Genomic DNA, 288358 nt, shown 5'->3' on the forward strand with positions numbered 1-288358 from the left:
GAGGCTGGGACAGGTGGAAGGTGGGCGACTGGCAACCAGGATGGGTAAATGGTGCACACAAGCTTCGCGAGGCATGGGATCAAAACAGGGGCAAATTAAGTTTAAATGGGGGTCGGCAGCACAAAGGGGACATGCTCACCTGCCACACTGGGGCTAAAATGGCGGGGGGAGCCGGCATACAGGTCAAAGACCTTCGATGTTGGGCCACTACCAAGGCCAATGGGAGCAGGGGGGTGGGACGGGAGGAGGGTGGGTGACTGGCAACTACAAAGCTGGATGGGGAAACGGCACTTTGGCGCAGGATCAAAATGTAGGCAAATTAAGTTAAAATGGGGTTCGGGCAGCACAAAGGGGACACGCTCACCTGCCGCACCGGAGCTAAAATGGCGGGGGCGGCATACAGGTCAAAGACCTTCAATGTTGTATCACTACACCGAGGCCAATGGGAGCAGGGGGGTGGGTGTTTGGGACGGGAGGAGGCCGATTGATGAGCACCCTGTAGGGGGGATGGGGAAATGGAACGCGAGGATCAAAATGGGGGCAAATTAAGGGGGCAGTACAATGGGGCCACGCTCAGCTGCTGCACTGGAGCAGCACCTAATAGTGTGCGGCTGTTTTTCGTATAGTACTATACCTGGCATATGACATGACAGAACTGGCCATATGCCAGTATTGCCATACAAAGGCAGTGCTCTCAGTTTATGTTGGCTCTGCTGGGCTTCCACCATCATATAATGCCCTCCTCGTGACATTTTCAGGGACTGCATACATCATAAAAATGATGTGATGCAGGCTGGCATACACCTCAATGCATGTCAAAGTCTCAGTGCACACACTATTGTGCCCAATACATGCCAACAAGAAGTGTAAATACATACCCAGCTGTGCCCTAAGGTATGTCAACAAGGCGTCATAGGATAGCGTATTGTTCCCCATGTCCGTTAACCATCCATCTCTGTGTACGCAACTGCTCCCCTACAAGATAACATTGAACCAAAACACAAACCCTACATCACCCCAATACATTTGAACAAAGTGTTTTAACCTTCACTCTACTGTGACTCACATTTCAACCAGCACTCAAAAAACACCCTACCGCCTGATATGTTGAGTGGGGGCAGGCGCGAGATGACCTGCTGTAGTGAAAAGCAACACATTGGAAACGATTCTGCAAAAAGACATCAATTTGACCAGGTTTCAAGGACCAACGAAGGGAAAAGTAAGTGAACTCCAGGACAATGGCCCCGATAGAGGCGACAACGGGAGGAGCAGCAACACATCTTGCTCCCTTGCAGGTGGGACTTCATAAACACCACTCCCAAGTCACCTGTTCAATAGGAAGAATGCATCCACCATTATAATTTGGGAAAAACTGAACCATCAACCTGCAGGAAAGCAATACTGTAACATATGGCAGACATATTAAATTGGTTAACAACCGAGGAGCATCAAATCGCCAGAATGGCAGGTGTAGCAGAAGGGACCACACACACTCTTGACTGTGATGCCATCACTGAAAGAGATACAACCTTCGTTTTGGTTACTTCACAGGAAATGAAGTTGCACATGTTTTTAAAATAAACCTGCTGATGTTGGTTGTAGATTAAATAAATAGTTACTAATGCAGAGAAACTATGAACTACTTGTTAGCATGTGCTTTGGGACAGTAGGGTCAATAGGGTTTGTGTTTAGAGAGAGAGAGAGAGAAAGAGAGAGAGAGAGAAAGAGAGAGAAAGAGAGAGAGAAAGAGAGAGTAAGAGAGAGTAAGAGAGAAAGAGAAAGAGAAAGAGAGAGAGAAAGAGAGAGAGAAATAGAGAGACTCTTGACACAGTGGCATGTTTGGTGTTGGTTATAGACATTATCACGAAAGAAAAAAAGGGGTTGGATAAATCCTGCCTATCTCCAAGTCCCCCACCTGTCCCACAAGTCCCTGTCTCAAAGAAACTAAAGACCATCTGTGTCAGCATGACATAAATCAAGGACATGTGTCTTAAATCCTAAACTGACCCTCACACACTAAACGAACGTGAACCATAGGGATGTCTGCTAGCTGTACACCTACAGCTTGTGTTTCAAACAAAGTTCTTAAGTGCAAAAAAGAATGATCAATAAAGTTCCATCAGAAAAGGGGCGGGGTATTTCCTTCCCCTGGATTCCTTCTGGTTGTTCACTTGATACCATTGAATATTCCACAAGCTCAATGGCAGTGACTCTTACAAGTTTTTTCCCCACCATATTTTTCTTTACAATCTTCAGTCTCAGTCTCTTGTTCTCTAGCTTCCAAAAAGGGGAATGCTTCTTCACTTATATTTTCTACAATTCAAGGAGGAGGTTCACCTCCTGAGTCTTCTCAGCCTTTTCTTACCCCAGGTATACTCTCCTGCCAGGGATTTGTATTCATTCACATGGGTGTAAGTCCTAGATTTGCTTCTTGCCTGGTTTATTCTTCTGCCTGGACTTTTCAGTTCACCCTTCACCTTCGTCTGTAGCCAACATTTTTTTTTTTTCATATTATAGGTCACCGACCCTTTCTCAACAGTCTCAGTTTTCGTTTCAAACACTTCAGCTCCCTTATCAGGGCTTTCTCACGCTGTCAACAGTACATGATATTCGTCTTTAAGCGCTGCGGTATCCCATTTGCCTTCTCATGTCTTACCGGTCTTCCCTGGCAGCTTTGGCATCCCTTCCATGTTCATTTTCTCAATGCCTGCTGACCAGGAATGTCTCATTGGTTACTTGGGTCCCGCTTTGCCAACCAACACTGGGAGTAGTCCGGCTCAGGTTCTGCTCACCTATGCCATATTTGAATGTCCTGGCCAGCCTTTTCCAATGACTATAGCACGGCATGGGCTTCCCGCTACCAACCATCATCTTTCCTCAATCCCGCTTCCTCATCTCAGTACTATGGGTGGGGAATGGGGGGGGGGGGATATAAGGCTGATGCTTAGAAAAACATGGAGATTCCTTGTCCACACCACAATAGACCATACAAGAGTGGGAAAAGATGTGACTCAGGAATGCGGGTAAAGGATTGCTCTGATCTAGGGGTTTTAGTTTTCCTCTCTGGAGTTGTTCCTCCCACAGATACCCACCCACAGGGTCAGAGTCAGGTAGCTTCTGCCTTTCCCTGGCCACATAAGGGAAGCTTCCCTCCAGGGAAATCAGTGACGATATTGCTAGATTCACCAGTGTTTAGACATTTATTCTAGCATACCTCACCCCAATGCATGCCAGCTAAGACTCCTGGCTGACATGCACTGGGATGCAGTCTTAGTGCGTGTGTTCATATTCATTGCTGACAAGTGGTGAGGAACAGTAGCCTGGTTTCATACTCCCTGATGACATGCTTTGGGGTACAGTAGGATGTCTGTTCAGACTCCTAGTTGAAAGGCATTTGGGTACAATAGGCTGTGTGTTCAGATTCCTAGTGGACATGCATTGAGGTAGGTTGGGATGCATGTTCAGATTCCTAGTAGACATGCATTGAGGTACAATAGGCTGTGTGTTCCGGATCCTAGTGGACATGCATTGAGGTACGATGGGATGCATGTTCAGGCTCCTAGTTGACAGGCCTTTGGGTACAATAGGTATTTTCAGATTCCTAGTTGACATGCATTGGGGCACAGTAGTGTGTGTCGTCTTCATACTCCCAGTTGACGCGTTTGGCGGTATACTATGGTCGTTCAGACTTGTTGGCATGCATTGGAGCATAGAAGGATGCGTGTGGTGAAACAAAGTGTTGATGCAGGTTATCCTCAGAGAGGGAGACCTTCGAAATCTGATGCACGCAGGAAACCTTCAGGCCCATCTTGCATGCCTCCCCTCCCCCTCGTAGGAACTTGGCGAGACACTCAACTCTGACTTTCTCTCAAAACAAAGCTGGATGAGATCATCATTTCGAAACTGGCTTTCTCACCACATCCGCCCCATGAAAACCTAGAAGACTTTGTACTAAATAACTTCTTCCTCTCGTTCTGACCTCCATCACAGGAAATTCCAGTCACTTGCCACCCATACCTCTTGGGGAGGCTCATGCCCTCTGGCCTTCCTAAAAATCCTCTTGAAAATGCCCTACAATAGCAGTACGGGTTAGGAGTAATTCTCGCACCCGAAGCACCTTCGGGCAAGGATATAGCACTGCAAAGTCATACAAATGGCAGCTATACACTATACACAGAACCTACGACAATGACCTCACAACATGCTACTCTGTGTAATTCAAGTAAGCTCCACTTTTTTTTATCCTTCTTTCACAAACACACCTTCTTCGTTCAAGCAAAGACACTACGGCGGTGATGGGCACAGTATTATTGATTTATGTGGCCGAAACCTGTGGCATGAAAAGGTTTGGGATCCGATATCGTGGCCGGAAGGAGAGGCTGTCCCCAACTCCGCACACACATGATTGCGTAACAGGCCTCAAAATAAATTTCCTTTTCGAATAACATCTTTTCGAGAGCCATTTTCCAAGGTGGTCTGCCAGCAGCAGGATTTCCCCAACAGGATTGGCAGGAGGGCGACAGACTACGAGCACCAGAATCCTCATGCGGGCAGCGTTTCATTGAGGCCACACCTCACCTTTATCTACAGAGTGGGCACAGCACTCCTATGTGGCAGACTCCCCTGAAATACAACATTCTGCATTCCAGGTGGCCAAAGGCTGGGCAAAGGTTTATTAAATGAAAAAAGGACACCATAAAAACACATACAAACAAAGCCAACAAAGGACAGACTCACACAACACTTTGCATACAGTTGGGCTGGTGTAACACACAGGTCCTCATAGTAGGGTTGAGGAAGGCATCATTGGGGGGTGGGCGATTCCCAGGAAGCTCCCTGGCAGTGCACCTTCTAACAGAGAACACTGAAATCCCCCCCCCCCCCTCAGCCCAGCTACTGCTGAATATAGAAGTGGTGCCCCCAACACCAGCCCAGAGAAATCTCGATTTGTGCCCAAGCCCGGTGTATGGAGGATGTGTCTTTGAACAGGAGAGGGCGGAGGAGGCTGCGTGACCTGTGGAAGTCAATGTCTTCTGAAAACGAGGCACCTTCCTTGAATAAAAAAAGGTTCCTGCAGGGTCAGCTTCAACTTTTCACGCAGTAACCGGCTGCACGTGCCAAGGCCTCCTTTTAAGCCTTGATCTTCTAGGCCTGCCTGCTGAAAACGTGCCTTGGCCCGTTTCACACCCCTACTACACAGACAGTTGCCCCGCAAGAGAGCAGATAGGGATCCAAGAACAGGGCAAATTGGTTGTTTGTCAGAATGTCCATAGGTATACATGGACAGCGAGAGGGTACACCAGCACCACTTGTTCTCTGTAACAGATGGAGGGGTGAACAAAATCTCCAGTCTCACAAATTCCACCCGTCGGCGCCGGGAACTCTTGACCAATCACAAAAGGCACTAAACTGAAAAGAGGTAATAGAGAAACATCCACCCTATGGCGTACAGGCAGGTAACAGTCCCGCGCTCGAGGGCACCAATCAGCAAGCGAGGGTGCACAGGGTTTCCTTGTTCTTCTTGGCGCTCTCTGGCGTTTTGTAGGCATGCAGGGGGGTAGGGAGGAGACTTGACGAGAGGGAGCGAGAAGCGTTGAAGTTCTTAACCCAATGCCGTGTTCTTTTGGGTGTCTTTCACCTTCTCGAAATAAATGAAGTCCTGGAAAGAGAAACAAACAACAAGTGAGGAACTGACAAGGTGAGGACTGGCGGGAGAAACTGTGCTACTCTACAGCCCCAATCTCTGCTTAAACCCCATCCCATCTCTGATACACCCCCTCTTTAGATCACCAGAGACTGCATCTCTGACCTACGCTGCGCTGAATCTGCAACCAGTCTCCTCTTAACCCACCGTCCCTCATCTCTGATCTTCCAGTCGGCTCTACTCACTTGGGACTGGAGCCCATCCTCATCCTCCTCTCTGAGCAATATCAAATCATAGACTTCACTACCCATAGGTCTTTGCGGTGGGAGCAGAGGAGGCTACAGCAGAGGAGTCATCCAGGGCCTCCTGGAATTGAATATGGTCGTCTATGGTTTTAATAGCTCAAGGAAGGGGTTGCCAAGCAAAAGTTAGGGTAATTCCAGAGAGAAGGCAATCCCTCTACTCATTTCCTGGAGTGGGTAGGCACCTGGAGCAGATTGTATGTGATGATAATGTGTTCAAAATATCTATTTGTGAAAATACTGTTGAGAAAATAAAGAGTACTAATATAAGGGTCACTATGTACTTCCTAAAGGACAGCCTCTGTCAAACGAGTGTTAAACGTTTGATTTTTACATTCGATTTGAATATCATTTACATTATCAATAAAATATCTATACGTTAATAACGCAAACGATCTCATTTTAGAGACTTTTGATTACTGGTTGCTCCAGCAGCGATTTCACCAGTTACCCCCTAGAGCTTGTAGTCTGCTCCAGAGCGAAAAAAAAACGCAAAAGGGACAGAAGGCTTCCATTCCTCAAGGATACTCAAGGGGCCACGCCAGTTATATGTCCCGTGAATACGGTGTCTTAAACAAGATTCTCTGCCACAGAGGGAGCTAATGAGGCTGCCTAATGACAGGATTCGCAACCAATTCTGAGCAAGCTGGAAGCACCCGACTCTGAGCAACCGACTCTGAGCAAGCTGGAAGCACCCGACTCTAAGCAAGCGCTAAACACCCAATTCTGTGCAACCTGTAAGCACCCAATTCTGAGCAACCTGTAAGCACCCAATTCTGAGCAACCTGTAAGCACCCAATTCTGAGCAACCTGTAAGCACCCAAAGAGAAAGCGGAAGGCATAGATACAGCCCATTTCAATAGTCCAGCCTTGTTGTAATAGGGCCTGTCACAACCATGGGCTGAAGGTCGGTGTACAGAAAAGTTAAAATATTGAACAAAATCTGTAATTGCTAAATTAAACCCCAGTCACTGCATTAACCAGAGGATTGGAAAGGCTGTGGACAATTTTGAAACCCAGGTTCTTCACGCAGAACGAGTGGCAAATTCCCTAGCTTGGGGCCCGAAAGACAGATTCCAGTTGTCATCAGTACTTTCTACAATACGAACCACTGCTTTGTCGGAGGTAAATTTAAGCCACTGCCATAAGCGTCCATTCCTGACTGGCTGCAAGCCTTAACCACTGTCTTGTAACCAAAGAGCCAGGATTACCCTGCATACGAAGTAGAGTCGCAGGAGTAAAGAGGGAGTCCTTATTTCACAGAAGGATCAACATCAATATTAAATGCAAAGGGCAACAATGAGTAACCCAACTGCACACAGAGTAGTAGTGAGAGGCGCGAGGTAGGCGCCTAGGACAACCGACTGTTGAAGGTTTGCTAGAAATGCAGTGATCCAGGCTAACACCGCATCAACAACTCCTGCCTCTTGCACTTGGCATCGAGTAAAGGTATGCTCAATGGTGCCAAAGCTACGTTCGTCCAATACTGATAAAAGAATAGACAGTCTGTGCCCCCGGCATTGCAAAATCCCACCTGCTGCATGCCGATGATTGAAAGACTCCAGAGATAAATTCTGTGGGTGAGGGACTACAGTCGTCTCCATCTGAACGGTACTGGCTGTAGATGGGCCATGTTGGAGAGATCTAGAAGGGTTTGGCCATAATCTTACTCAAGCAACAGAGGGCCCTGGCCAGTTGCTAGTAATGTCAGTGAATATAGATGCCAGAATAGGGAACGGATTGTGAATTTATTTCAAAGCGCACAGGTCCAGAGGCTGCCCTGACAGGATACTAGGGATCAAACTCAACATGTCTTGTTGAGAACCAGAGAATTTAGTAAATGTGGGCTACTCCTGAATGTCAGGCACCACTTGAGAGCACCAGCCCGATTCTAGTGGAAGCCTGAATGCCATCGATCTCGCTAGATATCAGACTACATGAACGCCAATAGAAATGGCAGGAGTGGGGAACACTTGGTTGGTTATCAAGAACATCTCACGCGTTTAATGCGGATTCCGAAAGGAGAAAGTCCAGAATACGGCCTGCCCAACGCGTGGGGCTTTTGATTTTATGTTTAAGTAACAATGTTTCCATGTTATGCAAAAGGTGAATAGTGGCTGGTACGGAACCGTCTTCGTTGCCTATATCAAAATTACCTTGGACCACTGAAGGCCGGAAACCAGCAGCTGTGCCACAATATCATTTAACATATTTACGAAGTGTGGATCAGAGCCAGGGGGCAAGAACTAGCAGAAATGTCACAGTATAGTTAGGAGAGAGGATGAAGCAAACTATGGTACATGCAGCGCTCAGATGGCTCGTACGCAGAAAGGGAAGCTCAGAAAAAAAGCGCCCCCCCCCCATAGTTCCTGAAACTGTGGTCACTCTCTTCGCTTGACAGCCCCCACCCCTCCGATCCATTATTTTTCACCATCTCGGCTCTCCCTTATACCCTTTGCCGTTCCCCCAGGAAACAGAGCACAATTCAGATCTCCACCCCCTCAGAACACACCTGGAACTACAACACTTCCCCATCACTGCCCACTGCCCCACCATTTGCCCCTAAGCTGCCATCTCAGGTCTAGACCTATAGGCTACCCAGAATTTCTAGTTTCCATCTGCCATATTCCCTCTACCCACCAGGCTCCGCTATCCCAATTGATTCGCCCTGTCTGGTGTAACGCCCATCCATTACCTCAGGCAGACTGGACACCCGCACCCTTAGCTCTACCCCAAACTCCATCCAAGGAGCTTCACTGGAAATACAGGTTGCCATGGTTACCCACGCTCTGCCCTCAGGAGCTCTCTGGGACAGAATCTACCATATTTCTACTCCAACCTTCTCCACCCCTTTGTTTCCCGCGAAATGAAGACTTTATCGCCCTTCCGATCTCTTCATCCTTGCTTCCTGGACCCCTAAAATCTTCCAGCAATCAGCAGTGGGACTAGAATAACCACCTCTGATCCCTCTTTGGCAATCCCCTGAACGATGGCCGACCCCATACCAATTTCCCTGCCCCTAGGGGCCCTCTCATGCACTAGATTGCCTGTAGTGGAGGGTTTGCTGCTACTCACTATCAGGAAGCAGGCGCCCAGCAGCACAGCCTTGATCTTGACATCCAGGTCCATGGGAAACTGGATGCCGAAGTTGTCGGCATCTGTGAAGGCTTCCTTCAGCAGTCCTGACCACTGCTTGCTGATCCGTCCAACGCTCCGCGACTCATCCGTTGTCTTGACCTTAGGAGGGGGTGCAGAAACAGCAGGTTAGTACTCATCATGACTGCAAGCGAGAGTGAGGGGTCTGGCCCAGGAGTTCCTCTTCAAGACAGGGTACTCTAGGCTTTGACATGGAATTAGGCACACAGGGAATAGGGTGGGGAATGGGGGCATCTCCCAACAGATCCAATTGGCTCCAGGGATAAGATCTGCATCACCTCGCACATTACACGAGGCTGCAGCGGAGCAGATTCTATAGTGCCTAGAAACGCACAACATATCGCCTACAGCTATAACTCTTATAACAGTAGAAACATTCTGGGAATCTATGGGGAACATATGTAGTATGGAGTGTCTGGGGTCTGTTGGGTGAGAAAGCTCTCTGAAGCCTCCATTTCCCCACTTAATTGGTTATTTATATCACGCTTTATACCCAGACGTTTCTAAGTGCGGACCCATGGATCGAACCTGTGTTGCTTCGTGTCGTCTTGCTTCCAAGGCGAGCGCGTTGCCCTGCAGCTATCCTCCCTGCGCCAGGGATCACGGTTTACTCTATGGGTGGCAGCCCTTTTGGGTATTGGGTGCCATCAGCACGCCCGCACCACTCTGCTTTCCATCTTTCACTTCTACAACATGAGCAGACTCACAAAGGAAGTGACATCAGCACATGGGTGAGAGTGGGGGGGGGGCGGCATGGAGCATGTTTGGTTGAAATTATTGACAAAGACAAACTCCATAACAGCCATTCAGTAAAGTCAATATACTTTAGTAGCAAGGAAGCAGTGCTGGTCTAAACCAATGTCTATCCCTCATCAGATCCGTGATCCTTTAATAGTCGCCTGTCACCCACACAAACCTCAACCCCTGCACCCCAATACAGGTCTTCATTTGATTTGGGTCTGGTGTGGTATGTCCACTCCAGCTGGGGCACTGATGCTTTGGTCACCCTCGGGCTCCAACAGTCCCCGCTTGGCTCCCAGAGACACCCCGGCCCTCTTCCCAGAGCCATGGCTTACCTCGAAGTTGACGTCGCTGCAGCAGTTGCAGGCCAGACAGGGCCCCGTCACCTTCAGGACGGTCTCCTTGGAGGCGTTCTGGATGGAGAACTTGGGCAGGCATGCGTGCCAGTCCTGGATAATGTGCCCGATGGTGGTGCCTGGGGGAGACTGGACTTCCAGCTGCAATTGGTCAACAGAAAAAACGAGGAAGGTTACTATTCATTTGTATGTCTTCCCCGCCCCCCTCCAAGCGGTAGGATTACCAATCACAGTGCCTATATTAGAGCTGTCCCCCACCCAGGACGCAGGGCGGTGGGAGACATAGGAGCACGAGGGTGTCTTGGGGGTTGGACATCAGTCCTCCACCGGGCACATACCGGGTGGATGTTACTGCGCTACATCGCAGAGATTGGCATGATGGTATGAAGTAACAGGGATGAGCGACGTCATATGTGTGGTCCAGGCCATTAATGCCCAGCAACACAACGATACTGCTATTTAATCTGCTGATCTGGCAGGGGGTGCTTTATGGCAGTCATCAGTTGAGGAACCTGTACCACAGAATTTCTTCATTGTTGGGTAAACTCTGCTTTGGCTGCCTGCTATGGATGGACTAGTTGGGAAAACCCCAACACTGAAGTATAGAAGAACACACCATGGGCAGGGGCAGGAGGGCGGTGTGGTACTATTCACGACTGGTAATGTGTGCTTGCCTAGTATTTAGTGAAAAAGCCCCCAAGGCCTTCTTCAGCTTGAGCCATCATCTTGTTGGTAAGTGAGAGCACGTGGGAGCAGGGAGCAGGGGGCGGGGGAATTTCCCCACAAACATGTCATCCAAATGAATATTAACCAGCTGGTTGAAGCCTTTTTAATCCCAAACCACATCATAGTATCTATAGTTTAAATGAGTAGGTATTATGGCTTAAGTTTCTGTCCATGCATATGGAATATTCTGTTTAATATGGAACAGGTTACTTACCTGTAACTGTTGTTCTCCAGCATGGGTCTGGCATGGATTCACATGCTCATGAATATTCCCTGTCGTCAGGCTGGGAATCCTCTGTAAAGAAAAAACCAGTATCAGTTTCGTTTCTGATCTGTCTTTCGTAGTAGTAACCAATCACTAATCTCTGCGTCATACTGACCACAGCCAATGACTGCCCTCTACCTAAGCCCCGCCTCTGGCAGCCATCTTCAGATTTGGAAGCACGTGAAGTGGCAGTATGACCAAGTGAAGAGCCGCAGAGTGGTAGGCGGGAGGGTTCGTATGTGAATCCATGCCAGACCCATGCTGGAGAACAACAGTTACAGGTAAGTAACTTGTTCCTTCTCCAGCATGGGGTCTGGCATGGATTCACATGCTCATGAATAAAGAATACATAGCAGTACACACATGCACAACCACGGGAGGTGGCAAAGGCTCAACATTAAGCATTACATCAACTCAACATTAAGCATCTTAACTCCTCACCAGGCTCACCTCAGGCGAACAGGTTGCGCAGCACTGCTTGGCCGACCCTGGACTCCTCCCTGGAATCCCGATCGACGCAGTAGAATTTCGTGAAGGTGTGCGTCGACCTCCACGTAGCAGCCCTGCATATGTCCAGCAGGGGCACACCAGATAGGAACGCCGTGGTAGCTGCGATCGCTCTGGTGGAATGGGCTCTCGGACGGCCAGGCAGCGGTCTGTTTGCCAACCGGTGACAGTATATGATACAGCCGGAGAGCCATCTGGAAATGGAAGCCTTCGAGAGAGCCTTCCCCTGATTGACAGGTCCAAAGATCACAAAGAGTTGTGACGTCTTCCGAAAACACTTCGTGCGGTCCACGTAGAACTTCAGCGCTCTAGCCACATCCAGCGAGTGCAAAGTCCTGTCAGCCGGCGACGAAGGCGACGGGAAGAACACAGGTAACACCAAGGGTTTGTTGAGGTGGAAGTCCGACGGCACCTTGGGCATGAAGGAGGGGTGCGTCCTGAGCACTACCCTCGTGTCGTGAAAAGTCAAGTACGGGGCCTTGCAGGAAAGGGCCTGGATCTCTCCCACCCGTCGTGCGGAGGTGATGGCCACAAGCAACGCTGTTTTCCACGACAGAAACTTCAACGGGGCCGAGTGCAGAGGCTCGAACGGAGGTCCCATGAGCTTGGTCAGCACCACGTTGAGCTCCCACGCCGGGGCCGGAGCCTTCACCGGCGGGAACAATTTGAACAGTCCCTTCATGAATTCTTTTACCAGACGATGAGACCACAAGGACGTCCGCCCCGTGGTTCTGGTGTATCGGGAGATCGCAGCAAGATGAATCTTGATGGACGCGTGTGCCAGTCCAGCTTTGGCCAGCGTCAACAGGTACGGCAGTACTTGGGGAGCCGTGATCCTTAGAGGGTTAATCTTCTGTGCGTGGCACCAGACAGAGAACCTCTTCCATTTGTGTCCGTAGCATTTCAGAGTCGAGGACGCCCTGGCCTTTGCAAGAACCTCTCTGCAGTCGGCCGGTAGTTCGTATCCTCCAAACTCTAGCGCTGCAGGAGCCAGGCCTGCAAGTTCAGGGACTTCGGGTCGTGGTGGAGGATGGCGCCTCCTTCCCTGGAGAGCAGATCCGCGTCCACTGGCAGCTTGATTGACGGGGACGCTGACAAGTCCAGAAGGTCCGGGAACCATATCTGCCTCGGCCACGCAGGTGCGACGAGGATCATCCTGCACTGTGACCTCTTGAGCTGGTTGATGAGCCGGATCAGCAGTGGTAATGGAGGGAACGCGTATAGGAACAGGCCCTCCCAGGGGAACGAGAAAGCATCGCCCATGCTCCTCGGCTGGGTAAACCTGCTGGCGAACCTCCGGCACTTGGAGTTCGTCATCGTCGCGAACAGGTCGATCTGGGGTGTGCCCCACCGTCGGAAGAGGCGATCCACTAGATCTGCCGTAGTTCCCACTCGTGGCACGAGCGCAGCTCCCTGCTGAGTGAGTCGGCGATGGTGTTTTTTATCCCTGCCAGATGAAACGGCACCAGAAACATCCCTTGGGCGACGGCCCAATGCCACAGGTCCTGCGCCTCCTTGGACAGTGCTGGGGACCTGGTTCCGCCCTGTTTCCTGATGTAAAACATGGTGGTGGTGTTGTCGGTGAAGATCCTCACCACCTTGCCCTTGAGGGACGGAAGGAAGGACCTGAGGGCCCAAAACACTGCGCGGAGCTCCAGGACGTTGATATGGAGGGACTTCTCCGTCGGGAGCCAAAGGCCTCTCGCGTGCAGTTTTTCGGTGTCCGCTCCCCACCCTTCCAGGGAGGCATCCGTGGTCACTGTCTCCTGGTGGCCTGGGGTCTGGAAGTCCATGCCCGCCGTCAGATGCGCGCGGGTGCCCCACCACCGGATCGCTCGTCGGAAACTCTCGTCGAGTGTGATCTTCTCCTCGAAGCTGCCCGTCGTTTGGATCCAGCGCGCGTCCAGGAACTCCTGCAACGGGCGCATCCGGAGCCTGCACAGGGGAATGAGGTAGATGCAAGAAGACATCATTCCGAGGAGGGACTTGATGGACCTCACCATGGCCGCGTCGGCAACCAGCATCCGCTGTACCTTGCCCAGGATGGACCTGGTCCTTTCCTCCGACGGGGAGGCCAGAAGGGACACTGTGTCAAGCTTCGCTCCCAGAAACAGTGCGTCTTGCGCGGGTACCAGGTGGGACTTGGCGTAGTTCACGGAGAATCCCAGGTCCGTGAGAAGTTGGACGGTCCTTGCCGCTCCACGGCGAGCTCCCTCGTCTTGGCTTGGATGAGCCAGTCGTCCAGGTAGGGGTAGACGTGGATCCCCTCTCGGCGCAGCTGCGCCGCCACCGGTGCGAGGCACTTGGTGAATACCCTGGGTGCCGACCGTAGTCCGAAGGGAAGGGCTCTGAACTGATAGTGACGCCCTTGGACCACAAACCTGAGAAATTTTCGGTGCCCCTTTAGGATGGGAATATGGAAGTAGGCATCCTCCAAATCCAACGACGACAGGAAGTTGCCCTCCTCCAGCTGACCCAGGACGTGCTGGAGGGTGATCATCCGGAACTTCTGTGCCTTGATGAACTTGTTGAGTCGTCGTAGGTCTAGGATGGGGCGCCATCCTCCCGTCTTCTTCTTGTTCACGAGGAAGTATGTTGAATAAACTGTGGAGCCCCGGAGCCTCTTTGGGACGAGTTCGATGGCGCCCTTCCTGAGCATCGCCTTTACCTCCAGGAGAAGCTGAGGGACGTGAAGCTCTTTCCTGGCCACAGGGGGGGACGTGCGGGCACCTTCTTTGAAACTCGAGCGCATGGCCCTGGGCTAGGGCGTCCAGCACCCAACGGTCGGTGGAGATGGACTCCCACACGCTGACAAAGCTCGCCAGCCGGCCTCCCACCGGGGTGCTTCGGTGGGGGCCCGACCCCACGTCCGGTTCAATCCTGCTTCGACGAGGCTTTGCCGCCTTGACCTCCTTGGCGACGACGGCGAGGTCCGCCTGACTTGCCTCGTCCCCTGTAAGCCTCCTGAGACGACGAACGGGCCGCTTGACGGAAAGTGGAAAATCCGCCGCCGGAACCTTTGGAGGCGCCATTGCCTCCGCCGCTCCGAAAGGGTGGCCGCCGTTGATGGAGAACCCCGAGAGCCCGGGCCGTCTCCGTGTCCGCTTTAATGGCCTGAAGGGAAATCGTCCACTGTTTTCCCAAACAGGTTGTTCCCATCGAACGGCATGTCCAGGACTCTGGTTTGCACGTCTTGACGGAAATCCGTAGCCTTGAGCCATCCACGCCGCCTAAGGCACACGCCGTTGCCCAACTGGTGAAATCCAGTGTCGGCGATGTCCGTCGCAATAGTGATGGCGTGGTCCGACGCCACCTCACCTTCCTGCAGGATCTCCAGGGCCTCCGCCCTCTTGTCGTCCGGCAGGAAGTCCAGCAGGGGAGCCAGTTTGTACCACAGCTCCCTGTCGTAGCGGGCTACGATAGCCAAGGCGTTGGCCGCCTTAATCGTCGTCGCTGCAAACGAGATGACTCTGCGCCCCATAGTGTCCAATTTCTTTCCCTCGCCGTCCGGCGGGGAAGTCGACGTAGAGGCGGCCCCCCCCCCCCGCTTTCTTCCTGGCCGCAGCGGAGACGACAGAGTCCGGGGTAGGCTGTGCCCGGAGACACAAGGGGGCCGCATCTAGGACCCGGTACTTCTTCTCGTACCGGTCTCTTCTAGCTGGCGTCGTGGATGGGTTCTTGAGGAGGGCGAGGCCCTCATCCCAAATATCGTCCAGTAGAGGTACCGCGAGGACCGTCTTCCTCTTGGCCTCGCGCCGTTGATAAAGGAAACCTTCCTTCTCCTCAGGGCAGAGCTGGAAGAGCTCGGATGCCCTGGCGATCATGGAGTGAAACGATCCAATCTCGTCGGGCAGGGAAGCCCGGGTGGGAGGCGACAACGGTAGATCCTCGTCGTACACCTCGCGGCCGTGTCAGTCCCCGTATCATCCCCTCGAGTCGTGGACGGGGAGGAGGGCTGAACGGGGCGCGACGGCTGAAAAGGAGGTGGAGGGTGAATCCTTCTTTTCTTGGGGGGGGGAGGGCTGCCAGAAGGTCCAGGTTCTGGATCCCCCGACGGGAGTGGTTCCTCCGCTGGTGGTAACGGTAGTCTCGTCCTTATCTCCGAGCATAAGGACTGTATAGCCAACAAAATGGCCGCCGAGTTGTCTTGCGGCACTGGCAGAGGGGAGTCTGACGGGCGGGCAGGGGCCCCGTCGTCACCCTCGACGATATCGTCGTCACCTGCGTCGGGATCCCTCCCGACGGGCTGGTCTTCTTCCACGCCAAGGCCGTGCTTTAAGACCTCGATCAGCTCTTCCTCAGAGGTTGAGGCCGAATCCACGACGACCTCCTGCCCCCCCTTCTTCTCCGCCGGAGGTTTCACGGGGGTCCTGTCAATGGGCACAAAAGGAGGACTCCCTCCGCGGTGGCAGGGAGACTCTGAGCCCCGAGGTCGCCACCACTGGTGTAGCCTCCACAGGCTGAGCCAGGGCCGCCGCAACAGTCTCCATAGAGGCATTGGCCGGATGGATTAAGGCCTTCACCACCTTAGGTGCGCTCACCGCCTTATCCTTGAGGGGGGGGGGGCACTGCCTCGCTCCTCCTCCGATGGGGCCTTAGAGCTCGACCGAGTCCTCTCCAGGAGCTTCGCCGGGTGCTCGGCCTTCCTCTTATCCGACCCAGAGCGTTGGCTCGTGGTTGATGGCGCCGGGGAGGGTGCGCCCTGCCTGGCGCCCGTAGAGCCTGACCGTTCAGCGCTCCCGGTGCCAGCGGACTCGCGGTGCTTGGCCTTGTGTTGGACCCCCGTCGCCGGGGCGTCCTCAAAGGTCTTAGAAGACCGCTTGGATTTCTTCCTCTTCTTCTCGCCGGACGGGCTCTTCCCTTCCAGCCAGTTGGCGAGACGTTGATGGCGGTCCTTCATGGTCCGCTCCGACATGTTGCCGCAAAACGCACAGTCCTTCTCCGCGTGCGTCTTGTCCTCATGCAGGCAGTAAAGACAAAAGGAGTGTTCGTCTTCCTTAAAGACATTCTGTAGCTGGCATCCAGGGCAGACCCTGAACAGCTTTCCGGGCGTCGAGCTTCCCTTCTCCTGGGCCATGTCCGAGATGGGCCTGAGAAACTTCTGGAGTCCTCCAAAAGCGTAGCTCGACGAAATCTTCACCCTTGAGGGGGCGTAGACGAATCCGACACGGGTCCCCGTTGATCGGATGGAGAGTCGGTGGAGCTTGAAGCTCTTTTGACCGAAAAAACGAAGTTTTTGAGAAAAAACGTGAAAAGAATAGCACTAACGCTCGAGAGCAATAGCACGAGGATCCCAACAAATGAACGTGCGGTAAAAATCTGAAGATGGCTGCCAGAGGCGGGGCTTAGGTAGAGGGCAGTCATTGGCTGTGGTCAGTATGACGCAGAGATCAGTGATTGGTTACTACTACGAAAGACAGATCAGAAACGAAACTGATACTGGTTTTTTTCTTTACCGAGGATTCCCAGCCCGACGACGGGGAATATTCATGAGCATGTGAATCCATGCCAGACCCCATGCTGGAGAAATAAGGGTTGAGGAACAACCTAGATGCGGGACCTTCGGGATTACCTCAAGGTTCACTGTTGCTGCTCTGAACTATGCGCAGCACTGAACCTTTGAGTTTCTAGGCCCAAGCACAGCTCCTTCAAGCCAATGTTTAAAAACCCCCCAGGCCCCAGCAGCCACACTTGTTCCCCAACCCTCTCCTCCCCTCACCACCATCCTCCCAGCCGGCCACTGCCCCCGATAGCCTTTCTGCTCCTCTTAACAGACCCTCCCAGGGCAGCCCCTGTAGCTAAGGGGCACATGGCAAAGGGCAGCTCCCATTGCGGCGACTCCAGCCAGTGTCTGCAGGTGTCAGCAGGGGAAGCCAGTGGCCAGCCATCAACCAGCAGCGACTAGTAAGGTAGGAGTGGTCCAGGTGAGGGAAAACCAGGCCACATAGCAGACTTAGGTGAGTTTTTCCTCTGCTATTTGAATTGCACAGTAAAGTATTAAAATAAATTGTATTGTGAAACCTAGCCCTTTTTCCCTACCTTACATTACTCTCGGACTTGGGTGCGTTTTTCCTCCGTTATTTAAATTGCATTGTGAAGTAGCGCCGTTCTGTGGTTTTTGCCTCCTAGCAAAGCCTTCATCTAGCAAACTTTTCTACCATTATCTAAACTCCTGTTGTCTGGTCCATGTGTCTACTATTGTCCAGTCTCTCGGTCTCATCTGTTGTACCCCTCCCTGTGTCCTTCCCTAGTGCTCTACCCCCTTCCCCCATCCCACACCCTTCCTCTTCTCTTCTCTCTACCTATTCTATAGGGCTCTCTGCCTCTCCTATATATTCTAACTGCTTCTCCATCGACTAGTCTGCCCTCCTCACTAAATCTGGTAGGAAGAAGTTTAAAAAAGATATCCTGGTCTCCAACCCAGGCCTCCCTATAGCCGACACCTATACCAATTCTTCCTCCAGGCAAACCCTCATCGACATCCTCCATCGTTCCTTCGCCAGATCTATGGTCTCTGTGCTTTCTCCTTTCTCTTCTTCTCCAATTAATGGTGCCACCTGGTGGGAGGCCCTCCTGGCCTCCTTCCACTCCTCTAAGGTCATTATTATTGTTTATGTGAATGGCACCATCTTGGTCCAAGGCCCTCAAGCCAACCTTCTCTTTGATAGACACTTCCCGCGCCTCATCAATTTCCTTTCTTCTCCTGCTGTCCCTTCTCTCCCCTCCACGGCTTCCTTACCTCCCCTTGCTGTCTCCTCCTTGGCTACCTTGCTCTCCCCACCTTTCTCTTCTTCCCTCCCCCCCGGTCTTCTACATCTCTGCAGGGCGTACCTCTGATTTGTACCCCTCGCCGAAGTATTTCAAGGACATCAACTGTCTCCATATTGCCACTCTAAACTCTTGCTCTGCTGTCAAACACTCCTCTGACATCTGCCACCTCCTGGAGGAACTTGACCTATGTCCTTGGTCTCACCGAGACATGGGTCACGGCCAGCTCTGTCACAAGCTTTTACACCTTCCTCCCTTATGGCTACAAGATCCTCTCTGTGCCCAGATCCAAACCTTCCGGAGGGGGTGTAGCCCTGATCTTCCCTACATGGACTCCTGCCTCTGTCATTCCTACGCAGGCCTACTCCTCTTTCGAATGAATCGTCTGCAAGCTCTCACCTGGCCATTCCCTTACTGTGGCTACCATCTATCGGCCACCTGGTCAGATCTCGGACCTCTCCTCTTCCCTCCTGTCTTGACCACTCAACTCCTCCATCTTGGAGACTAACATCCACCTGGATGAGTCATGTCCTTCCTCTGGACTCTTTCGCGACCTCTGCAACTCTCGCTCACTCTCTAGTCTCCCCTCTGGCCCGACTCACTCTGCAGGGCACTCTGGATGTTCGGATCTCTTCAGACCTTCCCCTTTCGATCCCTCTCACCACTCCTCTATCCTGGAGTGATCACTTTCTCCGTACCTCCCAGCTCACCCTCTCTACCCCTCAGGCCAAGCCTACTCCAGCACTGCCACCTACCTTCTCCATTATCTGACCCCATGTGTGCCAGTTGAGGCTTTTCCTGCCACTTTCCCACACACCCCCCTTTGGCTGGCTCTCACCCCGACAGCCCTTTCCAATGCACCACTCTGCTATATCTGATACTCTCGATGTTCTTGCCCCCGTCATGAGGATCCGCCTGAAGTCCAAAGCCAAGTGCAACTCGTGGTATGACTCAGACGTAAGTGCATGGTGGCCGAGAGGAAATGGCTTGCTTCCGGTACACCCTCTGACAAACTGACCTGCCGCCTGCTCCAAAGGCAATACCGGCTCTCTGTCTGCACTAAGAAGAGAGCCCACATCCAAGCCTGCGTCTCTGCGGAATCTAACAACTCGGCCAAATTCTTTAAAATCTGCAAGGAGCTGGCAATCCTGCTGGAGTCTCTCCCTCATGTTCCCTCCCAGGCAATCTGTACGACATTGGCTTCTCAGGTCATCTTGTCCTCCCTCTCTTCCTCTCCCCCACCTCCCTCTACTCCCTGCTTATCCTCTGGCCCTTCTTCGGCCACCTCTCCTCCCTCCTTCTCTGCCTTTCCCCTGTTCTCCCCAAACGAGATTTCTAGACAAGTCCAATCTATGAAAGTCTCATCAAAACAGGTTCATCCCTGTTCCTCCAAAGCCATCAAGGACCACATTGACACCCTGGCTCCTGCTCGGGCTGACTTCTGCAATCACTCCTTCGCCACTGGAGTCTCCCCCTCAAGCACTCCCTTATGCACCCTCTTCTTAAGAAACCATCTGCCGACACTTCCTGCCCGGCTAACCGCCCAATCTCCATCACTCCTTTCCTGGCAAAACTCCTAAAAAAAGCTGTCCATCTCCTAGCTTAATCTTCACACTGAATCTGCTGGTTGTCTCCATGACCGTCAGTCTGGCTTCAGAGCTGCCAGGAGCATGGAAACTGCTCTCCTGAACATCCGTGAAGACCTGCTCTCCAACCGGGATTCCAACACCCCCTGTGTCCTCATCTTACTTTATCTCTCTTCTGCCTTTGACATGGTCAACCATGCCATCCTGCTCAACAGTCTCCGTGATAACCTGGGTATCACTGATCAGGCCCTGGCTTGGCTGACTTCTCTCTGGTCGACCCTCCCAGGTCCAACTTGGGTCCTTCCTCTTCTCCATCTCTACCTGTGGTGCACTCCAGGGGTCTAACTTATCTCCCGGGCTGTTCAACCAATACCTTGCACTTTTTAGCCACTGCATTGCCGCTCTCTGTCCCAACTTTTAGTACTATGCGGATGACAACTCATTTTCAGTCTCCCTTCCGCCACCACTTCTCCTCTCATCTCAGTCTGTCTGCTATCCAGGAGTGGTGTGCCACCAATGATCTCTTCCTTAATGCCAGTAAGAGCGAGATTCTTCTCATCGGCACACTTGCTCCCTCCTTTCCGGTCACTCTCTGGCAAGCCTCTCTGGGCCATCTCCCTGCTCCCACCTGTGAGGCTAAAAACCTTGGGGTCATCTTTGACACTACACTCTCCTCATCTCCACACATCGGATGTCACTAAGAAGTCACACTATCAGCTGAACCTCCTCAGAGGTATTCTTCCTTTCCTCTCCTTCCCCCAGAAGCTCATGGTCTCCAGAGCTCTGGTCCCCTCTAGGCTGGACTACTGCAACAGCCTCTTTCTAAATTTGCCTGCCTCTACTCTCCGCCCTATGCAACTCATCCAAAACAGGACTGCGGGACTGGTCCTTGGCCTCAAGCCCAGGGATCGTATCTCTCCAGGACTGAAATCTCTGCACTGGCTCCCAGTGGTGGCGAGGATCAAGTTAAAAATCCTCTGCGTTGTCCACAAGGCCTTCTGGGGTCTGCAGCCTCAATACCTTCAACTCTCTTCCTAAATATCTTCCTTCTGGAGCTCTTTGCTCATCCGCCTTCAACTCTCTCAGGGTCAGTCGCTTCTCCAAGCAACGAGTTGGTCTAAGATCTCTTTCTTCTGCTGGGACCTCCCTCTGGAACAGCCTTCCTGTCTCTCTCACAGCTGCACTGCCCCCCTGGCAACTCTTGCACTCAATGACTGTTTCTGTATCCCTACAGTCCCTACCAGCACTTGACACCCGATGTCTGCACTTACCCTTGCACTTGCCACCAGCTGGTTGCAATTTAGTGTCTTATTTTACTATTTATCCTATGCACTTCCCCCCCTGCCCCGCACTTTTCCCCTTCCCCACACTTGCGCTATCTCTATGTCAGCTGGCCTAGTGAGATCGTTGTCTCGGTCTTCCCTCTGTTCTCCTTGTCTTGTCGCACCTTGAAACACTTGTTATAAATGCCATATCATACATTCGGACCCCGCAACACTTACAGCTGTGCATTAACCTTAAGCCAGGCCAGGTCTTCACAACACTCTTGGAACCACTTCTGGCAGGGTGGATGGGCTGCCCGGAAGCCAGGCACCACATACTGCACTGCACTGGGAACCTACAAAGTGAAGCCTTCCCAGTGGGGCGTTCTTAGGCCCACCTGGGCAGGATTTTATCCGGCCCAGGGCCGCCGCAGCACAGTCCTGTAATAAGGAAGCATACACTGCAGGTGAGTGAAGATCTTTATTGGTAACCAGCCTGAGCCAGCAGTACTCAGCCTACACAGCACCTCTTCACTCAGCTTCTAACGGCTCTTAATGGAATCTCTCCTCTGAGCAGAAGTAAACATGACATTGGAGAAAGAGTGGAATTCTACGAGGTAGAATTCCACTCAAGAGCAAAAGACACTTTACAACACTTCTCCCCCCTTTACCCACAACTGACGGCAAAACAACCACACACACACAGCTACACACGCTACTGCAACACACACAACAGGCAAGACACACATTCACCACAACGCATAATGGGAGCCAAAATGCAGCTAAAAGGGGAAAAGATAGATAAGGACCAGAACAAGGACCTTAATGAAGCTCAAAAGAGGGAAAAAATATGAACTAGAAAAGTGCTAACGAACTATGGCACCCACAACAAAATCATTGTACTTGGAAGGAACCTTCCTCACTCTGACAGGATGAACATGACCCTGGACAGGGACAGACGACCCAGTAAGGGAGGATGCCTCCTCATCACGTTCACACACTGGAACAAGAGCAGTTTCACCATTGTGAAAAGGGGCCAGCATAGGAGGCACCTTATCAGCAGCCTCCCCATATGTAGAAGAGCATGGCAAGGGACATTCAACCAACGCCCCAGCATCGCCTGCAGCCCAATCAGGCTCCCCCCACGCACCACCAGCAGAATCCATTTTGACCTTGTCTACCACAACCACACGCCCGAGACTCCATCTGGAGCCATCTTCAAGCTTGACGTCACCACGACCACACTTGACAACTAAACGTGGTTTCATATACTTGCCGAGTCCCTTCGCTGCAAACCTGGGATTCTTGATCTGGACCCAATCACCCAACTTGACCGGCAAGGGCTTCCTGTGGGCCAGTTGTTCCTGCAGAAAACGCTGTTGCCTGCACCATACTCGATCCAAGACTTCTTGCATATCCACTTGTGATTGAACCCCACCACCCAGGGCAGGGATTCTCAATTTAGAGCCAGGTTTCCTCCCTCGCATCAACTCGAAGGGAGAATGACCAGTGTAAACGGAAGGAGTAAGTCTGTATGCTTTCAGTGACTCCGATACCACTCTCCCCCAAAGAAGGCCATTGGCAAGGGCCAACTGAACCGCACCCTTAACAAAACGATTCATGCGTTCTACTAGACCATTAGCCTGTGGGTTGTACAACGCAACCCTATGATGACATATACCAAAATCACGCAAATACTTTTGCATGTAGTCCGACACAAATTGGGCACCATTATCGGTCACCAGCCCCGCAGGCACGCCTTTCCTGTCGAACACCGCAGAGAGGAACTCCACCACTTTCTGGGCAGTAACTGTAGCCAATGCTGTGGCTTGCCCTCCGGCTTGGCCTCCGCAGCTGCGGTGTTCCATAGGACAATGCAGAAACTTTTTGGGGGCATTCGGGGTGTAGAATGTTTCCAGGATGACATTTTAGTATGGGGTAAGTCGCGAGCTGAACATGATGTTAGGGTTTTTGAGGTGATATATGTCTTGAGGGATTGTGGTCTCACACTCAAACTTAGCAAGTGCAAGGTGGGTGTTCCCAGTGACTTATTTGGGACATTCGTTAGATGCCCAAAGTATTCATCCTAGGGCAGAGTTGGTAAAAGCGTTGAAGGATGCCCCAGCCCCAGCAAATAAAGATCAGTTGAGATCCTTCATGGGTCTCGCAGAGTACTACAGCAGATTTGTCCCGTCGTATGCCGACAAGACTGATGGTATGAGGTCGTTGCTGAAGAAGGGTGTGCATTTTGCATGGTCAGACCAGTGCCAAACGGAAGTTCTCAGGTTGAAGGAGGAGATTGAGCAAGCCCCGTTCCTTGGGTTCCTTTTTACCAGCCAGGAAAACACATCTCACAGTAGATGCAAGTGAGTATGGCATAGGTGCTGTCTTGGAGCAGAGGGTGGAGGGCGAGCTTTTCGCCTTTGCATCCAGAGTGCTCAGAGAGGCTGAAGGCAGGTACGCTGTCATAGAAAGAGAGGCGATGGCTGCCGTGTGGGCCTCTAAATATTTTAGAACCTTCCTGTGGGGAATTGAATACACCTTGCGCACTGACCACAAACCTCTGGTGCATGTATTGATGACCAAGGGCTTGTCCCATGCGTCTTCAAGGATTATGAGGTGGATGGCTGATATGGCAGAGTACAATTTCAAGGTTGAATATGTCCCGGGAGCGAGGAACGCAGCAGCGGATTGCCTGTCGCGGTTTTCGAAGTCTGATTATGTTGATGCAGTCCAGGATGTAGTGGGGGATGATTGCACCTTGGTTGCGAGTGTGGTGCTGGCTGTGTCGGAGTTGGAATGGGGTGCAGAATGTTCTGCTGATCCTGAATTGATGGAAATAAAGACTGCGCTCAGTAGTGGGGTTGTTGGTACTGCGTGGTCTAAATTGTATGGTCACGTATGGGAGGAATTGTCTGTGGGTCCATGGGGTGTGGCCAGGGGCCTGAGGTTAGTTCCTCCTTGTTCCCTTAGGGGGAAGCTCATCGATTTGGCCCACGAGGGGCATGTAGGAAGGTCCAGGACCAAGAGGAGTCTCAGAGAAGAATATTGGTGGTCCCTAATGGACTCTGACGTGGAGGATGTCGTGAAGGATTGTGCGGCCTGTTCCATTAGTGACAAGAGCAAAGTTCCAACTCCCCAACCCATTTATCCTGTAGAAGTGCCCCGTGAAGTGTGGTCCAAGGTGGCGCTTGACATAATGGGCCCCATAGATTCATTGGGGGGGGGCCTAAGATTTAATGTGGAATTCTACCTCGTAGAATTCCACTCTTTCTCTGATGTCATGTTTACTTCTGTTCAGAGGGGAGATTCCATTAAGAGCCGTTAGAAGCCGAGTGAAGAGGTGCTGTGTAGGCGGAGTACTGCTGGCTCAGGCTGGTGACCAATAAAGATCTTCACTCACCTGCAGTTTATGCTTCCTTATTACACTGGCGACGAAGGTGGGATCCTTTATTGGGAACCAGCCTGAGCCAGCAGTACTCCGCCTACACAGCACCTCTTCACTCAGCTGCTAACGGCTCTTAAAGGAATCTCCCCTCTGAACAGAAGTAAACATGACATCAGAGAAAGAGTGGAATTCTACGGGGTAGAATTCCACTCAAGAGCAAAAGACACTTTACAACACTTCTCCCTGTGGTGGACAGATGCTCAGTCAATTCAGAAGCTTTTTTTCACCCCAGTCAGAGGCTATTTAGGTTTCACAAAAAGATGGTAATCATTGGAGCCACCTAAAGGCTGGGCTCAGCAGTAAAGCCATTGGCTTCATCACAGGAGGTATATGGATGTCGCCTTGCCAGGCTTTCGTTTTTGCTTCTGTGTGTTTGCTGCTCCCACGTTAATGATTATTTAAATGAAAATGTTTGGCTCTCCCAGGTGAGACATTGGACAGGCTTTTGAGGTAGCAGCTTTTCCCATCTGAGCCCCCACCCCCCCCCCCTACGTCTGCAACCACCTCCAATGGGAGCACCACGTTAGCACTATATAAAATTGGGAGGATAGCTCAGCGGCAAAGTGCTCGCCTTGGAAGCAAGACGACAGGAAGCAACACAGGTTCGATACCCGGGTCCACGCTTAGAAACGTCTGGGTATTTAAGCATGTTATAAATACACACTAAGACAAAACTACGCAACTGAAACAAAATTCCTGCAACAGCGCCTCGATGCCCACGGGCTGTGTGAGGGCTTTAAAAATAAATGCAAATAAATAAAATAAAAACGCTAAAAAAAAATTTTTAAAAACACCTCGACCAGGATTCACTAATTGTATTTCAATAGGATCCTCCCATTGAAAAACACTCTGGAACTCAGGCCCGTACTCTGGATTGCAGCTTTGAAATCTGCCCAGCAGCAAAGCCACTGCTCTGTTGCAATCCTGGACTCCCCCCCCCCCCCCCCCCCGCCTGCAGCGTCTAGTGTCAACCGCGCAGGATTTGCAGCTTCCTGCGCGGCCAGAGCTGTGCTGCTATTTTAAGCAACCCCCCGTCCGCCCCCTCCCCAAACCCCCCCTCCCCCCTGCCCCCACGCTGTCCAGCAACAGGCGCTGCGATTATTACTGTGCCGCCCTTACAGACAACCGAGTTCCAGAGACGAGCACAAGTATCCAACTTTACCTCCTGCAAATACCAAAAAACGAGAGCAAGAGCTTGCAAACGTGCCAAAGGTTTTACTTTTGTAAATTCACGAGGCAAATGCTGATTTTTGCTTCTGCCACCACAGCCCCCTATTAATTAAAAAAATTAACTATTTTTCACCAGGAAGTGACTTTGGACTCGAAATGACTTATAAAACATGTCATCTAACATTTCAAATGATTCCCCGTAGTCTTGCATCACGTTCATCGCCTGGTCTGAAACGACAGCCTTTCTGTTAAAAAGTAAAACTCCTAGAGCTTTTTTTTTTATATACAGTTTACAATGAGGTAATGGTTTGCTTAATACAACAGTATCTTTAAAAAACGTTTAGTGTTTCCTTTTACCCTAGTTGTTGCTTACGCGATTTTTCTCAAACTTCCATTTACATCCAAAATGTTTTACCAATAGCAAAAGAAAGTCACCTGACTTCACACAATTGCAGAGTTTTTCATAGCAATGTTTTCCACCTGCCCTTAAGTATTAACCACACCTGCCTTGAAGTAAAGGAAAGTTGGGGTGTGGCTTGCATTTCAGCATTCGGGGAGATGCTGCCATCCTGTGTGGGAGCTGGGCTACCAATGGCTGCTGCTGCTGACCCCGGAGTGGGGGTATTCTTAACTCTGCAGCTGTCCTCGCGCATCGGGAGGGGGCGGGGGCCACCGTTACTATTCTCAGCTGCAAGCCTGCTTTGCAAGTTGCAGGAGCTGCCTTACTATTCCTGGGTTCAATCCGACTGCCATGGGGCTTCCTCTATGCCGAGGCATTCTGGGGGCGGGGGCCTAGGTGGGCAATAGCCCCGGGTCTTCTGGTTGTAACCCCGGATTGAAGCTCAGGTGCTCCAACCAAAAGGCTAGCTAGCTCCGCGTTCCGACAGTCTCGACATTAGTGGAGCCCCGGATCTTTTCCAGACCTAGCCTTGGACCTAGTTTTCAGCCCCAGGTCAGTGGCTGGGGAAGCGGTTGCCCTTTCCAGTGGTCACTAGGATGCAGATTATAGTCTTCAGTCTGGCTCCACCCTCCACACAGCAGGATCGGCAATGTCATTTCCTGGATTGTTGCTTCCATTGCATGGGTTTGAAGTTGCATTCGGGAAGGTGCAGTCCCACATCGGTTGTTGCAGTGTTGTGTTCCTGTAATAAGTTGTCCTCCGGCCCATTCTCAAGTGAACCTGTAACCCCCCCCCTTCCAGATGAAGGGAGGCTTCTGGTCCAACATATAGTAGTGGCCTCTGGCGAGCAGAGGGACTATATTTCAGTGCTTTTCTGACCTCGAATATGCAACTATACCAGAACTCTGGCCAGCTGAGGCACCATTCTTTATTTGCACCTGGGAAAGACGGTCTGACCAATCAGAATTTCCCTTTCCCAGGTGCGATTGTGCCTTCACCACTTGCTGCAGTAGAAGAAAAAAAATGTAAACAAAAATGCCTTTTTTTTAAAACATGTTTTCTATGGCACCGTCATCCGAAAAAGGGACCTAGTCCCCTTTCTATGTTTATGGCGGCTGCCATTTTTTTTTTCCTCATTCTAATGGGAGATGTGCTCGCGCTGATCACATCTGTCGGATTAAAAAAAAAGAAAATGTTCTGCACCCTGAGAAATCCCAGGGTGCGAATAACTGGACATGGCGTTTAACGGACCGCAGGCCGAGCTGGGGCCCTCGCGTGATTTCTATAATGTATGTCTGACCTGCAGAGAAGATGCAAGAGGCATCCACTGACTTCTGGCAGTGGAAGCGGGAGTGTCTCCTCACATGTAGATTTTGCCTTTACCCAGCATAAATAGAATATCCATTACCCCCACGTGCCCTCGTATTGTGCTTTACTCAATACAATGTTTTGGTCTATGCGCAGTGAAAACATGAGAAAGCACTCTACCAAGGTGGAACAGGTCCTTTTCCTCCTCCTCAGAATATTGCAGCTCCCCTCTCAGGAAGAAGGTGAAGGAGTGGTCATGCCATCCCTGGAACCCCCACATTTAGAGTTCTCATAAAAGAGGCAATCCAAGAGGAAAGGCGGGCTGAAGAAGCTAGGGGCCAGGGTATAACCAAGCGTACAGCTGCCCGGCGTTCCCCCTCTTCTAACTCCACAAGGTCCTCTGAAGACTCTTCCTCCACGATCTCCTTGGACATCGACAGTAAGCAGGAGCCAATGGGTATAAACAAGGGGGCGACGGTTACACTCCTCAGTCGCACTTCAGACTGCGTTCAGTTCTATAAAGCCAGTCAGGTTCCAAGCGCCAAGCCTACAGTGCACCAGTTCAGGGAGCTGGTCAAGAAAGGACAGCCTCTTATAACGAACGTGAAGGATAAGCCATGGAGCGAATGGGAGAAATCGTACAGAATGGATAGTCCTGCTTCAGGTCAAAATGGTACGCACTCAGGGGAGAGGAACGGTCCAGGCCTGTATCTGCAGCAACAGATTCTCTCCTGTCCGGCCTGAAGTTCCGTCCCCGGAAGCAGCAGTGGTACGGAAACAGGGGTGTGGGAGGGCAGACCTTCGTAGAGGCCGACACATCTCTCTGTGCTCCCACCTACGCCTCATACACAGCACAGACTTTTCTAGACGTCTTTAGTGTGTACCAGAATAGATTTGAGGGCACACTGCCCACCTCTTCTGGAGGGACTGCTGCGACAGAGTATATTATTCTAAGACTCCAGGTCTGGAGGGGTCACGGCGGCAGCAACTCTGACGATGGCGATCTCTATACTCTTACTCCAGATCTTTGTACGGTAATGGCAGACAGACCTCACGGAAGGCTGTAGCTCTCCATCTCTAATTCCATGGTGCTTTTCTTTTTTGGAGGCAAGCGCAAGGAACAGGCGCATCACATGGACGCACCCTTTGATTAAAGCAAAATCCTCCCGCAAAGTCCAGGCTTTGTCATGAAGCCCTCAGGGACGCCAAGCAACAGTGTCCTGAAGACGCTCACGACAATACCGCTGGACAAGGCACATTGCAAGTTCCTCACCTTGGGAACCTTGTTTCTAGCTCCCATCACTTCCGCCAGGAGGATCAAGGAGGTGTGAACCCTTCCGGGCACACCTCCTTATCTGGTGGTCTCCCATGATGTAATCACGTTTCAGTGATCCTTCCTTTCCACTATCGCAGGAGGTAATCATCCCGGCTCTCCTGGGGTCTTCATCTCTTGAAGATCGGGTACAGTTCGACACTTTGGATGTCTCTTGCGTACCGACTACCTGGAGAGGATCTCTGCCTTTTGCTCCTTGGATAACTTTTTAATCCCCTTCAGGGAGCGGTGATGCAGGCACACAAGGCTTCTTCTGTCTCCCTGAGTTGATTGATCAAAGAGACGAGATCCCTTGCTTGCATTTCAGTGGATTCCAGTCCAGCTGGGGCCATGTTAGAGAGATGCACTAGATGGTGGGGGGGGGGCACTTCCTGGGCTGAGAGGAAAGGGGCCTCTTGGGCGGTGGTCACCAGGGCAGTTATAGGGGCTTCCACTACAACTTCACACAGCACTCTTGCTTTCATCCCCCGGGTCGGGTGGTGGAGGGTGGGGTGAATTCTGCATCTGCAGTCACCGGGACCAGAGGTGTTAACAGGGTAGGGCCTGAGCAGGCAAGACACACCCAAAATATGCAAATGCTGACTCAGCAGGGCTGTGGGGGCATTTGCAGCGTTAAGGTCACTGTGGCGGGCCCAACTACATTAACTTCAGGCCCCACTTGCAAGACGATCTTGGCTACGCCTCTGCCCGGCACAGCACTTCCATGAGTTGCCATCGCTGCATGGTTTTAAAGTCACTGGATGTGCAGCAATCATGGGTTGGTCTCTTCTTGGGGCTTTTGGTCAATCAAGGGTCTTTGGTATGCTTCACAAAGGGTGGGATGGGGGGGGAAATAGAGAATGTGGGAGGAATGCTTAGATTACTTACTGGTAATTTTCATGACACATTGTCCTACTCTTTGTCACAGTCCAGACCCCCCCTCTCCTCCCTCCGGGGGACTAGGCTTGACCCGAATTCTTGGGTATCAAACAGGAGGTGCCTTCCTAGTCCCTGGATACATGGGGGAAAGAGGAGGGGTGACCTCAGGAGAATGGGAAGAGGAAAGAAACCTTGGCAGATATTGTGCAGGGAAGGCTGATGACCTTCAAAAAGTATGGACTGTTAGGAAGAGTAAGACAGTTAAATGAAGATTACTCAAATGTAACCCAAACATTAGCACCCAAGAGGCGCAGCACCACAGATTGATTCATTGATATTTTATTTTTATCGCGCTCGTACACAAGTGTTTCAGAGCGCGACAAGGCAAGGGAGGGGAACAGGGGAGAACAAAACCGCGATCTTACTAGGCCCAGTGACATTGAGAACGCGCCAGTGCATGGGAGAGGGGGAGGGGAAAAGTGCATGGAAGGGGGGGGGGAGGTGGAAAGTGCGAAGCAGAGGTAAACAGATAAAGAACAATAAATAAATAATAAAGGCAACCAACAGTGGTAATGCAGCCAGCAATTTGCAAGTGCTAGGTTTAAGGCAGCAGACAGGGTAGGTCTGAAAGTGCAGGAAGAAAAAGGGGGTGCTGTATGGGTACAGATACAGACCCCAGTGCAAGGGGTGGCCCGGTGGCAGTGCGGGAGGGTGGCACGATGAGAAGGTACCTGGGCCCAAAAGACAGAGGGTGGCCAGGTGCACGGTGCCAAGAGAACAGATCAGCATGGGAGAGGGGGAGCGAAGGCAGAAGAAAAGAGGAAGGTTCAATGAATGAGTTCAGTTCAATGAATGAGTTCACTCGGACCCTGGAAAATAACCACCTGTGCTGCTCTGGAGTTCTGAGCCCCCGGAAGGGCTTGGTGCATCATCTGTTTTGCTTAGCTGTACTCTGACAGCAAATGGAGTGACTTGTTCCCTCAGCAGCCCCGCTAGTCCCGCCCGTCACTTTGTACATGCGTCAGAGAAAGGGGACTCAGAAAGCACTCACTTTCCTTTTCCACAGCGGCCATCTTTTCCTAGTGTTTCACTGATGGAGTAACATGCACGCTGGAGTGATTAAAGCAAAACAATGCTGTATAGTAATGAACCTGGACCCTCAGGTCTGTGTTTGGGGCATTGTAGGGATCCGCCACATTGAAGGGTAGTTCGTACACACCAGGATGTATGAGGGGTTGCAGGCAATAGTGACAACTTTTCATACTGTGCCATTACTAATTTGCCCGGTAGCCAGCAGAGCATTGCTCGTAGGAAATTCTAGTTTTGAGGCTGGATACTGGTCATCCAGTCACATGATGCACATACTGCTTCTTTTGTAACGATTTGGCTGGGCTTGCTTGACATTTCTTTGACAGATCAACTTTGTGCCACCCACTCGAAGGCCTGCCTGTTTCTGGAAGCGCCAGTACACAATGCTTTGAATTGTCGCCTTTGCTCAGTTTGTTGGTCAATCCGTTGGGTCCCATCAGCTCAATATTCGTGCGTAACTTCGCCTAGCACAGATGTGAGGCGGGTCGAATCTGGAAACCCAGCGTTACTGGGAAGCAACATTTCCTTCATTCTCTTATAGGTTTATAGGAGGCGTATAGGGCTAATGATGCACTCTTTTAGACAGATGGTATACGTGGTGGACGCTGTTCAATGCGCGCTGGTTATCGTTGCGGATCACACATGGAACGCTGATCTACGCCAGACAGGCTTGCTTTGCGAATGTGTGACCTATATAGCTCGCATAGAGTGACAAGTATTATGAATGCTGCAGTTTAAACATTTTTTGGAGAGGGAGCTCTTGGCTTGCCGCTCATTTGTCTCGCAGCCAACTCATAGAATATGTGAACACACGCCACGGTACATCTAGCAAAGCTTGCTTAAGTGATAGTCTCCCCTTACAAGAGCATCCAAAGAGCCGTCTAATGGCAGCCAAAACAAAAGTGATGGCTGGAAGGTTTCAAATTAATCTTAATCTCTGGCGCAGCTCTGGGCAACCCGCCAAACCATCTTTCTTTAGCGTGCTAAGCCATTACAGAAAGAGGAAAGACCATGTGCAAATCAGGCTTGGTCCCAACCCCAAACGGGACTGCCCATGCCGAACGGCTAGGTCACATCCCTTCTGCACGAGACCACAAGCATCGCCAGACATGTTTTGATAATGTTAAAATAAATCATCACTTTCCTATGAAGGATCTTGGTATTAACTTAAATTTATGAACGAAAGTAAACGGTACAATTGCTCAACATCATGAGTGGGTTTTACTCCCTTTCTGATCAACATTCATTCATCTGATCTAAGACTAAGGTTTGCCATGCACCCCTACCAGCACAAAAACCCTCCACTTCAACCCTCTGGCACCTTTACATTTGTTGGTTGATTTCTAGCTGAACCCCCCCTCCCCATTTCCTTTTGTCATGTACCATAATCTGGCTCACTCTAGACGGGAGCACAATACGACACTACTCGGACAGGAATTGGTGCTGTAAGACCGCTATGGAGGTTATGGGTGGATTCTAAAAGGTTTTCTAACATGACACAATTGTATTATAGATTTGGTGGGGCATCAACTTGGATATCCTGCATATGATTCTGTTACTATACACTGGAAAATCTATGAAAGTCAGAATGACCATCTAAGGTGACCGGTCCAAAGACAGAACATTAACGAAAGGAATATGTCAGGGGAGTGTTTTAGCCCCCACCCTCTTTAATCTTTATTTGGCTGACCGATGGGAAGAAAGCAAACCTTAGAAGGGTTGTGCAACAAAATGGTTGGATCTTAGGGTGAGCATCATAGCCTACACTTGCAACCATGTACTGCTGGATTATACCCCGGCAGGACTGCAACGGCTCCTAGATGGAGTTGAAAACTATCCGAGAGACAATCAGCTGATGATTAACTCTTTGAAATCATATGTAATGACATGCTAATAAACCTTATGCTTGGAGAGTGAATAACATCCCCCGTTACAAGGGTAAATTCAATAAGTTACTTGGGCTTTACTATATCAACAAAAGCCCAATTTAAAATCCAAAAAGAGATAATGGAGGGAAAAGTTCGATCTTGCATTTCACTAAAGAAGGTATTAAAACTTAAACTGTGCGCCTATTTTCTGGCTCCATTAATAGAGTGTTATAACCTAAAAGGTAACTGCAATGATCTTGTACAGGTGCGTATTGATTGCATTTAAGAACAGGAAATTATTGGATTGCCTGGAAGGGAAAATCTGGAAATCAGTTCTGGGTCTTCCCAACTCTTTCCCAATCAGCATGATTAGACTGGAATTGGGCCTGCTCTTGGTGGGCACAATACATAAAAGAAGCCTGCCGTACTTTGATGAACTAATACAATCTGAAAAACCAACTTTGGGTTTCTACTTATATGGCATTGTTATAAATACGCCCGATTGGAGTCCCTTTCTTACTAAACTCCATAGGAGATGTGTAACTCTTAAACAAATGATTGTCCTGGACGTATTATATTCCCAATACATAACGTAAATGATTGCCAACGATTTTTTGGGTACTTAACAGGACAATGCAACCTGGGGGGGGGGGGGAACGTGATTGGTGTTTGTTTTGGGATGACTACGTTTATAGTAATGTATATATCCGGGCCGTGCTGGCGAGTGGGTGAGCCCCCCCAGCCCCCTTAAGCCCTTGCCCGCTTCCTCTCAGAGCCCCCCAGGTGTCCCCAGCGCAGGCCGCGTCCTTCCTGCATCCCCCAGTGCCTGCCCTCGCTCCCTCCCACCAGCCCTGATAGGCTGCTCTGTGCCAGTGCATATATCCGGGCCATGCAGGTGAGTGGGTGAGCCCCCAGCCCTTGCCCGCTTCCTCTCAGAGCCTCCCAGCTCCCCCCCCCCCGTGTGTCCCCAGCGCAGGCCGCGTCCTTCCTGCATCCCCCAGTGCCCGTCCTCACTCCCTCCAGCCCTGATAGGCTGCTCTGAGCCCGTGTGCTTCCCCCACCTCTACCTGCACGCCACTGCCATCCGGGCTGTGCAGGTGAGTGGGTGAGCCCCCAGCCTCTCTGGGCGCTGCATTAATCGGAGCGCAGTTAGCCTCGCCCCTGGCTATCGCTAGTGGTTTTGGAATCATTGGGTATACTCCAGGCCAGAAGCCCCTTGCAGACCCTCGCCCACCCCTCGCCCTCTTCCTACCACCACCCGACCCGCCCCCCCCTGCATCCATTGGTCCTCAGCCCTCATCACTGCTCCCCCCAGGGCAGCCCTCTGCCCGCGGCTAGGGACCGAAGACCGGGGCAGCTTCAGCAGAGGCGGCTTTGGGTAGCACCAAAAGGTGTCTGCAAGGGAAGCAGTGGCCAGCCGTCAGCCATTGACTACCAGGACCAGTAAGGTAGGAGTGGCCTGGGTCAGGAGCAGAGCAACCACTCTACCCCAGACTCCGAGTCACTGCTCTGTGTACACCTTTGCAGGTCTCTCGTCTAGCTGGGGTTCTTGTCTCCAAACTGCATTGTAGGATACTCAGATTGCTTTGATAGACCATTATACAGGTCTCTCACGTTTAGCTGGGGCTCTGTTCCCAAATTGCACTGTACGATTCTCAGACTGCATTGATAGGTCTCTCTCCCACCACACGTCTCTCAAGTTTAGCAGGGGGTTCTGTCCCCACTACACAAGTCTCTCAAGTTTAGCTGGGGCTCTGTCCCCAAATCGCACTTCACGATTCTCAGACTGCATTGATAGGCCTCTCTCCCACTATACAGGTGTCTCAGGTTTAACTGAGGTTCTGTCTCCAAATTGCATTGTAGGATAATCAGATTGCATTGATAGCCCTCTCTCCCACTATAAAGGTCTCTCAGGTCTAGTAGGGTTCTGTCTCCAAATCACACTGTATGATACTCGTAGTCTGGGCATCAAAGCCTTGTTAGATTCTATCAAGGGAGGAAATACTAGCAGCTCCCCTCAAAGTCACTCCACAGCCAGTGCCTGTCCCTCCTAAAACACACACGGCTAACTCACCACAGTGAACCACATTCAGGGAGACACAGACTAAAGAGGGCCACTGTTAACACCCAACTATACAACCCTTAACCACCTCCCTTACCCACACCAAGACAGCGACTGAACGAATAGGCAACATCAGCTAGAAATACCAACTACAGACAGACTAAAACCAGTAGAGGACAGCATCCCCACCAAGTACTGCACCACAAGACAACCAGACCAAAACATAACCGACTGGAATTTTTAATCAACACTTTTAAAAACTAAACAACTCGGAATCGTAGAATGCCGTGCAAACGACCCATCCTGAGGGAAAGAAGAGAAGAAGGAACAAACATGGAACTGCAACTAAGAACCGCAACAACAGAACACACCCCCACAGACAGGATCAAAAATCGAACCAACCTTCAGAGAAGAGACAAATCCCTCTACCTAACTCCATACCTCGCTGAGAACAGCTCACCAGACCGAACCAACGCAACGCCAGAAGCACCAACATTAAACAACCTAACTAAATCACGAAGGAGGATGAACACCACCAGAAACAACAAAACACACGACCGAAGCGATAACACCTTACATCACCAAAGCTAGAAGAACCTCCAATCGACAACCGCAACCCCTGGGAGACAAACCCGATGAAAACTAAAACCCAAGACAAAACCTAGAAGAACTATTCGAGGACGCCGATAACCCGAAGCCTACACCTCAAGATCGGAAGACGCCCCTAACAAGAAAAGCCAAACTAAACTACACCTCCAAACTCCACTGCAATCTAATAAACGCAAGATCCATGTCAAAACACTCTACAGAGATCTTCGACCTACTCTATGACAATGGTATTGACATCCTATTCATCACAGAAACTACAGGACGACAACTACAAAATCACACTCCAAAGCTGCCTTCCAGTAAACTTCAAATGCCTTCAAATAAACAGGAAAAACAAAAAAGGAGGAGGCATCGCAAGAGCATTCAAAGAACATCTAAAAATAAGAACAGACAAACCACTCAACATCCTCAACTGCGAATCCATGGTCATACACCTAACAGCGAGCCCAAAAACCAACATCACATTCATCCTGGTGTACAGACCTCCAATTTATGATGCATCCTTCGTTGACAACTTCATAGAAGCCATCACCAACATAGCCATCAACCACGAACACCTAATCATCCTGGGGGACTTCAACATCTGGTTCGAAGACAATCACGCCAACTCCCAAAACTCACTGACTGAACAACTCACCACCATGAAACTACGACAACTAGTAAAAGGGGCAACACACTTGGCAGGACACAATCTGGACACAATTTTCACCGAGGAAAAACTCCACCACGGCACCACCAATACAAATACTGTGGAGCGACCATCTCATCATCCCATTCATAATGACTCTGCCTACGCAAGTTTGCATCCAACCCCCTAAACTCTCAACCACCACAAAAAGAAACTGGAAAGACGTCAAAGAAAGCAACTATTCGAACTGGAGTTAATCAAACCCTCGACAACAGATCTAGAGCTAGCTGATCTAGACGGGAAAGCAGAGCTATTAGAAAAATGGATCGCAGATACAATTGGCAAGATGCCCCGGAAAAACCCATTTACAGCATCAAAAAAGAGCAATGGCTAAATGGTTTACCCCACTATTAAGCACCATGAAAAAGAAAAACAAAAAAGGTGGAACTTGAATGGAGAAAAGATTACAACCAATACAAAAAAAACACTGTTCCGTAAGCAAATCCGTGCATACAAGAAGGAAATTCTAAAAGGCAAAGAGAAGGCACTATGATGACAGAATCACAAAGGCCACCAACATACAAAAAGAAATGTTTCACATCTTTAAAGAAATGAAAAACCCACCAGGCTGTGACAACACCCCAACCCCCTCGGAGAAACTCTGCAAGGACCTTGCAGACCAGTTAAAAAATGTTTTAAAAAATATAAAAAAAATAAATCAATGACATCCGACAAACCATCCAACAGAGGCAAACCAACAGCAACATACAACCAATCGAACCTATCTCAGAACCGCAGCACAAACTCAATAACTTTACTGAAATATCAGCAGAGGCATTCGCAATGCTGGTAAAACACAGCAAGAAAGTGGGTTCACCGATGGATCCATGTCCCCTGGACATCTACAAATCAATCCTCACACAAGGAACGCCAGCGGAATACTACAGAAACCTTCTAAATCTATCACTAGCAACAGGAACCATACCAAGTTTCTTCAAATCAGCTTACATCAAACCACTTCTGAAAAACACAAGCATCGACGTAGATGACCTCTCCAACTACAGACCAATCTCCAACATCCCCTACTCAGCAAAACTCCTCGAAACCAACATATACAAACTAACCCAAGAATATGTCGAAAAACACCACCTGCTAGACCAAGTTCAAGTCGGCTTCAGACCCACAAGAGGTACAGAAACAGCACTTCCATCCATCTGGGACGACATAAAAACAAAGGCAGACTCCAACACATCATCAGCCCTTATTCTGCTCGACCTCTCCGCAGCCTTTGACACAGTTAGCCATGACACCCTAACCAAAAGATTAGAAGACATAGGCATAACAGACACAGCGCTAAGCTGGACTAAATCATTCCTAGCAGAAAGAACAGAAACCGTTTGGATTAAACCCTTCTAATCCACCCCACGGGTTAACGACTAGAGTGCCACAAGGATCCTCACTATCACCACTGTACTTCAACATCTACCAAACCCCAGTTATCAGAATCTTCAAGCAACACAACATCACATGCTACAACTACACAGACGATACTCAAATCATCTACAAAATCAAAGACACCCAAGCCGATCATTCAAACCTAACCGACTGTCTAAAAGAAGTCTTCAACTGGAAAAATGCCAACAACCTGAAAATCAACCTAGGAAAAACAGAAATCATGATCATATCCAAAGACCAAGAGAAGGAAGCCGCCATCCCGTGGCCAACGGAAATGGGAACCGCACCATCACCGGCTAAGGTAGTAAAAAACCTCGGAGTCCTGATGGACAACACCCTGACCTTAGAACCGCAAATAAATGCAACAGTCAAGAAATACTTCTTCCTCCTCCACATGGCAAGAGAAATACTACCTTTCCTTTCCTTTCCTTCACACACAAAACACTCACTATCGTCGCCCTCATCATGTCAAATGTCGACTATGCAAACAGCCTCTACCTCGGAATACCTACTGAAGAAGCTACAACAGATCCAAACCACAGCAGCCAGACTACTCCTCTAACTATCTAGAAGAGACCACATCACCCCTTCCCTAAAAACACTACACTGGCTCCCAGTAAAACACTATCACCTTCAAACCAATGTGCATAACGCACAGGGCAATCTGCGGACAAGGAGCAGAATTCCTACAAAAGAAAATAACAATCTACAAGCCAACGAGACCCTCCAGGTCAACCAACGAAATCTGCCTGGAACTAAAACCTTACATCAAGAAAACACTTGGCGGAACCGCCTTCTACCACTTAGCCGCAAAAACCTGGAACAACATCCCAAAAAAAATAAGGAACACCAAAGATCACCTTAAATTCAGAAAATTACTAAAAACCTGGCTCTTCAATACCAGAGATTAAAACCAAAACAGTAAGACAAGATGACTAAACAGGAAAAGGACATTGACAAGCTCCCAGAACCGACTGAGAAGCACTCAGGGCACCAGGAGGGAAGACGCCGGACAGAGTGGTTCACATGCGAGACCCATGGAGACGGAGGCAACAACCATAGCCAATCCTTACCATCCCCAACTGCCCGTTTAGCTACAACTAGGTACCCCTGGATTGTGGAACTCACTGGCAGGCGCACTAGCCATGTGGGTGGGGGTGAGGAACATGCAAGGTTGTGGACGGAGCGGGAGGAGGCAGCGAGATGTTCAAGGGGCCCCAAATGCAAAACGGGTGAAATTACGCAAGCCCAACTGGATAGAGATGCCAACTAACCAATACCACCAACAATTTCCTCCTCTGCATACACCTCACAAACTCCAAACCAAACAACCACAAACCTCCAGCACAACAAACCGCACAAACTTCACTACACTGCAACAACAAAACAATAAGACTCGCACATCAGTACACGATGACTACCGGCCGCATACACCCTAGGCCCAGCCGACGGACCCACCGGGCTGAGGCTGCCAATAGCACATCACTGCACTCTGGCACTTTTTCAGCCTCCACCCACTAACTCACCTTCCCTCCCTCTTTCAGAGCCGCCAGAGCGCCAGGGGACCACTCCGGTGGTGATAGTGTGTGGTACTAATGTCCTTTAACATTAACATATATGGCAGCCCCCTGATGTATCCAATTTGATTACTTCAGATGAATCTGTGTAGGTAACCAGCCTTCCTAGTCTTACGAATGGCAGAAGCAGAGGGATAAATCCCTGATAAGGAACACTACGATTGTTTTACTGTAGCGCAACTACTTTTTTCCTTTGTATACATCATATTAATGTTTATGTATTTGTTATATTAGTGTGAAAAGTTTCAATGTACACTGAAAAATACTTCCTTTTAATAAAAAAAAAAGGTATCTTAAATCCATTTTATTTTATATCACTAAGCAGCTTGGAGGATATTGTAAACACTTATGATAAGTGCCAAGAATGAACTTCCATAATGTCATACAATATTCTCACCGTGCACATCAGTTTGCCTCTACAGAAAAAAGGAATGATCCAAAATATACAAAATGTAAATTTGATTTAATAATTTTTATTCAAAATACAATTCAAGTGTGCATCTTATAATTCAAAATATCTAATAATTATCCAAGTCTAGTCTATGCCTGTACGATAGATTATCGAAAGTTTTAAAATAGGATATCATTCAATAAATTCTATATACATTAAATAAAAACTCCAATCAGCCAACCCGGGTTTCACATAGTGGAGTAATACAAGTGTGCACCCACATTACGGACCAAAATTACCACTGAACCCGGAATGAGCCCCAATGCGTTGCTGGTAAAGAGCACAGACAACCTATTACTGTCTGAAACCTGGCAACCGTGTCCATGTGTACCTTCTTAGTGCGATGCCCAGGTCTGTATTTCGGGTGGCCAATCTACTGCCATACTTGGATGAAGATGTTGGAGGGTAGGTTGCCCACATTCATGAGAGCTGTAGCCGTTTGTTTGACCGCAGGTCGGACGGCTACAGTAGCAACTCTCATCTCGCAGCCTCTTGACCAAATCACAGTGGGCTCTCAGACGCAGCCCTCCAGTTTCCCTGTTCCATGCATGAGGGAGCCAACCAGTCCAGTTTTGTTGCTTGGAATTCCGATAGTTATGTCTGTTCCATTTAAAATGTAGGACTACAAATCCCAGGATTCCAAGAAGAAAAAGAACAAGACTGGTGGATATCTCGCTCATAGAACACCCCCACACCCCAGGCTTTCATCCGATGGAATGCCAGTGGGAGGTGCAATTCATAAACAAGGTTCACAAGAGCACAATCGGTTAAACAGCCTCCTTGGCACATCTCCAGTCATTTGTGGTGGACTTCGAACACCAGGTCTGTACAAAATAGAAGTTCATAAATAGCTTTGTGAAGTAGACTGGTGTAGGCCCCACAGCCCCGAAATCCCCCGCATCAGAGCTACAGTCCTCATATGTTTTGATCCGAAGACCCCCCACATAAAATAATTAATAATAATTTGGCATTTATATAGCGCTACGAACCCTCAGGTATCTGAGCGCTGCTTCTTATTACCCACAGTGTGTGGTGCTCATTTATCGACCTCGGAAGGATGAAAGGCTGAGTTTGGCCCTGCCGGGATTCGAACCTGCGTTAGCAGGCGCTGCACAGATGTCAAAGCGAGCGCTCTACTCGCTGTGCCACTTGACCAGCTACCATGGTGCCAGCCAGGCCCAGACCACCGGCCATAAAGCTGTTAGATCCCCGATCGATCAAGAAGATCAGAAGGCAGGCCAATCTTGCCTTCACATTTGGGTCATGTGATTTGTGCTGCAAGGTGCAGGGAGGGATGACATAGCTCAAAACAGAGAGTGGAGGACCTTGGGAGGCTGTGGCACATCTGGGAATGAGTGATGTATGCGAGTTGGTATGACCTCGGCTTGTCCCCTGGGCCCATATCTGGTGTTTGCCAGGTGCACTGTTACAATGATAAGAGTAGCCTTGTCTTCAAAAGTAACTAATTGCTTATTAGGCTCTGTTTAATTATGGATGACAAGCTCAGCAGCACTCACAGAAATGGACCAGAAGACTGGGGCCAATGGCCTAGCATCCCCTATGGAGTGGGCCGCCCATTTATAGGGTCACACCAACCAGCCTCGCAGGATTTTATTGTATGCAATGACATAGATGACGGCAGGTGCCCTTTTAGCCTGCTTCGCACCCCTATTTTGTCAGAACGTCCGGCGGGAGCAGAGTTCTTTGCTGATGCACCATTTTGTAGAAATAAATACTTGTTATCCTTGCAAGCAGCGTCTCCGGCATTTTTCCCTAGTGGGTTGCATTTTTTCTGGTGTGAACGTGCAGGGGCTTGCCTTCAGTGTTCACGACTAATCTTCTGAGAGCCAAATGTGTATTTGTCCTGTGCACCGTCTTCGATTGGGAGAGACCAATTGAATGAAATCTGCATATTTCACTTTTACATCTGTGCACCTCCTGCGATGCAACTTTCCATTTGATATCTGAATGCCCCCCCCCCTCCCTCCACTAGGGCTGGTACCCTGAAGCCATCATAATTAAGTTTCAGAGGCCTCTTTAAATAATCCACTGTGCCATCTGGTCGGGAGGAGCGCAGCACAGCCGAGTCTTCCTCATAGGGTAGGTCACCCCAAGATATTCACAAACAATACATGGACGATCCTTAGTTGGAACACTGTGCAGTCTCTGCGTCATAGGGAAGCTCGCCTTGAGATATTCAGAAGTACTACGGGGAGAATGCTTAGTAGGATCAGTTGGAACACTGCAGTCTCTGCGTCATAGGGAAGCTCGCCCCAAGATAATCCCTAGTACTATGGGGAGGATGCTTCGTAGGATCAGCTGGAACACTGCAGTCTCTGCGTCATAGGGAAGCTCGCCCCAAGATAATCCCTAGTACTACGGGGAGGAGGCTTCGTAGGATCAGCTGGAACACTGCAGTCTCTGCGTCATAGGGAAGCTCGCCCCAAGTTAATCCCTACTACTACGTGGAGGAGGCTAAGTAGGATCAGCTGGAACACTGCAGTCTCTGCGTCATAGGGAAGCGCGCCCCAAGATGATCCCTAGTACTATGGGGAGGAGGCTTCGTAGGATCAGCTGGAACACTGCAGTCTCTGCGTCATAGGGAAGCTCGCCCCAAAATAATCCCTAGTACTATGGGGAGGAGGCTTCGTAGGATCAGCTGGAACACTGCAGTTTCTGCGTCATAGGGAAGCTCGCCCCAAGATAATCCCTAGTACTACGGGGAGGAGGCTTCATAGGATCAGCTGGAACACTGCAGTCTCTGCGTCATAGGGAAGCTCGCCCCAAGTTAATCCCTAGTACTACGTGGAGGAGGCTAAGTAGGATCAGCTGGAACACTGCAGTCTCTGCGTCATAGGGAAGCGCGCCCCAAGATGATCCCTAGTACTATGGGGAGGAGGCTTCGTAGGATCAGCTGGAACACTGCAGTCTCTGCGTCATAGGGAAGCTCGCCCCAAAATAATCCCTAGTACTAGGGGGAGGAGGTTTAGTAGGATCATCTGGAACACTGCAGTCTCTGCGTCATAGAGAAGCGCGCTCCAAGATAATCCCTAGTACTATGGGGAGGAGGCTTCGTAGGATCAGCTGGAACACTGCAGTCTCTGCGTCATAGGGAAGCTCGCCCCAAGATAATCCCTAGTACTATGGGGAACACCGACATCTCAACATGAAAGGAAGGTTCTCCAAGAAATTCATACATTCCATGGGGTGATACCTTGTAAGATCCGCCGGAACACACAGTGACACCTCTTTGTCATATGGAAACTCACACCAAGATAGTCAGAGCACTATGGAGGTCGATCCTTCGGTAGATCGGCCGAATTCTGCTCATTACCAACCGCAACGTGGCTGATCTTCCCACCGCAGCAAGGCCCAGTTGTGCGTTCCCAGTGAGGTGATCTGCAGGCACACATGCTCATCGTACTCCGAGCAGACAATTCCCGGGATGTCTAAAGATTGAATAGGTTCCCGAGCCTCAGGCATTCATGCTCATTCCTCCCCATTGACTCGTCTTGTAATAGCATCTGTTCCGTTTCTGCAACTTGTGGCTCGCCATATGTTCTGGACTACGGCCCCCATAATCCCTCTCCACTTACTATGCAGGCCAGGGGTGTTGGGAGTTGTAGTCAGTTTTGTTGTCGGACAGGGAGAGAATGCATTTTTTAGACCTTTGCTGTTGGCGTGAGAAGCAGATTCTTTCCCAAGTGTTTGTGCACATTTTAACCATTCTTAACTTTAGGTTTATGCTCAATATATGCACTGCACACTTTTTTATAAAAGAACGCGTGCATGTCTAAAAGCTTGACATTCTCAAAACCGAACTGCGTGCATCCTGGGCAATTCACTGTGGCCGTGGACACACATCTGTGCTAGCACGTCAAATCAAGCGACACAATGACCTCCCACTCACCCTCTAAAAGTCATCCCAATGCACACATGCCACCATGGGCTCGCACACGGGAAGGAGGTAGTTGTAAACAAAAATATACGTTTCTTGTAATATTGGGCAAAGCAGCAGTACGGTGACAGGCTTGTGACGCAAATAAGCATGCATGCCAACATTATCCATTCCATTTGTGAGACACCAATCCAGTCCTGGTTTTAATTTTGCACCCTGGAACTTGCAGTGGTGGAGTTATAAAGGGGAAATGCGGGACCAAGAGTCCCAGAGAGTGCAGCATTAAAACCAGGGCTGGGCTCTCTTCCATTCGGGAGATGCTAATGTTGGCATGTATGAAATAGTGCCGTATTATTCTGATTTGCACCCAGCGAAGCAGAGGCCATCTTCACGCAGGCAATATGATCTATGTCAGCAGAGCTCCTCTGACGTCAACTCCAGCAGCTGAGTAAAAGGCGTGCCGCTTGGGGCCTACACACGCTAAATCTGGGCATGCGCAGTGTCCAGACCTCACCTGCAGTTTCCGAGCCAAGAATAAGTAGCTGCGCGGGGTGTGCTGGGGAGCTACGTCATGGGAATAAATAGAGGCACGCTCTGCGATGTCGTCACCGCGGCTGGGACGTGAGCCAGCGCCGCTGGAGGGAACCACGCAGCCTGAGTCACCCACAGGTCCTTCCAAGGCCGTGCCAGCTGGTGACGGCGCAGCGGCTTCCTGGCACCGGACAATTGGAGTCAGAGGGGCCCTGGCAGGTGCAGGTGCAGCCGCTGCCTCCCTCATAACACGTTCCAAAGAGGCTGCGCAATAGGCGTCGAAGCGCATTACTGTGGCAGAGTGCTGCAAATCGGGGGTCAGGCGGTTTGGTAGAATTGTGTGTCACTCCCAGACAGTAATGAAATGGCGGCGGTGTTTCAGGTCAGGATTGGAGCGCAGTGAAAGAGCTGCTGGCTCTTAGCAGTGGGACCAAGCAAGTAGCTTAAAGACGGAATGGAGGTGCACTGGCTGAGCTGTGAGTGATTGCGGACTAAAATAACAGAAGATACGGCTGAGGTGTAGATAGGGTGACCAGATTTTCAAAACAAAAAAACCAGGACGGCCAACATAAAAGAGGGACTACGCCATCGCAGCCCACCAATTACCGCCCCTCCCCCAACAGGCCCCCACAACCACCCCCTCAACCATATATCCAGCACTTCTCCTTTTTATAAACTGTATATAATCTCATTTGTGCAGTTTTGTCTGTGAATCGTGGCATGTGATCTCAAAACGAGCGTGAGCTCTAATTGTTATTACATGGCTTGCAGTACAGCAATTTCCAAGCCAGTAAGTGTTCTGACTTGTACCTGAGAGGTTGGGGGTTCGAGACAAACCAACTTCAAAATTCTGAAAGTTGTGAAAAATAATTATGGTTTTAATTACCGTAGCCCCCCCAAACATGCAAACCCCGGACGGGGTGGGGGGAATGGAGGGTGATTTCCCCAGACTGTCCCGGGAAAACCCGGACGTCTGGTCATCCTAGGTGTAGACAGAATACATGCCAACCCTCCCGATTTAGGCGGGAGACTCCTGATTTTTCTGTGAAAAATCAGGCTATTTTTCACTGTCTCCCGCTTGAAATAGCTGTACCCCAATGCATTCCTATGGGGAAATGTTGGTCTCCCGATTTCCCTTTGGAAATCTCCCTCCCAGCTGTGTCTGAATGTTGGCATGTATGAGACAGGGTAGGGCCCCAGTGGGCAAGGCCCACCCAAAATCTGTAAATACCCACTTAACAGCACTGTGTGGGCATTTACACATGTTATTGTCAATGGGGTGGTCCCAACAACATTAGCTTCAGGCCCCACTTGTTAGACAATCCTGGCTACGCCTGCTCACTAGGATTTAGAGTGTCACAGTCCTGGAACAGCATGTGGTGTTGAAAGGCAGAGTTGAGATGAATTGGTAGAGCATTGTGTGGGTCGCATTTATCTATTTTAGTTGTACTTTTATTCTGCGCCGTACCCAGAGGGTCCGATAGGGCCTTATAAGGTTGAAAAGGATGGGAGGCGAATCAGAAATTGTTGACATATTTGAAGACTTTTCAGAATGTAGTGTTGGAGGGTGCAGGGAGGATGTGCATTGGTAGGGAGTTCCATGCTCTGGGGCCCACTGAGTAAATAATTGCTTTTGTGTGCATGTGAGTTTGCAGAGTGGAATGTGTAGGAGATGATGGCTTGCTCGTCTGGCGTTTGTGTGGGTGATGGGTTTCAGTTTGTTGTGAAGGCGAGATGGGGGTTTCCAGGTGGATAGCTTTGAATACAATGCAGAGTGCTTTGAAGGCAATTCTCTGGGCCACGGCAGCCAGTGGAGCTGGGCAAGAGCGGGGTAAGGAGTGAATGTTTGGGTAGGTGGCAGAGGAGTCTGGCTGCTGCCTTTTCTATCACTTGCAGGGGGGTTGCAATGGAGCTGCTGGGGAGTCCAGTGAGGAGAGGGCATTACTGTAGCCCAGTCTGGACAGAACCAGTTTTGGACTGCGGTGCGGATGTCGTCAGGAGGAAGTGTGCGTCTTACCTTGTGTAGGAAGTGTAGTTGTAGATTGCATGTCTGGTGATAGCAGCTTCGGGTCTACAGGGTTTTGACAGAGGTGGTGAGGGATATGTGTGGGTTTTCTGTGGCAAGTTCTTTGATCCAGGGTAGGGGTGTGGGGGGGTCAGGTTGGTTCCTGAGGGTGGGCAGATGAGGAGGTATTACATATTTAAAGGTTTCAGCTTGAGGAAACGTGAGGCAATCCAGGTGGTGAAGGTGGAGAGATAGCTTTTGAGGGCATGGAGTTGTGACAGGGATGAGATTTGGGAGTAGATTTGTGGGTCATCTTCGTATTGGTGGAAATGGACGTTGTGTTTGCTAAGGGCCTGTCAAGGGATTCTACATATAGGTTGAAAAGGAGTGGAGACATGGAGGAACCTTACTGGACCCCGTATTTGACTACAGTGGTGTCAGCACAGTGGTGTCAGCACAGGCTGTCAACGGGGAAAAAAAAGGTGACCAGTTGAAGACAGTACCCGAGAGTTTTATTCTGTGGAATAGGATGTTGAGTAGAATAAAGCACAAAGGTGTTGAAGGCTACAGAGATGTCGAGGAGTAGGGGTGCATGTCCTTTGTCAGTGATGTTGTGGAGGCCCTCAGCACCAAGACCACTACATTTCATATTTGTTTTGAGTCCAAGTCAAAAGCCAGATTGGAAGGGGTTGAGGAGGGGTTGTTTCTGGTGATGTGTTTTTGGATTCGAGTTGTGATGAAGTGTTTCATGATAGTGGGGCAGATGTTTTGGGGAAATGTGGAGTTACTACAGAGAGGCGGTGTTCCTGCAGGGCAGGTATAAGCTGCATTAGGGTATGTGTACTTAGGTTTACACATTTGGTGCCAGTGCTGGGGAGGCCAAGAATAAACGGCAGTGGTCGAAGTGTGGGAAAAGAAGTAGTGGAACTATGCTCCCTACCGCTCCAAACAAACCCCATCACCACACACCGTCCCCTGCACAATACAAACGCCCAAACACATGCACCTGCTCTTTAATGTAACGTTCAGTGTATTGCACTGAAAGTGCAAGTTTCAACTTCTTCCTACACTTATTTTTAAACAAAACCATTCCAGAACAGTTTCTGTTTAAAATAAAAGTATAGGAACAGTAAAACTTAATTTAAAAAGTAGCGGAGCACTGCTCCCGCCCATTTCGACCACTAATAAAGGGCTGTGATTTGCATTTGTTAAAAAGTGATTTGAAAGAGTACAGAAAAGAATTGCAGAGTGAGGGCTAGGCCTTTAACTCCTTCCTAAAGCTTGCTTGGTTGTGTACCTCTCAGCTTTGCCCCTGGTTGCCAAAGACCAGTGCATTAGCTCTAGATAATCTCCCAACAGGTCAGTGTGTGTCCCACTCACCTCTTGCAAGCAGCAGGGACAGCAGCAGCTGGCGCACTTGAACGGCCGGATGAGGTGGATGATCTCGCAGCCGGAGTTGTCAGTGATTTTCATGTTGAAGCGCCGCAGGGAGCCGCAGCAGTTGCGGGTGCAACAGTCATTCTCCTCCTTGGCGTAGAAGATCTTCTGGCCCAGGCTGTTCCGGATCTCGTATTTGTTGTTGGTCTCGAAGCCGAGGAACGCTGTGGGTGAGAGCGGGGTGTTAAAGATGGGCCCTCGCTTCATGATGTACAGTGTAAGAGGAGTGGTCCTGGCCAGTGAATGAACGCTTGCCACCTGAGCATATCATTCCACCCGCTCACTGAATGCCCTTTCCCATCTTCATCAAAGGGGGGCTTTAACCTTGTAACCATCTAACGAGCCACTGAGAGATTACCAAAGCACTCGGCCGGATTGGCATGTCTAACATGGAAAACCTGTGGATTACTCTGGAGAGACCACGCATAACTGGGCTGCCAATGACTATACACAAAGGAGGAGAACAACATTGAACTAACTTTTCCTGATTAACTACTGGTATCTTTTTTCATCACCTCTCTCACATGATTACAAATGCAAACGTTTCTCTTTATTTCGGTGTCAATGCGTGTAACCGCTCAGCCCACATGCCTACATTTTGCAGCGTTTTGTAATCAGTCAATCCTAGTCTTATATTACACAAGCTCCAGCTGAATTTCTTTAAATATATTTGAACCAACTGTATCTGCCTTTGGCTCTGCAGACAAGTTATAAAGCCCATGAGATCCTAAAACCGATTGGGAGAGAGCGCACACCGCCGTCAACCCAGAGTGAGTGCACTTCTGTCAGTCTGTGGGATCAGTATCAAGATTTTAACGGTCATAGTTTCTGGGGAAATTCGCAAAAAATGTCATTTGCGCATGCAACCCCCTGCCGACACCAGACGCGGTTCATTACGACTGGCATGATCAAACCAATTTAGACATATGTGGGTTATGACCCTCAGTTGTGGATTAGAGAATAGTTCCATGTTGAAGATTTTTGAATGAATATCAGAGTTGTTCAGAAATGTAGTTTCAGATGGATGGAGCAAGAACTCCCAGAAATGGGGCCTGGAGACCTGGGAACCACTGAGGGAAGGGTCGGGGCCTTCTATAGTGGGAAGAGCAATCAACGTTTAATTATAATCATTAGGCAATGAGCCAAACCATCCTAATTTACAAATATTGGGGTGTGGTTAAGAGATTCAAAAACTGGACACACATTGATTTTAGGGGAGCTTGGAGAGCAGATGAGACAAGGAGACAGCCAGACAAGCCGAGACAGGGGCCAAGGGAGAAAAAAACGAACATTTCCAGGTAGAAAGGTGGACTAAAATCTGGAGGGAACTAGGAGATGGGCAGAGTCTGGGGAAAGCCATAACCAGAGACAGAAGGGCTTTTGGAGTACCATCCATAACCAGGTCCCATTGCTTATAATGAGATGACCTCCCAGGATGCTTGATCACTCCTGTATGCAAACCCAGAGAGATTCCAAGTACATAATCCCAACAGAACAAACCATTGGTGGGGTTCTATTTGAACAAATGTCTTCCCATATAAATTACCTAAAGGGGAAGGGTGCATTAAAAAATGACATTCCAAATTGTACAACACTACCCGGACCTTGCATAAAAGCAGCAGGGAGTTTCAAATGGTAAACTGAATCTCTGGGCCTGTGCTGTGCAGAAAAGTGTCTTGAGGGTTGAGTAAAGTGAAACTAACTGATTTTAAAGCACATTTTAGATAAAGAGGGAACTGGGAACTTCACATTGAAGGGGGCCATTCTCACCATCTAGCAGCAAATGAAAGATGTGCATTCTATGCTGAAAAGAGGATTTTATTAAATGTCTGTTATGCTAAAATGTTCTTAGAGATGGAAAATATGCAGGAATGTCAGAAATAGACAGTGCTGTGCATGTCGATTCATTTGTCATTATAAAAGCGCTACCTATTATTCAAGTTAGACCACATACCAATTACCTGGTAAAGTACAATTATGTTGTCATGTTCTAGGGTGCTGCATTGATGATCTGTACCTTAGGGGTATTTTTGCGAGTTACCCAATTATCTGAAGTAGTCTCTAGACCCCGGAGTAATAAAAACAAGAAATGACAATTGAACATTCCATTTTGCGATTTTTCATGTTGAAAAACACACTGGTGTTTTTCAACTTATTGGTAATTCTAGCATTTGCAGGAACAAAAGGTTTTATGCCACAGAGCGAGGAAAATAAATCCTGTTCTTTCTGCACACCGGCCTGGTTCTTGGCTTGCCTATTGCAAAAGTGGTGAGGAACGATAGTGGTGTTCCATGAATCATGGCAGAGTTACTCAAGAACCTAAGTCATTGCTCCATTGGGGTGGCAAACTCTCTGTATTAGTTGTTGTCCCATAAGTCTATCCTACAGTGTGCCGGTGGCAAGACATCCTAACTTTACTTTCATGTACCGGAGAGTGCTTAAGGCCCGAGAGCGAGTGAGCGGGTGGGTGGGTGTCGGAGCATCCCACCTTTACTTTCATGTACGGGAGAGTGCTCAAGGCCTGCGAGTGAGCGGGTGGCAGGACATCCTACCTTTACTTCCATGTATGGGAGAGTGCTTCAGGGTCGAGTGCGAGTGGGTGGCAGGACATCCTACCTTTACTTCAATGTACGGGAGAGTGCTTAAGGCCTGAGAGTGAGTGAGTGGATGGGTGGGTGGGTGGGTGGCAGGACATCCTACCTTTACTTCCATGTACGGGAGAGTGCTTAAGGCCTGAGAGTGAGCGGGTGGCAGGGCATCCTACCTTTACTTCCATGTACGGGAGAGTGCTTCAGGGTCGAGTGGGTGGCAGGATATCCTACCTTTACTTCCATGTACGGGAGAGTGCTTAAGGCCTGAGAGTGAGTGGGTGGCAGGATATCCTACCCTTACTTCCATGTACGGGAGAGTGCTTAAGGCCAGAGAGTGAGTGGATGCGTGGGTGGCAGGACATCCTACCTTTACTTCCATGTACAGGAGAGTGCTTAAGGCGTGAGTGGGTGGCAGGATATCCTACACTTACTTCCATGTATGGGGGAGTGCTTATGGCCCGAGTGTGAGCGAGTGGCGGAACATCCTACCTTTACTTCCATGTATGGGAGAGTGCTTAAGGCCTGAGAGTGAGTGATTGAGCATTTATCTACCTTATCTCTGCTTTTTGAAGGAGATGAGGCCAGAAGAGTGAATGGTGAGCGGGCAACCTACTTTTGGCGCGGTTGCCTTTAGGCTCTAAGATTGAATGGCTGAGAGGACACCCTACCTTAGGGTCTGAGAGCGAGTGGGCAAGAGGGATCCCCATGACCTCAGATTTGAGATTGAGTGCACAGGGAGATGGTAGCTTATTTTTGGCTCTAGTTCCGACAGAGCGAGCCCCCGAGGTCAGAGTGAGTTCGCTTGATGGGTATCCTACATTAACAAGATCATCCTACCTTTGGCTCCACATCAGAAAAAGATTGGGGGTCTATAAGGAGGGCGCTAGCAGGCAGCTAACCGTTGGATGTGTGTCCATGAGAGCGCACTGGAGAACCCGAGATACATAACACCCTACCTCTCAACCTGTAGGAGTGTCCTACCTGCTTAGGAGCCAGAGCGGTCACTTACCTTTACCCATGTCCTCCCTGTGCGACAGACGTGAAAACCTATGCCCTGCATGAATGCCAGTGCACCAGTTACTCTGGGTACATTATGCCAGTGATGGTGGCAGCGGGAATCTGGGAGTGTGGCTGGAAGGCATGTCAAGCAAGTGCCTGAATCGGTGTCTATGTACGAGGGAATGCAAACACCTGCTGGAAGAAGATAACGAGAGCCCGTCCTCACCTTCCACGAGCTCCACCTTCTGGTGAATCAGGATCTGATCAATCTGAAGAAAAGGAGAGAAGAAGAAGTCAGAGAGAGATGGCACAGGCACAAACAACAACTTGCTTTGGCACTCCATCCACCCAACAGACCACCACTTCTGGCTCCAGGCCTACCTTTAATTAGCAGCCAATCGCTCCTCACACCCAACCCAAAGCACCTTCATCTGTCATCATCAGACATGTTAAGTGGTGTGAGCTTTAAAATGGCCGCCTGAGCTACATTTCCCATCCAGCGCCTCTTCCTTGCCTGAGGCTTTTCACCACTTCCCCTTTGTACTCTGTGCGCCCTGTTAGAGGTTGTCCCCTCTACTGTGGCTGCCACCTACAGTTGTCTTATCCGAGTGATGTCCACTTGACTGAGGCGAATTGATGTGGCTGGCAAGGGTGGGATGAACGACAGCTCTGCGGCCTGGATAATTACCCATTTATACGTCTGGGTTTTCATGTGACTTCCATCAAGCATCTAATGAGAAGCAGCCAACTGGGTGATCTCCACCCAGGCCTCCTGTGCAGCACTGTATTCTCAAGGCAAACGCTTTCCACATGGTTCTGCCAACGAGCAACTGCTGATGCAGAAAACCACGAACAGAGAGAATTGCACCGCCAGGCAAACAAATTCCTTGTTTCGGAAATACATTATTGGTGAAGTGGTGACAGAATATTACATACAATTCCTCTATAATCTGCCCAATCCAGACCACGGCAGAGACGTTCCAGCTGAATGCGAGTAGTTACTCATTGTGTATGGTTACACACATAACTCCCAGTTGTTTTTCAATCATGTAGAACTTTTAATATATACACAATCAATACCATATAGAACAAACAATATATACACAATCAATACCATATAGAACAAACAATATATACACAATCAATAAGTATTAAACACAGGACTGGCTTCAAAGAAAAAAGGAGGATAGTAGAAGCAAATGCTAGACAGGTTCTTCTTCTAATTGACCTCTCAATCCTGTCACTAAAGCCCTTGCTGGTTTAACTAAACCTCTCAAATGACCATCATTGGGTCAGAAGACCTAGTCATGGCACAGGGATGCAGAAACCCAAGCTCTCAGACCAGAGCTGCCTTTGACAATAACCTAGCCTGACACCTACAGCAACCCAAGCTGCTATACCCGATAGTGGGAGGCCTCCCCATCCGAGTTTAACAAATACTCGCCAGCTGTACAATTAAAAAAAAAAAAAAAGTTACACTAAGGGAAATATCCAGGTCCAGCCACTAGATGGCGACATGCACACAGTATATGCATCTAAAATCGATTCACATTGCAAAGCAACTTCCTAACCTGCACTTCCCTGAATGTGCACACTTCCGCGCCCAACATTTGTCCTTGAACTTGCCCTCAAAGCTTCTAACACCCGTTTGTTCCCTGGCCTGAAGTCCAATCTCCCGCTCTCCTCGCCTTACACTCCTTCCCTTTCCCCATAGAGAGAAGTATTGTATACAGCACCTGTGTCAGGTACTCCAGACCTGGGGGGACGCCGCTGGTGACTGGTACATAGGGCGTGATGGTGCCATGAGGGTCTTGTCCGGGAGGCCTCTGTGGTGTGACACTGGGTTCAGGAATTGGGTGAACCTGTGGCTGCGGCTGCGGCGGCGCACTGCCCCCGGGTCCTGGGCCATACATGTGGAAACCCGGAGAGGGTGCCGGCTGGGAAGGGTCCGGTAAGGGGTATGGCTGTTGCTTCACAGGGTAGGGTGGCAATTGGTAACCCTCTGTTGGTGGAACAGGATACCCTGGTTGTGGAACGGGGTAACCTGGCTGGGGAACTGGGTAACCTGGCTGGGGAACTGGGTAGCCAGGCTGTGGTGGAGGGTATCCAGACTGCGGCGTGCCATAGCCAGGCTGTGGTCCTGGGTAAACTACAATGAAAACAGAAAAAGAAAGTTTGATTAAAGTGAAATAGTTTCCCCCATCCCACACAATCTTTGACGAGGCCTTGGAGCTGTAAGGGCACTTTTTGTTCACAATGTATTATGAAACGCTGCAGATTTAATTTTGTGCCAGTTGGTGGCAGTACACATCTCTAAGTTGAAGGTTTTACCTGTCATGACCTCCCATGAGAGGTAGAGGGCAGGAGAGGGCTTGCAGTGTTTTACAATAGCCGTGGGAATGAGTGAACTTATTAACTATGCGATGCACGATTAGTTTAGGGGGGAATGGCATGAGTGTGGACTCCTCTCCAACCAAACTTCAGTGGTAGAAGTGTGCAAGAAGAAGTAGTGGATCCAAGTTCCCCCGCTATGTAAACAAAGGTATGGAGTATTGCTGTGCCCGGGGTTTGGAGCTAGTGTGTTAAATAATGTGGTAACCTCTTTATGCCAAACCTCTATCTAATCAAAAAGAATTGGTACTAATCGCATTCAACCGTTAGACAACAAAAAGAAACACCAAGTGAACAAACATTTTTGAATTAATTCTGTATTAAACAGACAGGCAAATGGCTGTTGAATAGTTACGAGGTAGCAAAAAGGGCACACAATGTAAAACAACAAACATTCAAATAATGTGTGCCAGTACAAAAACAACAATTTGGTTTGAGAAAACCCCCAAAAAAGACACAAACTTAAATGCAGGTGTTCAAAAAACATGAAGTAATGACCCACAGCAAAAATGGAAAGGGAGAAAGTAGGGGAACAGACAGTTGGAAGAAAAGAAATTGGCAAACGTACACAAAACCTAAAAAGTAATTAGGTAGCAATGGAAAAGGACAGAATCCTTCCGTCCTTTCCATGTTGTGTAAAGAAAACCGATAAACTAGGCATTGAATCTGTAGCTTGCAGTCAAGATTATCACTTCTCAATCCTGATTGTGAATCTTGATGTAGGTTCAAAACATAAATAAATAACAATAGTACATTTCGGGAACTAAGTTCCCTGCTAGCCAGCCCCCACTCCCCACAAACCCCATCGTCATTTCCTCCCCGCCCCCCTGAGCGTAATACAAACCCCCAAACAAACACGCCTGCTGTTTAAGGGAACGTTCAGTGCAGTGCAAGTTTCTAAGTTTCAACTTCTTCCTACACCATTTTATTACAAAACCATTCCGTTGGGGTTTCTTTTTAAAATAAAAGAATAGGAACGCCCCCAACCTCTCCTGCTTACTTCGACCACTGCTGGACTTGATTTTTTTATCAAGGTTTCACAGAATAATGTACCCGTGTTACGCCAGGTGATAATATGATTTTATACTGCATGAAGCACCATTGTAGTAGGGTCAGATCGCCTAGGCTTGTCCGTGGAGTGGCGTATTGTGCCCACGCCTGGGCTTTCCAAGCCACAGTCTGCTGGAGGCAGGGTTGGAACTTGAAATTTACTGTGGGATTCCACCAGCGATACCCAAGGGAGTGGCGGGTTCTTCCAACCATCCCCATAAGCATTGCCTCTCAGACGAAGAACCACGAATATGTGGAAAATAACCCAAGAGAGGTGTTTTCGATCATTTTGGTGGCAAAGTATAAAAGGTGCACACCTTTTAAAGCTGAGAAGCTGCATTTAAATATGTCCTGCTGAGTACAAACCTAATGAGCAATTTCACGGTCATCCTGATCAGAATGTTCACATGGTCTTGTAGGTGAGTGTTGTTTCAAGCAGTCTGAGCAGACAGAAAATTGATTTTTATGGATAAGAGACCGGGGAGAATTTTTCTCCAGATCCAGGAAAATCTAGCCCAATTCCAGCACTGGCTGGGGGTAAGAAAATAAGAAAGGGTAAAATAAGAGGACATAGAAGTGGGAAATAGAGGCTACCGACCGACAAAGGGATGCAGGGGTTTAGCAGGGGAAGCATTGTTTTGGATAGCCTGGGTGCATATCAGTCCTGTCAGGTGGACCGTAGGTCTGCAAAAGAGATGGGGAGGATGGGTCCTTCAATCATGTGATAATTGGGTACACACAACAGCCCCAGGCACATTTGCATAATTGAGCTCTTAACCTTACAGCCGATGATTACAAAAAAATAAATAAATAAATAAATAAACACTGTTTTTCTTGAGCAATTGTTCCCTCAATGCATTTCGCAAGAACCTGGATGCAGGTGATCAAACTGGTGTACACGCTTGGATAGTAGCGGTAATTTCAACCAAAGGCCACTTGCTCAAGAGAAACTTGGAGTCTTTATCAGCTGCAATAATAATCCTTGATAAAGCACTGCAGACACGAAACACGTGTCGCTTCATTGAATTAAATACGAAAATAAGAAATAAAAATAGAAACACAAGACATCATTTGGAAGTCGCGTTCTGATTTGGCCGCCTTATAATGAGTGTGCACGCCCCACTCACCGTTGAAGACTACGCAGTGTCTTGACATCTGGCGCACTGTCAGCATATCTAGGGATGCCCACATCTCTTTTCTCTCAGTTTGGACATACTTTTCAATAGGAGACTCTTGGGAACCCATTGGTATGTGAACCTGTCCTTTTCTAACACCTACCTCATTCTTATCGTACACAATAGAATATAGCTGGTGTGTTGATTTTGGAATCGCCCAAAAAGACAGATTAAAAGACTGAATGGGAGATTTGTCCGAATTCCAGCAGTTCAAAAACACTGAATAGCTGAACATTTTGACCAAATCCCCCCTTCAGTGGTGGGGGCGTCCCCCACACCCTTTCTCACTATATTGTGAGTGGGGGCGGCGGGAGTGTACCCCGAAGCCGGAAAGATACAAAAGGACCCTGCTGCGCCAGTTCCCCATCACAGAAGTGAAAGAGAACAGGCATCGCAAGGACACGAGTTGACAGCAAGGTAAGTAGGGGGATAGGGGTGCGGATGGGGCGGGAGCCTAGTCAGAAATATTTAGGGGAGAAAAGACCAAAGGTTATTGCAGAAAAATAGTCTGTCTTTTCTCCCTGGAACATTTCCACCTCAGGCTTTCAACCCCGATTCTTGATTTTCACGTGGAATGCTGTGAATCTAGTGTAGCCCAAGTCTTTTTCACTGGGTGGCCCTTGCCACCAGGCCAAAGAGGGTAACTCTGTGCTTAATTCGTGGGGGTGTTTGCCAGGGCTGAGCCCCGGGATTTATTTCTGAACACCAGCACTTAATAAAGCGAATGCGTGTTTGTAAGCGCTCGTATTGTTTCAGACTCCCTTAAACTACGATTTCTAACTTCCATTATTTTTGCAGTCAGTCAATCTTAGTCACACAACAAGCAACAGTGTGAGCTACGCTGGTACTGCTGTGCTAGTTATCCAGTTTCACGAATAACGAGCATTGACGATGCAAACAGTTTTGGCTTTGTGTAGGCATGGGAAAGGCATTTGCCAGGCACTGCCGTAGTGGTATTAACCGACCATCGGTGGTAGCAGCTGAAAAACGGTGCGAGTACCTGGGCATATAATAGCAGTGCCTAATACCTATACACAAGACAAACATGTTGGCTTTGCTGATGCTTGTTTTTAACAGGACTTCAGTTAAGGACCTGCATACTGCTTATAAAAAAATCGAGGCGCTGAAGGCTGGTAGACATTTGTGTTACACCAGTAGCATGTTTACAGCTCCAATTAAGTCATTATCTCTAGTAGACTGCTTTGAAAAAAAGCACTTGCGAGCACTTTGAACAAAGTATGATGGTAAGGCTTGGAAAAGATAGCTCAAAGAGATCGCAGGAGGAGGTGTTTTGGGCGGGCAGAGAGTGGGTGGGAATGGCCATAGGGATTAGCTTGACCATGGGCAGTCAATAGGTGGGTAAATACACAAACACCACCGAAAAGATGCGTGTCCCTCATATGGCATTTCTCCCTAGCGGTCATCTAATGCAATAATTTTGGCTTGCACCACCCAATAGCTAAAACTAAAAATGAGCTGGAAGTTGACAGCTGAGGGTGTATGCTGCTTATGTCAGAACACTGCTTTAGTAAGCTTCCATGACATTGGTGTCCCTATACTACTGTAACACCTGGCAGCAGGTAGGGGGGGCTCTGGCATGTTGTCCCGTGGCAGCAGCGAGGCAGCCACGGGACAAGGTACCGCTCAGTGGTCAGGCTGTCACAAAACTGCATGTGCCATTGTCAGTATGATACTGGCTTTGCTGCACCTCTGTAAGTGGGGGCACCCGAATGGCTTTTTTAATGTGGGCACTTCCCTTTTTATTCTGTTATGCAGCCAACATTTGCTGCACCAATACAGAGACAAGCGCCAGGCCACCAACTCACTAAGTCTTAAACACTGGCACCAGTGCTTAAAGTGGGCTGGGGCCAGGCCCCGGCAGTCTCCAAAAAGTAAACGTAGAAATATGTTACATATTTCTATGTTTAGAAAAGATGGCTTGCATAGTACACAAACCATAGTAAGGTACTCACACAAATATATAACATTTATATATATTTGTGTGTAAACCCTACGATTTGCGTACTTTTTAGGCCACGTCCCTCCCACAAGCCACGCCCCCAAATGAGGGCCCCCCCCCTCGATTTCTTACCCCACTTAAAGCCCTGACTGGCACATAACTATCGATGCCTCACAATTACCAGATCAATTAGTGGGGCAGAGGTGCACCCAGCATAGAGGACAAAAAACGAAAAATCACTAGCCAACAGCACCACAGGGGCAAAGCCAGGGACAAGGCAGCTGCCAAGGAGGACTGCTTGGGCAGAGCGCCGACCTGCAGAAGAACTTGGTGTTTGACAGGCAGTCCATTCATGATAGTTTGTATTTGTGCAAAGGGAGATCTGCTAATCGGCTCCCTTTCATGCTGCTCAACACAAAAATTATAGTGCACACATGTGCCTTTGCGGAGAAAGTCTACAGACGCTCTCAGCTGCAGCCCTGCAGTGACACAGGGCAGGTTGAAAAGTCACTTGGGTACAGGCGCATTCTAAATGCCATTTCATATCATTCCTGACAGCTGCTGTAACACCAAATTCCTGCAGGCAGAGGGGGCATGTTACTCTTCGGCACCTCGGTTTGGAAATGTAATAATTGTATGCAGTCAGTTAGTTGGCACGTAAAACTTAAAAATATAAGCCATGCCCGTTTGTGGCATGGTGATTGCTACGAGCACACAATTATACAGCCACCACAATCTGATATCACGCTAGCTTCAGCTCTCTTAGCAGGGCACAGCTATGACTGACGTCCGATCGGACTGTCTCCAAATACCCTGTGTGGAACAATAGGCTATTGCTCGTTCTTCCATCTGCTGCCGCCACCATTAATGTTGCGAGCTCCGTGACTACATGGGGCCTTTGAAGACTTGCCGAGCACTTCATATTCCTCTCTTCTGCTGTCAATGATGATTGAGCAGCAAATACAACATGTTAAGTTGTACATTTATTTATTACATTTATATAGCGCATAAGCAGCCCACGGGCATCGAGGCGCTGTTACTTGCAAGGACCTTAGTTACAGAGATGGTAACATTTGTGGGATGCATTTGCGGATCAGCACTTAGAAACATTTAGTAAATTTGCAATGGGTCACGGGTTAGTCATTCTTAGCTGATAAGTGGTACATATTGTAAAGAGTAGAGATTTCTCTGCACCCAGAGCTTCAGATAAGCAGCCAACCTTCTCATTCTACTCTCTCCAATCAGGTCAACAGGCATGATCAAAGCACAGTGTTGGCATTTGCCAGGCACTGCTTTAATGGCACTACCAGGGGCATAAGATGGCAACAGCAGGAACATGGTGAGAGTACTTGGGCATATGATAGAAGTGCCTTATAAATGCTCATCTAATCCTAAAAACAAGCCAAACAGTTTTCGTTGTCAATTCTTGTTTTGACAGGACGTCAGTGCAAGGAACAGATGTGAGGATACACATGCTGTTCACAAATCAAGTAGTTGAAGGCACACTTCAGATATTTTTATTACACCTGCAGCGCATTCACAGCTATAATCCAGTCATTCACTCTTAGAAGACTGCTCAAAAATAACACTGGCAGGCCCTATACAGCACACAGTTTGATGTTACTGTGTGATGGAACTAGTTTAAGGAGATCCCAGGAGAGTGGTTTGGACAGATTATGGGTGAGGGGTCCATTGGGATTGGCATTGGTGGGCAAATAACCACACATTCTCATACTATGTGCACCCCCTCATATCCCATCTGCATTCCAAAGCAATAGTTCCATCTGTAGGTGGTGATAAGGAGCCACATAATAGCCAATCCTAAAACTCGGGAGTAACGGGCACGAATGGGTCAGACCCTTTATGCCAGCTTCAGGGATCAGGTGATGTGTTCAGACCAGTGGCGCGAGCCGCATCTTCGAGAAAGGAGACCTCGGCTATAGGGCCAAGTCATGTGAAGGCTGCCTATATGATGAGGCAGTAGCTTCATCCATGGCAATGCCCAACTGCAAAGAACATGAGAACTATGCCACATTCTTACATGGAGCCCCGAATGTATGCGTACCCCCCTTCCTCCTGCCAGTCTTCTCCTTGCCTCCGTGGTGCCCCGGAGTGGCTGTTAGCAGAGAGGGGAGCGTTATAATTCACCAATAGAGAAATGTAACCTGTGCGTCGCTTTCCTGGGGCTGGGTGTGGGTTGCGTTTCGTGGCGATGCTTCAGAACTAGTGGAGGAACTTGTGGCTATTAATTCCATGGAGAGCAAGGGGGTCAATGATCGATAAAAGCACATGAGACAAGGGTGGGGTCCGTTTGGTGCTCTGGATGAGACTACGCCGGTCAGGATGAAGCCGGAGAATGCCCGAGGTGTCCTAGGATTGTGGAATACATGAGTTACATGTTAACCCCCCCCCCCCCCCCACCACCACCACATTGCGGAACATGTGGCAATGCGCAGTATCACAGCGTTACCTGGCATGCAACAGACTCATCAAGACCCCTTCCAATCTGCATTCTGCTAAAATGGCACTCTGACACATCTCCAACTTCTTAACAACTGGTCACCATTCTAACCTCTCGCCCATCCCGAGCCGTTCCTTCTTAAACTGTCTGCCATGCTGGGAGTCGCCTCTCTCCTCTGTACCCTTTCACACCTTGGCTTCCAAGACGCTGCTCTCGACTGCCTCCCCTACCTGGCTGACCACACTGTCTCCATCTCTAACCACTCCTCATCCTGGAAGGGTTTTCCAAGGGTCTGTCCAGGGTCAGCTGCTCCCATTCTCTTGGAAAGCTCATCTCCTCCCACCTATTTATCGATGGCACTCGCATTTACTCTTTCACCCCGGAAGGATCCGCTCACATCTCCAGCCATCTACACACCACCCAGTATCCCAGTATCCGCTCTCATCTCCAGCCATCTACCTGCCACTCCGTATCCGCTCGCATCTCCAGCCATCTACCTGCCACTCCGTATTCCGCTCGCATCTCCATCCATCTACCTGCCACTCCGTATTCCGCTCGCATCTCCATCCATCTACCTGCCACTCAGTATCCGCTCTCATCTCCAGCCATCTGCCTGCCACTCAGTATCCGCTCGCATCTCCAGCCATCTGCCTGCCACTCCGTATCCGCTCGCATCTCCAGCCATCTGCCTGCCACTCCGTATCCGCTGGCATCTCCAGCCATCTGCCCGCCACTCTGTATCCGCTCGCATCTCCAGCCATCTACCCGCCACTCAGTATCCGCTCGCATCTCCAGCCATCTACCCGCCACTCAGTATCCGCTCGCATCTCCAGCCATCTACCCGCCACTCCGTATCCGCTCGCATCTCCAGCCATCTACCCGCCACTCCGTATTCCGCTCGCATCTCCATCCATCTACCTGCCACTCCGTATTCCGCTCGCATCTCCATCCATCTACCTGCCACTCCGTATTCCGCTCGCATCTCCATCCATCTACCTGCCACTCAGTATCCGCTCTCATCTCCAGCCATCTGCCTGCCACTCAGTATCCGCTCGCATCTCCAGCCATCTGCCTGCCACTCCGTATCCGCTCGCATCTCCAGCCATCTGCCTGCCACTCCGTATCCGCTCGCATCTCCAGCCATCTGCCCGCCACTCTGTATCCGCTCGCATCTCCAGCCATCTACCCGGCACTCAGTATCCGCTCGCATCTCCAGCCATCTACCCGCCACTCAGTATCCGCTCGCATCTCCAGCCATCTACCCGCCACTCCGTATCCGCTCGCATCTCCAGCCATCTACCCGCCACTCAGTATCCGCTCGCATCTCCAGCCATCTACCCGCCACTCAGTATCCGCTCGCATCTCCAGCCATCTACCTGCCACTCAGTATCCGCTCGCATCTCCAGCCATCTACCCGCCACTCAGTATCCGCTCGCATCTCCAGCCATCTACCTGCCACTCAGTATCCACTCGCATCTCCAGCCATCTACCTGCCACTCAGTATCCACTCACATCTCCAGCCATCACATCCCTCTGCCTCGCATCCTTTCCAGCTGACCGTCTCATTCCTCTACCTCGCTCGCATCCTTTCCACGTGACCTTCGCATGCCTCTGCCTCACATCCTTTCCAGCTGACCTTCTCATCCCTCCCTTATTGCCCGACATCCTCCACCGCCTCCCACCCCCAGACTTGTCATCCCTCTTCCTAGGAATCGCAGCTTGATTGGTCAAATTCGGTAATTTCATTTGCCACGAAGAAACACTGATATGGGCAGTTCCACAGGGCTCAGTTTTATCTCCTTTACTTTTTATCCCATATATTAAGCCCCTGGAAAATTTAATCTGCAAAAGTGGTTGTACATTTTCAAAACTATGCCAACGACAACCACATTTTGGTAAACATGCCTGGCAATCAAGACCATACTACCAAATGAACGAGGGCTGGGTTATCCTCCACTAAACAATGGATGGACCTGAACTCTATTAAAATCAATCCATCTATAACAGAAATTCATATAGTGTATGCACAAGCAAACCACCCCCCCCCCCAGGCAACGATATGTTGGCATGATTGCTTTAGCTCTTGTCTCAAACCAGTTCCCTTGCTCAAAACTGTATCACCTTAGACTCCTACCTTGCTCTGGCCCGAGAATTGTTTTCTAGTTTATTTATTTGGAGAGCGCGCCAAGCCCGGAGGCATCTTTTCCATCTCCAGTCACGGAAATGGCGAATTCCTTTTCTCCCCTTCCCACAAAGATGGGCAGCGGGAAACGCTTGGATAATTGGATTTTGGCAACAGGATTTATTTGGGCACCCGTGCCAAACTCTGTTAAGGCTGCAAAGAGTTCAGAAGGTGTCTGCGAGGCTCTTGCTGAGATTGTGAAGTTTGGACCCTGTCTCACCTGGTTCGATAGCCTTGCAATGGCTCCCAGTGAAGCAACAAGTCGCCTTTCCATATCTGTGCCTGCTTCATAAATCCCTCAACCTTCCCCTGCCCAAGGGGATCCACCGGCACCACGCCTCGCGAGACCTTAGACCTTACCCAGCTACCCGATTGATAATTCCTCACCATAAAAAGGAGCAATCTGAAGGTCCATCTTTCCTGGTGCAGGCCATCAAAACGTGCAACGGTCCAACTCCTCCCTCTTTTCTTACCCGAGTCAAATGTATTCGACAGCTAGGACACATCTCTTAGAGACAGCTTCCGGAATTTTGACAATGGACCATCTACATTTTCCCACTCTCTTTGCTCAAACAGCGCCAAGAAACCTTCGTGGTGAACGTCTGTGCTTTAGAAACCCACATTGCACAACCCAAATCACATGTCCTCCCAGCTGGTTGGTCTACGCCAGCGTGCAATGCTTTGCGATGCCCTTTTGTGTGTACTTTCCAGCAGCTGTGTGTGCGGATTCTGCGGGTGTACTGCAGTTTAAAGGGAACTGGCTGTGCTGTGATGGTTGATAAGGCGCCCCCGCCTCCGGTGACTGCTGCATTCTATCTCCGGCTATTAAAGAAGGCAAAACAGACCCATTTCCTGAAAAGCTGAAACAACTTTACCAAGTGGTGGCAACAAACTGGATAAGCAAAACAATTGGGCCTCAGAGATCCCACTGGTTTAAAGGGTTCCCGCCACTGTTGGTCATGTAACATGGCGGATTGTTTTTTTTGTATTCACAATTTTATTGAAAAACAGAAATCCATAAACCAATAAATACAGATCGCTCTCCAAACACAACACAGAATGTACAGGCCGGTTCGGTGAGATCTGATCGAAAACATTTTGTCCAATAAATCACCACATTTGTTATTTTTAAGGGTACATTTTGCAGCATATTTATGCACACAGACCCCCGGGGCCCCCTGTTAGCCCATCTACATTATTTCCCTAAATATCCCCACAACCCCCAAAATATATATGCTGAAGAAAAAAAAAAATCAGTGGTAAAAGACTAATTCTTCTTCGACGAAATGTACTGTGGCAAAAACTCACATTCCTGTACAGGCCAGGAGTGTCCAGAAGAAACAATCCCAGCAGATCCAAAAACCTCCCCCAAATTTCTTCATACAGGTTCCAGTTCTTTAGTTTACAAACTAGGACTCTCTACAACAAGGAATGTTTTACGGAGATCTTCAATCCATACCGAGCATGAGGGACATTTATCACTCTTCCAGTCTCTCAGCATAATTTATTTTGCAGATAAGGAAGCTCTGAAAAACCAACATTTCCACGGATTGGACAGTCCATCCAGGAGTTCTTCACCCCAAATAACAGCTGTAAAATCAAAAGCCATGCCCAACAACAGGACCTTGCTCATTGTCTCAGTCACTTCAATCCCAAAAATTCTCGTCTTGCTACATTCCAAGAGCCCACCCTGTGCCCACAACCCCAACAGGCTTCAGAGTCACTCAACCCCCTCTAAAGAGTTTAACTTGAGTCCAAAAGACATCAATGAGGATTTGCATCCGTCCAGGGGAGTTGCTAGGTCTGGAAAAGACCCGGGGCTACGCTGATGTCGGAACTGTTGGGACTGGGGGCTAGCTAGTCTTTTGGCTGTAGCTCCTGAGATTCTATCCGGGGCTACAACCAAAAGATCAGGGGCTATAGCCCCCTTAGCCCCCCCCTAGCAACGCCCCTGCATCCGTCTCACTCTCCCCAAGATTTAAAGGGGCCAAAGGCACATTCCTACACAGGCTTTTGCCCTCTTTTCTCCGTCATCTCAGATCCAAGAGATTCCGACAACGACTTGGAAAATTCCATGGACCCTCTTGTAGTCAGAGGTTTAAGGCGACTTTCCTGCTTAAAATCCCAGCCGGTCTGTAAAGTCATTGTTCTCTTTTCCCATTATCTCTCCAATTGCCGTATTCACTGTGGGTACACACCTGCAGGCATTTCATCGAATATGGTTTATTGAAAGGTTTCCACCTATTGTTCTCAAACAAATCACAAAGCCACTGGACCCCTCTCAGAAACCAATTTGGCCAGAAGAGGGGTCACCCCCCGCCCCCCTCATCAATCCGCACCTTGGGATTCTGTCAAATGGATGCCTTAGCCAAATGGAAAACAACATCATTGGTCATATCCTTAAGTATACGCCAACACTTCCTCATAAACTCAGCCGGTGGAGAAGATCCACTGCTATTGTCTGGTATTCGCCGTTGTCAGAAGCGCTTTAGGTCTAAAATGCCTAGTCATACTAGATTCTGCACGTGACCAGACATCTGGAGACTCCTCTAAAGGGTCTTTAAGGCCAGAAATGAAGATTCCACATTCACTCCACATCCACTAGCCACATAGAATCAGCGCAGAGCCATGACATTTGCAACGCTTCTCATTATTGCACTCCTTGCATCGCGTCATCCTTTCTGATCCTCTCAGCCAACGGTTCCATTGCTAGCACAAACAGTGCCAGTGGGAGGGGATATCCTTGCCGCGTGCCCCTCTCCAGTTCGAAACCATCAGAAGACAGGCCCATTCATTGTAACAATGGTGGGCTGTTTGGAGTAGAGCAACGATGCCCAGTTTAGCAACGTTCCCCCCCCCCCCCCCCCCCCCCGAATCCAAATCCGTTCAACGGTGCAAAGAGAAAGATTCTATCCGATAGAAGGCCTTCTCTACATCCGAGGTGAGGCCTGCTACCTCAGTGGCCTGCCTCCGGCACACAATGCCAGAATCAGTCTGCACATATAATGCACATATTAACAGAGTCATTTCCCTTTACCCCCCATAAGCACACCAGCTCACAAGCTGAGGCAAGGTGTTCTCTACTCGTAGAGCCAATAGCTTTGTAAATATCTTGTTGTCTGTATTAATCAGGGTCATAGGAATGTAGCTCGCCAAGTATGTGTGGGAGAGGGGGGTCTATCCTTCAGTGACAGAAATTGATGCAGGACTTGTAATGGGTAGAGTGATCTTTTGGCTCTTGAAATCGGAGCATCTCAAGCATCAGTTTAAACACAATAGTTGGCATAATCGTATAAAACTCAGCGGGTAGGCCATCAGGTCCAGGACATTTCCCTCCATGCAAGGCCGCTCTTTTAAGCGCATCTATGCTAAACTCAAATTCCAAGTTATCTTGTGGAATTAGGAATTTTCAACAAGTTACAACCATCAATGTAACGCTCCATATCAACAGCACTTACCCTCTCTTCCAATGAGCAGAGCTTAGTGGTGTAATACTCTCGAAACTCCTCATTGATCTCTTTGGGTTCGTTTGTCAGAATTCCGGAGGCACTTGTGATGGCACCAATCGACCTCTTGCTTTCTTGAATCCTCATCACATTTCTCCCCTCCTTCACGATAATTGCACCTTGTTCAGAAGAGGAGTCTTTCTGCCTTCTCAGAGAGGGATATCTTCTGCGAGTACTTTTTACGTCCTAGATCATTTTTGAACTCTACAGGCAGATCTGCCATATAGGACCTTTCCATCCTTTGAAGCTCCTCCCCCCATATCCTCACCTCCTCCTACCTTGATTTATGGCATTTGCTAGAGATACCCATCAACAATCCTTGCATATAATACCACCTCCCAGGTGGATTCTGGACTCAAAGTGGTCACACTTAGATTTAGTCTGGGGCAGGAAATGTGTCATACATAGATGGACTTGTGGGTGCAAGGTATTGGATAGGTTAACGCATGTCTGGTGCTTAGAAGAAATTGTGTAGATTAGCAGATGCATTGCATGTGAAGAACTTTCAAGGCTAGCACGTGTATTGCTCGTAGAAGAAACTGCGTAGGTAGCACATATGTGGAATATAGTAGACAGCGTGAATTGTAGCACACGTATTGCACATAGAAGAAATTGGGTATGTTCGCATATGTATTACAAGTGAAGAACTGTAAAGGCTAGCAAGTGAAGAACTGTAAAGGCTAGCACATGTACGGTTCTAGAAGCAAATGGGTAGGTAGCCCATTCTGCATTCAAAAGATCTTTGTGAAGGTTAGACCGATGATATGATATGGCATTTATAACGCGCCTATACACAAGTGTTTCAAGGCGCGGATATGAGGGTGGGCAGTGTGCTGTACCTTGATGTACTTGGGAGTGGGCACATGTGTTGCTCTTTATAATGTTAGTCTGTCCATTTTCCTCAAAGAGATGCAATAACCCGCCATTGCACTTAGAAGATCCGTAAATTAGCCACTGTAACACAAAGATACAAGTATCCTTGATAAGGCACAGAAGATGCCTGAAGGTAGTCCATTAAAGAAGATATATAGATAATCTATAAAAGGTAGCCTGTCTATTGCATTTAGCGAACCTTACGATCCCAAGATCATATGGTACCCTGTCCGTTCATGCCGAGAAGATGTACTAAAATAGACGGTCTAATGCACTTCGAAGACTTTGAGGGTAGCCTGTCCATAGTGCCTAGGAGGGTACCTTCTCTTTTCACACAGATAATCTGATCACCTAACGAGATCAAAGATAAGCTCCATATTAGCTTAAGGTACGTATAACGCATCACTTCAGTGGCCATGATGCCGCAGGCACGGCCATCTATCCACACACATTAGAATGCAGCTCCGACTACGACAAATCTGGTGTATCCGGTCACATGCCTGACCTCTTGCACTACCCTCCCGCGGCTCCCATACACATGCCTGACCTCTTGGGTTGCTTACTGGAGCCTAGCCAGCCCACCCAATTCCAGTTCTTGGCCAAAATATAGAAAAGGCGCTATATAAATGACTACTACTCTCCCCAGTCCAGTTTAATTAAAAAAATGTCAAGTCTTCAAGGTCAGCTGATGGGCAGGACAGTGTGCACATGGTGTATGAAGGAGGGATAAAGGAAGGAGGGGGCAACGCAAAAATGTTTTGGAAAAAAAGCAATTAAAAAAAATAAATAAAAAAAGGAGGCCACTAACCCTGCCAGCCCCCCACCCCTTCTCCCATATACCCAGCAACCCTTGATGAATAAGCTTTATTTTGCGAGGTTTGTAAGCTGCGAGTCACCCCGACACATCACCTTCCGTGCTTGTTGGATTAGTTACACCACTTTTGGATTGTATTATGGCAACTTGGTCATCAGTCCACTGTGAACAAAGAGGGTGGTTGGTGAAAGGGTCTTTAACCAAGGGTCTGATCCATCACTAACCGGCATTGGCAATACCCACAGTTTTGGCTTTTGTGTAGGCATGGGATAGATGTTTGCTAGGTACTTGCGTGATGGTATTAATTGGCCATTAATGGCAGCAGCTGCACAATGGTGATAGTGCCTGGGCATATAATAGAAGCACCTGGCAATGTCTTATACCCATACACAAATTAAACCAAGCATTGGCAGAGCCAACAGTTTTGAACAGTGAAGGATACACACACAAACTGCTTAAAATCAAGTTGCTGAACACAGTTGGTTAAGACTTTTTATAACACCAGTAGAGCCTTTACAACTGAAATTAAGGCATTACCTGTCTGAAGACCACTTTGAAATCCCGCCAGCAGTCATGTCCAGCACACAGTTTGATGTTACTGCTTCATAAAGATGGCTCCAAGGGATCCCACGAGGATGTGTTTTGGGTGGGGATGGAGAGGAACTGGGTGTGAATGGCTATAGGGATGTGCTATTCATTCGTTTGTGGTCGAACTGATTCAGTAATACTAAACAGGCGCCTGGTTTGGGCTTCCTCGTTGCATCACATGACTGGCGCACAACGTAGACATTACTCCCTGGCGCATGCGTACTTACAAACATCTCAACTTATACCGAGGCTTGTCCACTACGCTCGCGCACAGACTCCGACTGACAGCTCACTTGGGCCAACTAAAGGTAAGCTCACGGCCGCATCCTTGCGTTCTGGCTTGTAATATCCGTCCGATGCTGTCACTGTGCGTTCGTCCTCCAGGACCTAGCATTTTTCACTATCCTACCGGCACTCGACCTCCGGCCCATATTTACAATATACCACTTTCACGGCACGCAATTTTGATAACTCTGCCGACTAAGTCACAGGGCCCTAAATACTGCCCGCACTCTATCCTCTTTAAATGCACAGCACACAAGAAACAACGTCGTACTGCAAGATGCATATATGTTAATTAGCATCCACCTCAACCACATCATTTACTGCTTACCTAGCAGACGCATCTACACGGGCTTGTGTTTTTTCAGTTAATAGAACTCCCCCACTAAGTTGGAGCATAATTTATATGCCCAATCCTAATAGTCATTCCTTTCAATTATAGACTTGAGCGCCTGATTTATGCAGATCCGCCCCAGCCGCACCATAAGCAGCTGCACCACCTATGGACTACAGCTAGAGCGTTAACTAATTTACTGCCTTGGTAGGTCATAGTTCCTTGCATTCCCTCTTTCCACTAATGTTAGACAAATTCACCATTTTAAACGTTAGTTTTCCGTCTCACTGCAGGATGACGCCATCTTCTTACTATCCAGTTTGACTACTGACGCACACGTCCTGAAGACAGTTCGGCATCCATCTTGCAGTGCTGTCTCATGTTTACCAGCCCTGCGCCCCGCCAACCAACTACCGAACCAGAAACACACATCTAAGTGTCGACACTGTTTGATATATTGTGACCTTGAACAATATGTATAAGAGATGGTCATCAACTTAGCAATGTTCACTGCACAATGGCGATACACTGAATGTTTTGTAACCACTTTTTACTAACCCACCACCGTGCAGAGTATACATGCACTTTTATATGTACTTGTGTTGTGCCACGGCACAAAAGAATTCCGTCAGACAAAACTTCCTCTTTTGTTGAAAATAAATGTTGATCATTGTTTCATGCACACCATGGTGATTTTTGTTTGTGGCGAACTATCAATACAGTAGTTCTTTTGCAAGGTCCTACCGACCACCCATCACGCTACTGGCCAGGGAAGCCTGTTGACTCTACCCCTCTATAATTGTGCCTATTTCACTTCTGCCTTTTCTGAGGAAGGCCCTGGGAGGCACTGGTATCCCCCCTTTTATCTACGTTCCTGGAACCTTCTCAGTTTCTCGATCCATTCCAATCCGGCTTTCGGCCTGGCAGAGGCACTGAATCTGTATTGAATTCTGTGATGGACGACCTGTTATGCCTTGCTGACCACGGCGGGGGTCGGAGCAGTCCTGCTATTAGACTGGTCAGCTGCTTTCGACACCTTCAACCACTCTTATCCCCCGGCTATCTGAGGCCGGCATCTCTGGCCAAGTCCTCAACTGGTTTACAGCTTTTCTGACAGATCGCAATCAGTCTTCCTTCCTCCTTTCTGTTCGGCTCCTGCCCCCCTCTTCTGCGGAGTTCCTCAGTGTTCAGCATGGTCTCCCATCTTATTTAACATTTATATAAGATATCTCCAGTTCTTTATTGAGTCTCATTGGTTTCGCTTTTACTCGTAAACTGACGATACCCAGATTTTGGTCCGTCTGGACCTGACAAAATCCAAAATGGCCAGTCGGTTAAGAAAATGTCTGGAGGAACTTGGAACCTGGATGACAATGAACTGGCTCAAGTTGAAAGCCAGTAAAACTGAGGTCCTGGCTGTAGGCACCTCTACTCCTCAATAGTTTTGGACGGCAGATTTCTGTCCCACTTCCCACTCTTGTCCTGTCAGTCAGGAACCTTGGAGTGTGGATTTCTGGCACCTTACCATGGTTAAACAGGTTAATGTGGTTTGTAAATCTGGGCATTTCAAACTTTGGGTTCTCTGGAAGGTCCTCCCCTTTATTCCTACAGCCAATCAAGCTCCAGTGGTGGCTGCCCTAGCCCTTCGTGTACTGGAATACTGCAACTCGCTATATCTGGCGCAACCCGGTTATCTGAACGGACGCTAGCAGCTGCTTCAAAATGCTGCTGCCAGAGCTATCAGTTGTATACGAATTGTTTGTTTTATAATTGCAATTGTTCAAATTACAATTGACCTTTTCACAATTGACCGAATTGTGAAGGTCAATTGTAACATATACCCCCCACCCAATGCAAAACCCCCTAAAACACACACACACACACATATATATATATATATATATATATATTTTCAGTGAAAAAAAATTGTTAAAGGGACATTATGGTTAAGTTGCGCTACTAAAAACCTATGAAATTCAGTAAAAAAAACTTTGTAAAAGGGACGTTATGGTTCCAAGTAAAACCGAAAAACCCTTGAAATTCGACAGTTATGGTAAGCTAAGCAACCATAACTCGTGCCACCACCGTGCATTGCTAAGACTAACACCCAGGACATCACGTGTATGTACTTTCCATGAAATATGTGTACAAGGGATTCTTATTATAATGTTGCGAAACCAGTGTCAAGGATCATTGCAATAAATATCATACCCTAATTAGTGCATTGAACGATGCATTGATTAAAATAGCATTCTATTATGGGGTTCTATCTAGTATACTAAGCTACTCATACAGAAACATAACATTGTGTGCAGCGTACATTATGAAGGTATAATATTCATAATGTTAATATGTTAAATTATGAAATGATTGTTTTCTTAATAGATTTTTGTGTACTGTGAAATATGTAATAAGTAGCTAATAAAACATGTATTACATAATTGCATTAATATAGACAAAACACAAAGACACAAGAACACATACCAATATGGGTATATACAGGGAAAGTGAAGTTAGCAAAAAAGCACAAGTAGTAGCAGAAACAATTCATAACCTAACTGATTATTTTCATGAAAATAAATGATTGCTCTGTTTCAAAGCTGCTATTTACCCTAAGTATATGTATCACTTGATGTGATTGGACCCTAAGGAAAGTAGTGTGAGTACAATGTATACAAATATTACCATATACAGGGAAAGTACAGCCATAAAAAACAGAACTATCAGAAAGTGCTCATAAGTCTATTGATTATCTTTATGCACAAAAAGCATTGCTGTCTTTCAAGCTTGTGTCTTCCCCTATGTATTTGTTTCATATGATGTGACTGGACTCTAAGGGAATTACTGTAAGAACCTACTTGAAGGATAAGTCTACAAATAAAATAAAATGTTTAGTTTCTGACTGTTACTGAAGAAAACCATGTGGCCTAGATAAGTCAGAAAAAGAAAAAAAGAGTGAGCCAGACATGTGAGGTCATCAGTGATGTCATCAATGACATTTGTGATGTCATCTTTGATGTCCTGGGTGTTAGTCTTAGCAGTGCATGGTGGTGGTGCGAGTTATGGTTGCTTAGCTTACCCTAAATGGCGAATTTCAAGGGTTTTTCGGTTTTACTTGGAACCATAACGTCCCTTTGACAAAGTTTTTTCACTGAATTTCATAGGTTTTTAGTAGCGCAACTTAACCATAACGTCCCTGTAACATTTTTTTTTTAACTAAATTTTAAAGGGTTTTATTAGTGCAACGTCACCATAACATCCTTTTCAATAGATGAAGACCACTATCATCTTATGTCATCAAAGTGGGAACGCCGGGTGGTAAAAAAAACAAAAAGATGGCCACCATGGAAAGGGAAGGCGGGGTGTATAAAGAACACAACAGGGCATGAGCGGGGGGTGGGGGGGGGGAACAGGGGAGACACATGTGCATGTGCGGGGGGTGAGAGGGAACAGGGTACAAACGGGGCATGAGCGGTGGTGGGGGGAACACGAGAGAGACACAGGGCATGAGCAGCGGGTGGGGAGGAACACGAGGGAGACACGGGGCATGAGCGGGGGTGGGGGGGAAGGAGAGAGACAAGGGGCATGAGCGGGGGTGGGGGGAACACGAGGGAGACACGGGACATGAGCGGGGGGTAGGGGGCTACAGGAGACAGACACGGGGCATGAGCGGGGGGTAGGGGGCTACAGGAGACAGACACGGGGCATGAGCGGGGGTGGGCGGGAGGGAGAGAGACACGGGGCATGAGCGGGGGGTGGGGGAAGGGGAGAGAGACACTGGGCATGAGCGGTGGGTGGGGGAAAGGGAGAGAGACACACGGGGCATGGGGGTGGGCGGCAGGGGGAAAGAGACACGGGGCACGAGCGTGGGTGGGAGGGGGAAAGACACGGGGCACAAGCAGGGGTGGGCGGCAGGGAGAGAGACACACGGGGCATGAGCGGGGGTCGGCGGCAGGGAGAGAGCCACGGGGCATGAGCGGGGGTGGGTGGCAGGGAGAGAGCCACGTGGCATGAGCGGGGGTGGGTGGCAGGGAGAGAGCCACGTGGCATGAGCGGGGGTGGGTGGCAGGGAGAGAGCCACGGGGCATGAGCGGGGGTGGGTGGCAGGGAGAGAGCCACGGGGCATGAGCGGGGGTGGGTGGCAGGGAGAGAGCCACGGGGCATGAGCGGGGGTGGGCGGGAGGGAGAGAGACACGGGGCATGAGCGGGGGGTGGGGGAAGGGGAGAGAGACACGCGGGGCATGAGCGGTGGGTGGGGGGGAAGGGAGAGAGACACACGGGCATGAGCGTGGGGGTGGGGGGAGGGGGAAAGACACGGGGCACGAGCGTGGGTGGGAGGGGGAAAGACACGGGGCACAAGCAGGGGTGGGCGGGAGGGAGAGAGACACACGAGGCAAGAGCTGGGGTGGGGGGTAGGGAGAGACGAGGCATGAGCGGGGGAGGGGAGAGACACGGACATGGGGGTGGGTGGGAGGGGGGAGACACAGACATGAGCGGGGGATGGGAGAGACACACGGGGCATGAGCGGGGGATGGGAGAGACACGGGGCATGAGCGGGGGATGGGAGAGACACGGGGCATGAGCGGGGGGTGGGAGAGACACACGGGGCATGAGCGGGGGGTGGGAGAGACACACGGGGCATGAGCGGGGGGTGGGAGAGACACACGGGGCATGAGCGGGGGGTGGGAGAGACACACGGGGCATGAGCGGGGGGTGGGCGGGAGGGAGAAAGACACGGACATGAGCGGGGGGTGGGCGGGAGGGAGAAAGACACACGGACATGAGGGCGGGTGGGAGAAAGACACACGGACATGAGCGGGGGGTGGGCTGGAGGGAGAAAGACTGTGCAGGCGGCAGATCCCGCTCCTCGGCTGGCCACTGTGTGCCGATGGCGTGAGCGGGGGGCTGTAGGAAAAGGGAAGACATGGAGCATGAGTGGGGGTGAAAAGAAGGACACACGGGGCATGAGCGGGGGGTGGGAGGAACAGGAGACAGACACGGGCATGAGCGGGGGTGCAGGCGGGATACAAAGCCTCTCATGCGAGGAACAAAGATGGCGGGCGTCTCTGAAGCCAGACGCACTGCACGCTTTCACCGCATCCAATGAGAGAGCACGTCAGATGTCCGCAGACATCACGCAAGCTGCTTGCCCAATTACCGTCCTGTCCGCGGAGCAGGGAAGTGTGTCCGCGAAGCGAACACAGATATCACTAATTTTTTTCACTTACATTTTTGTCATTTTATTTTTTAAAACTACTGGACGGATTTACACCAAAGCAAAGCAAAGCACGCTTTCGGGACCAAGCCGCCGCTCCTGCTGCAAATTTGGTGTAAATCCATCCAGCGGTTTGGGCTGTAGGCATGAGCTAAGTTTTTTCCCATTATGTCTATGGGGAAAAAAAAGTTTTGGGAACCCCCCTATAACTTTGCCCCCCCGGACGAATCCTCACCAAACTTTGCACAACAATTCAGAGTGACCCAAATACTGTTTTTGCAAAGTTTGGTGAGGATTCGTCCAGGGAGAGCGCAGTTATAAGCCACCCAAAAAGTGCTCTTCCTATGGAAACAGCAACTTAATCATAACTACATGGCCACTACCGTGGCATTAAGTTGGTGTTTCCATAGGAAGAGCATTTTCTGGGTGGCTTATAACTTCGCTCCCTCTGGACGAATCCTCACCAAACTTTGCAAAAAAAGTATATGGCCCACTCTGAATTTTTTTTTGCAAAGTTTGGAGAGGTTTGGTTTAGGGGGGGGCAAAGTTATAGGGGGGTCCCAAAACTTGTTTTTTCCCATAGACATAAAAAAAAAAACTTTACGCATGCCTACCACCCAAACCGCTTGACGGATTTACACCAAATTTGCGGCAGGAGTGGCAGGAGCAGGGGCTTGGTCCCGAAAGTGTGCTTTTGCAAATTTGGTGTAAATCCGTCCAGTAGAATAACCAAAATGTAAGGCAAAAAAATTAGTGATATCTCCATTCGCTCCGCGGACGGACTTCCCGGTTCGCTCCGCGGACAGTGCCCTGATTGGCCGAGCGGCTTGCGTGATGTTCGCGGACATGCAACGTGTTCGCTGATTGGACGGCGTGGTGCGTTAAGCGCGTCAGATTTCTGTGGCGCCCGGCATCTTGCATTCGCAGACGACCGCAGACAGCTCGGTGAAACTTGGATTAAAAATTGTATTTAGTGGAGTGTGTTGGTGTGTAAGAGTGTTTGGGGAGGGTGGGGGGAGTATGAGATAGGTTCAATGTTCTGTTTTTTTTATGTGCTGGACACTTTCGTTGTGTTCGATTTGTCTGCGGACAACACGGCTGTTCTGAAATGTTCTATATAAACTAAATGGTGGGGTGTTCTAAGGACGGAGTATGTGTCCGTTTTGTTCGCAAGCAAGCTAAAATTGAGCTAAGAACACTCGCGGTGTCCTTAAATGTTCATACATAAACAAAAGGGGGGGGGGTGTCCTGAGGACGCTGTCCGTATTGTACTCTGGCAAGTTGAATGTGTTCTAAGAACACTCGCGGTGTCCTGAAATGCTCCGATTACTTACCGGTAATCATTACTCCTAGTCCTACTCTTCCTCGTCACAGTACCGACAACCCTCCTCACCCTCCCTGCGGGGAAGGTCCCATGCTCCGGCTTGGTAATATGAAACTGAGTGATGTGGATGTGGGGGAGGAGTTATAGGAATTTGAAGAAATAGAAGAAGGTCCTGTGTCGGGGCAGGGGCCTCATGAAGTAAGTACTGGGACGAGGAAGAGTGTAAGTGGAGGTAATGTTTGCAATTAAACAAAACGCTGTTCGTATTGTTCATTGTCAGGTTGAAAGTGTTCTAAGAACCCTCCTTATGTCCGTTGACATTACAATTTCCTATGGGCCTTACCCGACTTTTTGTCCACTAAACAAACGATAAATCAGGCTGCTGTGCGCCGACATTATGTGATAATCCTATCACTTGCCCCATCGACCTGCTTTTGCGACACTAAATCATATCTCCCGCCCTTAAGCCTGACATTATCAAAGCATTCATATTCCCCGTCTCTCTCCGTGACGTTACAGGGTGCATAGCCAAACGCGCCCAGTCGTCTCCAGTCCTACGCGACTTTACACAGAACCCGGAAAACAACACAGATCATCACACAACACAGCGCGCCACAATTCGGAATATGAAACTGTGATTTAAAAGCAAACAGCAAGATTGTACATTTCGTAAAGTACTTTTGACATCAAATGTTTAGAGAATATTCAGCGATTTGCATTTGTCTTTGCTGTCGATCTGCAAAAGTTCATCTTGAGTCACGCGCTGTTCCTTTGCGGTACACAGGGTGTTGGTTTATGATAAAAGAAGCACTATGGTCGCACTGATAATCGGAAGGCTGTTCCAACAACGAGGCATTAGACCACCATAATGGTTGGTATGCTGCTTCTAGCCGCTAATACCGCGTAAGGGCATATTGGTCCTTGGCGATTGTCCCATAAGATGGTGAGGGTCATGAAGTTGTTTATAAGTAGCTGCACCTGGCAGTTAAAAAAAATCTGTCGGCCGGGGTCTGAAAATCGTGGCATTGACAGTAGGGAAGGATGTACCCGTTTTAAAAACATAAATTAGTCTCACGAACGGATCTTCATTAAAAAATATTCATTTTATTTATTAGGGCGTGAAACTATTTGCTAGCGAGGATAGTGCAACGGAGTATGTTAACTTATTCCCACTAACCCACCCTCTCTCCTCTGCCTTTTTCAGAGCCGTCTGAGCGCCAGGGGACCACTTCGGCGGTGATGCGCGGTACAAAACAATATGCCACATTGAACGAACAAGTACAACTTAACCGGGCTTTAACGCCACGCTATTGTTATTATGTTACATTTGTGATGTCATCTTTGATGTCCTGGGTGTTAGGCTTAGCAGTGCACGGTGGTGGCGCGAGTTATGGTTGCTTAGCTTACCATAACTGGCGAATTTCAGAGGTTTTTCGGTTTTACTTGGAACCATAACGTCCCTTTAAAGTTTTTTCACTGAATTTCATAGGTTTTTAGTTGCGCAACTTAACCGTAACGTCCCGTTAACAATGTTTTTTTACTGAATATATATATGTCAATTGTGAAAAGGTCAATTGTGACCCTTTAAAATTGGTCAATCATTCATTTGAACAATTGTAAACGAACAATTTGGGGAATACCAGATCCATCATCCATCCTCCTTTTGGAGCCCACAGGACTCCTCTGCTGAGGCAACGTCACCGGCTCCCCATCTTGAAGTCCATGTGCATAGTACACCGAGCCTTTTACGGCATGGGAGCAGAATATCTGCAACCTACCTGCCTACTCGCACTCTTCGATCGCAAGCCACCTTGCGGGTTACAGTACCTCGCTTCAAGCTAGCCCCCAAGGGAAACCACACCTTTTCAGTCGCTGCCGCAAAGGCATGGAACAACACCCTACCCCTTCCTTTGCGAGAAACTATCAACTATTTTGCTTTCCGTAAGAAACTAAAGACCCTGCTTTTTTAGGAACTGTAACTCGGAATTTTTTCCTTACCTCCCCAGCTCCATAATGCCCCTGGGCGAACGTGCGCTCAACAAATTTAGTTAACATAACATAATGAAGTAAGTAGATTTCTTTTATGTATGTAAAAGGTTTTGTATAAACCAAGATAAAACATACATTTTTTTAAAAAGCCAAAAGTAAAAAACAAAAAAAGGGCAGTGCCACTTTTTCTTTGGAAACTCGGACCGCCTTCAATGATGCCCTTTTGGGCTTTCCTTGAAGGTGGCGAGTCTGGGGGCAGCATTTTCAGGAGTGGGTTAAATTTCCAAACCCTAAAGTGCTCGACATGGCTGGTTGAACATTATTGCGAGTGGGCGAACACCCGACGGGCCAGCAGCTTCCAGGCCTCGGGCGTTGGGTCCCTGCTGGAGGTCGCCTGGTGACACGTGGCCCCCTCAACCCTCTCGTCCCCCTTTCCATCAAGCCATGGGCTACCTCAACAGACAATGCATTCACTTATTTACCCGCTGTCACTTCCCTTCCAGTCATCCTAGTTAACAAGCAAGGCACATCGACAGAGCTCATGTTACTTGCCAGATAGCTCACAGAGTTGGGTGCTTGCTGCTGAGATCTGTGCCCACACTTACGATCACGTGTTGGTTGATAAAATGAGCTTTGTTCAAAGGGCTTATATCACTGGTGCTGTGAAGCAGGGTAGCGAGCGCTATACAAAAGCAAACAGCAGTTCGTGCTTTCTACATGGAGTCCGTTTCAGCTATGGGCGTAGATCATTTACTTTTCTGCAGCCGTGTTTCTGAACACAGAGGCGTCCACACGGGAGAATATTTAAGTTTGGAAGCTGGGCAGCGATCTTGTACTGCCCGGGCTCCTGGCGACAACCCAGGCCGCCCACTGGCCCTGTGCTTTGCTAAATTAAACTGCAAGAAAGTTGACACGTGTAGTGGGCATTTGCCACGTCTCTGTTATTTGGACAGCAAGGAGAGCTCAGAGCCTGCTTGGGAAGTCACTTCCTGGGGTCCCACTATCAAAGGCCGTTTCTAGGGGCGGGTGAAGTGGTCGGCTGCCCAAGGCTCAAAATGGGGCGAAGGCGCAGCAGGAGCAGGTGCAAATCAGTCTCTCGCAGCATTTTCTGCGAAACTACAGTTGGTCAAGTTGCCCCACGCACCCCGCTTCTTAGAGGTTACCCCTCACACAGACCACCAGAGAGATCTGTGTGGCTGGAGACTAGACACCTTGACGCTCTTTACAATTTCAGCATATAACCCGCCGAATTTGGGATTCAAACCCGAATCTCCCAGCTGCAAAGCGGTCACTGAACCTTTGGCTGACCGCTCTTTTCAGGTAGAGAATGACCGATGCGTCATCTGCTAGCAGGCAAAAGACTTTGGGCTGCTGTGTCCCCTTACAGCTCCTCCTACATTCAATTAGCACTTTTTGACACGTTAAATGTCTTATATTTCGCAGGGCACAGCAAGTCACTCGACAAGTTGTGAGGGCGTAGAATAGGAGGGAGCTGTGCCTGCCTAGGGGCGCGCATTTTAGGGTATTAACCAAATTGACCTTTTACAATTGACCTTTTGTCCTAATTGACCTTTTGCACAATTGACCTTTATGTTATTTTATGTATGTATTGGGTTGTTTTTGGATTATAAATATAAGGGGATTGGGTGGGGGGTTGCAGGGGGTTTCCCCCCCGCATGTATGTCCTAATTGACCTTTTAAATTAGGTCAATTCTCTGAAAGTCAATTCTCCCGAGGTCAATTAGTATACATCCTATTTTAGCCCTGCGCCAGGGCACCTTAGTGCTTAGAAACGACCATGGCCCACTATGATAGCAGGGGTGGACTGGCCTATAGGGAAATCTTCAGTCCCCAGTAGGCCTCTGCACCCTTGGCCTTTTTGTGTAGGTATTTCCAAATTTCCAGGGCCTCTTTTGGTTCCTGGTTCGCCCCTGTATGATCGGTGTCGGGTAGCTTTGGCACTCACGCTTTGTGTACAGTGCATTGCACACATTTGTGCAGCAAGCAGGAAATGCACCAGCATTCATGCCGCCACATGCAAGTTCCTATTGTGGCACCCCTCTCACTGCCATCAGTGATGCCCTGTTTTGACGATGTTGGGCCCAAATGGCGCCCCCCAGTGGCAGACTGGTGGTAGCGCATAGCTGCTTGAATTGCAGTCAGAACGAGAGCTACAACATGGCTCAACCCAATGGGATATTCCTCAAGGCGATGCCACAAAGAAAGCCTCACCCGCCATTCTGCTTGAGCTTCAGGGCAGTGGTGAATCGGTGGCATTCACCAAATCGGCTGCTCTGCACGTGTTAGTGTTTTCCAGGTACCCGGCAGGCTGGGCCGGGTGCTGCCCAGGTATGCAGTCTGACCTGCTGTGGCCCAGCCCACAGCTGCAATGGAAGAAGCCATGAGTCACCTCTGGCTCCAGGCCAGCACTTGCCATCCATCGTCCCAGGACCCGCACATACCAGGCACAAGCCTGTTTTACATCCCCCACCTGCCAGAGGTTATCTTCAGCTGGGTTTGAAGGGCTCACAATGGACTCAGGTAGTCACTCCAGCAGCTCCCACCTAAAACAAATCCTGGCAGTGGGGCAGGTATTGCACTCAGATGGGCTGGGGGGGCAATGCACCAGGGAAAATGACACTGATCAGCCCGTGGGAGGCCAGCCAGGAACCTCGGACCCTTCGCTCCTGGTCGGCCCTGCAGGCATCTAAAGCTCAGGAGGGTGGGCTAAACTGCCACATGTAAATCATGAAAAGGGGACCTTGTTTTCACATTAGAAGGAACTAGGGGTGGCAATCTCTCACTCACTCTCAGAGGGCGAGTATTATGCATTCATCGAGAACTTAGATCGCCTGTGAAACGCAGCACTGCTCCTTATACATAGATGGAACGCAGGAAATAGACTTTGCTGTTTGTACAGCTAACCCACTTCTCCTCTCGGACACCACACTTTCGCAATGTAGTGGAAGGCACGGCTTCACGCCACACACCCTGCACTCACATATAACACAAACACCATTGCACATCACCTCTGCCTTAAGAATGAAGCTACTTTTAACAAAATCAAGCTCTAGCTTCCCACATAACTCTCTCTCTTTAAACACAAAACCCTGTTTTAGTCCACAGTACACCTCAGCTTCGCCCATACACACTCCATTAAGACATGCATGACTACAGGCCGATCTCAAACATACCCTACCCAGCGAAACTACTGGAAACCTACGTATATAAACTTACCCAAGAATACGTAGAAAAACACCACCTGCTAGACCAAGCTCAAGTCGGTTTCAGACCAGCAAGAGGAACGGAAACCGCACTACTATCCATCTGGGACGACCTAAAAACCAACGCAGACTCAAACACAACCTCAGCCCTTATTCTGCTGGAGCTCTCCGCAGCCTTTGACACAGTTAGCCATGACACCCTGGCCAAAAGACTAGAAGACATGGGCATAACAGACACGGCACTACTCTAGACTAAATCATTCCTAGCAGACAGAACAGAAACCGTATGGATTAAACCCTTCAAATCCACTCCACGAGTTAACGACTGTGCGGTGCCACAAGGATCTTCACTGTCACCACTATATTTCAACATCTACCAGACTCCGGTCATCAAAATCTTAAAAAAATACAACATTCCTTGCTACAACTACGCAGATGTCGCTCAAATCATCTACCAAATCAAAGATTCCTAAGCAGATCACTCAGCTCTAATCGACTGTCTGAAAGAAATCTTCAACTGGATGAATGCCAACAACCTAAAAATCAACCAAAGGAAAGACAGAAATCATGATCATATCCAAAGACCAAGAGGACAAAACCGCCATCCCATGGCGAACGGATTTGGGAACCGCACCAACACCATCTAAGGTAGTAAAAAATCTGGGAGTCCTGATGGACATTATCCTAACCTTAGAAACAAAAATAAATGCAACAGTGAAGAAAGGCTTTTTCCTCCTTCACACGGCAAGAAGAATCCTACCTTTCCTCTCCTTCACGCACAAAACACTCACTATCATCACCCTCATCATGTCAAGAATCGACTATGCAAACAGCCTCTACCTCGGAATACCAGAATATCTCCTGAAGAAACTACAACGGATCCAAAAGCTATCCAGAAGAGACCAAATCACTCCTGCCCTGAAAACACTACACTGGCTCCCAGTAAAACATTGCATCACCTTAAAAACCATGTCCATAACGCACAGGGCAATCAGTGGACAAGGAGCAGAATTCCCACAAAAGAAAATCTACAAGCCAACGAGACTCCTCGGGTCAAGCAACGACATCAGCCTGAACAAAAACCACACCTTAAGAAAAAACTTGGAGGCACCTCCTTCTACCACTTAGCCGCATAAAACCTGGAACAACATCCCAAAAGAGATCAGAAACACTGAAGATCACCAAAAATGTGCCCTGTGTACCTCATAGACAACTACGGTCGGAAGGTAAGAGCCTACTATCCGTCCCAAAAGAGATCAGAAACACTGAAGATCACCAGAAATGTGCCCTGTGTACCTCATAGACAACTACGGTCGGAAGGTAAGAGCCTACTATCCGTCCCAAAAGAGATCAGAAACACTGAAGATCACCAGAAATGTGCCCTGTGTACCTCATAGACAACTACGGTCGGAAGGTAAGAGCCTACTATCCGTCCCAAAAGAGATCAGAAACACTGAAGATCACCAGAAATGTGCCCTATGTACCTCATAGACAACTACGGTCGGAAGGTAAGAGCCTACTATCCGTTCCTAAATTTAAACTGAAATCTGGATTGGGAAGATCCTTTGTGGTGCTGGCAGCACAACTGTGGAACAACCTACCAGAAGCACTGAGAACAGAAAACAGCCATTTGGCATTTAGAAAAAGCCTCAAGACCTCTCTTTTTAAATAATGAATGTAGTGTTTAGCCACTTGGTGATACCCAATCTGTTCCTATTCACAATGCTATACACTAGGCATTATGTGTCTGTCTTGTCTAAGCGACCTGATGCCTGCGGGCTACCGACGCTATACTAGTCCAAATACATACATACATACACAAATTCAGGAAATTACTAAAAACCTGCCTCTCCAAGACCACAGACTCAACCAGAAAATCGAAACAGGGAAAAGGGATGAAGGAACTGGAAAGGACACTAACATCCCTAGAAACGACAGGAAAGCTCCTGCAATGCCGGACAGGTGACACAGGATAGACAAACACAGGTGACAACCATTGAGACAGTCAATTATCCCAGCTAATTCCCTCTTCACTCCACCTCAGTTGCTACCATGTACCAAAATATCAATTGGATTGCAGAGACACTGGCAATCTCCACACTAGCTGATTGGTGGACATTGGCAGGTGCACTGGCCACAAGTGCAGGTAAAAAGGACAGGAGAGGTTATGATGGAGGCTGATTGAGGTGGGGGCCAGATGTGAAAGGGAGCTTAGTGCAAGATGGGCCCAGATCAGGACAAAGGAGCATCAGGAGAGACTTCTAAAGATGCCAATTAACCAATTCTACTAACAATTTCCACCCCTGCACACACCTCTCAAACTCCAAACCAAACAACCACAAACCTACAGCACAACAAACCGCACAAACTTCACTACACTGCAACAACAAAACAAAAACACACAGACCTCCACAACAGTACACAACGACTACCGGCTACAAACAACCCAGGCCCAGCCAACTGACCCACAGGGCTGTGGCAGTCAACAGCATATCACTGCACTCTTGCACTTTTCCAACTTCCTCCCACTAACTCACCCTCCCTCCCTCTTCCAGAGCTGCCAGTGCACCAGGGGACCTCTCCGGTGGTGATAATGCACGGTACAAAATGTCCTTCAACATTAACATTAACTACCAGGGGGGATGGCCACCCTCGCATAACTTTAATGGCTGAAATGCAACATGCATAATAGCACCTCCAAAATCCTCCCACGTGTTTGGACTTCTCCAAAAACACTCAATCGTGGACCTCATCATGTCAAGAATCGACTATACAAACAGCCTCTACCTCGGAATATCAGAATATCTCCTGAAGAAACTACAACGGATCCAAAATACAGCAGCCAGACTACTCCTCAAACTATCCAGAGGAGACCACATCACTCCTGCCCTAAAAACCCTACACTGGCTCCCAGTAAAACATCACATCACCTTCAAAACAATGTGCATAACACACAGGGCAATCAGTGAACAAGGAGCAGAATTCCTACAAAAGAAAATCTACAAGCCAACGAGACTCCTCGGGTCAAGCAGCGAAATCCGCCTGGAACTAAAACCATACCTTAAGAAAAAACTGGAGGCACCTCCTTCTACCACTTACCTACAAAAACCTGGAACAACATCCCAAAAGCAAAAAGAAACACCAAAGTTCACCTACAATTCAGAAAATTACTAAAAACCTGGCTCTTAAACACCACAGAGTCAAACTTAAAAACAGAAGAAAGGAAAAAGGATGACTAAACTTAAGAGGACACTGACAACACCCAGAACCGACCAAAGAAACTCCCACCACAACTAGACAGGTAACGCCAAGCCATATAGGACACAAGCGACACCCATTAGGACAGAATCAACATCCCCAGCCAACATCCTCACTCGCCCCATAATTGCTACCAGGTTCCACACTGTTATAGGGTTGTCTGAATATTAGCGATCACCACACTTGAACTAAGTTGTGGACATTAGCATGTACACTGGCAGTATGAGTGGCGAAGGAAGGCAGGTAAGGTTATGAAGGAAGTTGATGGAAGTAGAGGCCAGGTGTGAAAGATTGGGAGTACCGGACAAGCCCAGATCAGGACAGTGGCGCAGAAAAGCTCCCACACCCCATCTGGGGAGATTACACAAACCCAGCGCCTCTCTTCGAGACAGAAATGCCAAGTAACCAATCCACTAAGAATTTCCCCGTCTGCATACACCTCTCAAACTCCAGACCACCACAAACCTACAGCACAACAAACCACACAAACTTCACCAGACTGCAACGACAAAAAAACACAGACTCCCACAACATTACACAGCGACTACCGGGCGCAAACAGCCCAGGCCCACCGGGCTGAGGCGGCCACCAGCACATCATCACTGCTGTCTTGCACTTTTCCAGCTTCCTCCACTAACTCGCCCTCCCTTTTTCCCCTCCTTCAGAGCCTCCAGAGCGCCAGGGGACCACTCCGGTGGTGATAGTGAACGGTACTAATGTCCTTTAACATGATCATTAATATTCAGTCCCTCAGAGGGCGTCCAATCAAAAGCGTGCTGGGACCATAATTAAGGCCAAAGGCGCTATAGCAAATGACTAAATGAATGAACGAGACAGCAGAGCTATCCCCTGCAGGTAACAGATCTTACAGGCCAACTTTTCAGATGCAGGCTTTTCCCTCACGTTACAGGGAGCTTACAGGCTCAGGCCCAAGAGCAGAGTTGTCCCTCAGATCCTAGAGGCTCCATCCTCGAACTACAGACCATGCCATTGTGTTACCCAAATCCTAAGGACATTGTAACAGCAGTATTCGTTGGGTTACTCGGTCATTGCCTGAAACAGAAGAACTATCCCTCAGATAAAACGGGCTCCAATCTCAGATTACAGAGTCTCCCCTCAGATTATAGAACTGTTGCAGGCATTGGCCTCCGACAGCAGAGATGTTCCTCAGATCTCACAGGCTCCATCCTCAAAATATAGACCTTTCCATTGGGTAACAGACTCTACCAACGTCGACCTCTGAGCAGAGCCATCCCTCAGGCCGCACCAGTGCTTCAAGTAGAATGCGATATCATGGGGGGAGGGTGGGAGGGCGCCAACAAGGGGTCACCACCTAAAGGATGCTATGCATGGCCTAAAGCATGCTGGGTGTGCTCTAAAGGACGGGGGCGCATGAGACCCTGCACACTTGTATTTCAGACCCCTCAGCATGGCCTTAGGTGGTTGGTTTGCATCCAGTCTGCAAATTGTTAATACATCTCCCTATTTCGGTTTGTAAATAAATCTTTGTGCGACTAAAACTCAGTATATAAACAAAATGATCCAGAGTAAATCACAGAGAATCTGTTAAAGAAAAATATGGAGGGGCGTGGGGTAACAATGTGGGTTCCTGGCTGCTTTGCATAAAATCAAAGAGCATTTTGGGAATAGGACGACGAGCACAGATTTTTATATCTGACAAATATATCTGTGGTAGTGAATGAAACCCTTTTGCGCACATAATAGAATGGGGTTCACGCTCCTTTCATTTGTCACAACACTCACCCTAATAAAAAAAATGGTCTGCAAACCACAAAAATCTATACTCAGTTGCACGGCATCATCTCTTGGGCGCGCGATTTGGGCTGTCCTGCTCGAGCAGATTGCTCATGTCCTAAAAGGGCCCTTCTACAATTAGTAAAATTCTGCAACTCTCCCGAGGTGTCCTTTCAGACTCGATGGGCGCTCAGGAGAATTTGAGCCGGGTCCTTGTAAGCAGCGGACAGAGAGCCCAGGCGTGTAGGCCGGTCATGCAGACTCTCGGGGTGCATCCCTAGCGAGTCCCTGGTTCACTTCAAGCCCTGGGGTAGGCAGATCGACAGATTCAGGCAAAAGCACGGTTGAGTGGGTTCCACAGATCTGACAGGCCCAGTAGCGAGGCAGCAGAACTACCCCTCAGAGCCGACAGGCTCCCATCTCCGGATGTCGAGTTTCCCATCGGATTATCGAGATTTCATGGGGCACTGGCCTCCCACAGCAGAGCTACCACAACAAAGCCATGCCTGAAGCCCGCAGAGAGAATTCCCAGGTGTTAGGCCACTGCGGTGCTTACACAGCGGCTATGCCTCGCCAAGGCCAGGGAGCAGGTCATGTGGCGCAGGGACACTACACGCCGAAGCGCCTCTAGGCGCTGCTCGCCATAGGACACCCTGGCAGTGGAGCAGGGGGTGGTTGAAGGTTCTGGGGTCATCGTGATCGCAAGTCAGGATTCGATAGAAGGCACACAAGGGGAGAAGAGGACAGGTCTTGGGTACAAAATAGAGGGAATCACCCCCCTCCCCCCCCCCCCCCCCCAAGAGGAGCGGCCCATTATGCCATGCGCCATAGGGATGCCAGAGTAGCCCTGCTTTCTTTCCCCCCTCCCCCACGGGCTTAAGTGCACAATAAATAATTCAATAAAACCTCCACCTGCACCCCCACCCTACATCAGCTGCCCACTGTGTCCCCAATCCGCACCTTGCTCACTCCATACACAGCAAAGATGTGGGCATGACCTTTGTGAGCTGCTGGGGAGGGCTCCACTAGGACCACCCCTCATTTGCAGCAGGGCAAAGGATTCTGGGAGCCTTGAGACTTTGGCGTTGAGAAATGTATTTGTTTGCTTGTTAGGCGCTTCTACAGGAAATACATTCTGTGTAATCCAACCTCTGCCTTCTCCCAACTGGGGTGCAGGGTGTAGGCTGGTAGCAATCTCAGGCCCCGCCCCTCCTTTCTCAGGTGTTGTCCGCAACTGGAACGCACAGGGCCTCCGCCCAGAAGGGCAAGAACAAAGGGTGTCCTCGAAGTGACCGGTGACAGACTCTGCATCCCCCGTGCCAACACAATAACCACAGCCATTTCCAGGGGTGACAGGCCCGTAACCCTGTGCCAATCCAAAAAGCGCATCCATCGCCTTGAGGTGACAGGCTCTGCATTCCTGTGCCAATCCAATAAGTACACCATTCCCAGGGGTGACAGGCTCTGCATCCCCCGTGCCAATCCAATGACTACAGCCATTCCCAGGGGTGACAGGCCCGTAACCCTGTGACAAAAAAGCACACCCATCGCCTTGAGGTGACAGGCTCTGCATTCCTGTGCCAATCCAATAAGCAGATCAAGACCCCCCCCTCCCCCCAGGTGACTGGCCCGTAACCCGTGCCAATCCAATAAACACCACCATTCCCAGGGGCGACAGGCTCGCATCCCTGTGCCAATCCAATAAGACCCCCCCCCCCCCTATACCCCCACCGTAGGTGACAAGGCTTCGTAAATCCGTGCCTATGTAATAAACACATATTGCCAGAGGTAATAGGCTATGTTTCTCTGTGACCATCCCGTACTCTGTTCAGCAATAGAAGTGACAGACTCCTGTGAATATTTAAGTCCACAGAGCCCATTCAGACACAGGGGTGACCGTGACAGGCTGTTTAGAACGGTGTGCCCACTGCCCCCCTCCTCCAAGCCTTACACGTGAAAGGTTATGCGACCCAATATTTCAGGGTATCAAAAAGAGGTCCCACGGAGACATGCCTCTGCCCTGAGGTGTCAGGTTTGGCTCGGGTCGTGTAACAGCTGCTGGCGACCCCCCTGCCCCCCCCATGTTGCTTCCGGAATTTGCGCCGCCCCTTCGTCACCCACCTGTCTCTGTTGTGGATGCTGCGGGCAGTGTGGGGCGGAGATGCCCTCCCAGGAGAGGAAATTAAACACTCCTTTGATTGACTCGCTCCAACAAAGACTGTAATCGCATCCTTGCTGGAGCCAGGCTGCCGCCATGCTCCACCGGGGCCCTGAGGAAGGGCTCTCGCCTTCCAGAACAGGTGTACGGCGTGAGCAGGGGCGACCCCTGGGCCAGGTGATAGCCAGCGCTGTGCATGGGGGAACCCAGAAGCTCCAAAGCGGGGGCCAGTAACCTGCGCCCCGTGGTAGGCAGGATAGGGAGAGGGGGCTGGCATTGGACACTCGCTAGCCAGGTTACGGGCACCATTTCAGATAACGGGGCTGAGAGCTGGGCATTCTTCCAGATAGGAACACCGAGAGTGGGCAACGCTATGGGCACCCGTTCAGGCAGTAGGGAGGCAGACATTTGGCTTGGCCACCAGGGTCATGAGGAAGGACTTCCCTTTCAGAAACAAGTGTAAGGCGCGGAGCAGAAGCTTCCCCCAACAAGAGAGGCTGAGAGCTGGCATAGACCCCTTGCTCGCCAGGTTATGGGCACCCCCAGAGGCGTTGATAGGGTGGGGGGGCTAATAGGGCTATAGCCCTGGTCTTTTGGTTGTAGCCCCGGATAGAATTTCAGGAGCTACAACCAAAAGGCTAGCTAGCCCCCCAGTTCCGACATTAGCGTAGCCCGGGGTCTTCTCCAGACCTAGCAACACCCCTGGAGTGGCTGAGAGCTGGCATAGAACTCTTGCTCGCCAGGTTATTGGCGCCCCTAGAGTGGCTGAGAGCTGGCATAGACCCCTTGCTCGCCAGGTTATGGGCACCCCTAGAGCGGCTGAGAGCTGGCATAGACCCCTTGCTCGCCAGGTTATGCCTCCCCCGGCCTGCCGCCCTGCAGGGAGGCTGAGAGCTGGCATTGGTCCCTTGCTCGCCAGGTTATGGGCACCCCTAGAGCGGCTGAGAGCTGGCATTGACCCCTTTCTCACCAGGTTATTGGGACCCCTAGAGCGACTGAGAGCTGGCATAGACCCCTTGCTCGCCAGGTTATGCCCCCGCCGGCCTGCAGGGAGGCTAAGAGCTGGCATTGGTCCCTTGCTGGCCAGGTTATGGGCAAGCTTTTAGGTAGTAGGCTGAGAGTCGGGGAGAGGGGATAGCAGACACCTTGCTTCCTAAGGTTTGAGAACGGGGATGGACACGGCACCCGAGAGTGTGGAAGAACAGCGGGTGGGTGTGGGGGGCATTGCACTCTACCATACGATCTTTCAATTAAAATATGAACTCACATATTCCGGGTTTAGAGCAGTACCCCCCCCTAGTCATACGCAGCAAGCTCTTCATTATGGGGAGTCGCTCAGCAGAGTCAGAGTAGCCCCGATCGATAGCCCACGACCACTGATCAATAACTGAGACAAGGACTCTAATGGAGAGAAAGGGGGAGTGGTGGGGGCGGGGCGGTAAAGAGGGATAGATGGAGAAGGAAAGGTGGGGAGAGAAAAGCCAAGGGGAGTTAAGCAAGAAGAAAGGGAGCAGGGAGGTATGCACAGAGGGCGAAGAAAAGGAAGGAGCAGGGAGGGATTCACAGAAGGGGCGAAGAAAAGGAAGAGCAGGGAGGGATGCACAGAAGGGGCGAAGAAAAGGAAGGAGCAGGGAGGGATGCACAGAAGGGGCGAAGAAAAGGAAGGAGCAGGAACGGCTGCACAGACGGGCGAAGAAAAGGAAGGAGCAGGGAGGGCTGCACAGAGGGGGCGAAGAAAAGTAAGGAGCAGGGAGGGCTGCACAGAGGGGGCGAAGAAAAGGAAGGAGCAGGGAGGGCTGCACAGAGGGGGCGAAGAAAAGGAAGGAGCAGGGAGGGCTGCACAGAGGGGGCAAAGAAAAGGAAGGAGCAGGGAGGGCTGCACAGAGGGGCAAAGAAAAGGAAGGAGCAGGGAGGGGTGCACAGAGAGGGCGAAGAAAAGTAAGGAGCAGGGAGGGATGCACAGAGGGGGCGAAGAAAAGGAAGGTGCAGGGGGTATACACAGAGGGGGCAAAGTAAAGGAAGGAGCTGGGAGTGGTGCACAGAGCGGGCGAAGAAAAGGAAGGAGCAGGGGGGTGCACAGAGAGGGCGAAGAAAAGCAAGGAGGGATTCAGAGAGGAGTGGGTGAAAATGAAGGAGCAGGGAGGGATGCACAGAGGGGGCGAAGAAAAGGAAGGAGCAGGGAGGGATGCACAGAGGGGGCGAAGAAAAGGAAGGAGCAGGGAGGGATGCACAGAGGGGGCGAAGAAAAGGAAGGTGCAGGGAGTGGTGCACAGAGCAGGCGAAGAAAAGGAAGGAGCAGGGAGGGCTGCACAGAGGGGGCGAAGAAAAGGAAGGAGCAGGGAGGGCTGCACAGAGGGGCCGAAGAAAAGGAAGGAGCAGGGAGGGCAGCACAGAGGGGGCGAAGAAAAGGAAGGAGCAGGGAGGGCTGCACAGAGGAGTGGGTGAAAAGGAAGGAGCAGGAAGGTATGCAGTGAGAGGTGAAAGAAGGAAAGGATAAGGGAGGGTTTGGGGGGAGGACTGAAAAAAGGGAGTAAGCGCGGAAGGATGCAGAGATGGGTGGGTGAAGAAAGGGGGGGGTCGAGTGGGAGGCAGAGAGAGGTGGATGAAGAAAACTTGCGACACAGCTCCTTGTATAATTGAACAACTTCACATGATAAATGACCATCAGTCAGGGTTCCTCCCCAAGTGTAGCATTGAGACAGCCACCATCCAGGTAGTGGATGATGCCCTCCTCGGCTGCATTCCACAAAGTCGACCTTTGCATTCGTCTCTCACTCCTTGCTGACCGGATGCGATATTCTGCCAGTGTCCGGAACTGGTTACCTCCTACCTCTCTGGCAAACACCATGCTGCATTTGTTGCATTCTAGCCAACTTCAGGTCACCTGCGGCGCCTCAGAGCTACACCCACTTACCAATCCGTTTAACCTTTGCACGGAGCCTTTTGGCATTTGTCTCAAATATCCCCATATATCTATCCATCACTACGCAGACAATACTACGTGGTACAGTAGAGCAAATAGCTAGAATACCTAGCCATAATCTAGTCCTGGATGTCGACTGCCTACCTCAAACTTAACCCATCCAAGACTGGACTCATCCTCATCAGTTTGTCTGCTAAAAGACAACTTGCCCAACAATGGCTCAAAGATCTGTGCCTAGAATGATTTGATTCACAACTCTCAGACTCAGCAGAGTCTGGGGTTCACAATTGACAGCAACATGTCCTTCCAGAAACACATAGCCAAGAAATCCCCAACAGCTTGGCTCCGATCTCCACTCTTTGCAAAAGCAATCCCTCATCCCACGACAGGAATTAGTGCAGGGCCTTGTGGTCTCGCATATCGATTATAGGAAGATGTCTTCCTGATGGGACTCCCAGCTGTTCACTAGGCTCCCCTAAAAGCAGTCCACTACGCTGCAGTACGTCTTATTATGGGTGCATGCAAATTTGACTAAATCCTCCCCCTCAACCCGTCCTACGTGAACTACATTGGCGTTCGCTCCACTCCAGATACTGTTCAAGACTGCATGCATCATCTACAAAGCAGTCAAAAGCAGCACACCAGCGTACCCGATAGCTAAGCTTCACGTATCTGGTGACGCATGCTCCAGTTCCATGTGATAACATCCTGGCAAAAATATCGCCACAGAAAAATAGCCATATTTATGCAGCGATATTAAGCCATGGAACCTGTGGGTTGGGGGGGTGAACACACCCCTGCAACCCCTGGTCCCAGTAACCCCATAAATTATCCCCACTAATAATATCGCCTATGGCCTTACCCCACTGCCATATATATATGGTGATCTTATTGATGGGGATAATATTACCCCATACCCATGCTCCTTGCGCAGAAAATAGACCAACCGGCTTGAGTCAATACTTGTCTGCAAAGAAGACCTGCAAACAAACTCAAGTTTGTCATGCAAAAACCCGGTGTTGGCTCGGACTGCCCCCCCTCACTCCCCCCCTCCCCCCCCCCCCCGAATTCTCCAATTTCGCAAAGGTCTTAAAATAGGACTTTTTCAACAACACCCGACAAAGAACTAATTCCATTGTACAGACACACAGACTTCAACGCACAGTACTGCACTAAGATGGCAGCCAAATTCTGGCTACCCAGACTCTATACAGTGTTCCGCCGATCTCGAGCTTAGTCCGCACTTAAATCAATAAAATAAAGAAAAAGAACAAGAAAAACAAGGGCGGGGGAAGGGATCCAGAGAGGGGTGGATGTAGAACAGGAAGGAGGCAGGTGGGGATGCAGAGAGATATGTGTAGAAAAGGAAGGGAGCAGGGAGGGGTGGATAAAGAAAAGGAAGGAAGCGGGCAGGGATGCAGAGAGTGGTGGATGAAGAAAAGGGAGGAAGCGGGCAGGGATGCAGAGAGTGGTGGATGATGTAGGATGGAAGGAAAGGATGTAGAAGGGATGGATGTAGAGAGGAGTGGATGAAAAAAGTGTGGGAGAAGAATAGGAGCAGCACGGCAGGAAAAGCAGAGGCAGTAGGATGGAGAAGGTGTAATGGAGCAGGAAAAGGGATGGGTCGGCCCTATAGATAAGGGGCGTATTGCCCACTTTTAATGATAATTATGCGTTATTTATATAGTGCCTTAATCCAAAGCGCTTTGCAGAGCACATATTTACATACAATATCACCCAACCGAAATTGGTACTCATTTATCGACGTCGGAAGGATGAAAGGCTGAGTTGGCCTTGTCGGGATTCGAACCTGCGACTTGCAGATAACGCTCAGATCGCAGCAGCAAGTGCTGAACCCGCTAAGCTATTTTACCAGCTTAGATAGATTTTTACTCCCTAAAAATAAACAATTACTCCAAAGAAATAAAATAGGGAGTAAAAATACACCCAGCAAAAACAGCAAATGGACACACAGGACCTTGTGCTCCTGCCTTCACTCGCACCGTTCCATGGATATGCTTGGACCACTAGTGCACACATAGCCAGTCAGATAGCACAGCAAGTTGAGAGCTCGTTCTGTCATCTGTGCTCAGCCTGCTAATGCAGGTTCGAATCCCTGCAGGGCCGACTCAACCTTTCATCCTTCTGAGGGTGATAAATTGAGCACCATGCAGTGGGATAATAATAGATACCTGCAGGTTTGTAGCGCTATAGTACCACAGAAAGAAACTATTATTACCTCCTGATTGGAAGAAGTAAACATGTATCTTTTTAATGTGTATGAATAACTCAGTGTAAAGTAGTAATTACTACAAATATTTCAATTTTCCAGGTAAAACATTTGTACACGCTTACAAAATACTCCCGTCGGAAATTGGACTTACATTTTCACGCCCTAAAAAATTATTTTACTCTAAAAAATAGGGAGCCAAAAAAATAAGTCTACTGCAAAATCTTATCTGAAGCACTGGGTGGGAGGATGGTGGGTAATTGGAAGAAGGAGAGCAGAGGAGAGAAAGCAGGAAGGTAAGTGCAAGCAGGGGAGGGGAGAGGTTAGAATCCATGGCACTCTGGAAAGAAGGGGAGAGAAAGCAGGAAGGTAAGTGCAAGCAGGGGAGGGGCAAGGTTAGAATCCATGGCACTCTGGAAAGAAGGGGAGAGAAAGCAGGAAGGTAAGTGCAAGCAGGGGAGGGGCAAGGTTAGAATCCATGGCACTCTGGAAAGAAGGGGAGAGAAAGCAGGAAGGTAAGTGCAAGCACGGGAGGGGCAAGGTTAGAATCCATGGCACTCTGGAAAGAAGGGGAGAGAAAGCAGGAAGGTAAGTGCAAGCAGGGGAGGGGCAAGGTTAGAATCCATGGCACTCTGGAAAGAAGGGGAGAGAAAGCAGGAAGGTAAGTGCAAGCAGGGGAGGGGCAAGGTTAGAATCCATGGCACTCTGGAAAGAAGGGGAGAGAAAGCAGGAAGGTAAGTGCAAGCAGGGGAGTGGAAAGGTTAGAATCCATGGCACTCTGGAAAGAAGGGGAGAGAAAGCAGGAAGGTAAGTGCAAGCAGGGGAGGGGAAAGGTTAGAATCCATAGCACTCTGGAAAGAAGGGGAGAGAAAGCAGGACGGTAAGTGAAGGGAGGGCAGGGGAGGGGCAAGGTTAGAATCCATGGCACTCTGGAAAGAAGGGGAGAGAAAGCAGGAAGGTAAGTGAAGGGAGGGCAGGGGAGGGGCAAGGTTAGAATCCATGGCACTCTGGAAAGAAGGGGAGAGAAAGCAGGAAGGTAAGTGAAGGGAGGGCAGGGGAGGGGAAAGGTTAGAATCCATGGCACTCTGGAAAGAAGGGGAGAGAAAGCAGGAAGGTAAGTGAAGGGAGGGCAGGGGAGGGGAAAGGTTAGAATCCATGGCACTCTGGAAAGAAGGGGAGAGAAAGCAGGAAGGTAAGTGCAAGCAGGGGAGGGGAAAGGTTAGAATCCATGGCACTATGGAAAGAAGGGGAGAGAAAGCAGGAAGGTAAGTGCAAGCAGGGGAGGGGAAAGGTTAGAATCCATGGCACTCTGGAAAGAAGGGGAGAGAAAGCAGGAAGGTAAGTGCAAGCAGGGGAGGGGAAAGGTTAGAAGCCATGGCACTCTGGAAAGAAGGGGAGAGAAAGCAGGAAGGTAAGTGAAGGGAGGGCAGGGGAGGGGCAAGGTTAGAATCCATGGCACTCTGGAAAGAAGGGGAGAGAAAGCAGGAAGGTAAGTGCAAGCAGGGGAGGGGAAAGGTTAGAATCCATGGCACTCTGGAAAGAAGGGGAGAGAAAGCAGGAAGGTAAGTGAAGGGAGGGAAGGGGAGGGGCAAGGTTATAATCCATGGCACTCTGGAAAGAAGGGGAGAGAAAGCAGGAAGGTAAGTGCAAGCAGGGGAGGGGAAAGGTTAGAATCCATGGCACTCTGGAAAGAAGGGGAGAGAAAGCAGGAAGGTAAGTGCAAGCAGGGGAGGGGAAAGGTTAGAATCCATGGCACTCTGGAAAGAAGGGGAGAGAAAGCAGGAAGGTAAGTGCAAGCAGGGGAGGGGCAAGGTTAGAATCCATGGCACTCTGGAAAGAAGCGGAGAGAAAGCAGGAAGGTAAGTGCAAGCAGGGGAGGGGAAAGGTTAGAATCCATGGCACTCTGGAAAGAAGGGGAGAGAAAGCAGGAAGGTAAGTGCAAGCAGGGCAGGGGAGGGGAAAGGTTAGAATCCATGGCACTCTGGAAAGAAGGGGAGAGAAAGCAGGAAGGTAAGTGCAAGGAGGGCAGGGGAGGAGAAAGGTTAGAATCCATGGCACTCTGGAAAGAAGGGGAGAGAAAGCATAAGTGCAAGCAGGGGAGGGGAAAGGTTAGAATCCATGGCACTCTGGAAAGAAGGGGAGAGAAAGCAGGAAGGTAAGTGAAGGGAGGGCAGGGGAGGGGCAAGGTTAGAATCCATGGCACTCTGGAAAGAAGGGGAGAGAAAGCAGGAAGGTAAGTGCAAGCAGGGGAGTGGAAAGGTTAGAATCCATGGCACTCTGGAAAGAAGGGGAGAGAAAGCAGGAAGGTAAGTGCAAGCAGGGGAGGGGAAAGGTTAGAATCCATAGCACTCTGGAAAGAAGGGGAGAGAAAGCAGGACGGTAAGTGAAGGGAGGGCAGGGGAGGAGAAAGGTTAGAATCCATGGCACTCTGGAAAGAAGGGGAGAGAAAGCATAAGTGCAAGCAGGGGAGGGGAAAGGTTAGAATCCATGGCACTCTGGAAAGAAGGGGAGAGAAAGCAGGAAGGTAAGTGCAAGGAGGGCAGGGGAGGAGAAAGGTTAGAATCCATGGCACTCTGGAAAGAAGGGGAGAGAAAGCATAAGTGCAAGCAGGGGAGGGGAAAGGTTAGAATCCATGGCACTCTGGAAAGAAGGGGAGAGAAAGCAGGAAGGTAAGTGCAAGCAGGGGAGGGGCAAGGTTAGAATCCATGGCACTCTGGAAAGAAGGGGAGAGAAAGCAGGAAGGTAAGTGCAAGCAGGGGAGGGGCAAGGTTAGAATCCATGGCACTCTGGAAAGAAGGGGAGAGAAAGCAGGAAGGTAAGTGCAAGCAGGGGAGGGGCAAGGTTAGAATCCATGGCACTCTGGAAAGAAGGGGAGAGAAAGCAGGAAGGTAAGTGCAAGCAGGGGAGGGGCAAGGTTAGAATCCATGGCACTCTGGAAAGAAGGGGAGAGAAAGCAGGAAGGTAAGTGCAAGCAGTCCATGGCACTCTGGAAAGAAGGGGAGAGAAAGCAGGAAGGTAAGTGCAAGCAGGGGAGGGGAAAGGTTAGAATCCATAGCACTCTGGAAAGAAGGGGAGAGAAAGCAGGACGGTAAGTGAAGGGAGGGCAGGGGAGGGGCAAGGTTAGAATCCATGGCACTCTGGAAAGAAGGGGAGAGAAAGCAGGAAGGTAAGTGAAGGGAGGGCAGGGGAGGGGCAAGGTTAGAATCCATGGCACTCTGGAAAGAAGGGGAGAGAAAGCAGGAAGGTAAGTGAAGGGAGGGCAGGGGAGGGGAAAGGTTAGAATCCATGGCACTCTGGAAAGAAGGGGAGAGAAAGCAGGAAGGTAAGTGAAGGGAGGGCAGGGGAGGGGAAAGGTTAGAATCCATGGCACTCTGGAAAGAAGGGGAGAGAAAGCAGGAAGGTAAGTGCAAGCAGGGGAGGGGAAAGGTTAGAATCCATGGCACTATGGAAAGAAGGGGAGAGAAAGCAGGAAGGTAAGTGCAAGCAGGGGAGGGGAAAGGTTAGAATCCATGGCACTCTGGAAAGAAGGGGAGAGAAAGCAGGAAGGTAAGTGCAAGCAGGGGAGGGGAAAGGTTAGAAGCCATGGCACTCTGGAAAGAAGGGGAGAGAAAGCAGGAAGGTAAGTGAAGGGAGGGCAGGGGAGGGGCAAGGTTAGAATCCATGGCACTCTGGAAAGAAGGGGAGAGAAAGCAGGAAGGTAAGTGCAAGCAGGGGAGGGGAAAGGTTAGAATCCATGGCACTCTGGAAAGAAGGGGAGAGAAAGCAGGAAGGTAAGTGAAGGGAGGGAAGGGGAGGGGCAAGGTTATAATCCATGGCACTCTGGAAAGAAGGGGAGAGAAAGCAGGAAGGTAAGTGCAAGCAGGGGAGGGGAAAGGTTAGAATCCATGGCACTCTGGAAAGAAGGGGAGAGAAAGCAGGAAGGTAAGTGCAAGCAGGGGAGGGGAAAGGTTAGAATCCATGGCACTCTGGAAAGAAGGGGAGAGAAAGCAGGAAGGTAAGTGCAAGCAGGGGAGGCGCAAGGTTAGAATCCATGGCACTCTGGAAAGAAGCGGAGAGAAAGCAGGAAGGTAAGTGCAAGCAGGGGAGGGGAAAGGTTAGAATCCATGGCACTCTGGAAAGAAGGGGAGAGAAAGCAGGAAGGTAAGTGCAAGCAGGGCAGGGGAGGGGAAAGGTTAGAATCCATGGCACTCTGGAAAGAAGGGGAGAGAAAGCAGGAAGGTAAGTGCAAGGAGGGCAGGGGAGGAGAAAGGTTAGAATCCATGGCACTCTGGAAAGAAGGGGAGAGAAAGCATAAGTGCAAGCAGGGGAGGGGAAAGGTTAGAATCCATGGCACTCTGGAAAGAAGGGGAGAGAAAGCAGGAAGGTAAGTGAAGGGAGGGCAGGGGAGGGGCAAGGTTAGAATCCATGGCACTCTGGAAAGAAGGGGAGAGAAAGCAGGAAGGTAAGTGCAAGCAGGGGAGGGGCAAGGTTAGAATCCATGGCACTCTGGAAAGAAGGGGAGAGAAAGCAGGAAGGTAAGTGCAAGCAGGGGAGGGGAAAGGTTAGAATCCATGGCACTCTGGAAAGAAGGGGAGAGAAAGCAGGAAGGTAAGTGCAAGCAGGGGAGGGGAAAGGTTAGAATCCATGGCACTCTGGAAAGAAGGGGAGAGAAAGCAGGAAGGTAAGTGAGGGCAGGGGAGGGGAGAGGTTAGAATCCATGGCACTCTGGAAAGAAGGGGAGAGAAAGCAGGAAGGTAAGTGCAAGCAGGGGAGGGGAAAGGTTAGAATCCATGGCACTCTGGAAAGAAAGGGAGAGAAAGCGAGGTAAGCAATGGGTGAGCGGACAGAAGGGGAATGGGATGGTATTCATTTTTTATTCTATTGTACATTTACAACGCGCTTAATACAAGCGAGTAGTTTCTAAGCGCGACATCGGGATTCGAACTCCCGTTGCACTGCGTCTTGCTTCCAAGACAAACGTTGACCTCCGAGCCATCCTTCCTCCCCTGGTAGAGCGAGATTAAAAATGTAACGATAATGGAAGGAGAGGGGCTAGAGCAAGGTTAATAGAGTGGGAGGCAAGAGAGGGTGCACGAGGCAAAGGGTGTAAAGTGGATATACATGGAGCTGGGGGCGGGGAGGGACATGGAAGGGGTGGGGAATATATACAGCTGTGCAGGGAAAGGAGAGAGCTATTGAAGGGGACAAAAGCGAAGGCAGGGGAAAAGAGAAGTGAGGGGCACTGAAAGACAGACGAGGGAGAGGACAGGAAAGCAGTTGCGCCAAGGGGAGAAGTGGTCTTTAGTAGTCTGGTCTCCTTTTATTTTCAAAAACGGTGCCGACAAAGAATTAGGATTGTTTTGTTGGTCCAGTAGGACACTGGCTCTTCGATGGCCTCTACCCTACAGACCAGCCCTAAAAATAGACAAACACTCCCAGCAACATAAAAAAACACAATCTCAGTAAACAAAGAACGCCCCTGCTGACAGACACACACCTCTATGGAGATGTTCAGCAGGTCCAACCCTTTTCCTATGAGAAAATGTGGAAATATCACACAAAAGAGACCCAGAGTGCAGAGGCCTAGCGGGAAATCTCCAGAGTTCTCTATAGGCCAGTCCACCCCTGCACGGGGCGGAGCTCTAATATTACTGCCTGTTCTGATGAGGAACTTAAAAAAAAAAAAAAAAAAATTGTAAAAATGTAACCTTGACATGCTAAGAAGTACGGATCGCAAAAAAGTGATATCTGGTGTGGAGAGAACAAATTAGTTTTTCTCGCCTCAAGTTCCTCCAATGTGAATGAAAATTACTTTTCTACTCCCTAAAAAACATTTTATTCCTAACGTTTAAAAAATATGTAGTAAATGCGCCCACTTAGAATCTTGCCTGGATCCCTGGAAGGGGTCCCTACTTTGCAGAAGTACTCATTCCAGGAGAGACCCCAAGGTAGGGTGTCCCCTCCCATGTTCCCTCCCTCTGCACTTGCACGCTCTGAATACTCACAAGGCCTAGTAGGTTCGACTTTATCCTCCAGTGCACATGCTGTTTCAAGCCCATGTTCCCTCCCTGTTGCTACGCGTGTGCCTTGAAACACAATTGACTTGTTGTATAAGCACCTAACAAATGCACAATAAAATAAAAATAGGATGACCAGATGACCCGGGACAGTCCGAAATGTTTCACTCCGTCCTGAGAGTTTTTTAAATTTAAAAACCCTGTGTCCCGGATTTGGGGCGGGGGAGGGTAAAGTAAATAAACCATACACTACAGCAGAATGTTGCCATGGTAGGAGGAGTTCGAACCCCAACCTTACAGGTACCAGCCTCATGCATTAACCGATTATGATACCAGACTAATGGACAGCAAGGCCTGCAACATGTAACCGAGCAAAAGCTCTGTTTTTTAATATATAGCCACGGTCAAATCCGGCAAGTTATCCGCTGCTGGGGAGATGGCGTAACCACATAAGGAAGACTGAGGCAGGAAGCAGGTAAGTAGGCCTTATTGGTAACCGATCCGCTCCGGACACGGGTGTCGCACCATCGGCCTCCTGGGTCTGAGCAACTGCTGACTGCTGTCCTCCGCACAGCACAGGACCTGCGCGACCTGCTGCGTGAGGGGACAGCAGCCCAGAGTCCCGTGAGCCAGCCACCATAAATTATTTATTGGTCATTTGTTAGGCGCTTGTACAATTAGCAAAACTGTTTCAAATCACCCACAGGGCAACAGCGTGGGGACAGGGGATGGTAGAGAATGAATTACAACAGAGATAAAAAAAATTGAATTAATAGTACAAACAAATAATGAGAACAGGGAGGATGAGACAAACCTACTATTCCTTGTGAGAGTTCAGAACGTGCAAGTGCAGAGGGGAGGGGGTAAGGGATAGGTGCTGTGGTGCTCATGGAGAATTGCTCGGGCTGAAGTGCCAAGAAAAGAAGAACGCAAGTGCAACCTCCTTTGGGGAAGGTGAGCCTAAGGAAGTGCAGTAAATAGACAGCGGCTGGGATGAGAGATGGGGGGGGCAGGGCCCCCGAGAATGCATAAGGACCATGCACATCAGTCATGCTGCATAATGCGCAGGTACAGCCGCAGACGCAACAGTGGCCCGCTGCACAGTGCTGGAAATATTGTGGGTTGGGCGCTGGATGTGTGGTGGTGGTTTTGGGGATAGAAGTGGTACGCAGGGTTGGGGGACAGGCTGTGAGGGGGGTAGTCCTTTTATGAGGTTGGTCATCCCGTTTTCCATATTGAAAATCTGGTCACCCTACTCTACCATCACCGTCTTGTGGCCAATGCTGGATTTTACTTTTATGGACTTCATTGATTCGCGGTGCGTCACCCTTTCTCAACTCTCATGCTGGACTTCCTTTACATCTTGTACTCATGGTGGCCCTGAATCATGCTGTTCCCATCTTCATCTTGTATCGTGGCTTGCAACATTATGTGTTACTACTGACTTCTGCAATTGTATTCACTCTCCTCTCTTGCTTCTCCACTCTTTTTGACTGCTTACTCTCTGTTCTCTCCTCCTCTCTCCCTTTTCCCCCCCATTTCCTCCCCTCCTCCCCTTACTTTCTTCTATACACTTACTCTATCACTTACTCTATCAGAATTGTCCCTGGACCAACTATGATAGCAACCTCGTCTGTCGCTCCACTATCCCCTTACTGTTGCCCCCCCTCCTTCCAGCACCATCTAGGCCTAGTACGATAGTGACTTGTTTTGTTCCTCCCCTCCCTTTTTGCACCCCTCTCCCTCACCATTTGTTTTCCTCCGGCTCTACCAGAAATGTTGTCAGGCCTAGTATGATAGTCGCCTGTCTGTTTCCATTTCCTTCCCACTCTCCCCCTCCCTTCCTTATCTATGTCTTAGCTCTTGCACTATCTGAAATGTCGTCAGGCCAAGTACGATAGTTAATTTCACATCCTTACTGTTTATGGCCTGTAAGAATGTTGTTGTATGTTCCCTTCCTTGCCTTGAAGTGCTTTGAAACACATTGTGTATAGGCGCTATATAAATAAACTATCATATCATATGCAAGAGGGGGACAAATCAAAGCCAGGCAGGAAGCATTCCTCTGGGTCCCAACTCTCACTCCCTTTACCACCCTAACCACACTGCCCCATTCCACTGATCAGAGATTTGCGCCAGCCCCGCTTCTGCTCACACCGCCTCATTTCCACTGGCTACCTGTTACCGTCTGCAGTACCAGAGGCCGCAATATCACCAGCCTAGGGCCTGAGAAAGGGAAGAGCCATGTTTTACAATGGGAAAGTCAGGTCCCGTCACCAGCACAAGCCGTGGCCCACATTTGAAGTTTCAGAACAGCAGCAGTCTTGACTGTGAGAAGACCAATTTAGACTCACCAAACATGGGGACCGACTAGCCGGGTAGCTCAGTGAATCAAGCACGCACTTCAGAGGTCTACCTGCAGTCACAGGTTCCAATCACGGCAAGGCTAGTCATTCTTCCATGGTTGATAAATGGAATATCATTACACTGGATCCGAATTCCTACGATTATAGTGCTTAGAAGAGCGAGGATTCTTACAAGAGCACTACCTAAAAACTTCATAATAATTATAATGAATATTAAAGACCCAGTTATTGGGGCTTGGATGAAGATTTCAGATGTGTAACATTTTGGTTGAAGGCGGCACACCAATCGAAGTCCGTGGTCTGGAAACACACGATCTTACCACCCGCAGAACTGCATGCAGGGGGGTGGGGGGGCCTCCAGTGTATGGCGCCAGTCTGGATCAAGCAGAGACTGCTACTTCGCTCCCGCTTGGAGCCTAGAAGGGCCTGGTTAGCTCGACACCAACTGCTACTGCGAGAGACCGCGGGAGGCCAACTGAGGTCATACACACATACCCATCTCCAGTGGCTTCAGTGGGCATGCTCCGAAAACTGTCCGAGACAGGGCCCTGCCGGGGCTCCCTAAAGTCCCCTGCCAACCCCAGTCCACTAGAAGCCAAGGCTTTATTTCTAAAGCCTGAAGCTCGCGTACAAGCAAACGCTTCAGGCTTTAGAAAAAAGGCCTTGTCTGCCTTTTCATTGTGTCGCCGACCCCCCCCCCCCCCCAGGTACCTATGACTTTAAACGGCAGGGATCCTCAAACTTGCACCCCAGGTGCAAGAGTGATGATCGAGGCAAAGTGGTGCCTGGCAGGGGTCGGGGCCTCAAATAAAATGCAACACTTACCTGATCTGCAAGCTGCCTGTAGGCCACAGCCCTTTTGCAAAATAGAGCTGGGGCTCTTACGGGGGCGTGGCCCAACAGGCGGCTTTCAGGTGAGGCAAGTGTTGCCCCTTAATTGAAGCGACGACCTCCTGCCGGGCCACGCCACTTTCTGGCCACACCCACGCTCAATTTTACAGACCACTTAAAGCACCGTCCATCCGTGTGTGCTTGGAACTGTGTACAAAGAAGCATTAGGGCACATCTAGAAGACATTTGGAGGGGCCATATCGCATCGAGAATAGGTAATTGTATTCATCTCATGCGGAAATTAGATTTACGGCATGCTGTTTACATGCTCTTGCTCATGAAACACACATGGAAGGGCCATTAGCCAATCAGGTGACTAAAACAGCGGGCGAGAATATACATTCTCCGCCCGCTGTGCCAGCCACCCGGGCCCTTCACTGGGTGGCGCCTTTTTCTTTTTATGTGTGGAGGCAAAATGGAACCTCTCCCTGTTGCTTCCCCACCTCCCCCCAACCCCAAAACCAACCAAACCAAACCTCTACTCCCACCCCCGCCCACCCTCCCTCCGTCCCGATTTACCTACTACGGTCCCTGTGCTCCTTCCAATCCCGGCTGCCGGCATAGAAATGGAAAATGGACTTAATGTCTTTTCCCTATAGCGGTGGCCATCTTTTTTTTTAGATCCCATCTTTAGTTCCCATCTGCTGGCTGCGCTGCAATCTCCCGATGGGAAAAGAAAATTCACTCCCCGAATAAACCCCGGGGTGCGAATGGCTTTCACTCGTGCCTACCCTGACCTGGGCTGGCAGGCTGTTACCGTCCATTTCTGCCCGTCGCCCCCTCCCCCCTGCCGGGGCATGAACCCCATATTCTGTCCACCCTCCTACCCCCTGCTCTGGTTCTTTTCAGTTTGTGAAGCCTTGAGAGTCCATAATCCCCACATCTCATGATATGATACAATATATGATATGGCATTTATAACGCGCCTATACACAAGTGTTTCAATCCTCTTGGTTCGAATAGGCCCATTGTAACACCCACCACTACCACCGCTGCCAGCTCTCTCACAAGTGTGAATTACACTGTGGGAAAAGCTTAGAACACCAGGTGGGCCTCCAAAGAATGCAAGATTACCCCACCCTGTCTAAGGACTGTCATCCTACTGCATACCATGCATCTCCTAGAAGACCAGCAAAAGGCCAGTGTACAGAAGAGCTACTGGACATTGGACCTTTCTTTCGGTTTCTTTGCAGGGCCATTCCCTGAGATGTCCAGTTCCCCTTGGACTGGGCAAAGTGTATGCATTTGCTTTATGGACTTGTCCCACGTATTCAGCCCCTAGTAACATACATTTGAAGGACAGAAGAGTGTTCGTAGTGAGCGGCGTCGAAAAGGGGGTATCCAGAGCGGTGCACCATTTTACTTTCTGCCCTGGCGATTGCAGGAAGCGCAAATGAGAGGGTTGAGGAACATGGCCTGAAACGCCATAAAGCTTCCTGGGGGGTGAGGTGGGGTGGCAGCGGGCCCCCCGCCTCCCAACCAAAGAGCAGAGCAGGGAAGAGTAGGTGGTCATCTGGTCTACTGCCGCCACAGGGCCCTTTAACCACTGGCGCCACATTGGCACCAGCCATCACCATGGTTTCCCAATGCCACCATCATCAAAACTAAGACCTTGTGAAGAAGCAGGTCAGGATAACACCAGTGGTCTGGGGGTAGCATGCTGGGCACGGGCACTACTGGTTCACCCTCCTCGAGCACCCCCATCACAGTGATTGGGGAGAAGTGGCGAGAGTGGGTGTCTGCCTTTCTCATAGTGATTTGCTGTGTGTAGCTCCTGCTGAGAGTAGGGGTGACTTGAGGGGTAGTGTTTTGCTACTCTACTGGCCACCAAAACTTCTACATGCAACACTATTGACCCCCCCCCCCGTTCTGGGTTTGATGGCGTCAGAGGTCCCAGTGTGGGGCGCCATGGCCACCACATACATCCTGAAAAATCCTAGCAAAGCCTAACCCATGCCTCCCATCTCAGAATCTTCTCCAGGATGTTAGTGGGACTGTCCTGGGCAATAGCCACAAGCCAGTAAGAGTCCTGCGTTCTCTGCTATTCATCGGGGAAACATGTAGAAGGCTGGGGGAGACAAGCGTACTGTAGTGCCAAGAAGGGCTCGAAGCGAGAATGTTGGGAGGGTTGGTGCCCTCTCTGTAGGACTTCTTTGCCTGCGGGTGCTCCCACTTCAAATCATTGTTAATGCTCCAGGTCAGGCTGCCCCCCAAATGTGTGCAGTAATCATCAACCACCAAATGGGAGAGCCTTCTACAGACCCCCCACAGTCCTAAGCCCAAGGACCCCCCCCCCCCCACGCCTTTTTCTGGAGCTGCTGCTCAGCCTGAAGCTTTTTCCCCATCCCACGACTGGGGTGCTTTCTGAGTCCGGACTACCCTACAATCACCCCAAAATCCTTTATCTCGGAAGCAACACTCATAGTTGAAAACACGTGGCTATTTTGGAATGGTCACCCATGACGTAAATGCCACCTTCACTGGGAGGGACGTTCACCAAGAACCCCCACCCCCCGCCCCCCCACCGCCTGTCGTGCAATGATGGACTGCTTGGGATTGGCCTACTCCTATGGCCCACACACCTCGAGATAGTGTCCATTCCAAATAGGTCCCAACCCATGACCGCAAGGAGCCATCAGTCAACAAAGGCGAACACACACACACACACATTCACCACCCCACCCCCCCACGCCCCATTTAAAAAGTGCAAACCCAGCTAGGAAGCAGATAGGGAGAAGGGGTAGCAGAGGAACTGGCCAGGGGGTGGGGGGGTTACAGGTAGGGTGAAGGAGTAGTAGAGGAGCTGGGATCGGGTTACAGGTAGGGTGCAGGGGTAGCAGAGGAACTGGGATGGGGTTACGAGTAGGGTAGCGAGTAACAGATGAGCTGGGATGGGGTTACAGGTAGGGTGCAGGGTAGCAGAGGAGCTGGGATGGGGTTACAGGTAGGGTACCGAGTAGCAGATGAGCTGGGATGGGGTTACAGGTAGGGTGCAGGGTAGCAGAGGAGCTGGGATGGGGTTACAGGTAGGGTGCGGGGTAGCAGAGGAGCTGGGATGGGGTTACAGGTAGGGTGGGTGCAGGGGCAGCAGAGGAGCTGTGATGGGGTTACAGTTAGGGTGGAGGGGTAGCAGAGGAACTGGGATGGGGTTACAGGTAGGGTGCAGAGGAGCTGGGATGTGGTTACAGGTAGGGGGCGGGGTAGCAGAGGAGCTGGGATGGGGTTACAGGTAGGGTGCAGAGGATCTGGGATGGGGTTACAGGTAGGGTGGGTGCAGGGGTAGCAGAGGAGCTGTGATGGGGTTACAGTTAGGATGGAGGGGTAGCAGAGGAACTGGGATGGGGTTACAGGTAGGGTGCAGAGGAGCTGGGATGTGGTTACAGGCAGGGGGCGTGGTAGCAGAGGAGCTGGGATGGGGTTACAGGTAGGGTGCATGGGTTGCAAAGGAGCTTGGTTTGGGTTCAAGGTAGAGTGCGGAGGTAGCATAGGAGCTGGGATGGGGTTACAGGTAGGGTGTGGAGTAGCAAAGGGATTGGGATGAGGTTACAGGTATGGTGCCGGTGTAGCAGAAACACTGGGATGGGTTACAGGTAGGGTGCGGGGTAGCAGAGGAGCTGGGATGGGGTTACAGGTAGGTTGCAGGCAGAGGTGTTGCTAGGGGGGCTATAGCCCCGGGTCTTTTGGTTGTAAGCCCCGGATAGAAGCTCAGGTGCTACAAAATAAACTTTAGCTAGCCCCGAGTCCCGACATTAGCACAGCCCCTGATCTTTTCCAGACCTAGCAACACCCCTAGGTGCGGGGGTAGCAGAGGCGCTGGGATGGTATTCCAGGTAGGGTGCATGGGTAGCAGAGTAGCTGGGATGGGGTTACAGTTAGGGTGCAGGGTAGCAGAGGAACTGGGATGAGGGTTACAGGTAGAGTGCAGGGGTAGCAGCTGAGCTGGGTTCCAGGTATGGTGCTGGGGTAGCAGAGTAGCTGGGATGAGGTTACAGTTAGCGTGCAGGGTAGCAGAGTAGCTGGGATGGGGTTACAGTTAGGGTGCAGGGTAGCAGAGTAGCTGGGATGGGGTTACAGGTAGGGTGCAGGAGAAGGAGAGGAACTGGGATGAGGGTTACAGGTACGGTGCAGAGCCAGCAGAGGAGCTGGGATGGGGTTCCAGGTAGGGTGCAGGGGTAGCAAAGGAACTGGGATGGGGTTACAAGTAGGGTGAATGGGTAGCAGAGGAACTGGGATGGGTTTGCAGGGGTAGCAGAGGAGCTGGTATGGGGTTACAGGTAGAGTGCAGGGGTAGCAGCTGAGCTGGGTTCCAGGTCGGGTGCAGGAGTAGCAGAGGAGCTGGGATGGGCTTACAGGTAGAGTGCAGGGGTAGCAGCTAAGCTGGGTTCCAGGTAGGGTGCAGGAGTAGCAGAGGAGCTGGGATGGGGTTACAGGTAGAGTGCAGGGGTAGCAGCTGAGCTGGGTTCCAGGTAGGGTGCAGGGGTAGCAGAGGAACTGGGATGGGGTTACAGGTAGAGTGCAGGGGTAGCAGCTGAGCTGGGTTCCAGGTAGGGTGCAGGGGTAACAGAGGAACTGGGATGGGGTTACAGGTAGAGTGCAGGGGTAGCAGCTGAGCTGGGTTCCAGGTAGGGTGCAGGAGTAGCAGAGGAGCTGGGATGGGGTTACAGGTAGAGTGCAGGGGTAGCAGCTGAGCTGGGTTCCAGGTAGGGTGCAGGGGTAGCAGAGGAACTGGGATGGGGTTACAGGTAGGGTGCAGGGGTAGCAGAGGAACTGGGATGGGGTTACAGGTAGAGTGCAGGGGTAGCAGCTGAGCTGGGTCTAGGGGTAGCAGAGGAGCTGGGATGGGGTTACAGGTAGAGTGCAGGGGTAGCAGCTGAGCTGGGTTCCAGGTAGGGTGCAGGAGTAGCAGAGGAACTGGGATGGGGTTACAGGCAGAGTGCAGGGGTAGCAGCTGAGCTGGGTTCCAGGTAGGGTGCAGGGGTAGCAGAGGAGCTGGGATGGGGTTCCAGGTAGGGTGCAGGGGTAGCAGAGGAACTGGGATGGGGTTACAGGTAGAGTGCAGGGGTAGCAGCTGAGCTGGGTCCAGGGGTAGCAGAGGAGCTGGGGTGGGGTTACAGGTAGAGTGCAGGGGTAGCAGCTGAGCTGGGTCTAGGGGTAGCAGAGGAGCTGGGATGGGGTTACAGGTAGAGTGCAGGGGTAGCAGCTGAGCTGGGTTCCAGGTAGGGTGCAGGAGTAGCAGAGGAACTGGGATGGGGTTACAGGTAGAGTGCAGGGGTAGCAGCTGAGCTGGGTTCCAGGTAGGGTGCAGGGGTAGCAGAGGAGCTGGGATGGGGTTCCAGGTAGGGTGCAGGGGTAGCAGCTGAGCTGGGTTCCAGGTAGGGTGCAGGGGTAGCAGAGGAACTGGGATGGGGTTACAGGTAGAGTGCAGGGGTAGCAGCTGAGCTGGGTCCAGGGGTAGCAGAGGAGCTGGGGTGGGGTTACAGGTAGAGTGCAGGGGTAGCAGCTGAGCTGGGTCTAGGGGTAGCAGAGGAGCTGGGATGGGTAGTGTATGTTTTACCCCTGCTTTAAGTTATATAATATGCATTCCTTTCGCCATGATGCAAGTATTAATATGCAGCAAATCGTCTCCTGTGAGGGTGGTCCTGAAGCGTGGCCAGCATCGTTCCGTCGGTCTCAGGACGTCTACAGTAGCAGTGCTCTAGAGGCGTTATATATATATATATATATACACATTCATGACCACACACAGAATACTCACTTATGAGACATGGGGGTGGGGGCGCAGCCGCGAAGGGGTGGGTAAGGAAGGAATGGGAGTGAGTGAAGAGCCGTTAAGGGATGAGAGACAATGCATGCACAAGAGAAGTGATGGTCGAAAGAAAAGAGGAAACCAACCAACAGAGGGGGGTCAGAGGTCAGGGGGAAGTGAGCGATAGGGAAAGAGGCTGCTGCTGTCTCTTCCTTACCGGGGGCGGACATCTTTGGTGCGGCTGTCTCCTGGCCTCTGCGCTCTCGGGTCTCTCGCCTCCGGTGCCTCTCCTCTCGGGCCTCCCTCGCTCTCGGGTTCCCGCCTTTCGGCCTCTCCTCGGCTTCTCCTCCTCAGCGCGCACCGCCCGGGCTCTGACTCACCTCGGAGGCCCTGTGGGAGCACAGAGGGGAGAGGTAAAGCTCAGGGCAGGGCACTCTGACAACAAAAGACCAGCCAGGGGCAGGCGGACGAGCAGGCTCGGGGTGGGGTGGGGACGGGTTGAGGGGTCGCAGGTGACAACACCAACGCCTCTTCACACTGTCGCAAACCTTAGCAAGAATCAGTGCCATGTGTGCAAACTCTGTGTATCGAAGAACCTCTAGAAAGCTACCCCCCCCCCACATGGCTCAGAGCCCGAGAGCCCCCCCCCCCCACAGGCTTGGACTAGTTTATCGGGCAATAGGCCCATGGCCGAACCAAAAAGGCAAAATCCTTGTGTGGGCCAGTTTTCTGGCCAATGTTACTAATAGTTTTGACCAGTGTTGCTGAATAAATATTATTTAAAATCTACAATTTGCATCACATTTGATCAAAAACCTCCCCCGTGGGTACTATTCAAACAGCGTCACAAAAGGAATGAATTCCTATTTGCAAGTGTGGGCCACTTTTTCATTGGTGCCCGAGACAATTTTGTATTTGTTTAACATTTATATCGCGCACCAAACCCAGAGGTAGCTGGGCGCTTGAAAGCTTGAATACATACATGCAATGCAAACAGGCATGAGGGCAATAAATAAATTGGACCCTGGTTACATATGGATCGGAGGGAAACGTGACATATAGTGAGTCGACCGAATACAATACAATGAGTAACAACTAGGAATCAGTATCTTCATGGGGAATGGAAAGCCTGTTTTTTATGCTGGCTATGAATTGTATGCCCCAGTACGACTCCGCAACCCCACCCCACGTCCGCCGATTTCTAAGACCGCAGAAAAGGAGCGTTGCCGCGCATTGGGGCCAGAGCAAACTATGAGGCAGCTACGCTGAATGCAGTGCAGGCTATGAGGCGGGCCCGGGGCGTTCCCATGGCGGAACGCAGCGCAGACCTCGAGTGTTCCCAGGTACTGAGGCAGCACAGACTATAGGGCGGAGCCTGAGCTTTCCCACGGGCGAAAGCAGAGCAAACTATGAGGCAGCTACGCTGAATGCAGTGCAGGCTATGAGGCGGGCCCGGGGCGTTCCCATGGCGGAACGCAGCGCAGACCTTGAGTGTTCCCAGGTACTGAGGCAGCACAGACTATAGGGCGGAGCCTGAGCTTTCCCACGGGCGAAAGCAGAGCAGACTATGGGGGCAAACTCAGAGCTCCTAGGTACGAAGGCAGTGCAGAGCCAGACCTCAAGTGTTAACAGGTATTGAGGGAGCGCAGGCTATGAGGCAAACCTTGAGAGCTCCCAAGTGTGAAGGAAGTGCAGTCCATGGGGCAGACACCGAGAGCTCTCATGTATGGTGGCAGTGCAGACCGTGGGAAAGACCCCGAGAGAGTACCCTGACACCGAAGCAGGGCAGGCTAGGGGGCACAGCTCAAGAGCTCCCTGGTATAGACTCCATGCAGCAAGCTTTGAGACTAGGGCAAGCCCCCACGATCAGGGGCCGTTGGACGATTGGTGGTTTATGAAATGTTTAGGTAGCAATCCCAGCAAGGCTTAAGTTTTGACCAGTTGATTTTGAGAAGCACATTCATTTACAAAGAGGCAAGCAGTAGTAGGGGGTCAAGTCCTAAAAAGTAAAGTGGGGGAGGGGGAACTCATCAACAAACGCAATGGGATGGGACCATAAGCACCCAAATTGCACAGGAGGAATGGCACCTGCCTTTCATAAAATCAACACACACAAAACCAAGACAGGATATTTTCGTCTTCTAGTGTTTTTGAAAACGTTAAAAGGTGTGCATGTTTTAAACTCCAAGAACCAATATAAAGGTTTTCCCCTGGGTCTGCCAGTACCGAAATGGGATGTTTCACCTTTAGTTGCTGTTTTTCTTCAGGTTATATACTGCGATGTGAACCCTGAGGTCGGCTTTAATTCATAAATTCAAAGAGGACAGCCAATGTTTCTCTTTTAGCTGGGGGGGGGGGGGGCGAGTCCACCCTCCGAATAAAATGGGTGGACATGGCCCCCCCCCCCCACCCCGACCCACACGTGTACCCGCGACTGGGCTGCAGCAGACACACGTGGAAAGAAGAGTGGGACACAGCTCACGGGGGAGGGGGCATAACTATTCCAAAGCCCCCGATTGGCTTCTCAGCCTCTGCCTACAGTAAAATAAATTCCTTCATAGAGCCCACCCCCTTTTTTTAAAAAAAACTTAAGAACCGGACTAGTTTGGTGACTGCTTGCAGACAGGAAGAAAAATAAAAACCAAACACATTCACCTTTCGGTGGGATCGCAAATTCCGTCTACATCATGCAGTAGAAGGTGTGTACCCACGTATAAAGAATTGCTACACGATGCAGGGCAATACACATATGTCCGGGTGTCTCATGCGAGTTGTGAAACAGGCAACCAACCCAGGCTTTCAGGCTCGCATCGTACTGAATTCTGGTACATGGAAACATAATATACATGAATGAAACCTGGCAACAGTAAAAATAAAAAAATAAAAATGATACGACCTAACAGAATAGGTCTTAAAATCTCTAGTTCTGCATCTGAATGAAGTAGTTGCTTTAGAATGTTCATACTCTGCAGCTAGGACAAGGTTGTGCTCCGCACCCATTCCGGCTGGCATCGTGCCCCGTAGCACTCCTGCCTCGCATCCAGCACCACCATCAGGAAGGTAAGACCCCAACATATGGGCAAAAAAAATCGCCGCGCTACTTTCCCGGATCCCCAAAATTGCTTTCAAAGAATGTATGCGACATTTCGTGGCGTGCGTGTCGCGCACCAATGAAGAGAGCACTTTGGAGGTAAAGGGGTTATATTAATCTCCCCTACCTCGAGCTGCATCATGGCTGCAGCAGCAATTAAATTTAAAAAAAACTTTTGCTTTTGAAACTGCTGTTGCTTCGAACATGTGGCCTTGGCCTCTCCAAGATGGCCGCCCGCAATTAGGGCCCAGAGTCACCATCTTAGCCTGAACCTTTGTCCCCCCCCACATTGGCTGCCAGCTCAATTTTAAGCAATTGCCTGAACCGGGAGGCGGCCCAGCCAATCAAAGGCCCACATCTGTGGCCCCGTCTGTTGCCTGGCCGGCCTAGTGGTCCCCTTACCCCTCCTAACCAACATGATCAAATGGAGGCGGTGCAACCATGCCATCCGGGTCCACTGGATACCAGGGGACAATCTTTCTACTTCCCTGAAGGTCAGCCCCCACAACCATCCTCCACTGCACTGCTATCCTCCACTCCGTCTCACCTGTACTCTGGTCACAATACCATGCTGCATTGTGTTTATTCTCCTCTATTGAACCTTAATGTTCTTTCCTTCACTGAGACATGGTTTAAGGACAGTTCTGTCACAAGTTTTGACAATTCTTCCTGAAGGCTACAAGATCCTCTCTCAGCCCAGGACTAAAAAAGACCAGGAGGCGGAGTAGCCCTGATCTATCCCGAGTGGGTCCCTGTCTCCATCATTCCCAATAAATCCTACTTCTCCTTTGAATGCCTGGTCTGCAGGCTTGCTCTCTCTCCAGTCTCCTCTCTTACTTTGGCCACCTTCTATAGGCCTCCAGGCCAGTCCACCTTCTTCCTCCAGGAATGGGCTGACCCGGCCTCTTATCTCCTCTCCAACTCCTCACAACTCCTCCTGCTGGTGGATCTAAACATCCATCTGGACATTGCGGACTCTTCAAGAACTTTCCGCAAACTCTGCGACTCTCTCGCTCTATCCATTCTACCTTCTGGGCCGACACACTGCAGGCCACACCTTGGATGCTGTGATCTCCACTGACATCCCCCTCTCTACCCCTCTTACTACGGCACCAATCACCCTCTTCGCTCTACCTACCTTATTGCTCTCGTCCCCGCTACCATTGACACCCTTACACTGCCTCCCGTCTTCAAGGACACCTGTCCCAAGAAAAGTGTGTGGCTCTCGGTCCCTTTCTCTCAGCCATCACCCTCTCTACTTGCGGGGTCCCTCATGGATCTAACCTATGTCCCTGGTTCTTCAATATCATGGCCCACATGATCTCTTCCTTCACTTCCAACTTTGTGTTATGTGGATGACACTCCACTCTCCTTCAAGCTACCATCAGCTTCTTCCTCCTCCTCGTTCATTCAAGACTGTGTCTGCAATTCAGTCCTGGTGTGCAGCCAACAACCTCTGCCTTAATGCCAGTAAGACAGATTGTACTCATTTGGCCCCCTGCTCCAGTTTTCTCACTTTCATTCTGGTCGGCCCACCTTGGCCCTGCACCCACAGCCACCAAACGCAAATAATCTGGGGGGTCATCTTTGATTCCAACCTGTCCATCTCGGATATTTCCCAAAAACCTCACTACCAGATGCTCATCCTCTGATGTGACCTACCTTTTCTCACTTTCCCACAGAGACTTGCCGTTTCTAGAGCTCTGGTTCTCTCCAGACTGGACTACTGTAACCGTCTCTATCTCAATCTCCCTGTTCTACACTCAGACCTTTACAACTCATCCAGAACAGAACCGCAAGACTGATCCTTAGCCTCAAGCCCAGGGGCTGCATCTCTACGGCACTGAAATCCCGCCACTGGCTCTCTGTGGCTACAAGGATGAAGTACAAGACCCTCTACATAGTTCACAAGGGCCAGGGCCTGCACTACTTCCAACTCACTTGTCCAAAATACACTCCCTCTAGAGCACTCCATTCATCCTCCTCCAACTCTGAGAGTGAGCCGTTTTTCCAAACAGAGTCTTGGGGGGTAGATCCTTGTCCTCTGCAGGGGCCACCCTCTGCAACAGTCTCTCTGCCCCTCTCCGTCTCGAGCCAGATCTCCTGAAATTCCAGAAACTCAAGACCTTCCTCTTCTACCTCTCTACCTCTCTACCTCTCTACCTCTCCCACCTGCTACCACCTCCTGCTGCTCAGCTGACTGTCGCACCCACACCAGTCCCTGCACTTGCCTTCGGGCCCCTGCACTACTTGCAGCACTATGCACTTCTCCAAGAGATAACCCCCTGCAATTAACCCGGCCCCCTGGACCAGGCACATTTCCATTCGCCCATCCCTCGCACTTCCTGTATGGCACTTACATGATCTGTATACACCTTACCCAGTAAGTCGCTGTCCGTCTGTTCCTTGGTCTCCCTTGCCACCTCCCGAGCACCGTGTACCCGTATCACTTGGGGTAGTGGCACATTATAAATGCAAAATAACCTAACCTGCTCAGATCCACTCCTATCCTCACTTCTTGTCACACACTTGCATTATTGTCAGTTTGTCATGCCCATACCCCCTCCCCGCCCCCCCCCCCAACTACATTTTATGCGCTTGAATCATCAAAATGCCGTCAGGCCTAGTATGCTTATTATTGTATATCACTCTGAAATGTCCAAGACCCTATGAATGATTGTATCCCATGTTCCCCTCGCGTCTTGAAGCGCTTTGAAGTACTAGTGTATAAGCGCTTTATAAATGAACAATACAAGACGACACGTGCAGACTACTGATCTATGGCAGAAGAGATCGCATTTACTTCTGCTAATAAAGCGGGTTAATCCTTTCTAGCCAGGAAGACATACATTGATTTTAAGAGACCAGTCAAGACTGATCTGTTGCAGCCTGCGTGTTTCTGTTATCATTTCAACAGGGCGGTCTCTGCCGGTCATCCTACAGCATACACTCACATAGGTACTATTGAGTAGGGTTGGTTACAATGCTGTGAAGTGTTAGGTTAGGTTAAAGGATAATTATAACGCACACCATCACCTCCTTAGTGGTAACTTGGCGTTCTGGCAGACCGGAAAAGCAAGTTAGTAGGAGTGAGCAGGAAAAAGCACAAGAGAGCTGTGATGTGCTGTTGGCAGCTGCAGTTCGGTTTAGTTTGCGGAGCGTTGGTGTGATTTTTCGGTCGGTGTTTGTCATGTGTTGTTGTGCAAGGCTATGTGCAGTTGGTTTTGTTGTTGGTGTCGTGAAGTGCGTGCGGTTTGTTATGCTGTATAGGTAGGGTTGTGTCTAGTTTAGATTTTGAGGGGTGTAAGCAGAGGGATACGTTTTTTTAGTGGGTTGGTTAGCAGTGTTGTTCCATCGTACTCCCTCTGCTTTGCCCACCTGTCGCGCGTGTTCCTTCCAGTGCTTGTGGTGTGCTAGGACGATTCCCCACCTATATTCTGTGCAGAGTTATGCTTGTCAGTGAGGCTGTTTAATGGTGACCCCTCCCCCCCGCACCCACAGTGTTCAGACTAATGGATGCCTACACCGCTTTGTTTCCTGACATTTCCAGTGTGCAGACACCATTGTCTACCTGGGCTGGTGAGGGTGTGGGGGGCGTGGGTGACCTCCTCTTCCCTGTGCCCTTGTGCTCCCAGGGGCTTGTGGTTTAACTGTTCGGTCTCCACTCTATCCCCTTAAGTTCCAATGGTCTCAGTTTGTGGTTTAGCCTAGGACACTCCCATCTCTCTCCCTAGCCTCTGGCATGCCCTCCATGGGAATGGGGGCACCTGGGTTCCCTCCCACTCGGACGTCTCTCAACCTCCCTACACTTCGTCGTGGTCCGGTAAGGTCCTCCGTCTCGCCATTAGTGTGTCCATTCTGAGGGGTGTGGGTGTTGCTCATTAATTTTCATCCGTTCTGAGTTGCAGAGCCAGGGTTCTAGGAGTTTCCTGAATTTTAGATGGGAAAACCTCTGTAGCAAATGGTGAAGTTTTGCATTTACAAAAGGTACTATAGAAGAGAACTGAAAACGGGAGCAAGGTTGTGCCAGGAAACCAGAGATGGCAGAGAGCTTACGTAGCAGGGTGTGTGGGGTTCGCGTTTATTGTTCCGATGTGGGAGGGAGCCTTGTGCTGCCGCAATCTCAACTTTTTTTTCATAGCATTCCCTTCCTAGCTGGATTGCTTCTTGGTGCTACTCCCCGTTTGTTTGAGGGAAGCTTATCCTGCTGCTGCTGGTTGCCTGTGCAGAACCAGTTTGGTGCAGAGGAAGGTTGCGCTGCAGCGGCTTGACGCACCGGTTTTGTGGGCGGGAAGCACAACCTGCTACAGCTTCTGGTAAAATCAGCTCCTGGGTGTCGAGCATCACCCAGTGGGCAGGAGCTACCATTGAGGAATCGGGAGGGAACAGCACACCGCAAATCTGACTTTTCACAGGAGAGGAAGACTTTACTTTGTGTCCATTATGTAGGATACATTATTTTATTTATTTTGCATTTGTAAAGCGCACTGCAGCCCACGGGCATAGAGGCGCTGTCAAGGATACCTAAGAAGGCTTGCTCGAGGGTTACAATACGCGGCCCAAGAAGTATATAACGTATGCTTTGGTTGGTACAGTTGCAGAGAAACATTATTATACATTGCTAGGTGTTAAACATTCAGTGATGGAGCATATGTCAGGAATCGTACAGGAGCAGGCCCTCTAGACAAAGAGCCTAGTTTTTAAGACCTTGCGGAAGGCAGCATGGGATTCGATTGATCTGATCTCGCCCGGGAGGTTGCTCCAGAGAGAGGCTGCCATTGTTGTGAAGCTCGAGCCCCCAGCACGCACTCTACGCGTGTGAGGAGTCAGGATGCGGTTGGCATAGGCGGTCCTGGAGGGTCTAGTCGCTGTTTGTTTGGAGATCCTTTGTTCGAGATACGGGGGTGCGAGTCCGTGAAGACATTTATGTGTTAAGGCAAGTGTTTTGAAGACCACCCTTTCTTTGATGGGTAGCCAGTGTGCCTCTCTCCTAACCAATGAGATGTGTTCCCTGCGTGAGATGCCTGTTGCGGCCCTTAAGGCATTGTTCTGGGCAATCTGGAGTTTAGCAAGGTTTCTGTGAGAGGTACCGAAGAAGAGGGCATTGCAATAGTCAAGTCTGGAGCCAATGATAGCTCTGGCTATGGTGATGCAGTTCTGTTGGCTGAGGAAAGGCCTGATCGCATTGATCAATTTGGAGTGGTATCCTGTTGAGGAAGCTATAGCATTGACCTGCCTATCCATGGTCATGCTAGGTTCTAGGTATACGCCCAAGGTCTTAATGGTTGGTGATACTGCGATGGAGGTGTCTATATTGAAGGCCTGATACTCCTTGTGGAGTTTGCTCTGTGTGAGGGGGGACCCTATCAGCAGGAGTTCATTTTTTTCACCGTTTAAACAGAGCCAATTGTCTGCCATCCAGGATTGGACGGTGGAGTAGATGAGGTTGAGGGTATCCGTATCAGTGCGATAGTCCCCTGATAGGGGTACGAGCACCTGGGTGTCATCTGTATAGTTGGTATATGAGATGCCCAGTGAGTCCAGAATACGGACAGCGGTCTGGTGTAGAGGTTGTATAGAGTAGGGGCAATGCAGGAGCCCTGGGGGACTCCACATTTGATCAGACTCGATGTGGCATTAGAGGATTCTGAGAAAACCTTCATCACTCTCTCCTGCAGGAATGAGTTGATCCAAGCACAGGCCATTGGGGAGAAGTTTGCAGTGGTTGCGAGGTGATGGCATAGGGTTTTGTGCTCTACCAAGTCAAAGACCGCAGAGAGGTCTAATAGCAGAAGGAGCGCAGTTTCAGTGCCATGACGAGGAACAAATCCGGATTGGCGCAGGCCAAGAAGGTGGTTGTCCTCAATGAATTTCTGAACTTGCAGATAAGCTGCTTTGTCCAGGATCTTTAAGAGGAAAGGGACCCAGTGATGGGTCTGTAGTTGCCAGGTATCATCGGGTCGAGAGATGTTTTTTTTAGTAAAGGTCGGACCCAAGCTTCTTTAAAGGGAGCTGGGTACAGTGGATGATTGGAAGGAGGAGTTAATAAAAGCAGTCACAAAGGGGGCGATGGCTGGTGCACAATCTTTGATGTGAGCTGGGCAGGCGTCTCCCTTACAGTTAGAACGGACTTAATGAGGGCAATGACTTCCGATTCGCTCATGGGAGAGAAATCAAATTTGGGTAGCTGGTCGAGTGCGTCCAGTGTAGGGTGTGACGTTTGGGCTGCTAGTAAGGAGGAGGCAGCCTTTTGATGGGCTAGGATTTTGGTGTGGAGGGAGTCGAGTTTGTCGAGCATGGTTCTGAATTTGGTTACACCAGGCCTCGTCTTTGACAATGCTGGGTGGTGGGGCTGAGGGGGGATTCAAGTTCCCTGAAAATAGCGAAGATTTCTTTAGTCCCGGAATCTGCATTATTAATTCTTGTGTTGTAGGACTCGGCTTTGGCCTGTGTGTTGGCAGTTTTGTATTCTCTCGCAGTGGCCTTGAAGGCGGTTTTGTTGTGTTCAGTAGGGTTTCTTTTCCATGTGGCAAGTGATGCCCTTTTTTTAAATCTAAGATCCACGAGTGCTTGGGAGAACAAAGCATTGGAGTGCTTAGTTTTTTTTAGCTTTTTTGGCTGTCGGGGGCGCAATAGTATCTACTGCAGTGGTTATGATATGGTTGAAGGTGTTGGCTAATATTACTGGATCTTTGGGTAATGGTGGTTGCAGGGCTAGAACCTGTAGATGAGGAAGGAGGGTATCTTTCGTTAGTTTCTTGGAGCTCTTAGATAGTGCCGCGGGGAGCAGGATGGAGGGTTTCGAAGGCTCTGTAGAGATGCCGATGTGAAAGTTAATACAGAAATGGTCTGACCAAGGGATGGGGGATATGGTGGAACGGAGAATAGGGCAGTTATGTTGCGCAACCCAGTCAAGCGTTCGACCTTTAGTGTGAGTAGGCTTGGTGATGGCTTGGACAAACCCTAGGGGGGGTTAGTCCTTTTTGTAGGGCGATGGCATTGGTGTCTTGGGGGTTGTTGAGCCCTAGGTTGAGGTCACCCAGTACTACTACTTTAGTGGGTTTTTTTAGGTTGTGGGACAGAGAATGGATGAGGGTTTCTTGGAAGTCGGTGGGAGGGCCTGGTGGGCGATACACAAGGTGAAAGGCAATGGTGGAGTTTGGAGACGTTTTGAGTTTGATGAGGAGGTATTCGGCGTTGTGCCCTAGTTCACCATGAGTTCTTCTGATGTCAAGGGTGTCCTTGGCTATGATGGCCACTCCCCCCCCCCCCCCCTTTGGCCTATCCGATCCTGCCTAAATATGGTGTAACCAGATGGGATGGCATTATGGCTAGATATGCCCCATTTCTTCTGCATTAATATTCTCAAATACCCCAAGTTAATGCCACTAGTTGGCCATGCCTGGGGAGCCGAAAGTAGCTCCTAGCTTTTTGTTTGAGGGCGTTTGCTCAGCCATCGTCTGTATAGTAGGGGTCTGGAGGGGGGAGGAATACACTTAATTTGCGGTTACCTAAGCTATTCCTTTTCTAAGAGTGAGAGCCGGGTACTGCTGTTATCATTGTTGGACCAAAAATGCACACGAGGCGTCCCTGCCATTATGTACGCTCTATGTAGTGCACGAAGGAAGCTTGCTCTACTTCTTCCTGTGCTGTGTCTATTCTGTGGAGCGGAAGCTTGCACTGCTGTTGCTTGAGCTGAACCACCTGTGTGGGCAGAGCCTGCACTGGTGCGGTCTCTGCTGGACCTGTTCGGAGAGTGAGGCGGATGCAGGATTGAATCGCTTTCGGCCTGTGGTCTACCTCTTTGCTCACCATCGCCGTTGGCTGTGGTTTACATGTTTAGTAAAAAGTGAAGGAAGTCTGCACTGCTGCAGGATCTAGAAGAGTCAATGAGGAGAGTGGCATACCACATTCTCTGGGGGTGGGGATGCAGAAACTGGAATATTAGTGTCTAACTGGAAAATGCAGTACCTGGGCATGTTAAGCTGACCCTGGGCACAGGTTATGTTATGAAGCACGTACACTCCGCCCCTCACCATCGTAGTGGTCTTACGGTACCTAACCTTGTATATTGTGACTCCATCTGGGTGTCCCCCAGACCGTAGAGAGAGTAGGACATGAGGAAGGCATCCGATAGGAAAGGAGGATTGGTAAGTAGGAAGGCAGTTCGGTGGGAGATCGCAAGTTGGAAATAGAGGTAGGGACTATGGTTGTGGCCACTGGCATGCACGTTTCCCAACTGAAGATCCGCAATCAGGTGAGTGCCTGAGGAAGTGTCAGTAGTTTTACTGCGACTGCAGTTTCTAGGCCACACGATGCAGTCCTGAAGGTACTGGACCGGGAGGATAGCTCAGGGGAGACGGGTTGCTTTTGGAAGCGCAACACAGGTTTGAATCCTGGTACCGTGTTTAGAGACCGGTCTCTGTTAATATATAGCGCATGATAAAAGATGAATGAATGAATGAATGCGTGCGTGCGTGGTTCAGGGATGGACTTCGGAGTATGGAGGCTTTCACCAGATGAGTTGACTAGGAGACACTCCCTGGATCAGGGAGGGATCTGGGTTTGGCAAGCAGGCAGCCAGGTGCAACAACACCTGGGCGTTAACAGATGGATGAGTGGGTGGGAGACAGGAGAGAGGGGGTGGGCACAAAGATTAAAACCAGAGAATGTTAAAGTCTTTATACTGGGAGCGAGACCTTGTACATATATAGATAGGATTCATCATGTCCTGCTACAGGGGAAACCAAAAAGGGAAAATAGTTTAGTTGATTTCTGTGCGATTTAAACTATTTCTGGGATATGGACCTGTATTTATTGTTTGCTTTTTAGGTGCTTATACAGCAAATACATTCTGTTTCAAAGCACCCGCAGGGCAACAGGGAGGGAACATGGTATTGAACTATATTAAAAATACAGAGAACAAAATGGGGGAAGTAAAGTACGATCCTACTATGCCTTGTGAGTATTCAGCAAGGAAGAGGGAAGTAGGGTAGGTGCTGGGGTGTTCGTGCTCATGGGTGAACCACAGATTAAGTGCAAGGTAAGGTAAGTGCTACACGGCCTGGAGCCGCGTTGAGTGGAAAGTTCAAGTCTCCAGGGCGGAGGGTGTGCCAAAGGTAGGCAGAAGCTGGGGAGATTTGGGTGTGGGTGGTCAACGGCCCAGAGGATGCATAAGGGTCCAAGACACCAATCACAGCAAGTACGTGAGAGATTAGCAGAGTAGAGTAGAGAAGGAGGAGGATGAGAAGAGGAAAGTATTGAGGTGCTTTCGGAATTTGAGATGGTCCTGCTCAAGACACAGAGGGAGGGGGAGGCTGTTCCATAGGAGGGATCCAGCTGAGGCAAGCAAACAACCTCCTGCTCTCCGTTTAGCGAAAGGCTTTACTCACAAGGAGTTGGCGAGGAGCGAAGAGGTCTAGAAGGAGAGTATTTTGTAAGAAAGTGTTGCAGATAGTGGGGTCCCCAAACAGCCTTGTGGATGATGCAGATGGATTTGAATTTAATCTGTGCAACAACCGGGAGCCAGTGAAGACCTTTGGGCAGGAGAAATGCGGTCCCTGGGTTTAAGGCCCAGGATAAGTCTGGCTGCTCTATTTTGGGTTAGCTGAAGGGGTCGCAGAGTGGAAGAAAGCAGATTAAGGAGGAGGCTATTGCAACAGTCAAGCCTAGACAGAACCAGGGCTCGGGAGACATTGAGCTTCTGGGGGAAAGTGAGAACAGGGAAAATTCCTTTGAGAAGGAAGAGTTAAAAGTGGGACTTCTTAACAATGTCCTGAGTGTGAGGGTGGAAGGAGAGAGGGGACTCGAGGAGGACTCCAAGGTTTCTGGCTTCAGAAGAAGGAGCAGGGGGAGAGCCCATGGTAGAAGGCCAGAGAGAAGGGAAGGAGGGAACAGGGGTCCCAATGGGGAGGAACTCCGTTTTTCTGGCATTGCGGCAGAGATCGTTGGCAGTGCACCAGGCCTGGATGGCAGATAGGAAGTCAGGGATGAAGGAAGGTGCGAAAGTGTCAGCATGGAGTCTGAAAAAGAGTTGCGGGTCGTCTGCATAATACTGGAAGCTGGAGGAGATGAGGAGTGCCAGCTGATGAAGGTAGAGGTTAAAGAGCCAAGGTCAGAAGATAGAACCCTGGTCAGCCACTTTAATGCCCGTTCCGGGATACCAAGGGTATAGTGAAGCCTTTGCCTTTGACATGGACAACCATGACATTCTCATACAGAGTAGAGATCAAGTAGGACGAGGACAGCTGGGGAGTGGAGTCCAGGGATGCGAGGAGTTCATCACGGGTGTTCAGAAGAGCAGTTTCCGTGTCTCTGGATGCTCAGAATCCAGAATGTTACTTGTGGAGACTACCCACAAGTTGTGTGTGCGAGTTGAGTTGGGGCAAGTCCAACCTTCCATCTGTTTTCCCAGGAAGTGGGTGATTGAGATAGGGCGATAGTTGGCTCAATATGTAGCATCTGCTGAAAGTTTATTCAGGAGGGGGCGTACAAGGGAGAGCTTGAGGGAGGAGGGGAAAGATCCAGTGGTGAAAGAGCGGTTGCAGAAATCAGCGGGGGCAAGAGAGCCAATGTTGCCCTTGATGGTTCCGGATGAGCAGGGGTGAACCTGTTTGCAAGAAACCTTCATTGGGTGACAACTCTGGTAACTTCTTTGGGTGTGACGAGTGCGAAGGAGGAAAAGGCGGTAGGTGGGGGTGAGTGGCCAAGGGAGGCAAGGGGGTGTGAGATGGATTTGGCGGGTGAGCAACAAGGATGTTCAGGCTGTCCTGCGGTTTGGTGGCAAAGTGTGTGGCCAGTGCGTTGCAGGGGGCCTGGGAAGGAAGTGGGTGGAGGAGACTGCAGAAGGGTTGGCTAGATCCCTGCAGCTTTTGAAAAGTTCAGCCGTTGATTGGATGCACCAGATACTCGTGCCTGAATGTGGGCCCTTTTCTTGGCACGGATGGAGAGTCTGTATTGCCTCTGGAGTAGGTGGCAAGACAGTTTGTCAGAGGGTGAGCCTGAGGTTTGCCACTTCTGTTCCACCGCTCTGCATTTTCCAGAGCCGTACCAAGTGTTAAGCTTAGAGGCAGGTTTCAGGAAGATCCTCATGACTGGGGCAAAGATGTTAAGAGTATTGGTGATGGCCAAGTGGAAGTTGCTGAGAGCAGAGTCAGTTGAAGAGTCTGCAGTAGAGGGGAATGGGGGGATGAAGGAAGATGCAAAGGCAGCAGGTGACCCTTGTTTGATCAGGTGGATGTTCATGAATGAGGTTGTCAGGGCTTTTGAGGGAACGGATGGAGGGCCGAAGGGATCAAGGTGGGAGGATAGCAGAGAATGCTCTAACCAAGAGAGAGAGGGGTGACCAGATAGGAGGAGACAGAGAGGCCAGAGCGGATGATGGCGTCCAGAGTGTGACAGCCGAGTAGGTTGGACCAGAGGGAACAATGGAGAGGGAGAGAGAGGTACAGAGGTCAATGAAGAGTGGAGGAGAGAGAGAGATCCAACCTGCATAACAGGCTCTCAAAGGAAGAGTAGAGCTGGGTATGTAAGATGGAAGAAGGAACCCACTCAGGGTAGATTAAGGCAAATCCACCACCAGCACAGTGAGGACGGGGCTTGGAACTGATCTTGAAGCAGCTGGGGAGGAGGGAGTCAAAAGAGGACTGGGCTGGCACTGAACCAGGTCTCACGAGGGGGAGAATGTCTAGGTCAAAGTTTTCAAGAGGGAGGCAGATGTCAGCAGAGTGTTTGTTGGCTGAGCGGGCATTAAGAGTTGCCAGGTGAAGGAGGTCTCTGACTTTGAATCTTTTCTGAGGGGGGGGGGGGGGGGGGGAGTACCAGGGGTGTAGTACTCCAGTCAGAGATTGGGAGGGGTGACAGTGGGTGTGGTAGGGAGAGAGGCAGGAGAAGGAAGTTAATGATGGAAGTCAGGATCCAGTCAAGGAGGAGGAGGTTGGGTTGAGGACCCAGATTCAGGATAGTGCCTGTGTGGTAGACATTAATGAAGCAGCGCAAGCTTCCCACTTCGTGCCACCGTTTATGGGAGAGGAAGTGAAAGGGGGGAGAGTAGAGATGAGATGAGCAGTCCATAGATCTGGAAAGGGGACAGAGAAAAGGATATCAGTGAAGACCTCTCTGGAAGGTGCGCTGAAGTAGGTGTCTGCAATGGGAAGGCCAGGGTTTGCCCTCAGGAAGTTTTTTTTACTTTTTCAATCCAGATTCCGTGAGGGGTGGGGCAGGTGTTAGAGTAGCAATTGGAGAAGATAGGAGCGATGGTGAGTGCAATCACAGTGGCAGAGGATAGATGAAAGAGTGGAATCAAAGAAAAGTAAAATTCGGGGACTGCACAGTCCTGGTCCGTACTCAAGGGTGGTCTAGTAGATTAAGTAGAAAAGTCAATGAGGGCCATACGTGTGCATGTACAGGTGTAGCTTGCATCAGGAAAGTTAATCCTGGGCATTTGAAACGGTTCCTCGTGTCTGAAGCTGTAGGGAGCACGCAGGCATGCAAGGCTGAACCTGGGCATATGAAATGTGTATGAGATTGTAGGGAGCATGCAGGCTGAACCTGGGCATATGAAATGTGTATGAGATTGTAGGGAGCATGCAGGCTGAACCTGGGCAAATGAAATGTGTATGAGATTGTAGGGAGCATGCAGGCTGAACCTGGGCATATGAAATGTGTATGAGATTGTAGGGAGCATGCAGGCTGAACCTGGGCATATGAAATGTGTATGAGATTGTAGGGAGCATGCAGGCTGAACCTGGGCAAATGAAATGTGTATGAGATTGTAGGGAGCATGCAGGCTGAACCTGGGCATATGTTTATTTGTATAGGACCTACTGCCGTGGTATGCCTCAAAGTGCTGTAGTGGATGAACGCCTTTGGAAGATCATAGAATGTGCTAACATGTAAATAGAAGGAGCTATACAAAGCGAGTAAACAATAATTGCATTCTGTGATAATCCGAGAGGACTAGGTTGGAACATTTTAAAATCATGCAGCGCTTATGACCAAGACAAAACGAAGAGTCTATTAAATGGTTCCTCATCTAGGAGGCTGTAGACAGTGTACAGGCATTCAAGGATGAACCTGGGCATATGAAACGGTTCCTCAATTATGAGGATGCAGGCATGCAAAGGTGAACCTGGCCGTATGAAACTACTAGGGTGAGGAAATAGCAGGGTCCTTGAGGGTTAAACCTGCATTTACGGTGCAGAGCGGGCTATGCCAGGATGAACCCAGGCCCATTTTCTGGCAGCGAAGGGCATGTGAAGGGCATCCAGGGAAGCCCCGTGGCATATAAAGTTGTTAAAAGTAAATGACTAGGTAATTAACCAGAAAAGATGCTTCTGTTAACGGTGTATTGGGTTATCAGTCACATCAACTTTTAAGTTTTGTGCCCCCAAAAAAGAAAATGAGATAAGTGCCACACCATGCCAACCATTCACAAGCAGAGGTGATCTAGAAAAAACAGACCATGAGAGGTCACAGGTATGTAGGTCACATGGCAAGTCTTCAGAACCTGAGTTTTCAGGTATGTAAAGAACACAATACACCCAAAAGCTGGGGGCTCTAAGTTTCCGCAGTTGCACATAAGCAATACCAATCTAGTGTGTAGGAGACCCATCAGCAGCGACTGAGTTTCCAGATCTGTTGCTAGATTCTATTTTCTGTAGCCATGGCTGAGGGGTTCAAGCGACTGCATCTGGGGTGCCCACTCCTTCCATCTCCAGAGCCCGATGGCAACAGATGGGCATGTAGCGGGCCTCTTCTGGAGCGCCTGGGCCCTCTACAGCGGAGGCATGGATACAGAATATCCCCCATGCCGAGGTATTGCACAATAATGTGAGCAGACTTTACTCTGCTGGTACATCATCTCCCATAAAGTGTGTTACAGTATCCATTTCTGACTAAGCAACTTGCCGGCTGTGGTGCTTCTCAATCTTGCGGCCAAACGAAATGGTAGCCATCTTTAAACAGTCATTAAACATGCATCTTCCTAAAGGATGTGTATTTAAAGTTAAGCCAAGCATTAAAAACCCTTTATTCCAGCCCCTGTATGGAATGTACATTGGGCGGTCTGGAAAAAGTCTCTTGCTAGCAGCAGCCCTTGTAGAGCTCAAAGCCCAGTCCCCTCTTATGCTGTTAAGAGAATGAAACGTGGACACAGTGGATTCATGTTTTTGGCTATAGGCTTTTATAAATCAAAATGGGTTTGGAAATCCATGTCTCTGTCCATGTTCTAAGAAGGATTTTCCCTAGCAAAACAAATGGGTCAGTCTGGTCAGAATGTCCAAAACCACAAGTCCTGTGTCCAAAGTACTATTCTGACCCTCACTTCTCCTAAAATCACCTCCAATGTAAAAGGGAAAGTGTACAAATGTTCAAAAGAAGAAATGTTTAACTCCAACACAAAAGGTCCAGAATAAATATAGCTCACAACTTGAGAGGGTAATTCCCTTCCCCTGGATTTCTAGTCACTTAAAAGGGAGCTAAAGAATTGCTATTATCAATAAAGTACTGCCTGGCGTATCTTCCTGCCAGGCATTCTCATACTCAGAGATAGGTTTTATTCACACTCCTTGAAGATCTCTTGTTATATTTCTGGCAGAATTCGATCGTGCAACATGGTGCAGTTTGACCTTGCCTGGAAAAGTCCTCTTGCCAGGGCTTGCCTTTTACATAAACACCTCCTGCTTGTGAATGCCTGGTATATTCTCATGCCAGGGCTTTTGTTTGTATGCAAACTACTTTGTCTCATACACTTGTTCTCATATTCTCAAACACTTGTGATTAGTAATGCCTGGTATACTCTCCTGCCAGGACTTCCTATACTCGCACTCAACACACTTGCAAACTTTACCGTTTCCTGTTACGACACTGTTCGGTTTCTTGAAATTATATGGCACCTTTCGTTCCATCTCATTTGTTTCAGTTTCCTTTCGGCACTACCATTTCAATAAATGCGCACATTTACAACTTTGACAGTCGCTCATTATATGGATCGGTTTTTAAAGAAAAGTATTATATGGCACCCTTCTTTCCGTTTTATTGATACATTTACTTCAGTTTCCTTTCTGCACCATTGTTTGTATGCCAGAGTGTCCCCTCTTCCCTGAGGCAGACTCACCGGGCTACTGCAACGGGAATAGCTTTTCCCGCGTTGAAACGTCAATGGCCTGCGGGCATCCCGATTTCTTCTCCGCCACCTCTGCCATAGGGTTCCAGTCCTGCTTGCATGTATCGCTCACCTCCAGCATGTCTTCCTGGACTCCAGTAGCACAGAGACTGCTCCCCGGTACAGCCGAACGCTAGGATGCGGTCTTCTTTACTCTGACGTTCCAGCAGCTTGCTGGGCAGTCTTTCCAATCTGGTTCCTTTGCCGAACCGGCTGGCTCCAGGTACCTTGCCGATAGTCCCTCTCGGCATAGAGTGGATTCTCATCTTGACTGCAGCTCCCAATACTTGTTCTGTCGAGAGAGGGGCGCCTGCTACCTTTGCAAACTAAATTTCAAGGAACCTTGTTCTGTCGAGAGAGGGGCGCCTGCTAGCTTTGCAAACTAAATTTCAAGGAACCTTGTTCTGTCGAGAGAGGGGCGCCTGCTACCTTTGCAAACTAAATTTCAAGGAACCTGGGATTGGTAACCCTAGGTCTCCTGGGGGCAACCAGACGTGGTCTCCCTCTCACTGTGCTTAGAGAGGCATCAGCTTCACTTCACTGATGATTCCCAACAAGGGTGAAACACGTGTATGGGGTTGCTGGTGGTACTCTCGTTCAGGTTGGAATTGCCATTGCATTTCGGTGCTGGACTGCCCCTGGGCAGGACTAAGACTGATATGCAAATGGATATTTCCCATCTGTGAAAGGCACAGTGAGTAAAAGCAGTGGCTGCGAACTCTCAAGTGATTAATAACCACTGAACAGGTTATCAGGCCTTGTTCTGTCGAGAGAGGGGCACCTGCTACCTTTGCAAGCTGATCTCTCTGTTTAAATGTCCCACATGCAGTCAGGTGCTCGCAACAACTAGGTCACCATGTGCATTCTTGGACTTTCACAATCTTCATTACTCAGTTCATCTTTCGCGAGGCAGTGGTTCCAACATTAGAAAAAGTAAAGTAACTGGTGTTATTTTACATGCAGAGTTTAAGGAAATGCCTTCAGTACGTTTTAAGGACGAGTTTGAACATTTGTGTTTAGGGATTAATTTTAGAAAGGAAGTTTGTCAACTTATTTACAGAGTCAGAAAAAGCACTTCCAATAGTTTCAGATGGCAAACCACGTTTTAGATAACTTGAGGACGATGCACATCTAGTTACCTGGGGAGTAATCCTCATCACCCCGTGCCTCTTCCTCATTGCAGTGGCCCGCATATTCTCCCTACTAGAAACTTGATGGTCAGACACACCATCCTTACACAGAGATGAGTAATGAGGGGAACAACATGCCATTAAGGCATGGGGGACTGGCGGGCGCATCCTTTAAGGAAAAAGCAGGATATGCTATTTCCTCCATCAATGTCATCGGGTTTCTCTGCGGGCTAGCTCCCCTCAGGAGAACCTCGCTCATATAGCCGCCCCCAGGGTCAGGAACAGGTAGCGGCTGCTGTCCCCTGGCCACATAGTGGGGGTGGAGGGGAACTTCCCAGTTAAAGAAGTGATGACTTCCTTGAATTCATCACATTGTGCACCTGAAAACGGGCCATTATCTCCCAAGCAGGTGGGAAGTGGTCTACAGTGCAAGCTTCCAACAATGCTGCCGGCCTGGCATTCAGGTGCCATGAGGGCTGTATCCTGTTGACAGGAAGAAGAGATACTGGGATAAAGGCTTTCACCAGCAACCGATAACCATTTTTTTTATTTTGGTTGAAATAAGCAAACCTTTCACATATTTATATGCAAAACAAATGAACATATAAACATTCCTCATTACACCATTAAAATAATTAAACCAATCACCAATGTTTAATAAACTCAAAAAAGGAAACACCTCAGCATCAGTCCATGTTGTAGAATTTCATTCACAAATCTAATAGCAGCAATAAAAGATACTTGCTTGCCTGATAAAATATGTGACCAGAAATTAGACAAGGAAATAAAATTTGTGTCATGCATATGAAGCATTTAAAGTGCTTCTCTCTAGCCAACTGACACACGAAAAGATGCTCCAGCGTCTCAATAAGGTCTCCATAAAACAAATGTAGAGGAGCAGGTGGACAGGTCATCCCTAGATCCCGCCCCCTCACCTCCATCATATTGGAATAGCAGGAGAAGAGCTCTATGTGGGACACGAGTTATTGTGCCAATACCACTTCGAGCGTATGAGAGCCGATGTGCACACAGACAACTCTTTCCAATGTGCCTCAGCACTGAAAGTGTGGCAGGATGTCTGCACACCCCATTGGACATCGAAGAGCTATAAGTGAAATCTGATGAGGGCAGAGTGACCTCACGAGTGATAGATACAGACACTCAATGAAATGATATGCAAATACTTGAAGGATAAAGATGCAACTGACGTGTTAAGAGAAACATGTAATCGAATATGAAGAAATCAAATGCATCACTGTGCCATTTAGGATGCATGGTTGTATTACTTTGTACATTTCCATTTAGACTTACCCCAGTTATTCCTAAGATTTCACCATAAATACTCAGATTTCAAAACAGATCAGACATTCTTAAAATCATTCTGTTCGATTTAGATAATTTCCTTTGCTTACAACATTCCCAGTTGAGAGCCCCTCTTTTAATCACATGTTCCGGATCACGATTGCTACACCTTGTGGATAATAGTACCACAACTAAAATATCGCGATGATAGAACGTCCTCTTTTGCCACCAGAATGAAATAAACATTGATAATAAGCAGATCACTCACTAAAAAAAACAAGCGACTATCCTTAAACATTTCAACCACCAAAACCGGGATGCTTAACGCCCTTCCTAACTGCAGTGACTAATCCACCATAGGTCTCTTCTGTGCTGGCTGCAAAAAATGTGAACTACACATCCAGATAGGGACCAAATCGCTTCTAGATAATGAATTTGAAAATCAGATACGGCTATACTTCTTGAATAGTTATTAAAGAGGAGGTCGATACCCAGGGTATTCTGTATTAATATCCCAGACCTACAGACCATGACCGATCGGTTCGTGGTTATCATTTTACTATTTTTACTGTGAGAAACTGGATAGAAAGCCATGCCCATTCAGCATCATTCATTTGTGAAGAGAAACCATGTTTAGTAAATTGCAGTCCCTTGTACACAGGTCCCAGAGTAACGAATAATCTTTAATCCCAATCTGGGTTTACCACTTGGATAATTCTAGTCTTAATCCTTGTTAAAGGATGCTCTGTTGTATATATTGAATCATATCATCCATAACCCATGGGTAACAAAGGTCCGATTTCAGCCAATAGCATTTTATAAATGATGCTGGAACATACATGAATAAGAAAATCGCATTTGACAGGGTCCACAAACTCCATATGAACGAGACCTTTAGAAATCATCAATCTCAGTAGATATCGGGCAGGAGGACAAGCATATTTGTACGATTTACAACAACAAGTAGCCCCCTGGCAGGATGCATTCCAAACCCAAGCACCCACGTGCAATGAAATAATGCCTTTGACTTGTGATGTAGATTTACTTTGCAAGAGACTTTACACTGACCAGTCGCCGATCCATCTTGATCCGAGCCCGTGATGGACACCACACAACTGTCAAAGTCCCATCCAACTCGTCTTCGGATGATAGGTGATCATCATGTAAGGTGAAGTCCATTAATGACAAGAGTTCCTTCCCAACAGGGGATGGTAGTTTCTTTTAAATAGGGGAGTATGGATCCCTTTTGCCGGAGCAGATGTATTCCACAATTGACCACTCGTCGTCTTACCCTTCTTTTTAGGTATTTTCTTCTGAGGTCCAGTGACACAGGAAGCATCCAGTCCGTTAGTGGTTATATCAGTATCAATTTGATTACCTCACCTCAGATTTCTCAATAATTTGTGGGAACTCCTATTATTGAAGCTACCACCTTTTTTAGTGCTTGGGTGGCAATTTGCTGGAATGTTGTCTATTGCACTGCACTGCACTCGTGCTCTGGAACACACATTTTATCCCGGAAAAGTAACCAATTCATTATCTTCAACAGTGAGGATCGATAGAAGCGATCGCTTAATTACAATATCTCTAACTTTGTTCACTGCACCGTGTTCTTTAAGTAGCACCATCATTCCTTTCTGAGCTAGTATACAATCCTCTCGGAAACAAGTGTCATTCATAGGGGAATTTGTTGGTTTTCTTGGATCTTAAAACAGAACTAATGTCATATGAACGAACCAACGAATTTAAAATATAGTAATTGTACTGGGTCCCAAATGGAACGATTGGCGTAAAGGGTCTGGTCTCTGGGGACTCTGCAAATGATCTGGAGCAGATTGTTTAGGATCCATATGGTCCCGACTAGTCATGGTCACCTAATGAATGGTTACAAGGTGCTGGAGTGAACAAGAGGGAGCACGAGTTGACCAAGTAGAGGAAAGACCAAAGCATAGGAGAGTCGGAAGCGGGACGTCATCAAAATTGGACACAAGCCAGGTCTGCAGGTGTTTCCTAAGCAAATAGAGGGGGGCCTTGGTGGATGTAGATGTGAAAAGTATTCCATAGCACCGGAGCTAGCACAGAGACTCTTCAGTCACAGCTGCCAGAGTACCCACTTCAAGATACCCTCAGGCGAAATTAGTAAGATGATCGCAAGTCAGGCGGTAATGAGCAATATTGAATACAGGGTGAGCAGGAGTGGAGAAGTGAGGCATTTTTAGTTGAGGTGATTTGATAGGGCATGACATTATTTTACAAGGTCACCTATAGCGTTAACATCATTCTCTTGTGGGATTTTCTAGAGAGGTTGAGTCAGAAAACAGGATCATTGCTCCAGTTCACCAATTTGTGAGCTCCTGCTTAGATTGGCTTCCCATATGATGCAAAGGTTTTTGGCTTTCGTCCAAATGGAGGCAGGTGAACCGAAAAAGGTAACAAGTGCTTTAGCCTATATTTTAATACATGCTTCGGCCCAAGAAGAATTTCTTTTTTGCGGCTATTGAGCATAAGAATGTCGCGCATCTAGTTGGAGAGCAGACAGGTCTTCAGACAGGACGAGAAACATATGATCATTCGTGAGTTCGGTGCCATGTTCATAGCAATGGGAATTGATGTTTTGATCATGTAGACATTCACACCATGAGCCAAGAAAAGCTTCATGTCTGTATTGAACAGAAGTAGTGAAAGACGGGTCTCGGAGACACTCCGTAGGCAATTGGAGAGCAGGGAGAAAGGAACATTTCCTAGTAGGACTCATTGCTACAGGATTGAATGAAACATCAGCTACTAGTTCTACTTATTCCAGGAGAAAGCTGTGGACAATTCCTCAGAGGCAGGAGGCCTGTCAAAGAGGAAATGCAAGGAAGAGCCATCTGCTGTGGCCATGGTAGCATCCAGAACCATAACAAGGCCAGACCTGGTGCCATCTTTGGGCTTGAAGCTTATTTATTCATACCATGCCGGTAGCCCATGGGCATTGGGGCGCACAATAACACACAGGGAAAGACCATCCACTGTCAAAAGCCTAAACGCAGGGCACAAGTCGGGTGATCACATAGGTGGACTGCGTCCACCCACTTTTCTCAAAGGGCCGAAGCCGGCCCTCCTATGTGAAATATCAGTTTGTTGCGCACACTTTACGTGTTGCATTGCCGCCGCTAGGATTCGAGCCAAGGTCATGCGGTTGTAAGGAGAGACGCTAAACCACACGACTACACGAATCGGAAATCATTAAAAAGTAAAGAGCCTCATGTTGACACTTTGCTATACAGGGCATGTTTTGTTAGAATTCTTAGATCTAAAAAGTGCAAACGTTTTATACTTATGTTTCAATCGACAAACGTTTTTTCTGTGCACTTTATTCAACTGTGAAATACAAGATGAATGAAATGTGCATATTTAACGTGAGGAAATGTTCACTTCCCGTGACGTCACTTCCTTTTGTGATTTTAGGACTCAAGCCCTGCCTACATGCTTGTTGCTTTCTATGCAGGATTGAGGCCACTTGTTCTTGTGTCTATCCATGGAACAGGGTAACAGCTAGAAAGAACGAGAGGCTCAAGTGTGGGCTGGCTGAAAGGGGCGGCCAATAGAGTAGCCCCGAGCACTCCTTCCAATGATCATTGAAAGTTGAGGGAATAAGAACGCCTGCTGCAGGGTTCACCAAGATGGCCGTGCAGTCAGCAGCCATGTCATTGAGTTAAGGGTAAAAGCACTTCGGAGAAAGTAAAACGAGGTGTGGTGTTTTTTAAATTTATTTTTAGTTTTTTTTTTTATAACAAGCTTAATACCAGAGTTTGGTTTCCAAGCGCAGATCCGGGATTCGAACCCATGTTGCTCTGCATGGTTTTACTTCTGCACGTTGCCCCAGTGCTATCCTCCATTCACGTTTTGAAGGCAGTCATTTGTGGAGAGGTGGCGACAGTTAATGATGAAGGCTCCGCTCTCCATTTTTACAGATTTTGACATAAATACAGATGGAAATTACTCTGGTTCCAGACAGTATTTATTTAGAATAACGAACAGTAGGCCTCTTGTTTGCCTTCTTTTGGCGTCAGTGGCGAGTCCAATGTCTGTGCAACTGAGAGCACGCAGAGAGTGCAGAAACGTGATGATTTGCTCTTCAAGATAATGGCTGCGGAAATGCGCCTCAGCTCTGCAGTAATCACGATTCTCCGCTTTAAACAGATTTTTTTAAAGTGAAAATGGGCTTTGGTTATGATGCACAAGCTCAATTTGCGTGCGTTTGCTTTTAGCAAATACTTGAGTGGGCGCGTGTGCCACTGTGTGTGTTGACGTTTCGCAAAATACTTGAGCGTCGACACAACAAAGACGTCTAGAGATTTGTGATGCACTTGATATTCGAATGCTGAAATATGTCCGCGTTCACATTAAGGGTGAAAGTCTGAACATGGTCTGCGGTTGTAGCACGCAGATTTCCAATCTCACGCCCCTCCCACCCACCCCATGCAGAATGATCACTTTCCCCAAACATGGAAATTCAATGACGTTGACCACCAAGGATCCGCTTCACTCCAACATTCAGATCTGCTCGCAACTGAACTCCTCGCCCTCCTCGAGGAGGCTTCTGCAACCGCATTCCTTTTCCCAGCCCAAACCGCCACCCGCAGCCATCATTGGGCCCTCAGCTCCTTTCAAAACTGCCAAGGCAAGAGAAAGCAAATTGAACCGCCTCTAAAACACACTATTCCCTATCCCAGTGGTCCAATATTTTTTGTATTACATTTTTATGTTATCCTTTCCTCGATGAATGGCTGATGCAGTGGTTTACTTTGACTACCGTGGTGTGCTTTTATACCGAAGGCTTTGTTCGCAGCTGCATTAAAGCACTGAAGGGTGCCATTTTTGTCAAAATGGCCCCGTTCTTTTTTTATAGCTCTTTCTTTGTGGAAAGTCATTCTCGAGATTTACTCTGCGCACCAAACCAGATTTGGTCCCTTTGTTCATTTTGCCTTTGCTCGAGTGAAGTCTACCTCTGGCTCCAGGGTGTCTGGCAGGGGGTTCCCGGAACTCCCTGTGCTTACTCACCTAGGAGACAGAAATGCACTCTTAGGTGATTGGCTGGCTGGCTGGCTGTCCGGCAAGGACAGCCACCCTGCTGGGTGACTGACAGCTAGGCTGGAATGAATTGGAGAAATGTGGATGTGTGGATAGAACGGGTGTGTGGGTAGAACGGGGTGTGTGGGTAGAACGGGGTGTGTGGGTAGAACGGGGTGTGTGGGTAAAGCGGTTGAGTGGGTGAGTGGGTAGAGCGGGTGTGTGCATAGACATTTTAAAGAGCATATAACCCATCATATCTCACCACCATGTTTACTCTCTCCTTTACATCACCACTCAACTAGAACACAGGGATACTATGACGCCATTCGGTATAACTGTTCTCATACCAACATCCGCCGCTCACTCCACATCATTCTAAGTAAACACTGCTGGTTACGCACCCCCCTGCCAGGCGTTCTCCTCAGGCCTAACGCAGCCACATCCGGTCTGGATAAATCCTGCCAGAACGAACACATACTCCTGATCTCTCAACCACCACACCTACCACTAAGAAGCAGCTATTACATGGATCCCGAACGAGCTGCACACATACCCGGTGCTTACACGCACCTTTTGACTCTCTCTACCCTCTCTACTGATCTGAACTTCGGTTCCCTCGGGCGTTCAACCTATCAGCGCCTTCAGACCATACCAATGGTATATAAGGCGCGATATAAATGCAAAATAGCCATAACAAAAATAACAATATCCCAAAACAAGCATTGTCAAAGCCAACAGTCTGGCCCTTTGTGTGGGCATGGGCAAGGCACCGCCATGGCGGTATTAACTAGCTCCTTTTCTTTGCTCCTTCTCATATTCCTTCAGGAAGTTCCTCCCACAGGTTATCATCACTTCGGGGATACACTTGATAAGGTCCTCTCAGTGGATACCTTCTTCCAAACACTCACAGCAGTATTGACACAACGGCTGGTGTCAAACACGGCACGGTCTCCAATATAAGGGAGGAAGGGGGGCCGGGTCTCCTGCAGAGGTATACAACTGCTCCTCTACACCTGACTCCACTTGACCATTTTGGACTTAACAGGCATGTCCTTTTAATTGGAATATTGAAAGTCAGGCAAGCCCAACCCTGACCCACACCTGTAGCCCATTAATACACCCCAGGTGTGTAAAAGGAGGCTGCTGGGAGAGCAGGAGGGAGGCTGCATGGCCGAGTCCAGCAGGGGATCCCTTTCTCAGTCCCAAGCCAGATCTTAAAGCCAAAGCAGAGCGAGCTGGAGAAGCATTTTGGACCGGAGAAGCCACGGAGCTGTGAACTGCAGGAAGGAGGATCTAGCAGAGAGCAGCGTGCTGCAACGCTGGCCTGGTGTGTGAGGAGGCCTGCAGCGTAGCTGGGGAAGACTTGTCTCCCGAAAACCGGTGCGAGGCAGCTTGACCCTGCTGGCAGCGTCTGTGCAAGTGCTCGTTCCCTTTAGCAGTGTGCTGGGCCCAAGGATGTCTGAGGGGCAGGTGGTTAGACCCTGACCTTGACCCAAAGCATACCAAAGAGACCGTTCGCCAGCAATACGCCACCCTGTGACTTCACAGGGTGGAGAGAAACTTGGGAGCGTGCAGGTGGCTTAAGTGGGAAAGGAAGGAAAAGCAAGATTGATAAGACGGCACGAAGCAGAAACCAACAAGTGGTAAGTTGAAAGAAAGTATACGGTGAGCGCAAGTGGCGCAGAAATAATAAAGTACAGAAAGTAAACCAATTTAAAAGAGGGAAAGTAGCCCAGATCTAAATTGAAAAGCAGACAGAAGCAAAGTAAAAGGAAAGTGTGAGGGTGCACAAGAAAGCCAAAAGAGGGCAAGCGGCCAGAAAAAAAAAAGTAAGGAAATGGTGTGAGCGAGCACATAGAAGGAAAGTGACAGTATTAAAGGTGCAGGGATGCACAGCAAGGAAAAGAAGTGCACGTAGACCCAGCAAAATACAGAAGTGAGTGAAACAGAAGGGTAAAAGAAGCACGGGGAAAAAAGCAGGAAGGTGCAAGAGGCAGAGAAGAATTATAGAGTGGAGAAGAACAGTGCAGTGTGCACCACAAAGAAAAGAATGAAAGACAATGCAAGTGTGCACAATAAACACCTGAAGATAAAAGGTTACAAGGAAAGAGCAAGTGAGAAAAAAAAGAGGCAAAGGATCAGAGTGGTCGTGCTGAGGAAAAGCAAAGAGCCTGGGGTTTTTGAAAGCCCCCGATTCTACCTCATGAGAAGAGAATGAAGAAAAAGGTGTACATAAGAAAAAGGCATATCCTGACCAGCTGCCTATGTGTTTGACATTAGAGGGTCAAACACTTGGGGAAGGGCACCCTGAGAAAGCAAAAAGGAACCGATATATTTGGTTGTGTGTTGAAAGCTGGAAGAGGCCTCTGCTTGGGGAAAGGGAACCTTGAGAGGCAGATTTACTGGTTTGCTTTATAGTGTTGAAAAGACTAAGTGTGGGGGGAAGGGAACCCCAAGAAGCTATACATTTTCTTTTATGGTGCTTGAACCTTGAATAAATTGTAGCTTGGGGAAGGGAACCCCAAGGAACCCAAAAGACACTGAAGATATTGGGGTCACTGCAAAGACCCTGTGACAAAGGCAGTGGAGTATCTTTGCTGCAAATGTGGGGGGAGAGGGGGACATGACATCTGAAGAAAAAGGTGCCCCAGCCAAATGATTGGGGACAAAATGGTGTGACATCAAAGTTGTGAGGGACAAACACCCCAGCCCCCCCTAAAATTACACCCATGGACAAAGGTCTTGCAAGCAACCCTGTTTGATTGAACTATTGAGAAGCTTAAAACCACACCTAGCAAACCAACCTTGGGTTCATTATTTTTCAGCTGAACCACTACTTTTCCATTTTTTTGACAAAAGATCCAATATGTTTTTGTATAGAGTGAGAACAAGCATAGATTTAGACACAGACAGACTATTTGGCCTGTCAGACACGAAGGACCTTAGAAGCATAATTTCAGGGAAACATCCCTGAAGAGCTAGGGCTAGTTAGATATTACACAAACACAAACTTTAAATCAAGTTTTTGAAATCTTGCTCCGAGTCTGTGTCCCTTGTCACAATGCCGGTCTCGCAATGTACATCTATAGCATCTATAACAGCTAATACTTACACACAAGCCAAAACTGTTGACTTTCCCAATGCTTTTTATTTTTTTTTTTAATTGGGACTTCAGCGAAGGGCACACAGAATGCTTATAAATCAAGTGGTTGAAGGCAGACTTGGGTAACACATTTTTATTACACCAGTGGCGCGTTTACAACTCTAATTAATTAATCAACTCTGAGACGACTGGTTTGAGAAAAAAAAAAACGGTACTTCAAGTGCAAAGTTTGAAGGCAACGCTGGATTAAAGCGAGCTCAAGAGTTCCCACAAGGTGTCGTTTTGGGCTGGGAGGGGCAGGAACGGGTTGGGAATGGCCATAGTCAATGGTTGGGTCAATATAAAAGCCTACAAGCTTTGTGTTCCTTCTCATCAGCCGTTTCTCCCCATCTGTCCTCTAATGCAATAGTTTTGGCATATAGGTGACGCAAGCACCACCTAACAGTCCAAACTAAAAAGGCAAATAACTAAATAGGGAGCAGCGACAGGAAAACCACCAATCACATAACAAGTATACCCTGCGTAGTGCCAAGCGGAGGAGCCACAATGGGTGAAACATTGTGGGTTGGTGCCCTCGGGGTGTGGGGGGTCAGGGGGAGGCACTTGCTCCTGCTGGGCTATGGATCCATTTTAAGGGCTTTCGAAAGGAAGTCTGACCATCCTCCAGGATCAGAGTGGCCACCCTATAAGAACCGGTGTGGAAATCCGACTCTGCCCGAGTGTCGAGTCTGAGCTACCCAGAAGCCCTATATTGCACAGCCTGGCAGTGCATGCCCAGTCGCCTTGGTAGAGGTTAGAAAATGTCAGGTCATTGTAGAAAGCAGAGCCAACCCAGAGAGGCAGATCATGGGGTTTCCGAAGGTATCTGCATTGTGCTGTGTTTAGCGATCCAATGCCATCGATTAGGCAGTGCTAATCAGCTCAGGCTAAAGCACAGTCCTGTTCTTGTGGGACTTCTAGCATTGCACTCAAGATCACAAGATCTGGGTTCAGTGCAGGCTGGAGGCATGAGCAGGCGTGCATAGTCTAGACGCTGTGGCTGTGTAAAGTCAAGCCTTGGTGTAGCCTAGGATGCATGCAATGGAGTGCAGGCTGAACGCAGAAGAGGCTGGTGTAGCCAAGGGCCGGTGCAGTGCAGGTCAGTGCAGTGGGAGATATGCAGGTGGGTGTGGTGTCGCGAGAGTACAGTGGTGGTCAGATGCACTGGAGGATCTGTGAACTGATAGCAGAGCAGAGCTTCAACGTAGTGTAGGCCAGGGGAGCAGTGGCAGGCAGGCGAGGCTGCATGCGGTGGAAGCCATGCACAGTGGAAATCAGCTCTGTGTAGTGTAGCCTGGATTTGGTGGAAGCCTGTTGAAGCTGGTTCCGGATCTTCCAGCATCTTAAACCAGTTGCCCTGGTCCACCGCAGATGTTGTTAACAAACATACCTGTGATAGTTCTGGGCGTCGTTCAGTTATTTGAGCAGCTTGCTAGCCCAAAGTCAATCCAGTTCATCAGGTTGAACCTCTCATTTCCTATTTGCCAGGTGCCACTAAACGTTGGCTAGGCGCGTGCTTCCAAACCACCGATATCCAAACCACCGATATCCACTACCACCAGCACGTCACGGCAAACTACAGTGGAACCACAATCTATAAATGTGGGACCAGCTGTACGAGGGGGGTGGAGGAAGACTCCAGCAAGGTTTGATGCGACGATTACAAAGTAATAAGAATAGGCCCACAGTCTCCAAGCATGGGCTGACTGAATCTGACCTTTCCATGGTCATTATGCAGTTGGTGGCCCCCTCGGTGCCATTGTCTTGTTCGGTTGGGACCGCAATACAGCTACGGTAGACATGCCATTTATAGCTGCAGCAGGCGTGGTACATTTGTTACCACTCAAACACCCATCTTACTCCAGCAACATTTTGTACCCAACAGCCAAAGAGCATTCTTCTAAAATGCCATCTTTGGCCATGACGGCCATAGACCATCCTGCTCCAACGGCGTAGTTGGCCGCAAGTGCTGTATACAATCATGTTCCAAAGGCTTTGTTGGTCGCAAAGCTGTGGCCAACTAAGAATACGTCAATATATGCATGTATAGAAGGCTCACTGTTTAAAGAAGACAGTCCTGAGGAAGGGGGTACTACTAATAAACACGACATACACGTAGGGATGGTCAGGACATAGTTACTGTACTGGTCACTGCTCTGGTTTCATAGTAATTAGTGTTTAGCTAGTTCTTTTATTCAGGCATAGACATCTAGAGTATAGGCTAATAGTTCTCCTTTGCCACAAATATTTACTGGGCGTTCTATCCCTATCTATTCTGTTTTAACTAAACAAGGCTTAATGAGTTGGCCACTTACATTGTAAAAGAGTGACACAGTGAAAATGGTAAAAGAATGGCTCTTTGACCTATCCACTAATAGACAGGCGCCGCACCAGTACATACTAAGGACATCCTGGAAGAGATACAGGGACAGTTAGAATGTTCCCCGTCCTTTTGTCTGTGTTCTGATACGCCATTGGCAAATTATACACCAGCTTGAAGAGCAACTGATTGGCTCCGAATGTCTTCTTATTCATGGAATCTGTCTCCCTTCTTCGAGACATTTTACAACACATCACGTTTGTTGATCATAACCATTGCTCACAACCCAATGTTCGGGTTTGTCGGCCCAGTTCCTTTTGTGTTAAAGAATACTGCTCAGGGATAACCCAGTAAGCCATCGGAGAGCACTTGCCCCCCTCCTCCCCTGACCGCCCTTTGTTTCGGTCAGTCACAACAATAGGGCATACTACTCCAATGTCATTCATGGCTAGGACAGCCACAGGCCACAGTACTCTAGTGACATTGTTGGGGGTGATGAGACAGCTCTGCTGCGGTGTTGGCCGTAGAAACGCTGTTCCTACTCCACCTCCCGCTCCCCTTTGGGCAACCCACTACTGCACTTCTCCCTCTACCCCCTCCCCCTGTACTTACCACATGGTCTTGCACTTGAAGGGAAAAGGCCCTCCTGTCCCGCTTTCCAAAAATAAGATATTGGCACAAGTAATTAGTTAAAAAAAATAAACGATTTTTAATTTAGAATTATAAGCATAAACACATACGTCAAAAGGCTGGTTAGTTGAAAACATGAAAATTAAAGCACATATGGAAAAAAAGTCTTTGTCAAAGTTGGATCTAATCGATGCAAAAATATAATGTCCTTAGTTATCGTCACCAAGTCTGTGGTAGAATCCAATCAATGCGAAATTATAATGTTCTTAGTTGTTTTCACTAAGTCTTGATATTAGGATCAGAGAATCAAAGGTTGCAGATTGGCTGTGGCCCGACTTGTTGCTAGATCCTGATTTTGGATTGGCTGTGGCCCGAGTTGTTGTTACTAGATCCTTTGTGAGAACAGGGTTTCCAATAGTATTGGGAAGTTGTGACCTCAGTTGTCACTGGGTCAAGGAATTCTTTGGTTGGAGTGGATCCTTATTGGGGCAATAACCTTAGTTAGATTCACTAGGTCTTTGCGAATACAGTTAACTCTTGGGTTAGAGTGATTCCTTAAGACAGCAGTCGTGTGGTGGACTCAACTAAAAGGATAAATGAAAAAAAATCCTCAACACGTGTTTTCCCGCCGCAGGGTCGCGGCAGTTCTTCAGGAGGAGTATAAGGTATGTTGAGACAAAGGTTAGCTGAGAGGAAGAAGAGAAAGAAGGTAAGATTTGAAAGAGCATTGAGTCTTGTGCTTACTAATCTTGTGGAAAGAAGTGCATCAGATTTGGTACTTCCATAGTTGTGAGGTCGATGTTGTAAATTATGTTTATTCAGCTCAGTCAGTGAAGCATGTGATGGTTGCAACAAATGGTCTAATCTGAAAATAGTAAAAATGCACGTATTTGTGGGTGCTCGCATTGTAAGGTTTTCCAAATATTAATATACCATATAGTATGGTCTTTAAATGAATGGCTAAAGGTATATATATATAAAGTGCCATGGCGAAATTCTGTGCAAGTGACTTAAATAGATATTTCTATGGGAGGTGGAGAACATGTGATAATAGAGGAGGCTGGGTAGAGCTGCAGTAAACTTGTGCAGAAATGGGGGTGAGAGGCCTGAAACAGCGTTATAGAATAAAGATGGAGTATAATTATGACTATAATTATGTTATTGTGATCATTGAAGGAGATGGATCGGGTTTTCAAAAAATACTCTGTGGTTGCGAGTCCTTTATCATGCAGAATGCTGGTTATAATAGTGATGTAACATCCATGGCTGTCAGCCACTAGTCTTTGTTCCAGGGTATGTTATCGGTGAGTTGAATGATTTGGGTGGTGTCTCTTTCACCAATGGTTGAAGTTGATGGTCTATATACTCTGAGATATGTTCGATGATGGATCCAATGCCATTGATGATTGGCCTGCTTGGTGGTAGGTTAGTGAATTTTTTGTGGATTTTGGGTAGAAAGTAAATGGTCGGTGTAATGGGATGTGTTGAAATCATACATTGGTATTCTTCTTCTGTTAGTAGTTCTAGGTCTTTCCAGTGGCTGCTCATGATTTTCCATCTTTCCCCTATCTTAGCGAATGGGTTGCAGTTGAGATCTCTTAGATGGGCTGAAGCCATTTGTATATAGTCATCGGTTTTGAGTAGCACTATATTCCCACCTTTGTCTGATGATTTGATGGTGATCTCGGGTTATTTTTGAGATCTTTGAGTGCTCGGGTTTGAGAAATTGTAAGATTATTCCGATGTCTGGGCTTGCCACGACTGTTGTCATTGTTGTTGATATAGATGTCTCAGTTCTTTTTGAACTACTTTGCAGAAGGTGTCAATAGCGTTTTCCGGTGGTAAAATGGGTGTGAACTTGGATTTGTCTTTGAGTTTGGTCTGAATGGATAGGACTGAAGCAATATTGTGTTCCTCTATAAACTTGTCCATTGTATATTGGTCATGGTCTTCTGTGATGTTGATGAGATCCACTGTATGTTCAACATGTTTGACAGACAGGTCCGATGGTTCCAGAGTAGTTTTTGAGGTGCGTTTGACTTCCATGTTGGCAAAGAATTTTTTTCAATTTTAGTTTTCTACAGAAAGTGTGAAGTTCGACTACTGTGGTAAAATAGTCGTAGTTGCGGTCTGGACAAAAGTTGAGTCCCTTATTTAGTGCCCGAGTTAGTGATGTCGATAATTCTGCTCCTGTAAGATTAATGACTAGGTTTTATGTTGGGGTAGTGGGTTTTGTGATCTGGTCTGTACTGTTTTTTTCTTGACCGAGTCCCTCCTCTCTTGCCGCGTTTGGTCTTGGTTGTGGAGTCAAGATAAGGTTTCTGTTTACAGGAATTTTTAGATCATTTCTCATGTGTTTCTGCTGTTGAAATGCTTCTAAAAGAGGAACCATGTACATTGTACTGTGTGTCTTTGCTAGTCGTTGGGGTTTCTGTTGTAGATGAAGTGGTCTTGCACGGTAGGATTGTCACCAGGGCAATATAACAGTTTGTCTACTCCCCCCCCCCCCCTGCCCAACCACCCTCTCTTCCCCATCTTGTGGCGCCTGGAAACACTTGTGTATAGGCGCCATACAAATTTCCAATAAATACATACAAAGGAGTAGTCTTTCCTGGTTTTGATCGGTTTTGGTCACTTTTGATCTTTTTTGGAAATGCATAGCAACTGACGAGAAGGGCTGAAAGGCCCATCCGTTGTCCATTCCCTTGCTTGCTGCAAGAATGTGTACCCAATGTGCGTCTCCGCACTGCTTTTGTCATCATACAAATAACAGGATCCTGTGTTGGTCACAGGCATTTCCAATCTATTTCAGAGGTCCCCAAGGTGGCCACAATTCCTGACCTTCCTCATGAACCCACTCCCGTCTATGACAATCGCCCCTCCCCCATGAGCTACCCCATCGCGCTTGTTCTAGATAAATATGCCGACCCAGCCCAAACCACTAACCGAACAAAGCTGCGTAAATGTCTCACGCAAACATACGTTATTTTTCCATCAGTGTCGCTCTTCCTCAGCCCTGGGAGCCGCCAGAGCAGTCTCCCCGGTGTGCATTTCCAAAGCTAGCGGCCAGGCTTCTGCCTACGGGGCAGAGACAACCATGGGCCATGATGATAGTAAAATATTGTTTATATAGCACCTCCCACCTGTGGCGCGCCTCCCCTTGGCACCCGGGCAGATACCACCAAATACCGGGATCACCCGGTGGGACACCAACGCTGCAATACAGCATGCGGACCGCAGAGGACACCCTGCGGCACCCCCGGACGTAGAGGCAGGGGCTGGGGGCATCCATCTGACTGCAGCCTCGGCTATGGGGGCACCCAGGCCTGGGCTTCGACGACAGCCATGGTCACATGGCGGGACAATACCAGTGGGACGGTGTTGCCCAGCAGTGGCACCGTCCAGATGCAGGGTCATGCAGGTAGGCCCTCTGCATGCTGCGACCCACATGGTACATGTACACAGAGCAGTGCAGCAGTGACACACACTACAACACTGTAGTTTCCCTCCTACACCATTCACGATTGTCCCGCGCATGTAACAGTACTATAAAACACGTCCTTCTGGAGGTACAGTCGAGTAAATGATACACAGCCAAGTCAGGCTGCACAGAATGACTGACCCACTGCAAAATGTTCAGAGAGGGCCCGAGAAGAGATTGAGAGACCACACCCCCTCAATCCATCTTCAACCTACCTTCAACTATCCCTCCGTAAATACCTCCCCCCTCTAGAGTCCTTCGCTCCTCTACCTCCCACTCCCTCAGGGGCAGTCGTTTTTCTAAGAAATGAGCTGGTGGTAGATCTCCGTCTTCGGCGGGGTTCTCCCTCTGGAACGGACTACGCGCCACCTTGAAACTTGAGGCGAACCATCTACGGTTCCGGAAGCTCCTCAAGACCTTCCTATTTGCCTCTGTCTTTGCCCCTCTTCTCCCCTGCTGATCTGCTTTCTCTCTCGGCAATGCTGCACCTGGCCACCCTCTGCCCTTCAGGCGCAGGTACCAGCACACCCTGCCACCCTCCAGCACTGCCTCCGGGACACCCCTTACACTGGGGCCTGTATCTGTACCCATACACCCCCCCCCTCTACTGTGCACGTATCAGATACTCCTTATCTGTCTAACCCTGCACGTGGCCACTCACAGGCTGCACTACCACTGCTTTTGATCACCTGATTCATTTTACTTATTATTTATCTTGTCCTCTCTTATGCTCTGCACTTATTTCTCCCCCCCCCCCTCCCATGCACTTTCCCTTTTCCCTCCCCCATTGCACTTGCACGTTCTCAATATCACTGGGCATAGTAAGATCGTTGTTTTTGTTCTCTCCCCTGTTCCCCTCCCTTTGCCTGGTCCCACTCTCGCGATATAAATAATATATCATGCATCATACCCCATGCATCCTGGTCTTAACTCGCAGCTCGATATGGTGCCCTGGCAGCATTCATACTATGCCTGGGACCTCCCATGCAGCCCACAGACTCTCCATCGGCTCTGGAATCAGAATAATAAACAAGTGGCTTTTCAGGGGGTACATTGGCTGTCTATCAGGAAGGATGGGGGGCTTTAGCGCTTCTATGCGATTTTAACGAATCCTTTATCAGAGAATGCATTTTTTTACTAATTAGGAAAAAATATCGAAATGTGATTTTTTTAGGCGGGGGTGTCCTCCACTAACCCACCACACCCCCGCCATTTCACTATGCTTTTTAACCCACCCCCAACATCCCCTACCCATTTTCTCCCCTTACCCCATCCCTCGTATATAAAAAAACACCCAAAATTCAGAATTTTTTCTGTTATAATTTTTTTTTTCATAACATTTTATTGATCTTTCAAGATAGTATATTTCATACAACAAAAACATTAACTAGTGCCTTTGTAGTCTTTTGCGAGTTGGGGGTAAGAGAGATGGTGGGTTGATGTTATAATTTGTTGAAAATGCATTCTCTGTTTTTGATTCGTTTCAATGACTGGACCGGCTTGATCATAGACACAGAAGAAAGCTCACTGGCCGCATGAGGCACCTACACATGGCCGGGCATGGACACAGAACTCAGATTAACAGCCTCGACTTTCAGATCCCCCCCCCCCCCCACAGCGCCTAGAAACCGTGCCAATGCATCACTGCGTGCTATGAAACCCCAATAACGTAACATAAAATAACGGAAGCAACGAGGAAGGCCCCGGAACATTGATGGAGGTTACCAGGAAGGTACGTGTATCCACACACAGCCTGCGATCAGAAGCGGGCCAGGGTCTTCATACGTTCGAGTCCCACGCGAGTCCAGAAACCAATGGCCTTTTTGGTGGGCAAGTATGACAAGTAACTGTCATTGTAACTGACGCAGCAGTGCTGCCATTGCACTCAGAAGGAAGCGAAGCTTTTTTGAAGGCCATGCACTGAGAACTAAATAGCGCATGGGCACGGAATTTGGAGATTTATGGGGACTAGAAGTGTTCACGTGTTGGGCATCATGGGGTTTAATGAGTTGCCCGCAGTGGTCCAAGTGTACAAAAAGAAGCCGTGGAATTACTGGCCTGCCCCCGGCTCCCCATAAACCCCATCGCCACAAATCCGCCCGCTGTTTAAGGGAGCGTTCAGTGCAGTGCACGGAAGTGCAAGTTTCAACTGCTTCCTGCACTTAAACAAGTTCTGCCCCGGTTTCTTTTTAAGTATAGGAACAGTAAAACTTAATTACAAAGAGCAGCACCACTCCCAACCTCTTCCGCCCACTGGTTGTCCAGGATATGATATGGCATTTATAACGCGCCTACACACAAGTGTTTCAAGGATCACACTTTCTGAAAGTGGTGAAGCTGGGATTTCAGCCAATATGCAGTTTTACCACTTGACCACATGGCTTCCCAGTAATTGCGGCGCAGCCAGGTGCAATTAGTGGTAAACGTTTCCTTTAGGAGCGCGCTTGGAAAGTAGAAGGATCCCAAACTCAGCCAATGTGATCCCCAAAGGAAGGGTAACTACAGTGCACACAAAATATGCTACAGCATTAAGAGAGAAGATTATAGGGTAGATGCCAGGCAGCAGGCTCAGAGCCTCAGCAGTCACCTGCTCTTTGCACCGGGCAGCCAGCTGGGCAACCTTCTCAGGGTTGGTGTCCAGGGCACATAACTAGCATTAAGACGCCTCTGTGAGATGGGGACAGCTTGCGACTGTACATCCAGGATGAGACTACATGTAGAGCAGATGAGGCTGGAGAGGAGACATGAATGCTTTGAAGGAACTTGCAGAACAGCACTGTTGGTAAGGCCATGCTAATAACGTAGATCACACTGTGGTACATAGAACATACTTACAAAACAATTAATCACCCAACATAAATTGGTGCTGATTTATCAAACTCTGAAGGATGAAAGGTTGAGTTGGCCTTGCCGGGATTGGGACCTGCGACCCGCAGATCACACTCGGATCCCAGCAGCCATTGCCCAACCTGCTGCGCTATCATTTAATAATGAGCCTATACACAATGTGTTTCAAGGCGCAAAAAGACAAGGGGAGGGCAGGGTGGACAAAACCGAACGGTCCTACTAGGCCTTGTGACACGTGGATCGTTCAAGTGTAGATTGAAAGGGCAGGGTAGGAGGGTGAAAGTGGGGGATGAGGGGGCGGGGAAGACGGGTGCTGGAGGGATAAGCGAGTGCCTAGGCGGCCAGGTGGAAGAGAGTGCACAGGGCAGAAAGTTGCAAGTGCCAGGTGCGAGGAAAGGGCTGGAAGGGCTAAGAGGGGTGCAAGCCCAGCCAGGCTAGTGCAGGCGGGAGCTCAAAGAGCAAGTTCAAGTTGGGGAGGGGGTCAAAGGAGACCAAGTGCCGGGGTAGACTGATAGGGGAGGGCCTGGTGCCCTGTAAGAATCTGAAGGACATAGGCAGCCAGTCTAGAGGCTGGGGGGGGGGGGATTAGCAGGGGCGAGAGGAAGAGAAAAGGAGGGTGAGAAGAGTGAGATCACCCCCCCACTCTATACTTGGAGAAGCATCTGAACTGCAGAGAGTTGGAGCTCTAAGACGGAAGGACTCCAGCAGGGAGGTATTTAGGGCGAGAGAGTTGGATGTAGCGGGGGTCCTAGGCTCCACAAAGCCTTGTGGATGATGCCAAGGGTTTGGAATTGGATCCTCGCAGCCACCGGGTGCCAGTGGAGAAATTTTAGGGCTGGAGAGATGCAGTCCCTGGGCTTGAGGCCAAGGATAAATCTTGCAGCCCTATTCTGGATTAGCTGATGGGGTTATAATGTGGAAGAAGGCAGATTCCTGAGAAGGCTATTGCAGTAGCCAAGCCTAGAGAGAACCAGGGCTCTGGAGACATTGAGCTTCAGGGGGCGGGGGGGTGAGGCGAGGAAAGGAAGAATGCCTCTGAGGAGGTGAAGCTGAAAGTGAACCTCCTTGGCAAGGTTCCTGATGTGAGGAGAGAAGATGACACCTAGGTTTTGTGCCTCAAAGGAGGGTGAGGAGAGGAGGCCCATGGAGGGCAGCCAGAGTAAGAGGAACTGGAATCCCAATGGTTTTACTGGCATGAAGGCAGAGATTGTTAACAGTGCACCATGCCTAGCAGACAGACGGGTATGAGGGAGGGAGAGGGAGGGATGTTTGAAGAAGTGTTGCGTGTCATCTGCGTGTTAATGTACTGGCTTTTGCCCCGTGTTAACATCTAATATGGAATACTTTTAGTTAGAAAGGAGTCATGTGACAACGCTGTAAAAGGTAGCTCAGCAGGTTCAGTCACTGTTGCTGATGTTTTAATGTGTTCAGAATAGTCTGTAAATTGAATTTCTTCCAGAAAATATGCTCCAAAATGTACTCTTTTTACCTATTCATTTGCAAAACATTCTTGGGAATGCCCTAAAACCTACGGGGACCAATACTCAGTAGATGTGTGTTGGGGAGGGTGGGGTTGCCTTGAGGGTGGAAACGCACAGTTGGCTCCCATAACAGTCATAGCCCTTTATACGCACTCCCTGTTGCTGGGCCCAGTATGTGCTGCTTGGCTTCTTGGAACTTACTTCTGAGTTTGGATCAAATTCCACGGCTGCCGCCCGCCCTCAGGCATTCTTTTGCCCAGCGACTCTTCCCAAGGCTCCCCCTGCCCCGCCCCCACACCCACCTTCGCTTTTCCCAAAACACACACAATCCTCGAAAACCAAAAAGGCCTGGTGTGTGGAAAATGTGAGTGCGCCTGAGAGGAGCAGCCAAAGTCCACCAGGCAGGCAAGCAGGGGCCCTGGTTCCTTGGTTCTCTGCCCCCCTCCCCCTTCTCCCACCGCCCCCCCCCCCCCTTCCTGCTACCTCCGCCCCCAGGTTTCATTTCTCGCTCTCATTTATCCTCTCCGTTTCATACTGGGGTCTGCCCAGTTCTTTAAGCGTGATTAGAAATCGAGAGGGAGGCTCTCCTTAGGCGGTATGGCCTAGGTACAGCTGCACCTAAGCCACGCCCCCCAAAGGAGCACCCCCCTCGCCTAAGTGGGGGGGAGGGGCTGGCAAAAGGAGTAGAGCTGGGGCACACTGGCATTATTACTTTTGATGCGCCCAGACCCTCCTTTTAAACCAAAGGTGTGACACCAGTGTGCCGCAGCTCGCAGGCAGCCCTTTCATTCAAGGAGCCCTGTGGTGCAACACTAACCACAGGCTCCTTCAATGAAAAGTCTGCCTGCAGCTGATGGCTCTGTACCCAGAAACTGGAGGAGGGCTGGACTTTTGCTTTTCGAATAAAGTCATCACGCAGCATGAATCCATGATGCTTCATGCTGCCCATTTACTTGGAGACGAAAAGAGAGCTGGGCAGTCCAACCCTCCTCCTGTTTCTGAGTACAGAGACATCAAGCAGCTCGTGTAGCTGAAGTGCTGCATGGTTACATAGGCTACTTCCAGGTGCCAACACTTGGGTTTAGAAAAAGAAATGTGAGCAATGCCTTTTGTTTTTTCTAATCCGAAGTGCTGACACCTGCAGGCAGCCTGTGTAACCGCAGAGCTTCAGCTACACAGGCTGCCTCAGGTGTCAGCGTGGCTGGGGTTGTGGGAGGTGGACCCCCGGCAGGGCCATGGCTTGGGAGCCCTTTTTGGAGACCGCTAGGTCTCGGCCCAGGCTAGCCCCGGCCCACTTAAAGCCCTGGTTCTGCCTCTCCCCGTACAACACCACCTTCCCCTTTTTACGCCGCAGCACTTTCGCGTTACCCCTTCCCCCCACACCACATGCCTACTCTATACGGTCTGTCCTGCCCACATCCACTTGCGAGGCTCGCTCGCTCGCTCGCTCGCTCGCAGGTCAAGGCCCACTATCCCCCGTCCCATCCCCCAACCGGGCGGATGAAAACACAGCTTGTCTGCGCTGCTCAGGAAAATCTCATTGTCAAACCATGCTTGAGTCATACTATTATAAAAAGAGATGCATTGTGCAGACCATGACTCAGTCACAGGGGCTTTAGACCTTTCAAACCTATCAAAGTTAGACGCAAGAGTCACAAAAGCAAAACAAGCAGAATGCTTCTTTCTGCGCCTTCACAATTCCAGACAAACAAGAACCTGCTTCCTCATCCTAGAGTGCATTGGAAGGGGGAGGGGCACCATCCTTTGGGCCTGGGCAGGTAAACCAACATGCAGCTTGAAGCGCCCACCGGAGGAAAGCCATCTCATGGACTCGCTGGAGTGGCCTAGGGTGCCTGGTACCTTGGCCTCAGGATCTGGGGACGGACAGGATCTTGTAGCCCTCAGGACGAAGAGTGGCAAAAGCAGGGACAGAGATGGCCTTGCACCATGTCTCAGTGAACGCAGAGTGTTTGATAGCAGAGCGAGAGGACAGATAGCAAGACTCCTCGGGTGGGCCACCCGGCCACCCTATGCTAATCGTGGGTCAGAGTTAGATTTCTGGTGCTATGGCACTGCCTCCGGGCCTACCACGCGCCAAGGATTGTACCTGCAACCCTACAGTCCCCTGCCTCCTTGCCCAGACTTGGAACCGGCAGCACCTACTTGAGCTTTGCTTATTGTACTCTCTCCTTAACTCCCCCTCGCACTTCTCCCCTAGCACTCCCCTTAGCACTCCCCCTAGCACTTCCCCCTCCTTCACTCCCCCTAGCACCCCCCCCCCTCTTTCACTCCCCCTAGCACCCCCCCCTTCACTCCCCCTAGCACCCCCCCCTTCACTCCCCCTAGCACCCCCCCCCCTTCCCCTTTCGCTTGCACAAGCTGAATGACACAAGCCCTAGCAAGATCGCTTTTGTACCCCTTTGTTTCCCTCTTCCTTGTCTTGTCAAGAGACTAGAAACACTTGTGTACAGCCAGCCGCGTTATAAATGACATATCATGGTTACCGCTGATCAGGCACTCAGAGTCTCCACTCAGGAGATTGCTTCGTTAGATACAATGTATATCTTCAGACAGCCCACTAGTAACACATTTCATCAGAGTTAGATTACTGAAGTGAGTGGCCCGCATTTTAACTCGCATTGTAATTGGGCCCCCACTTTAGGACAAGAGGGTGCTAAACTCAGATACCGTTACCACAGTTTGCCTGGCAATACATCGGCCAGATTAGGAGTGTGGAAATGCCAGATTTAGTCCCTATGTTCGGTCGGAGTCGGTGACCAGCGAACAAGCGATATTTATAAGCGCTTAATACCCAGAGGTTTCTAAGCGCGGACCTGGGGAATCGAGCCTGTGTTGCTCCGTGTCGTTGCCCCTGACCCATCAATCCTCTTAAGTGACCCCCGAGCCCCTTGTGTGGAGCACAACACAGGAGCGGATCAGAGACCCTTCCTTGTAATATCACCGGAGTCAGCAAGCAACCCTTTAAGCTTCGGGCACCTTTAATGCGATCACCCTGAACATCTTGCAGGTTAGATAGCTCAACGAGTTAAGTGCTCACCTCTGACATCTGCATTTATAAATGGGGGAAATCCTGGACTACAAGGTTCCGGAATGAAGTGGGATATGTTGGTATGTATGGGAAGTCTTCCTTTGCCCCACAGGAGGTGGATACGTGTCCTGGATAGATTTGCTTGTTTTTGAGAAGTGTGGGAGAAACTCTCTCGCTCCCGGCTTCGGCCCACGCTCTTGGCAGATCCCGGCCTCTCTGGGCTACTGGTTTGATCTGTGTCAGCAGGTCTACATTTCCAGCTTAAGGTCACAGTGTCGGTATTTGGGGAGTGTTTGCCAGTGGCTTGTGTTGTCAGGCCGGCCAGTCCAAGGCATGGACAGTCTTTGCAGCTGACCAGGGTCTTGCAGTCATAGGAGCCCCACAGGAGCCAGCTGCCTGCCTCCAGCACATGAAGGGATATTGCTTTCAAAAAGGGGCTGCGCTTCCTCCATGTACCAGGCTCCCTTTGTGTTGTCCTAGTGAGGCAAAGTGTCACCTCCCACCGTCCTGCTGCGACCCTCTGGAAACAAATACCCCCCACCGCCCAAGTACTGCTTATCACTTCCTTTCTTCAAGCACAGCATTTAAAGTGGGAGCAATTTACAAGTGATAGCCCATTTAAGAGACCATTCTGTTCCATGTTAAGAACTGCAAAGGGATGTTTTTATTTTGAAAGCATACACAGACGTGCATGCGGGACTCGATATATGCACAATGCCATCATGCATAGCAAACGCATTGGGGAAGCTTATCTGGAGACCGGCTTGATACTGGGGTATTTGCCGAAGCATGTTCTGCACTCTTTCCATGGATGGAAATGCTATGCCTGTTCTTGTATCGAATGTAGCTCATAGGAACTGTTTTGTTGTGTTTGGAACAAGACTTACTTTTTCTTGTTTATTGAGAAGCCCAATTGAAAGAGTGGGTTTATGGTTCTTTGCGTGTTTTCTTTGCAAAGATGGGATGTTTCACCTGTGATCAGCCAGTCATCCATGTAGCGGTACACTGCGATTGCCTCCCTGCGCAGGTGCGCCGCCACCACCGCCAGTACCTTGGTAAAAACCCTTAGAGCTGAAGCTATACTGAAGGGTAGCACCTTGAATTGGTAGTGCTGGTTTGCTACTTTGAACCGCAAGAGTGTTCTGTGCACTGGGAGCAATTCATACCTAAAGTTGCCATGCAATCCCCTTTTTAGCAGAGAGGGGGGGTGGGGGGAAAATCACCTCTTGTAGCGTTGCCATGCAGAACTTTTGTGGCTTTACAGAAGTGTTTGCAGGGCATAAGTCTAATACTGGCCGCATGGTTAGATCTTTTTTTGGCACAAGGAAGTAAGTTGAATAAATACCCTTGTTTACCTCATTGGACGGCACAATCTCAATGGCATCCTTGAGGAGGAGCGCATGGACGTCTTCTAATAGGATGAGTTGTTCTTCCTTTGCTGTCCTTTGGCGCGGGGGTGGTTCAATGGTTTTTCTAGGAGCTCCACGTAATAACCTCCCGCGACTGTAGATAACGCCCACTTGTCTGTGGTTATTCCCTCCCATGCGTGGATGAAGTGTGCAATCCGTCCCCCCTACTGGAGAGGCATGCGAGGGGACCTGTAGCGGGCGGTCATTGTTTGGGAGGCGTTCCTCCACCTCTAGATGAGGAAGTCCCCCGGCCTCGTGATCTGGGCTGGCCTCTTTGATAACCCTGGGACGCTTGACCCTGGTTGTTGTTCCATGGTGTATTTTGATTTTGTCCATATCCGGAGCATATTTGGGAACTTTGGCCACGAAAACGGCAAAAATTGATCCCGCCAGTTTGTTTGTTAGTCAGTTGCCCAAGGAATTTGAGGGTTTATTCCTCTTTGGCCGATTTAAGAGCGTCCTCTACCACTTTGCCGAATAGTACGGTTGGTTCAACTGGCATGTTGAGCAACGTTGCCTGGGTCTCAAGCTTGAACCCTGATTTGGTGAAGCCAAGCGTGGCGCTCGAGAATGGTCCCTTCCGCAATAATACTTTCTGCATTATCGGCAGCGTCGAGGTTGTTCTTCAGCAAGCTGCTGGCAGTGGTTTTACCTTCCGCTGCTACTAGTTTAGACTTCAAAGGCTTTGGAGCAGAGTTGGTGAGTGCAATAATCTCGTCCCATTTATGGCAGTTGTAGCTCGCCAACAGCGTGGAATTGTTGGCAATCCTAGTTTGAAACGACGCAGAAGTGGCTACTTTCCTCCCCATGGTGTGGAGCTTCTTGCTCGCCTTGTCTTGGGGAGCCCCTGAAGAGGCTAGTGGTGTACCTGCCCTCTTCCGAGTAGTTGTGACAACTAGCAAATCCGGCTTAAAAACTGTCCCCCGATATATAAAGGATCAGATGGTGCTGGGCAGAAAAGGTTTTCTATTTGCGGGTTTACTGCCCTTGTTTGATTAGGAGTCTCCAGAGAAGGTTGGATTCTTCTCTGGACCGACTTCAAGATGGGGATGAACTGGGTGGAAGCTTTTTTTTGTCCCCTAGGATATCTTCGACAAAATCTTTGTCTTGCGGAGTCTCCTGTGTTTGAATACTGAAGTGCTCAGCTGCTAAGTGATTGAATAAGGGCCGATTATCTACTGCAGAATCTTGTTGAATTTGAGAAGACATAGCATCAACTTCTACCTCATCATCACGACCATCATAGTAGTGATCGGAGTGTTGATAGTCCTCATTCTCCTCCTCGGTGTCTGTAGGAGGGCCCTAAAGGTCGCTGCTAAACAAGACCTTTTTGCCGGTGGCTGAGATGCATCCAGGGGTTGACGGCTGGAAGCCGGAGTAGTAGGTGTAGTAGGTAATTTCAGAATTCTGTATAGCCTGAGGTTTTTATTCTAAGAAATTTGCAAAAAAGGTCCTTCTTGACATCACCCCATCTACGTCTGCTGCAGTCCACTGGGCTGAACTCAGTGGTCGAAACGGGCGGGAGTGGTGCTCCTCTATTTCTTTTAATTAAGTTTTACCGTTCCTATTCTTTTATTTTAAAAAGAAACCGTTCTGGAACGATTTCGTTTTAAAATAAAAGTGTAGTGAGAAGTTGAAACTTGCACTTTCAGTGCACTGCACTGGACCTTCCCTTAAACGCAGGGACATGTATTTTGAGGTTTGTATTGTGCATGGGAGGAGGTGTGGCGATGGGGTTTGTGGGGAGTGGTGCAGACCAGTAGGGAACATAGTTCCACTACTTCTTTTCGTACACTTCGACCACTGGCTGAACTGGGTATGATCTCCGAGTAAGAAGGGGTAGGGGTCTATACTACTGGTGTAGGAGTGGACAGGCCTATCTTGTAAGGCTTCAGCCAAAGAACCTTCATCTTGGGGACAGGTAATGCTGGGGCAGGTAATGTTTTAAAAGTGGCAGACTTTGTCTTTACGAGACGTCCCTATGGGACTTATCCTGAGACTTGTCTTTGTGATTGGCACTCTTGGAGGAGGACTTCTTGGTATTAGAATCCTTTAACAGGCTCTTAGGAACAGGTTTTTCAACTAGGTGTGACAACCAGGGATTCTCTGGAGATTTCCCCATGCACCTCTGCACCCTGGGCAGTGGTGGACTGGCCTACAGGGATCTCTGGAGATTTCCTGGTGGGCCTCTGCACCATGAGCCTCTTGAGTGGGATTAAGTGAAGACTCTTACAAAGCTTCCAGTATATGTTATATGGGGAATCTATGAAAAACATTTCCAGGGCCATTTTTGGGTCCCAGTCCAGCCCTATGCAGTGGGTTTTTCTTTCCCAACCAACAATGCTTAAAGTTCCCTTGCCATCTCCTCTGAGTCATCTTCGACTTCACACTCCCCTTCTCTCCTCACATCTCTGACGTCTCTAAGAAGTCACACTACCAGCTGCACCTCCTCAGAGGTATACTTCCTTTCCTCTCCTTCCTCCAGAAGATCACTGTCTCCAGAACTCTGGTTCTTTCTAAGCTGGACTATCGAACAGCCTATCTAAATCTGCCTGCCTCTACTCTCCGGCTCTCTGCAACTGATCCAGAACAGAACTGCAAAACTTGTCCTTGGCCTCAAGCCCAGGGATCGTATCTCTTCAGGACTGAAGTCTCTTCACTGGCTCCCAGTGGCTATGAGGATTAAGTTCAAAACCCTCTGTATTTTCCACAAGGACTTCTGGGGCTTGGGGCCGCAATACCTTCAACTATCTCTTCCTAAATATCTTCCTTCTCGAGCTCTCCGCATCCAACTCCCTCAGGGTCAGTTGCTTCTCCAAGCAACGAGTTGGTGGTAGATCTCTCTCATCAGCTGGTGCCTCCCTCTGGAATAGCCTTCCTGCCTCCCCGATACTTGAGGAGAACCATCTCCAGTTCCGGAAGCACCTCAAAACCTCCCTCTTTGCCTCTGCTTTCTCCCCCCCCCCCCTCCCCTGCTAAATTCCTGGATGAAACGGCACTGGTTACCTGGCCACCCCTCTGACTCTCGGGCCCAGGCCCCACCAGTTGCCCACCTGCCCTGCCTCCCCGACAACCCCTGCACTGGGGACTGTTTTCAGTACCCCTACTGTCCCCCTACTAGCACTTATGTCTGCACTTCATTGCACTTGCCACCATCTGGCCGTTTTTATTACCTTATTTATTCTACTATCCCATGTACTGCACTTTCCCCTCTCCCTTCCCCATGCCCTTTTCCCTTTCCCCCCTCCCCATGCACTTACGCGATCTGAATGGCACCTGGCCTAGTAAGATCGCTGTCCGTCTTCCCTCTGTTCCCCCTCCCTTACCTCGTCACGCCTCGAAACACTTGTGTATAGGCGCGTTATAAATATCATATCATATTTCAGGGGCCTCTCTCTGGGGGCTCACGTGGCAAGTAAATGCTGCTCAAACAATAGCCACTACTTGCTTGAAATGTGGCACCAAACTGCGATTCCCACAATGCAATTTACTCAACCAAAACGGTCCCGGTGGGTTACCCATCCGGTTCTTTGCCCTCTCCAGGATGACCTGGCTTCTTCGGTAGTGATGGGGTAGGCAGCATGCTTCCATCGCAGACCTCCGCCCTGTGGTTGCTCCCACACTCTGTACCCCCTGGTTCCTTCTGAAAGATTCCTCTGGCATAGCCCTCCCCTAAAAAAATAATTCTGCAAGGACACGATTTCAGTCTTTCTCGTTTTCCTCTAGGGCCCATCTCTCGTCGTGTTCTTCCAGGAAGTTTAGGTAGTTGGAGCCTGTCCTTGGAGGGTGCTAGCATGACTAAGTAATTGGGCGCAATCCCACCCCCCCAAAATCCTTCTTGCTCCCCCCGGATCCTTCCTGGCTTTGCTACGGCTGGGCATCACAAAAATCCAGACTCAAGAGTTTGTGGCATCAACTGTTCCTGATCAACCAGCGTTGGCAGTGCCCATACTTAGTGTTTTCATGAACATTCTTTCAATCCCCCACCCCCTTACCAAATGTTCTGACTCCCAGTCGAAGCAGCCTACACGGGGGGGGAGTGCATACACCCAAGTGGAGGGTCTAGATCGTTAACTCCATTACCCAGCAGCCTCTGGTCTGCTTCCACCAACCAGCACCACTGCTACCCACGCGCGGTCCCGCAGCACCAGGACTTGCGCAGATCCGTGTGCATGCCCTCAGGCAGCGGTGCCAGGGCTCGCTGCCATCTATTAATGAGATTAAATGTATTACCTGGCAGACTTGTTTACATTGGCAAGAGTGGCCCTCGTACCCAGTTCACTGCCTTGAATCGGCCTCTCGGGCCCAGTCCAACCACAGTCAATACGGCTCAAGGAGCGCTCCAGCTCGGCTGTCCTAAACGGTCCACTTGACACCCCAAGAACTACCCTAGCCCCAGGTCTACTCCCCAGAAACTCAGACTTACTCCCCCCGCCCCCCACGCCCTCTGCCCTGGCCAGCTTGTCCAACTGTTCCTGGAACCTGGTAAATGGCACCAAATTCTCACAGATGCCCTGAAAGGGACATTGTAGTGCTGTAGGTGAAGGAGGCCACGCAAATGGGCACTGGTCACACCCTTTAAATTAGTGACTAAACATAGTCCACCCACTAATGCACAGGAGACAGTGACAGAGGACCGGGACACATTCCTGAAGCACTAAACCCCAGGCACCTCCTGAAAGCCCTCAGAAGAGGGGTACACAATGTTGCAAGGTCACAAGCCACCGCCACTCTATCCATGCACACAGCGACCCATTTCTTACGCGCCAAGAGTCCGTTATCACTCGCCACTAGCGAGTACACATTTTGAGGCCAACCTCAGAATAATATGCAAGTGGCTGAGCCGGGACTTGGCACCGTCATAAGAAAACTACAAGTCTCTCACCAGGACACCCCATAAAACCAACTTACTCCCAAACTAGTAGGAGGAGATTGTGATCCTGAGAGTTTGCACTGGATCAAGTGGCTGTCCAACAAGGATTCTACAAAGGGGAGATCCTGGCATCCAAAGGAAGCCCACACTAGAACTTGCCCCCCACACCATGCCCCCTGGCCAGCCACTCAATCGCCAGCGAACTTCAACTCTTAACTGAGCGCCACCTACCACAAACTCCCTCAAGCACAACCACTCCATCGAAACCCCTTACTAGAGAAGGTAAAACCCAGGCTTGTCCTACATTCCAGTCCATCAGTGGAATTTAATGCAATCATAAAACGTCCCTTCGCACTTCATTCCCCCCCCAAACCCTCCATTCTCTCCTGAATTTGGAAAGGTCTGTAGAGGAGCAGCTGCAGGCCTCTGCAGGAACCCCCCCACCCCATCTCCCGTATGTTGGAAGCCTGAGATTGTGCAGTGTTTGACCAGCAGTTGTGCCAATACCACAACGTATGTTCGAAAGAAGATACCCCGTCAGACAACCCTATCGAATGTATCCCGAAGGGGTGACAATTTGAGGGAGGAACTCCCTAAAGGAATATGAGAAGGAGCAGAGAAAAGAAGCCTGTAACGTCATAAAAAGTATGAACGTCGTCTCCGGATACTGGCTGAAAAGGATGTATAGATCCTGAAGAGACTAAATGACGAAGCAAAGAATCAAGTGAACTTTTTTTTTTCCAATAAGTTTTTATTGACATTTTATCACTGAACATCAACAACACGTGAAAAGTAAATGAAAAGCAAGTAAAAGAAAGAAACGAATAAGAATCAAGTACACTTTTATACAAAAAATAAGATTAGACGTGCACAAAGTGCTGCAGAGAATCGCGCTTTGAAACACTTGTGTATAAGCGCAATAGAAAGAAAATATCAAACCGTTCAATAATTATACAGACGCTGAAACGCAAGTCGACCAAGTCATCATAGAAGCTGGCTATACGTGGAATAGAATGCAGGCCATTGTATAGAATAGCCAGGGAGGATAGCTCAGGGGCAATATGATCGCCATGGAAGCAAGAAGACACAAGCAACACAGGTTCAATGACCGGGTCCGCACTTAGAAAGCTCTGGATTTGAAGCGCGTTATAAATAACCAATCATATCATAGAAGCTGGACATCGGTATCATGAATTTGGTAAGCCAGGACCCACGAAGAGGCAAGGGCAAACTTAATAGTCTGAATCGTGGAGCTGCATGGCGAGGTTGTCTGGCCTTGAATCAAGACTGAACAGCCAAGGTCAGCCATCTACTCGGGAAAGGAGCAAACTTACAAAAGGTGAATCATCTCTTGTTAAGGTGCAAACAAAGACCACCAAGTGTGTGAAGTTTAATTTATTTAAGACATTTAAAAACTGCAAAATTGACCAAATTGTGGTCTCCTGTCACGTGAGCCAAGGATGAAAATAGAGTTTGAACTTGAGTCCTAGAACATGATAGCGAGTGCCTTCCCTCCCGTGTATTCTATAGAGACAAGGATACTTTACAAGGCCAAGTTCAAAGACAATTTTCATGGCAGAAGGCATGGGCGATGAGAGATGTTGGGCTAATTGCGTGGGGAGGTAGAGTTATGCCCCATCTCTTTGCACCTGGGTCTGGGCTTACATGTTGCTAAGTGAACCGAATGTTCCAGACGTGGCACAAGCGTGCCAACCAATTATAGTGGTCCATATAACGGAGGACCTTATAGTTTGAGAACCAATGAGAAATTATCTAATGTTTCTGAAGATGACATTTTAGAGAAAGGCATATGTAGTCTACCCGACAGTAGGCAGCCAATTACAATCCTAGTTCCTATAGATAATATACTCAGATGTTCACTTAAGCCTATCCCGATCCCCTGTAGGTTTTTCATTTTGGCCACATAGTATGACGTCACCTCTGACGTATTTTAGATATACAACCTTTATTTTGTGAAAAGATTGCAGAGAGATATCGAGCATACGTCCGTTGATGTTAGTTTTAACTCCCCGTTTTAGATAATTGATAATAAAGCAGTACTTTGCCAGCTTCCTGAGTTGGTTCCGTTATTTGGACTCAGTTTGTCTGTGTGAACCCATCCATTACATGCCCATTCCTAAAAGGTTCCTAAGCTCAGGTCTCTGGAGAAATTAAATGCACCAAAAGACATAGCTCTGCCAAAATAAATACGGTCTAGAACTCCCATCCCCAATAAGACCCTGGGGCAATTTAACTGTGCAGGAAACCGGATTACATAAATAGTCCAAACCTAAACTGTCTTGAGAGACACTCCTTGTCTGCCCAACTCAAGTGAGCTTCCCCCCAGGGCTGGGCGATCTATCTATAGATTTTCAAAATTGATATAGGATGAGACTTATTATGTATAGTATATCCTTTATCGCAAGGATTCCATGTATTTACATTTTGATACTAACACAGCTGTGTGTATCCTAAAACAGAAAGAGGAGCTTTGTATTTGCATTTTATTTTGGTCAGTGTCTTAAAGGAGTTTGATACACCTCAGCAGTTTACAACTGAGCATTTAACCCACGCCAACAATATAGATATTATATAAACCGTACATCGCCATTCAGCCCAGAAATATCGGGATATGACTTTTGGTCCATATTGACCAGCCCTACTTTGGCCTATTACGGAGAACAGAGTGCGTTCTCATCTTGGTAAGGGGCAAGCTAAAGTGCGAAGCGGTGAAACATCTATAAGCATCCCCATTCTCACCCGCTTGTGCCAGACAGTCTAACCCCACGCGGTAACAAGACCAGGCACCTAGGGGAATGCTTGTCTGTCTCACATCATCCCTTATGGACCATACCAGAATGATCCATCTATCGTGCTTTTCATCTCAGCCCAGACATCTCAAGTGACACCAAGGATTCGCCCCATTCGGGTAACTTGATTCGGACATCACTAGATTAATAGATCATGAAACTAAGCTGCTCCTCTGCCTCCGATACACCCAACCCAAGAGCACGGCCCCCTAAAATCCAGGCCTGGGTCCCAAGAATTGGTCAACCGTTTGCTCGGCAGTTCACACTTACGAGGTCAATATAAAGGACACATTAAGTACACTTTGCCAGTAACTTTGGAATTGAGTTAGGAGTTTACTTCCAATAGTGTAGGAGTGGTTTTATGTTTTGTAACCGTCTCCTAATGAAAATGACAGAATTGTACATTACACTATGTTTTACACTTATGTTGTTCTGTAAAAATTGTTTTGTTCATGTCAACCACATTGAACATGTTTGTTTGTTTTGAAAACTCGCTTTTTTGTTCGTTTGATATTAAAAATTGAAAGATAAAAAGGAATGAAAAACTAATATCAGCAAATTAATAAATGCTGATAAAATGTTATTGGATCTGTGAAATATCTCTGTTGTGGATGAGAAAAGGGCAGATTGGTACTTGCTCTATAACCAAAATAAATCCAATAAACTACTAGAAGGCGTACATGAATAAGGGTTAGGCAGCAAAATATGAGCGGCAGGACGCCCCATGTTTCACTGTGTAGCCAGAGACCACCTTATGGTTAACCGAAATTAAACTAAAATTGCAATCTGCAATAACCATGTTAATCGCTACGCATTCGGGCCTGCCGTAACCATGGCTCCTTCTCCCAGCAAGAGGGGGAGTTTCAATGGCGCACTGATGGATAGCGACATCACATCAGCAAGGCATTAAAGTGCTTTGCCATTTTCACGCATTGTGTTATGGTGCCTTGTCTCCTTCCACAACTGATCTCCATGGTGGTCCTCACCTACTGGAGTCTAGGCAAAAGGGGCAAGATTCGCAGCCCGTAACTTCTAAAGTTTCCAAATAATGCCTAAAAGCCTCTCCTTCTCCTGTGCCCGAGGGATTACAGCTAACCGGCCCAAAAGATTATATACGGTCCTCCATTTGGAAAAATTCAAGACCACTCCATCACTCAGCGAGACTTCAGTGGCAACGAACCAGCGTTCCTCAAAGAGAAAACCACCAGTAATGTCATGATCTTCCCTCCTGATGAAGGTTCGGCCATTCCAAAGGGGGGCATCAGGGCAAACACATTTCAGTCCAGTTGGCAACAGCCTAGAACACAGTAGCCATCAACATGGGCTACCAAGCCACATAGCATCTCATCGTCTCCATGGAGGCGCCAACAGGGCCTTTAATACTGAACTGTTCCCGACCTAACAGCAATTGGTCCAGAGACACAGAGTGACCCTTCTACCAAACCAGAGCTCAGACCCAAATGCAGACTGGTACTTTCCCCAAGTCACACATGGGTAACCCAACTATCAGACCCCCCCTCCCTCCATGTACACAAAGGATGCAGTACATCTCCCTGCCCCCGATTCCCCCTTATTGCCCACATACCAGCACCGCTCTCCTGCCAGGCTACAGGCATCACTGCACCTGCCAGCTGGCCTACAGGGACTGGGCTCTCCAGCAACACAGACTCCACAGACTGAGGAGGCTCCACCACACTGGAGCAGAGGCAGGTAGCTTAACAGGCGAGGATACAGAATTCGAACAAACCCCTCACACTTCCAATCCATCAGCATTCTGGATTCACAAGATCACTGCCCTTCAGAAATCACTCAACGATGTAGCTCTTCCTCAAGTAGATTCTTCAGGACCTGCAACCTGTGGTGCTCCAGATGTTTTGAACTACAGCTCCCGTCAGCCCTCGCCAGTATAGGTGGGGTGAGGGAGTGTGGGGCGGGCGGGAAATCATTTGAGTTGTACTTTCATACATCCAGAGAGCTGCAGGTTGCAGATCCCCAATAAACATTTACTGAAATACCCAGACAAACAGACAGCCGCCACCCATCTCTCCTCCACTACTTACACGCTCACAGACCATCTATGATACACGGTATCTCCCTTAGGATTCTCTCGACGCTCTCCCTACCCACCTATGCAACCAATCTACTATAGCATTGCTTTTTCTTGCCAGCTTGCAGAACTAGTCAGACTTGAAAGGCAAGGGCAGTTGCAACTGTCGAGCTTTATTACACAGTCACACTCAACTCAGGGAGTCACCCTCCCCACCCCCAATTAATGTGGCGCACAATACAGCACTATTAGTTTGTTAAGGTTCACTTTGGTAAGGCCTCCAACCCGTCTCGCACCCAACCCCAACAAATACCTGGTGCCACAATGGACTAGGAACCGGGCCGGTGTGTGGTAAGAATATAGATTTATTAATTTAAACCAAATTTGACAAACAGACGAACATCAGCCACCAATGGCGTGGCAATACAAGAACAAAACCGTCTTCCGTAATGGCACCAGTCACAATTTCCCACATCTTTCTTTTCAAATCACCCACCAATACAGGAAAAGAACAATTCAAGACACACTGCGATTGCCGATTTGGATAGAATACCTTTTTCTCCCAGCGAAGCCCACCCTCCAAACATTAATTAGACTTGACCCCTCTGAACTGAAGGCGGGTGGCAGAGAGTGGGAACACAATGGGAAAATCGTTTTGGGATTCTGATAAATTCACTTTTTGGAAAAAGGGAGTAAAAAGGGGATTTTTTTTTTAAACTTATTAACATAGATGCAATATGAGAGAAAGAAAAGCAATGAGAACATTTGTTTTGCCACACCTAAAAAGAACAGGCAGGGATTTGTGGTTTTGGTCAGAGCACAATGGGAACAAAAGGGCCATTTCATTTTGCACCCTGCACACTCACGTGGAAATAGGGTTTTGGGATTAATTCTTTTGGCAAATCTTTATGTCTATACTGGCGCAAAACAAATTTCGAAGAGCTTGTTAGTTTTGAATTCCAATAAAAACACATCCCACGATTTCTATAGGGGAATTAACTGATTTACTTAAATTAAATATGCTAAGGATCTACACAGACAAACAGGATATTTTGCTATGTGGAAAATAACTAAAAATGCTTAAAAATGCAGGGCCTACACAATCTATGGCTTTGGGGATAGTTTTACTTACAGTAGAGACCTTGTAATGAGCATCAGGGAACAGCAAGGCACCTCTGGGACAGCAAGGGTGTCAGTCCAGGATAGTCCCCTCTGGTTCCTCCAAGGGGTTCCAGTCAGCTTCTATGTCTCCTGGTCCCTGTCTCCAATGCAAGATTTGGGGCCTCTCTGCTTGGGTGTTTCACGCCACAGTTCAGCAGCAGGTTACCTCCTGGAATAAGTGGAAAAATCCCAGTTCTAATGCAAATTGGTTTACTTATAGGGCAAATGACATCACAAACTTGTTATGATTCCAGCAAGGGATTGGTTGATTGTCGCTACCCACCTCCCACCTGTGTGCTAACAGGACGAGGAGATGAGGGGTGGGAGTTAGAAAAGCTGTGGGAGGATAAAGCTTCATCATCCCAAACTGACATGTGGGCTTGGCATGTTCAAAAACTCTGAAAGTCTATCAACATGGCAAGTACCCTAATTTTTCAAATCTATGTATGGATCTATTTTTATGAACTACATTTTAAGGCAAATCAGATGATGCTAATCTGAAGTCGGCACGCCCTTCCTATGCAGAGATACACTTTTTCTTAATTTACTCAGGAGCTGTGTCAGTGAAGTCAGTGAAAAATATGCCAGTTCATAGTTCCCATGTTAATTTTACCCTTCACCCTCACACCAACTGTCAACCCTCTCGGAATCAAGCGAAGGCCCAAATTATCACACAAACATCGTTTTAGCATGGTTCAAAGGGGGTTACTGTCACCTTTAATAAAGGTCTGGAATGACCGTTGTGTCATATACGCTGCCCTTTTTATGCAATATGTATTTTCCTATTAAATAAACTCTCGTTTCTTTATTCACTTTCAGTTTCATTTACCCTTTTAAAAGCATGTGATCAGCCAGAGGCTGGCTCATGTTTATCTTTGCATCTCCCTTCATGGCCTGTAATGCCCTGGCCGCAACTGTAATGTCCATTTTATGGGAATTGTGACCTCAAGGTCACTTCTGCTGAAAGAAGAGGCATATCATTATCTATTTCCACCATGATTTAAATCTAGGCAATGTATTTCTTTCTATTTTTTAAGCTATTTTTTGGCTCCAATTGATGGTGGACAACCAGACCTCCCTCTCCAAGAACAGCAGAGGGACGTCTTGGAGGTCAAAATTAATCTTTAGGAGAAATGACCAGCTGCATGTACATTTCTGCAAGAAATGGCTTTTAAAAGTCACACACAATGCATGACATTTAATAAAAAGCACCTTGGTCTTATATCCAGGTGTAATGTACTGCTTTAATCTCACAGTTGCAAAATACATGAATATCACTTCTGGATTGTCCATATGTATAGGGCAGTTATATGAGAAAACTAAGTTCAAACTCTGAAAGTCTAGTAGGCACTTCTCTCTGCATACTGCCATTTGGATAAGGAAAAATAAGTTCTTTTATTTCTTATATTTGTAATAAGCTTGGTTTGACTTGAGACGACTGGAGCACAAACTGGTATTACATTGAAGATAATGTACACGCTGCTACCCGTCTCTTTAAGTACAAGTGCTGCTCTCCTTGGATTTAATAAAACAGCCTTGTCAGCCACATGTCTCTTTTCCTTGCTGAAATCCATTGCGCAAATCTTCGCACTGAGATTTAAGCCCACTTTTTCCTTTGAGATTTGGGCCTGTGTTCGGTTCAATAGGCCTCATGTCTGACATCACCATTTCTGTGCAGGCCTTATACTTCAATGGGACTTCCCAAATAACTCTGGCCTCCATTTCTTGCATTGCATTCAGGGGCTATATTTCACCCCACAGAACTTGGCAGCTTCACTCTACCGATATCAGCCCATAGCCCTGCAGGCTCATACTACTAATTTAATATTCTTTACGCAATAGCACAAGTCCTTGGTGGATAACAGGCCACACCCAAACTCCAAGAACACGCACACAGTGTTGGCCTACATGTGGAGCCACAACAACAAACTAAAGATTGACGAACCTGTACAAAACAAGGTAGCCACTCCCCATTCCTCACACAAGCAAAAGCCTTCATGACAGCCCCAACTACACAAAAGACACGCCAACTGTACAGACATGGTTTGCAAAGCATTGCCCCTCATGAGACTAGGGGTGTCACGGTATTAGTTTTATGACGGTATGATAACCTTCTTGCCAAATGATGGTATATCATGGTTATCGCGGTATTGCAGGTGGAGTTAACTAATCTTAACAAATATTTTCTAAAAAGGTCACAAATTGTCAGATTTATCATCACAAACAAAATCAGGAACCCAGGGCCAGAATTGGGCTTTTCAACATACTTTCCACTGAAATGCCACCCCTTGCTTCCACCAAACACACGTGTGGAGAGGAGCGGGGGGGGGTGCTGCGACTGGCAAAACAAACTGAATAGTGGTCATTTAGGCCTTTAGCTCCCCCACTGGCTACTGGTGAAGATGAACATATTGCCATCTTGATAACCTGCATGCCACAGATCAATGGAGGCTGATGGTAGTATACGCTTGTGCGCATACACGCACGCACACACACGCACACACACACTCTCTTTACGTTACAGCCTTTAGTTTACTTAGGGGCCAAAAGGTGTTCAATAATCACGGACATGTTACCCTTTGTTATGGCAGCAGGGAATACCCACAGAGCTGAGTGAATTTAGCAGCGTGACTTATTATATGTAAATTCAATGATGGAACCAGGGAAATCCCCCATTGTCATATGTTTAGCAAACATTATCCATCATAAATATATAAACCCCAATGCCGCCATCCCAAAGTAAACCCTTTACCTTCTTGGCACTGTATTTATTCTTCCTATTGCTAACATATTGATTTTATGTCAGGCACGTGTGGTTTATGGAATGGCATTAAAAACTGCTCCAACTGAAACTACTTGGCAGACGGCACATCCAACAGTGCTTACTGCAGCCTTTCCAAATCAGATTGAAAAGCACACTTAACGGTATAAACGGTATAAACAATGTGACGGTTATTATTGTTCAATTAAGTGGTTCACGGTATCTTTAACGGTATACCGTTACATCCCTACATGAGACAACAGTGCAGTGCAACTTTACAGGTCTATACTACCAAGCACAGAGACAGACCACCCTGTGACAGACAATGGAGAAAGTTGAAAGATACATTTTATTTATTGTGCATTTGTAACACACTTATGCATCAAGTAAACTGTGTTTCAAAGCATTTCATCCCCTACAGGATGGAATCAATAGGGAAACTAAAACCTGATAAGTCCAAACCGACTATACACAGATCATACACTCCCTGACATAAACCAAACAGTCTAAACATACATGGAGTTTAAGAAATGTTCAAGTTCCTCTCGATGAAAAATTGGAAACAAACATCGATAGCGATTGTGGAAAGTCAGAAGACTGAAATAGGACTCACTCCGAAGATGCCAGATTCCAGCAGATCTCAACCTGCCAACCCCCAGCATACCAGCTTGCACCGAGGGCACAACACATGAGTTACAAGACTCCACCCACTCCCCGCCAAAGTGGCCTCTGGGAAACCAAATGCTACCAAAACTAACAGCATGCATTGATATTGGAGTAAGTCGAATTGTTTCCCCAACCCCCACATTAAAAAAGTCCTTTCCTAGAGAAAACCACTCCAGCAGACAGTTACACGCCTGACCCTCATCATACACAAGGCCATCACCCCGACGCTCCTCAGCGCTAGGCTGTTTGGCGGATGTGGGGGGCGGGGGGGAGGGTGGTTTGTGGTACACACATGGAAAATCTGGAGAGCCTACCAGGTAAAAAACATATATATTCAGCAAACTCCTACCAGTCATGCCTCAACCCAAGACCTCCTAATTCTTAGGGACCGTGCAATGCATACCGACGAGACACCCGCTATGCGGGTAATGTTGCACTATACAAATGTCAAATGACTATACACACACACACACACTTAAGCCTCAGCAAAGCTCCCCTAGTCTGAATTACTCTCATATCAGTAGATTGGGATTGGAATATTATAAAAAAATATTATTTTGTTTTCACTTAGTACAAAGAGCTCACGTCCCTGGCTTCAGAGATCCCAGCATGCCATATTAACGCCTAACCAACTATATGATGAAATGACATGGATGCCCAAGAAAGACACCTTTAGTCTTCCAACCGGTGAACACAATGTCTTAATGACACAATTTAGGGACACTTTGGAATGATCCCCCAGGTGTGGCATCATGATTGACTAATGTAGCATAGCCACGAAAATGTAATCACTTCAAGGCCTGCTGCCTGACGGGTAGAATGGATGACGGGTGGTTCAGAAGGGCGTACACATTTCCAGAAGAACTTACACCTGCCAATGGAAACTCCAGTTAAGCCTGAATGCAAGGACATCTTCACCACAGTGGGAAATTCCCCTGTATGATACAAGGCTTCCCGTCAGAGTAGACATGAAATGATTGGATGTCTCCCTGTAGGCGGGATCCGCTTCGCAATAGAAGTAAGGACCAATCCTGACTGAAATCCTAGACTACTGTAGTGGCAGGCACAGTTCACTTCTGCTTTCTTAACAGTGATCCCTTTCTTAGCGATTTCTTCCCCACCCCCTTTCACCCATGTTCGGCAGTTTATTTCGAAGCGCTGTTGGCACTCTGTCTCTATTCAGAAAGTCAGTTCTCTCATTATGAAAGACTACCCTAATGCCCACCCACTGCCCATTGGCTGCAGTCTCGTGGACATTTAAGTTAGTGGCAGATACTCTTGCTTCCGACAAACGCCGTCTTGTTAAGTCCCACCGCTCTGAGCCTTGGTTCACAGCGGGGCTTTATGCGCTTAGTTGCACCGTAGACAGGCGGAAAGAAAGTGGAGAACGGCCTACTTGCCTTCCGATAGAGTACTTCTTGCTACGGTTTAATATCCAAAAGCCATCTTGGTGGCTAAACACATCTTTTTTAGTGGCAAAACAGGCCATTAATCAGCCTAGAGCATTATTTGCAGCCGTAAAATTTTTGACGCTGCAAGCTAAATATCAGCCCACCACTCCCTCCTCGCAGGAACTCTGCAACTCGCTCTCTTCCTTTTTTGATAAGATAACTACTATCCGTAAGGCCATTGACCCGACTAATCCTCACGTGGTGCAGTCTGGCCCTTCCCAGGGTCTACCCATTATCCTGACACAATGATTGGTCTCTGGTCTGCCTTTCCTGCGTTTTCTGACTATGAGGTTTTGGCAGATATAAGAGCTTAAAGTCAGTATCTCCCAGCGACCCAATACCGCTTGCAATTCTAACAAATGTCAGATGACTTTGTTCTGTGGCTAACCAGAGCTGTTAATGACTTTTTCGTCAGGCATAATTCCCGATAATCGTAAGCATACTCTTGTTATCCCGCTGCTGAAGAAGCCAGGCTTGGACCCACTGGTCCTGTCCAATTTTTGCCCCATTTCTCTGCTTCCTTTTTTGATGCAATTGCTAGAGTCTCTGGTTGCTCCACTTCTTAGTGCCTTTCTGGAATCCTATGTTTTTTTTTATCCATTTCAATCACGTTTTCGCCCCGGGCGAGGTACTGAATCTGTGCTGGTTTCAGTTGTGGATGATCTGGCGTGATTGGTGGACCAGGGTGAGATGGGTGCCCTGATCCTGTGGGATCTGTCGGATACATTTGACACAGTTGACCACCGCACCCTAGTCACCTGTTTTTCTTCCGCCGGCCTTTCTGGTCAAGTGCTGACCTGGTTCTCCTCCTTTTTGGTGGGACGCTCACTATCAGTTTCTTTGCCTCCTTTCTATTCCCCTCCTGTCCCTTTGTTGCGTGGAGTCCCAGAGGGCTCCTCGCTGTCCCCTACTTTGTTTAATATGTACATTCAGCCTTTGGTTGCCATTATCCACGCACATGAGTTTTTGTGCTATTCTTACGCCGACGACACGCAAATTATTATGCATCTCGATCTAACTCAGCCTGAGACAGCTGGTCTTCTGAGGAGTTGTTTACAGGCGATTGGTTGGCTCTGATCTAGCTCAAACTGAACAGTAAGACAACCTAGGTCTTCGTGGTGGGTACAGCTACCCCCTCTTTGTTCTGGACCGAGTTTTGGCCTGTGAGCCTTGGTCCCTTTCCCTCTCCAGTTTCATCAGTGAAGGACGTAGGGATAAACATTTCGGCCTCACTATCTATAGCTGAACAGTCTCCTCCTCCTCCTGTCAGAAGGTCCATTTTAAATTGCGGCCCCTACGGAAAGTTCTCTCTTGTATTCCATCCAAGTTCCATTCTCCGGTTGCATCACCTCTGGCAATCAGTAACATGGATTACTGTAATACTTTGTATTTAGCTCTCCCACGTCATCTGCTCCATCGTCTGCAGTTACTGCAGAATATGGCAGCTAGAGCAGTTCTCCATCCCCCCCCCGTTCGGCGCCCATATGACACAGCTTCTACACCAGCTTCATTGGTTGTCTGTCGAACAGCACATTCAGTTTAAGTTGCTGTGTCTGGTCCACAAAGCCTTTTACAAATCGGTTAAGTGGAATACCTCCAATTGAAGTTCAGTCCTTATAAGCCCGTTGGGTCTCTTCAGCCCCAGAGGGTTAGACTGTATCGGGTTGGTGGGCGGTCTTTTTCAGTGGCGGTGGCGGCATAGGAGTGGAATTCTCTCCCTTTTTGCCTTCGTGACATTGAGACCTACCTTCCATTTCGGCTGGCTCTGAAAACGTTCCTTTTTTAGTATTTAATTCTCCTTATTTGGCCTCCAGCTCTACAGTGTAGCACCATGGTGCCTCCGGCCGAATGATGCGCTTTACAAGTATAATTAAGATAAGAAGATAAGTGAGGGAACAGCACTTCAATGAACGGCCTGGTCACTCATGACCACACAGTTACTCAGGACCACCCATCTCTCATGACCACCCATCTCTCATGACCACCCATCTGTGGCAGAGTCTGCTGCTTGCACACTTGGTAGGGTGCAGATCAGACATCCCTACGGTAGAGCACGCTTTGCACTGATAAGTGATCCTAACCCAGAGACATCTTTGTACTTGCTATGGAAATAAAATGGTTTGTGGCAAACCTTGAAGTATTAGAATAAAGAAAGGCCTGTAAACAGATTTTCTCAATCCGACACCTTACCGAAAGCTCTCCTTTTGGTAAGCAAAGCACTGCTGGATGTACCATAGTTGCCTGGTCCTTTCAAGGGTATACTCTTTAACCACTATTGCTTGAGTGGAAAGCAAGAGCGTGATATTCCTCTACTTTGTATTCCCCTATTTTTCATACCATTACAGCTTTCCCCCAATCAGATGATTTTTATCATCTGCAGATTTGCCAAAGTATAATATCATGCGTGATATCATGTACTGGTATTGCATCTATATTCTATGCCGTAAATCAGACCACACCTATCCACAAACGAGTTTTTGGCCCTTTTGAGTGCCACTTTGCAAAGGGCCCAGTGGGGGGGACTGGCTATTGGTAGGGTGAGATACAGGCTGCAAGATTGCGGCTGAATGGGCAAGGTTGATGGTTAGTGGAAGCCCCCCACATAGCTCTCTGAGGGACAAACGCTAGACGGGCAATTCGTTTTGGTGTTGTATTGCAATAAGCAAGGTTGGTTGACCGCCTCCCCTTTACATGGTGTCCCTGAAAGAACTTCAAGACAACAGCAAGCATCTTCTGTACCCGGGTGGCCTCCCCGTCCCCTGAGCGCCACCAGGTCTGTGCGGCCCGACAAGCACCGGTAGCTCAGAACAGGGCGTGGAAACAGCACGGACACCCAGTGCATCTCTCACTGCCTTCCCTGTACCCAGAGGCCTAGCCAGGATTGTCTAACAAGCGGGGCCTGAAGCTAATGTAGTTGGACCATCGCAGTGACATTAACGTCTTTAAATGCCCACACAGCGCACTGCAGTGCCATTACCATCTGTAAATGCCCACACAGCGCTACCGAGTGGGCATTTACAGATCTTAGTTGGGCCTTACTCGCTTAGGCCCTACCCTGTCTACGCATCTATCTGTACCCCCGCACTCATCCTCCCGAACCCCCTCCATCACGTCTTCTTCCCCGAAACCACAGTATGGTGGTGTGGGGGACAGGGGAGTACCAGGAAGACTGTCACCAGGCTTCTTTAAAATGCTTGTTTTGCAAAAGAATTTACCTAAAAACTCACTTTTGAGTTCAACAGTGTCATAAATGAAATGCCATTTGCAACCAGGGGCCACTTTTTCATTGGTGCCAGAGTCATTTTTATGTCCCAACCCTGGTTGCCACGCCACTGAACGCTTCCCTGTTGCCCGCTGCTGTAGAATGCCCGCGCAGGCTGCCTTCCCCATCTTCACTCTGGCATTTTAGAGCAGCTGGGCGTAACTTTTCAGTGGGGCAGGCTAACCCTTCAAATGTTGGGAGAGGGGCTAACTACATAGACTCTGGGGGAGGGGTAAACGTACTTTTGTGGGGGTGATCCAACTCCACACATTCCAATGAGAATATTCTGGTGTAGCTTCAATGCGACAAGCAGTTAACTCTCTCCTTTAAGTCTGAAAGCACCCACTTAAGGACTGCTGTGACAATGAGCTGCCTCCTATACCCCCTTCCAGTCACTGCCCTGGCATGCAAGTACTTAGGGCTGGCGCTATGCCTGTGCAGCGGCACTTGGCCCCGCGCCTGCTAGGGCCCCGCGCCGAGGGAGCCTTTGACTCCCTCTTGCAGGCTGCAGCATGGGGCGTGTGCTCAGAGTCCCTAAGTTTGGTGCAGTCCACTCTTGAGCGCACGGGCAGCACACGGCTGTTCTCCCTCGAGGTTTCTTTTGTTTCTTCTGGTGAGGTAACTGGTCACCTGTCAACCACTGCTGCGATGCTGGAGAGACAAACGCCACTCCCCCTCCCAGCAACCCAATAGGCGCTGGGAGCCTCATGCTGATGATCACGTGCTCTCTCTCAAAGCAGAGCTTTTAAAAGGAGGTGCAATTTACTATTGATGGCCTATTTAAGAGACCATTCTTGTGTTAGGAACTGCAAAGGGGCATTTTTATTTTGAAAGCACGTGCAAAGCAGCAGTTAGCGGCCTGCAATCTGCCTTCCTCCAGCACAGTACCGTTAGTCATTTCCCTTATTTCTACCAAGCCAAAAAGCGTTTAAGTAGATGTGAACATTTTCCTCACATTATGCATGAAACATGCTCATTTGCCAAGGGTGTGACAAGAGAGGTTTCATCTTGGAGACTGGAGGGGATATTTTCTCTGGTTCTGGCCCTGTTCTGATTTTCGGGGCACAAGTCGATACATGTGGGTGGACAGGTTCCAGACACTTTCTTTAACGGGTAGGCGCAACTCCGGTTCTGTGTTTTGAGGCCAGCATTAAAAAAAAAATAAAAAAGTGCTTGCTCAAGTGTACAGCTACTAGATTTGCACACCAGGTTGTCATGTTTCTAATGCAGACTCTTATCCACAAGAACACATAAATGTGGCATTAAAGCCGACGTCTCATGTTTGGATCGTTTTCTTTGGAATATGTCTTTATACATTGTTGGTGGCATCTTTTATACTTTGCTAGTGTAGTTATTGGAAAGTCGCCTCTCGGATTACCATGTTTTCGCTGCTGCCTACATACGTAGTGGTTATTATCTTGTTATGTCACATCTTGTGATGTCACTTCCTGTGATGTTATCAAATGCAAATTAAGGGGCTCTGCACTTAGTTTGCTGCACTTTGCCCAGGGACGTCATTTCACCAAAATGCCTGGGGCAGTGGAAGTGAAATCACATGACCCTTGACCTCTGATGACGTCACCGGAAGGGATGTCATTTGAACCCACCCCGAAGTGACATCACAGAAAGTAGCATCACATAGCGTTGTTCCTAAGTACACTCTGAAAAATATGGTTACAATATCACTGTAACGGATAAACATTACATACAAAAATAGATCACCATATGTATTGGCAGAAAAAAAAAAAACATGCTAGAACTGCAACTTGCGAAAAGCAAAATACATAGTCCGAAATGGATGCCGATTCTACTCTAAATGCTTTTTGGAATATTTTATATGCATTGTGAATTTGAGGTGTTTAAGAACAGACTAATCAGTGACTCGCCCACTCACGTGTACCTGAAATAAACCTTTCATGAGTAACAATTATTGTATAGAAACATTATTTGTTATGCCTATTGTTTCTTATTTAGGGTCACTGCTCAAAGTGTTACACTTATGGAACCCCCTGTTTTTATTTTTATTTTTTTGAGAAGCCTGGAGAAGAAAGCCAGTCACTCTAGAAACAAAGCGCCACATGGCTTTGATCACAGACAAGGAGCTTCAATTCGTAAAACAAAAAATAAACGTAGCAAGGAAGACCAGAGTTGTAGCAAAGGAGAACTCGGGGGTAGCAAGAGCGACCCCTGGTGACCCCTAAATGACATCCCTGACTTTGCCACGCAAATCCTATGTCCTGCCTGCAAGTACTAACATCCCATCACGACTTCAATTGCCTAAAAATGTATGCAAACGAATGCAGGTGCTAACATGGAAACGCTTTACACTAGTAATTGTCAGGCCGAGGGCTCCATTTATTGTCTGCGTTTGGTCCTGTCCTGCCAAGGCTCTCTAGGTCTCTAGGTCAGCCAAGTAAAAAATAACCCAAAATATCTAGGGGGGGGTGGGGGCTGAGTCTAAAATCCAAACTACCCAATGGACCAATGTGCCACTGCGTATATGGGCATTGGATGGCAACCATTGGCGTTTGGGAAATGGGACAAGCAGTGAAACAGTTAATGGCAGTTGTTGAGAGTGGGGCAAGTACTACGCACTTGAAGGCAATCCTTGGCAAAGGGTGTCAGGCTTCGGCTTCTTTGACCACCCCTCGCCGTTCCCTCTTCCAGGGACCGGGGAGGTGGTCTACATAGTGAAAAGGGTTGGCTATAGAAAGGCTAAAAACATGGATTTCACCCATCCTGGTTTTTCCATTTCTTCTCGGATGAGACCGGTCACGCTGATGGAATCTAGCTCTAAACACTCATGTTTACTTTGAAATCGCTCCCTTCCTGTGCGTTTTCTATCGTCCCTTCTCATTTTCCGAGCAGGAAGTGGGTTTAGCCTCTGGCAGGCACAATGGGTACTCAGTGACGTCATTGTGGCTGGCTTTCTCTGGGCTGTGTGGGAGCCGGTCTAGATGCTAGCAGTTATAGTGTGCAGAGATAGCCCAAGGCAGGGGGGTCTTCGAGTAGGCAGGGCCATTTTAAACACTTTGGGGCCCTGGGCACAGACATGGATGGGGCCCCTCTCCACCAAACCAAAGAACGAAGGGATTCAAAATAAGCATGTTTACTCCCTTTAAGTCCCCTTACCATCTCCATTCTTGCTCTAATTAGAAAGATAAACAAGTAGCATTTGAAGGCCAATATTAGCAGTCTCTGAAGAGGTTATTCCTGTTCTAGTATAGATACGGGAGGCTTTTTATCAATAGCATCCAGGAAGTAATACAGCCCGTAGCATTAATGCAGGACCATATGTAAAAAGGTACATGTAATCCAGAACAGAAAACTCGCATTATCTGCCTTACAGAATGCGAAGGTGCTCAAAAATTGATAGAAGGAAGGAGAAAAGCTACACATACCCTAGCATGGATAGTGGATGCAGATTAGAAGCTGCCAGGATGGTGTCTATATCCAGACAGAGATTAGAAGTGGGACATCGTTTTCAAATAGTGTTGTCATTAGAGATCAAAAGGAACATGTGCCTGTAGTGTACAATTTATCAATGCTCACTATTATAGTGCAAGCAACACTGCAGCCAGTGAAACCAGGAGTGGGGCTTTTCTGAAGATCATACCCAGAGAAGGAAATCACTCTGCAGGTCTCACAATTTTGAAAGCTTTAGGGAATGGCAATTTTGAGAGGTTAGGCAATGCAAGATTAAATGAGATGCCCAGGATCACATATTGGTTAAGGGGGGGGGAGGGGTTGAAGCTGTGATGTGCGCCAACTCTGCAATTTCTGCATTTGAACACATTATTTTAGCTCATGGTAAGAACTGGAAAAGAATCTAATTTTATAAAACAGACTTGGAAAGTACACACATCACATTACCAAACATGACAAGGGAAAATGGGAATGATTCTAGCTTCAGTCTCTCGATCATCAAGGGTTTATAAGTAGCAGCATACCAATTGATGTGATTTAACAGATTGAATATGGGGTTGGCTTGTATTTTAAAGCATGATATACTTCCAAAATAATGATTTGTGAAATTGTAATTTATAAATGTGCACACAAATCTGACTTTTACAAAAAAGCAAACTGTTTTTTATGTCAAACGAGCAAATCTTAAAATAGGTTTGCCCGAGGGCTGCAACATCTGGTCCGATCTCTTCAGTCTACCACCCCCTTCCACCCAAATGCCCTACATAAGAACAAAGATCAACTAATGGACAGTGGTCGAAGGGAGCAGGAGTGGTTGGGAGCGCTGCCGTTCCTCTACTTTAAATTTTTTTAAAGATTTACTGTTCCTATACTTTTATTTTTAAAAGAAACCATTCCGGAATGGAAGTGTAGGAAGAAGTTGAAGCTTGCACTGCAGTGCACTGAACGTTCCCTTAAACAGCAGGCACATTTGTTTGGGGGGTTATATTGCGTGTGGGACAGAGTTTGGCGATGGGGTTTGTGTGGTGTGTGGGCAGGCCAGCAGGGAACATAGTTCCACTATTTCTTTACAAACACTTCGAGCACTGGTAGTAGGCTAAACGATGCCATCAGCATACGAGAAGGCAAACCTCACAGAAGACAGCACAGTAATGTAAGAGATATTACATGATTTGACCAGGATCTCTATATCGTCTGCTGGCAAAGCCAGGATACAAGCATGAACACTTTGCTTCCACATTCTTGAATTTGGATACTTTTTCACCACTTGGTCTAAATGTTTATGCTCATCATTGGAGGCGATTGCCTATGTTTTACAACACCCCATCTGAACAAACCAATGTCTAGACCTTCTTCATACAGATGACAGGTTACTTTTTAGCAACTCCCATCTGGTGCAGGTACATTGCGGATAATAGGACCTGTGGTGTTGCAAAACCCGGCACATATGCAGGCAGGTTTATAAACCTCAATCATAGGAAAGGCTCAGCCAGCCTTGATGGAATCTGCTAGTCTAATCTTGCATATGAACACATATCTCTGCAATGAGTGATTAACAAACTGAGCTAACTTCTGAAACGTTGTGGCACTCGATATATCAATATGCATTTCAACTTTGGCTATTGTACATGATCAGCATAATTCCCGCAGGAAGGAAAGAATGCTGCAGGAGTTGTGCCATAAGGAACACACAAACTATGTATACCACAGTGAACACAGACCACAGACAGCATTACATAATGAATTGATCCAGGCAGAATGTACTTGTCAAAACAGAAACACTACTTGACCATGGGCATGATTTTTCACCCCCAACGTCACCATCTGTAAAAATATACACCCTTATTTTTTTGTAAATAACTTTTTTCTTTAACCGCGCTTACATTGTAATGCACTACCGATACCCCTGGTTATCTGTAGTCATACCTGCGGTTATCGTGGAAATACATTATTGTTTCCCCCTTCCCGGCACTCTCGAAGTGCCTCTCACCTGTGCCTGCTCCCCCCACTTCCCTCATGGCCTCCTCACCTCCCCTGCCATCTCCCATTCCCCCCACCACCCCACCACCCCTTGTTGTTTCTGTGGAGTCGGGTAGACGTGCTTCTTCTTCCTTCATTACCCAACATTATGGGAAGGGTTTGCGTTGCAAACTCTGTCCCGAGCCTCCCTCCAACTCCCAATTTCACTTAGTACCCTCTTTCCTTCCCCCCCCCGACCTCCTGCCTAATGGCATTTGCCCGTTTGTTGCCCTGCAAATGTTTTTTTTTTTTTCTTCAAACCATATATTTTATTGGGAGACGGACAACTCATTCTTAATCAAAATATATATTTTTTTTTTTAACTACTGGCAGAATAACCCCAAACCACAAAAGGATTGCCCGTCAATGCTTCGTGCCCAAGTTGTTTTGGACCCGATACAAATCCATCCAGCGATTTGGGCTGTGCAGTGGAGCAAAAACAATCTCCCCCCCCCCCCCCAACAAAAAAATAAATAAATAATGTTTTGGGTCTGTGGACAAATGAATAGCGTGTAAGCGGAAACTGCTTTTTTGTTTTCGTAATAACTTTTTACTATTTATTAGCAAATCTTTCACCAACGTTCCCGTCCGCGGGGAGGGTGGGGAGTCATGGGGGAGTACATGGTCTGCAAAATCTGGCGCACGAGTCGAAAGTTATTTGCAATCCATTGTATTTCCTATGGAACTCCTCGCACAGATGGCTTGTTGCACGCTGCGCAAATAGCGCCTGCAAATTGAAACCACTTGCCCACCATGCACGACACAACACAGGCGAGTAACAGGACAAGGGGCCTTCAATTTACATTTTAAAAACATGGGTTGTTTGTGCTAACACTAAAATTCAACATTTGTTCACAGCGTGCATTCCACAGCAGGAAGTAGCACGCTTGATCTGTGAATAAAGTACAAACCACCGTGATACGAAAGGATTACAGGTGGTAGGGAGCCCCTAATGCCTTTTATAGGGGATACGAAAGGGTGATGTGGTAGGGTGCCCCTCAGGGGAGTTGCTAGGTCTGGAAAAGACCCGGGGCTAAGCTGATGTCGGAACTGTTGGGACTGGGGGCTAGCTAGTCTTTTGGCTGTAGCTCCTGAGATTCTATCCGGGCTACAACCAAAAGATCAGGGGCTACAGCCCCCTTAGCCCCCCCCTAGCAACGCCCCTGGTGCCCCTAATCCCTTTTATAGGGGATACGAAAGGGTGATATGTGGTAGGGTGCCCCTAATCTCTTCTATAGGGGAAAGGGATACTTTAGAAGGGGCAAACTCACATCTTAACAAAACTGCATTTCGTGGGGCGCGGCTTGGCTAACAGTGGCATGGTTGAGCGCCCTGCATCTATGCATCCTAGGATGATCCTTAAGGCCTATTGCACACTCTATGCTTAGTAACCTTGTGGGGTTTCTGCAACATTGTATATCTTAGCCGTGTAGAGGCCTAGATGTCTTCTGGGTGCCCGCTATTGGGATGGACACAGACTGGCCTTCAAGGCGGCTCTCAAAATGAACACCCTAGAGCGGTCATGGGCATCCTGCATTGACGCCTCCTACCTGTGTGCGTCTCCAAGAGACAATGCTCCTATGCTTCACAGCTCGGTACACACTTCATAAATCCAATCCACACGTACAACGTATGTCCACATTTCCGAGCTCCACCCAACCCCACAAGCTTACAATGTTGTGCTCAGCTGATGGCCAACACCACCACTAGGGTGAAGTGTAATAGCACAAGAGCTCCCTTCAAAAGAGACCACGAGGTGGCAAGCGGCAGTCGCACACCAAGGGTGCACCAAAGATAAGCCCGTCTGCCCCGACTGTGCATCATCGTGGTCTTGTTTTCTGAGAGTGGTCTTGTGATAAGCAAGCCTCAGGACTATGGGAGTAATTTCTTTTGGGGGGGGGGGGGGCAGGGGTGTTTGACTCCCCCCAACTTTCATGGCACACCATTTTGTCCCCATTCATTTGGCTGGGGCACCTTTTCTTCAGATGTCATGTCCCCCCCAACATTTTCAGCAAATTTACTCCACTGCTCAGGACACCCTCCGGGCACGCCCCTGCCAAGGACACAACCAGTCTGGAGCCAAGCTTTAGAGTGGGGGACCATCGTGGGTTTTAATTTTTGTAGCTTGAGGGGGGCCCAGTCTCCACAAATAAATGATCCTGCTGTGGAGCAGGTAGCCACACTTCAGTCCAATGACCCCATCCTTTCTTCACACAGGGCCTCCGTAGACACCTCCCTCGCCTCCACACATACACACATACACCCACTCAAGCGCCACCCTACTGGCAGCCTCTTCCCGCCACCCCGGCTCCGAGCACCAGGACCCACCAGATAGAGTCCAGGAGAAAGCAGCAAGGCACAGGAAACCCACCTAACCAAAGTACGAGAAAAACTATCCCCCCCTCAGTCTCAGTATGAAGAATTATTCTGTGAAAAGAAAAAATGCAGAGAGCAGGTACACTCCACTCCTACCTATTTGGCCGCGTTTTGTGAGTCAGAAGCCACCCAACGACTACAACCTGGCAATAGTTCAAGACAACAACTGAAATCCCTTCCATGGAAGTCAACACTATCCACCGTGGTAGAGTCGATGTTCCAAGACCTCGGCTCTTACTGGCTTAACTCTCGAGTACCCCCTAAGATGCATGCCCGGGATGTACATACCAGTCCTAATAGGTGCCCTTCTGCCAATAGGAAATATACATCTCCGATTTGGGAGGCCGCCTGCCCAAACCCTCAGCCCTAAACTCTGAGAAACTGGACCAGGGCTGGATTTTTTCACTCAAAAGGTTCAGATCACAAAATCATCAGTGAAAGCGGTGTTTTTCCTGCAAAGCCTCCACATGAGATAGGTCACCCTCTATAGTGCCAGGCTGTTATGCAAGTCTATGCAAAAAGGACGAGCATACTCGTCCTTGGCACTTAAGGGGTTAAGAAACCATCAGTAACAGCTTCCAACAACTACCAACTTCTCAAGCTCGGGGAAGACAAGGCAGGGCAGCATAGCCAATGTGCTCAAATAATGCATGACAAAGGCAAACTTGATTGGCAACACCGATCAAGCTTCAGACCAGGGTGTAGCCCTTAATCCTCCATCCAAGATGACCCATTATGCATCCTGGACAGAGAAGAAGCTTCAAATGTATCATCCTCCTTCACCACTCAGTGGCTTTCCACACCGCGGCTCACAAACCTCTACTGAGCACCACAAAACCGCGAACGAGATGGGAAAAAAAAAAGTTTGCAAGCGGGTTGGCTCCTTCCTTCAGAAATCGGGTGCAAGTTGTAGTTGAGGAGGATCCCAACTCCACACAATTAGCAATACTGTATGGTTGCCCCCACCCCACAGCCCATTAACAGCTTAGCCTCCACGTACCCAAACAAACCCCCTTCCCAGGAAACAGTTCAACGCCTAGCCAGCACCTTCTAGAGCAGAAGTCTGCAACCCGTGGCTCTCCAGAGGTTTTCAGTAGGACTCCAATGATCAATCACAATTGACCATTCTGACCTGGGTTGATGGGAGTTGTAGTTCAAAACATATGGCGAACCAAATTAGTAGACATCTGTTCAAGAGGATCACCCTCAGTATAAACAACAAAGAACCAAAATCGATTTGTGTTACACCGCGCCTGCTTGCAGTCTAGACAAGCCCGATTCGCTTGGCAGCAATAGCTACCAGAAGCTACGTTTGGACGGAGACACACACACACCCACACCTTTTATGGTATATTGTGGTTTTGTTTAAAAAAAAATTGAAAGTGGTTAGTGTGTGTGGTGGTAAAATTATATTAATCTCTCCCCTCCCCCTATAAGGGAAATGTGTGGATTTGTGCATGTGTGTGTTCAGCATACTTCCCAACATGCTACAAACCTCACATTTGGCATGTGGGTAAGGTTCCATGGTGTAGATAAAGTATCAAATATAAATATACCTTTGTCTAATTTTTGTTGAAAACATTTTTTAAGTAGGAGTTACTGTGAGAAGCACAGGTACAACTGCTAGTATTCTATATAAAGGAGACTGCAGTATGCAGGGGAGAGGGAGTCTCTACATTAATAAAAAGACGAAAAAAAAGAAAAATGCCACAATTAAATTTACCACTCTCACACTTGAGTTGATGAAATAACACAGAATCATCCGACGTGTCACAAAAGTTCTATTTAGCATCTGATGTGAAAGTCATCTTGGCAGTACTAGGGCCCGAGGTAGCTTCTGCTTTCTGGGCGATACCCAGGGGTTCCTTTTAACTCTTGCTCATTAAATCTGCACTGCGTTTCAGGCCCACAAGCTCAGTCCAAGGAACCACAATGCACAGCGCCTAAAACCTGACATGATAAGTTTATTTATATCGCGCTCATACACAAGTGTTTCAGAGCGTGACCAAGCAAAGTGAGGGGAACAATGGAGAATAAAAACAAACGGTTTTACCAGGCCGAGTGACATTAAGAATGCGCAAGTGCATGGAAAAGGGAAGTGCGAGGAAGCGGGAGAAGTGGAAAAGTGCGGCACAAAGGACAGAAGAGAATAAATACATGCAATAAATAAAGGCAGAGGCAAGTGCGTGATTTGCCAGATAGGATAGATCTGATAAGTGCAGAAGACTAATGGATCTGTATCTGTACCCATTCAGTCCCCCGAGTGCCAGGGGTGGCCCGGAGCCAGTGCAGGAGGGAGAGCAGGTACTTGGGCCCGATGGTGGCCAGGAGAATGGCACCACGAGAGTAAACAGATCAGCAGGGGAGAAGAGGGGCAAAGGCAGAAGCGAAGAGGAAGGTCTGAAAGCACCTCAAGTTTCAAAGTGGCAGGGAGGCTGTTCCAAAGGGAGGCCCCAGCCAAAGACAGACCTACCCCCAACTTGTTTCTTTGAAAAACTACCGACCCTGAGGGAGTTGGAAGTAGATGAGCGAAGGGCGGGGTATTTACGGAGGGATAGTTGAAGGCATTTTGGACCCAGGCCCCAGAAAGCATTGTGGACAATACAGAGGGCTTTAAATTTAATCCTTGCGTCCACTGGGAGCCAATGAACGGATTTCTGAGCTGGAGAGATACGATCCCAGGACTTGAGGCCAAGTCTCGCAGTCCTGTTCTGGATTAGTCGTAAAGGATGGAGAATGGCGGCAGGTAGATTTAGAAAGAGGCTGTTACAGTAGTCCAACATAGGGAGAACCTACATATTCCATCCTTTCTCAATCTCAGACCTAGCTCCACCTAACAACCGACCCCGCCCCCCCCACCCACCACCACACCCAAGAGCATTCAGTCTTTGCTGAATGGCCCTCAGTGCTGAGGCAGGACCGCCTTTGCACATATTCTTATAGCCATCGTCACAAAGCACACACGCACTGCCACCACACCGAAGTGTAACTCGCAGAGTTCTCCCCGTTCAGGGACACCAGCACACAGCACACCTGTCAATGTTACTCCCCAACTCAGGCCAATACGGTCAAGGAAATGCAACCGGGTGGAACAGTACATGCGTGTCTATCACTTGTCCTGATCTTAAAAGGGACGTATAGTTACAATTATTTATTTAAACAGGGAATTATTCAATTCAAAATAAAGTATGTGTTACATTTAAAATAGGTTTTAGTAACGCACTATAAATTTCACATTTTTTAAAGTAGCCACATTAGTAAAGAGAACGACTTTTACTCCCTAAAATGTCCTTTTACCCCCCATTTACAAGAGCAGAACGTAAAATACCCCTTATCCCCCTCCCCCACCCTCAAAGTTACCATCACAGGTGCCAACATGGAGTGCAGTGCCATGGTAGACGCCTAAGGTGACCAGACGTCCCGGATTTGCCAGAACTGTCGCGGGAATGGGTCCTCAGACGCCCACCCCCCCCCTCTTCCCCCTGTCTCAAGAGGTTTTTTTTGCCCAAAAATAAAAACCATCCCTGTTCTGAGGAAAGGGAGGATGTCGCCAAGAATTATAAACTAGATACACATCATAATATTTTCACAAGGTTCCCGTCTGCGGATGGGCTTAAACCGCCAAAGTTCCAGATACCATCCATGTGCATTTACTGCCTGCGCCACAGAGGCTGGCTGAAAACGAGTGGATATAGAAACTCATGTAATGTCAAACGGAGCCACAGGCCCTTTTCTTAGTAATGCGCTTACAGCCATAGACAACATCTCGCTACTTAAAAGGAGAATTCCTTGGAACAGGGGGAGAGGGGACGGGTGAGGTGGCTCGGGTTAAAGGTGGGGGTGAGGAGGGAGTGAGGTAGTCCCTCTATTTAGTTGGCAGACCTTTTTTTTGTCTTGAAAATCCAGTCACCCTATAGACGAGGGAAACATACATATTAGACCAGGGTTGTCCATCTCCAGGCCCGAGGGCCAGAATCCCAACAGGTTTTCAGGATATTCCTCATTAATATTCCTTATAAAAATGTGCATACATTTAGAATCATTGTATGCAAATTTATCTCATGAATATTAATGAAGGGTATCCTTAAAACCTGATATGTTTCCGGCTCTTTAGGCCTGAAGGTGGACAAACCTGGATTAGACCATTTTTTCTCCGATGCAAAGAAGCCACCCTCAAATCCTCACAAAGGACCCACGTAGCCCAGATCAGGCAGAATGCAACCTGCTCACAGCTATGGTAGACTCGCTTTTCCTCATCTGCAAATTCCATAGCATATTACTAAGCGGAGGAAAAGAAACTAACCGGGATTCTCTCAGTAACAGCGAGGGAAGAGCCCAGCGCCGAATCCCCGTCCAGCAACAGGCACGGGAAATGTGGCGTACAGAAGACGGACTCCCCGGCATCGCTCAGGGGGCCCAAGTCCTTGTGATCGAGGCTCACCCTGCGGACGGTGTTAGGCCGGTAGCGGCTCCTGGTGCCGGGATCAGGTCTTCTCAGAGTCGGGTTGCTTGGGAATCCAGCCCAAAGCGGGTGATAAACTCCATCCGAGGCTAAATACAGGTGCGAGACCGATAGCCAACAAGTACCATAAGGTAAAGTTGAAAAGAACTTTGAAGAGAGTCCAAGAGGGCGTGAAACCGTTGAGGTAAAAAGGTGGGGTCTGTGCAGTCTGCCTAGAGGAGTCAACACGACGGTCAGGTCTGTTGCCCGGAATGGTGGATCCCCTTGCGGGACCGCTGCCCGGGTTCAACCGGCCCACGCAGTGCGCATTTCCTCATGGCGGTGCACCGTAACCAGCTCTGGGTCGGCTGGGAAGGCCCCGAGTGCAGGCGGCTCTCTGCTCCGGTGGAGAGGGTTACAGCCCCCTGGCAGCAGTTTGCTGTGTCCGCTGGGCCGAGGGAGTTTGACCGCTGCCGCGCCCTTCTCCGGCAACTGACACAAGTCACCGCAGTAGTTAAGAAATGCTTCTTCCACTTACACTCAATCAAGAGCATACTCCCCTTATTCACCTTCCCACACAACACTCACCATCATTTCTCTTGTTAAGTATAGACTACGCCAACAGCATCCATCTTTGAATGCCAGAATACCTTATGAGAAAACTACAAGAACGGAACGTTCGGCTAATCTCCCTCAGACTCACTAAGAGAGAACATATCACACCAGCCTGAGCACACTACATTGGTTACCAGTCAAAAAACGAATCTTCAAAACGCTCTGCATAACATGCAGAAATCCATGGCCAAGGAGCAGAATTCAACAGGGAAAAATCTCCGTCTACAAACCAACATGAACATTAAGGTTCAGCAACAACATCTGCCTCAAGGTGAAACGATACGCAAAACAGAAATTCGGGGTAATCAGCATTGTCCTGCATAGCAGTGAAAATTGGGCACTCACTAGCAAAGGAAACGCCAACAGAAGCTCACCTAAAATTCTGGAGACATTTGTAAATATCTCTTTAACCGACCACGCTAAAGAGGGAACAGCAGTGAAAGAAAAACGGCCAACGCAACAAGAAACTCTGAAACCGAATCATCCAAAGGAACAAAACACTCGGCCCCAAAATCGTCTCATAATTCCCAGTCTCCCCCCCCCTCTTCTGATTTTACCATGATGATTGTACTGCTTTTGATAATTTTTTTGAGCGCCTTTGGCGAACGGCGCTCTATAAATTCAATAAAGAAAAAAATAAACCCGCTGCACAGAAATATAACTAAAGACCCCCCCCACTAACCATACTAAAAATGAATACTCTGCATACAAGAAAAAAACATACAGTTGCCACAAAAACACTGAAAACTGCAAGGATTCTACCGACTTCCCCACGACCCACAAGAAGCGACCCACATACAACACCCGCCAATGTCGACCTACTAAAGCATACATCCACAAAGTGACCGGATTTCCCGTACTGAAGCCACCAACAGCACAAAGCTCTCTTGCGCTTTTCCTTCTCATTCCCACTAACTAACCCATCCTTCTTCCTTTTCAGATCCGCCTGGAGACCATGAAAATGTCTGCGGTGGCGGTATAAATCAATATAACATACCCCAATCTAAAGAGTGTTCAGAGCGAGCAAGAATAGCTGGAAAGGTCTCCGAGCACCGGCTAAGCCGGCCTACCTGGACCCTCGGGTCTGCGCTATGAGCTACCGGGAGGTGGTCAAATTTGGTATTCTCATACTCCTCCTCCACCCCCTTACTCCTCAATCTGAAAATGGGGGGCAGTGATGGAAGAGGGGGGAGGGGAGCTCTGCGTGGTCTGCAAATCCCCGTTCTCTGGGGACAAGAATAGAGTACCTTTCAACTACCCCACTCCCTAAACATGTCATTACTCGTTTATGGAAATCGGTAGGTTGGCCCGAGACAGGTCTGGAGCAGAGGAGATCCATGCGGGACACAAGCGGGAACCGTGAGCGAATAAGCAGAGCAAAGCACCCAGCTCCACTAACTTCCCAGCCAGCCAAGAAACAGTCATAACCACAGTAGCAGGGAGATCCAAAACCAAATCCACAGGCAAGAGGTACAGAGATCCAAGTGCTTACAACTGCATTGCCTCTTGCCCAAAAACAGAGCCGGGAGGATAGTTCCGGGACAAGGCGTTCGATTGGAAGCAAGACAATACAGAGCGGCACAGGTTCGAATCCCGGTCCTGTACGCAGAGGAGCGTTATACAAAATGAAACCGCAGACAGATGGATGAAAATGGGCTTCCCCTTTAGCTAAAATACGCAGAGCACATGAAGAAAATCCAAAATCGCTCTAGCACAGAGATCCAGAGCGAGACCAGTATCCCTAGAAGGTGGGAGAGAAGGTGGGAGACCCCTGTTGCACTAGGTTTATCCTTATCCACGAGGATTGCTTTAGGTGTAAAGAAATCCATAGCACATATACCCGGGAGGATAGCTCAGCGGCAGTGCGCGTCTTGGAAGCAAGACGACACGAGGCAACACAGGTTCGATCCACGGGTCCGCGCTTAGAAAGCTCTGGGTGTTTAAGCGCGTTATAAATACGTAACTAAGACAAAAAAATTAATAAATAAAACACAATTACGCAACTAAGAAAAACAAACAATTCTTGTAACAGCGCCTCGATGCCTGTGGGCTGTGTGAGCGCTTTATAAATGTAAATTAAAAAAAATAAAATAAAAAATAAATAAATATACGCGTTTACCCCACTACCCATCCCACTGCGGCTGTGCCTGGCAAGTGCCTTTCCCACGCATACACAAAAGCCCAACTGGTTGCATTACCAATGCTGGTTTTTAAACGACATGGGTATAGGCGCTATATATATATATATTTTTTTTTATTTTTCTTTTTATATATATATATATATATATATAAAAAGAAAAATAAAAAAAATACAAATAAAAGATGTCTTCCACCAAAACTAAAAAAAAAAGTGATGAATCTTTAAAATGAATACAAGCTAAGCTTAGCATGGCTCAAGGTTACCTTAAATACCACCCAGGGGTGCCAGGAACAAGATGTGTTTACAACTGGCAGCTCACCTTCGTTGTAAGGCTGCCCAGTGCAATGACAGTGGTCATGATTAATTCAAAGCCTTTCATCAATCGCCTCTGTAATGTAGAGGGGCCGTCAGAGAAGGAAGATGCCAACGACAAAACCCAGTTACATGACATGACTTTATGATGTAACTTTACTCTCCCCTCCATTACGTGTCTCATATCATCTACTCTCACAAAAGGCAAAGCCACAGAAGGGAAACCTTACATATAATGTCCAACATGGCTCAGTTGGTTGGTGCGCCTGCTGCAGCAACCAGTGTGCAGACCGCGGTCACACGTTTGTATCATAGATGAGCTGGCAAATCCTTTAATCCGTCCAAGGCTGGTAAAATGAGTATCATGGAGCTGGGTTATATCTTCACGTCTGGCAAGGGAGGGGCCCGCAGCAAACAAGAGTTGCTAGGCAGCTTAAGCTGTAGGGATGAGTTCCACAGTAGTCCCTCCCTACCCGCCACAGAAAAAAGTGGGGGCAGCAGGTGGCGCCCACATGTCCTAGATGGGGGAAGAGAGGGGAGAAACAGTAAAGCAGTGCGCGGAAGGTAGCAAGCCTCAGCATCACTCGGGCAAGCAGCCAGTGGAGTAACTTTGCTGAAAATGGTGTGGGGGGGGGGGTACATGACAAATGAAAGGGGGCCACTGCCAAACGAGTGGGACAAAATGGCGTGCCACAAAAGATGCAGAAGGACAAACAGCCCCCCCCCCTAAAATGACACCAATGCAAGCTCCCCCATTCCTGAAAGGAGTTACTGCCAGTGGTTTAACTTTGCTGACAATGCTGGGGGTTGGGGGTATGACATCTAAAGGAAAGGGGCCCCTGCCAAAGGAGGACCACCACATGGTGTGCCATGAAGAATGGGGGGGGGACAAACACCCTTGTCCCCCCCAATAAATTACACCCATGGTTACCATCACCCCACTCACAAACTGGGTAGCTCTTGGGAGACCCATGACACTGTCCACAGGGCAGAGGCGTTGCTGGTGGTGGTGGTGGGGGAGGGGGGGGGGTTCTTAAGGGGCTGTAGCCCCGGATAAAAGCTCAGGGGCTACAACCAATAGGCTACCTAGCCCCCAGTCCGGACAGCCCGGACATTAGCATAGCCCCTGATCTTTTCCAGACCTAGCAACACCCCTGCCACAGGTTGATGGTGTTGCCAAGTGTTACATTGTGTTGCCAGGCTCTACACAAAGTGAAACCCCAGGGAAGCCTTCTCCCTAACTAAGCTTTGCGGCGCTCCACTCATTTCACGTTTCCATTAGAAGAGCGCGGCACCGTGGCTCCAAACGTTGGTGCCATCAGCAATCATCACGTCGAGTGGCAATTCAAGATGGGCTGGACACTGCATGAGGTATATACATGGGGCAATCACTGTGATCTCTTAAAGCGTATAGGAGTCAGGCTCGTTATGTAGTTTGGGCTCCACAGATTCACTTCTGGGTGATCCCAGTTTTGGCAGCCAAAGAAAATAAGACCCTTCCAAGGAGAAGGATTTGCCCAGGCTCACGTAGGTTGGGCAAACGGGGGGCGCCCAGCTGAGAGCCCATGTTTTGTGGTTGCACCGTTTGCAAACGTTCGTCAATACTGCACATTTTCCCGCTGAATCTTTAGTTATAAAGAATGTCAATTTCTATGTATTTATAGAGCGCCAAAGCCCTCAGGCATCCCTCAGGAATGGCTGTATAGGAAGTGCAGGTATTTTAGCTCACACCACCCTGTTGATATCGTACACAATTTAGGAGTGGAGGTGCCAGGATGCCAATCCCATGGGAGCCTCAGAGCAGCTCACCTGGGCCAACCTGGTATATCTTTAACATGGGTATGTGGCATCATCTGCTCCCGGTATTAACAAACCAAGGAGGTGATGCTTGGAAGGTTTAGAATTAATCACAACCACTGGCATTGCTCTAGCCAACCCTCCAGGCCATTGGCCTGCCAAGCCATTACATAAAGGGGAAGACCATATGCAAATCATGCTTGGTCCCGCCCCAAAAGGGGGCCATCCAACCCGAACTGCTAGGTCACATCTCTTCTGCACGAGACCACAAGCACCACCAGACATCAGTATTTTGAACAGCCAAACAACTTAAGGAAAATAAACATACATCAAGTTACAGGGGGGGGTTGCAGAACATTGTCATACTGTGTTATTTAGGTCACTTCTTTAAAAACAGGAACAAAAGTGCTTTTAGTGGTACACAGTCAATTGGGTGCCAGCTGGGGGGGGGGGGCGTCACACTGACTTGTTGATGGCCCTCCATCACACAGCTGAACAGAATGTGTCTGCTCTCAGCTGAACAGAATGCCCGTGGGCAGAGCCAGGTAAGAAGTATTCCCGGCTGCTTCTCAGCGCCTGTAATCCATAGCTGCCACCCGCCTACTCACTGGCCCCCTCAAAGCGCCCCACACTACCCCAACGACTAAATGGCTAGGCGCACACTACAGGCAAGAGTGCCCCTAACGGGAGGATAGCTCAGGGAGGTAAGCGCTCGCCGCTGGGGGGAGGGGGGCAGCTTGCACAGGACCAGTTGGCCTTCCTCTTCTCTTCTGGGTACTGTTACAATATACGAATACCCATTTTTACAGTGCTTGGAGTCAGACAATTCTGGCATAAAGCACTATATAAAAATAAGAAAGTGTTTCCCCATCAGGGATCCTCGTGAGATTATGAAACGGGAATATTTTATTTCATTTTAGGAGTAAAACATTTTACGGGCAATTATTTTATTTTTTTAAATATCACTTTTCCAAAGGGGTGCATCTTTTTGAGCTAATAAAAGAGATGTTTACTCCAAGATAGATATATTTTTGTAGTCCAGGCTTCTTTGCATCTGGATTACCATTGGTGGAGTGGATCGATCCCCGGTTTCCAGGTGGCTGAGGGGGTTCACCGGGCCCGATTGCCTTAAAGTTCCTCTCCAGACAGACAGTAGCATTAGAACACCTTCCTGCTGCACTGCTCAGGCTCAGCTAGTACGAGTAACGGAAAGTGCCGTTAGTACAGCGCCTTTCCCCATTGGCATGGTCGCAAAGCGCTGTAGGTGAACGCCATTGGAGGACTGAAAGTCCAAGGTGTGGGAAAGTGGAGTTTAGAATGGGTCTGGGCCAATGCGAGTTTGGAGAGGGGTGGCAAGTCCCGACTAGCTGCCCATGTCGAGCTGGCAAGTGGATGGGTGCTTTGAGGTCGTCTTGAGGGTATGGCCCCACCGCCCATTACGCCGTCGCCTTTTCCACCCGGTCTAGGCGCCATTTTATCTGCTGCTTGGAGAGGGTGGGCTGCCACCTGCACCACACATTTAGCCAGTGTGCCCACACAGCTTCTTCTGTTGCCAAAGCTGCCATTTCAGGAATACGGATTGCCTCCTTTCGCTGCCCCACCCACGTGCATTCTTGAGCCCCCCCAGCCCCCGCCCCCTGTCTAATAGCAGAGACTGGCAAATGCCCAATACTTATACACAACTAACACCTCCGGCCTTCCCAAAGGCGCCCCTAACCCCATTCACTACTGTTAGGAAAGATTTCGTTATTGTAGGGAATTTTCCTTCCATGTGGCAACCCCTAAACTTTTTGCTATTGTTTTTAAACCTTGTTCTTGACTTTGCCAGAGAAGTACAGCCTTCTGCCGCACTTCTCTGGGCTTTCGCTCCTTTCTTACGGGGAAACTGACATGCCCTTAAGACAGTCAGTACCGGGGAACGTGGTTTCCCGTAGTTTCTTCTATCGTGTCGCAGCTTTAGTGCAACACGACACAAGAGGGCACTGTAAGCTAAGTTACAGCTCTCTTGGGTCTCTAGCCTTCTACAGGCCCTAGATACTCTTTTAGGAATGTATTTGATCGGTGCAAGTCATTCAGGGACTCGAATGGTGGCAGCGATCGTATTGTTTATTTTGAGCTCCTTTTGGCGTTCTGAGCACGTTTTTGCACTGAACCCAAAATGGTGGCCTGGCTCCCAAAATGGCCAGGCCGCGAGGCTCCTTTGTCTTGTCCACTGACCGTCTTGCTCCCTTCACCTTCCCCAGGTCCGGCGACCCGGGGCCTTCCTTATTTGGGCATGTACTTTCCCGCGAAACGTGGTTGCTTTCGCGGGCTTCTACATGTCGTTTGTGTGCCTCCAGGGTGTGGGCTGGGATGTCTGGTCCCAATACACATCCTGGGTGCCAGAGAGTCTAGGGTGGTGTGAATGCCTGGGACCACCGTGGTCCGTGATTGGTCCACGTATGGTATGTGTTTTGATGAGCGGATCTCCCATTGGCTCCCCTCCGTTTTGGCGCGAAGGGAACCGTGGATAAGAGGGGGCTGGAAACACCACTACCATGTCGATCTCCTGAGTTCTCACGAACGAAGGAATACAGGAGCCAAGTATCCTGCAACTACGAGGCTGGACCGAGGAATCGCTGGTGACCCGCTGAAGGAATCCTCCTTTGCACTGCTGTCGTCCGGAGAGCCCCTGTCCTCCTTTGATCGAACCAGAAGGCCTGTACTGGTGCTTCGACCTTTGGAATAGCAGGAACAGCTATTCCCGGCATCTTCAACCATCTCCTGCCAAGTAAGCCTTCGGAAGCGTCTCTGGGCCATCCAGTTGACTGACCAGCTTACAAAGGAGTTTGGCTCTGCAACCGCCGCCAGGTTGTGTTGTATTGCGAGTCCTTGTCCCTCTCCCACGCTTCGTACGCTTGGCGTCCCCAGGTCTGAAGGGAGGAGGGTTCATTTGGCTCGAATACACACGGCCGCTCCGTTGTCCTGTGCGGCAACAAAACTGTGCTGGTTTCGTCGATTGGGACGTCTTTTTGCTCTACACGACTACAAAGCGTCTCCTGCTCTTCTGAACCTGCCAGCTGCTGAAACTATCGTGGAGAAGCCTGGGTCTGCTTGCTTCGGGGACCGGTGAGTAGTATATCTAGGATCTGGTCGCCCTCCTGCAGTATCCCATTGCTTTTCCCTGCTGTGTAAAAACAGCACCCTTTTGCCGCGCTCGCGCTCTGCTTCTGCCCGCTGTGGAGGCTGCGCTTGAGTTGCGGAACCTGTTCTTCTTCTGCTGTGCACTAACGTGAACCGCCTGACTTCCTCCGAAGAGCTTCCCCTTGTGCCCGTCGGCACCGGCGTGGCAGGTACTTTGAGCACAAGGCTCCACTCTTCGCAGGGCTCGGACTTCCATCTAGTTAGGTGCCTATGAAGGCGAACTAAGTCGAAAGCATTATCGCACTGCCTGTTTTCCTTCCCTGGCAGGTGGACTACATATTTCGTGCTTTAAACGCTTGCGACTGTGTATTTGTATATATATTGTGTTGATATGGTATGTGTTGGTTTAATATTGTGATATTGTGATTTTCTCGCTACGGTCATTATTTTAAAGGCCTTAAAATAAATGTGTATCTATTTTTGATATAACAACTGTTTGGAGTAGTTTGTCAGCGCTCTTGCTTTGTGTGCTCATTGCGGGCTTTCAGTCACCCTCACCCCTCTTGAGACCTAGTCTTGACCGCCGCGATCGCTACCTTGATTGGTCTGGCTTGTCCAGAGGTTACCCTGTTCCAAGTAATTAGGTTGGCCTTCTGAACTTCTGCGCCACCAGGACAGAGTTCAGAAATCCGTCTTAACAAATTGGTGTACAGCGGTGGGATACGACTGAAGGTATCCAGTGTTGCGCTCGAACTAAGGCATTTCAGGTTATTCCAAACAGTACACGTAGTGAATTGTTATAGTATAACTTTAAAAAGGCCATAGTCCTATCAAACAGTATGGAAACAAGTACGTTGTTAACTTTAAATGCTTCCAAGTCAGAAACATTGAAAAAGATGTGTGCGGAGAGAGGTGTTTCCTCTCAAGGCACGAAATTGGAAATGATCCAAAGAATCGTGGCGTGGCAAGAAGCACAGCTTGACGCTATTACTTCTGAGGACAGTGCGGAAGGTGGTGGGGCTGCTCTCACTGGTAGAACCGACGGTTCTGCCGCCGCACTGTTCCACCGCGACCACGAGGACAGGGAGGACGAGCTGTCTAATGTTTCCTCTGCCAGTGCTGATGGGGAGGCTATGCTTGAATTCAAGAAGCAAGAGCTGCGGTTTAGGCAGCAGGAGCTTGAATTCAGCATAGCCAAACTAAAAATCGAACAGGCAGAAAAACAAAAAGACAGGGATCACCAGTTGGAACTGGCCAAGCTTCAGGTTGCAAATGGATCCAAGGGTCCTGGACATGGGTCTGGGGCCTCCTCTCATCCACGGTTTCCAAAAGATCTGCTCAGTGTGTATGAAGAGAGGAATGACATTATGGACTGGCTGAATGCGTTTGAGTATGCATGCGAGGTCCAGGAAGTTGACAATGCTGATAAGATTGCGTGGTTGCTCAGTAGACTGCCCCATTCTGGCTGTAGTGCCATTATGGAAATGTCGAAGGCTGAGCGGGCTGATTTCGCAATGTTAAAGCAGACTCTCATTTTAAAGTTTGGGAAGACTCCGGCCCAATATTTAAAGCGTTTGAGAGTATAAGAAAAAGGAAGGTGGTACTTGGGTATCTTATGTCGCTGAATCTTTGAAAAACTTAACTGGCTGGGTCGAAGGCTATAAGGTTTCTACCTTCGACGGCATGATAAATCTTGTCATGCTGGAACACATTTTTGCTTCTTCTTCCCCGGAGCTTAAGCCGCATTTGGCCGATTCGAAGGAGATAGATCCTAAGAAGCTGGCCATTGCAGCAGACTTATGGGTGTCACATCGAGTGTCCCATAAGGACAAAACTCATCCTGGTAAGCAGGAGGAGGGGAAAAAGTCCAAAGATATGGAGGGTGGGGAATCTGCTAAATCTTCTTCCCAAAAGGGCCACAAAAAGAAAAACAAGGGTATGACACAAGAGAACTCACAGGGTAGTGGAGGTGCGCCTCCGAAACAGAACTCTGGTTACAATAAGCCTCCCTACGTAAACAGACCCACTGGGGCTTGTTTTTCTTGTGGAGCAACTGACCATGTGAAGGGGGATCCCCGTTGTAAGGTTAGACCTTTGGGGGTCCACTCCGCTAATCTGGCCTTCTCCTCCTACGAGGAAGAAGAGATTACAGGAGCATCCTTCTCCTCGGACTCATTTCCCAGCGGAATAGAGGCCGAGGTAGTTTTAGTGTCCCTGGGTTCCTGGGAGCCTAAAGTCGCAGAGGCGTATGCTAGGATTCCGGATAATACCAAGCACTACTTTAAAGACAGTGTGCTGATCAATGGAGTGGATACTCCAGCTCTTAGGGATAGTGGGTGCAGTCGAACTGTAGTGGATTCTACCTTGGTAGACTCAGAGGAAGTTGCCAGAGCTACTCTGATGCCCACTAAGTTGGTTGACGGCCCCCTCCGTATGTTTCCCGTGATCCCTGTTAATCTAACTTTAAATGGTACAGCAGTCAGGATTCCAGTGAGCATTCAGAGAAACGTCCCGGGAAAGGTCTTATTAGGTAATGATCTCAGAGCTTTAGGGCTCGTAGGAGACACTGCCGAACGACCCTACACACGGTCTCAAGCACGGGCAGCATTGGCCAAGTCCAATACGCCGCCCCAGCCAAAGGGGAAACCCAAGGCGAAAGGAGTCTACAAGTCAAGACGGGGGAAAGAGAATATTCCCCCGAGCTCGCCTACCACTGCGGTGGAGGAAGTTGGTCAATCGCCCGAGCCTGACGAGGAGGTGGCGATGCCTGAAGTATTCGACCCCAACGATCATCCTGAACTAAAAGACTTGTTAGTTGAAGGAGGTCCTGATAGGGACGAATTCAGTAAAGGCCAACGTGAGTGCCCATCTCTGGAAGGCCTAAGGAGACAGGCCTGCTCCCAGCTTGAGGGTGAACCTCCTGGGAAGCATAGGATTTATTGGGAAGGTGGACTCCTGTATAGTGAGCCCACAGAGTCTACAGAAGGAGACCATAGGAGGTTGGTGGTTCCCCTTGCTGTTAGGCCCTTCCTCCTGCAGTTGGCGCATGTCGTTCCCCTTGCTGGTCACCTTGGTATGAGGAGGACCAAGCAAAGGTTATCCATGCACTTCTACTGGCCCAAGATGGGGGAGCAAGTAGAAAGTCACTGCAGGAGTTGTGCCGCCTGCCAGTTGTCTGGTAAGGTTGGCGCGACAATCCAAGCTCCGTTGGTACCGCTCCCAGTTGTGGGGGTACCATTTGAAAGGGTAGGGATCGACATGGTTGGTCCCCTTGACCCGCAAACATCCTCAGGCAATAGGTTTATCCTGGTGCTGGTCGACCATGCAACCAGGTATCCTGAGGCCGTCCCATTTACAACTGTAACTGCCAAGCCAGTTGCAGAAGCTTTACTCGGCATGTTTACTAGGGTTGGCTTCCCTAAAGAAGTTGTGCCGGATGATGGCAGCAACTTTATGTCGAAGTATAGGCAGGCTATGTGGAAAGAATGTGGGGTCACCTACAGGTTCTCTTCTGCATACCGCCCCCAGACCGATGGTCTGGGGGGGCGTTTCAACAGGACGTTAACGAGCATGATTGGGGCTCTGGAGGAGCCTCAGAGAAGAAAATGGGATCTTCTTGTTTCATGCTTACTGTTTGCCTACCGAGAGGTACCACAGGAGGGTGTTGGCTTCAGCCCCTTCGAACTTCTGTTCGGTCATCCCGTACGGGGACCCTTAGCCATCGTCAAAGAGGGATGGGAGATGCCCACTCCCCCTGTTACTACCAATGTAGTTGATTATGTGCTAGGGCTCAGAAAACGGATGGTACTTCTGATGGGCTTGGCCAGTGATAAATTGAAGGCAGGGCAAGCGCTAGTGAAACATTGGTACGACCAGAAAGCTTCCCTCATCAACTTTACACTTGGTCAGCAAGTCCTGATCATGAATCTCATAAGGCCTCGAGCTTTACAGGATAAATGGTCAGGTCCTTGCCCAGTGGTGGAGCCCCTGGGTGAGGTTAACTATTCAGTGGACCTTGGAAGGCCTGGACAGGCTCCAAAAGTGTTTCACGTGAATAGGCTGAAGGCTTTCGTCCCAAGCGGCGAAATCGCAGCACTGCTATTGGCTTCAGACGTTGCGGGAGAGGAGTCTGAACCTCTCCCCGACCTGTTCCCGAGCAGTCCTTCAGATAGCTCTTTTGAGGGTGTCCGAGTGGCCCCTCACCAAAATGGACAAGGCTCAGTGGTTTACCTTGGACATGAAGTAGGTGGAGGGAGGAGACAGCCTCTACTCAGTCAGGTACAAGCAGTACAAGACTGGCCTACCCCCACTACGCAAACCCAAGTGAGAGCCTTCTTAGGACTCACGGGGTATTATCGCAATTTTGTGGCAGACTATGGCACCATAGCTGCTCCTCTGACTGCCCTCACAACTCCGAAGAAACCCAAGAAGGTAACTTGGACCGACGAGTGTGAGAAGGCCTTCAATGGCTTAAAAGACTCCTTGTGCCAGGCCCCTGTGCTCAGGGCCCCTGATTATCAAAGACCTTTTATCGTGCAGACGGATGCCTCTGACACTGGGATAGGAGCTGTACTATCACAAGTAGATGAGAAGGGTAAGGAACACCCTATCGGTTTTATTAGTCGCCAGCTTAAGGACAGAGAGCTCAGGTGGTCCACGGTAGAGAAAGAATGTTTCTCTGTTGTGTGGGCCCTAAGGAAGCTGAGGCCCTACCTCTATGGGACCCACTTCACTGTGCAGACTGACCATAAGCCGTTAAAGTGGCTAATGAACATGAAGGGGGAGAATCCAAAGTTGCTTAGGTGGTCCATAAGTCTTCAAGGCTTCGACTTCACTATTGAGCATAGACCAGGTGTCCAACATAGCAATGCTGATGGGTTGTCCAGAATGTTTAACCGACCTGAACAAGAAACTCATCCAGGGGTGGATTAGTTCCCCCTGTCCATAGTCTGGGAGGGGCGAGTGTTAGGAAAGATTTCGTTATTGTAGGGAATTTTCCTTCCATGTGGCAACCCCTAAACTTTTTGCTATTGTTTTTAAACCTTGTTCTTGACTTTGCCAGAGAAGTACAGCCTTCTGCCGCACTTCTCTGGGCTTTCGCTCCTTTCTTACGGGGAAACTGACATGCCCTTAAGACAGTCAGTACCGGGGAACGTGGTTTCCCGTAGTTTCTTCTATCGTGTCGCAGCTTTAGTGCAACACGACACAAGAGGGCACTGTAAGCTAAGTTACAGCTCTCTTGGGTCTCTAGCCTTCTACAGGCCCTAGATACTCTTTTAGGAATGTATTTGATCGGTGCAAGTCATTCAGGGACTCGAATGGTGGCAGCGATCGTATTGTTTATTTTGATCTCCTTTTGGCGTTCTGAGCACGTTTTTGCACTGAACCCAAAATGGTGGCCTGGCTCCCAAAATGGCCAGGCCGCGAGGCTCCTTTGTCTTGTCCACTGACCGTCTTGCTCCCTTCACCTTCCCCAGGTCCGGCGACCCGGGGCCTTCCTTATTTGGGCATGTACTTTCCCGCGAAACGTGGTTGCTTTCGCGGGCTTCTACATGTCGTTTGTGTGCCTCCAGGGTGTGGGCTGGGATGTCTGGTCCCAATACACATCCTGGGTGCCAGAGAGTCTAGGGTGGTGTGAATGCCTGGGACCACCGTGGTCCGTGATTGGTCCACGTATGGTATGTGTTTTGATGAGCGGATCTCCCATTGGCTCCCCTCCGTTTTGGCGCGAAGGGAACCGTGGATAAGAGGGGGCTGGAAACACCACTACCATGTCGATCTCCTGAGTTCTCACGAACGAAGGAATACAGGAGCCAAGTATCCTGCAACTACGAGGCTGGACCGAGGAATCGCTGGTGACCCGCTGAAGGAATCCTCCTTTGCACTGCTGTCGTCCGGAGAGCCCCTGTCCTCCTTTGATCGAACCAGAAGGCCTGTACTGGTGCTTCGACCTTTGGAATAGCAGGAACAGCTATTCCCGGCATCTTCAACCATCTCCTGCCAAGTAAGCCTTCGGAAGCGTCTCTGGGCCATCCAGTTGACTGACCAGCTTACAAAGGAGTTTGGCTCTGCAACCGCCGCCAGGTTGTGTTGTATTGCGAGTCCTTGTCCCTCTCCCACGCTTCGTACGCTTGGCGTCCCCAGGTCTGAAGGGAGGAGGGTTCATTTGGCTCGAATACACACGGCCGCTCCGTTGTCCTGTGCGGCAACAAAACTGTGCTGGTTTCGTCGATTGGGACGTCTTTTTGCTCTACACGACTACAAAGCGTCTCCTGCTCTTCTGAACCTGCCAGCTGCTGAAACTATCGTGGAGAAGCCTGGGTCTGCTTGCTTCGGGGACCGGTGAGTAGTATATCTAGGATCTGGTCGCCCTCCTGCAGTATCCCATTGCTTTTCCCTGCTGTGTAAAAACAGCACCCTTTTGCCGCGCTCGCGCTCTGCTTCTGCCCGCTGTGGAGGCTGCGCTTGAGTTGCGGAACCTGTTCTTCTTCTGCTGTGCACTAACGTGAACCGCCTGACTTCCTCCGAAGAGCTTCCCCTTGTGCCCGTCGGCACCGGCGTGGCAGGTACTTTGAGCACAAGGCTCCACTCTTCGCAGGGCTCGGACTTCCATCTAGTTAGGTGCCTATGAAGGCGAACTAAGTCGAAAGCATTATCGCACTGCCCGTTTTCCTTCCCTGGCAGGTGGACTACATATTTCGTGCTTTAAACGCTTGCGACTGTGTATTTGTATATATATTGTGTTGATATGGTATGTGTTGGTTTAATATTGTGATATTGTGATTTTCTCGCTACGGTCATTATTTTAAAGGCCTTAAAATAAATGTGTATCTATTTTTGATATAACAACTGTTTGGAGTAGTTTGTCAGCGCTCTTGCTTTGTGTGCTCATTGCGGGCTTTCAGTCACCCTCACCCCTCTTGAGACCTAGTCTTGACCGCCGCGATCGCTACCTTGATTGGTCTGGCTTGTCCAGAGGTTACCCTGTTCCAAGTAATTAGGTTGGCCTTCTGAACTTCTGCGCCACCAGGACAGAGTTCAGAAATCCGTCTTAACAACTACTCTTTCCCCTTCCCAATTCATACAGCTGGAAGCGCAACAGCCAGACCCGCCAGCAACCCCCTCCCCATTCAAAGATCCTTCAACTCAACCCAGCCTTTTCCTCTCTCTTCGCCACATCACTCAAGACTTACATCACACCCCCACCCCCATACCAAGAAAGTCGCTTCTGACCGCCACCAACCAGCCCTTCCCATCTAAACTATTAGCACAGTCTGTAACCAAGTGTAGGTCCGAGTCGCTGCCACACCACCCACAGGCCAACCACCTATCCGCCACAATTCTTCCCTTCAAGGGGTGGAGAAAGACATGGAGGCCGCGGGGGCTTTGGTCCCCCTGGACTCTACATGCCTCTACAGCGGCTTCGCCTCCCAAGGATCAGGGCAGTGGTAGAAGTGTGTCAAAAAAAGTAGTGGAACGTGTGGTCTCTGCAGGGAGAGTGTAGGCAGGAGCCTAGTGTGACATGTGACAAGGTGTTGCGGCCGGGGCATTGTAAAAGTCTAGGTGACTAGTAACTAAGGCTCCCATTACAACTTTACAATTGCACTGGGGCATGAATGGGCCACTCCTCTGTATAGAATGGTGAATATGGCCATAAAAAGTAGAGGGATGGAAAACAGCAAAAAAATAAAGTAGTGGAACACCGTTCCCACTCACTTCGATCACTGGATCCAGGCCTCCGCCCTCGTTGGACTGGCATATGTTATCAGAGCCCCTTCCTTGGTTGACCGGCCTTTATCCCCTCTGAGCCACCCAAGGGTGCACCCACCGGCCGCTCCTAGAGGCATATCTGGCCCACTCATGTAGAAGAGTAAGGGAAAGCCGTATTCAAGATTAATCACCTGCCCGGTGGCCGTGTCCAGTGGTTTCACCAACGGAAATACCTCAAGTTGTGAGTTTAAGGGGTAATAAATAAATAAATAAATAAGTGGTCGTAGTGGGCGGGAGTGCTCCTTTACCTAAGTTTTACTGTTCCTATTAAAAAGAACCTGTTCTGGAATGGTTTCAATTTTTTTTTTTTTTTTACATAAAAGTGTAGGAAGGAGGTGAAACTTGCACTTCAGTGCACTGCACTGAACATTCCCTTAAACCGCAGGCGCAGTTGTTTAGGGGTTGTTGTGGCGATGGGGTTTGTGGGGAGCAGGAGCAGGACAGCAGTGAACATAATTCAACTACTCCTTTTCGTACACTACGACCACTGGAGGGGTTGGGGGGGGGGCTTGGGTAAGGGTAGCAGTGAAGGGAAAGCCCGTCCCCCCTCCCCCAAAATCTACCACAAAGAAGTGAAGTAATTAGCATATCAAAGTGCCCTCTGAAAATCGAGTGTGGGGGGGGGGTACTCTGTCCACTCCCCCCCCCCCCTCCCCCCCCCAAGACTACAGAAGGCCAGGTCTTCTCACGTGATCGTAGTGGGTAGGCCAGGTACTGGGTGATGATTCGGGGCCTCAATCAACACCAGCTTACTAGAACTTTCCTCCAGCCCCTGCCAAATGAGCAGGCTACCCACCCCTCCCCCCCGTGCAATATGCCTCGTGCGGAGACCCCGCTCTGCTGGGAACATGTCACTACCTGGTCTAGGGTCTTGGTTCTGAAAGGGGCACGCCTTTTGTACTTTGCCAGCAACGTCGCAGGAAATGCCTCGTCATTTTTCACGTTTTGATGATTTTCTGAAAGGAAAATGCTCCTTGATCAGGAGAGGCCGCCTGAATGAAATGTGCATGTTTTAGTAGACACGTGCAGTCCCTGTGACGTCCCTTCCCATTGTGCGTGTGTCGAGTCTCGCTATTTTTTAAATATTTATGACCTGCTAGCCCACCACCCATCCAGCATGGCCTCATCTCCCGTAAACTGGCGTCCGTCCCCGCCTACCCAAGAAGCCCAAAAACGTGCCGTTGGCTCAACGACCCCCCCACCCCCCGCACACACGCCTTGAATTATAGCGTTCTGTACCACGCGAGCCCAAAAACTGCTACCATGACGTAACTGAGGCGCAGTGAAGTTAAAATCAATTGCCGAGGATCACACAGTGGCGCGGGGCGCTGGGATTAGGCTCATGTCTTCCGGTTCCACCGCCTGCACCACGCCTATTTTTCCGGCCGGAAAGGATGCGACCACAGACGCCAATCTCCTACTGGGGGAAATGGCTTCTGGCAGCTGGACACGGGAGGATGAGTTACCGCTGCAGAACATGCATCCTATGAGCGCTAGAGAGGGGAGGGCGGGGCTGGGGGAGCCGCACGCAAGCCCACGCTCCCTTCCTGGCAGTCATGAGGTCATGCACAGGCGGCCTCCTCACAAGAAGCCACCCAAGGCTCAGCCATAAACAAGGACGAAGAGACAAAGAAAACCAGCTCATCTGGCGACTGTCGGGGGGTGAGGCGGGGGGCAGAAGCGCCATCCCTCGCCTGCCGACAACTGAGCTATCCCTCGCCTAACGACTGAAGAGAGGGCGTCCGACCATTCCAGACAGCAGAGCTATCCCTCGCCTGCCGACAACAGAGCTATCCTTTGCCTAACGACTGAAGAGAGGGCGTCCGACCATTCCAGACAGCAGAGCTATCCCTCGCCAAACGACTGAAGAGAGCGTCCGACCATTCCAGACAGCAGAGCTATCCCTCGCCAAACGACTGAAGAGAGGGCGTCCGACCATTCCAGACAGCAGAGCTATCCCTCGCCTGCCGACAACAGAGCTATCCCTCGCCAAACGTCTGAAGAGAGGGCGTCCGACCATTCCAGACAGCAGAGCTATCCCTCGCCTGCCGACAACGGAGCTATCCCTCGCCTAACGACTGGGCCGTCCGACCATTCCTGACAGCAGAGCTATCCCCCGCCTGCCGACAACAGAGCTATCCCTCGCCTAACGACTGGGCCGTCCGACCATTCCCGACAGCAGAGCTATCCCTCGCCTACCAACAGAGCTATCCCTCGCCAAATGACTGAAGAGAGGGCGTCCGACCGACATTCCAGACAGCAGAGCTATCCCTCGCCAAATGACTGGCGAGGGGGCATCCGACCATTCCAGACAGCAGAGCCATCCCTCGTCTGCCGACAACAGAGCTATCCCTTGCCTAACGACTGGGCCGTCGGACCATTCCCGACAGCAGAGCTATCCCTCGCCTGCCAACAGAGCTATCCCTCGCCAAATGACTGAAGAGAGGGCGTCCGACCGACCATTCCAGACAGCAGAGCTATCCCTCGCCAAATGACTGGCGAGGGGGCATCCGACCATTCCAGACAGCAGAGCCATCCCTCGTCTGCCGACAACAGAGCTATCCCTTGCCTAACGACTGGGCCGTCGGACCATTCCCGACAGCAGAGCTATCCTTCGCCTGCCAACAGAGCTATCCCTTGCCAAATGACTGGCGAGGGGGCATCCAACCATTCCAGACAGCAGAGCCATCCCTCGTCTGCCGACAACAGAGCTATCCCTCGCCAAACGAATGAAGAGAGGGCGCCTGACCATTCCAGACAGCAGAGCCATCCCTCGCCCGCCAACAAATGAGCTATCCCTCGCCTAACGACTGGGCCTTCCGACCATTCCCGCCAGCAGAGCTATCCCCTGCCTGCCGACAACTGAGCTATCCCTCGCCTAACGACTGGGCCGTCCGACCATTCCTGACGGCAGAGCTATCCCCTGCCTGCCGACAACTGAGCTATCCCTCGCCAAACGACTGAAGAGAGGGCGTCCGACCATTCCAAACAGCAGAGGCATCCCTCACCGGCTGACAAATGAGCTTCCCTCGCCAAACGACTGGAGAGAGGGCGCCTGACCATTCCAGACATCATAGCTACCCCCCCCCACCTGCCGACAACTGCCCCTACAGAACGGAAAACATTCCAGACTGCACATCATTGTATGCCTGCCAGACTGAGGGCTAACCATCGCCTACCGACAGCAGCCAGCTCAGACAGCAAAGCTATCCCCTCCCCCCTCACCGAAGGCAGAACTATTCCTCACCTACCGACAGAATAGAAGATATTCCAGGGAGCAGCTCACTGCACCCACGGCAGACAGGGGGCCCATCCTTCGCCTACCGGCAGCAGGGCCATCCCACCCCTCGCCTACCGGCAGCAGGGCCATCCCATCCCTGTCCTACCGGCAGCAGGGCCATCCAATCCATCCCATCCCTGTCCTACCGGCAGCAGGGCCATCCCATCCCTGGCCTACCGGCAGCAGGGCCATCCCAGCCATTCCATCCCTGTCCTACCGGCAGCAGGGCCATCCCACCCCTCGCCTACCGGCAGCAGGGCCATCCCATCCCTCGCCTACCAGCAGCAGGGCCAATCCCACCCCTCGACAAACGGCAGCAGGTCCATCCCATCTCTGGCCTACCGGCAGCAGTGCCATCCCAGCCATTCCATCCCTGGCCTACCGGCAGCAGGGCCATCCATCCTCGCCTACCCGCTGAATGGAAGACATTCCAGAGAGTGCAGACAAACTTACAGGAGTCACCGGCTGAAAGCCTGCACCCTCGCCTTTCCTAGCCTGCACCCTCGCCTTTCCTAGCCTGCACCCTCGCCTTTCCTAGCCTGCACCCTCGCCTTTCCTAGCCTGCACCCTCGCCTTTCCTAGCCCGAGAACCAAGACGTACGCGGAGTAGCGCCAGGATTTGTGAAATTCCCCCTCAGGCCACTCGAAAGGCCTTCATAATACACACACAGGGTTTAAGCGAAGCAGGACTGCTGGGGTGTCTGGATACGCTACAGGCCCTCGCCTGGGATGCACAGCTATTCACCAGGCTGCTCATCCTCATAGGCCCGGACTTTGGATGGCAGAGCTATCCCTCTGGTTAAAGACCTATGGTTGGGACCTCGGATGGCAGAGCCATCCCTCTGGTTGCACAGATCTTAAAGGCTGGGACCTCGGGTTGGCAGAGCTATCCCTCGGGTTACATAGATCTAAGGCTCGGGCCTCGGATGGCAGAGCTATCCCTCAGGTTACATAGATCTAAGGCTCGGGCCTCGGATGGCAGGGCTACCCCTCAGGTTACATAGATCTAAGGCTTGGACCTCAGATGGCAGAGCTATCCCTCAGGTTACATTAAGGCTCGGACCTCGGGTGGCAGAGCTATCCCTCAGGTTATACAGATCTAAGGCTCGGACCTCGGGTGGCAGAGCTATCCCTCAGGTTACTTTAAGGCTCGGACCTCGGGTGGCAGAGCTATCCCTCAGGTTACATTAAGGCTCAGACCTCGGGTGGCAGAGCTATCCCTCAGTTTACATTAAGGCTCGGACCTCGGGTGGCAGAGCTATCCCTCAGGTTACATAGATCTAAGGCTCAGACCTCGGATGGCAGAGCTATCCCCCTGGTTACACAGATCCTAAAGGCTCGGACCTCGGCTAGCAGGGCAAGGCTATCCCTCTGGTTACATAGATCTATGGCTCGGACCTCGGATGGCAGAGCTATCCCTCAGGTTACATTAAGGCTCGGACCTCGGGTGGCAGAGCTATCCCTCAGGTTACACAGATCTTAAAGGCTGGGACCTCGGGTTGGCAGAGCTATCCCCCTCTGGTTACGTAGATCCTTAAAGGCTTGGACCTCGGATGGCAGAGCTATCCCTCAGGTTACACAGATCTTAAATACTGGGACCTCGGATGGCAGAGCTATCCCTCAGGTTACACAGATCTTAAATACTGGGACCTCGGATGGCAGAGCTATCCATCCCTCAGGTTACACAGATCTAAGGCTCAGACCTCGGGTGGCAGCGCTATCCCTCAGGTTACACTGATCTAAGGCTCGGACCTCGGGTGGCAGAGCTATCCCTCCCTCTGGCTAACAGATCTTAAAGGCTGGGACCTCGGGATGGCAGAGCTCTCCCTCAGGTTACACAGATCCAAGACTCGGACCCCGGATGGCAGCGCGCTCTATTCCACTGGTATAATACACGTGCTCGGGCACTGGATGGCAGAGCTATCCCTCGTGCTACTTCGCTCACACAGCTACAGCCACCCCCCAGTCTTGGACTGAGGAGCCCGAGCTGTTTTTATATAAAACAATAGGCTCTTTGCCTGCCAGAGGGACCCGCAGGCTTTCCTGGGCGGGGCGGCCTGGAATTCCGTGGAACGCTTAGATTTAATCGGAAAATAAGACCTGGGTGTGCAAGAGAACTGGGCCGGGAGCAGGAATCCTGCCCAGGCGCTGGAAGGGCAGCTCAGGAGGCATGATGAGTGGGGGATGGAGGCCAGGGACGTCATTTTGGGGTCACAACTAGTACCAACACAGGTTGGGTGATATTGGGGGCACATTTTTTCAATATAAAGCGCTTAAGCGCAAGTGCTATATAAGAACACATCATTATCATTTGGTCATGGACGTCTGCTTGCATTCACAGTAATTTGGTGATATGGGCCTCTACACACTGATTTAATGATACATATGGTAGATCCATTCTTGTGTAAAATGTACATATATAGTGATATGTTATGTTATGGGTACTTATATAGCGCACCGTCACCAACGGAATTGGTCCCCAGGCGCTCTGGTGGATCTGTAAACACGAAGGTGGGATGGGTTAGTAGGTAAAGCGGGAGAAGGATAGTGAGAGAAGTGGTGTACTGTTGGCATCTTCAACTCGGAAGACACCGGGTGCTGAGCTTTGGTGCGAGTATTGGATCGGTGTCCGTCCGCGTATGCTGTTGGTATGGCTTATGTGTTATTGCAGTGTGGTGAAGTGCGTGCGGCTTTTTGTGCGAGAGATGGTTGTGTGAGTTTAAGTATGCAGAGAGTTTGAGTTTATATCGGTTAGTGGGTTATGTGACATAAACATGCAAGCATTCACAGTTCTGTCTAAGTGTGGCACTTGCTGACCTACATAATTCAGTCAGAGTGTGGCACTCACCGGTCCTCACAATACCATCCAGATACGGCACAGGCCAGTGCCCACAACTCCATCCAAGTGCGGGACATGCCGACATTCTCAATTCCCTTTAAGTGTAGTGCTTGGTAATCTTCATAATTCCGTCTATAATATTTCATCGTGTACAATACTATGTGATGCCACTTCCTATTTTGTCAACGGGTGAAAGATTGTGTTCCATCGCTTCCCGTGATATTACTTTAGGGTGGGGTCAAATGACCACTTCCTGTGATGTCATCAGGGGCGGTCAATGGTTGTGTGATGTCACTTCCGCTACCCCTGGCATTTTGGTGAAATAACATCCCTGATGGAGGCCCGGGGAAATCCATCAAGCCGGGGGCTGGCCCCGTCCAGGTGAGCAGTGAAGGCCGGATTCCGCACCGTGCGGGCATGCCCGGGCCCAGAACACCCCCTGCCTCCGCCCAGGGGAACATGCCTTGATCAGGGAACAGCAGGATTGTTTTTGTTAGTGGGCCACAATCTGACCCACCTCCCTCACACTGAAAATTCACTGCGCCTGAAAAGACACATTTTATTTTTGCTGCAAGTCCCCTCATTCCCTCTTTGATAGGGTCGGTGCCGAGTGTGTCGGGCTAGGAGGGTGGGGCTAGGTTCTCAGTGTGTATGTCTGGGCGTCTGGGCAGTGGCGTCGCCAGGAATCAAGTTTAGGAGGGGCTCAGAGGGGGCCAAAGACACAAGTAGGGGGGGGCACAGACAAAAGTGGGGGGGGGCTATGAAAGGTAATCTGTGATGTCACAAGCAGAGGCTTTTGTGCACACCAACTACCCACCCCCACTGCACCCCCATCAACACAGGCATGAAACCATTCAGTGACTAATGGCCCATCATTCGCAGTTTCGCGCACCTCATTCTGATGGGAGGGGCTGCAAGCTGCTCTGCACACTATGGGGGTCGCTGTGCAGAAGCCAGGCAGGGAACACCTGAGAAGTGACCCCCACCTCCCCACCACCCCCCCAGGGACGCCACTGTGTCTGGGGGTAACCAAGTGCTGTGTGGGGCAATAGATGATATGGATTGGGGGGCTGTGTGTGGTAGGTCTGGATCAGTTCAGTACTTTAAGTGGGGGGTAAGAAACTGGGGGCGTGGCTTGCAGTGGGCGTGGCCTGAGAATTCATGGGCGTGGCCCATTTCATAACTGGTCAGCTGCCCGGGGCATTTCATTGGTGGTCTCCATGACACACACCAGTGAACAGCGAAACGAAAATATACGCTAGCTCCCTTTTGCGGGGGAATTCTAACTTCCCTCCACTCTATGGTAGTTGTTTATACACGTACAACCAGCTGCCAGTTTGCCCCCTTCCTCTTGCTGCCTGGCATACCCCAGGCTCTTGCTGCCTGGCATACCCCAGGCTCTGTTTGTTCAGGGCTCTGTATTAAGCACCCATGTGCACACTGCTCAAACAACGTCCCCGAAGCCGAGAACTAAGTGGTATGGGGCAAGCTCCCTGGGAACCCCTGTGCGTAGTAGGTCGGAAGGACCTGTTTTTTTTTTTTTTTTTCAAAATATGAAGCCTGATGCCAGACTGTTCACGCTACTAAATCCGGTGCCTAAGGCCAGTCATTCTAAAATGGCGCAAGCCGCGCACCCTTTTATTAGGGCTGGCCAGGCTCGGACTGTCTAACTTCCTCTTGTGACCCTTGCAAGGGGTCGCCAGAGGAAGTTACTGTTTACAAAAGCTATGCACTTCCTGCAGCAGGCAGCTATGACTGGCAGAAGTGTCAGTCAGACACAGCATCGCTCAAACAGTTTGCGGGATGCTGCGACTGGCTGGCAGTTATGCCACTCACAGCTGTTGCCCGACTCCTACATAGTGACGCCCGGCACGCCATCTACCATCGCAGCTGTGGCAGGATGACAACCCGGCCTGGTTTGGTGAGACTGGGGTGGCTCCGGTAGGGCCCCGGCTCAGGTTTCACTTTTTGGAGACTGCTGGGGACCAGCCCCGGCCCACTTAAAGCACTGGTGTGGATACTGTTTGTATGTGTGCAGAGTATGTGAGGAGGCAGTCTGTGTGGATGGGTTGCCGAGTGTGTGGGTCCCTGTGAATGTGTGTGGGCGGTGGGCTGAGAGTGTATGTGTGGCTTTGTGGAGGTGGTGTCAGACTGCGTGCAGGGGGGGGTCTGAGTGCATGTGTGTTGGTGAGGTCATGTCAAGAGTGCTGCATAGGTTAGTTCAAGGGCCCTGGATGCTTAAAGTGTACTCCTTCTGTGGGATATTGAGGCAGTGTTTTGGGGGAGTTCTTGCCTTAATGTTAGGGAGGTCTTAGCCAAAGTCCACTCAGACAAAAAGGATCTCCAGCCAGCCAGTAACCACCTCCAGGCCTTAGAATACGGAGGCGGTCCTTATAAGGAGGAAGAACACAGATTAGTGGGAGGCTGCAGGGGAAGAGATGGTCAGAAAAGTAGGGGTAGAGGTGGGCGTAGAAGAGGGTTGGGAGGAGGAGAGTTGGTGGGAGAAACCCGAGGGTGTCCTCACATCTATTCCCCTTGGATCCTCTTCTCAGGTGGCCAGGGAAAGAACATCGCTTTTGGACCCAGCCACTGGAAGTGCAGAAGCGAGGGAGGATCACCTGGGTGGAGGGTCCTTGGGAATGAGAGGTCCTCAGGTGAGAGGCAGTATTCTGTCTTTTCCTTTCAGGAAGCACCCACTATCCCAGTGGCAATTATGGGGTATTGCAATCCCTTTCCGACTGACCAAGATCACACCAGGCGATAATACCCATTTAGAAGCACCAGAAAGAGGGTCTTTTTCTATGGATGGCCAACCTAACCCTTCCCCAGCCTTAAAAGGCAATTGTACAACATCTGCCCTCATATCCCCACACTTTACCTATGACAGTACTGGTGCAAGTGGCAACGAGGAGTAATGAACAGTAGTAACTCCTTTCACCACTCTAGTATTTGGATGAGGAAGATGCCTGCAAAGTACTTGGAATGTCAGGCATGTCCCTTTCAACTATGGTCAGGCAAGTTCAATTGGGAGCTCACACCTGCAACCTGTCAAGTGGTTGCAGGTATATAAAAGGAGATCAAAGTAGCAATAAAGAGAGCAGCAGGGAGGCCTGTGTGGGAGACACAAGCAGGGGACCTTTTCTGTGAGGAGGCAGCCGTGGTGAGACCTGAGAGGAAGCCGGCAGGAGTCCCAGAAGACCAGTGGAGCCGAGAGCGAGTTGGGCTTTAGACTGCCACAGGTACGCAAGCCTCTGGTCAGGAGAAACCAGCTGGAGCTGCGGAAAGAAAGAAAGGACAGGTCTGCTCCCGTGGAAGAGGAGCAGAACTGCCACCGTGTGCAGGGATGCATCTGGAGTGCGAGCGGGGCTCGTGGAGACCAGCCTGCCAACCTGCGAAGCAGAGGAGAAGCAGCGGAGTTGCCAGAGAGAACCAGCGAGTGCAGGGGAATGGCACTCGAAAGCCAGGGCGCTCCTACGGGCTACGGGTGAGCAACCAAGTGCAGTATGAAGCAAATTGAATACCAAACTGAATGAAAATATGAAGCAAAGTTAAAATAAGCACATGAATACCGAACTGCATGAACCTTTGTGGGCAAAGGCGTTAGCTGATGAAAGTCAAAAGGGAAAGCGCCCATTTGAAAACAACAAACGGAATTTAGCGCAAGTGTGAAAGAGTGCAACAGAAAGGTTGGAAATAAGCAAGACCTCCACAAAGTGAACTTTAGGAATGGATACAGTGTGGCAAGGCCAAAGACTGGCGTAAGACGTGCAACAGATTATGGCAACGCCAAGACACTGACAAGGAGAAGCCAGGAGAGCATTGAGGTGCACATAGAGCCAAGAGGCTGACCAGGAAAAGCCAGTAGAGCATTAAGCTGCACATAAAGCCAAGAGGCTGACCAGGAGAAGCCAGGAGAGCATTAAGCTGCACATAAAGCCAAGAGGCTGACCAGGAGAGCATTAAGCTGCATATAAAGCCAAGAGGCTGACGAGAAGCCAGGAGAGCATTAAGCTGCACATAAAGCCAAGAGGCTGACCAGGAGAAGCCAGGAGAGCATTAAGCTGCACATAAAGCCAAGAGGCTGGCCAGGAGAGCATTAAGCTGCACATAAAGCCAAGAGGCTGGCCAGGAGAAGCCAGGAGAGCATTAAGCTGCACATAAAGCCAAGAGGCTGACTAGGAGAAGCTTAGTGAAATGTGAATTTGGGCACAGGGCAAATGCAGAATAACTTGTGTGGGCTGAAGAGCCATCCCTCGTCTGCCGACAACAGAGCTATCCCTTGCCTAACGACTGGGCCGTCGGACCATTTCCGACAGCAGAGCTATCCTTCGCCTGCCAACAGAGCTATCCCTTGCCAAATGACTGGCGAGGGGGCATCCAACCATTCCAGACAGCAGAGCCATCCCTCGTCTGCCGACAACAGAGCTATCCCTCGCCAAACGAATGAAGAGAGGGCGCCTGACCATTCCAGACAGCAGAGCCATCCCTCGCCCGCCAACAAATGAGCTATCCCTCGCCTAACGACTGGGCCTTCCGACCATTCCCGCCAGCAGAGCTATCCCCTGCCTGCCGACAACTGAGCTATCCCTCGCCTAACGACTGGGCCGTCCGACCATTCCTGACGGCAGAGCTATCCCCTGCCTGCCGACAACTGAGCTATCCCTCGCCAAACGACTGAAGAGAGGGCGTCCGACCATTCCAAACAGCAGAGGCATCCCTCACCGGCTGACAAATGAGCTTCCCTCGCCAAACGACTGGAGAGAGGGCGCCTGACCATTCCAGACATCATAGCTACCCCCCCCCACCTGCCGACAACTGCCCCTACAGAACGGAAAACATTCCAGACTGCACATCATTGTATGCCTGCCAGACTGAGGGCTAACCATCGCCTACCGACAGCAGCCAGCTCAGACAGCAAAGCTATCCCCTCCCCCCTCACCGAAGGCAGAACTATTCCTCACCTACCGACAGAATAGAAGATATTCCAGGGAGCAGCTCACTGCACCCACGGCAGACAGGGGGCCCATCCTTCGCCTACCGGCAGCAGGGCCATCCCACCCCTCGCCTACCGGCAGCAGGGCCATCCCATCCCTGTCCTACCGGCAGCAGGGCCATCCAATCCATCCCATCCCTGTCCTACCGGCAGCAGGGCCATCCCATCCCTGGCCTACCGGCAGCAGGGCCATCCCAGCCATTCCATCCCTGTCCTACCGGCAGCAGGGCCATCCCACCCCTCGCCTACCGGCAGCAGGGCCATCCCATCCCTCGCCTACCAGCAGCAGGGCCAATCCCACCCCTCGACAAACGGCAGCAGGTCCATCCCATCTCTGGCCTACCGGCAGCAGTGCCATCCCAGCCATTCCATCCCTGGCCTACCGGCAGCAGGGCCATCCATCCTCGCCTACCCGCTGAATGGAAGACATTCCAGAGAGTGCAGACAAACTTACAGGAGTCACCGGCTGAAAGCCTGCACCCTCGCCTTTCCTAGCCTGCACCCTCGCCTTTCCTAGCCTGCACCCTCGCCTTTCCTAGCCTGCACCCTCGCCTTTCCTAGCCTGCACCCTCGCCTTTCCTAGCCTGCACCCTCGCCTTTCCTAGCCCGAGAACCAAGACGTACGCGGAGTAGCGCCAGGATTTGTGAAATTCCCCCTCAGGCCACTCGAAAGGCCTTCATAATACACACACAGGGTTTAAGCGAAGCAGGACTGCTGGGGTGTCTGGATACGCTACAGGCCCTCGCCTGGGATGCACAGCTATTCACCAGGCTGCTCATCCTCATAGGCCCGGACTTTGGATGGCAGAGCTATCCCTCTGGTTAAAGACCTATGGTTGGGACCTCGGATGGCAGAGCCATCCCTCTGGTTGCACAGATCTTAAAGGCTGGGACCTCGGGTTGGCAGAGCTATCCCTCGGGTTACATAGATCTAAGGCTCGGGCCTCGGATGGCAGAGCTATCCCTCAGGTTACATAGATCTAAGGCTCGGGCCTCGGATGGCAGGGCTACCCCTCAGGTTACATAGATCTAAGGCTTGGACCTCAGATGGCAGAGCTATCCCTCAGGTTACATTAAGGCTCGGACCTCGGGTGGCAGAGCTATCCCTCAGGTTATACAGATCTAAGGCTCGGACCTCGGGTGGCAGAGCTATCCCTCAGGTTACTTTAAGGCTCGGACCTCGGGTGGCAGAGCTATCCCTCAGGTTACATTAAGGCTCAGACCTCGGGTGGCAGAGCTATCCCTCAGTTTACATTAAGGCTCGGACCTCGGGTGGCAGAGCTATCCCTCAGGTTACATAGATCTAAGGCTCAGACCTCGGATGGCAGAGCTATCCCCCTGGTTACACAGATCCTAAAGGCTCGGACCTCGGCTAGCAGGGCAAGGCTATCCCTCTGGTTACATAGATCTATGGCTCGGACCTCGGATGGCAGAGCTATCCCTCAGGTTACATTAAGGCTCGGACCTCGGGTGGCAGAGCTATCCCTCAGGTTACACAGATCTTAAAGGCTGGGACCTCGGGTTGGCAGAGCTATCCCCCTCTGGTTACGTAGATCCTTAAAGGCTTGGACCTCGGATGGCAGAGCTATCCCTCAGGTTACACAGATCTTAAATACTGGGACCTCGGATGGCAGAGCTATCCCTCAGGTTACACAGATCTTAAATACTGGGACCTCGGATGGCAGAGCTATCCATCCCTCAGGTTACACAGATCTAAGGCTCAGACCTCGGGTGGCAGCGCTATCCCTCAGGTTACACTGATCTAAGGCTCGGACCTCGGGTGGCAGAGCTATCCCTCCCTCTGGCTAACAGATCTTAAAGGCTGGGACCTCGGGATGGCAGAGCTCTCCCTCAGGTTACACAGATCCAAGACTCGGACCCCGGATGGCAGCGCGCTCTATTCCACTGGTATAATACACGTGCTCGGGCACTGGATGGCAGAGCTATCCCTCGTGCTACTTCGCTCACACAGCTACAGCCACCCCCCAGTCTTGGACTGAGGAGCCCGAGCTGTTTTTATATAAAACAATAGGCTCTTTGCCTGCCAGAGGGACCCGCAGGCTTTCCTGGGCGGGGCGGCCTGGAATTCCGTGGAACGCTTAGATTTAATCGGAAAATAAGACCTGGGTGTGCAAGAGAACTGGGCCGGGAGCAGGAATCCTGCCCAGGCGCTGGAAGGGCAGCTCAGGAGGCATGATGAGTGGGGGATGGAGGCCAGGGACGTCATTTTGGGGTCACAACTAGTACCAACACAGGTTGGGTGATATTGGGGGCACATTTTTTCAATATAAAGCGCTTAAGCGCAAGTGCTATATAAGAACACATCATTATCATTTGGTCATGGACGTCTGCTTGCATTCACAGTAATTTGGTGATATGGGCCTCTACACACTGATTTAATGATACATATGGTAGATCCATTCTTGTGTAAAATGTACATATATAGTGATATGTTATGTTATGGGTACTTATATAGCGCACCGTCACCAACGGAATTGGTCCCCAGGCGCTCTGGTGGATCTGTAAACACGAAGGTGGGATGGGTTAGTAGGTAAAGCGGGAGAAGGATAGTGAGAGAAGTGGTGTACTGTTGGCATCTTCAACTCGGAAGACACCGGGTGCTGAGCTTTGGTGCGAGTATTGGATCGGTGTCCGTCCGCGTATGCTGTTGGTATGGCTTATGTGTTATTGCAGTGTGGTGAAGTGCGTGCGGCTTTTTGTGCGAGAGATGGTTGTGTGAGTTTAAGTATGCAGAGAGTTTGAGTTTATATCGGTTAGTGGGTTATGTGACATAAACATGCAAGCATTCACAGTTCTGTCTAAGTGTGGCACTTGCTGACCTACATAATTCAGTCAGAGTGTGGCACTCACCGGTCCTCACAATACCATCCAGATACGGCACAGGCCAGTGCCCACAACTCCATCCAAGTGCGGGACATGCCGACATTCTCAATTCCCTTTAAGTGTAGTGCTTGGTAATCTTCATAATTCCGTCTATAATATTTCATCGTGTACAATACTATGTGATGCCACTTCCTATTTTGTCAACGGGTGAAAGATTGTGTTCCATCGCTTCCCGTGATATTACTTTAGGGTGGGGTCAAATGACCACTTCCTGTGATGTCATCAGGGGCGGTCAATGGTTGTGTGATGTCACTTCCGCTACCCCTGGCATTTTGGTGAAATAACATCCCTGATGGAGGCCCGGGGAAATCCATCAAGCCGGGGGCTGGCCCCGTCCAGGTGAGCAGTGAAGGCCGGATTCCGCACCGTGCGGGCATGCCCGGGCCCAGAACACCCCCTGCCTCCGCCCAGGGGAACATGCCTTGATCAGGGAACAGCAGGATTGTTTTTGTTAGTGGGCCACAATCTGACCCACCTCCCTCACACTGAAAATTCACTGCGCCTGAAAAGACACATTTTATTTTTGCTGCAAGTCCCCTCATTCCCTCTTTGATAGGGTCGGTGCCGAGTGTGTCGGGCTAGGAGGGTGGGGCTAGGTTCTCAGTGTGTATGTCTGGGCGTCTGGGCAGTGGCGTCGCCAGGAATCAAGTTTAGGAGGGGCTCAGAGGGGGCCAAAGACACAAGTAGGGGGGGGCACAGACAAAAGTGGGGGGGGGCTATGAAAGGTAATCTGTGATGTCACAAGCAGAGGCTTTTGTGCACACCAACTACCCACCCCCACTGCACCCCCATCAACACAGGCATGAAACCATTCAGTGACTAATGGCCCATCATTCGCAGTTTCGCGCACCTCATTCTGATGGGAGGGGCTGCAAGCTGCTCTGCACACTATGGGGGTCGCTGTGCAGAAGCCAGGCAGGGAACACCTGAGAAGTGACCCCCACCTCCCCACCACCCCCCCAGGGACGCCACTGTGTCTGGGGGTAACCAAGTGCTGTGTGGGGCAATAGATGATATGGATTGGGGGGCTGTGTGTGGTAGGTCTGGATCAGTTCAGTACTTTAAGTGGGGGGTAAGAAACTGGGGGCGTGGCTTGCAGTGGGCGTGGCCTGAGAATTCATGGGCGTGGCCCATTTCATAACTGGTCAGCTGCCCGGGGCATTTCATTGGTGGTCTCCATGACACACACCAGTGAACAGCGAAACGAAAATATACGCTAGCTCCCTTTTGCGGGGGAATTCTAACTTCCCTCCACTCTATGGTAGTTGTTTATACACGTACAACCAGCTGCCAGTTTGCCCCCTTCCTCTTGCTGCCTGGCATACCCCAGGCTCTTGCTGCCTGGCATACCCCAGGCTCTGTTTGTTCAGGGCTCTGTATTAAGCACCCATGTGCACACTGCTCAAACAACGTCCCCGAAGCCGAGAACTAAGTGGTATGGGGCAAGCTCCCTGGGAACCCCTGTGCGTAGTAGGTCGGAAGGACCTGTTTTTTTTTTTTTTTTTCAAAATATGAAGCCTGATGCCAGACTGTTCACGCTACTAAATCCGGTGCCTAAGGCCAGTCATTCTAAAATGGCGCAAGCCGCGCACCCTTTTATTAGGGCTGGCCAGGCTCGGACTGTCTAACTTCCTCTTGTGACCCTTGCAAGGGGTCGCCAGAGGAAGTTACTGTTTACAAAAGCTATGCACTTCCTGCAGCAGGCAGCTATGACTGGCAGAAGTGTCAGTCAGACACAGCATCGCTCAAACAGTTTGCGGGATGCTGCGACTGGCTGGCAGTTATGCCACTCACAGCTGTTGCCCGACTCCTACATAGTGACGCCCGGCACGCCATCTACCATCGCAGCTGTGGCAGGATGACAACCCGGCCTGGTTTGGTGAGACTGGGGTGGCTCCGGTAGGGCCCCGGCTCAGGTTTCACTTTTTGGAGACTGCTGGGGACCAGCCCCGGCCCACTTAAAGCACTGGTGTGGATACTGTTTGTATGTGTGCAGAGTATGTGAGGAGGCAGTCTGTGTGGATGGGTTGCCGAGTGTGTGGGTCCCTGTGAATGTGTGTGGGCGGTGGGCTGAGAGTGTATGTGTGGCTTTGTGGAGGTGGTGTCAGACTGCGTGCAGGGGGGGGTCTGAGTGCATGTGTGTTGGTGAGGTCATGTCAAGAGTGCTGCATAGGTTAGTTCAAGGGCCCTGGATGCTTAAAGTGTACTCCTTCTGTGGGATATTGAGGCAGTGTTTTGGGGGAGTTCTTGCCTTAATGTTAGGGAGGTCTTAGCCAAAGTCCACTCAGACAAAAAGGATCTCCAGCCAGCCAGTAACCACCTCCAGGCCTTAGAATACGGAGGCGGTCCTTATAAGGAGGAAGAACACAGATTAGTGGGAGGCTGCAGGGGAAGAGATGGTCAGAAAAGTAGGGGTAGAGGTGGGCGTAGAAGAGGGTTGGGAGGAGGAGAGTTGGTGGGAGAAACCCGAGGGTGTCCTCACATCTATTCCCCTTGGATCCTCTTCTCAGGTGGCCAGGGAAAGAACATCGCTTTTGGACCCAGCCACTGGAAGTGCAGAAGCGAGGGAGGATCACCTGGGTGGAGGGTCCTTGGGAATGAGAGGTCCTCAGGTGAGAGGCAGTATTCTGTCTTTTCCTTTCAGGAAGCACCCACTATCCCAGTGGCAATTATGGGGTATTGCAATCCCTTTCCGACTGACCAAGATCACACCAGGCGATAATACCCATTTAGAAGCACCAGAAAGAGGGTCTTTTTCTATGGATGGCCAACCTAACCCTTCCCCAGCCTTAAAAGGCAATTGTACAACATCTGCCCTCATATCCCCACACTTTACCTATGACAGTACTGGTGCAAGTGGCAACGAGGAGTAATGAACAGTAGTAACTCCTTTCACCACTCTAGTATTTGGATGAGGAAGATGCCTGCAAAGTACTTGGAATGTCAGGCATGTCCCTTTCAACTATGGTCAGGCAAGTTCAATTGGGAGCTCACACCTGCAACCTGTCAAGTGGTTGCAGGTATATAAAAGGAGATCAAAGTAGCAATAAAGAGAGCAGCAGGGAGGCCTGTGTGGGAGACACAAGCAGGGGACCTTTTCTGTGAGGAGGCAGCCGTGGTGAGACCTGAGAGGAAGCCGGCAGGAGTCCCAGAAGACCAGTGGAGCCGAGAGCGAGTTGGGCTTTAGACTGCCACAGGTACGCAAGCCTCTGGTCAGGAGAAACCAGCTGGAGCTGCGGAAAGAAAGAAAGGACAGGTCTGCTCCCGTGGAAGAGGAGCAGAACTGCCACCGTGTGCAGGGATGCATCTGGAGTGCGAGCGGGGCTCGTGGAGACCAGCCTGCCAACCTGCGAAGCAGAGGAGAAGCAGCGGAGTTGCCAGAGAGAACCAGCGAGTGCAGGGGAATGGCACTCGAAAGCCAGGGCGCTCCTACGGGCTACGGGTGAGCAACCAAGTGCAGTATGAAGCAAATTGAATACCAAACTGAATGAAAATATGAAGCAAAGTTAAAATAAGCACATGAATACCGAACTGCATGAACCTTTGTGGGCAAAGGCGTTAGCTGATGAAAGTCAAAAGGGAAAGCGCCCATTTGAAAACAACAAACGGAATTTAGCGCAAGTGTGAAAGAGTGCAACAGAAAGGTTGGAAATAAGCAAGACCTCCACAAAGTGAACTTTAGGAATGGATACAGTGTGGCAAGGCCAAAGACTGGCGTAAGACGTGCAACAGATTATGGCAACGCCAAGACACTGACAAGGAGAAGCCAGGAGAGCATTGAGGTGCACATAGAGCCAAGAGGCTGACCAGGAAAAGCCAGTAGAGCATTAAGCTGCACATAAAGCCAAGAGGCTGACCAGGAGAAGCCAGGAGAGCATTAAGCTGCACATAAAGCCAAGAGGCTGACCAGGAGAGCATTAAGCTGCATATAAAGCCAAGAGGCTGACGAGAAGCCAGGAGAGCATTAAGCTGCACATAAAGCCAAGAGGCTGACCAGGAGAAGCCAGGAGAGCATTAAGCTGCACATAAAGCCAAGAGGCTGGCCAGGAGAGCATTAAGCTGCACATAAAGCCAAGAGGCTGGCCAGGAGAAGCCAGGAGAGCATTAAGCTGCACATAAAGCCAAGAGGCTGACTAGGAGAAGCTTAGTGAAATGTGAATTTGGGCACAGGGCAAATGCAGAATAACTTGTGTGGGCTGAAGAGCCTAGGGATCCTGGTTGAGTGACCTGTGATGGGTGGACCATGTGGTCTGATAACTGCGCCCAGACCAGGGAACCCTAAATTGTGAAAGGCAAAGACATTGTGAAACAAACCAAGAAGGAGCACCGTAAGTATAAGTTGCAACGTTGAAGTCTTGAGGAAGGGAACCCGGAGACTTGATGAACTGCTGATACTGTCTTGAGGACGGTTTCTTTTCAACTGTGTTGCCTTGAACTTGGGGATGGGAACCCAGGAGTGTGCAGAACTGTATTGCTTTGAACTTGGGAGAGGGAATTTTGAGACTTTCATGGAACTTCTTGCGCTTGGGGAAGGGGAGCTGAAGAGGAAGCCAAGAGCTGGAAGAAGCTCAGAACTTTGTGATAATCACCATTGCATTTATCATTGACATCCCTACACAATGTTTAGCTTTAGTTGTTCGGGGAAAGGATAGGCTGTGGATACAGATAGACTAAGTTGAACTCTTGGACTCAGACTTTCCTTAGTTTCGTTCAGGTAGGGAAATCCCACCTTAACGTAGGGCAAGTTAGGCCTTCCACCATCCTGACAAGTCAATAAATCATTTCTGTTTGAACTTTGCTGTCTGTGTCCAGCTTCATGATGCCCTCACAGGGGTCACGAAATAGCCTTTTACTGTTTATTTGAAATAAATGAATATTTGAAAGGTCATTTGGTTTTTAACTGTATATAAAGCGCTTTTTTAAACAAAATGTGTGTACACTTTAGTGTCAATTATTACACAGGGGGCTGCAGAGTACATTCATGGTGTATTTTTGATTAACCCAAGAATGTACCATTTGTCTTAGAATCATCCTGGAGTGATTGCATCCCATCATAAAAGTTGTGTTGGAGACATCTCTTAGTAATGCACATCAACCCTGAAGTTGCCATGGAATTAGATTTAAGTACTCGCCATCCATTTTAAAGTTGCCATTGTCATCCTCGAGTAATCCCAATTCATCCTGAAGTTATTATCATGGATCCATCTTGGAGTAGTCCAAGATCATCACAAATTCCATTGAAGCAATCTGAATTCATCCTGGAGTAGTTATTGAGACTACTCTGGAGCCATCATTTAAATAAATCAGCCTATACACATACTTCAGGATGGCTGTTGATGATCTCCAAGAATTAGGTGTGGATGACTCCAGGATGGAGTCACCGGATGACTCCATCAAGATCTTCCTTTTTGACTTTGGAGGAGTGGGGGTTAATTCTCCATGACAAGACATACCATTGACTCAATACAGCCAAGCCGACATATTCACAGGAAAACAGTAGAAGCCCATCAAGATGGCCACTAGCCGTTTTAGCAGAAACTGCAAGGAAACCTAGGGTCCCGCACGCCGCCTTTCAAGTCGTGAGGCTACAAAAAGATAAAGACCGGTAATTTAGTCACCAAGTTCACAGGATGACCTCCTGGACTGCATTCTACAGTCAACGTGTGGATGACTCCAGCGGCGGCCATATTGTCTTGGGCCAACCCCGGCTTATTGGAACAGCTGCTCCTCATCTACTGCCACAGAGTGAGGTTGAAGCTGAGCTGGACTCAAGAAAAGGTTCATCATGGCCTACACGATCATTTTTAATTTGGATCCAGTTGATCCATCTGGAAACACAGATGGAAGGAGACATCGCTTGTAAAATGGGGACAACTGGTCAGCTTGGAGCGCACCTAGATCACAGCGTCCTAGAGACTACCACCACTTTCTTCTCCACCAGCACCCCAAACCAAGAGGAAGCAGCTCAACCGTGGCCTCTTAATATATCATGGTATTGTTGTCTTGGGCAACGGCAAGTGAAAAAACCTCCCGAAAAGGTTACTATATATGCAGATGCCCTGCAGGGGGCGCCCAAGGGTGTACTCCAAGGATGAATTACCAGACGGAAAGAGACCAGCGGGGGCCACTGACACCTCCACTAGTGAGGGGGGGGGTCTCTATTAACTATCTAGGAGGCTCTTTGTGCACAGGAGTTACTCGCCCGTGGAGAGTGGCCTATGAGAGCCCCAGACAAGATTTGAAAGGGACACGTATTGTTCACGGATCGGGTGAAGCTGTAGCATGAGTGCTGTGTGTAAGGATGGGGATAAGGGGTGGGGGGGTTGAGTTGGGTCTAGTGACTGGATAATGGGGCAGTATAATTATCTTTTATAAACACACTTTATACCAGAGATTGGTTTCTAAGCACGGGATCAGGATTTGAACCTGTGTTGCGCTGCGTTGTCTTGCTTCCAAGACAAACGCATAGCCCCCGAGCAATCCCTCCCATGTGAATTGTAAAGTGTCAAACGGGTTTGCGTGATTGTAAGCGTTGAAGAGGTGTTCCACCCCAATCTGCCTGAATTGCGGGCCATCATGAGTGAGTTAGAATGCTGGGGGCGTGGGAGCGCAGAGAATGTTGGGCGGTGCAATTTGAACAGATGATTATGATTAGTAATTTATGTAGCTCTTTTGCCAAAACCCTGTACATAGAACATATTTAGATACAATTATATCCCCACCAAAGTTGCTACTCATCTACCAACCTCGGAAGGATGAAAGGCTGAGTTGGCCTTGTCGGGATCGAACCTGCGACCTGGAGATCACAGCAGCATCGAGCGCTCAACCCCGATTAGCTATCTTACCGACCTCAACTATCTCACTGACACACATGGAACAAATGTTCCATGTGTGTCAGCCGGGTGCTGAGCAAGCATGATCGAGGTGGCCGATGTGTGTCCGAGTGTCCTAATAGAACTTATAATGAAACAACTTATTAAGTAACTAGAAGAATTAAACCACTTTTCTTTTGTACACCTGCTTCCTGTATTATGTTACAAACTATTCATCCTATGCTGAATCAGCAATTTAGTAGTCTCAGAGCCCAGGCTTGCCCAGAAAGCGGGGTGTTGTGCCACCGTGCGGAGGTTCATGACTGTAGTCTGCAAGGAAAGGGATAAAGAGTGTGGGGGGAGCAGGGGTACGGGGAAAAGGAAAAACAAAAAAGGATGGACAGGGAAAGACATGATCTAGAAGGCCAATTGGAGATGGGTACCGATTGTGAAAGCTTGGGTTTGCGATGGCCCAGTCTGGAATGTGAAAGAAGCGTGCAGAAAGTTAAAAGTAAGTTACGAAGGTGTTGAGGGCAGATTGAATATAGAATACGATAAATGGTAGTCTATGGCTACGTGGCAGATTTGACATGTGCTCGAATGGACCCTGGAAGCGTGGAGGTTTTTGACTGAAGAGGGTTCCCTGTAAACTAGAGACCCACGCTACACCCGACTGACTTTGCGCAATGAGGCCAAAACATGTCTGGGGGCTGCTTGCGGTCTCGTGACCTAGCAGTTCTGATGGACTGCCCCTTTTGGGCTAGTGCCAACTCTCATATATGGCCACTCCCCTTCTGTAAATGGCATGGTAGGCAGAAAAACCATAGTCCGGTGGGTTGCCCAAAGCAACTCCAGAGGTTACAATCATTCGAACTTTCCAGCCATCGATGTTTTGCTCAAGTCATCCCAAGCAGGATGGGTACATCCAGATGTGTGTCCTGAGCTTGCCATGCCAAGACAGAGAAGCTACACCCCACTCATGGTGCCCAATGAGCCTGAAACTTGTCTGGGGTTGCTTGAGGTCTTGTGCAGAAGGACCATGACTGGAGTTGGGGCGGGACTGACTCTTTTGGGGGTGCAACCAAGTCTAATTTGCATGAGGTCTTTCCCCTTCTATAACGGCCCTCGGAGGCTGAAGAACAATGGCCTGGAGCGTTGCCCATAGGTGTGCCCGTGGTGGTCAACAGGAATTCTAAACCAGTTGACTCGGTTCAGCAGACACTGGTCTGTGTTGCTCTCCACTGCAGCGGGTCGGCAGGTGTTGGAGCCGGTGGCAGGTCAAGATGCGGTGAGTGGTAGAGGCACCGGGTGCATAATTTCGAGACATCAAAGGTCTGCTCAATGCACGCGTCTTTCTCCTATTCCGTTATGAAGCAAGCTCACGGCTCTATAGATGGACACTGGTTTAGGAAATGATGTGGGCTTCATTCTTCTGGTGCCTTAATGCATTCATTAGAAGGCCTCGAGTTGAAATACAATGGGGACACCCACCGGCCACCTTACCCAAGCGAGGTAAGGTGACTTACATCTGCATGGATCATTCACTCACGCAGCTGTCTCTGAGCTTTTATGCATTCAGAAGACCTCCTTCTCCGATCATGGCCACCAGGGCAGACCCAACAGTATGCAACACCGGACCCTCACTAGAACAACTCCCAAAGATTTAACTACGGGTTAAAACTGAACAGATGAAGGGAAGTCTCCCACCTCAAACATTTAACAAAAAAATTAAAAATATAAATAAAAAAATAAAATTTTAAAACTACACCTGGCCGCCCCACCACCAAAAAATAAATACTGAATCGACGCGTAGGAGTACACAGAATACAAGTTAGAAACCTGCTAAGTGTATCCTAAATTCTCCAGATACAAATTACATACGTGCCCTAGACATAATGAGCTCTCGTGACCAAAGTTACAAACTTGCTGTATACATTATGCGCTCTCACAATGCAAGTTACAATCCTACTGACTGTGTCCTCAGCTATCCTGATACAAGTTACACGACTGGTGCATCTCTGCGAGATCTCGGGATACAAAGTTACACGACTGGCGCATCTCTCGCGAGATCTCGGGATACAAGTTACACGACTGGTGTATTGCGCGATGCAAGCTACAAAGCTGCAGAATGAGTCTTGGGTTTGCAGAAGCAGTGACATTTGGTCACCATTGTCTGGAAAGGTGCACCTCCCCTCCCCCCCACCACAGCCTACTACCTAAAGCTGAACAGTGTATGTGCGAGTCCAAGATGCAGATTTTCAATTCTTTGAGAAAGAGTACCATTTAAACTTCTCTGGATAAGATAAACTAACGTAGAAAAGCAGTTTGCAGACAGGAAACTAAGAAACGTGGACACCCGAAGCAGAGGGCAGCAGGTGCGATGCCAAAACACTCAAAAGGAGTGCCTTTCTCCACATGGACTAAAGCATACGTTGTGAAATACAGTCCAGTCTTGTGTGTTCGAGACTGCAGTCAAAGTTTGTATTCAGCACATGTGCTTTTAGTAACAAAGCGGCTTGGATTTCAAACCCATCCCCCCGCACTGTAGTTCTCCTGTTCCAGGCTGGGTTCTCCCCTTTCCAGGGGACTCCCCCACCACTTTCCTGCGGTTGCAAGCTGCTGGCCCCAGCTTTGTTTGGCCTTGGAGACTAGCCAAGCGGGCCTCCCCTCTGCAGCCTTGACTGCAAAGAAAGGTGCCTTTTACTGCCAGCAGCCAATCACTACATCCTTGCAGCCCAGCCTAGGTCCTCGCCTGCCCCAGACTAGCCATGCAATTCAATAATGCTTTATTGACACGACTGACACACACACGTATTGCAACAGCTGACATCGACCCCACACCATCAGCTGGGTAGTGTCCAGTCCGCATATTTGACAAAAGTCTTGGTGGATGGTTTGGGGTTTTTATAATATGTTGACAGGCATTCTGCACTTTTTTCTACAGTCCCACAAGTTTTCACCAGAGAGCTTGCATTTTCTGTTCATCTTTTATTTTTGGGAAGTTGGTCATCTCTTCAAGATCTCCACATTGCCACCTTCCCATGTATTCCATTTGGTGAAATGTTTTTTTTCGCTCCAAGAAGCTCCATGTTGCCATGGTTACAGGCCCACCTCAAGCTTCCAGGTATGCCTGCGTCCGCCTGTTTAGTTATGAGTCACTGATTGCTTCCCCTGTGTCCATTGGCCTCCCTATACGGATGCAATTGCCCCCCTCCCCCTATTTGGTAGCCTGGCACCCCTCGGGCAAACAACTCTTTCCAGCAACCTCAGCTGTCATTCGCGTGTTTGCAGGATGTATTTGCTCAGCCCTAGTGCTTAACTTTGGCCTCAAAGGGAGACCACAGGAATCAATGGGCCATGACTATCGCTTGGGTGGGGCCATCACTATTAAAAGCAGGCTTCCTAAATGCTGGATATACTGTTTTCCAAATGTGCATCTTACCCTTGTCTAGAAAAAAACAAAAGACTTTTTACATGCTCGTAAACTTATATTCACCAGTTTCTTTTAATATGGTAGTGTCGGAAGCGGCCTCTGAACGTTTTGTTACTGACGAGCAGAGGTGCGGCTTGACACGCATTGCACGCATTGCGACGCTCGCGCAAGAGCGAGGGTCCTTTCCTCTAACGGAAAGTGCGGAGCCGAAAGAAGGAGCCGAAAGAAGGAAGCGAACGCGACGGGGAAAGAAGGAGCCGAAAGAAGGAAGCGAACGCGACGGGGTCGGGCCTGTGCGACGGGGCCGGGCTCCTGTGGGACTGCAATAGGGCGAATAAGGAGCCGTGTACTGCGTTGGGGCACCCCGCTTTGTGCTCACAGAAGGACGACGCGAGGCCCTCCGAGAGTGCGGCACAGGGGAAGAGCCCCGACGAGTCGGGTTGAGGCACTCTGCCCACCCATGAGGTGAGGAGGGCAAGCACTGAACTGCCTCATTGTATATTGGTGGGCAGCCCCCCCCCCCTTCCACACCTCTCTTCCCCCTTCCCAGTGGGTGCCCACGCTTGGTGAATGCAGGGATCGAGCTGCCTCACTGTATCCTGCAGACAATACAGAAATAAAGGGGAGTGAGTGAGTGGCTGGGGGTGGTGGACCTTTGATCATACCTCTTGTGCAACTTCTTGCTGGGGCTCCAGAGGCAACTGCACAACGTTAGCCTCCACTTACGAGCCTTTTGGGGTGCACTGGGGGATCGATACCCAGTGCGCATATTTGCAAGTACCCTCTTATACGCCCTGAATAAGAAACCAATAGAGGTTCATAAGCCGGGGACTGCAGGCTTTAGCCTTTGACCCGGTACCTTCCAGTGCACTTATCCATTTGAAAGAGGGTGAAATAAAAAACGCCGTAATGCAGCGGGGAAAAAGAGCGCAGCATTCGACTTATAATCTACGGAAAAAAAAAACAGGATCCCTACTACAAAAGAACCAAAGGAGACCCACAGAAAGGGAGGCAAAGTAAAGAAAAATTCGAAATATACCTTACCTGTAGTACAGGGAGCCATTACGGAGTTTTTTCCTGTCAACCCCCCCCCCCCCCCCCCCCCCGAGACCAATTCTACCACAATCGAGGAGACGACCGAACCGGCAAATATAGGAGGCACCTCTCTAAGTTCATCTAACTTCGATGACATCGACAATAACTCACTGTTAGATCTATGTTTAACGATTCAGAGAGGGATGCAGACTCATATGCCACAGATAACATCTAAAGTTTCCTCTCCCCTGAAAGAAAATAACGTGAATATGGAAGCAGGGAGACATAATATATCTGGAAGCGGGGAACGTCTATCCCTCTCCCCGAACCTCGCAATGGCTTCAATGGAGGATGTGCCGGACCTTGAGACGGCTGAGAGCACAGGTTCTCAATCTACTGCTACACAGTTAGCCGAGCTCCAAACATCTGTAGCTTCACTCCAATTTGCCCTGAAGATACTACTACAGATGACGGGACGCATCTTATCCAACACCAATTCTATCTCCACGACATTAAACTCGAAGGATATCTTGCGAGAAGAAACCGAAGCGAATCTATCGGATGCTCTCCTAATAGCCGAGGCGATGGAAGAACAAGCTGACGAGAAGATGAGGGAATCGGTGCATGGGACATCCCATAATAATATCCTAATCGAAGATACTCCCTCGGAAGCAGAGGAACAAGATTTGGAACAGCGTCCCCAACCTCCCCTCACGCGCAAACAACGTAGAATGGCCAGAAAGGCCCTCAAAAATAAGCCAACCACTATACATGCTCCATCCCCTACGACAGGGCCAGGACCTATATTTGAAACTCGCTCAAAAAAAGCTAGGAAAAGACAGACTAGAGCCGCTCTGCGAGCAGCAACAAAAAAAGGTCTGCTCACGGACTGGTTAGTCCCTGAAGATAAGGCTCAGGGCATGGTCCTTGAGGAAACTGTATTAGAGGACACAGGGCCTGTCGATGAAGTAGGCTCGTCCTCCGACCTTGAGCCCGCCCCGGAGAAACGGTCCTCCGAGGACCAGACTAAGCATGCTCTCTTGGAACAGCAGGAGCAAGTGCCTGAAATCAAGACTAAATCGCATATGCTTCATCAAGAATCTGTATCCTAGGAAAAAGAACTCCTGGTTGGCACGCTCTGAGCTTCTAACTCGGCTACAACATATTCCACAACTGCGTATTTTGAAATCTGATGATTTTCTCTTCATCGAACCTCTGTCGGGCCCTAATCCGAATGTATCTGCCCTACATTGTGCTTTTCTTAATATTGTGCAACTATTGAGAAGTTATAAAGAAGAACTGAGAGCGGTGGATATAGACATTGATGTAGACCCGCAAGAGAGGGATCCCTCAGCTATCTCTGAGGAACCAGTTGGGATCACATCCGCTAGTAATGAGTGCAATACAGGAGTTGGAGATAGTCCTTTATTGGTAGAAGTACAACTAGCACTCAAGTCCTTGTTAGATTCCTTACCCCAGCTGTTGCAAAATCATTGATGTTCATCATTGCTCTCATGGAACTGTAGAGGCTTCTCACATCTTCTAAGGACAGACGGCTCTTCTGCCTTTTTACAGCAACACAGTTATATTTGTCTGCAGGAAACATGGTCAATTGACTCTTTGTTGTTAGACGGTTTTGCTATACATCAATCATTTGCGAAACGAGGCTGTAAGGGCCGCCCGTATGGTGGCCTGTTGATAGGGGTTACCAACACTATGAAGTCCCGGAAAATACAGTGTAATGCTGAAGATCAGTTACTGGTGGTGGAAGTAGAATATCCCACTGAAAATGGTAGTAGTAGATTTCTACTTATTAATCTGTATAATCCTCCGGGAGCTGTAGCAAGGGACACCTTACACGAGGCCATACAGGATGTACTGTCCACTTGGACATTAAGAACTCGTAATATGGCCATCATTGTTGTGGGAGATTTTAATTGCCACATGACAGACGACACTTTTATATCTACCAACCAAGGGCTTAGTGAGAAGTGCCTGATGACCCATAGTAAGAGGGAGAACGAAGGACTTGAGTGGTTACAATTGTTTGAATGCTGGGATTTGGCGATGATTAATGGCCGCACTTTGAGCGACAGACCTGGGAAGCACACGTGGACAAACGGATCAGCATTTAGCACATTGGACTATATATTTATGACCCCCGAGATCCAATCCAAAGTAAGAGACATGTGGGTTAAGCCTAATGGATGGAGTGATCATGCTGCGCTGTCTAATATCTATGCCGATTCCCATTAATCCCCTAGTGCATATTGGAGAGATTCAATCCAATTGCCCAGGAACTAGAATCATATGGTCAGAGAAAAACATCAGAGCGGCTTCTGAAGCTCTCAAATGCACCACCATGCAGGACCTCCCTGATTTTCACGATATGACGATAAATGAAATTGAAAATTGGATATCGGGCTTCTCAGGCTATCATGCTTCTGCCAAAAAGGGCCTTATATTAAAAGCGGGAGGAATTCTACCCCCCTTCAATAGAAAAATTAGAGATGCTAAGAGAGAACATAGAAGAGCGATCCGTGCCCTAAAAACCTTGAACCTTTCTGAAATCCAGTACCGTGAGAAATTAAGAACCTTTAAAACTCTATATAGAGCCGAGATCAAAAATATTAAGAGAATAGAGCGAAATAACAGAGATCACCGACTCATAACCACGATTTGTTCTAGGAACTCGCGTAGCATTTGGGCACTTCTAAATGAGAATAGAGGGAAAGTCAGAGGCCCTTTAGTCAACCCTATTGATGAGAATACATGGGTAGAGTTCCTATTAAATCGTAATTCAAAAGAAGAGAAGTCTTGGACTATACCCATAGAGGAGGCCCCGACTGTTCCCCCTTTCGACGTTTCTCCGGAAGCAATTCTTAATAAAATTTCCTCCCTTAAATCCTCGAGAGCCCCTGGCCCTAATGGATTAGCAAATATTGTGATAAAAAATAAATCGGTATTTTGGGCGGAGTTATTCTCCTTACTCTTTAACAAGATACTAGCCCAGGGAAATATCCCCAGATCCTGGCAAACTGCTATTCTCATCCCAGTATTCAAAAAAGGTAGGCGCTCAGACCCTAATAACTATAGACTGCTATCTATGTTAGATATCACAGGGAAACTCTTTGCCTCTTTACTACTTTCTGAGTTGCAAAAATGGGTTGACAATACTAATATACTTAGCAGATTCCAATGTGGCTTTAGACGGGATTACTCTACATCTCATAACTTACTGGTAATGGACATATTGCGCACAAGAGCGCTTACTAAAGAGCAGCCCCCGTTGTATGCCCTCTTTATTGATTTTAAGGCCGCCTTTGATTCCATCCCTCGTGAGCGACTCTGGACCAAGCTAGAAATAATGAGATGTCCATCTGGTCTACTATACTATCTTAAATTACTCCATTATGATACCTCGGTGCGCCTTAGACTCAACCAAGAGGGAAATACAACGCGCAATGTGCCTCAAAATAGGGGGGTAAAGCAGGGATGTGTCTCAGCACCCCTTATTTACAACCTATATGTTTACGACATTCCTGCGGCCCTTACAGATGTAGACAACTGCCCACCAAAATTGGGGGATGCACTATGTCCCGTCTTGGCCTATGCCGATGATCTGGTAGTCCTAGACAACACCATAGGTGGCCTTAGGCGCTCGGCTCATATTCTTTGGGACTATGCTAAGACCAATGGGTTGTCCATTAATTTGGATAAAACTAAAGTACTTAGATTTACCAGGAAAAGGGTAACCCGTATAACATTGGTAGTACATAAAAATCCTATCCCATATGCCCCTTCTTACCGATATTTAGGAGTGGAAATAGAACCACTAGGTGATTATACACTATGTAAACAGGGGCGGATCACAGGTGCATTACAAGTAATATCATTAGTTTAATCTTTTACCAACAAACAGGGTGGCTTCACGCTATGGGGGACCCGCCATCTTTATATGCAAGTATTTGCCCCTATGGTTATATATGGTATTGAGTCGCTGCTAACAGTTGAGCTAGAGTGGCTTCAAGTGATTGAAGGCAAGTTCTGGAGACGCATGCTGGGACTTCCTCCGGGGGTACCTATGGCTGTAATAAGATTGGAATTGGGCCTACCTTCTCTAAAAGCGTTGGTATTAAAAAAAAGAGCTGGGATGTACTTGAAGATAAGACACTCCTCTAATCCCCTATTGTCGGTTATTCAGCAGGAACTAACTAAAAAAAATACCACCTTATCCTTCCATAAAGATATGAGCAAATTCCTCACCGACATTGGCTGGACTTGTAGAGGGACTTGTGTATCGAATGAAACTTTACACGCACTTGAGAAAAAAATAGAACTCTGGGATTGGTTAGAAAACTTCTCCCATTTGAGTAATCTCAAGTCATATAATTTTGTGAAATACCGCACATATCAGTATATGAGACCTCAGGCCTATTTATATCTCTGCCCTACCAGAAGACTCCGACGATTTATCATTCTGTTTCGGCTATAACAGTTGCCTACCCTAACCAACAGAGGAGCCTGGAATATTATCCCTACTAATGAGCGGACATGTCGACTCTGTAAATCTTTATCATGCCTAGAAACAGCTAGGCATCTTCTGACGCAATGTAAGGCCATGAAAGAGCCGATTATAAAATTTCTGGGTGAATTTGTACATGATTTATTAGCCATTCATGAATTGTCGTTCTGGCATTATTGTACCAACACATGTAACATGCATTTATTCATTGCACTTTATAATGTATGGCAAATGACTAAATTAGGCTTAGGACCTTAATTGGACCCGAATAACAACCGCCTAATCACTTGCTTTCTTATCTTATCTTATCTTTATTTAATTTTATATGTATTGCACACCGATAAATTTATGATCTTCAAAACGGTTTTTTATATTTGATGTTGACTTATATGGTTGTATGTTTAGGATGTGTTTGTAATATGTGTAAAGTTTGAATTTATTTTCAACCTGTATCACATTAAAGAATTTGAAAGAATTTGAATTTAAAATGATTTTTTTTGTCGGACTACCACACAAATGCCCTGTGATTATTGTGCCCCTTGCTGTGTTTTTATCACATAATACATTTCTAAAGCTTTTAGTTATATGCTGGTCAAACTTCTTAATCACAAACAAATGCTTCAATTGTGCCAATCGCAGTTATTAGGAATTTAAACTGAGTCCATGGGTGCCAGCTTTTGATTTTCACTAAGGGGGCAGAAATGTCCCCACCCTCACCATGAATATAAGCAGACTACCTCCCAAATCCATCCCCTGGCCAAACACATTTTATCACACTTATTTGTTTCTTAAAAGGGAATAGCAAGATTTACAGCCAGTTTTAAATATATAACATCTTAACAACAGTCACTCAACCTGTTAAGCTACCCTGGTAGCCTTCTACTGACATATCTATGGTCAAAAGTATTTAATCTCCCTCTACACTGACCCTGTGCATAGATTCATTGACGGTGTTCCAGTGTACCAGTTACCGCCCATTATGGAGGAGCCAGACCAGTGTAAACACTGAGCACCGCCTTTGGCAGCTGAGGGAACGCTCCTCGGTTGACTTGAACCGTTATAGCAAAACACGGTTTCCGTTTGACAGTTCTGTTCCACAGCTTTGCATATCAAATAAGCCATGCAAAGCCGGGGGAGTTTTGCTTCCCCAACAATGCATGGCCCATTGGGGATGCTAGCTGAGGAACTGCATGTTTGTATGCAATGGGAAGCGATATTGTGCCTCTTTGCACATACAAATAGTGCGGGCCACTTCATCATCAGCGCTCCAGCTCTTGTGCGCATGTGCCAGGAAGCGCTCTTTGCTTCCTGTTTATGCTACGTGGAAGCTGGAGTGCTGGGAGGGAACATCAGGACCGGGGCAGAAGGTATGTTAATTTAAATAAGTCTATGTATGTGCGTATGCTCTGTTCTGTGTAATGAGTGAGTGTATGATGTTGGGTTGGCATGTGAATGAGCGACTGCATGCAAAGGTTTTGGGAATGTGTGTGCACTAGGAGGTGGAGCTCTTTTTGATATAGGTTGTGCATCAGCCAAAACCAGCACCCCGTGCAAGGCCCTAGGGAGCCCCAGTGGCTCAGGTAGGTCTTTATGTTTTTGGTCATCTGTGATAGATGCCTAGTAAAAAATATCATGCCTACTCCTTGGGCCCCCCAGCATCTCGCATGCACATAATCACATTGTGTGCGTGCGAGGCACTGGGGGAACCAGATGGCAGGCATAGCATTTTTTTACGGGGCATCTATGATAAAGCAACTATGATAAGTGTTATTATGTAGCTAGACTGGCATTTTAATGCAGCCAGTCTGTCCATTTCTTACTGTCGCATGAGATTTTGTATTGGGTACCTTTGATCAAGCAAGCACAATACATTTTATTATATAGCTAGATTATTTGAATGCAGCCAGTTTGGCCATATTTTCATACTATTGCAGGTAATTCTTTTACTGGTAAAGCTAACTTGAGTATGTTCTTACATGGTGATACTGCCATATTTTGTAAGGACAAGCATGGACATATATTTCTTACAGTACATTACTGGCATTATGCATAAAGCAAACTTGAATATTTGCTTAAATGGGAATACTGGCATATATTGGTGCAGCCAGCATGGAAACGTATCGGGCGCAGCCAGTGTGATTTTTTTTTTACCGGCAGATATTGCGGTCAAAAGTAACCTGAAATATGGTGGCAAAATGGTCGTCTGCACGGTTGATAATTTGCATCTACACAATTTGTTCATGCCTTACAGTACAAAACCAGTTGCAAACTGGCACTTCACCCAATTTTTTGCACTAAATTAAGCCATTATTTTAAAATAAATTACAAAAAAAATTCTCTGGTTGGGGGTGTGGACCCCTTCCGCTGGCACCTCTCGGTTCGGGCTCCTTCACTTCGGACTCCATCAAACTGGCATATTTGTGAGACATGTGTATGCCTCGCCCCCACCCCCAATTGAAACATTCACCAGTCGCCGCTGGGGAGTACAGCCAGAAACTGAAACCTTAACAAGTCTACGTGGGGTAAAGTGAGATTCCCGCAACCATTGCCTCCTTTCCCCCTGTACAGGGTGCCTTTATGTGATATTGCCTCTGTTAAACAGACTGTCCTTGACTGTCAATTGAAACCGAGTTATGAGGGATGTCCCTTCTGTTAAACGTTTTTTTATTATTTTTAACGCTGAGCTGGAAGTGATATCTCTTCTGCTAAATTCCACCTCTGACTACACATTATTTGAAGCTTAGCTGGGAGTGAGGTCTCCTTGAGCTAAAAGAATGCAGTCTCTTGCAACTGTTGAACAGGAGTTCACTTTTTAGGATGTATTTGTCCCGCAAGGATAGCTCAGCGGCAACATGCTTGCCGACACGAAGCAACGCAGGTTCGAACCCCGGGTCCGTGCTTAGAAACCTCTGGGTATTAAGAGCGTTATAAATACGCAGCTAAGACATATTCCTGTAACAGCGCCTCGAAGCCCCCGGGAGGTGTGAGCGCTTTAAATAAATAAATATTAACTCTTGAATTTTCTTAACAGAGAACTGAATGCACCTTTTGATAAAATTACAGGTTTTACCTGAATACAAGTCAAATAAATCAAAAAAATAAATATTAACTTGATGCAAAACTTTTAATCGCATCAAAACTACTCTGAACATGCTTAATGATACGGTTTTTTAACCAGATTGGTAAAACATAGGTATAACTTAAACACTTACTTCGTGGGCCACTACCCCAACATGTTGTATTTTTGCCCCTGAGTTTTCCCCCGAATAGTGACGCCACTGCCTGCGTCCGGTCATTATTTATCTGCGTCTGTTGTTTTGAATTGTGAGCAGCTATTCTTGAATAGTTGGTAACGTGTTTTGTTATGTCCCAGTTTATGAAAAATGACAGCGCCGAGCTCTCTTCGCAGCACTAGTTCAACCTCTCCTGTGAAGTAATTCCCAGTGCAAGATTCTGTCTCTCCCCACAGCTCCAGCCAATGCCCCAAACCCGAAGTAATCCTTTAGTAAGCTTCCTTCCCCTGGACTCATAACCCGGCATGTGGACGCAATCCCTGATGCCTGCCTGCCTGCCTCCCTCTCCCTTGCAGAGGTAATCGGATGTCCTAGGCGCTTATCACAGCCTCACTCTGAAAACAGGCCCTGTCGGTGCAGGTAAATTATGTTCCAGGCCTAACCTAACTCTAAATACGACTACAGCCTGCAAGTTCTCTGCACAGCCGCCTACGCCTGCCCTTCCCTGGGAAAAGTAGGTTTAGTGAAAAGAGGTTCTGCGTCCATGCAATACAACATAGCAGCCAAGTTGCCCTGTGTCATGCACGACACCGTGAGCCCGTCCTGGTTTTTCACATTGCATGCTGGGGATTTTAGTTGCTTTTTTTTACCACACTGGAAGTATGGGCCTACAAGTCTTATGTTCCCACTGCCTGCTGGGACATGTAGGCCTATGCTCCTAATGGGAAAAATGAAACAATAAGACCCTGCAGGCAACCAGAAAACAAGCATTGGCAACGCCAACAGTCTGGACTTGTGTGTATTTTATTTATTTTTTTAATTTGTTGAGCGCACTACAGCCCACGGGCATCGAAGCGTTGTAAACGGAGCGTAAGAACGCTTAATTCAGGGTTACAAGAAAGCCGCCCAGCAGAAGTAGTCTTGGAAAGGATACATGGTTACTTATACATATGCATGGGAAAGGCACTTGCCAAGCACTGCCACAGTGGTATCAACTGCCTATTGATGGCAGCAGGTGCAAACTGGTGCGAGTACCCGGGCCTCCAATAGCAAATGCTTAATACTATAAACAAGCCAAGACTGTTGCCTTTGCCAATGCTTGTTTTAAACAGGACATCAGCGAAGGACAGGCAGATTGCTTATAAATTGCGCGACTGAAGACAGCCCTCATTTTGCTACACCAGTAGCACGTTAACAGCTCCAAATCATTAAGTCTCAGAAGACTGCTTTAAAAAAAAACACAGGCAGGCACTTCAAGTGCAAAGTTTGATGGTAAGGCTTGATTAAAGCGAGCTCAAGGAGGTCCCATGAGGGGAAGTTTGGGACAAGAACTGGGTGGGAAATTCAATAGGGATCTGTATGGATAGTCAATGGGTGTGCAAATAACCAAACACCTACAGGCTGCGTGTCCCCGCTAACTACTAGCTCAAACTAACCAGGACACAACCCACAAGGCATCTATGCGACATGTGATGTCCCTTCCTCTGGAGGCCACGCAAGTACCTACAGGCTCGAAGTTTTGCTGAAAAAAAGCCCTCTCCACCGCCCAGTACTGTCCCACGGGGGGGGGGGGGGGGGACAGCAAACTTTCTGCGTGCAGCCAAACATGCAGCGCCTAGAAGACGGGATTTTTCAGGCGAACGCTCGGTCGGTACAGTTCCAGTCTCGTCGCCGCCCCCAGCCGACACATTTTCTCGTTGCAGGACACTCCCACTCAGCTGGTGAAGTCTGGCCGGGTCGCATTTCAGCCCCCATGCACGAGGGCGGGGGCGCTGCACTGCTTCCTTCTCCGAGTGGTGTAAATAGTTTGGACCCCTTTCTAACGTTTCAAAGACAACCCCATTTACAAATAAACCCCGCGCCCTTTCTTTTTACGGGAGGTAGGGTGTGGGGAAACTTGAAACAAAAGAACACCCCGTGAGTTCGTTTTTTTCTGTGCTTGTTTACATAATATATTGCATGCGCTTTTATAGCGGAGCAGACGGACAGGCACCGTCAAGGCGCTGTAGAGTCGATCACACAGGCGAAAGTATATAGCATGACCAAACTGAATTTCACAGGGCGCTATGAATCCCCCAGCATTCCAACAATAACACGGCAGAAACGTAACACGTTGCATGGCCAGCCAGGGCCACGCCGCCTGCTGTCTCGCCGGCCACAGGTGTTCCCTAGCCCCCAGCTCGGTCTTTGTCCTCTCGCTTAACTTGCACGCACACATGGCTTTTGAATGTGATAGTCAACGAGGACACACAGTCCTATCCGGTTTAACTATTCTGCCAGCCCCCATAAGGACGAACTGGCCCCCGGCTCTTAATGGGCCCTTACACCACCATTGCATTATACAATAATGCTATATGTATATATATATATTTTTTATTGACATGGAAGTAACCATTGTCAACAGACGGGGAGCCCAAGCCCCGCCCAAGGAGTTCCTTCCCTGCTTCTTGTAATGCAACTAACCCAGTCTGGTCTTCAGCTCACTCTTTGCTCTGACAGTGTAACTCTCGAGCGTCTGCTCCTTTGTGACTACAGGTATTACTGGTCTCATGAAGCAGGCGTGGGTGTATTTCTGATCCGCCAGGGCTTTCCTGGGTGGGATCCTTACCTCGCAGAGGAGTTCGCGAACCTTCCCTCCTCGCTGCCCCCTTCCAGCGGCCCGTGCGGTCCCCCCCGAGTCCCGGCCTCTCTTCGGCTCCGCCGCCCCTTATTTTCCTCTCTCGCTTTGGTGGTGGTTCCCTTCTGGCTTCCACCCTAGGGGCGGGGGCAGATACAGGCTCGACCAATGGGGAGAAGCGAAAATTGCAGGGCGTGGCCTCCCAGGGAATGCGAGACCTCGGCCTGAGGGGTGGGGCGCTGTCAGCTGGGGGTGGGCGGAGAGGTGGCTTCTGGAGACAGATCTAAGGGGCTGCCATCACACCGAGGAAAGGGAGGGGGCCGGGGCAGGGAAGGAAGGAGAGAGGAAATAGCCCAGCCAGGGAAGAGGGGAAAGAACAGGAAATGGAAGGCATGTGGTCGGGGACCAGGACAGGAAGAACTACAGGGGAGCAGTAGGAAGGGGCAGGGAACGGAAACAGCAGCCATACAGACACAAATGGCCAAAGCAAATGCATTGAATATCTGCCCTGCCGCATTCTCTCCAGCAGCAATCGAAGGCAATATTGCCGTCTGCAGTGTCTTCTTTGGGGACATTTATAGACAGGTGTGTATGTTCTCCTAGCACATGGTGGTGACTGTCCTCGGATGATGAAGTCTGGTTTTTCTTTCAAATGCTTCCTTATTTTTGCTGAGTGTCGGGAAGTCTGTGAGCCACACGTGTTAGTGTTTGTATGCAGGAGAAAGTGCCTATTAGTTTCTACTTCTCCAAAGTCACACTGTTGACAGTTGCCCCTCTCCCCGCTGAGATTTTTGTTTGAGTAGTGACTGCCACTAGTCGCCATTTCCTCCTTATGGCCACTGAATTTAGGAAGTGCTTGTCTGCACTTTAGATTTGTTACCCATTACGTGCACGGCCAGAGTTTAGCCAAGTGCTCTGCAGTATACCTCCACGTCCACTCTTCCTCATCACAGTACTTACCTCATGAGGCCCCTGCCTCCGACACAGGCCCTACTTTTATTTATGTTATCCCCTATAACTCCTCCCCGCTCCAACCACGTCACCCAGTTTAATTTTTCCTGCCTCCGGCAGGTTGGACGATTCCCAGTGCGGGGCTCCGGGGAACAACGATTGCTGGCCCCCTAGTGGGGCTGTGTGGTGGGGCCTTCGGTTCCCTCAGGTGCCACGCTGCTCCGGGGCCCCCTGCAGGGATTGGGGGTCCCAGTTGAGCAGGATTGCTTCGCTCGGTTCTTTGCTGGGCTCCAGAACGTGAGCATTACAACCCAGGTCCTACAGGGCCCGGGGTTTGATAAGGAGGTGGGGGGATCTCAATAGCTCAACGGGTAGAGCCTGGGTCCACCAGCAACAACATATATTCAGTCATTTGTAAAGTTTTCTTCACCTGCCGGTAGAGCCAGCTTTGAAACGTGGCTGTACCGGCTCCCTTTGAAGTTGTTTCCTGACGTTCCTCTCCGGAGGCGGGTGGGCTCTGCCTCCAGCAGTGCATTCTTTGCTCTCTATGGATGGTTCCCATGGAGATAGAATGTTTGAACTTTGCCATTGGTGGGAGTTCTCCTGGCCTACAGTTTTAAACGTGTTGTTGGCATGGTCGTGTTCTGTTTTTGTCTTTGCACACCATGGGTAAACGTTCTGAAAAGCTCAGGCACCTGGTCCTGTCTTCTTCCTCATCTTCCTCTTCACCTGAACCTCGCAGGAGGAGGAAAAAGAAGTCTAAATGTTTTTCCTTGACCAGGAAGGAATTGAAGAGCCTGCTAAAGCATCGTGCTGGGGGGTAACACAGCCAAGTGCATGGCCACAAGCGACGGCGTCTCTCTTCCTCTTCGTCCTCATCTTCTGACTCTGAGGCCTCGGCCTCTTCCTGTTCCTCATTGACTGATGAAGAAAGGGAAATACCTGGACAGGGAAGGAGAAGGAGTGGAGGAGGTGCTTGCTCAAGTATGTGACTGCATGGGCTTCTCTGAGCCCCTGGTTCCGGTGGAGGGGCTGACCCTACTATTCACCAGTATAGGCATACCCCTAGGATGGGGTTGCCATTTGTTTCGGATATCCGGGATAAAATCCCTCAGGAATGGCTTGATCTAGAAAAGATTGCAATGCCCCACTTTATGGCCAAGCTCTACCCGTTGAAAGGGGGCGAGACTTTGCTGTCAGATCCAGTTGAGGCGGATGATATCCTCTACAGCCTGGTGGGTCGCTCCCCTATGTCGGCCGAGGAGGCAGCTATCCAGGATCCGGTGGACTGTAGGGTTAATTCCTGCCTGAAGAAGGTTAATGCTGTGGAACATCTGGCCCTCGGGGCAAATATCTATGGTTCCTACACAGCACAGACTGTACTCACCGGCTTCAGAAAATTGAAAAAGGCTGTGGATGGCAGTTCTGGTCGTTCTCCATTGTTCTCCGAGATGCAGCGACCAGTTGATCTTTTGTCCAATCTGGCATTTGATGGGGTGCGTGGCTCAGCCATGCCCATGGGGACTGGTGTATCGGCCACACGGCATGTGCATCTGTGGGATTGGAAAACAGAAGGTTCTCAGAAGGGGGCTGCCCTAAAAATTCCTTTTGATGGGTACAAACTTTTTGGTGACTCTCTAGAACTGCAAAAAGTGTTTAGGGTTGATAAGCACGCGGTGCAAGCCTTCCTCAACAGCCAAGAAGCCTTCCTCTTGTGTGGATACTGTGACCGGAAGGTCATTTCCTGGCCCCCCCTCTTGATCTTTTCGTAGATCAAGGGGGGGGTCGGGGTCCTTTATGCTCTTCACATCCTGGTCCAGTACAGAAATCCTGCCGGTTTGGACAGGCCGCTAAGTGGGTATCTCTGGCAGTTTTTTCCAGTATGGGACAGGTGATACCTGGGTTCTGGACACCATTCAGAGAGGTGATCTTGTGAACTTCCTGTCTCCTCCTGTCCAGGCTGGCATGGTTCGGACTTTGGTTTCCAGGTCTCGAACCAAGAGGTTGGCCATGGAAACCACTCTATCCAAATTGGTGCTGAAGGCAGCCATCACGCCTGTCCCTTTCCCATTTCGAGGACAGGTGGTCTACGTGCAGGTGTTCCTGGTCCCCAAACCTTCAGGGAAATATAGCCTGATTTTGGACCTCAAGGCGCTGACTGCTTCGTCCGGAAGGAACACTGCAAGATGGAGACTTTGCAGAACATTCTCCAGATGTTGTACAGGAGGGACTGAATGACATCTCTGGATCTCCAGGATGCATATTACCACGTGGCTCTCCGCCCCTGTCACATGAAGTTCTTCTGTTTTGCAGTGGGGTCCCAACACTTTCAGTTCCGAGTGCTCGCGTATGGGCTGCTTTCAGCCCCAGAGTGTTTACCAAGTTGGTGTCTTTTGCATCTGAGGGGCGTTCATATTTTTCCCTACCTGGACGATTGGTTGGGCAAGGCAGCCCTCTGGCGGATAGTCCTGGCTCAGCTGCAGTTGGTCTGCCTGGGATTGCAGGACTGGGGGTTTCTGATAAACTGGCAGAAGTCTCAGCTGGAGCCCTCTCAGGATCTAGTTTTCATTGGGGCTCAGATTTGCACCAGGATGGGGAGGGTGTTTCTGACCCAGGAGAGGGTCCATCGCTTGCTGGGTGTTCTGGCCAGGATTCTCAGGAGGCAGTATGTCTCGCCTATTGCTCAAGTTGCAGGGGCACATGGCATAGCACCAGAGCCGGCCTTAGGGGGGGTGAGCCGGGCGACCGCCCGGGGCGCCACGCCCCCCAGGGCGCCTTTTGCCCCCGCCACGCCAGCTTGGAGGAGTATTTCAAGGGCTCCCCCGATCCGGCGTTGTGGGAGAAGGTGCAGCAGTTGGCCTTTTACTGTAAAATGTGCCCGCGGCAGGGGGTGCATTTAAATGCGCCCCTCTGCCGCGGGCACTTTTCACAAGAAAAGGCACCATTAGCCCCACACCACGCCAGCTCCGGGGAGCCTTTCACGGGCTTCCCCGAGCTGGCAGAAGGCATGGCAGGCGCCTCATTGCCATTGAATGAACCCGCAGCGGCGGGCTCATTCAATGGCAATGGGGTGATAACGCGCACTATTTAACTTCCTCGCAGAAGCGAGGAGGTTAAAAAAAAAGTGGCCCCTCCTGTCCCCGCCCACTTCTGTCCAGCCCCCTGTTAAGCAGGGGGGTGCGGATGGCGAGGGGGGGGGCGCCAATTCGCCCAGGGCACTGCTGCCCTTAAGGCCGGCCCTGCATAGCACTTCTTTAGACCAGGATGTCTAGGATAGAAGACAATGCGAGAGTGGTCGATAAATCGCCCAGAGGGGGGAGTGTAGAGGAGGAGCCAAGTACCACTACCCCGCCTACATTACCTGAAAGTATGAACCAAAGTATGTGATGTATACTGCACCAATCAGAAAGCAAGAAGAAGAACAACGACTCTGTGCAGTACCCATAAGAATACCTATACCTAAGAGAATATGGGAAGTGAAGTATCCATTATGGAAACCATACCTACATCCAAGACAATATAATTGCCATTTGAATACGATTCCTGATGAAACAAAGAAACTGAATGACCAGACTGAATTGTGACGTCATACGAAACTGAATAGACTCCATAATATAGAAGATACCAAGACCAGAGAGGCAGACGATTTATGAAGAAGGAAGAAGTACCAAGGATAAGTGACATCTTGAGATCAAGATAAAGAGATTTATGCCACAAGCATGATGAAGATACTTAGTTTAAACATGTACAGACGCAATGAAACGCAAGCAGCAAAGAAATCATGAAGCTAGTCAAATGGTTATAGTAAATAGATTGCGGCAAGCGCCAACCTATACATATATATATTCAATGAAAAAACTTTGTTAGAGGGACGTTATGGTTAAGTTGCACTAATAAAAACCTATGAAATTCAGTAAAAAAATGTTGTTAAAAGGACGTTATGGTTACAAGTAAAATCGAAAACCCCCTGCAATTCGCCAGTTAAGGTAAGCTAAGCAACCATAACCCGTGCCACCACCGTGCACTGCTAAGACTAACACCCAGGACATCAAAGATGACATCACAAATATCATTGATGACATCTAATTGACACTGAAACATTGAGGTGATGATGGATTGTTCTGTTAATTGGTGGGAAGTTGGTATCAAGACAAGCTCACCCGCACCTGGTTGTTCAGTCTGCATGCTGCTCACGTAGGTGGAAAGCTATTGAAGGGGGTTAGAAGCCAACCAATTGTAGAGGACCACATAGTTGGGGGTCCTATAGTTTGTGTAGCCAATGAGACGTCATACATTTAGTGACGTTCATAGTGGGCATTTTGAAGGGAGGGCTTAGTTACCCCACTTGATGTAAAGTATCCAATTATGTCTCTTTTTTACTCTATACTGATATAACACCTATGTTTAGATACTCACTTAGACCCAATCCCGCTTCCCGATAGGTTTTAGAAGTTTGCCACGTAGGTTGACATTGGTAATGACAGCACAGTATGTCAGCTATGACCATTTTAGGGTTTAAGAACCCAGCTTTTTAATTAAATGATTGTGAGATGAGTATCGAGCAATTGCTGATGTTCGTTATACTCCGTTTTAGTTACTTGCATTAAAACTGACAAACCTTTGCCAAGCTATTTGTGTCATCTGAATTATTGATGTTTGATTAAAATCTGCATCCCCATCCATCTCCAGGGTATTGCTACTCATCTTCAAGGGTTGGAAGGCTCCTGTTCACTTGGTAGCAGAGGATGGTTAGATAAGGTACTATCGGCCGTCGACATAAGTATTTTTTGAGTCTCGGCAATATCGCACAACCTTTGCCATTCGGCTGACAGGACGTGAAGTTCCACGTAGATCGTGGTTAGAATAGGACCCAAATCTTGCAAGACGAGTGTGACAGGACCCCTATTTTGACATAGGAACCTCTCCCACATCTATGCGAAATGGATCGGAAAGCAGCTCGAAGAGGCGGTAACGAAGGCGGTGTTCCCGAGGCTCCGAAGACAAAAACATGCAAACGGTGAGTGAATAAGACCAAAGAGAGTGGCAAAAGGGATTCATGCGTAGTAAATAATGGAGAGTAATGGAGGGAGGCGGGATAACATATGCAAGAGTAAGAGCGTAAAATATATGCATATGGGGAAAGATATTGAATTGAGTATTGCCAATTAATATATGAGGAAAATAGTCGTGAGGTGTAGCCACACTATAAGGATTCACCCTGTTCCTAGATTTTAAAGAATGCTAGCAGAAGCCTTAATTCAGAGCCCCCTTTTATGAGGGACATATAGGAGACGAGATAAGTTTAAAGACTTTCTTAAGGGAATTGGCTTAAGTTCCAGTCGGAACAAGAATTGTAGAGGGTAAGACGAGTCCTAAGGAAAGGATCGTGAAGTGCACATACATGTGGCCAGTCAAGTCTTGTCTGTTTTATTTTATGTGGTTGTAATGTGTAATGACGTCAGAGTGAAAAATAAATGTTTTAAGTCATAGAGAAACGTGAAGTTAAGATGCAAAAATTGATTGTTTTAAGATTAAACTTTGATGGTTGTTTTTAAGCAAGATTAAAGTAGAAAATTGCATTGTGATGGGATTGGAGCATGCAACGATTGGTGCTTGCTCATAAGTGTATGTAGATCGAAACGCAAAATTGAAAACTGTAACTAAAACATAAGCGAAGTGGTGATAAAAAGAGAAGTAAAAGTTAGAAATGGAAGAAGTTACGCCATTAGTGCATCTTTGCAAACAATTAGCAAAGCACACACTTAAGCAGTACAGTGAAGAATGGGTTAAAGGCGCCGCAAATAAAATGTTTATGCCCTGGCCCCAAGGTGGGTCATTATCGAGAACAGTTCTACAGCCTATGATGACATATCTACATGCCGCATACACAGGAAAAAAGTTAGAAAAGCGCCTTGCAAGTCTAGAACTTTGAAAGATGTATGAACACGAGAAGGAGGAGGAGCCTCCTTTAGTTTTGATACTTAATATATGCAAAGAGGGGGGTGAGGCGCCTTCTGCTCCGCCCGCCCCCTCTGAAATAAAAGTCGAGACTAAGAAAGACAAAGGGTTGTACCCATTAAGAGATCTTGAAGCAGCGACAGGATATAGCAATCCGTTACATGAGTCGCCTACGCAAAGTAGTGACGAGGGGTCAGAGAAAGGCACGGAGAAGGATAACACCTCCAAAGTCCAGAGGGACAGGGAGAGATGTGATAAGGAGAGAAGTGATCAAGCAAGCACATCTCTAGACATGAGAGAAATAAAGAGATGGAAGGGAGATAAGGATAAAACTGATGAGATAGTGCTCGTACAGAACGAGTGGTTGGGAGGTCAGATTTTACTTAAACTCTATGGTAAAGGCATCGAACATTTAAGACAAAAGGGAGACCAAGACGAATAAGATAGAAAAGATAAAGAAAGGAAGGAACGATTGAGAGACGAAGGAGCAAGAAGAAAAGATAGACAAAGACGAGAACAGTTATACCAAGATGAGCAAGCTAAAAAACAAGAGAGAGCAGAAGAACAAAGAAAGCGTGATAATAAAAGAACAGCAGCTGAGGAAAAAGAAAGACTAAAAGAGAAAAGAATAGAAGCCGATGAACAGGAATGGATAAGAGAGAAAAGAATACAAAGGCGAAGGGATGAGGAAAAGCAAAGGGCAAATGAACGAAGGGATATGAAAAGGAAAGAGGAAGATAAAATAAGAGAAGAGGCGAGAAAGCATAGAGAAATCGATGATGATATGGAACGCAAAAGGAGACAGAGAGCACGCGATCTTGAGTATTTGGAAAGGGAAGTAAGAGATCCCAATCCATGGTATACTGGGAAGACATAGAGGAATTCTTTCCTGAGTCCGAGCCATTTCCAAGCACGTCTAGAGAAAATCTGGAAGACGAATTTGACTTGCAAAGCATTGGGGAAACGATCGATAAAGTATATCACGAAATGCAAGCCCAGAAAGAAGCACAAAGAAAGGGAAAAAAATAGCATTTTGAGAGTACTCAGTTGTATGACACTGTCAGAGCAACTGAATACTTGAAATGGAGCGAGTTGCCTCGTAGTGTGGACGAAGAAGTCTTCCAAATAATGTACCTGTCTGATTGTTAGAAATCACAACCAGAATGGTCTATTAATGGAAAGACAGGAGACCGATGACACTGGCATCGTAGAAGTGGTCACAAGGTAGGCAGGATTACACACCACTGGCATCGTAGAACTGGACACAAGGTAGGCAGAAGTACACACCCCCAGCTGAAGACAAGGCAATAGTCAGTATAGTGTAACCAGGAAAACACTACACAATGTACCCAGTAACCTGCTATGTTATATATGGCAATGTCAAGATAAGGACAAATGATATGCAGGCAACTGAATTCACAGAGAGGAGAATCAGGAATTAGGAACTGGCTAAGGCGGAAAAATGAAAGAGTCAAATAAGCAGAATAACAGTCTTACCGTATTGGACTCCTGTCCGACGGTAAAATGGAGTTCAAGAGCAACTGATATACGTGGCAAGTTCCTTTGATGGCAATAACGTACACCCAGAAGTCTCTAGTCCGTGTACTTATTTGTCCCCAAATACAAAGTTATTTCCAGGCACTGTGCAAAGTTCTGTGTGAAGCAAGGTGAGCAAGGTAAAGAAGACAAAATCCAAAGACAATCCTATGAGTTTTCCAGGTCAGGCAACGTGCAGGCGGCAAGGTACTCAAACGTGTCCAAAGATAATCCCAAAGACGGTCCGTGATCAGGCAGGATGCCGGTAACGATGGTTAGAGTCGAAATCCAAAGGCAAAACAGCAGCGGTCCGTGGTCAGGCAGGGTGCAGGCGACAAGAGCAAAATCAGAATCCAGAAATGCAAAACATTAGCGGTCCGTGGTCATAGCAAGGAAGGCAAGAAGGAATATTTCAGAAACACAAATAGCAAGGTCCGTAACTCCACCGAAGGTTGTTCAGAAGCGCCGGCAACTTCAGTGGGAAGAGCTTAAGAAGGATGAATCATGTGACTGCATTGCGTGCTGCCGTCAGCGCAGGGCGGGCCATCCTGCGGTGTAGAGGACGCCAGCGTTGCCAAGCGACCTTCTAGGCGCCAGGCTGCGTTCCAGGTAAACAGATAGTGTTATTCATGCGACCCGCATCCTTGTGAAAAAGCATGCGATTTTGGGCGTGCCTACACTTGTATTTTGCTACTGCCCGCACTTTCCCTACTGCCGTACCAGGACGGCAGGGAAACCTGACAGACACGGAGGAAGCCTCCTGTAGTACGAGACAGAAGGAGCTGTCTTTAGACAGGTTAACATTAAATAGAGATGATGATGAGAGGAGTTTTATGAGTTGGGCACAAGAAGTATCAGACAAAGAAAGGAAACCTACTCAAGGGAAGTTAGAAGTTTTATACGTGATTTAGAAGAACATCCGCCTTTGGATAAAGAAGTAAGATGGTCGGATTTAAAATTACCTATGTCTAAGGCATTAGAGCCACTGACACAGTCAGACGCACATCATGGGCAACCTCATGGTCAGAGGGTGGAGTCTCCACCCTATGTAAGCAGGCTAAGGTATTTGCCAGGTAGACGGCGATGTGGGAATATTACTCCAGCAGTAGGTAGACAAATAATGAGAGATGAGAATGATTCTGGACAATCGCAGTTCCCCTTGTTAGAAAAAGGAGGAGCCAGGCCACAGTATATACCATGGCCCCAGATGGACAGGAAAAACTTAAAATGTAAACTCCCAAATTTAACATCTGGTGCTGGAAAATGGATACATGAATTAGAAAAAATGACGGGAGGGAACAAATTAGCTAAAGGTGATATTAAAGATCTTCTAATCACCATACTTGGTGAAAGAGCTGATGACGTATGGACGCGAGCAGGTTACCCTGGTGTGATTACAGTCAACACTGCGCATGATGGAGCACCGTTTAATAACTGTAGAGCAGCTATTTGGAAAGTGCTTAGATTGCTATATCCGGACACTTCCAATATGGGAGCTATAATGACAAGAAAAATGAAAGAAGGAGAAGATCTGTTGCTTTATATTCAGAGTTTTCAAGACGCCTGGGCGCTTGAAACATAGGAGGCTTTGGGGGAAGTCTATACCTGTATTTGATCATATATTATGCCAAGGGCTGTCAGAGCAGGTGCAGAAGCAGCTCAAGAAATTAGTGGGGATAGACGAAAAACCATGGTCGGAAATTCAGTTGACCATCACACATTATTGCAGACTACAGCAGGATAAGAATCGCAAAAAGTATGATGCACGAAAAGGTGAAGAAGCAAAGTTAGTGCAGAAAAAGTTATCCAAGTACGCCATTGAAGGGACAATGTTAACTAACGTGGGCGGATCAAACCCGCAGCAAGCAGTACCTATGCCGCAAGTAAATAACCAAAAACAGTTTGATCAGACAAATAATGGATATGCTCCAAGAGGAAGGGGATATTGAGGGAACGGTTGGCAAGGTAATCAAGGGTTTTGACAGAATAATCAGGGACATTTTCAGAATAACCAACAAGGGTTTCAGAATATGCAAAATGGTAATCAAAACATGCAAAATGGGCAGATGGGAAGACAACCGCTTGTGTGTTGGACGTGTGGAATGACAGGGCACATAGCTTGTATGTGTAGAAGCCAAGTCATGGTACAGAATGCTCAGTTTTCAAGACAGGGAATGCCAAATCCACCTGCATATTCGCAGCAGGGCAGAAATGGAGTATCGCAAGATCAAACAGTGCAGCAGCAAGCGCTGACAGTGCAGCAAGGCTTGCAACCACAGCAAGTGACAGGTAACCAACCGCAAGGACAATCGCAGCAATCTCCTATGCAACTTCAGCAAAACACAAACACAGAGCAGCCTATGATGCGTAGAATAGGAGGTGTTGCCGTTGATGGAGGAAATCCATTCACGAGTAATGGAGTGAGGCTTTACCCGCAATATGACAGTTTACTGGGAGACCTGATGTGTTCAGTCGTATCTATTACGTCGAATGCTCGTGAGGAGCCATGGATAGACGTAATTATAGGCAGCAAAGATTACTCCTTCCTAGTGGACACGGGTGCGAAACGCTCGTGTATACGTGAGGGCAAATTTTTTATGTCTGATGATGCGATGAATACTCAGGGCTTTACTGGAGCTACGAGTCGAGTTCCTTTTACAGAAGAATTACCAGTCTCTATAGGAGAATGTGATATGAAGGTACCACTGCTTTTATTCAAGGCAAACAACTGTCAACATATTAGGGCGAGATTTAATGACAAAAATGAATATGACCATTTTGTTTACAGACAATGGCATAGTATGCTCAACACCAGGAATGCATTATTTAAACGTATGCGAAATGATCAGGACATACGCAGGACAAAAAGTGCCTACAGCAATACCATTGGAACCCAAAGTGTTCCATTATGGGATACGCATTCTGTTAACATGGCTGCCTGGTCTAGTAGGCAGAACCATGAGACTACCAGATGAGTTTCTGTTTAGACCACAGATACCTATCGATGAAGAAGAGGGGCGCATTTTCCCCTTAGCCTTGGAAGTAGCTCTAGTCCGAGGAAATATGGCTTTGCTTGATGCATCTGATGATAAGGGTAGACGATGGAGCACAGTAATTGCCATTGAGGAAGGCTGCAGAGTGACTGACATCACTGAGGAAGATTTGTTTGGAGATGACAAGTCTGACGACCTTGTGATATTGAAATGTGCATCACTTATTGGGTCAAAGCGATTAAGAGAGAAGTCCCGCAGAGAATGATGCCAGCAAAGGAGAATCCTGAATATTTTGACGTAGATATGGCAAAAGGGCCAATTTCATTATGGACCACTGGCCCTATGACGTAGGCTTACTGAAAGGAGTTGGGGAAGTGAAGATTAAATTGAAACCAGGAGCGATTTTACCTCAAACACGGCAATATCCCATATCTCGAGAGGCAGATGAAGGAATTTTTAAGACTATTTCCGCCATGAATGACCAAGGTATCTTAGTGATGTTAGAGTCACCATGTAATATGTCGATTTATCCAGTGAAAAAAGGAAATGGGGGGGTCTAAGAGACTAATTCAGATTTACGCTCAATAAACAAGATTGTAGAGGCCGAAATCCCTCTAGTCCCTAACCCGTTCACAATTCTATGTAATATAACTGTTGATGCACGATATTTCACAGTGATTGACTTGAAAAATGTGTTTTTCTCGATCCCATTGCACATAGACTCACAGGATTTGACATTGTTCACCTTTAGACAAGTACGATTAAAAAGCACAAGGCCTCCCCGGGGTACTGTGAGTCCCCATCGATTTTTAACAGAGTCCTCAAGATGGACTCGAGAAATTTTGCTTTAGAAAGCGTTGTGCTGCAATACGTAGATGACATTTTAGTTTGCAGCACCACAGAGGAAGAGTACAGACGGGATTCTTGTTCAGCTAATGATTATACTTGCTGACAAAAGATATAAGGTCGACAAGGAAAAGTTACAATATTGTCAACAAGAAGTGTTGTACATAGGCTAATTGATTTCACATGAAGGAAAGAAAGTTACTCCTGAAAGAGCTGAGGCCATTCTAAAAACAGCCAAACCACACAAGATAAAACAAATGCAGAGTTTTCAAGGATTTTGCAATTATGTGAGAGCATGGGTCTTTGACTACAGTTCGTACACTAGGCCGCTTTTGCAGGCATTAAAGAAAGCACAGGCGATGCGAGAGAAAATCGTGTGGACTGAGGAATAGAAGAAGGGTTTGACGAACTGAAAAAAGCCATTTGCACAGCTCCTGTTTTAGGGATTCCCAATTATGCAGAGAAATTCTTTTTATTCTTGCATACAGATGGTACTTTTATGACAGCAGTACTTACACAGAGAACTACATTAGGGTACAAACCCCTTGCATATTACAGTGGAATTTTGGACCCAGTAATGAGAGGCCACTTTCCATGCGAGCAAAGTTTAGCAGCTGCCGTGTTCACCATAGAGAAAGCTAAAAGGCATGTTGTCTACTCAAAGGGCTTCTGCCTATGAGGTAATCATATCGACTCCAGTGATTAAAATAGTCAAATGTAAAATAGTGAATCCAACTATGTTTATAGCTGAGCCAATCACAGAAGGAGAGCCCATACACAATTGCTCAAACTATAAAGAATTCTGTTATGAGCTCCCTAGATTAAAGGAGAATGCACTTGCAGGAGGGGAGATTGTCTTCATTGACGGTTCTTCAAGAATCGATCAAAATGACGGGCACAGATATACAGGCGCTGCAGTAGTGAAACATTTGACATATGGAGAATTTCGAATGCTTGTGAGTACTCGATTGCCATCTCATTATTCAGCGCAAGCTGCAGAATTATTAGCTTTGATACTCGCAGTCGAGAATCACGCAGACCAGGAAGTGACAGTGTACAGCAACTCTGCCTATGTGACGTCGACGGTGCACGCAGGATAAGCGTGCTGGAAAAGAAGGGGCTACCTCTGAGCGGACGGCACGTTAAGGCACTACAACTCCCAGTGGGCATAGCAGTCGTTAAATGTGCAGCTCACACGAAAGGGACAGATTTTATTTTGTGCGGAAATCAAGCAGCAGATGCTGAAGCCAAGCGCATTGCAAATGCAGATATAGAAATGATGAATGTTCAACCCATTGATGTGAATGAAAGAATGACTGTAATATTAAATGTGGACGAGAGATACAATCATATGCCTAAAATACAGATAGTAGAGCTCCAAGGGGAGGCACTGCAAGAAGAAAAGAACTTGTGGAAGCAAAGAGGGTGTTCTTTAAACCCCTCTGAAGCATTGTGGTGACAAGACAGCACAGGTAAACCAGTAATGCCTATAGCCTTATTAAAAATAGCGCTAGAACAGCTACACCACCCAGCACATACAACTAGGGCGAATCTTGCTGTAACCATTACTGAGGATAGGTTTGTACCAAACCTAAAGGAATATGTTGCATTTTTTATGGTAAATTGTATTATTTGCCAACAGTTCACAGCTGGGCATACACTACGCATAGTGAGGGGGGTCATCCCAAGACCCAAATGACCCTTTTCAGCACTTACATATCGACTATGTTGACATGATACAAGTTTGTAATGGATACAGATACCTTTTAGTTGTAGTATGTCCTTTCTCCAGATGGATAGAGGCAGGTCCATGTACACACGCAGACTGTGCAGCCAAGTTTTTGGTGCGGGAAGTGTTTCCCAGATGGGGGGTGTGTGAAGTAATGAGATCGGCTAATGGAACCCACTTTGTTAATGCAGTTTTCGAGCTGATCACTTTGCTGCTCGGAATAAAACATAAGCTTTCTTCGGCTTATCATCCGCAAGGAGATGGTATCTGCAAAAAGCTCAATGGCCTGTTAAAAGAAAGAATAGCTAAGTTAAAGCTTACTTTGAAAAAAGGGTGGTTGCACTGCCTACCACTGGCATTGTAGGCATTAAGGAACCAACAAGGTTCTGACTACCATTTTACGCCCCGCAAGATCGTGACTGGCAGGAGAATGAGAACACCTTTAATGCCTCCATCCCGAGTGAGAAGTGATGCTCAGCCAAAGTCAGAAGTGTTAGGACTTGAATTGCAAAACTACTTGAACTGTTTAACATCTCGTTTTTCTGTGATTTCAGGACAGTTGCAGAGACCAGGGTGTACAGCAGTACAGAACACAGAAGGAGATGCTTCAACAATCCAAACTCCCGAATTTCTGCATGCAAGAGTTTACCCAGGTGACAAGATCCTGATTCGTAATCACACAAGGAAAAAGTGGGAGGAGCCCTGCTTTCACAGTCCTTTCATTGTCGAGGATGTCACGCCATCTGCTATCAAGTGCAGGGTAGGCAAGTTTGGATCTTCCTGGGCGACACAAAGATCTATGCCGGAGAGTCCCTCTGCTTACACCCCACTGCGCAGAAGCTACAAACATCGGGGAAGAACCGCAACACGTGCAGACGAGATCCATGACGAGGAAGAAGAAGGCATAACTCGACAAGTGGAAAGCTTTGAGAATTTTTACATGGACTGTGGCTTAACTTGGACATTCCCCTTTCAGCTATAAATAAAAGGACACATTCGAACACTCTATGCATCCTAGTTGCAGAGTAAAATATTTGCATTTGTGAAAACCACAGTAGGTTATTTACTTTGGACTGAGGCATGCTTAAAGCCTTGATAAGAAAAGTGAAAAAGGTTATTAACTTTGGACTGAGGCACACTTAAGCCTTGATAAAAAATAAGGATATGCCAAACTTTGATCGTGGACACAACAATTGGAAAAAAATACAGTAATAACAAGAAGTTTGATAATCACCATGCACACCTATATTTTGAGTGTATATAGTAATGATTCAAAGTAGTTAAATCAGGAATAAAAAGTAATTTGAGGTGCAGGGGAGCGGTGCTCAGCCTTGGTATCTAGGCTGGAATACATACATGGAACAATAGTTTCCTATTTAAGGAAACCCGCGTCCCCCGCACACTATCAACAAGAGGCTAAAAGCCTGTATAGAAGTTTTAATAGGTACAGTCAGTAGCCTAGTAGTTTTCACAGTTTCTAAATACATTTAATTGCTTTGTTTAGCTCACATCACAAAGTTATTCTTGAATCATCCAATTATTTCTTGACAACTTTTCTGTTTATCCAACAAACAGTAGTTTATTCATTTTATAATAACAAATCATAAATCACAATTTAATGTGGCCCAACGCGTTTCGAGTATCAATTTTCACTCTTCATCAGGGGCAATGTGTTCTGTATTCTTAACATTCAATACAATTTCTGTAGAAAAAAGTAATACATTAATTATCTAATAATATGTATTCATGTTTATACTTTTGAACCAAAACAAGGTACTTCATTAGTTAGATAGGAGTACAAAAAATGGGATCATCACATGTTTTCAACCAATAACATTAGTTTAAGAGATTTAGTCTTGTAACAAAGGATGAACTTATGCACCAAATGCTTGGGAGCCTATTGAGTTTGTAGACAATACCATCAATAGAATCGGAGTGTGATTGGTAACCTATAAAGAAAAAAGTGGGGAATGGTGTAAGAAGATCCTGTTCCTGTGCTATTTAGACATGTAAGAACTACAATGGTGACAAATGCCAAGTACCCGTGGTGATTTATGAAGTGTAGAATAAAACCTAGACTCACTTCACGATGTCATGTAGGACACCCCCAGTAGTCTTTTAAAGGCATCAGTGTGAACTGGTTGTAGTATTCTAAAAAACAGAAATAGCATGGCTATATTATAAAGAAAAGGTCAAGCCGCCTAAGAAAAGGTAGCCTTAAAGGATACTTACAGTACAAGAAGGTGACTGCTGGTAAGAGGTAGAGTATGGGCATTCTCCATCTGCACCCGAATGCCGGATAAGAGTGGTATGTATATTTATAGTCGCGAGTGACGTCACCCGCGCATGCGCATAATGACGTCACGTTGCAAGCTCCAATTCTGATTGGATTTAAGTGTAAACATGGTCGCGAGTGACGTCACCCGCGCGTGTTGCGTGATGACGTAGACGCGACCAACCTCACACGAAATAATCGTGTAGAGGGAATCATGGGAATTGAAGTTTGTTTTCCCATCGTACTGTATGTCAGACGGCAGCATCTGCTAGAACGCAGAATATGTTTTCCTACTGGGAGGCAAAAGGTGGTAGTCCGCCTCGTTTGTCTGTAGATGAATTTGTATTGTATGGACGCTCCCTAGATGCACTAAATGATCGTGTATGAGTGTTTGTGTGTTTACGCAAGGCTTGAAATAGTTGAAAAAAAGTGTTGAAAAAAAGTGTTATTGCACATAATAAATGTCACTGTGACCAGTGGGAGAGTGGGCAATGTATGTCCACAACCTAACTAAGTGTTGATAGTGAGATAGATTAATATTCAACAAAATAATAATAATTTGGTGAGCAAGTAATAAAAACAAAATAAGATAAATTGTCTTAAATACAAAAGAGACTCCTATGCATTTTTCAAAAAATGGTATCAGAACACAAATTAAACTGTGTATCTAGATGAATCTGACCCATGAATGGGTGTACATTCTAAAAATCAAAGTATACACTTGTAATAATTTTATATGTCTATTATATTCCATTTGAACCCAGAATTTGAAGGGTTTTCATCCTCTTTGGTAACAACGTGTAGTTGGACATGCTGCAATTTAGGGAACTTATTGAAAATCAATTGTATTAAAAAAACGGTATGGTATTAAAAATCAGGGGTGGTCAAAGGAATCAACAAATAAGAGAAGAGGTACCATGGCTGTATTTCCAGATAAGTATACAAGCTCACAAATAGTATTCCTCATTTAACCCTAAGGGGTACATGGCGTCTAGTTTTTGTATCCAATACAACTCTCTTTGGGCTAAGATTTTTTGGAGATCACCTCCTCTTGAGAGTGGGTGGACCACTTCAAGAACTAGCATTCTCATTTGTGAAATGGTATGTTTTTCATCTCGATAATGTCTATAGACCGGTGACTTCACATTTTTGTTCTTATGGAGGATTTGTGTTCTGTCCACCGTTCTTTTACTTTCCGGTTAGTTTTTCCAACATAATATTTTCCACAGGGACAACGAATTGCATAAATCACATTTTTGGTATCAAATGTTGCGTAGTCTCTCAAATTTATTTTTTTGCCTGTGTTGGGGTGTCTCACTTGATCTCCTTTTATGATATTATTGCAATGTTGGCAGTGTAAACAGGCGAATGTGCCTTTTTTCTGCTTCGTATGAGTGGTCTGTGTTGTTCTTTTTGGTTTTTCTGCTTTAATCAGTTGGTCTCTGATGTTTCTAGCCCATTTGTATGCCATCATAGGGGGATCTGGAAAGAGTTCTTTTAAAGTATTATCTTCTTTGTATTCCCTTGGAGGAGGTCTTGTCTTTCTTGTAAGTTGGTTCTGACTATGGCTTTTTCCACCGTCTCTGTTGGGTACCCTCTTTCAAGGAATCTCTGTTTCATGATATCATATTCATTCTATGATGTACATATACAAAAAGTTTTTGCAATTGAACTGATCAACATCATCCTCTATAATAATTACTTTAGATATAATGGCCATACTACCTACAAATTTCTGGAACATCAATGGGCTCATCAGTGGCCCCATCAGTGGCCCCATCGTATGCAAATATTTTTATGCACCAGTTTGAGCTCAAATTTGTATTGGAAAATCCACTATGGAGAGACAAGATCAAATGCTGGAGACGCTACATAGATGATATTTTTGGGATTTGACATGGAACTGAACGTGAACTTGTGAAATTCGCAGAATCTCTCAACAACTACAATGACAGAATCGGTTTTACCATGGAGATAGGAAGACCGGAGGTGAATTTTCTTGATGTCACAATTGAATGCTCAGGTACAACACTCAAGACAAAGATGTAGAGAAAACCGACAGATGTCAACAGTTGCCTTCATCATAGCAGCTTCCATCCTAAACATCTAAAAGAAAACTACCTTACAGTCAACTACTAAGACTAAAGAGGATAACATCAGATCAATCTACTCTTCAGAATGAATATGATATCATGAAACAGAGATTCCTTGAAAGAGGGTACCCAACAGAGACGGTGGAAAAATCCATAGTCAGAACCAATTTACAAGAAAGACAAGACCTCCTCCAAGGGAATACAAAGAAGGAAAGCAAAAATCTAATACATACGTTAAAGTACTCAAGCCAAAGTTTCCAAGTCAAAAGGATCATCTACAAAAATTGGGATATCATACAGACAGATAATACTTTAAAAGAACTCTTTCCAGATCCCCCTATGATGGCATACAAACGGGGTAGAAACATCAGAGACCAACTGATTAAAGCAGAAAAACCAAAAAGAACAACACAGACCACTCATACGAAGCAGAAAAAAGGCACATTCGCCTGTTTACACTGCCAACATTGCAATAATATCATAAAAGGAGATCAAGTGAGACACCCCAACACAGGCAAAAAAATAAATTTGAGAGACTACGCAACATGTGATACCAAAAATGTGATTTATGCAATTTGTTGTCCCTGTGGAAAATATTATGTTGGAAAAACTAACCGGAAAGTAACAGAACGGTGGACAGAACACAAATCCTCCATAAGAAGAAAAAATGTGAAGTCACCAGTCTACAGACATTATCGAGATGAAAAACATACCATTTCACAAATGAGAATGCTAGTTCTTGAAGTGGTCCACCCACTCTCAAGAGGAGGTGATCTCCAAAAAATCTTAGCCCAAAGAGAGTTGTATTGGATACAAAAACTAGACGCCATGTACCCCTTAGGGTTAAATGAGGAATACTATTTGGGTCCATTCTTGTGAGCTTGTATACCTATCTGGAAATACAGCCATGGTACCTCTTCTCTTATTTGTTGATTCCTTTGACCACCCCTGATTTTTAATACCATACAGTTTTTTTAATATAATTGATTTTCAATAAGTTCCCTAAATTGCAGCATGTCCAATTACACGTTGTTACCAAAGAGGATGAAAACCCTTCAAATTCTGGGTTCAAATGGAATATAATAGACATATAAAATTATTACAAGTGTATACTTTGATTTTTAGAATGTACACCCATTCATGGGTCAGATCCATCTAGATACATAGTTTTATTTGTGTTCTGATACCATTTTTTGAAAAATGCATGGGAGTCTCTTTTGTATTTAAGACGATTTATCTTATTTTGTTTTTATTACTTGCTCACCAAATTATTATTATTTTGTTGAATATTTATTCTATCTCACTAACAACACTTAGTTAGGTTGTGGACATACATTGCCCACTCTCCCACTGGTCACAGTGACATTTATTATGTGCAATAACACTTTTTTTCAACACTTTTTTCAACTATTTCAAGCCTTGAGTAAACACACAGAAACACTCATACACGATCATTTAGTGCATCTAGGGAGCGTCCATACATATACAGATTCATCTGCAGACAAACGAGGCGGACTACCACCTTTTGCCTCCCAGTAGGAAAACATATTCTGCGTTCTAGCAGATGCTGCCGTCTGACATACAGTACGATGGGAAAACAAACTTCAATTCCCATGATTCACTCTACACGATTATTTCGTGTGAGGTTGGTCGCGTCGACGTCATCACGCAACACGCGCGGGTGACGTCACTCGCGACCATGTTTACACTTAAATCCAATCAGAATTGGAGCTCGCAATGTGACGTCATCACGCGCATGCGTGGGTGACGTCACTCGCGACTATAAATATACATACCACTCTTATCCGGCATTCGGGTGCGGATGGAGAATGCCCATACTCTACCTCTTACCAGCAGTCACCTTCTTGTACTGTAAGTATCCTTTAAGGCTACCTTTTCTTAGGCGGCTTGACCTTTTTTTTTATAATATAGCCATGCTATTTCTCTTTTTTAGAATACTACAACCAGTTCACACTGATGCCTTTAAAAGACTACTGGGGGTGTCCTACATGACATCGTGAAGTGAGTCTAGGTTTTATTGTACACTTCATCAATCACCACTGGTACTTGGCATTTGTCACCATTGTAGTTCTTACATGTCTAAATAGCACAGGAACAGGATCTTGTTACACCATTCTCCACTTTTTTTCTTAATAGGTTACCAGTCACACTCCGATTCTATTGATGGTATTGTCTACAAACTCAATAGGCTCCCAAGCATTTGGTGAATAAGTTCATCCTTTGTTACAAGACTAAATCTCTTAAACTAATGTTATTGGTTGAAAACATTCGATGATGCCATTTTTTGTACTCCTATCTAACTAATGAAGTACCTTGTTTTGGTTCAAAAGTATAAACATGAATACATATTATTAGATAATTAATGTATTACTTTTTTCTACAGAAATTGTATTGAATGTTAAGAATACAGAACACATTGCCCCTGATGAAGAGTGAAAATTGATACTCGAAACGCGTTGGGCCACATTAAATTGTGATTTATGATTTGTTGTTATAAAATGAATAAACTACTGTTTGTTGGATAAACAGAAAAGTTGTCAAGAAATAATTGGATGATTTAAGAATAACTTTGTGAGCTAAACAAAGCAATGAAATGTATTTAAAAACTGTGAAAACTACTAGGCTACTGACTGTACCTATTAAAACTTCTATACAGGCTTTTAGCCTCTTGTTGATAGTGTGCAGGGCACGCGGGTTTCCTTAAATAGGAAACTATTGTTCCAAAAAAATTCAGTATCCAGATTCATTCCATACAGAGCTCTTGTTTGGAGTTACTCATGGAGTTACCAAGTGATGACCTTTCTAGGTATATACTTACTTATGTTGAGTTGGTATTATGTACGTATCCATCACTGGTGGGGAGAACTTGCTGCATTCCAAATTTTCTTGGCAATACTGACAATGAAAAGATCATTAGAAGACTGTTCATAATCATCGCTGAAGAGGTTTTGAAATTGCCTGAGTTCAGTGAGGAAAACACAAATGCCCCTATCACCCGATGCAGCACATAGACTGGTCAGTTTGGTGTTCTTTCGTTTAATTGAAGAATACCCACATATTGTTGGAAGACTCACAGATGTGGTGTCATTTCTTAGGGACCCAAGAAATACTACAAATTTGAATGTGATCCTGAAAGGTATCATAATTCAGGTAGCAATCTATTCTGAAAGAAACCAGAGAGCTGTATAAACTTCACATCTCATTATTCAGCGCAAGCTGCAGAATTATTAGCTTTGATACTCACAGTCGAGAATCACGCAGACCTAGGGTAGCTATTGCCCTAGCAGCAGCTGCTGCAGGCTCACCTATAACTGTATTGTTTACACATGTATTGTATTCATACTAATACTGCTTTCACTGACAGTTAGCACTGCTTTCTATAAAGGAGCACATGATGCAAAGGTTCCTATATATGTGTCTGAGCAGAAGGAAAAGATTAACGTGGCAACTCCAAAGCAACCCAGGCTATTAGTAGTCATTCCCGTCCCTAGAAAAAATAGACAGATATCTGAGATTGAAATGGATGTTAATGGTAACACATCACACACAACACTTGTTTCAAACACTACTTTTGAACGCCGGAGACAGGGTCGGCAAAACAAGCAGAATAAGGGATTGACAAAGGTTGGGCCCACACAGACAATGCATGCAGACACACCTGGTCCAGTGACAAGAAGCCCAAGCCCAAGCATGAGTCCAACAAGACAATCACGTGCAGAGATGATAACAGAATCTATATGGCCGTTCTTAGCCATTGCAAGGAAAAGACAGAGAGATAAAGAAAGACTTGCTGAACTTTCTTCTACACAGATAGCCCAGATGGATGTTCCTGCAAATCAACCAGCAAGAAGAAGTTATACTGATGTATTCAGAGATGTGGTTATAGAAAACTACAGGAAAACTTTGAGAATTAAAAGAGGCACCTAAGAAGACAATTATGAACTAAATGATTATCTAGACAGCACAGCACACTTGGGAAACAACATATGGTACCAACACATGAAAGAAGTTGGAAGAAGGACGTCAGATGAAGACTACTTTGTATGTGCACTCCTGCCATACAGCATGGGGAAGTCCAAATTCTTCATAGCAATTGAAATTGATGTCCAGACAGCTCATTGCCTTTCGCACCTAGCACTTTGCAAAACAAGAGGTAAATTTATGGGAAGTGATGCTTCTCTGAAATTGGCACCTGAAAAGATAGATCCAGATGAAGATGACTACATACAAGATATAAAGACAAGAAACAAAGCCCATACAAGAAATCACGTGATCAGATATGAGAAGCCTAGAGTGAAAGGAGCTGGCATTAGATGCGAAGTGAACAAAAAACTTGATGCCAAAGGAAAATCTACAGAAGAAGCTCGCCGATGGAGGAACAGAGGACAAATGCAAATTTGGGGAACAGTACTATCACCAGACGGATGGGAAAAAGGAGTGGTGATCTGCAGAGCATGGGTAGTTATTGGCTGTTACCAACCTACTATTGATATAGTACAGAATGGATGCAAGCCATTATGGCCAAGACTTGCTAATCTACTGACATGGGTCGAAGACAGGGGAGGAGCATTGTAGATAGTACCATTAGAAAGTTTTAAGTTTTATTTCAGGAACAATGGTACAAAAAAAATGGGGGAAAATCAGAACTGTGGACAAATATTCGATGCACCGGGAATGGTGCATGGAACAGCAGTAATCATGGATCATTTTTGGGCTTTTGGAACAAAAGCCTACATCAGACTGCCTAAAGACTGGGGAGGAATTTGCACAATAGTGAATGTCCATGTTCCTGCAGTTGTGATTCCTAAAGGTGACCTGAACATTGACAGGTTTCCAAAAGCAGATGCTCATCTAAGAAAAAGGAGATCTATGGAACTGATAAGTAGAACAAAGAGAGATAACTACTTCTCTGCTAAATCAATAGAAGCCTTTGATGCCATCCCGTATGAACACAGGCTGTTCAGCCAGACCTCATCAGTATTCACAATGATCTTAATGCCAAGAATCCAGGTCGGAGCAAATACCAAGTGGTTACAAATCACCAGATGGGAATTGCTGCAGACAATTAACACAACTATAAAAGGATTCAATGCAATCAGAGAAGAACTGAGAGCTGTAAGACAAATGGGACTCCAGAACAGATATGTCCTGGACATGATTACAGCTGATGACGGCTGATGACGGCTGGTTTCGAAATCTTTTCTCATGGATTCCACAATGGATGGCAGATATTTTCAAATTTCTTGGAGCCTTGCTTTTATTACTGATGCTTCGATTCTGTGTGATTAAGATAATAATTTCACAGTGCAAGAAGACAGCAAAGAAAGCCATAGGGATGAAGATCATGATCGATGTTGAACCAGGATGGAAGCCTAAAGACTTGACTGATGAAGAGATCAGAGACTTTGTGAAGTCTAGTATCCATGCACCCGAGGGACCGAAGTTCCTGTATACAAAGGACCACAGGAAAAATGTGGGAAGATGGATCTACTGCAGTCCAAGTGGACAGTGCATGCTCATGACATGGAACAAGGATGAGCATGTGAAATCAGCCGGATGCCGTAAGGGAGTGATAAAAATATGGATACCCAAGAAGCACTTCTTTAGACCAGGATCTCTAGGAATAGACGACGATGTGAGAGTGGTCGATAAATTGCCCAGAAGGGGGAGTGTAGAGGAGAAGCCGAGTTACCCCTACTCCACCTACCCCGCCTACATTACCTGAAAAGTATGAACCAAAGTATGTGACGTATACTGCACCAATCAGAAAGCAAGAAGAAGAGCAACGACTCTGTGCAGAACACATAAGAATACTTATACCTAAGAGAATATGGGAAGTGAAGTATCTATTAAGGAAACCATACCTACATTCAAGACAATATCATGGCCATTTGAATACGATTCCTGATGAAACAAAGAAACTGAATGACCAGGATGAATGGTGATGTCATACAAAACTGAATTGACTCCATAATATAGAAGATAACAAGACCAGAGAGGCCGACAATTTATGAAGACGGAAGTACCAAGGATAAGTGACATCTTGAGATCAAGATAAAGAGATTTATGTCATAAGCATGATGAAGATACTTAGTTCATTTAAACGTGTACAGATGCAATGAAACACAAGCACCAAAGAAATCATGAAGCTCGCCAAATGCTTATAGTAAATAGATAGCAGCAAGCGCCAACATATGCATATATATATACCTCATAGATACATATAGATTGAAAAACTATCTGGCCAAACGTAACTCATACAACAAGCGCATTTCTAATGCCAAATGTAGCAAGAAAGAACTATTTCCCATTCTAAAGGAACTAGAGTCCCCTATCCCCATTCCGGACACTTGCAATAAAGATAAAACTTTGTGCTCAGAAATACAACAAGCCCTTTCTAACAAAGTAGCCACCCTCCAAAACAAAATAGTATTTAAAATAGCCTCTCTTAATCATTTATCCCATCCCAATTACACCACCCCTGACCTCCCTTCAAAGGAAACAATATCTGATGCTACTGCCCAATTTAATTTCACAAAAACAACCCTCCTTGGGGTAGAGAAAGTCATTCTCTCACTCAAGCCGTCCAACTGCCAGGGCTACCTTTGCCCAGCACAGCTCATAAAAGACGCTGCAAGAGATCTTTCCCCTTTTATATCCAAACTCATTAATGCCTCATTTGCATCTGGCATTGTCTCGTCGAATCTCAAACAATCGTGGGTGCTCCCATTATTAAAAAAGCATACCTTAGATCTCCTCATACCTACAAACTACTGTCCCATTACGACTGTACCCTTCCTGTTAAAAATACTCAACAAGATCGCTTATATCCAAATCCAAAAACACCTGGAACTCCATAAACTGTTAGGAGCAAGACAATCAGGTTTCTGCCCCCAACACGGAACTGAAACCGCCCTCATCGACCTGAAGACACAAGTCGATGAATTAAGAGATAAAGGGAAAACAGCCCTCCTTCTACTTTTCGACCTCTCGGCTGCATTGGACCTCGTGGATCACAAAGTCTTATGCAGCCATCTAGATTCAGCTGCCCATTTCGCTAAGGAGGCTATCACATGGATTGAGTCCTTCCTAAGTGACAGGACCATGAGGGTTTTCTCCCCCACAGCAGCGGCAGACCCTATCCCCATCACATGCGGGTTGCCCCAGGGCTCCTGTGTCTCCTTCACCTTATACAATATATTTACTAAGCCCTTTTTTCGATGATCTGGACCATCTTGGTATCACCTACACTAACTACGCAGATGATACACAGATTCTCCTACCACTTTCCGGGGATTACGTTAAGGATTTGGCCTTGGTAAATAGAGTGTATCTCATCATCCAGGCATGGATGGTGACCCACGGTCTATGCCTGAATGATGACAAAACTGAGTTCATCATCCTGGGCACCCATACCAATCTCGAAAAACTAGGCCAGGACTACTCATCCTTTATAATCTATGGCATCCTCATTAAGGTGGTCAAGGAGGTAAATACCTTCGGTGTCTTCCTTGATTCCACCCTCTCCTTTAACAAACAAGTGAATACCATGGACTCTGCCACAGCCTACACGTGTAAGCTCATCAGAACTGGCAAACCCTTTCTTTCTGATGATAATGTATTATCCTGGCTAGAGCCCTCATCCTTTCCAGGCTTCACTATTGTAATGCCTTATATATCGGTGCCAACAAATCCATTATCGAGAAGATACAAATCCTCCAACACAATGCCTTAAGAGCAGCACTTGGCGTGGCCAGAAGATCACACATATCTGCGATAAGGCACCACAATAATTGGCTCTCCACCCATAATAAAATTCAGCTTAAAGGTGCATTACTTACCCATAAAGCACTGAACAATGCTGCCCGCAGTTACCTCTCGGACAGATTCGACAGGAAAACATCCACCAGACCCATTAGAACAATTAATACCAACTGCCTCACCACCCCTAGATTTAAGCTCTCTAAGGTAGGTGGCTGCAGCTTCCCTGTCAAAGCAGCCACACTCTGGAATTCCATGCCACACCCCATCAGAGAAGATCAGCCTTATCTGAATTTTAAACTCAGTTACATTAATTGGCTCAAGTCTACCGTCACTTAAGGCCCACCTGTGTGTGCTTCACACTTTTGTACCATATCTGTATATATGACTGCATTTTCGTACCTTATCTGTATTGCTTCCTATGTATTGTATTGCTCCTTTGGATCGACCATTGTGTACTATTCTATGCATCTCTGCCTTACTTTGAAACCTACTTGACTAAGCCTTGCATTTCCTTTAACTGCTGCGCCATGATACCCTCACCCTGGTGCGCATTATAAATGAATAAACAAACAAACAATAAAGAATGAATGTTCCACTATGTATATACCAGTCTTCAGCAACGAGGAAGGTTTCAATTCAGTGTTGCAGTTACAAAAGCAATTGAATTAAACAGAATATATTTCAGCTAAGGAGTCAAAGAGCCAAGGTCTTATCAGAACTAGAATTGGCTGACATTAGATACAATTAACGTGAAAGAACAGAAGCTCCTGTTCAAGAAGGTCAAGTGAAAACCACAGACGTCAGAGGACTATTGGGGAATAAAATCAAATACACGAAAAGGCTTAATTCCTGGATGTCCAGTCACATGATGGATGAAAGTTGGAGGCTAAAGGAGAACGCAGCTACGCACGAAAGCCAGACAGTACCCATACTCCTTAAAAAAATCCCAGAGAAGAGTACAGACTCAAGGCCAGCTTCAAACACTAATTGACACTGAAACATTGAAGTGATGATGGAGTGTTCTGTTCATTGGTGGAAGCTAGTATCAAGACAAGCTCACCTGCACCTGGCTGTTCAGTCTGCATGCTGCTCACGGAGGTGGAAAGTTATTGACGGGGGTTAGAAGCCAACCAATTGTAGAGGACCACGTAGTTGGAGGTCCTATAGTTTGTGTAGCCAATGGGACGTCGTACATTTAGTGACGTTCATAATGGCCATTTTGAAGGGAGGGCTTAGTTTCCCCCCCCTGATGTAAAGTATCCAATTATTTCTCTTTGTTACTCTATACAGATATAACACCTGTGTATAGTTACTCACTTGGACCCAATCCCATTTCCCGATAGGTTTTATAAGTTTGCCACGTAGGATGTCATTGGTAATGACGCAGGTCAGTACGTCAGCTATGACCATTTTAGGGTTTAAGAACCCAGCTTTTTTTTTAAATGATTGAGAGTTGAGTATCGAGTGATTGCTGATGTTCGTTGTACTCCCTGTTTTAGTTACTTGCATTAAAACAGACAAACCTTTGCCAAGCTATTTGTGTCATCTGAATTATTGATGTTTGATTAACACCTGCATCCCCATCCATCTCCAGGGTATTGCTGCTCGTCTTAAAGGGCTGGAAGTCTCCAGTTCACTGGTTCCTTGGGCGCGTCTTCATTTGCATCCTCTGGTATCTTATCTTCTCTCCCAATGGCTCCCGATGTCTCGGGTTTACAAGGCCTTGATCCCGGTGTCCCCGGCTCTGAGGCTCTCCCTGCAGTGGTGGTTGGGGGTTCTGAATCTCCAGGCAGGGGTTTCCCTGGTCATTCCTCCTGTGACCACTCTTACTACAGACGCCAGTGGAAAAGGGTGAGGGGCAACCTTGGGGGTCCTCTCAGGCCAGGGGTTGTGGGCTCTGGAGGAGAGACATCGGCCATCCAGTTGGAGAGAGCTGTGTGCCCTTCTCTGGGCTCTGGTGTACTTCAAAGTGTTTCTGGCAGGCCGGGCAGTTTTGTTCCAGACGGATGATACAACCGCCTTGGCATACATTAACCGCCAGAGGAGTTCTGGCCGCTCCTTGAATGCTCTGGCGGGTCGGATAGGTTAATGGGGGGAATCTCATCTGGTGTCTATGGCGGCCTCACGTATCAGGGGGGTGGACAATGTTCGAGCGGATCTTCTCAGCTGCCGGTTTCCCTCCTATGTGGAAATGGTTCTATTGGACCAGGTTTTTGTGGAGATATGTGTCAGATTCGGGACCCACGTTCTAGATCAGTTTGCCTCTCCAGCCTCGGCAAGGGTTCCCCTCTTCTGCTCACGGTTTAAGGCTGGGGGGATTTGGAGGGGTGATGCCCTCTCGGTGCAGTGGCCTTGGGGTCTCCTTTATGCTTGCCCACCTCTTCCCCTTCTTCTCCAGGTGGATCAGCGCATCAGGGCGTCGAGGTTGACTGTGTTGTTGGTTTCTCCTTTCTGGCAGGGTGCAGGGAAGGTGGTTCCTCTCTCTTTTGGAGCTTCAGTCCCAGGAGGGATTTGACCATGGTCTGGCGGTTTGAACGCTTCGCTCCCAATGGGCCTCCTCTTGGGGGACTCTGATGGCCACCTGGATGGGGAGGTTTTGGTGGGGTAGTTGCTCCGCGGTCTTTCTTCTTCCCGTCCTTGTACTTATAAAAAGGCTTCCCCTTGGGATCTCCCGTTTGTCTGGAGGTTTCTTCAAGGGCCTCGTTTTGAGCCCATTTCGGAGATTGACATAAAACATCATACTCTGAAGACTGCCTTCCTTATCGCCATCACTTCTGCCCGTAGGCTTGGGGAGATTGGGGCTCTATTTTGTCACCCCCCATTTCCTGAGGGTGCTACCAGACTCTGTGGTGTTGAGGTGTGATCAAAATGTCCTCCCTAAAGTTGTGTCTCCATTTCACACCTCTCAGGATCTGGTTCTTCCTGCCTTTTTTCAGGATCTGCAAACGCCAGAGGAGGTGGCCTGACATAACATTGATGATCTGATAGTCTACTGGTTACTTTTGGCCCGCCTAGTGCTGGCTGCAAGGCCTTGGTGGTTTCATTAGCCGGTGGATGGATCCGTGTTGTGGTCTCCATGGCCTATGTGGCTTCTGGCCTGCCTGTTCCTGCGCACATTCAGGGGAGGTCCACCAGGGGTTTGGCGGCTTCTTGGGCCGATGCAAGAGGAGGTTTCTCTACAAGAGATTTGTAGGGCTGCCACCTGGGCAAATCAAAGCACTTTCATCAACCACTATATGTTGAATGTCTCCCACTCGCGGGTTGATTCCTTCGGGTTTGGGGTTTTGTCAGTGGGAATGTGAATTTAGAGTTATTAAAGGTGTGTGTTTTTCTGCACTGTTTTTGGTTCTGTGTCTCATTGGGACCTTTTCCCCATTGCTACTATGGTATACCTCATGAGGTAAGTACTGGGATGAGGAAGAGTGGACGTGGAGGTAATGCTCTGATTACTTACCTGTAATCTTCATTACTCCTAGTCCTATTCTTCCTAGTCCCGGTACTGACAACCTTCCTCTCCCTCCCTGCGGGGAAGGTCCCATGATCTGGCTTGGTTATGTAAACTGGGAGATGTGGTTGGAGGGGAGGCATTATAGGGGATAATAAAAATAAAATAAGGTCCTGTGCCGGAGGCAGGGGCCTCATGAGGTAAGTACAGTGACGAGGAAGAGTAGGACTAGGTGTAATGAAGATTACCATAAGTAATCAGAGCATTTTAGCTTGTTGTGCAGGAAGATACGCGGGCAACAAAAAACAATATACTCTATTGCCATGAAACATGGGACAATTGATAAGGTAAATACAAAAGCTACTTAATGCCATTCTCTCCAGTTGTGGTTATTTCATTTTTGAGTTTAATTAAAAGTTAATTTTGCATGGTGTCTTCTTGACATAGAAGTGTGACTGGGGTATGGGGTGCGAGAGCAGGGAAGCTGAGGGTCAGCAAGAGGGGACAGGAAACACCCGGGCAAAATGATCATATGGAAAAGAGTGTCGGCATCAGGAAAGAGATGGGATTGCAAGAGCAGGCGGATAGGGCAGGAGAAGTAGGGGGACCATGGAAAGGAAAGCGAGCAGAAGGGAGAGCAGGAAAGGGATGGCAGAGCAAGTGCAGGTGGTCAGGGCAGGAGATGTAAGGGGGTGTGGGGGGACCATGGAAAGGAAAGCGAGCAAGTGGGAGAGCAGGGAAGGGATGGGAGAGCAAGTGCAGGCGGAGGGGACAGGAGATGTAAGGTGGAGTAAGGGGACCATGGAAAGTAAAGTGAGCCGGCAGAAGAGCACGGAGGGAGGGGAGAGCAGGAACAGTTTGACAGGGCAGGAGATGTAAGGAGGAGTAAGGGTACAATGGAAAGGAAAGTGAGCAGGAGGGAAAGCAGGAAAGGGATGGGAGAGCAAGAGGAGGCGGACAGGGCAGGAGATGTAAGAGGGAATAGGGGGACCATGGAGAGGAACGCGAGTAGGAGGGAAAGCAGGAAAAGAATGGGATAGCAGACATGCATGTCAGGAGACGTGGTGGCCATGGAAAGTAAGGCGAGCAGGAGGGAGAGCAGGAAGGGGATGGGAGAGCAAGAGCAGGTGGTCAGGGCTGGAGATGTAAGGGGACCATGGAAAGGAAAGCGAGCAGGAGGGAGAGCAGGGAAGGGATGGGAGAGCAAGAGCAGGCAGCCCGTGCAAGGGCTCTAAGGGGGAGTAGCGGGAACATGGAAAGGAAAGCGAACAGCAGGAATGGGTGTCATTTTCAGGGGGGTAGGGGTGTTTGTTCCCCCAATTTTCATGTAGCAAGCAAGCAGGGGGGAGAGCACGGAAGGGATGGGAGAGCAGGAACAGTCGGACAGGGCAGGAGATGTAAGGGGGAGTAAGGGGACCATGGAAAGGAAAGCAAGCAGGAGGGAGAGCAGGAAAGGGATGGGAGAGCAAGAGCAGAACAGGGCAGGAGATGCAATAAGATGTAGGGGGACCTTGGAAAGGAAAGCGAGCAGGAGGGTGAATATATAAAGGATGGGAGAGCAAGAGCACATGGACAGGGAAGCGCTGTAAGGAGGATTAGGGGACCATGGAAAGGAAAGTGAGCAGGAGGGTGATCAGAAAAGGAATGGGATAGCAAGAGCAGAGAATAGGTGCATGAGATGTAAGGGAGAGTAGAAGGGCAATTAAAATACACAAGGGAGTAAGAGCAGGAATGGGATAGGACAGCAAGAGCAGGTGAGAGGGCCAATGGTGCAACACAAAAAGAGGCGGGCCTTCTCCGAGCCCTGCTGAGTCCCACCTCAGGCCCCTTGAAGAAGTGTATTCTGTGCCACACACTCTGGCCCACTACAAACGATCATGCTGCTGCAGACTGCACTAGGTAAAAGATGTAAGGCTTTTAATCAAATCTTACATCTGACACCTAGAGTAGTAGCATGGGGGATGGCACCTTACTCCTGACACCCACATGTATCAGTGGACACTGTGTGCGGCCAGTAACATTATTATGCACATGGAGGTAGCAGAGACAGCTTTTGCTGCCTGGGGATTGGCTGGCTTCTGTGTGGGCACTGGAATTGGAAACGCTTCAGAGCCAGTGATGGCAGAAGAATTCCTTTAATGCAGGGACATCATCTTTCAGAAATTAGCACAAATGAGTAATCATTGCAAAGACTGCCCTAAGTAATATAGGGGAAACTGTGTGTTTCTCTTAATACAAATATTAAAAGAATCCCTTGAAATGGTGCATTTTACAGCATAATGTTGGAGAAAAAGGAGTAAAAAAATCATACAATGTACAACTGGTTCTATATGGCAAGGCATGACAAAATCCAGTAGTTGCCCTTTCACAGCAGTGCACAGGAGCATTTGTTAATTTTTTCAAGATGGCCGAGATCATAACATATGCCAGCATTGCCAGTTGTGAGGGGTCAGTAATGCAATGTGGACAACTGCTTGTAGACATTTTTATTAAAGTAAATATTTTCAAATACAGACTTGCCCTACTCTACCAAGTAATTCCCTGCCTAGTCTAAAAACTTAAGGGAACAATCTCTAGAATGGGTAAAGTGGCCCTCAGTCTAAACAACAAACACACAAGAAAAATTATGAAACAACATAAGAGAATAACCAATATTGAACAAGATTTGGGTGACCTTCACCTGTCCTGGGTAAGATCCTTTCCCCAGGAAATAAAGTCAGTTTCAAAATGTTCAAAAGGAAAAGAAAAGTCTTGAACCAGTTCTTATCAGTTCCAAGTCAAAACAAAAGTTCTTCAAACAATAATCCACTGGTAACAATTCTCTGTCTTCGGTTGAAAAGATCCCCTTCCAATTCCAACAAAAAAATAGCACCAATGGTAATCCTGGTTATCTTCGTCTTCAAGATTATTTGTCACAGTTCAAAAGAATAATTATATGACTTCTTGGGGTACAAATCTACAATGGGTTATAGCTTCAGCAGTCCATTTGGTATATATGTCAGGATGCTTTTCTTTGGGTTGTCGCTTTCTTCTAACAACCACTCCTCTTCTGTTATAACTATGACAACAGTCACCTTTGTCCCACAGATGCCACTACTTCAAACCACTCCAATATGACATTCAGGCAAAGTCTGACACTTCGACCGCATCAGGTAGGCAAGACACTCTTCCCTTAATGACTTTCTACAAGGGGCAGCCTCTTTGCCTCTTTCGTCGGTCTGTCTGCTACAAAATTATAATTACAATTGTTCAGTGTTTTCAAATCAATAGGCATGCCTTGACAATACACTTGAACCTCTGCGGATAGGCATGGCAATCTTGCTTTCCCATGAGTTCCTGAAAAGGGCAGTCTTTGCCTCTTCTGTCTGTCAGCCTGCCACAAGAATAACCTGCCTCTGCCCACAAGACTTACTTCCTTTCCACTTCAGCAGTCTTCAGCATTACAGGTTACCGTGTATACATTTTCTAAAAGCACCCAGCTCCTCTTCCCAAGCGTTCTCACACCTTTTCTGCTCAAGTAATTACTCAGAAGTGCCACTCTTTCAGCTTCAGTTACTAATGCCACATTCATATCTGAGGCTAGCGGACTGTTAACAATTACACAGATTAGGTGGATGGGTTCAAACAAGACTTTTTCACTATATAAAGGGATCACCTCTTGGCGTGGGTAATGCTCGTTCTTCTCCTTCAGTATAATAACTTCTTCAAATAATAAAGAATGTCAGTTCTGGATAATGCAAGGTTCAGTCTTCAAAGTGAAACATAATTAGGCACCCGCGACCACTCTTTAAGGCAGATTTTCAAACCCCAAAGTGTGGAATGCAATTGTACTCCTGTGTAGGATGACGGAGGCACTTCGGACTTCTCTTGGGAAACATAATAGGCCAGGCGCGATCTTCCCCTGAGGGATCTTACACTTGTTTTTACTTGTAACACATTAGTATTAGGGTTTCGGAATGTATTCAATATGCATTCCTTTTGCACAAATAAGGACACGCGACCATTGCAGTAATTCAGAAAGAGTTCAACAATGGTGGAATAGCTTTTTACTTCCCACGCGAATATCACACCGTCTGGAATACGCATGAGTGCTACATTTCTATTGTTAACCAATAGTTTACAGATGCCGTAGAACCTCTACTCACTTTACAGGCAACACAAGTTATTTCAGAGCTGGTTACAGTTACCGGCAAGGCTTATGAAGTGAATCTGAACACTGTGCTTTACTCACCAGCTTCAGGGACACTGCAGATGCTTCCCCGACTTCCTCGACTGCTACTACTACTTCAGCCTCACTTGGCACCCAAATCCCTCTCCAGCAAGGGTGCCTCCGGTCCAACCACCTTAATTGGGAATCCTCTTCACTCCCAAGACCCTCGGCTTGCCTTCTGCTTCTGGCCTTGGGCTCCAGCACGTTCATGGCTCTGCAATCACAGCAACTCGGCTCACATGGGGAAAACTTCACTCCCAGCACGTCTTCCTCTATGCAGCCTCTGCAATACAGGTTTTGAGAACACAGGACCCTCTCAAAATTTGCAGATGAAATCTGTCGTCTCCACATTCCGGCGTCCCTTCTGTTCTCCCTCTTCCTCGTGAATTGCCAGCCTTGTGCTTCTCCTCTGCTACTACTTTTTATTTATTTTATTTTACATTTATAAAGCGCTCACACAGCCACAGTGTTAAGAATCTCCCTATCAGAGGAGAAATACTGTGTCTCACCCACAGAGTCTCCTCACTACCCTGGGCCCTGTCTCCAACCAGGTGATCCTCCCGCAGTACACCACTCACAGGGCTGGGATCCAGAAGCATCTGCCTTCCCCTGGTCACCTGGGAGGAGACTTTAGGTAGGGTTTCAGTGAGGGATCTGCAGGATTCTTCACACAGTCTAAATAATTTCGCGAAGCTGATACACAATCAATGGTGGCATTCCTAGTTTAAATCCCTTTAATTTTGTGGCCACAATCATTGCCATTATAGTAGCTGTAAATAACCTTTATGAAGCTACAAACACAATCTAGGCTTGTATGGTCACTGTAAATCACGTTTTTTGAAGTTGCAGCTACATATGCCAGTATTGCCACTGTGAATCACGTTGATGATACTCTATTCCAAAATTCTCAAAATAGCAAATTAGGTGATGTTGCACAAATATTATAAGCCTGCATTGCCACTATAAATAACTTCCATTATGCATCCTCCTGCTGCAAAACACATGGGCGCATTGCGGAAACCCACACATCACCCATGCACCCCACACACAAATATCAATGGCTCAATAGATCAGATGCAAGAAGCAGGGACATTTGCAGACTTGAACACAAGACTTTGTCAATGCCCTCCGACTCCAGAACCTCCTCCCTGTCAACACCAAATGGCTCCCTCGCTTTTACAGGACAGGGCTCAAAGCCCTCCTCTTCAAAGAATAGCTTCTCCCTAACACCTAGGTTCACACACTCTTCACCTACCACCTAATTTGATACTGAGTGAGTTGCCCCCCATGTTTTCATTTCACCCCTGTAGACCCTTTGCTGCCAAATTGGCCATCCTCCCCCTCTCCCATTGTTAGCTCTCAGATCTTTTTTATTGATCCCTTGTGATCAATTTCCCTTCCTGTGCAGTTCCCCTTATGACTTCCTGAAGCTAGGTGCACACTCAATAAAAACCCTAATAATAATCATGAGCCACTGCAAACATGTGTTTTAGGTCACTCAGCATGGCCCTGGGCGGTCTTGGTTGCATCCCTTCTGTATGCTGTAAATACAATTCTCTGGCTCCGTTTGTAAATAAATAAAATATTCTCTCACTCAGTATATAAACAAGTAAGTGAGTAAATCTCCATAATTTTGTAAATAAATCTCCTATGGGAAAGGAAATTGGGGATAAATGGCACAATAGTTCCTGGGTTCTTTACATAAAATCAAAAAGCATTTTGGGAAGATAAAAAGGGTTATCAATGTTCATATGTATCACTTATGTTTGTGATAATGATGTAAGTATGCAACTATGATGAGCATAAAATGCACAGTGGGATTGCCGTTCCAGTTTTTGTAGTACTCACCCTAACAGTAAAATGTCTGCAAGATATATAACAATTTGGACATGCTTTTCAGCAATGTCTCTGGTGGCAATTAGTTGTGGTAGGTATCGTGTTACCTGGGTCTCATTTAGCCCGCCCCCTTGTTACATGTGCCCCTGCTATGCCAGTGGAAACCAAAGGAGATGTAAGGGAGAGCAGAGGGTGCTATGGAATGGAAGGTAAGCAGGAGCGAGATGAGGAAAGGAATGGCACAGTGGGAGCAGGAGGAAAGGGCAGGAGATGTAAGGGAGAGTAGCAGGCATTAGAGAGGAGAAGAGGGATGAGACTGAAAGAGTGAATTGCAAGGGCATGACATGCAAAGGAGAATAGGGAAGCCTCTGGAAAGGAAAGCGACTAGAAAACAGAAGGTTTTCCAAAAGCGGGCAGAAGGACTCCAACATTAACCTTAACACCCTCGAAAATACTGCAAGACGTAGACCTTGGAGGTGACCAAAATCATGGTATTGCAGAAAAAAAGCAACAAACAAAAGCAATGATTTCTAAGTGTTTATGTACTAGCTGTCCCCGGCCACAAGTTGCTGTGGCTCAGTCTGGTTAAATGGAAAAGAAAGAAAAGAGAAAGTGCACTTTTCTAATAGGTTTAATTTCACAATGCTTGTGGGTAGTTTTTAATGGCTCTGGCGGTTCTCCAAATTGAGGCAGTTTAATTTTCCTGGAGGCGCAACACATTCCTTTCATTGCTCCATCAGATCCTTGGAATAAGGACACACTTCAGTCATGGTGCCGATGAGAACATGCCGGCTCAAACTATAATCATCAGCTGGGTTGTACTGGAATGCAAGGCGATTGTAATCACGTAATTGCTGACCACGGAGTCGTGTTTGACGTTGATCTGCTGTTTCTCGTTGACGTCTTTCAGCCACTCTCAGCCTGTCGCGTTCATTCTGTTGAGAACGAAGCAGATCTGAAGCTGCAGAACGCGATCGCCGTGCTTGCAACCGTGCATCCTGATATTGAACCTTTCTAAATCGGAAACATTGAAATGGAATTGTGTTGCCGTGGCTCAGTCTGGTTAAATGGAAAAGAAAGAAAAGAGAAAGCGCACGTTTCTAATATGTTTAATTTCACACTAATTGTGGGTAGTCTTTAATGGCTCTGGAGGTTCTCCAAGTTGAGGCAGTTTAATTTTCCCGGGGGCACAACACATTCCTTTCGTTTCTCCATCAAATTTCAGAGCCTTCCATTAAGGACACACTTCAGTCATGGTGCCGATGAGAACATGCTGGCTCAAATTATAATCATCAGCTGGGTTCTACGGGAATGCAAGGCGATTGTAATCGCGTGATTTGACGCTGATCTGCTCAGCCACGCCCAGCCTTTCGCGTTCGAAGCAGATGTGAAGCTGCAGAACGCGATCGCCGTGCTTGCAACTGTGCATCCTAAAGTCTGGCTCCATGTTGCTCTGCTGCTTCCTAGGCACGTATTTGAGCCGGCGTGTGTTGGTTGCTTTTGCGTCCAACCGATGGCGCTGTTTTTCAGAAAAAGCATGTTTTTACCTGTCACAGGTGTGACATCTATATATATAAAAACACACCCCTATTCGAATGCAACCTTGTGTTAAAATTTCAAAGCAATCAGTGAAGAACTTTTTGGAGATTTAAGGTTTTGAACAAATGAACATTTACATTTGTATTTATATAGATTAAGTGTTAAGTGTTTATTAATGTCTTCGTGTTTATTAATATTACAGACGTTGAGCATGTTAACCACTACACTTACCTAGGCTTCAGAATAAGTGAATCTTGAAGTTTTAAACTGGCAATGAAAACAATTCAAGGAAAAGACGTCTCTGTGCAGTCTATGACATCAAAAAACTTTTTGACAGCACAATATCTTCTCTCCATCTTTACGGGTGTAAGGTATGGAGTTCAACACTTCAAAGAATGGGCGGGATCGACACAGAGGAACACAGGTTCGATCCCCGGATCCGCGCTTAGAAACCTCTGGGTATTAAGCGCGTTATAAATATCATATCATATGCATAGAAAGTGCCTAAATTCTGTGTGCAGAGCAGAGCTAGTGCGATTCCTCACTGCCACTCAACATAGTTATAATTGTTTGTAATTCGCTCAATGCCCAGAGGTTTGTAAGCACGGACCTGGGGATCGCACCTGTCTTGCTCCATGTCGTATTGCTTCGAAGGTGAGTGCATTGCCCCTGAGCTAGCCTCCTGACACTATCGGAGGCAAATTTCTAATTCTTGTGCCATATCAAGAGCAGTCACCCAAACTCCCTCCACTACTGTGCGCTGCAAGCCCAAATATTAATGCCCTTGAACAAAATATTACAAACCGTAACTGTAAATGGTTATTTCTAACGCACTTAATAACCTTCTTAGCATGTACCCAGGGATCGAAGATGTGTTGCTCCACATCGCCTTGCTTCCATGGTGCACCGTTGCCCCGGACCTATCCTCCCGGTGACCCACAGATGCCCAGCATTGGATGCCAAAGTTGGGTGGAGAAAGTGGCTATGGATTTTGTCATGTGCTGGAAAGACAAATAGCCTTTTAATTATCCTCTGTATTTATTTTGGCAATATTTGTCTAACTTGTAATGCCAATAAAGTACCTTGTATTGTATTGCATGAGATGTAAGGGAGTGTGGGTACCCTGGAAAGGGGGGCTAGAGGCTGGGGGAGCAGGAAACGTGGGAAGGGGATGAGCTGTAAAGGAGAGTAGGGGTGACTGAAAAGGAAGCTAAGCTGGAAAGGGAGGAATGGCAAGAGAACTCAGGAAGACAATGCAATGGCAGGAGAATAACCAAGCACAACTTTGTCGAAATGCTTGATCTTTCAAAGGATTATGGGAATAAGAGACTGGAAAACAAGAAGCTCAAGGAGGACAGAATCTGTCAACAATGTTAGTGAGCAGAGGATAGCACAGAGGCAAGCAAGACCACACAGAGCAACAAAGGTTCGAATCCTGGATCCGCACTTAGAAACCGAACCCAGCGTTATAAAAAAACAATTAAATTAAATAAATACAATTTTTAGGAGAAGTAGAGAGATGGAGACTCTTTCACCTGCACTGCCTCTGCAGGACCAAGGAAGTATTTGGAAGTGAAACAGGACAGGAATAGCTCTGTATACTCCCCAGACAACTACCAGAATTACCTGTAAGAACCGCAACATGTATCACCAAAGAAGGAACAGCCCATCAAGCACTTTAGAAAACGAGGACAACTGAAATGATAATTGCTGGAGAGAAGGTAGCCTTTTAATTATCCTATGTATTTATTTTGGCAATATTTGTCTAACTTGTCATGCCAATAAAGTACCTTGTATTGTATTGCATGAGATGTAAAGGAGTGTGGGTACTCTGGAAAGGGGGGGGGGCTAGAGGCTGGGGGAGCAGGAAAAGTGGAAAAGGGATGAGCTGTAAAGGAGAGTAGGGGTGACTGAAAAGGAAGCTAAGCTGGAAAGGGAGGAATGGCAAGAGAACTCAGAAAGACAATGAAATGGCAGGAGAATAACCAAGCACAACTTTGTCGAAATGCTTGATCTTTCAAAGGAGTATGGGAATGAGGAGTGGTCCCATGGCCTACTCAACGCCACACTATTACTAAATCAACACTTTTGGTAACACGTGCCAAGGGCAGGCTCTGCTATTTGAAGGGCTGAGAGCTGTTAACAGTAGCAACCCAAAGAACATCAGTTCAATGAATCGAAAACAAAGGAAAGTCCAATCAAAAGTTCCATTAAAAAGAACCTTAAATAAAATAAAAATCCACACAATTAATTGAAAACACTAGACACCCTGTCTCTTGGACAGAGCACAGTGAATTCAGACGTTATAGTGAAAACGGCACCCTAGGTCTTGTAGAAAGGGGCAGGACAGGCCATATTTCAGCAGGAATGTCATTCCCGAATCACAGAGCGTCATTTCTCAAGATGCAGAAGACTATCCAGCCCACCGCCCTTCATTATTGGGAGGTTCTCCAGGCGCTCCCATCCTAATCACGATCAACGACCTCTTTTCTGCCTTGAGAAAGATTTCGGTTGAGACGCGCGTCAGCTCTTCTTTCATCTTCACCTTGTATGTTTTGCCAGACACATGAAGTATGTGTGTCACCACATTAAACACTTATTATTGACAACAAGTCAGGAGTCCCTGCCACATTATTTCATGTATTCAACAAACTCAAAGAATTAACGGCTACAACTTTGGGTAAATAACCAACCGCCAGCGCTATCTCATAACAAGGTTTGTCACACCATCCAAGTACTGACCCCCGGGGAACATTGGAGTTCTGGTTCCCCGACAAACTGTAAGCGACTTCAATTCAACACTACAGCTAAGTCAATGCCTGGTCTGGGATGCTGATGGAAGCCCTTATTGATGTATTTTTATGTCCAGTTCATTTACTCTGGATGACAACCCTTATATAACACCCCTCTCTCAGAATCCCCCCGGCCCCGCTGAGCCAAGAAGTAGGTTTGTTTTGCAAATTTAAAAGGTTTATTTGAAAATTAAACAATATATATCTATCACACTTTTATAGTAAATTAATATTTGATAGCACACTTGTGAGGATGATAGTGATCAACAATGGATAATGTTACAGTGGTACACTCTTTTTGATGGCTTAGAAGTGATATAGAGAGGATAAAGTAGCTGAGAATGCATTTATGGCTTCAAGGACAATGCAATGATGAATGAAAATGCAGTACAGAAAATAAACTTGATATGACTTCAACAAAAGACAATGTAATCACTTTTCTTTGACAATTCACCCCCTCTATGCAAGGTAAAGAGATGGGAGGAAAGCACACAGTTCTCAGGAATGCAATCAAATATAATTCAGTCCCCCCCACCCCCCCCTAGCAAGCTTAGAGGAAAACAGGTAGGAGTTTTAAACACAGGCAATATACTTTGATGTGGTATGCAAAGAAGTGAAAAATATGCTAAAATGATTTTAATTCCCTCTAGAGGTTCAGGGTGAGTGAGAGATGCTTTGAATCAGTTCAGGCCAGCCCTATCAATGATTCAGGGATGGTTATTAGGTTGAAAACAGATTTCAGGGATGGAAAGCAAAGACAAATATTTTTACACGTGGCTGAAATTAAGCAAAATTTCAAATTGCGGCAATTTTAGTTGCGTGCGTTGAGCGCAATTACGGAGGCACTATAAGGAGTAGGAAGTCAGTTCTAGGCTCTACGGCCAATTTAGCAAAGGTAGTTTTTTCGGATTTTAAATTTTAAAGCTCAGAATGACAGATGACAGTTTTCAGTTTTAAAGATGACAGAATGACACAATTCTAGGAGGCAGTTCTAATAGGCTAAAATAGTTTGGATTAGATTATTTTAAACTAAGAGATTGGTTTTGGCACAGTGCTAGCTGGGTACTCACACTAGATTTTGGACAGGAATGCGGCTTCATCACCGATCGGGTCAGGATTGGCTGGACTTCTGCTAGCGGTTCTTCACAGCGATCTGGTCTCTGGTTCTCTCTGGCTCCGGATACAGCACTGCTTTCTGGATACTGCTACAGGTTCTTGCAGTGATCTGGTCTCTGGGTCTCTGGTTCTGTTATCGGTTCTGCTAGCGGTTCCGGATACAGCGGTCTCTGGTTCTGCGGGTCTGGATCAAGTGGATTCTGAGCAAGCAGCAAACCGCACAGCCCGGCGGTTGAATAGTTTGCAATGATTTTTGAGGCCTGCTGAAGAGAACTCAGATTGTGGGTTAGCCTCTCTGCTACAAGTTCTGAAGTAATTTCTGGTCTCTGGAGATTGATGGATTTGAAGTCTGGATCTCTGGATGTGAAGTCTGAAGTCTCCCGGCAAAGCGTCCCACAAGAAAGTGGAAAGTGAATGTCCCTGCCTGGGTTTCAGTGGCTCTTTTTATGTGTTTTGAAAATGGGTGTGTGCCTGGGCCTAGCTAAGCCTGCCCCTCTCACTTATCATTGGCCAAGCTTTCCTCTCTCCCTTGATTGGGGGAAAGAAATGGAGTGTCAGAGTGATGCTGTAGGTTTTATGGTCAGAGGAACCTCCCCTTGTCAAATTGCACACAAATCTATTTCTGACCCAAATACATATTTATCTATGTACCATTTTTCTAATATTATAGGTCCAGTTAACATATTTTCTGTAGCACCAAACCATCCGATCCCTGTCTTTGTACGATGTCGTGTCCACTTATGACAGAATTCTCCCCTTTTCATCCAGATAACAAACTCTAAACCTTTCCAGATTTTACACAAATGTGCACCAGGGATATGGGTTACAGATGATAAAGTGTCAGATTTTTAACATGCATACATTTGGAGTAACAACCTTTTTTCCGCTACTATCCCCAGGAACATACCACAGGGTCCTAACACCTCTTAAAATGTGCACAGAAAAATCACAAGAATGATGGTGTTATTTATATAATTTTTAAAAGTCCGCACTATGAATTATCCATCTTTTTAAAATCATGCTCTGGCCCCAAAGGGGTGTGGTTTTCCAAAGCACATGGTGGAATTTCTGGTTTATCCACTTCCCCCAAGCTCAGCTTGCTCTCACAGGCACTGCCCCTCCCAGTTTCTCCCAAGAGGAAGCCATTTTACGACCCCCCCAATATAACATTTTCCTGAGCCAGAGACAGTGCTTTGTTTAGTTTCCTGTAGTCCCCAGGTGCCACTCCCCTAATTCAATCAGAGAGGTGTCATCTCCTTTTGGCAGGAGCAGCAGGATGCAGCCAGGCCTGGGAACACAGCTGCTGAATTCCCTCTCCTGTCGGGGGTAGTTGTCAGGCAGAATCCACTCTCTTCAAGGCAGGCTTCAGCTAAATGTCACTTTAGTTCCCAGTTTTCTACATTCAAATCAAACTGACAATTTTTGCACATGCAGCTAGAATGCTGATTCTAAGTTCAAAACTATGACATTTAACAGTTGCAACCTATGTTACACTCAAAAGTAGGTCACTCATTTCTTTTAAACATTTCGATTTTAGTGGCTTTCTGTCCATTTACCTTAAGCTGCTGACACCCCCAGCTATTTTTTATATATACATTAAATAATGACTTCCTTCAAGTCATTTCAGAATATAGTTTTACATTGTATCCACCTCTTAGCAAGTCTTTCCTTGGCCTGGTTTGGGTTCATTTGTTCAGTTTTACACAAAAGTCTGGTGGTTTTAAAACGCCGGCTTTCTGATAGTGGTGAGCACCAGTATTGCATCCATTTTTGACATTAAGAAAATGAATTCCCCACAGTTCTGAGTTGCTTTTGGTAATCAGCATTGCCATTCCCAATGGTTTCAGGCTACTGTGTGTGTAGCCCAATGGTGGTTTTAGGCAGTACCCTCCTGTGCTCACATCATAGGCAAAAATGGGTGGCAGCCTATTCTTCATGTTTTCCCTGTGCACTCTCTTGGGAGTTCTGGCCATCATGATGTTTTCAATGCCAGTAATGCACGGTTTTATGGTAGGGCTTGGATGCATGGGTAAAAACATCCCACAAAACCATGTGCCAGGACGCAGGCAATACTTTGCCCACCAACTAAGGTGTTTCGGTAGCGCAGGGGAGCGCCTTTACTTTCATCTCCAACCACCGAACCATCATTAAAAAGAAGATGTCTTTGGAAAAAGATAGTGAGTGGTGTATTTGAAGTCACTAGGGCCCTCAAAGCGTTGGCCAGGGGAACGGACCACTGCAGATCCCTTTTTGTCTTGTTCTTGCAGCTCATCAGCATGAAGCCAAACCTCAAGGAGATTTCTGAGTCAGTGATTCAGTGCAGGATTGATGAGCTGCGCATCTGGGAGCAATAGATGGTGCAGTCCACAAGTATCAATGACATGTGGCATGAAGAAGTTTGAGACTGGTAGACAATGTTTGGATCTGTGTACCTCACTAGAGCATAGAGCGTTCCTTGAATTCTGGGGGGGGGGGTGTTCTGTACAGTTTCCAGGGCCAAGGTAAAGACTGAATGGATTTTGTCAAGTGGGGGCTAAGTTATATGACTATTGTATGTACATACATTTTGACACTTTAAACAAAATAAAACATGGGTGGATTTCGAGCAAACTCGTGAGGAGCATTGGCAAGGACATTAAAGCATGGTTTTGCAAATGTGCCCCTGTTTGATTTTATGACAAGTGAAATAATATAGGTACAAAAAATAGTCATATACCTTTGGTGACTGAGGTATAGCCTGGGGCCGTGGGCAGTAGCCAGATTGTCTGGGTCATGGCATAAGGTAATGATACGGACAATCTGGCAACTGGCCATGACTGCTAGAGACGATAAATGGTGTTAAAGTGGCTATGTCTACCTCGGACCGGCTATGTGGTAATGTTATTCGAAGGTAGGGTAGGTTTGAAAGGGAAAACAAGTGCTTGTGGTAATATGTTCATAGGGTTTTGCAGGCTGCCATGGCAAGGGAAGAGGGGCTGTGTACGGAGCCCCGCCTTCTCTTTCCATGTTGGATGTCTTGGAAAAGGATTTTCCTTCCTACAGCGTGATGCCGCAGGCGTCCCGCTATAGGAAGAACAATCTATGTTTTAACACCCTGGTTTCCGCTCTGGGAACCAGGGGTGCTAATGGCCTTCATCCCCCATTTCAGGGGCTGCAAAGGACGATAATGGTCGGTAGCCCTCCATGTCTATTTATTTATTTATTTATAACACACCAATGCCCGCAGACATCAGGATGTGTGGTTACAGTATTTGTTAAAGAAGATGAGGTGGAGGAAGACAGCTTACTACTTGCTGAGAAAGGAACAACCTTTCTGAGAGCATTGCGGCCATTGGATTTGGTGTGGTGGCGCATGGAGGTGGTCCCGTAGGAGTACTGTCCAGGTAGTCCGCGACTGAGTACAAAATTGCACTCAGTGCATTTCACTTTGGTAGCTTTAGCCTTTGGTACACTCCCAACAGTAGCAAAGAACTGGCACACCCATGATTCGATCTTGGTGCTAGACGTAGGCACTTCCTCTACCTCATCTTCTTGGTCCTCTTCATTGTCTTTGAAAGCACTGTGCTTTTTTTGTTGTGAAGGTCCTCCAGCTGCTGGTGATGGTGGCTCTTGTAATAGATTGGTAATGGATAATGAGTACTAAAAGGTGTAGGAGGTGTGCAAGGGAAATTTTGAAGTTGAAAGTTCCTAGATCAGTAGAAAATGCAGTTCTGAACTGTCCGCGAAGGACGGATGTTATTGTGAAGTACGGAGGGGTACTCTCACACGTCATCATGCCGCGCGCCAGTGTATGGTCATGTAACACTGTCTGGTCCGCAATGAAGTCAGATGTTCGTAGACGTCTACGGATGCTAAACTAGTTGAAATAGTTGCAAAAAGTGGATAGAAGTGTTAAAAATGATTCTAGAAGGTGGGAAATGGCAGAGTTTTAAGGTGACACTTTGTAAATTGGACACAAATATTGTTATATTTGGTAAGTATGATATTAGTCAGTTGTAGGAAACTAGCATGCACAGGTAAAAACCCATGAAATTCACTGAAAAAATGTTAAAGGGACGTTATGGTTAAGTTGGACTAATAAAAACCTATGAAATTCAATGAATAAACGTTGTTAAGTTGAAGTTATGGTTAAGTTGCACTAATAAAAACCTATGAAATTCAGTAAAAAAAATGTTGTTAAAAGGATGTTATGGTTACAAGTAAATTCGAAAAAACCCTCAAATTCGCCAGTTATGGTAAACTAAGCAACCATAACATGTGCCAGAACCGTGCCCTGCTAAGACTAACACACAGGATATCAAAGATGACATCACAAATATCATTGATGACATCACTGATGACATCACATGTGCATTTACTTTTCATACAAGGGATTGTAAATGTAATGTTGGCAAAAAAGTATCAGGGATTATCGGGAGATGTGTAATAAACGACATAATACATTACGCAATGTAGTGTTCTAAAGAACATTCCATTGCAGTGTTCTTTCTAGTACAGGCACCTACTCATACAGAAATGTAGGTATTGGCTGCAGCATACACCACAGAGGTGCTATATTTGTAATTTTCCAAAGTTATATAAAAAAAACATTGAATGCTTCTGTATCAGACTTTTCCGTACTGTGAAACATGTACTAAGCAGCTAATAATGCATCACTTACAACATATCTCTACTAATACACACAAAACATAAATAGACTACAATGCATACAAATATGGGACTTATGGAGAGTAAAGTAAGCAAACAAGAGGCAGTATCATTAGCAACTGTGTATAATCTACATGAGTGTATTCACACACAAAAATTATTGCTGTGTTTCAGGCCTTTCACCACTAGTGTGAGCCATTTTCGAAGAACCATCAATAAAGAGGATTTCTCCTCCAGCCAAAGCATTTTCCTACACTCGGGCTATATCATCATAAAATTCAACATGTCAACACAGTCATGCACATGATCGCCTTCTTTTACTGGCTCTGCTATAAACTCAGCAGGATTCACAATTTTACATTTTTCAATCTTAATCGTCGGATTAGAAATCATTAGCTCATAATCTGAAGCTCTTTGGGATGTCAATATGCCTTTGAGTTTCTCTAAAATGGCAAACAGAGCATAGAGCAGTGTGATGCTGGAAATGCATCGGAGGGACAGGGCCTCCGTATCCTTGTCCTTTACTGCTTTTTATCGTGTGTTCGGTCGTGTTTTCCACGCAGGAGTTCATGTGGGACTCCTGGCGGTGCAGCTCTCTCTTTTGGTTTGGTGAACAGACCCATGGGATACCCTTATGGCACCCATGGGTGGGGGTACAACCCTGTGCCCCTAGTGTATGTTTTTGGGTGCCTGTGTGTGGCCCACAGAGCAGGGTATGGGCTGGTGGCAGCTCCATGCTGGATTTGACAGGTGCTCTGAGTATCCTCCATTTTGGGAATGCCCAGGCCCTGCCATTGGAGTCAGTTGATTCCGAATAGGAAACAAGATGCCCCCTGTGGCCTCTTGCTTTCTATTGCCTGTTACCTTGTTTTCCCAAAGTCCTGGGAAGCCCTGGCTCTGTCCCTTCCCCCTGACCGGCTGTTGGGTGGAAGTTCCCTATATGGTGTTGTTGTGAAGTCCAGGCCAGACTGGCTGGAGCCTTCCCAGTGACTGTATGTTGTGGGTACACCCTGTGGGTGGGACCTGGGTGAATGGAGTGTGTGACAAATACGCAATCTGTGTTGTGGGTGTCTAGTATCTGGTGTTTGACACAATGACTGAGACAGCCCTGCCCGAAACTGGTATGAATGCAGAGTGGAGTGTTGAATGGCTGGGTACTTGTCCCAATACACATAACTTGTTGTGAGTGCATGGAGAGAAGTGAATAGCCTGAATGCACTATGAACCTGATTGGCTGCCTGCCTGCATGAATGCCCTTCTGACCGATTTGTTGCCTGAGTGTGACCCCGCAGAATGAATGGGAGATCAACTAGTATATCTGGGGACCTCTCACTGCTAGAATTCGTGTTCAGAATCTGAAGTCCACTACGACGAGTAACTGGAGTAAACCTGAAGCTTAACCATGAAGCCCTGCTGGACGAGAAGAATTGCTGTTGCTCTCCTTCATAATCTGAAAGCTGCTGTGTCTCCAAGGACTGACCCAGAGAGGACCTGGTAAGGCGCCCTCTTCCCGAGCTACGAGTGACCATCGTGCACCAGCTGATCTTTGCCAAAGCTCCCTGGTAGACAGACCTACGACAGGCTGCAGACCGGGGACGGGGACTGCGCGGAATCCCAAAGAGAAGCGCCCAGACGGTTGTCCGCCACTGTCGACGACTGCCGTCGCCGACTGGAGCCGCCATTCTCCCATTTGCCTAAGAACTTCATTTGATCCACGGATGCTTTCGTCTGCATCGTTGCCCGCTTTATCCCCCTGGAGAAGGCCCGGCCGTCGACACGCCGAGGAGCATCCGCCGGTGGGTTTCCCGCCACCTAAACAACCACAGAGATGCCGACGACTCGACGCCCTTGCTGGGCCACAGTTCTTCATCATCTCTTTGCGGTCCAGAACTATCGTCACCGAGGTGCCCCGCACGCCTCTTCCTTGCAGGACGCCAACGCTCCGTCGTCGACGAGCACCGCTAGGAACGAAGCTGCCACATCACTGCCGTAGTTCATCCTATTCTCCGTCGGACGTTCGACGACCCGTGACTCCTGCCTTAAAGGGAGGGCACTCAAGAAGGGCCATCAATTTCCCATCGAAGAACGCTACAATTTCAGGTACATTGGGGCTGTAGAACTATTGTAGAGGGAAATAAGACTCATAGAACAACATATGGACTGGGCTTGTGATACATCTTTGCTTTACAGGTTGCCCAGGTGGGGGGATCTCCACACAGAACTATGTCTAGTGGTACGGGCCAGTATTCAGCCAATTGTTCAACCATCTTGCTTTCCTTCTTCTCTCTACTGCTGGTTTCCTCTTTATTGATCTGTGTGACATTTTGACAGTATAGTTGATGCACTTTAATGAGATCTGATAATATTTGTGGTACCACGGTAGAACTGTATAAAGTTACCATTGTTGATTTTCTGAGCACAAAGTGAGTTATTGTGATAGTGTACATAACCTTGAATATTAATTATATAAAGACTGTGTTTTAACCAATTCAGTGTGTGGACATTCCTTTGTGGGGGCTTGGGGACTACACTGTACTTAAGAACCAGCCTGCATCACCTCCTAAGAAGCTAGGCCTTGATTGCTCAACCATAGCTACCGAACAGAGAATCTTGGCTGGGGTCCTCTGTGCCTCTCCTCTACCATATAGAGAGCAGAAGTACAGACACCCCTCCAGTCTTTACAAGCAGCCCATCACAATAACTGTAGACTTCTCAATTGCGGACGTGGCAGCTGCCAAAGACCATTTGCAAGGAAAGTGTCCTCTCAAAACTGGGTCTAAAATCCCACTGTAATATGCTAAAGGTTTGTACCCCGGTGCTCTCTGTGTAAGCACTGCTGCCATGACTGTCCCATGTGTGTGTGAAAACAAATAAAATTCCTCAGCATAATTGGGAATTCGTAAAACAGGGGCTGTACAAGTTGCTTTTTTCAACTCCTCAAATCCTTCCTCCATTTCTTCAGTCCATTTTATTTTTACTTTATCCACTCTTGCTTTCTTTAAAGCTTGCAAAAGGGGTCTTTTGTACGAACTGTAATCAAACACCCAGGCTCTAACATAGTAAGATAACCCCAAAAACTGTTGCATCTGTTTCACTGTATTTGGCTTTGAGGTTTTTATAATCGCCTCAGCTCTTTCAGGTGTCACCATCTTTCCTTCATGTGAAATCAACTGCCCTGTAACTTCTCCTTGTCTACCTTTGTCTGCTAGAATAGTCATTAACTGAATATAATCTTGTATGCACTCATCTTCGGTGGTGCTACAAATGAAAGGGCATCTACGTATTGTATCACTGCACTCTTAAGAACAATATTGACTAAAACCATATGTTGGACTCTGTTAAAGATCGATTGGGACTCACAGTACCCCTGGGCAAACAAGTGTGTTTCAGTCGAGTTTGGTGGAACATAAGGTTAGTCAAGTCTTGCGAATCCTTGTGGAACGGGATCGAGAAAAATGCACTTTTCAAATAAACCACCGTGAAATATCGAGTTTCCACCGGGATACTACATAGTATCGTCGCTGGATTAGGAACTAAAGGAAACTCTGCTTCAACAATCTGGTTAACCGGTCTCATATCTTGTATAAATATCCACAACCCTCCTTTAGATTTTTTGATCGGATACACCGCAGTATTGCACAACATTTCTGATAGCACCAGAATTACTTGTTTCATTAGTGCTGAAATGGTCTGAAATATGCCATCAGCCTCTGGAGACATGGGAACTGTCTTGCTCGAGGTAAAATGGCTCTTGGCATAAGCTTTATTTTAACATCCCTTGTTCTCTTTAATAAACCTACATCATGAGGGCATTTGGTCCAAAGGATGCTTGGCACCTTTTCCAAGTCTTCCTGAAACAATGCTGGAGGCTGCCGCATTATCGCCATTCGCTGCATGACTTCCCTTTTCTCTATTTTTATCCAGTGCGTGATGCTCAAAAAGAACACCACTTCATTGTCTGTTTGGTCTTCTCTGAACATGTCATCATCAATGATGTCAGTCAATCTGTACCCTTCCTCGAAAGCTATTACTGTTTTCCATGGACTACCCATATCATCTACTCCTTCAAGCATTGCCATTTCCTTTCATACTATGGCTGCTTCTAAATTCTATAGGGATAGTCTGTACCCCCTCCTCAGTCCACAGGTGGTCATGGTCTAAACAAAAACTCAACCAGGTATCCTCACAATTTTTTCCACTAAGCCAGGTAGCCATGTCAGTAGAATGCTCACTCCATATAGAAAATTCTCTGGATCTACTGGAACACCTCAAAGAGCCACATGCTCTGTGAACGCCAGTGTAAATTCTCCCATGTTTAAATAGTGTATTCCTCGAGTGGAGCACACTATTGCCTGATTGGGGAATGAAATCGTCATGTTTAGTTTTGTCGTCAAATCTTTCCAAAATATTAAACAGTGTCTGTCCTGAATATAACAAAGGAACAGACATGTCACACTCTCCGATAGAGACTGTTAATTTATTAGTAAAAGGAACTGGACTCATAGCTCCAGAGAACACTTGAGCATTCATGGCAATTCCCGAGATTTGATATTTTCTCTCTCGAATACATGAACGAGTAGCTCCGATGTCAGCTAGAAAAGAAAAAGATTTGTCTCCAATCGTCACATTGACCCTTGGTTCCTCTTGAGGGTCTGATAGTACTGAACAAATCAAGTCACCCTGTGAGCTGTCCTATTGTGGGTACAGGCTCATCCCCGTCCCTGTGAAAGGATTTCCTCCTACCACAGTGACACCTCCTATTCTGGGTGTCAGTACTTGTCCTGTATTTGCATACAGCTGTGTGTGTATAAGGGCTTGTTGCGACTGCCCTTGTGGTGGATTAATTTGCACTCTCTCTTGTTGCTGTACCTGCTGTACTTGTGGCACATGTGTCTGATAAACTGTGTGATCTTGGGCAAACCCTTCCCTAATCTTTGTGCTATATGGTGGAGGATAAGCTGTCTCCCGCTTGAAAACTGACTGTTTTGTACATTCCTGTGGCTTCCACATATGCGTACAATGTGCCCTGTCATCCCACAAGTCCAACATGTTGGTGGTGCCTGCCTGACAAGTCCCCCTTGGTTAAATCCTCCCTGGGTTCTCTTATTCTCATTCTGTGTATTCTGAAGCCCACCTTAATTATTTTGGAATCCACCTCCACCTCCTCTATAGCCCATACCTCTGCCTCAAACCCATATCCATTTTGGTCCATCGGGCACTGATTATTCATCTGCGATGCATCCATTGCTTCCTGTATTCCCAAAACTTCTCTGCTTGTCAATACCAACCCTTCTATGGCAAATGTTTAAAAGAAATTCTGAACTAACTTGGCTTCCTCGATTTTCCTAGTCTCATCTTTCTTCCTATTTTTTTCTTGTAACAACCGACAGTGATGCACTATCGTCAGCTGTATCTCAGCCCACGGTTTCGCTTCCATTTCCACTTGTTTCTTCATCTGCCTCTACACTGGCTCAGGCAACTGCTGGCATAAAATATGGTAAAGTAATGCCACTGTTTTTTCCCCACAGCTTGCGAGTTTCAATCGGCCATTTCTGCTGAATGTCCTGAATATAAGCAATAGGGTATTCATCTTCCTTCATATTATCTGTCATAATTGCACCCATATCTGATGTAGCGGATACTGTACCCCGAGAGCCCTCCACACATCTGCTCTACAATTATTAAATGGCACTCCATCATGCGCTGTGTTTTGTGCTGTCACACTTGAATACCCTGCTCTTCTCCATATGTCGTCAGCTCTTTCCCCAAGAATAGCTGCCAGGAGACCTTTTATGTCCCTTATGGCCAGTGTGTTTCCTCCTGTCATTTTTTCTAATTCGTATATCCATTTCCCAGCGCACGAAGTCAAACTTGGGAGTTTACAACTTAAATTATCCTTATCCATCTGCGGCCATGGAATATACTGTGGTCTTGCTCCCCCTTCTTCAAATAAGGGATACTGAGTCAACCCCAACCCGCAGTCAACTCCCATTGTTAGTCTATCCATGGCAGGGACTATCATCCCCGTCTGTCTCCTTGCCGGGAGCGACCTTACCCGGCTCACATATGGCGGTGAGTCTCCCTTCTCACTATACGACCGTGTCCACAGGGACCACATGACCCCTGCCTTAAAATCCCAGCATTGGCATCCAGTAAGGTCTAGATCTCCATTAGAGCCCCCTGATTCATCCTTCGGACCCTCAAGTTACTAGTCCTGTTTGCCTCCAACGGAAAGTGATGGTTTATTGTCCAATTCCAGGTCCATAGTGGTCCCCTTTCCCAAGAGGAAAGGGTTTGGTAGTAGGGCCCTTGCTTTAGTAGTGCCCTTGCTTGCCTATGGAACTCCTCAACTCAGGAAGAAGATGAACAATTATCACTTCAGAAAAGTACTTCAGACTGTACTTTTCAAGAACGTCATGAAATACTTGCCCCCCTTTCTTGATAATACCATTGACCGTTATTTGTAGCATCGCCTCCGCCCTGCGCCGGTTCCTGACTCCAGCGCAGTCTGCACTTACCTGTTTGTAGTAGTTACTCTTGCTCGGTTCCCTGGCTGCACCTGGCGACTCTTTCACGCTACGCGCGACCACACGCTGTTGCCCTTCCGGTTGGCACTGAGTTCCTTTGCCACTGCTTTTGTGTTGGGTGCTTGTGTGTTACCTTCTGTCTCCCTTCCCATGCCTCGTGCACATATCTGCCTAGTCTCTGGATTTTTAATGCTCTTCTCCGGGTCTCTGTTTTTTGTAAATCCGAGAAATTCCGCCCATTCCGTGCTGTGATTGGCTGCAGAAAGAACTATGGCAGCCAATCACATTGAGGCATGGGCGGAGGCTCGGCATTTAACGAATGCCCCGCATGTATTCGTCTACAAGAAATACAAGGAAAGACAACCTTTTAGCTGCATTTGGAAACGTGGTCTGGTGTGAGGAATTGATTTTTTGACGACGCTGGACTTATTGGTTGCATGTCATTATCATTGCTTCCTACACGGGTGAGATAAGTAAACTTAACACGTGCGTGTTTTATTTTCTGACCAGAGCGTTCGTACTAGCTGCTAGCCACATTCCCCTCGCTCTGAAAGTACAGTTTCCCCTGTGGCCTGTTGGATTGGCTAGTGGCCATGAGTCCATGTCATGTTGACGTATCCTGGACGACGGGGGCGGGAGGGACCCGGGGCGGGAAAAGAGGGGAAGTGACGTGGGAGGGGCGGGACAAGTTAGTTACAGTTGAGGCACGAATAAAGAAGGAAGTTTAATAGCGTCTCTCCGTGTCGGCCTTGTTATTGCCGCGACCTGCATGCGCGCTTATCCCTAGGCCGGGGATACGACAATGGCGACGAAGGTGGGATTCTGAGAGGCAGGTCCCCGGAGACGAGCGCCGTGCATCGACATGCAACAGCGACGAGAACGCCCGCTGACCGACGCCCACAGCAACCCAGAAGCGAAGGGTGTCGCCGCAGCGTGGGGGCGTCGCGGAACCGGACAGGAACCTGGCAGACAGGACGGAGAGAAGATCTGGGCCGCGACGGTGAGCACGGAGGAGCAGGCGAGCGCACGTGCGCGTAGTAATACGCGGCAGCGACGGTGCCGGCTCAAGCGAAGGGCCAGGCTCACGCCGGAGCGTCTTCAACAGGCGTGGTGCTCATCGATGGTGCTCGTGCCTTCCAAGGCGGCCATCGCACCACGACAGCGGAAGCCTGCATAAGGAAGCCACGCTCCCAGCGCCATGTCTAATCAGGATGCAAACCAGGGCGCGGGAGCGGCCGGAAATGGGCCCCCAGCACCCGTAGACCAAATGCCAGATCACGTGCCCTACCAACTGCCGGACACACTGGCCGCCCAGATGCCTGGAGCCTTCGACGTGACGGACACGAGCAACATGGGCCCCAGGTGGACCAAATGGATTCGAGACTTTGACTTGTACATGGGGGCCACGGGGCCAGTAGCGGATGCAAGGCAAGTGTGCCTCCTAAAGCTAGCGGTTGGCTCCGCCACCCGAGATATCATAGACGAGATGCCCCAGGACTCCATAGACTCCATACAAAAACTAAAGGACGCTCTAG

At 48.3% G+C, this 288358-nt stretch overlaps 1 protein-coding gene across 3 annotated transcripts; it reads right to left on the bottom strand.

Moving 5' to 3' along the window:
* Positions 1–4643: 4643 nt before the first annotated feature.
* Positions 4644–234682, bottom strand: LOC138566936 (phospholipid scramblase 1-like). Of its 3 annotated transcripts, XM_069644695.1 has the most exons (9): positions 234537–234674; positions 162687–162884; positions 107939–108111; positions 52767–53179; positions 51257–51299; positions 47384–47604; positions 10179–10340; positions 9022–9183; positions 4644–5659 (listed from the first exon to the last, which is right to left on the bottom strand). In XM_069644695.1, the coding sequence occupies exons 3-9, from the start codon at positions 107949–107951 to the stop codon at positions 5603–5605; spliced, it is 1071 nt and encodes a 356-aa protein (XP_069500796.1). In that variant the 5' UTR covers positions 107952–108111; positions 162687–162884; positions 234537–234674; the 3' UTR covers positions 4644–5602. The 3 variants fall into 3 exon arrangements, with proteins under 3 accessions (XP_069500796.1, XP_069500807.1, XP_069500816.1); XM_069644706.1 differs by lacking the exon at positions 162687–162884 and having other exon boundaries at positions 234537–234682; XM_069644715.1 differs by lacking the exons at positions 107939–108111; positions 162687–162884 and having other exon boundaries at positions 234537–234666.
* Between the last annotated feature and the right edge of the window lie 53676 nt (positions 234683–288358).

The sequence above is a fragment of the Ambystoma mexicanum genome, chromosome 1p, assembly GCF_040938575.1.
Source record: "Ambystoma mexicanum isolate Mex_15411 chromosome 1p, UKY_AmexF1_1, whole genome shotgun sequence".
Lineage (NCBI taxonomy): Eukaryota > Metazoa > Chordata > Amphibia > Caudata > Ambystomatidae > Ambystoma > Ambystoma mexicanum.

Coding starts and splice junctions, on each gene's coding strand:
- LOC138566936 (XM_069644706.1), bottom strand. Junction 51,300..52,766: donor GTCTGGAGTACCTGACACAG/GTGCTGTATACA, acceptor CCTTTTCTTCAG/ATTGATCAGATCCTGATTCA. Junction 10,341..47,383: donor GTCCCTGCTGCTTGCAAGAG/GTGAGTGGGACA, acceptor GACCAATTGCAG/CTGGAAGTCCAGTCTCCCCC.